Source organism: Leptidea sinapis, chromosome 27, assembly GCF_905404315.1.
Source record: "Leptidea sinapis chromosome 27, ilLepSina1.1, whole genome shotgun sequence".
NCBI classification, from domain to species: domain Eukaryota; kingdom Metazoa; phylum Arthropoda; class Insecta; order Lepidoptera; family Pieridae; genus Leptidea; species Leptidea sinapis.
The window spans coordinates 9,033,197-9,321,554 of NC_066291.1; the positions used below are offsets into that span (position 1 = coordinate 9,033,197).

The 288,358-nt window shown below is 34.3% G+C and overlaps 5 protein-coding genes and 1 long non-coding RNA gene across 8 annotated transcripts; 2 read left to right on the forward strand and 4 right to left on the reverse strand.

Moving 5' to 3' along the window:
- Nucleotides 1-45,275: 45,275 nt before the first annotated feature.
- LOC126972709 (neuroligin-1) lies at nt 45,276-83,080 on the reverse strand. The gene is made up of 13 exons (XM_050819610.1): nt 82,890-83,080; nt 79,839-80,056; nt 75,370-75,528; nt 74,254-74,442; nt 72,874-72,959; nt 71,141-71,308; nt 68,027-68,147; nt 66,749-66,945; nt 57,778-57,900; nt 56,592-56,737; nt 55,215-55,342; nt 52,273-52,425; nt 45,276-51,719 (listed from the first exon to the last, which is right to left on the reverse strand). Exons 1-13 carry the CDS (start codon nt 83,078-83,080, stop codon nt 50,833-50,835), a joined length of 2,766 nt encoding a protein of 921 aa, XP_050675567.1. The 3' UTR covers nt 45,276-50,832.
- Nucleotides 83,081-83,095: 15 nt separating this feature from the next.
- Nucleotides 83,096-166,134, reverse strand: LOC126972719 (uncharacterized). The gene is made up of 3 exons (XR_007731192.1): nt 165,748-166,134; nt 85,527-85,578; nt 83,096-83,195 (listed from the first exon to the last, which is right to left on the reverse strand). It is a non-coding gene; the product is annotated as an uncharacterized LOC126972719 (long non-coding RNA).
- Nucleotides 166,135-228,203: 62,069 nt separating this feature from the next.
- Nucleotides 228,204-247,208, reverse strand: LOC126972712 (ATP-dependent RNA helicase DHX33-like). Its single transcript, XM_050819619.1, has 12 exons — nt 246,765-247,208; nt 246,478-246,687; nt 246,061-246,280; nt 244,792-244,976; nt 243,993-244,068; nt 243,378-243,565; nt 241,319-241,492; nt 236,790-236,914; nt 234,980-235,104; nt 231,998-232,162; nt 231,798-231,926; nt 228,204-231,202 (listed from the first exon to the last, which is right to left on the reverse strand). Exons 1-12 carry the CDS (start codon nt 247,004-247,006, stop codon nt 230,906-230,908), a joined length of 2,136 nt encoding a protein of 711 aa, XP_050675576.1. The 5' UTR covers nt 247,007-247,208; the 3' UTR covers nt 228,204-230,905.
- Nucleotides 247,209-247,670: 462 nt separating this feature from the next.
- LOC126972715 (FAD-dependent oxidoreductase domain-containing protein 1-like) lies at nt 247,671-256,875 on the forward strand. The gene is made up of 6 exons (XM_050819627.1): nt 247,671-248,026; nt 248,471-248,774; nt 248,850-249,186; nt 251,135-251,372; nt 253,886-254,000; nt 256,668-256,875. Exons 1-6 carry the CDS (start codon nt 247,748-247,750, stop codon nt 256,805-256,807), a joined length of 1,413 nt encoding a protein of 470 aa, XP_050675584.1. The 5' UTR covers nt 247,671-247,747; the 3' UTR covers nt 256,808-256,875.
- On the reverse strand, nt 256,869-267,466 carry LOC126972707 (calcium load-activated calcium channel). 3 transcript variants are annotated; one of them, XM_050819608.1, is made up of 5 exons: nt 261,663-261,889; nt 261,512-261,589; nt 260,520-260,697; nt 259,460-259,600; nt 256,869-257,049 (listed from the first exon to the last, which is right to left on the reverse strand). In XM_050819608.1, the coding sequence occupies exons 1-5, from the start codon at nt 261,730-261,732 to the stop codon at nt 256,953-256,955; spliced, it is 564 nt and encodes a 187-aa protein (XP_050675565.1). In that variant the 5' UTR covers nt 261,733-261,889; the 3' UTR covers nt 256,869-256,952. The 3 variants fall into 3 exon arrangements, 1 of the variants encoding a protein (XP_050675565.1); XR_007731191.1 differs by lacking the exons at nt 256,869-257,049; nt 259,460-259,600 and having other exon boundaries at nt 260,604-260,697; nt 261,663-267,466; XR_007731190.1 differs by lacking the exons at nt 256,869-257,049; nt 259,460-259,600 and having other exon boundaries at nt 260,604-260,697; nt 261,663-264,621.
- A 2,201-nt stretch (nt 267,467-269,667) lies between these two features.
- On the forward strand, nt 269,668-286,773 carry LOC126972708 (serine/threonine-protein phosphatase 1 regulatory subunit 10). The gene is made up of 5 exons (XM_050819609.1): nt 269,668-270,148; nt 272,691-272,788; nt 272,869-273,143; nt 274,036-275,211; nt 284,963-286,773. Exons 1-5 carry the CDS (start codon nt 270,146-270,148, stop codon nt 286,423-286,425), a joined length of 3,015 nt encoding a protein of 1,004 aa, XP_050675566.1. The 5' UTR covers nt 269,668-270,145; the 3' UTR covers nt 286,426-286,773.
- Nucleotides 286,774-288,358: the final 1,585 nt, after the last annotated feature.

A 288,358-nucleotide genomic window follows, 5' to 3' on the forward strand; every position in this document is an offset into this window, starting at 1 on the left:
TGTAAATTTTTGAATTACAGGCTTAGAGACAGCACAAAGCCCAGGAGCGTTACCGGATTCGCAATACAATAGCTGTGACTTCACAAAACCACAAAACAAAAGAGCTTCAGTACAATTTATAGATATGAAATAAATTATTTATTTATGCAGAAAAAATCATTTTCATTGGTGGATATTGATTCTTGCACATATACGGCAATATCTGCTCTAATTTCAAATGATTAAACATACAGATTTTTACGCCATACCGTCTCTTAATGCTGATTTTGCTCTTCAATATGTCAATATTAGCAAATCTATATGGTAAGAAGAACCACGATCTTAGAATATAATAGTGTATAGACTACCTGATAGCCTGACAGTACGTGCAAAATTTTTATTTGTCAATATCAAAGAGAGCTTATTACAAGCGAGGCTGACTGTTGGTTGCATATAAAATATACCTATATTTATCTTCTTTTTTCTTTTTACGTGTATTATGATTGCTCCAAGAGAGTAGTAGTAGTGGTGATATTACTTAATGATTAGACACAAATTTAGACAAATTATTAGTTAGTGTAGTTCAGATTCACTAATAATCTAAGTATAAAAAAATTAAGAACAAAACTACCGACCTGAAAAACACTATTCCTTAACAAAAGATATAATATGCACTAAAAAGTAAGAAAATAATTAATAGCTGATTCATTACGTGTAAAAGCCAATCGCATATCTGTCGTAAAAGTACGCAGACTATCCAATGTGCTCCTACATTTACGGAATCCAAACTGTGGTACGGGTAGCATTCTACTATTTTCAATTATCCATTAATGCTCAGCAACTTTTGCGAATACAGGTGAAAATGCTATTGGGCTTTATGATTATGTTAACATCACTGTATACTCATGTATACATGGGTGTTTCTGGGAAGTTTTCAATATCAAGCACAATTACATTTATGTACAAGACAGGACATGGCAATTTTAAGCTGTAATATATTCAAATCATCGTTAACTTCCCAATTTCACTTACCACGAAGGCCTTTAAATAAACCATTTTAATACATTTTATGATATATAATATCAACTCAAACCAAATGTACCTTTATCCCTGCTATTTTGATTAATCTTTAATTATGTATGCTTAACTCAGTATTATTTTAAACTTCTGTAATAATATGCTAAGAAATTCTAAAAACTAAGCATTATGAGATATTCTTAATTCATAAACAATTTTCGAAATACAATAGATTTAATAATAACTCACGGTTTTTTAATTCAGTACTCCATTAATTACCATTCATTCTGGTATAGTATTTTTTTGTTATTAAATTATTTTCGATGAAATAAACGAGTGCTATTTACTAAAAATGTAACTCTCATAATAGCGTAGCAATGCTCTGTGAACGGCTGGATCACTTGGCGTTGCGTAGAGATGTCGCTTCATTGTGTGTCTTCTACCGCATTTATCACGGGGAGTGTTCCGAAGAGCTGTTTAACCTGATTCCTGCCGCCGAATTCCACCTTCGCATGACACGCCACAAGTTAGGATATCATCCCCACCATCTGGATGCATGGCGGTCCTCCACAGTGTGGTTTTCAAGGAGCTTTCTTCCACGTACTACAAAGCTGTGGAATAAACTTCCTTGTGCGGTGTTTCCGGGAATATACGACATTAGCACCTTCAAAAAAGCGTGTACACCTTCCTTTAAGGCCGGAAACGCTCCTGGTGTTGCAAGAGATTGTGGGCGGCGGTGATCGTTTAACAACAGGTGACCCGTACGCTCGTTTGTCCTCCTATTCCATAAAAAAAAATCAATAAATGTACATGCTTATTTTGTAATAGTAGTTTCGAAGAATGACTCAGTACGTTCAGGATAAAATTCTAATAGTGTTCGTAAAAATACTCAACATTTGAATGGGGTTCGGGCAGTACATTGATTGATTGATTATTATAGGCACACTATTATGGTACTGCCTACAGTCTACACTATTCGACGCACTTCTAAAAAATCCGGTCCAGTGAGAAACACGTCTTTGATAGTAAAAACAAGTCGAGGTATACTAAAAAAATCAAAAGTATTAATTAATTATTTATGATATATTTTTGTACACATCATCATTATTTCAGCCGGAAGACGTCCACTGCTGGATAAATGCATTCCTCCAAAGATCGTCATGACGATCGGTCCTGTGCTGCCCTCATCCAACCTATTCTGGCAATCTTGACAAGATCGTAGGACGATCTTGTGAGGGGTCTACCAACACAAAGTCTTCCGGTATGTGGTCGTTATTCGAGGACCTTACTGCCCTAACGACCATCTGTTCGTCGAGCTATGTGCCCTGACCACTGCCACTTCAGTTTCGCAATCATTTGGGCAATTTTTACACATATATTGATATAATTATATCGTCATGGTTTGGTATAATTACAGTTAATATAGATAATTATCATTAAAACTAACTTAGTCTCAGAGCCACATATGGCACTAATGAGTCACCAATAAATTATTAACTTAATACGTAATACCAGCTCCTCGCAGCTTAGCGGTCGAAACATTAGTCGCAATTCGATTAATCTAATGTTTATCAATATAAACATTCAACTCTGCTAAGCTCGTATGTAGCCAATAATTTAGTAACTTTTTAAACGACTTCGAAAGCAGGATTCTCAATTCGATTGGTATTTTTTTCAATGTACACCGATTACGCTGAGACTAATGATCCGATTGTGATTCTTCTTTACTTTGACGCGAAATGTTTGCCATTTGGTCCTGTTAAATTTGATATTTTTTGGCCCAGTATTTTTCATTTTATGAATATTTTTGTTTACATGGATGACGTTATTATAGTTTGTGTACTGCTTTAACCCGTTTGTCCGATAAATGGGTCTAAGGCTATCTGTCATTCATAGCTAATTAATACTAAAGAGTAAAAAAAACTACGTTTAAAAAAACCGACTACAAAAACTCAAAAGTATAAAATCAATTAATATTGCTTCGTCCGACGACAAAAATTATGTATCTATGCACCACCCATGAATCTCTTCAAATGCTGCATAAGGCAATATAAACCATATTAATTTATAATATTCTCTATAAATAAAAATAATGTAATACAATCTTCACCATACTCAGAATTCAGTAGGTTCACCATTTTTAAATATGTCACACAATGGGATGCAAATAATTAAAAATTTTCACGATTCTGTGCACAATAGAATGTGTAATACTCTGAATAGCGAGTGAATTCAATAAGTTCTCGTATATAGTTTGTCATGTACGACAGTGGAATACATTTTCCTCGCATGACGTAGTTTCAGCCAAGCAGGTAGGATGTGCCGCGCGTCGGTAGCACACTGCATTTACGGATTTACACCTCCACATGCGATTACACACAGCAATAACAAACTTTAAATTTCTTCTCAGATTTTTTTTTATTTATATACTAACAAAACACAAACAAATATAACTGTTATAATGATATAAATATCTTTACTACCCACTGTAGAAATCTATAGGCTCAGCTGCATGCTCTTTTATAACTCAAGAGCTGCGTGGCTACATGACCAAATGTTGGTGTATGAAAATGAAAATGAAAATGAATTTATTTCGGAAGAAAAACTGACACATTCACACAAAAAAGTTAAAGAGAACAAAATATATGCTTAATCTAATACTTAACTTACTTAACTTAATACAAAAGAAACAAAAGCAAAACTTGATGTGGCAGTGGTCTTCCAAAACTGGAGTCCACTCAGTTATAGTTGTGTCCATACAATAAGAGCACAACACTGCTTTTCAGTGACCCCATTGTGTGAAGTTTGGAGCTGAACTGACATATTTTTAAAAGTAAAATATAATTAATTGTGGCACTAAAATAATTAGTATGAGAAAAAAGAAAAATATGATTAACAAAAAAAATGTTACTAAAAATAAATAATGACAATAACAAATATAATAAAAAACGTATGTGAGTAAATATATAAGGAAGAAAAAATAATAATAAATACGAGAAGCTATTTTATATAATACAATGAAATTTAAACAGTGTTCACCAAGGCAGGAGATGTAGGGAGGTATTGGTCATTAATAAGTATTTTTTGTATTTTTTTCTAAAATTCGACACTGTATATAAACCCCGTAGCGGCGGTGGTAAATTATTCCAGCACTTGGTGGCATTGTATTATATAGGATATTCTGGCGTTTTTGTCTTTATAATTCCAAAAATCATACAAGCGAAGTGTAGCCGTCTGCGACTTTCCATGTTCAGAATATTGGCTTCTCTAAGATACGGACTCACATGAGATCTGTGTGGAATATTCCAACAAAACCGGGCGCAGGCATTTTGCACTCGCTGTATAGTACTTTTGGTGCGGGCTCGTAGTCTAGGACCATACGTAGTGTAATTATAATTAAATTTTGAGAGTACCAAAGCATCACACAACCTGACACGTAGATTTGTATTTGAATACTTCCTAATGCGATAGAGTACTTTTAAACGATAAAAACAGTTCGCAACAGTAGAGTTTATATGTTTCTCAAATCTAAGATTCTCTTCAAACACTAATGCTAGATTACGAACCTCATGAACTTGCTCAATAACTTTATTATTAATAACTATTTTAGGATTGTAACGTTCAATTTTTTCAACGACTTTAGGGGTTCCCAGTATCATAAATTTGGTCTTAGATGGATTAAGAACCAGTGAATTATTTACCGACCAAGTATAGATTTGGCTGACATCTGAATTAATATTTTTTTCTGCATGTGACATCTCGTTTGGCTTGAAAGTTATGTAAAGTTGTATATCATCTGCATATCTTTGATATTTACAATGTTTAATGTTTTTAACTACATCGGCACTATACAAGATAAATAATAGCGGTCCTAATATTGATCCCTGAGGTACTCCGCGCTCAAGAACATTACAATCAGAGAATGACCTACTTCCATCTTCCTGTGTAATGACTACAGTTTGGGTTCGATTACTTAGGTAACTGTGGAACCATTTTATTGCTTTCGGACTCAATCCATAGTAACTTAGTTTGGAGAGCAGCAGACTCGAATTTATGGTATCAAATGCGCGCGAGTAATCAAGTAGTAATAAAATCGTACCCTTTCCATCATCTTGTGCAGTAAGAATATTGTCAACTACGTCCATTAACGCTGTAGTTGTCCCTCGGTGTTTTCTAAACCCTGACTGGTAATCCGGTAATATGCCATTATACTCCAAAAATCTCATTAGCTGCTTATGCACAATCTTTTCAATTACTTTTGATAAACAAGGAAGGTTTCTAGAAGAAGACTTCAGGCATGACGCCATAAGTCTGGAAACTTACTTGACGACAAGGATGTATTTATGATATGAGTAAGTACAGTAAGAGTTTTTTCTGTAGTCAGCTTAAGCACATCCAATGAAATATCATCAATTCCCACGGCTTGCGATTTCAACTCATTCAAAGTCTGAAATACCGTATGTTCATTTACTAATTTAAAATCGAAAACAGAGTCACTATGGCGATGGAACTCATAATATGTCAGAGTAGACAGAGGAATCTCAGCATTGCCTGGGATGTTAAGGAAGCTATTATTAATTTCATTAGGATTTGCAAGGTGAGATAGTAATATATATTCTTTTTTCGTAGTGATTTGAGTATTCTGTTTAATATGCTTCCACAATACTTGAGGTTTATTTATATTGGAGTTTATGTACGTATCAAAATATGCCTGTTTCTCTCTTTGTATTGCGAACTTAACATAGTTTCTTATTTCTTTATAAAATTGCTTATGAGTTTCAACCTTACTTTTGCGTGCCCTTACTTGGGCTTCATCACGACACTGCATCATCTTCCTAATATTGTTTGTAATCCAAGGGTATGTATTACATTTGATTTTAACATATTTCTTTGGTGTATAAAAATCGAATAAAGATAATAGTATCGATGTTAATGAGACTACAATTTCATCAACATTTTCTAATATTAATAATTTCTCCCACTGGATGTCACTTAATGATTGCTTAAAATCATTCACGTTAATGTCTTTTATAGGTCGACACACGACCTTTTTTGGAACAGGTTGGTCTTTATTTATATTTAAAACACATGATATAAACGCATGGCTACTCAGACTTTCAATATGATCCACTGTAACAGATGATACGGGAACATGTGTGCATATTAAATCTATAAGTGTTTCTGTTTGAGAAGTGAAATGCGTTGCCTCTGTCACATGTTGTTTTAATTTAAAGGTGTTTAAAAATGTTTCAAGTTTTTTGTAATTAATATGATTCGAATCAAAAAAGTTAATATTAAAATCCCCAAGTAAGACAATGTTTTCACACCAGACAAACGCGCCCACTGACTCAGTAAGAGCATCAAAGAATGTAATGACATCCATCCAAGGAGGACGATACGCGGTGCCCACGACCAAAACTCTGCCACGGATAAAAAGCTTAAGCCACATCTGTTCAACGCTTGGTGTAATTGGATGTGATAAGATACGTACAGATAGGCCTTGTCTCGTGTAGAATCCAACGCCACCGCCTCGAGAGCGCACGCTGGTTGGGTGCGGAACATGTCGTAGTTTGTATCCAGGGACAGCGGGTGCGCGACCCTCCTGGCCCTGGCGCAGCCACGTTTCGTTTATAGCCATCAAATCAACAGTATGACGTTGCATTGCCGCTACAAATTCGTCATGTCTGGTTCCAAGTGAGCCGGGATTTAGCAGACCAATTTTAAGCTTCTTTTATAACTGAACAGAGTGATATTTTGAAACAATGTATATGTGACCAAGTGAAAAAACGTTTATATGTGTAAGAGAATAAAGTAAATTAAAATTTGTTAATATATGAGAATGTATAGATATCGGAATTAGTTTTGTTATAAAAAGGATCATATTTTCTTCTCAATAGAGGACTAATAGAAGTGTTTGAGGTATTTGCATGGAAAGAAGAGTTTCATCCAGCACTGATCAGCGATTTCCCGAGAGAGACCTGCATGTCCTGTGTAAACATTATTTAGTGTGGGCATCATCAGCGTTTACATACTGGGAAATGATACGGATAATATAATCGGTATGTTAAAGTTAATATTAAATAATCTTTTTTTTACATTACACTTGTCCTTGTGCTGTGGTCAGGACGATACGACATGGGTACTTCATCATTCAATTCACTATATAATAGAAAAGCAAGCTGTGAAATTCAAAGTAGAGTAGAAAGCAATGATTAGTTTTCTCAGTTTTTCCTAATTAGTGAACACTAACTTGAGAAATTCATTTGTTAGAGTTACATTCGCCGCCTGACTGCACAGCGGGAAGTTGTAACAGCTTCGCAAAGTTTTACGTTCATTCTATCAATAAATATTTAAACAGTATTCGTGGGTGTTTTCACAGTCACTTGCAACTATACAATATTAATACTAAATATATACAGATTTAATGCATTCGATTAAATATCAGTATAAACAAAAATATTTATAATTATTGTCTGAGAATGAATAGATTTCTATGTTTTATTTAAACTATAGCTTAACTGTTTTGTTTGACCATCGATTTGAATAAAATAAACACTAAATTTGACACAGACCTTCCACATTACGTAATGAAAGACTTGAATTACTTGTGTGTCTTCTGCTACATACGTACAACGTGTAAAAATTGTATTTTTTGAAAATGTACGTTGAGTACAGATACGGCCGGCTTATAATTCTATTTTATCTATCCATCTATAGGTTATAGATTATGTTCTTCAGTTCTATGAATGTAAGATTATATGATTGGATAGTAATTAATAATTCGATAAGGTACATAGGTTATTTATTAATTTATGATCATTTTTAAATGTTATATTATTTTTTAAAGATTAATGTTACACTGGCGCATTAGAAATATTCCTGTAAGGCTAGACTTAGGTGTTGAAACCAAATAAATAAATGTCAGACTACCTGGTGCTCAGGACCCCTATTACCAAAATTGAAATACGAAGTTCCGGTTGACGGATCGTACATTTTCCTATCACGAAAGTGTTTCGGATCCGAATCCGATCGCGATTAGACATTTTGTCTTTCGTTTACCTTATTCCCAAATCTATTGACATATTTACTTTTTCGTTGTTTGACATTATAATGATCGTCACTACAACTTTACTTTTTATAGATGTCTATGGTTCCGAAACGAAATCCGTCCGCACTATTCGGATCCAAAGTACTTTCGTAATAGGATTTAATTCGAAGTTCGTAGTTTTTTCGTTTCGGACCGAAACTTCGGCTTTCGATTTTGCTAATAGACCTTCAGGACTTAACCCGCATTGATTAGTAAATCAATAGTATTTTCTTCTTAAGTAAATCCAGCTAAAAACGTTTGTATGTGTAATTTCACTAATTTCATTAATCTAAACATACTAAGTGTTAAAACCTGTAATTTTTCAAAAATCGAAGCATTGCGGGTTGGAATCAATCAAAATTCAAATCCACATTCAGAATTGAATTTCAAAATGGATAGTCAGACCTTGTTATCCATACAAAAGAGAAATCAACGGGTGCACGAAACTCAGCGGAACGTTTCTCCTGGGAACACGTCTTGTTACATGTGTTTATATTACGGGATCTAAGACGCGATTCAGCCTTAGATCCGTATTCTAGAGGCGCGACAATACGTAAGTTTGTCTATTTTGTGCAAAACTTAAGACAGATAAAATCCATTTGATCACATAATATTCGTTTTGAAATACATTCTTACAATACGGACCTCAGTTTTCAATTCTTAGTAGCCTAATATCGACAGTGCCCCAGGGCACTAGATTTTTCAGGTCCACCAAAACCGGGAGTGCCGTACGGCACACCATTCCCTCACCAAGTTCTGAACCTTATTTTGTGTATATGATGGTTTATTTTACATAGTCTTGGGTGGGCCATAAATTTTTGCGCATTTGAAACATGAAATAAAAATTAAACTACAAACTCACGGCTCACCATTGCGGTACTTCAGTGACATTCCGAAATCCGGACGATTCACCATGAAGGGGTTATGGAAAAAAATGCTTAGTGTGATGTAATTACGTAATACGTAAGAATATAATTAACGAGGTATTTTTCTAATTCTTTTTCTATTTCATCTGTGGTCAACAATACCTGTAAGATTATTACACAATATTCAAACACAATTAGTTTGAATGCAACGAGCAACACACTCGAAGTTTAAATCGACTTTGTTCACAAAGCTTTACAACGATTTCTGTTATCTGTTTGTTTTATTTGTTCAAGGTGGGGTGGCAGTGTCAGCGTGTAATGCCACGGCGGCGATGCAATGGGTGATAAAAGGGTGGAACCTGAATCAGAACCCTGCGGTCACATTCACACTTCAACCTCTAGGCTTCTTTTACACCTATACCTTTTTCTTGTCAGTTTTTACTTTTAGCTACAACTTAAGTCAATATTTTTCTATTATGAGTTTTAAATTTTGTCTTGAATCATAACGAGTAATAATAACGTTTTCTTTAATAGCGGGGCAAACAAACTTACAGACAACATGAGTGATAAGCGCAGTCAACGCGCCCTTATACGATGTTGTTTACAAATGAAGACTCGCCCTGTTAAAGCACTTTTAAATTAAGCGATAAATTCATATTCGTATATATGACTTTCCAATCTCATGGTTTCCATGGTTTATCTCTAAAGCGGTAAAATAGAGATATTAAACTAAAATGACATCGCATATCAATCTTTCTCACTCATAACACAAACACCAACACCCACAGCCACAGCATGCGGGCAAGGAAAGGAGACCTTTTATTGTGATTTTTAACATCTTATGTATACCCATGACTACAAATAAATAATGAAAATGAAATGACCAATATGTGAGCATAGCCTGAGTACCCTGCACACCATTAAACTATACACAACTGTACAACTAAAATAAATAGTAAATGTCATCAATTAAGATACGGATGACATCATGCCTGAAAAACATGAGAAATAATCTGGCCTGAGATCTGAATATCTGTTTCGTGCTTTTGCTTTCAAATAGAAAATAATAGAGACAAAGAAGAAATCAATGACAAAATCGTCAGTTCTATCGAACGAGAAACGTGCGATTCCGCTCATAGTTCCTTTTTTGCTCACTGTACTCGTATACTAATTGCAAGTACAAGCCTTTATTGACGATTTATTATCACGTTTCGTGACAAATAGGTTTCCCATGACCTATGTCTATAATTCTGTGAATAATACAACATAGAAAACATTTTCCATATCTTTTTAACTATAGCAATGGCGTGCTTAGATAATCCTGAGTTTTCAGATTGCATAATTAAATTATATGATCAAACGTATTACATATTTAAATTGCCTGGTTGTAGTGACTGACCCAAATTTGAAAATTTATTTCAATGTATTCAGAGAAATGAATAGTTTGGAAAACGAGGTAACGGGACATTGGATGGGAGTTGCTTGGAGGACCATTGACCTTGCAAATTCAGAGGAAACATTTGACTGCATGCAACGCAGAGCTTTTCGAATTGTCGGAAATTCAATGCATTATTTAAATACGTCGTTTCATTGTGTCTTCTGCTATATTTATCACGGAGAGTATTTCAGAGAGCTGTTTGGCATGATTTCTTCTACTGAGACCCACTACTACGAATAAAGCTTCATCATCATCATGATTTCAGCCGGAAGACGTCCACTGCTGGACAAAGGAATAAGGAAAAATAAATAAATATTATTATTTTATATTATAATCATATTAATTAATTTATAAAAAATAGGAATAAATAAATAAAACATACAAAAACACTACGAATAATGATTACCTGCATTAAATTATAATTCATGAATTTAATTTGAGTCTGATCAGTGCCTCAAACGAGAGTGGTGTGATGAATGGTACCTGGGCTCAATTGTATTAATTTTCAAATGCTTTTACTTTAAAAAAAATACTATACAACCAATCCCCAAGTACCAATATTGAGGGGATTCTGAAACACATCTAATCCGCCATTTTGTGACAGCGGCCATCTTGTATTAATAAGATGTGTGTAAGATAATTCTCACAACAGGATAGACCGGGTAAAATTCTAAATTTCTGACTAAATTAGACCCATTTGTTTTTTGGGTAAAGTAAAATAAAACCGTTTAAAAATAAACACAAATCCATTCTTATATTTTTGAGGTCGATTGAAAAATAAATTACGTTATGAACTATCGTCGCGGATGCAGCTTTCATCTTATAGCCTACTAATAAGTGAGCCCCACTACCATTCCTGTGCCACTAAAAATGGGTTCAAATTAAATCAAAAGCTAAACAAACACAAAGAATTAATCCAACCCACCATCGCGTTTTGTATTAAAATGTTAATTTACTCTGACTGCTGTTCTAATATAATATTACAAAGCGGTTCTGAACTTTGTTCTTATAATCACGTTGCCTATCCAACAATTAAATTCTATGCTTATAATATAATAATATACAAGCATACCTGCTGTTGCTATAATTAAATTCCTTACAGACAATAATGGTAATTTGTTCATCAAGGGAACTTTATTAACAATTCTAGCGACGGTTTAACTAAAAGACCACTTGGCAAAGCCAAGGGCCTCGATACACCCGAGATGTAGAATTGCACTGTCACCTGAGTGATACCTAGCACTACATCTATTTTCACTAAGTTTTATAAAACAAAGTCCTCCACCGCGTCTGTCTGTATGTCTGTTCAGGATAAACTGAAAAAGTACTGCATAGATTTTCATGCTATTTTCACCAAAGCATAGCGTGGTTCTTGAGGAAAGAGGAAGGTTTTAATGTATTACATTTTAGGATTTTATATACATCTTTGTATACATTAACGATATTTGCTGCAGGTGTTGTAAAAATATGAGCCGTCTCGGAGCTTTCAACGAAAACGCTGTCTAAACCCTTTGAGATATAAAAAGAAATGTATGGTGCAATTGTGTATCTTCCGTACAATCCGTAATGGTAAATGTCTATCTCTTAAGGGTAACATACTAGACCCATTTTAATACTGGCTGACTTAAAAAAATTGGCAATTATAAAGTGGGAATGTAAACGCTGTTTACACAAATACGATATTAATCCTTATCATTTCATTACTACAAAATATTATAAAAAAATCAGAAATATGATTTGTTTCATTTTAACTCAATAACTTTGATTACACATTTCCGATGGCTTTAGACTACATTAATCCCGAATACTTACATCATTTTTTTCTGTCGGGTCGGTTAGTATTATAATAAATTGTAACCGGCCAGTTTTCTGTCCAAATAATCAATAATCCAATAAAAATAACACGTTGGAAATGAATTTTCATATTGTTTTATTCTGCCCACATATTTATACGAAATAATGGTCAGTATAAATATTAAAATATTTTTTGTTCTTGGTCTAATGAATTAAAAAATTTTGTTAATCTGTTTTGTTTTCGAGATGCAGTGGAATATTGCTAATTAAATGTATGTACATGAGCTTCATTACTATTGCAAAATATTATAATCAATGACAGTTATCTCACTGGGCAGAAATTACATTCCCCCATTTTCTCTACATAAAATCTGGTGGCCTCATCGTGAAATCCAAATTCAAATATTCAGCTCTTTCTTTGGGGCCAAATTGCATTACTTATTGATTATTTAATTAACAATCAAGTGTTATTTATTTTGTGTCTGGATAATTGTCTGTGCCTGTAAAAGCTATAACACTCTGTTATGTACTCACACTACTTCGAGACATTTCATATTTTATCTTATCACTGTTTACAGTGTTGCGTTACTTTGATAAAACAATGTAATTTATTAATTATATATCCTTTATATTCTTATAAATTGCTATCGCTCCATTCCCATGCATTCCCTGTGGTATCATTTATAAAATCATTATAGCTTATTCTTTGATTAACGTGAGTGTTACAAATTGAAATAAAAACTTTAAAGTGTTTTATAAGGTCATGAAATGTTTTTTTTTTTTTATGTTATGAAATATGCGTTCACAAAAATCGTTTTAATTAATACTTTTTTATTTTAAATAGCTACGTAGAATATAAAAGGAAGTAATTTTTAAAGAAAAATAACAATTCCAAAACGATTCCAAAAATAACAATAATCGTAACTAGAATTAGATTGTACAAAAATACGTAATTATTTTTATACTTTTTAGTACACATTATATCTATTGTTTTAAAATAGTGTTTTTGAAGGCGCTCGTTTTTTTGTTAAAAATTTTTTTCAATAAAATTATGAAATTTTGTCGTAAGTCACTTTCATCAAATGTCTTACGGCCGTTCCCAATATACTATTTACAGATAGAGATAAATTACTACCTTCTACTGTCAGCAATTAGCAGTCAATAATCTGAAGCTGTCCCAATATACCCGATAAGTCATTCTTATGGCCTTATATTTGGACGCGTTAATTAAAATTACTATACAAACTTCTATCGCTGGTAAGCTGTAGGTCGTCCCATTGACAGATAGCGCGTAGGGATAAGGTGAGTTACCGTCGACAAGTATATTGGGACAGAAAAGTCAACGATAGTTACGATTTTTATCTCAAGTAAGAGATAGACTGAATATTGGGAACGGCCTTTAGTTATTAAATTCCCCAAATGACGCCTAGTCGCTTTCCTACAGCTTTTCTTGCAACATCTTCAGTGATACAATTACGTAATTAATTTATTATTGTTTGGACAGTAACGTTTAACTTTTTGTTAATAAAGTAAACAGCAGCAAAACTTTCTTATAAATATCATTATCCATTCATCTTGTAGATTCAACTTCCTCAAGATACCACTTTGTTTGCGAAGCGCTGATAAATTTGCAGTTTTAGACAGTGGTATACTGTAATTTCATTTAAGTTTTAATTATAGTCTTTATTCTTGTTTAATCACTTATTTTTATATATGACTAGCTGACCCGACAGACGTTGTTCTGTATATAATAAATAAAATAATGTTTTTATATGAATTTGTCAATAATTTATCATAACATCAAAAATTACTTCGTAAAATATGCACCCTGCTGTCGTAATGAAATTGTTTCACAGCAGAACTGTGAAACCGTGCGTCAATAAATTCACTCATAGAAATTATGTATGGACACATCAAAGGAAAAACAAATTTGTTGTTTTTATTAAATTTAGCAGCATTTTCCTATTTATTCACCTTTTAAACCTTCTCTGGACTTCCACAAATAATTCAAGACCAAAATTTGCCAAATCGGTCCAGCCGTTCTCGAGTTTTAGCGAGACTAATGAACAGCAATTCATTTTTATATATATAGATTGCGTTCAGATACAAATTAAATTTAGCCCTACGTTTCATACGCACAAAATAATATAGGAATAAAAAGAAAGAGAAGGCGTACTCACTGAACTTGGCTTCACGGATCTTCATATATTCGGAAATTCAGCAGCGGTGATTTCACAGTCAGATTAAAGATTTTCTGTGTTATTACAAAAAAGCTAAATATGTGAGCATTCATTTAAAAATAGTTCTATTACAAATCTGTCTTTCTGTTGTTTAGCGTAGTTTAACAATATTTAGACATTGGTTATATTTAAACACGAGTCGAAGGTGTGTCTAACTGATGGATCATATTCATAAGAAAGATTATGCTTATATTCATTAAGGTGGAGCGGAAGAAGAGGAGGCCTCCTAGTCATAATCAATGTGGCACAGCACCTATAGGACACAACCAGCTCCTGCGTCCCGTAGTCCCAGCGACGTATATCTACGTCTCCCGCTTTCACCACACTACCAAGGCCTCCGACATTGTTCAGTACTTGGTGTAGAAGACAAGGTTCCGATTGGGGGTCGAAAAGTTGGTGACGCGTCACGCAGTACACTTTAAGTCTGTTGTTGTTCGCGTTCCGACAGAACATTTAACGACCTTCCTGGACGTGAAGCTGTGGCCGAAGGGGGTCGTGTTCCGCAAGTATCGCGGACGTAGCCGACCACCGGAAGTTACCGAACCCGCGCCTCACATCGCCGCGAAAATTTGACTTATATTTTAGTTTTAAAAATATGTATGTAAGATTATAAGGTATTTATTTTATAGGTCTTGTAGCCTGAAATAAAATAATTTATTATTATTTATTATATCATGACAGATAGATGACACCTGTCAAAGATTGCGTTCCATTCCTTTAATTGTTCCGGAGGGCCTACCATCAACTTTTTATAAGCGATGCGATTCCAATGTACTTCACTTTAGGTACCTCAACTGAATCATTAAAATTCGTACCATTAAGTGCCTTTTACTGAATGGCGTTTGGATCGCTTATGAAGAATGAACGAAATAAATTCGTCTGTGGTCCGCGGTGTGAGATAAAGATGACGCTCTACAGTCGATGCATGAGTTTGTCTCTCTTACTCGGACCAAATGCGTTGCGTTTCGAAACCTAAAATGATATGATTTTACCGGTTTTTTTTTGCGCAGAAAATACTAAAAATACATTTCTAAATTGCGCTTTACAGCGTCAAATTATAAACCATTAAGCCCTTTTTTGTACATATTTAAATAATAGTAACATAAATAAATATAGTTATTTAAATTTGACATCATTGCGATTTAATCAGTTGATTTGACGTCAACCTAATTTAAATAGTTCTAATCACATTTTGGTACGAAATAGCAAAGCAGTTCATTTTAGGTTGTCAATTGAATCGCAATAAGAGTTCATGGTAGGCCCGCTGTACACTGTACACACAAGCTAAACACTGATTTATAATAGAAAAATATAAATTCTATCTTAGACATCGTTATTGTTAGGTCACTGACGTTGATAGATTTAGGTCACTGTTTAATAAAACATGTGTCTAAGCCACGTTAAATTATTTTTTTGTAATAACACCTGAATCTGTGTGCAGGACAAGGAAGGAAAAGACAAAGGACAAGAGACAGAACAGACAAAAACGGTCTAAAGAATATACTAAGAGCTTAGATTAAGGATTGGTGAACGCTGTGCTCCAACTAGATACCGCAGCTGTAGTCGCAAAGTGCTGCACCTAATACTGGCAAGTGGGCGACTTACTCGAGTCAGTCTCGAACAATGTGTGACGTTGACGTGGCAAATGTTTTGTAAAACTTTGCTAATAATTGAAACTAAAATGCCGGGGTGCGTTGTAAAACTTTGTAAAAATAATAATACTACTAGAAATAAGAAAGACACTGGGATCAAATATTAGTAAGTATTTTGTATTTTATTAATTTCAATGTAAAATAACACAAATGTATGTTACAAAATTTGAAAGATGTCATTCAGAGTCAAGATGCCACGGACACAAGCATGTAATAGCTATTGTTCATAGGTAGTGCGGTATCTACTTGGAGCGCAGCTGAGACCAATCCTTAATCCTAGACTAACACTTTTTTATTTATTAATTATTTAATTAAATAATAATAAATATTTTTTTACTTAATCCAGATTTTTTAATTGATTTTTCATTATTATATTATTCAGCACCACAACACACAACCTGTACATCAATCTATAATACTGAATAAAATAAATCGTTGTTTATTTCTTAATAATAATTCAGTGATGCTTGTTGTGCGCACCGTAACAAAGCAACGATGTGACGTCATCGGCGTCTCGACCAGAGATTACATAACCGGCTAGTAAGCTCCGATACCGGAGTTATTAGTCCCGCATTTTGACGGGCAGATAGCTCGTGACAAATGGAGGAGTAACTTACACTAGATTTCTGGAAATGAATTCAAGTTCCGTGCAAAACTTTTAATAATAAATAAATAATAATGAGTCATTTATTTTCTGGCATTTTACACAAAAATCTATAAACAATCTTAACTTCAATTACATTATACTTTGATTTTAATTAAATTACAGATATAAAAGAAAAGTTAATATATTATGTCATTATTACAATTAAAAAAGAAAATAATTAAATTATAGAAATAAAAATTATAAGATTAATATAGTCTCATTCAATTCAATGATGTTTAATTTAATTTCTGTTCTTACATTATTAAAAAATATATATTATGTCAAATATCATATTTACAACAGTCATACATAGAATTATATTATATTATAAAGGAAGCGGCTCTTTTTCTTAACTCGGCATAGAAATCGTCAACCCTATTCTACGCAAACATGCCCGACGCGCTACAGCGCTACGGTAGTTTAAGCATTGCTCTAAAAGCGTTATTGTACTGCACACGTAGCGTATGGTAAGCTCATTTTGTATAGTTTTTCCACAAGTAACTGGTATAGAACGACTGGCAATAAGCACCGAATAAGTTTATTTTGACAGGTACACTACACCTAGCGAATCTGCGGGCTAACATGTTACTTGTGGCGGCAATGGACCACCTTTAAATAGTTACCTATTCCAATTGAATGGTCAGCATTTTACACGCTTTTTTATTAGCTTCACCTGTATGTATGTTTGTTTGTAACCGACTCATTTGGACGCGATTTTGAGCCACTTCAAACGGCCAGATTTCGACCAAACTTCGTAGATTTATCGAGGACCGACGGCAATACATTAATTTGATAAAATTATCTCATTTTTAACCGACTTCAAAAAAGGAGGAGGTTCTCAATTCGTTTCACACTTCCAAAAATAACAATAATCGTAAATAGAATTAGATTAATTAATTAGGTTGTATAAAAATACGCAATTATTTTTATACTTTTTAGTGCACATTATATATCTATTGTTTTGGAATAGTGTGATTGAAGTCGGTTGTTTTTTGGTTTAATTTTTTTTTTTTTCAATTTGCAAAATAAGATTTATGTTAATTTATGGAATTTTTTTACCTATCGTCGATAAGGCAGGAATTTATATTCATTGTAAATTTCAACCATTATCTTTTCAACCAAAGCGTGTTTTTTAGTTTAAGCTATTTTTATTATTAAATTTAATTGGGTAAAGTCATACAAATGTTTTGAGTTTTCTTTAGTGTTAATTCCGCCAATATTTGTCTTTAAACAAATCCTCAGGACATGTTGACTCGCCAAAATCTGGCACGAGAATTATTAAAAAACAAATATTGGCGGAATTAAGTCTAATGAAAACTCAAAACATTTGGATGATTATGGATTTCCGCAAAGTAACGCCTACTTCTATAAATTTGGGTAAAGTCACTCAAAGGTACTTACTTTCCATTTAGTTCTTGTCATGTACTGCACAACCTTAAACTAACCTAATATACCACTAACCGAGCAAGCAATAGAGGCGTACAATAGCTGGTTATGATTTATTAGCACGCTCATGACTGGGAAGTGCATTACATACAGTGTTTCTGTAAAACAATTTAATGTCATGTCAGCCAACATTATACTTGAAGCTTTGTGAGTAATTTATTAATATTTTGGTTTATCGTTGTAAACTTGCAGATTATGTACCACAACGGCGCCGATTGCCGTCGTGAAGCAGCAATGTGTAAGCATTACTGTTTTTCGGTTTGAAGGGCGCCGTAGCTAGGTAAATTACTGGGCAAATGAGACTTAAAATCTTATGTATCAAGGTGCCGAGCGCAATTATAGTGCTGCTAAGAATTTTTGGGTTTTTCAATAATCCTGAGCGGCACTGTATTGTAACGGGCAGCGTATCAATTATCATCAGCTGAACGTCCTGCTTTTCTCTTATTTTCATAAAAAAAAAACTATCGCCATCTTTAATCATTCTTTAATACTTTTGTGAACACTCGAAAGGTATTGATTGAATTATGACAATGTAGTAATGAAAGTTTCACATTCACGGTAGATTTGTGATTCGTTGTTCGCTTGTTTATGATTATATAAAAAAAATATTACAATTTCACATAATATTATTGTTTTTCGAGTCACATAACTTTTGAACAATAATTAAAGACAGATAAATTAGACACCGTTAAGTGCTTGTAGTTAAAGTAGAGATTGGTGCAATAATTGAGACAGATATGAAAATAGAATAATGTTATAAATAAATTGAATTTTTTTAATCTTTATTGATTACTAGCTGACCCGACAGACGTTGTTCTGTATATAATAAATAAAATAATGTTTTTATATGAATTTGTCAATAATATATCATAATATCAATAATTACTTCGTAAAATATGCACCCTGCTGTTGCAATGAAATTGTTTCACAGCAGAACTGTCAAACCGTGCGTCAATAATTTCTCTTATAGAAATTATGTATGGACACATAAAAGGAAAAACAAATTTGATGTTTTTATTTAATTTAGCAGCATTTTCCTGTTTATTCACCTTTTAAACCTTCTCTGGACTTCCACAAATAATTCAAGACCTAAATTTGCCAAATTGGTCCAGCCGTTCTCGAGTTTTAGCGAGACTAACGAACAGCAATTCATTTTTATATATATAGATCGATAGATAAAAGTGGTGAAACTTCAAGAAAATTAAAATTAATATTCATTTATTCAGGTTATTTGGGGAGAAAAATACGAAACGTGTTGTAATCGGGATTCAATCCAATTGGACTAGTTTATCCAATATTAATATTACCTCAGGCCACATCAAATTTTCTAACCCAATCATTCGCTTTAGGTGAAAGCTCTCTTGGATGCAGTAAGCGAATCATAAAAGTAAAATATTGTCTGTCCTGATTTCACCAAGGATGAAATTGATTTATAAAATGAAAACTTTTTAATATATTGTATGTTATTATAAGATTTTTACTTCTTTAGAATTGTTCAAACAATAAACAATCCTGGCTTAAAAGAGTGGCCGTAAAATTGCTTGTATTTTCTTCTGAACATAACACAACACAAGAAAATTAACTCAAATGTTTATAATGGTGAATTAAAAGCGGATAGCTTAAGCCTGTTTGAGTAAACTTTAAGGTTGACTTTGGATTTGAGTAAGAGTTTCATGTTACATTTAATGCTTAAATTTAAAATAAAAGCGCCACAAGTTTATTGTCAGCATAATATATATGTACACATAAATGTATACTAATTGTGTGTATGTTTGAATGAGGAATCTACTGTACTCAATGAATATTAAAATTTTCTATGATTTATTTATATTTTTTGACTTACACAAGCGAATTCAAACGTTATAACATTTTTAGAACATCTTATTTCATATTAAATTATGTTTAAAATAATTTGTAAATGTCGAAGCTGTATAAGATATTGTTTTTAAAGAGTGGCAATGAGTTTCTTGCCACACCTCATAAATCTAAATCACTTTATTCATGTAGCTCAAGGAACGACAATGACATTCATTAAAGTTTCACACATTTCATACATTCACTGAAAAAAAAATACCGTTTAAAAAACCGACTTCAAAAACTGAAATGTATCAAACAACTAAAAATGTAATTTAATACACCTTTACTTTTAATATTAATAAAATGCTATTATTTATATGTGCTACCTATTGATAGGTTTTAAGTCGGTGCCAAGCCCTAAACAAAATAAAACTTAATATTATAAATAGCTTACTTACTGTCATTATTAAGGTTGTCTGGCCACGCGTGTCCGCTTAGGTAGTTTTAATCTAGACGAAGCTATCCCGCTCAAAGTCACGCGTGGCAAGTGGAGTAGCGGCGGAAGGACACCGACTCCAAAAATTACAATAATCGTAACTAGAATTAGATCTATTGTTTAAAAATAGTGTTTTTGAAGTCGGTTGTTTATTTGTTATTTTTTTTATTTTATGATTTTTAGTGAAATTGAAGTACACTAACAATTAACGTAAATTATTCAATGCAGCAATGAACGTAAGCGCTTCGCAATTTGATTACAGACAGTAAGAAATTCTGCCACAGATCGCGCCCTTACTGTAAGCTGTCAAGGAGTCCCATTGAGCATCATATTCGACTAAGACAATTACTTGGCCATAACTATGTTATGGTAGATGACTTAAATATCCGGACACCATAAAAAAGATTCGGCCGAGTATCGTTTATTTGCTCCTAAGAATTGAAGAGTTCTGTTACTTTGTCATGGATTCCGTAATCAAAACCCAAGCAAACTCTCACAAAACAACCAACTATCTTTGAAATGTATCCTTTCCAATAAAAAAAATAATCATCGAAATCGGTTGGCGCGATATTGAGTTATTCGTAAATTTATCATGTACTTTGGTATTAGTATGTATAGCAAATTTAAGACTTTTATAGTTTTCTCATGGATGCCGTTTTCAGATCTGGACAAAATTACAATAGGACCACACGGGAAGCACCAGCTTTCAATTAAAGAAATTATCAAATTTGGTTCACCCATACGAAAGTTTTGAGGTAAAAAACATACCGACGAATTGAGAACCTTCTCATTGTTTGAAGTCGGTTAAAAACTTGTTCATAAAGTGAAAACTACTAGGCCAAACTATGTAAAATTTTTATAGAACCAAATAGCATTTATTCTGCATCGAACTAAGGAAAAATTATCCGTAGTATACGTAAACTGGATCATAAATCTCAGAGTAATCGGTGTACATACATAAAAAAAATACCGATCGAATTGATAACCGAAAGGCTCACGTGGCTGGAAGTAATGAACCATCCGCCCATGGACGCAACGCAACACCAGAGTTTAAGAGATACGTTACTCGAACACGGTATGAACAAATTATTTATTGCGGTGTACCGTCTTTTAGCAGCAGGCCCATAGCGTAACGGCCGCGCGGAGACCTATTTGCGGCAATCCATTTAATAATAGTTTTTTATTTATTAACGAATAACTCATTGCTATCTTTTATCTTCTTCTTAATTTATTAATATATTAATAACAATTATAATTTTTTATTAGCTAATACATAGATTCAATAGATTTTAACAATATATACTTACACAATACATTACATAATTTAACAATATATATAATATATATTTGGAGATTATATATTCATTTATTTGGAGATTATATATATGAATCATAATTTTGTAATCGGGATCCAATCCTATTGGACTGGTTCATCTAATCTAGGCACTTCTTCTAACCCCAGCATAATATCAATGTTGTTCTCAAAGCGCACCCATTTTAGGGTTAACTTAGACATACATTCCACGATCAAAAACACTATTTTAAAATTTCGATTGTTATATTAATAATACATTCCGAATAGATATTATTACAAAATAAATATTATTTCTATAAATTATAGAAATAAATATAGTCCTACATAAAAGTTATATTTTTTTCTTCTTAAATTGTTAATAACAATTGCAGTTTTTTATGTGCTAATACAAAATAGATTTTTCTAGACGTCGTTCCAAATCGAATGATACATTTCTAATATTTTTCTGGAGCTTTATCACGCATTAACACAGTTTTTGAACTTGTTCACTAATCTACAACATTAAGTTCAGTGTAATATTAAGTTAAGTATTAGATTTTTCCATTGTTTAAATTTAAAAACGTTAAAACGTTCGAAATAAGGTGAATTTCTGTAAAGCCTAGTTAGTTTTTGGGAATGAATTATGGTGATAAGAATTTCCGAATGTATTTATAATTTATATAACCTTCTGAAAAAAAATAAGTTTTAAGAAAATTATTGAGAAAAGTTAAAAAATATGTCGTAAAATTGAAGGTTCTAATGAAGGACAGACAGATCTAAACGAATACTTGGCTCTCGCAGACGAAACAAACGTGACATGGGTTCAAAATGATACATAGAATTCTCGATAATATGAAATAGGTAATATTTTGTTCAATTTATAAGTTTCGCCAAATAGAATATGCCGTATTTGAAGTGTGTGGTGTATCGCCTGTAAGAAACTTACAGTAACAAAAGAATACCTTTGATAAGTGAATTAAAAAATATTTACAAAAGCCACATTTATGGCTTGTTCTTAGATATATGCTACGTCTAGATAGAGCTCCTTTTTTTATAAGAGTGGGCAAACGGGCAAAAGGCTCACGGGATGGGGCGAGGTGAGGCAACCGCACATGGACATCAACAACATCAGGTGTCAAGAGACGCGTTGCCGGCCTTTAACTTGGGAGTATGCTCTTTTCTTGAAGGTCCCTAAGTCGAATCGGTTCGGGAAAACCGCAGCCGGTAATTGATTCCACATAATGGCTGTACGAGGCAAGAAATTCTTGCAAATTGCTTCTTGCTGTTAGGTAACGCATGACAACAGGCCCTGGCCTGTAGACTGTAGTAATAAGCCTGCTTATTACTACAGTGTACAGGACAGGTTCGTTTTACACTCGCTATACGTCAGTCACTTTGTTTTAGGGTTCGTGAAAATAGAGACTAACAGTTCACCGCTATTTTTTTTATTGTTTTGACAGCTGTAACAGTCCGTCTAGACGTATAAACTATATAAGGGTTCGTTACTTTTTCTTTTAAATGCCTTGTTATATTTTTCTAGAAATGGGAAGGATTGAGAAAAACAATATGAATATATCTTTCTCTTTCTTCCCGCCAATAAACTAACTTCTATGACAATTGTAATGTTGAGTACCAAAAACAAAATAATTTCTTATCCATGTTTCGCGGCTATAACATGGAATAATAATAGTAAAATTCTAGGTGAAAAATTGAAATTATTGCATTGTATTAATAAAACTTACTAGAACCTAGCTTATTAATTTATTCATTCGTTTTTATGCCAGTTAAGGACAAGACGAGCAGGACATTCAGCTGATGGTAACTAATACGCCCTGCCTATAACAATGCAGTGCCGCTCAGGGTTTTTGAAAAACCCAAAATTCTGAGCAGCACTACAACTGTGCTCGTCACCTTGACATATACCTTTGAAGCACAATACACTTTTAAATTGTGATTTACCTATTTTGATTTCTTTCTCATCAAAAGAATATTTTCTATTATAATATAATTAATGACACTTTTTAATTAAAAATTCCTAAATTTTATTATTCGCGTTAATAAATTATAATAGAAAATTTTGATAACTTGGCGAGAGAGAGTCTTATGAGAGGATTATATTTTCTTTACGTTAAAATGTAATAAATTTTGAGAGGTCTATAAATAAGCCTATTGAAAGGTGAAGTTTAGTGTAACATTCCGTGCAATGAACACTCACATAAACATGACTTACCGGAGACATAAAGCATTAGTTTTAGTTATTTATCAGATGGTCAGAAGATAGAAAGCGAATATAACAATCTTATTTCTATTGAAAGTTATTAGTTCTAATTTTATATAATTTATACGTCTTGATAGAGCTCTTGACAGACAGCTGATGAAAACAGGCCATGTTTATTACTTTAGTGTGCTTGACAAGCTTTGTACACTCGCGATTTATGTGTCGCTTTGTGTAAATGTGCGTTCATTTCTCAAAATAGAGGTTAACTGTCAACCTCAATCATCACAGCTGTCACAGTCTATCTAGACGTTTAAATCATCATAGATTCTAATGTACAAATAAAAATATATTTTTTACTGAAAGACATTCATCAGTATTCTTTAGTAAAACCATATATAAACCTCTTCATGTTCGGGCCACTTAGGATTCTTGATTGTACCCAAGATCTGTGGAGCACCACCATTGCGTTCGCCATTTTGTCACAAGATGATATGTCTCTCTATTTAAACTGGCTACGGTGTAAACCGAAACACAATAATTATAAAATTGTAAAATTTATAGAAAAAGCGTTATTTTTAAAAAATCCATGACTATTTAAATAGTATGATTTATATTATATATGATCTTTAGTATTAATTCCACGAATATTTGTATTCAACCAATCCTCATCCCCAGGATTCTATTCTATTATACCGCATTTATCACGGAGACTATTCCAAAGACCTGTTTCACCTGATTCCTGCCGCCGAATTCTACTATAAATTTGGATATTATCCCCACCATCTGGGTGTGTGGCGTTCTTTCACAGTGCGGTTTTCAAGGAACTTTCTTCCACAATACAAGGCTGTGGAATGAGCTTCCTTGTGCGGTATTTCCGGGACGACACGAGATCAATACCTTCAAAAAAAGCGCGTAAAGGCCGGCAACGTTCCTGTAATTCCACTGGTGTTTCAAGAGAATGTGGACAGCGGTGATCACTTAAATTAACCAGATGACGCTATTTTTCCTCCTTTTCCAAAAAATAAAAAAATCCTCAGGAAATTTTTACTGGCCTGGAACGCATTTTAATTTTAATAAAGTTAGAATTTTAATAAAAAATATTGAATTTGATTTCAATTCAGTTTAATAGTAAATCCTCACTATGGTTCATCCAAACTTCGGGTTTATTAAACTTTGCTACCCGTTATCCTATTTCAACCCTGGGGACTGCATTAATTAATCGAGGTCAAGAATGAAGTCTCGATTTACGGCCCCAGTCCTAATTGTATCGAGTTGAAATATCACCCTATGTATATTATACAGTACATTAATGATGATTATGAGGTATGTATTGTTCTTGTAGGGTTTGTTAATAATTAAACAAAAACAAACATTAATAAGATATGCTTTGGAACAATTCATACTTTGAAATAAAAATTAAGTGTCTTTCTGTATTTAAGTCTGTTTTTTTTTTAATTTATTGCTCACAATAAAAGAGTATTAAGGTAAAACACAAAGTCACCTACAAGAAACCATGTAATGTTTATCCGTAGGGACGAGATCACTATTAATCTTACATAATTTTTTATTTTACTTTATTCGACAAACCAACAATATTTATGCACAAATGTAAAAATATCAACAAGGAGACTTAAAACTAAAAGACACATAGCAAAAATATCAATAACTGGCATGTACAAATGATTTAGAGACATACAGCTTATTTAAAGTAGTGTAACAAAAATAGTAATTTCTACAAATTAGCTCCCTTACGCAGGGAGTCAATGTCATTATGACGAAAGCAAGTTGATGTGGAAATTAAATGAATTGAGTTGCTGATTATATTGAGAAAGTGTATTAAATTGGCGACAAATACGATTGATGCAGGAGTGATATGCTAGGTTAGTACGGCTACGACTATCTTTAAATATGTTGTTGGTACAAATTGTACGTTTAGGGATTTTACAATTGAAATTAATTTTTGGTAATAATGAAGTATCCGTTTGATTATTAACTATTTTATGAAGTAGCATCGTGTCAAGCAACACACGACGCAAGCATAGAGGATCAAGTTTAATATATTTAAGTTTATCTTCATAAGAGAATTTGACTAGTTTTCTATTAAATTTAAATAAAAGTCTTCGCAGGAATCGTGTTTGGACAGACTCGATGGTGTCAACGTAAGTCTTTTGGTAAGGGGACCAAACAGAAGAACCATATTCTAAGACACTGCGAATAAGACATGTGTAAAGATGCATACGGCTTAAAGTAGTAGCTCTTTACTTAATCTACATCAAAGTTTAGATGGTTGATACGAGAAGCTTTACATGTTGTCTGTTGTATGCATGTTACATAAATGGAAGATTTTGAGGACAGAATGTTAGCTACCTATATAGGAACACAGCGTTGCCTTTTTCAGCTGCCAAGTAGTAAGTAGTGTGAAAGCACTACATTGATATTGTTTCAGTGCAAAGAAGCAAATTCGATCTTCTTATTTTATATGAAGCTTATCCTAATTCCAAGGATGAATCACGTGATAAAGTCATACAGTATTAAAGGTTTGTAGGATCGCTCGATAGAACTTAAAAAAACGATTCCCGTATTTAGTCAATATATTGCCTATAGCCTCGAACCCAAAAAGTCTAGATTTTAACTGTTTTGATGTTAAGTTTTCAATATTCTTCGAGGATTGTATAATCAATGAAACCAGCATAATGGTATTTTCTTTTATTAACGCGTGTTACACATTTAAATAAAACACTTTTAAAGTATTTAAACGCGATCTGGAAAATGAGATCTGGAAAGGTCTTGAAACGTCGAGTTAACTAAAATAAAAATATAACTTAACATTATAGATTAAAAGAAAATACAACACACGAATGTATGACCTCGTTTTAAATAATGTAAAGATGGAGGATACATAGGTACATTGAAAAATAGAGTAATTCTTGAATCTGTCCCGGGGAGAAACTAACGATGGAGAAACAGCTCTCAATATCAATGCTGTGATTGGAGAGAAACGTACGGCTTTTTTGACGGCCATTCCATTGCACTGATACCAAACTCCTGAATATATTCTTGCACGACCTGAGCCGTGTGTGGCCGGGCATTATCGTGTATTATCATCGATCCATCACCTATATTTGCTGAATACGGCACACTCAACGAGAATAGCTTAAAAATATCTTTCACAAGTCAGAGTGTCCATTTTTTATGATATTACATATTACTGGTATACAAACAATGTCATCTTAGCATCTAAAAAACCACAAAGGTTACAATTAATGCTAAATATTACTTAATAATACGTCACTACTTAAGATTTAAATTAAATTAACAACTGAGAAAAAAGGTTTGTACGACTCAAAACAAATAAATATAACTTAGCAGGTTCAAATTATCTTAGCTGCTATAGTTTTTTTTAATACAATTTTTTTTAATAGTAATAGTTTTTTTAATAGTAGTTAATAATCGTTTAATCTATAATTATTGTTTTTAGAAGTTAAATTTTGCCGCCCAATGAAGAGCAGCTCATTTAGTATGAAAAAAAACAAATGTACTCTGCCTCCACCATACTGGAATCTTGCTGAGAAGCAAGCTTGAAGGTTTCGCTCACCAGTCACTTTGTCTTCCATCAGAAGCGTAAAATGAGAATCAAGACTTCTATTTGAACAAAATTCTTAACCATTCTTCTTCATCCCACTGTATTTATGTGTGTTAACGAGCATAATACAGGTCTTTTCGATGTTTTCTTTTTTGAGTTTGGTGCCACTGGTCTTTGGGTTTTCAGATTTACTTCAGCAAGTCTTCTCTTTCTAAGTCTGAAGAAGCTGATGCTTCAACTGCATTTAGGTGGCAATTTCTCAACACAGTGGGAAACATATAATGGTCTTCTCGGGCACTAGAAAACCAAAGGCTGCCTTTAAAAGGTATGATATTATTTAGATGGTTTCTAGTCTTTTCGTATCTTCATTCCGTTCGTAAAATCAAACCCACCATTCTTGCAGCAAGGCGAATACAGATGCCTAGTTACAGAAATCTCCTGATCCTAAAACTTTCTTCAGGTAAAAGACGTAAATAAAATCGATTTGCTGTTGTCAAATCTAGCTCAAAATAAAAAATTGAATGGTAAAATTGTCATTCGGAAAGAATTATTTTTGATATTAAAGTTTTTTTCAGCCAAGATGGCTACCGACTATGAAGTTTTTATATACAAAACTAATCTTAGTTACTTCTTTTTATTTCGAAAGTATAGTAAAGTCTAGTAAAAGTATAATAGTATCTAGTAAAAAGTTATTGCAATAATAAAAGTGTGATACATAGTTTTGCAGGCCAGTGTATTTGCGTTGAGGATACAAATATAAATTAGTAATATTAATTCCATCTGGTTACACTGGTTGGTCCATAAAGTTACACTGACACCGAAAGGGATATTGAACAAACTTTGAGAAAGTTAATAATGTTTTAGCTGACCCTCATCGATTCAATATCTATTAATAGTAATGTCTACGATCAATAGAACCTTTGCCGATGGTGAGAATGTCAAACTGCAAGTGATACGGTTGAATCTTGTCTAAATTGTCTTAAAATGGAGGGACAAAATTCGGACTTCAACCTTTTCAAAGTACCCTCCTGTAGAAAAAATTATAAAACTTACTTTCCCTATGTTTTTGTACTGACTAAATAAAACTAACTTTACTGGCGAGCAGGTTTCTCTTATGGATATGACAGTTATAATTGTAGGCTTTTTTTTGCAATTTCCACTGTTTAATTGTTGTTTCTAATAAAATTCGAATGCGGATTTTGTCTTAGAATGTGTCTTAGTCAAGACAGCAGTAACGTCAGCTTACATTGTATAATGTCCCAATTCTTTAGGTGGAGAACATGTTTTACCATGTCGTTCAGGTGGGCGAGTGGTGGATCATTATAGATTATATTATATTTTAAACATTATAGATTCATCACATTTGCTGGTATATTTTATGAATGGTAGATATAGAAACGATGTAGACAGATGCGTAGAAATGTTTGCGGGCAGAACCGACTATATTATATCAAATTGCCTTTAGTTCAACTATCTTCTCGAAGAAAGGGAACTAGTTTGAGTCGTGAATTGCAAAATAAAACAAGCGTGATTAAGCTAACTAGCTGGTGACAGACCTACTCATTACCTTGACCTAAGGGCAAACTGTGAAAGTGCAACCAAGCCCCTCAGGATAATTCCAAACTTAGATAATTTATACGTCTAGTTAGAGTCTCTTGTTGTTCGATAACCGATAAAAACAGGCCAGGTTTAATACTTTAGTGTGCGTAGCAAGCTACGACTTACACTCGCGATTTGTATGAGAATTTGTGTTTGTGTGCGTGAATTGTTCAAAATAGAGGCTAACTGTAAACTCAATTTTTTCTATCTAGACGTATAAATGATATAAGCTTAAAAATATCTCGTTTGACAGTAATTATACCACTGACCTGTATAAATACCACTGGACAGGTTGTTCCATTTATTTGACAGTATTTTTTTTTTACCTATTTGAAGCGACACACGCGAGCTTCCAGAGAACTAATTTTGACGTATAAAACAAATGGCTGCGAGAGAAACGTACAATACTCTGAAGTAGTTTTGCATTTTGAATTAATTTCGGTCGCTTTCCAGCACACAATTTTTTTTATAAAAATTATTTTACTATTGATATTTGTTTAGCTGTCATCACTAGTTAGTACAGCAGACTCTCGCTACATGGCCAACAGCGCCAAAATGGCGAATATCAAAAAGGCACAAAAGCACTTTGAAGGCCGCCAGTCCAGTGGTAAGTAGTAGAGGTCAGTGAATTATACCCACTATCCGGAGATTGCAAAATAAAACAAACGTCATTATGCTCTAATGACAGACATATTCATAACCTTAACCTAAAGTAACTCACCACTAAACGAACATGCGATGCCTGCATACAATCACTGGCTATGATTTATGAGCACGCCCTCACTGCAGTGTATTACAGACACTATTTCTGTTAAACAATATCACGTAGCCGAATAGAACACAAAGGAGATATTTCTCATCGTAAAACATTATGATTCAGTGAAGAATGGCCTGGTGATAATTTTATCTTGTTTCTCTTTGTAGGCTTTCATAAACTTGTAACATTGTGTAGGAATGAAATAAAATTATCTGATTTATGGAAAAACTGCGGTGAGAATTTACGAATTAGGTTCAGTCACAATATTAATAGAATAATATTAATTGTTGGATCTCAACAACAACAACGTTCGTATATCCTTGTTCTCCAAATAACTTCAAATAAGTATTGATAATGTTTTCTTGAAGTTTTGCTACGGATTTTTAATAAACTTGGTTGATATGAAGTTATAATCAATACAGATTAAATAAAAACATTTATTTATTACACAATTAAGTAAATCTTCTTCTTCAAGTAATCTATGAAGTAGGTATAAATCAAATTCTTAACTATCATCTATAAAGTTAAATTTTATTTTATCTATTTGTTATTTTTTCTTTGGTTTGATAGTAAATTATAGGTTTGCTTGTAAGTTATCTTGAGAAAACCAATTTTGAGAAAACTAAAGGAATTTAATTTGAGACACTATGACCATAAATTATTTACACATGTATACTTAGTATTAACAAGCTGTGCACTCTACTACGTAGACTTTCATCTATATCGGCAGTTATTATAAAATTAATAGCAACACGGCTATCCATTATTATGACATTTATCAGTATTTTTTTGTTTTTTGTTAATTTGTCACGTTGTAGAATGGACATCGATAGTGAACAGGAGATGTGAATAGCCTTTAATCTTTGATTTAATTATTTTTATTCAATAGGCTTTAATTACTACATGCCAAGGCTCAAATTGGCTTTTTTATCATGTTATCGTAGTCAAAGCCAATGCTCAAGTCAATTTCCTATGCAAATATTGGGGTTGAGCAGGTTATCAACTGTAAAGTAGAACCTGTGGATGAAGCCCCAACCTGAGAGTTGAACAAAGCATACAAGATTTTATGACGATACGTCACTCGAACGGTTAGCTCAGTTGGAAGAGCACTCGCTAGGAACGCGAGAGGTCGTGGGTTCGAGTACAGCATCGTTCATAAAATTTTGTTTTAATAATTTATTAGTGTATTAATCCTAAAAGTGAGGGTTATCACTTTAAAAACGTAACAAATTGTATATTTTTTATAGTGAGTGTAGTTTTTACTTGATATATATCGTTTAATATAGTTAAATTGTAATAAAGTTGTTGTGCAAGAAAACTAGATTACAATCCAGCGAACATTGTGGAAGTGTTTTATGCAGTAGACGTTGAAACTATCTGAGGCGAAGTTCGCAAACACGACAACTTAAACTGCATGAATAATAAATTATATTTAAATTCTTCGAAGTTTCTTCAAATCTAATAAGAGAAACATATCTACAACTTAAAGTAGGCCCAAGAAATAAAAAATACTTGAATCGGGAAAGATTACATACACAGTGTTCTAGGGTCAGCAAAAAATACCAAGCACAAAAATATTCTACATACCATTCATAAAAATACTAACCACAAATACATCATTTTTTGTCTACAGCTGTGGGCCCCCGCTTATCCATTAGGATCTCCTGGTGCTAAGGTGTGTGTTACTTCCTCTCAGCTTGTGCAGGAAAAAGATTTATGCGTTGCGTTACACCGAGAACTTAATGCGAGGCAATTAGGTCGTTGATTACTGATGAAGTCTCAATTTACTCATTATATTAAGCGTATATTGCGACTTGCGCGGGAACTGTGTTGCTCGGTGACAATTTTGGTTATATTATTCGGCTCAACAGACAACTGTCATTAGATTAGCCTCTCAGATGACAATAAGTCTGTTGTCTATGGTATCTCTCGGTTTCTTTTTTTTTACAAGGTTCGTCTGTACTATAATTTGCCATAACCAAATTACAAGAAAAGAGAATAGACAACTGCGGCGCATCCAACATACAAATCAATTATTTTCTAATAAAATGTAATCACCATCCTAATACATCTTTAACTCACCTCAATGGCAATTAAATGAACTTCTTTTATTAGCACTATAACAATTTCGCTAGGCTAAGTAGCCGTAAAATCAAGTTTATGCCGTATTTCACTAAGGCTTACCTTTACAACAATAGCTGCCTCTATCTATTTTAACTATATGTAGCCCCTCACAAAATACCAGCTGTTTAAAATGTGACACTACTGTACTGTTTCAGCATTAAGATCTTTGTGAGGAGAAAATAAATAGATATTTATATATGTCCTACCAGGTGTCGACATAAACCTAGCCTATTTCAGTCTTTTTTACTGTTTTATCAATGTGTGAATTCCATGTGAGTATCTGGTCCAATGTGTGTATCATATCCTATTTTGAATAAAAATATTTGAATTTGTGTCTCTCTGATATTTCATTTTAACTGAGAATGTGCCGTTCGAAGTGGGATACATAAGTTGATTATGTGTTTTTTTCGTAAACAGCACAATTACAGTCTATCCTGCGTTGACTGACAGTGTGTTAGCTATACACCACGGTGAAATTGAGCACCTGTTGAAATATAGATCTTAATAAGCTTTGAAATAAACCTCTGACGATAATAACTAGGTCCCTGACCCCTCTGACGTAGTGCATCAATCCTGAGTTCTACCGGCTTACTGAGTAGTTCATCCACTGCTAGTGTCCATATATGTGGCGATAGAACGCCTTCTTGTGGGCAACCTCCAATAAGCAAACTGAGCTCAGTTGGAAGAGCACTTGCTTTATCGTTCATAAAATTTTGTTTTCAAATTTTATTTGTGTATTAATCCTAGAAGTGAGGGTTATAACTTTAAAAACATAACAAATTATTATAGAGTGTCAAATTAGAACATGCCAGAACAAGAATTTTTGTTTACGATTTTACGAACCCGCGTACGGTCGGTCGATCGGTTAGCGCAGCTCTGAACGCATTAATATATCGCCATATCGCGTCAGCTGACCGACGTACGCCAGAACGGCGAGCTCGACGTAGCTATACGCGCGTAGCAATTCATCAGCGCTGGACTGAACGCGGTCATATTATGTTTTCATCGTTATAACTACCTTTGACCGATGTCAGCGATGATCGTCGGTCGAGCACGAAATGCAGCCTAAAAGGTGTGTAATTTTATCTGTATCTTTACGTTAGAGTTTGCGTAAAAGTTTTATCCCTCTTGAAGGAGCCTGCTATGATCATGAAACACCGGGTTGAATAAATAAATAATAAAAAAAAGTAATCATGTAATCCGATGCTCGATCGAGTATTCTACTTAAAATAAACCTCTACAGTGAATTTATAAGACAAGTTCAACCAGCAAATATGACATGAATTTCATGAAAATATGACGAGAAATAAATCTTGTTCTTACATAAAATATTCTGAGGCTTTTCATTTATTTTCAAGGGTAGCGCTTTTTTATTGTTATCTGGTTTCTGGTATCTAGTGGGCGACACGCCGCGTCCTACTAAAATTTGATGTGACTGATATCTTCAACGGCGGTGCTCGTAAAACAGAAATCTCTAGAATATCCCTCAGAATTTCGAGACTCATTTTGAACCCTTGTCAGTTACATTACGTCTCCGTGACTCAAGCAACCTCTTGGTTCCGTCCATTCTTCATTCACATATTATAACGGCCTTAGTACCCTGATAAATTAGACAAAGAACGTGTTTATGTGAACTGTTCACATGTGGTTAATACACAAATAAAATTTGAAAAACAAATTTTATGAACGATACGGGACTCGAACCTACTACCTCTGGCGTTCCGTGCCAGTGCTCTAACCAACTGAGCTAACCGTTCGAGTGACGTAACAGCATAAAATCTTGAATGCTTTGTTCAACTCTCAGGTTGTGATTAATACATGTGGTTGTTTTATGAATGCTAAAGGGCGTACATTCAAAATAGATTGTATCGGCATGAGTGTGGCCTTAACTTGTAAACCTGGTAAACCTTTTCCAGCAATAAAAAGTAATATTAAGGGATTAACTTAGGTTAAAATTACCGTTTAGTATTTAAAAATTCAAATATGTTTTTGTAAGGTATAACATATTTATTTAATCGAAGTATTTACAGTACACATTTCAGCCAGATGGCTGCAGCATAAATGACATTCCCATGAGATCATGGGAATGTCATTTATAATAATTGAATTAAAGAATTGATTAATTAGTTAGTCGGGACCAGATCTGATGGGTTTCTACAATGTAGGTCTTGCAGAAAAAGGCTGTTAAAACGATTTCTCCGGTAGATCAATTTCTTGCGTTATCATAGAGTATTAATGGTGAAAATCGATTGACAGGTCATGGCTATCTCACTGCAAATTTCACCATCTATGTTTGAGGTTTAGTACAATAGACAGTATATGGTATGAGTATTGCTGTAGCCGATCTTGGGAAGCTATACTTAACGGCACCATAAAGTGACCACACCCCACATTCCCATTATAACCATCATTTTTCTACTTCTAAGCCTCGCTTAAAGGCATTGCTGCGGTACCCGACCTGGCAGCCATTGTGATGTTTGCTTGCAAATATTGTGTGTTCATCATACGTTACAATTTGTTCGAAAATCCTTTCTTTTCTATGCGACGCGCGTACAAAGGGGCAAGTTTCATTGCATATCTTGTCTTTTGAATGTGTCAATATTGTGGGAGTGCCTAAATCAAACCATGCCGATAATTTTTTTGGTATGTTTTATGCGAATTGTCTTCCGTCGTAATCAACTCATCATTCACCTTTGTTGCTGGTCTTCCTCGGGTTATTCTTCGAATCGAATTTTCCACTACGGAAGCGATTTGATCAAAACCTCACGGTACTTTAATAGCAATAGACCAATATTGTGATTATGTCTATAAATAAGTTGATGGGATTTATTTGTATTTATTAAATTTTCTTACTAAGTAAACACGAGTACTTAAATCGCACCACAAGTTTTTATATCATTTAAATTGTGCAATGACCTTATAAGTTGACAGTAAGACTCTCACATCGTGTTACTGAACTTCAATTATATATATTTAAGCTTGAAATTAAGGAAATTTAATTGAAGAAAGCATATAAATGTATGGATACTATGAAAGTTTTTTCGGAAAATGCGCCAACCTTGCGGGCACTTACTTTGCTTAACGGCCTTATTGCTCAGCACCAAGGATTAGATGTTTTTAGTGTTACTTTATATGAATTTAATAAACTTTGTATAATATGCAACCTTTTACTCGGTATGCGATTTGGCGTTGCTGTAAGAATACCGAGGATATTATTATTAAACCATTAAAAAATTGTAAAGGGAGGATAAAACTTGGTGAGTTTCTTGATGGTTCTTCTCAGAACAAAGCCTCCTGGTAGTCTCTTGAACCGATATCATCCAAGTTGACATTCATAAGCGTACAAATTGCACCTAAATAAATAAAGAAATTTTATTTCAATCAATCCCTTTCCGTTGCAGATGTTGTCTCTTGCACGCTTCGTTCACCCTCCAGATACTTAACCCTAAAAAGCTAAATGTACCTACAAAACTTTGCGGTAAATACAATAACTAAACATCAATTTAACAATTAACGAGTTCTAACACAATCGGATAACATACCATTATCCTTGTACGTGACAAGAAATGTAATCCTTTAGTAAACATAATATCCACAATTTAAGCCACTATTGTAAGCAGATAGGTTACATTGCCGGTAAAGGTAAGGGCTTCACGAAATACACCATAAAGTTTACAAGTAACCATATTTCTCGGTTTTTATAATGTATATGCTCTTATGATTTCTTTAAAAAAAAGTTTTTTTCTAAAATAAAATTTCACAAAATAATGTCCCCGTTGCATGCTAAGCAAAAATGGCCGCCGCCAGATAAAGCCAAATAAAAACTAATATATCTTGTCTTCAAAAGCGTTCCGCTTAACAAAGCGGAATAAAACATTATGACTCTTAGAACCAAGAGCAATTACACTTTACTAAATTACACTCGGTAAAAAATTCTCTCTGGTGTTTTTGACTAAGGATAGGTTACATTGGCAGTTTTTTGACGGCTGTCTCGCCACGTGTCCACGGGGACGCGGTGGCATAGGACGGTGCAACACTTGCCGTGTTAACTTGTGCACTGGAGCACTTTAACTATGACATCATAAAAAAATAAAAATATAAATACTTGTATCGTAAATACTTTAGTTTTGTAGTTAAATGGCATCACAGAACAATACAATATGTTATAAGGCATCACGGCAAATAGTTCGCAATATATCTCTGAGATCTGAAGCTTATTTCTCTATTCAAGAGTACTTTACTCATCAAAATGAATACTTTCATTTTACTTTACTTTCATTTTGATGAGATACTTCTCCTACTGTACGCCGGGACAAAGATGAATTTACAATGAAAGAGAGAACTTAAACCACTAACATTTGTTTTAAAAATATTATCTATCTTTGCGTTTGTTACACATGAGTAATTATATTAATTGTGATATGGAAGGTTGATTTTAAAATAACAGTGTATATTGTTATCAGAGCTTACTAATTTCATTTGTAATCTAAAAGGATTTAAAAGAAGTCACTAACATTGAATAACTCAAGCAAACACGGAATTAAATTATCATTGATTACTTGAGAGAGCCCCGATAATATATTCTTCATTATGTAATGTATGTTCATAGGCACATAAGTGAATTTGCAAGAAACTGTCATAACCATAATGTTAACACCAGGAACAGACGTAAACTTGTCGAGTTAGTAAGTCTTTCATGGAGCGATGTATATGCTTCTACAACAAAATGCCAGTAATGTTCAAAACAAAAGTATTACGTCATTAAAAAAATGTTAAAAAACGTTTGTGTTTTAAAGGTAACATAAATGACTTTCTTAATTATACCATAGATTGGGAGTGGAGCGACCGCCCTCAGTCTATTACATGATAGGTTTAATTGTACAATATTACTTTGTAAACATATTTTTTGATGAAAAAAAAAACCCGCCGAGTTTCTTGCGCCCATTCTTCTCAGGTATGAGGCATTCGCTTTGGAATGGGTAGTAGATTTTGAATTTCAATAAGTGATGTCACATCCTATTTTGAATAAAAATATTTGAATTTCAATATTTGAATTTGAATAGGTCGAACATAGATATAATTTTAATATATTACATATGATAAGAGGTTTTCCTATTAATAAGTAGTGGAGAAACAGCCTGTTTAGTCATTTTATACAAACAATGACTACTGCCATTATTTAGCAATGTTTAAAAGAGACGTGAACAAACGTTCAATAACTTAATTAATTTTATTGATTTGTAACACAAGCATAATTTTTATGATAAAAAGAAACGAGATGATCAAGATGTTCACGTGAAGGCATCTGATTCGTCTTACCCATAACAATACAGTAACGCAGTGCAATGCAGTCAAGATTCTTTATTGAACCCAAAATTCTGAGCGACATCACAATTGTGTTCGTCACCTTGAGACATCATCACCCAGAGAAGGGCGCCACATTGAAACCCACCCATCCAGCAGTCTCTGCAAAGAAGCCTCTCACTCTCTACGTAAACTTTCACTGCGCCAAAACTTACACTTCCCCGAGCCCGATCAACAACATTTAAAAAGGGATCAAGATTTCACATCTAGTATCACGTATAGATAATATTTCTTTGAAGCGTAAATTCTGCTTAAAGCTTGCATTTTGGTATTGTATATAAAATATCAACAATATTCTCTCTATCTTAACCACTGACAACCATAAACCCTGGTCCAGATATAATATTTTGTTGTATCTTAACACCGTACCGGATCCCAAAAACACTGGACGCATATAAAAATAATCCGTAGCGTCATCGTTCACCATCATCATTCTGTAGCGTTACTGCGATCATCATCATCGTGTTAATTTCGTCCCACCATGTCGTCGATAGCGAACGTATTTAATTTCGTGATTTCTTGCGCGTGGTGAACTGCAAATGCCTAACCGAACGGGCGTCCAAAGTAGCATTTTTGGATCAAGCCCCTGAGAGGTAAACATATCTGGACCCATCTTAACTTGACAGTAAAATACCCCTAACTTCTTCGATGTAATTACAGAATTTCCTATCTCCGAATCCCTAGACTGATAAACACAATATAAACATGGAAAATTGATGTCCATGTTATAACTAAGATTAATTTTCGGCGCACATAATTTATAAGATCAAGCAAAGCCGCCAGAAGCCAAACTTCGGGTCGACGGACCATGAGGCAATTTACAAACTCGAAAATCACGGAAGCTCGTAAATTATGGGAGGAAACTTGCAAAGGGAGTTCATATTTATTGACAATTAAGAAGGGATTCGCCGTTAGCACGCGTATTCGATCAAACCCGCAATTCGCAATGTTTCTATGGATCATAGATATATACACAATTAATACACATTAGTTCTGTAATGTTTTGCTTCTGGTAACTCTCTGGAAATTTATTGAATTAGGCTTAATTTACCAAAATCCATAATAATCTAAATTGACTAAAACTGAGCTGACCGTTTGAGTTGAGAGAGAGAGCTGAACGAATCGTCATAAAATCTTGTATGCTTTGTTCAACTCTCACGTTGTGGCTTCATCTACAGGATCTACCTTACAGTTGATAACCTGCTCAACCCCAATATTTGCATATTAGGAAATTGACTTGAGATGTCGGTCTTGCAAATTTAAATAATTTGTTTTTTTCAAAGTTCAGTTGGAAGAGCACTCACAAGGAACGCGAGAGGTCGTGGGTTCGAGTCCCGCATCATTCATAAAATTTTGTTTTCAAATTATTATTTGTGTATTAATCCCAGAAGTGAGGTTCATCACTTTAAAAAAAACATTACAAATTGTTTAAATGGTATAAGTTGTCCTAAGTGTTGCTTCCGCTATAATTTATTAGTCGTCGTTATGAGTTAGGGGTTTTACAAATCCTCCCCCGAAGAATCGGACCACGCTGAACCCCAAGTGAAAGACCAGAATAGGGTCTCGTGATTTTGAGCGATTGTCAATTCCCCGATCATCTGCAAGACAAAGCCAAAGTGGTTTTAATGAAATTGGAGTTAATAAGGCAATTTTTTAAGACAGGCAGGGTCACATTTAAAGCTCATAAAGGTGCAGTCCAGTCTCACATTATGGAATATTGCCCTCATATCAGGTGTGGTGCACTCCATTATGCATCTTCCTGTACATTTACAGCGGGGAGATTTCCAAAGAGTTATTTGACCACGGTACCTACACAACAATAATATTAGGGAATTCAATCTTAAATTAAAATATTTTTACTCAAAATACGATTTAAAATCACTAATAAGCTATGTCGAATAGTTTGATAAATTAAAGTTTTACATTTTTAGTTAAGTTTTGTATCTATTGCTGGCAATATTATTATGTAAGACGACAGCATTAAGTGAGATGTTGACATGTCAAAAGCAGATTAAAGTGAGTTGTGAACGTTGTGTTTAAATTCTCTTTGGTGGGTTTTGAATACGATTGTGCAAGTAAAAGTTTGTGAAAGAATTAATAATTAAACAGTTTAAAAGCAGACAATTTCAAATTATTGCCACGATCCTACTAGATATATATTATATATTATGATTTTTGTGAAACAACTACCCATTCGAAATAGTATGCCACATACCTGAGAAGAACGGGCGCTAGAAACTCAGCGGCCTTTTTTAGTTTTTCCTTTAATTTAGTTACAATTCAGTATCGTACAATAAAATTTATTATTAAATACACTGAGACCCTTCGCTTCAGTCTCAGTCTGTGATATCAGCTTCCTTGTGAGGTGTTTGCACGCCGATACTATATGGGTACTTTAAAAAAAAAGGAAATACACATACACATATACCAGTGGGAGGCTCCTTTGCACAGGCTGCCGACTAGATTATGGGTACCACAACGGCACCTATTTCTGCCGTGAAGCAGTAATGTGTAAGCATTACTGTGTTTCGGTCTGAAGGGCGCAGTAGCTAGTGAAATTACTGGGCAAATGAGACTTAACATCTTGTTTCAAGGTGACGAGCGCAGTTGTAGTGCCGCTCAGAATTTTTGGGAGTTTCTAGAATCCTAAGCGGCACTGCATTGTAATGGGCAGGGCGTATCAATTACCATCAGCTGAACGTCCTGCTCGTCTTGTCCCTTATTATCATTAAAAATAAGAGAGTCGCTGATTCAAATGTGAATACTGAAATTTATTCGATATATATCTACGTTACAACAGATATTTTTAACTACGATTAACGGCCGCTTCAATATCTCAACTAGAACTGAAAAACTATTTACAATTCAAATTTTATTTAGCCTGTCCTTGATCCTTATTCTATGAATCTACATTTCAATCAGTTTAAAAAACGGTTATCTGTGAGATTCACTCAAATACCATTCTTAAAATACTGATAATATGTCAATCCATTGACCGGTAATTGAAACGTCAAAAGCAGAAAATGGTTTAAAATACTAACTTCGGAGTGTACTTTTTCTGATAGCATTTGAATATAAATATCAGACAGAAGTGATTCGAAATTTAATTCCAATAAGTAATATTAATTAACTGGGCGCTAAAAACAAACATAAAATATTTTTATATATTTGACGTATGCATATTTAAGAAAATTTATTGAAGTAGGCGTTACTTTGCGGAAATCTATAATTATACAAATGATATAAGTTTTCTTTAGTGTTAAGTCCTCCAATATTTGTTTTTAAACAATTCAACACGTGTTTCGCCTCTACAAGAGGCATCCTTATTACGTGTTCTCTCGCCAAAATCTGGCACGAGATCAAATGAGCCGGAAGCCGCTATTTTATACCCTCGTCCCATGAAATGACGCGCTGTGATTGGTCGGCTGTTGTGACGTATGACCACCGGAAGAGATACGTAGCAAAGGTGATGGGACTAAATTTGTTTGTTCATTCAACAATTTAATGTTTTTTATTGTTAAATATAAATAGTGGCGGAATTAACACTAAAGAAAACTTAAATCATTTGTATATGCATATTTACCTTATTATATTAACAAATGTTTACAATTGTTTCTTTATTAAACGAGTATATTCAAAATATTATATCATTTAATTTCAAACTAGCCGACGTTTCATTCGTACAAATAAATTATTAATTGTAAAAGCTGAAACCGCGACGAGGCGTTTAATAATAATAAAAATTGTTATAGCATGTATTTACATGTATGAGCGAGACCTGAACTGGACAGTGTTCACACACACATATATAGTACGGGCTGAAATGCAAACAAATTGGATGCTTTAAATTCAATTTGAAGGTTTTACGGTTCGCATCATATGCTCTCACCGCTCGTTACAAACTGAGCGTTATCGCCAAAACTTATTCATTAATATTTTAACGAATCAAACTACATAAATTATATATATTATACATTTTCAGTTGAGTCAATTCTAAGCTTACTATTTGAGCTTTCTGATTAACAGTTTCGCTAATGAGTCTTGCTTGCTGTATTTACAAGTTTTAATTTTGCCTTGTACTCTTCAAATGTTGCAAGGGAATTTCGAGAGAGGAGAGGCATACAGCTAAGTAGCGAATATCTTACTCATGCACTTAATAAAGTAGAGATATATTTGAAATGTTCTTTGAATGGAATCAATCCCGTTCATATAAATATTATATTGATGGTCCCACACCTGCAAATTATAATAATAGCATGGAATAAAATAGGAACATTTAAAATAAAAATTGTTTGTATCATCTCGTTCAATTCTTTTTTTATGGAAGAGGAAGACAAACGAGCGTACGTGTCATGCCTAATGTTAAGTAATCACCGCCGGCCACATTCTCGTTCAATACCAGAGGAATCATAGGAGCGTTGCCGGACTCAAACAAATATATACGTGTATTTTTTAAGGTACCCATGTCGTGTTGTAGTAGTAATGATATCGTAATTTGTGGCGTGTGAAGATGGAATTCGTCGGCAGGAATCTCGTGTTTACATTGAATAATTTATCAATCGACATTAATTTTGTATGTACAAGATTTTTTATAACTTCGTATTAGTAAATATTTGCCTAAATAAATCTATATAATTGTAAACCAGATATTTTTATCAAGTAAGATATTTTGCTAAAAGGTAAGAGCTTTATTGAAACCACAGCGAGGCATAATACATGAGTACAGTGATCCGATGAAACACAAACAACCCTCAGATAAGCCGTTTTAGTACAGATTAGTTAATAGCAGCTACCTGTTGTGTATTGGAAACTGATAACGTAAGCCTTACCGTTTTAATTATATACAAAATATACAACCTGTGTATTCAGGGGCGTGCATTAGTTATGTAGCAAGGCACTGTAGATCTAACTAGTCATAGTTGAGCTTCAGTATAAGCAAAAATTGCTTAATAATATAGCCTTTACTCAGATCTTAACAAATATAGATAACTAACAATACTCTAAGACAAACATAAAACATTAGGAACAAAATAACTTATTCGAGTATTTGTATTTTTTTTATTTTTTGTGGATCTGTTTGCTAATCGGCAAAGACCTCCAACCGTTTCCATTCGTGTCTTTCTTGAGCCACTCCGTTCCACGTTACTCCTGCCACTTCCCTGATATCGTCATCCCATCCCTTGGGATCAAAGATTGCTTACCGTGGGTATTTAGCATCTAGCGTAAGGCATTTTTTTTGAGTGGATGTTAAACAAACAATAAAATAACGGAACTAGGTTCATAACGAGGTAGACAATGCCTGATTGCCTATATAATATGCACGCCTCTGTGTGTATAATACACATTATAATAATTATAATCACGCCTGTGCTTCCAGAACGATTGGCACAAAATACAGACCTCTATTATTGATGTTTTACATATTTCCACTCCGCTACTGAATATCCATATTTTTATAAAATAAAAGCCCGCTAAGTTTCTTGTGCCCGTTCTTCTCAGGTCTGAGGCAGTCTATTTTGAATGGGTGGTAGTTTTTGACGTTCAATAAATGAATATAAATCTGGTAATTTCGTGAAAAAGGATGAAAACGTGTTACAGGAAACCGGGTTGCGCGCGGTATTTGATTTGACTAATGAGCGCGCGCGGTGGTGGAGTGATGGCTGTTAGATGGTGCCAACCCATTGCACGTAAGGTTGATACAACGACGTAGGTACTGTTGGCTAGTATAGAGTATGTGTGTACGTGACGAGAAAGAGAAAAGAAAACAGAGAAGGAGAACGTATCAGCTGTGCACTTATCAACATTTTGACCAGTGGGAGGCTGCTTTGCACAGACTGCCGGCTAGATTATGGGTACCACAAAGGCGCCTATTTCTGCCATGATGAAGTAATGTGTAAGCATTACTGTGTTTCGGTCTGAAATATGAGTAAACTATTTGAATAGGCATATTTACTATGTAGGTATATATGTAGGATGTAATCGTTAAGTGTGATGGCTATTTTTAATGAAAATAAGGGACGAGACGAGCAGGACGTTCAGCTGATGGTAATAAGCCCTGCCTATTACAATGCAGTGCCGCTCAGGATTCTTGAAAAAAACCAAACATTCTGAGCGGCACTACAACTGCGCTCGTCACCTTGAGGCATAAGATGTTAAGTCTCATTTGCCCGGTAATTTCACTAGCTACGGCACCCTTCAGACCGAAACACAGTAATGCTTACACATTACTGCTTCACGGCAGGAAATAAGCACCATTGTGGTAGCCATAATCTAGCCGGCATCCCGTAAAGGAGCCTTCCACTGGTAATTATTTCGTAACTATTACAGATATTAATAAAAAATTAAACTCATAAGGAAATTACGATACCTAATCAGTAAAAAGACATCAATTTCTATAATATATATGTAAAATTATATCATTTCCACCATCTGAATGTGTGGCGTTCCTAAACAATGCGGTTTTCAAGGAACTTAATAGTCATATTTACTATTAAGCGTCTGAATAAGTTTATTATTCTTGAAATGCAAGTAGAATAGAATCTAAGAGCTAAGTTTTGTTAGTACTTAAAAAATTGTATCAAAATTTCACACTGACTATTTAAAAAAATGTTTTTAAATTATAAAAACCATCCAAGTACAGTGTAAACAACGATGAAATACGTGGCTGTAATAGACTCATGTTTCAAAAAGTATAATAAAAATAATAAAAAACAAAAAACACTTCCTGTATAAGTACGATGCGCACTCAATTCGTGTTCATTAAATGAATTAATGAACACAACCTCTACTGCCAGTCAGTTAGCCCGCATAAACTCCGGGAGAATGAGAGAGATACCATATCTAAAAACTGGCCTACCTGAAATACTATTTTTGTGTTGTTGTTAGCTTTCACACTATTATTTATAATTGTGATCAAAAAAGTTTCCTTAATTAAAAACATAAATAAATCATTACGCGGCAAATTTTGTTTTTCTCTAATATTCCTAATTCTTAAACATTTACCAAGAGATGGGTAAATCCAGAGCAGAATAAATGTAAAACTATCGACAAAAGAGTAGCAAAACATGTTAGTTGTCGCATCATATAACGAGATTAGCGTTATTTATAATATTATATTATAAAATTTAAGGATATAAACGTAAAATGTAATAGTGTATGTATCTAACTGTATCACATTAGAATATTCTGTAATGATAGTGTGTATTTTGATAAAATATATAAAAATATGCGAAAACTGTTAACTTTCTTGTACGTCATTGATTTTTGCTACGCCGTTCACATTATTCTGGCAAGTACAATGGTACATTTTACTGTATTAAATCAAACCATGCAAAATATACCTTGCCACAACAAATTACTTGATAAAATTGGTGTAATAATAGTTATTTTTGCAACTGTTGTGTAATAAGGGGTATTAAAACATGAATGTGGGCTTAATAATAGTATCACATGAGTGTTTTATAACTAATTATCAACAGTTGCATACAAGACTTTATCGACACCCTTAATTATACCATACCCAGAATTATATTCTGAAATTGTTAGCTTACTGCTTACATTAAAAAAGCCAGTCCTAGTAACCATTACTTCATCCAAACGAGTGTTGTAATGTTGTACTGAATTTCATTACAACACTCGTTTGGATTATGTAATGGTTATTACGACATCGGGTGTTGTAATGTAGGCAATAAGCTAACTGTTGTAGAATCTTTAATAGAGGATTTAAAGCATGGGTGTAGATAAATAATTTTTATCCACTTCAGCCTGTAGCCATGATGACATACTTACATCCATATTCCATCTGGTATGTATTTACCGCCACGCTTATGATATTCTACCAAAAATGTAATGAAATAACAAACATTTTGTCTTTCAAAAACTTTATTTAATACTAGTCACGCACTCCATTTAACACCAAATTGTAACAAAATGCGATTAATTTGTAACTTTATAAACAATACGTTACAGAATATTCAAATTATCAACAAACACATCTGCGTACATATTTGTAGTACGCATCTAATACAATTTTCAAAACTAGTGGGATCCCATCAATATGTTGTGTTACATATAATATGAGCAATTGTTCCGAATATGTTCCTTTATCTTCACGAGACACAAGTTGTATCTCACTTTGTCGGATGGATTAAAATAAATACATTTTGACTTCAACTGCTTGCAACCATTATTTGCCCTAATTTTTACGAAAATAAGGGACAAGACGATCAAGACGTTCAGTTGATGGTAATTGATAGGCCTTGCCATTGTAATGGGTACAATGTAGTGCCGCTCAGGATTCTTGAAACACCCAAAAATTCTGAGCGGCACTACAACTGCGCTCGTCACCTTGACAGACATTAGATGTTAGGTCTCATTTGACCAGTAATTTCACTAGCTACGGCGCCCTTCAATCGAAAAAAAAGTAATGTAACACATTACTGCTTCACGACAGAAATAGGCGCCGTTGTGTTACCCAAAATCTATCCGGCATCCTGTGCAAAATAGCCTCCCACTGTTTTCTAGTTTTATGACACATACGTGTCACCTGATGGTAAGTGATCACCGCAGCCAATACTATCTTGTAGCACGAGAGGAATGACAACAACAATCTTATAAAGCCTCCAATTAACGTACATATGAATTCAAAAGCCGAAAAGACGGCGAGTGAGGATCGAACAGGGGTCACATTGGTGAGATTAAGGCCTATCTCAGACGACAGACTATCCGTAACGCATTTTTTAGTCTGTGAGAATAAAAAATATAGAATTATATGCAGTACCGCAAACGACGCGCAAAGTCTGACACTCAAAATATCCTCGTACCGACAGACCGTCCGACCGTACAAAAAGTGCGCCAAAAATAATTAACGTTGACGCAGACGACGCTCACATTAGTCTGTAGTTTGCACTTGCTAGTGATTGACGTGTATCATGGCTCTAGACATCGATGTATCGATGTTGATTCAAGAAATAGAAAACAGACCAGCACTGTATGATACATCTTTGGCAGAGTATCATGACAGAAATTTAAAATAAAAATTGTGGGATGAAGTGTGCAAATTTATTTATACTATACTATAATACACCGCAATCTCTGTATTTCCATTGCGTGTACATGCCTATAGTTCTGCCGACAAAATGAGTGAAAGTGTACGTCGTGTGCGTTGAGTCTGTGAATTGTCTGCCAAAGACATTTTGGGCGCAATGCAGACTTCTTGTGTGCCGCAGACTCGATAACACAAAAAGTGTGTCATCTACGATAGGCCTACACGATTCGCCACGATCTTTAATAATTAGATTTCCGACAAAAGCAATTAGAACCATAAAATGGTGGAATCACATTATTATAAATTTGGAAATAATTCATAGATAAAACATGAATTCAATATAATATCAACAACAGAAATAAGTTATGCAACGACTATATTATAACGAATCTTAAGACTATGTAGGTAAGATACAAATTGCTAAAAGAATATTGAACAGTAAACATAGAAATATTCAGTCATTATAATAACAGTTTGATAGAATTTCTTAAAGACTTAAATAATAGAGTTGTTCTCAATACAATTTAAACATACGAGTCGTATTAAACATAAGAAGCATCGAGTATAAATACGCTTAATGTATAATAGGTATGATTTTATTCTTACATCATTTATACGTCTAGATAGACTATGACAGCTGTGAAAACGTCGAGAAATTGAGTTTAGAATTAACCTCTATTTTGAGCAATTCACGCACAATAACACAGAATGTCATACAAATCGCGAGTGGAAGACGTAAGTTGTCACGCACACTAAACTAATATTCCTGGCCTGATTTTATCCGTGGCCTAACAGCAAGAGACTCTTCTTTTTATGAAAATAAGGGACGAGACGAGCAGAAAGTTCAGCTGATGGTAGTTGATACGCCCTACCCATTATAATGCAGTGCCGCTCAGGTTTTTTGTAAAGCCCAAAAATTCTGAGTGGCACTACAATTGCGCTTGTCACCTTGAGACATAAGATGTTAAGTCTCATTTGCCCAGTAATTTCACTAGCTACGACGCCCTTCAGACCGAAACACAGTAATGTTAACACATTACTACTTCACGGCAGAAATAGGCGCGGTTGTGAGCCATAATCTGTGCAAAGGTGCCTCCTACTGGTAAATCTATCTAGACGTATAAATTATCAAAGGTTTTATTAATACCAAATAATAAAAATTCAATTCCAAGTCAACTTCCTTTAATTAAAAACTTTAAATCCGTTCTCAATTCCGAATGAAAAGAAAAATTTTTCATTCTCATTTTGTCACAACGTGGATCCAATATTGTGTACTATCCTTTATATACTTAATCTCATCAATTCCTGCAGAGATAAAATATGGACGAGTACTCCATAAACAAAGTAGCGTGTCTCGCATTTAATTAGGCCAATTAGTTTATAGCTATAACTCTGTTTTGCTTTTTGTATTAACTTAAGGGCCTACATGCAACATAAACTGTTTATTTTTTATATTTTGACCCTATAATAAAGTCCCAGCCACTGTTCAGGCATTATCTATAAATAAATTTAAATGTTTTATAAAAAAAATGGCTCTGTCGTAAATCCTATTACTCCACTGCTGAATATCTAAATGATCGGACAGCCTGGGACTAGATTGTAATTATTTTATAGCCGTAGAAATGTCTGTACAATATTGTGTATTTATATTGAAAAGAGCGCAAAAAAATAATGCTGGGAGAGTTTCTTGCGCCGCTTCTTCTCTCTCAGAGCGCCATTTGTTTCTGAAGCGTAAGTAGTATCTAGTAGTTATTAGAAATGACATCAAAAAGAATTCTAAAGGAATCAATTTTGAGAAAATAAATGCCTTTTATGGTTCACTGACAGATTTAATATATTATTACTTTTTTTTTATTATATGGGGCAAACGGGCAAGAGGCTCACGGGATGGGGGTGAGGCAACTGCCCATGGACATCCGCAACAACAGGTGTCAAGAAATGTGTTGCCGGCCTTAATTTTATATTCACACGATAAAAATAAATTTAATCTGTAGAAAAAACATCAAAGTATATTGCGTGCCTTTTTGAAGGAAAATCTGTACTGTACTTTACTAAAACTTTACTTGAAAATTTGTTTATTAATTAATATTGTCACCTGAAAGAAATAAAAGTTTAAAGCGCTAATTTAAATTGCTTATGGACGGTTTTGCGCACTTGCAATTTACATTTACCTGTTATTAGGAAGAAAAGGCCACGCCCATGCAGTATCAATCTATTTTGAATATATGCCCTTAATAAGCAAGTTTAGAATTACATTTACATATTTCAGGGTTAAAAGGAGTTTTTACACCATTACAAGCAAAGTAAGCGATTTTATTAAGAATATGTAAAAACTGAATTTCGATTACCCTGTTTTCCTCAAATTTTAATTTAAGCTGAATTAACGAATTAATACCAAATCCTGATAAGTTATAGAATAAGTACTCGTCCATTAAGTATCGATTATTTTATACTTATAAAAACTACACACTTATTATTTTACATCGTATGCTAAATTTACAAATTCACAACATAATTTAGTAACACTATGAATCTTGTAAGACACTAATATATAATATATACAGAAAGTAGTAACTATGATCGCAAAGCTTTTACAATTATATAGATAAGCAATTATTTAATATTATTACATTTTAAATTGCCTTTTTATAAATACAGACCGAGTAACATCCTAAAAGAAATTAAGGCGAAGAGTAAGCAGAAAACACGCAAACATGGTGTTTTTAGACAAGTTTTGTGGTGAAAGTATAGCATTTCGAGCTATGAACACTACTTAATCCTGTTACAAATATCCTTAAGTCTTATTTGTAGGTTGCTAATGCTTGCTGTTGGTTATAGTTAACACTGCCGAGCCTTTTTGAACTACCACTTTTCTTTGAAGTTAACGAGTTTTTTGGCATGGCGTGACGCATTTTTTTGGTACTTGTCTCTGAAAAGTTATTCTTATAGCTTGTACTTTTTTGTGTAGGTTCATTTATTCAGATTAGTAGTGAATAACGAGGATTGTATATAAACATATGATTGCATATAAACTGTTTTTCACGCAATAATTTTGAAAGTATTGGCTTTGTTACATAGATGGCGGGCCAGCAGCCGTGACCTCATATCACTCAAGGTCGCTGGCATTTAGTGTCGCCTTAAGAAAAGGATTTGGCACCGACCCAATGAAATTTTAATAATTGAATATGATATTGAATATACTAACAAGTCTGTCGCGCAAAAATAATTAATAATCTTTGAACGCTTAGCTATGAATCGGGAATTTAGTAAATGTTCAACGATCAAACATCGTTTAGAACATAGACAATAGCGTATAGCAGACCTTACAGTTCGATAATACGTGATCAATTTAGATTTGTCAACGTTTACGAGTTGCCAATCAAAATCAGTTACTTTTCTTTGTTACTGTACCTCCACTAAAACCAAGGCCCATGGTTTTTCTCCCATAGATACGCAGACAGGTGGGTTACCTCCACAATATATCACTTACGTCTTGGTCATTCCAGCACACCTGTCCACCTGCACAAGATCAGAGTTACAGATCACACGTTGTGTGAATGTGGCTTAGACGAAGGTACTGTCTCGCATATAGTCTTTTCCTCTCCGTAACCCCGTCCAGTCCCGAACGTTCTTAATTTCCCCGTCAAGTTAAATTTTTATTGTAGTTTTTTATGTAAATATGTAAAACATAATAATATTAAGCTGTAAATATGTTTATTTTGTTTGTTCCAGGCTAGAAACTAACCCTTTAAAATAACGCAATACTCTAAAAACCTGCCACTTATAAATTATCCAAAATCAACCATTAATACCGTGTCTCTTCAATTCCACTAGTCATTGGCGAAATAATTTGCGGACGACTGGTTCAGTCACACGCCATATCACAAAAAATTGAATTGAATCTTCGCTTGATGTGTTCTCGTCTTTTGCTTACTATGTTTGTCTACTGCACGCTACCATACTGTTAGTCTATGCTTTAGAAGATGTTGTCAACTGACATGCATTATTGTATTTATTTTCTTTAAATTATTATAATTTCACAGTGATTAAAAGATATTTTTAACATAAAGCTGGTGTTACTTTTCTTCAATCACTCTCATTCTAAACAAGTTGATTTGTATTTAATTTTAACATTAGCAATTAATAGATCAGATAGTTATTTGGTCTTTTGATATATTTGAGTAGAATACGAATAGGTTATATTTGTAACATCAATATAGTTTTATGAACACATATTTACATCATTTTATATTTATAGTAATTTACATATATACATATCATCACTTTAAACATTTCCACAAAGTAGATTTTGTCTATTTGTACAATTTTTCATTATAATTTTGTCCTTTCACTGATCACAATCTCCGCGGATTCCAACTTTTGTAAATCTCATACAGATATTTCCTGTATCTGCACCCTTTTCTTCATAATTCCCGGAGGTGCTGGTGTCGTGGCTGCAGGGGGTACCCTTAAAATCCCAGAGCCACTTGCATTTATGTCTAAATCTCCGTTTGTTTCTGATGATAAATCACAACCATCAGCTAAAGGGCCAAATTTCACTTGAGTTGAACTATCTACAACACGAGGCTCAAATGTGCTAGTTCTTCCAACAACTTCGGTTATTCGTGCTTCGATTTTTTGAATGTCCGGCTTTTGAGTATCAATGCACACAACACTGCTAGCATCCATCACACTTCCTACGCTAACGTCTGGCAATGATCTTCGTGCTGCACGATGTTTTTCATCATAACAACTATATTCACCGAATGCGGGCTCACCACAATCAGACAATGTTCGTAAATCAAATTTAGAACCGCGGGGTACGTGAGCAGATTTGCATTCAAAACCAAAGCCTTTTCCTTCGAAAGCTCGAACTTCATAGTCTATTTTACCGTCATAGTTATCAGATGAAGATGAGCTACCAGCTTCAGTCAAGTCATCTTTGCTACGTCGTGGACGAGTGCCTCTTTGATGATAAATGCCCGCAAATATTAGCACGTTTAGTAGTAATAGAAAGCATCCGACAGCAATTGTGACTGTGAGAGCAGCTGTATATGATTGATAGTGTGATGATGCAAGACGTCTGAGAAGAGCATCATCGGAATGTGGTGGCGTTGAAGTGACGTTAGGTGGACATTCCGTGGACGGGACTGAAGAGGGCTTCGGTAAGGCTGACCGAGGTGGTGGTGTACTTTTGTCTCCACTGCGTCCATCATTGTCCATATTCACTACGTGTGGTACGTGAGCACGGGACATAGATTGCGGCCTTACAACACCTAAAGAAAAACACCATTGTGAAAAATTCAAATTGAAAAGTATATTTGAAACTTTTTTAATTGACACTCCACCCGAACCGAATGAAGTGAAAAAGTAAATTATAGTAACAATTTTAATTAAAATAAAGTATTAATTATAGAACTTATATAACACCATACACATAATGTTAGGCGAAATAAACAGCTAGTAATCATTTTGATACACATAGAAGAAAATGAGAAACATTTTAACTAAAAATTTTGAATCTATCTATATATATATATATATTGAAAATGGTCTTTGTTTGAGGCTCTTTCAAGCCTAAACCACTGATCGTATAGACATGAAACTACCACTATCCGATGCGAAATTTATCCTTGATGGTTTATAGCTACTTATTTTTTTAAGTCCATCGTTCATTTCTTTTAAAATTCGCGAAGCGTGAACGGCTAGTAGTTTTATAAAAATTCTTAAAATAACCTAATTAACTCATCACTCAACTTCCAGAACCCTTATAACCTTCTCAATTTCAGTGATGTTACTGGTTACTAAATTAAAATAAATAATGAGTACCTTCATAGTAGTTAACGTTATCATCTTGAAAGTGGTGATGTCTCATGGCCGCATCGGGCAGGTCGTTTCCGGGTCGATGCAGCTGCGGTATAAGAGACAGCCATAATGACATTTTGTGACCGCGATAGTGACTTCTCATTCCAGGCTTTGTACCTACGTTTGACAGAAATTAACTTTCATTACATATTAGAAATAGAAATATGATTATATTTAATTACCATCGGGAATATATTGCAACAACATTTAGCAAACGTCATGAAGATACATCAGTCCGTAAACGGGCCTTGACATGGAGAGAAGAACTGATAAGAAACTCCGAGCCCATTTTTTTAATCATATAACAACTTAGCCTATTAAATATAATATTATACAATTTAAGTTGGCCTATGCAGAACCAGACAATCCCCATGCATAATTATCCTCTACTATATAAAATCTACTATTCTCTAGTTAAATCAAATCAAATCAAAATCAGTTTATTCACGTAGGTCACGGAAATGACACTTATGAATGTCAAAAAAAATATTCTTATTGAATCTACCGCTACTTCGTAAAGGGTTGAGCTAATGAGAAGAAGTAGCAAGAAACTCATTGCCACTCTTTTATATCAAGATTTACATTTACATCGATTTACAAATCATTTCAATTACAATATAATATGTAAAATGACGCAACAAACATACCCAAACGTCAAATAGTCAATGTCTTACACGAGTAAGTCAAAAAAGTAAATGTAAATAAATACAAAAGTTATTGAGTACAAGTAGCTGCATCATCCACATACACCATAAATAAATAAAGGCCTTCGTTAGCCTTCTTTGTCAATTCAATAATATTATAATGTCACAGCAGAACTGTCAAACTAAAACAATTTAAAAACAAAAACAATTTATTTATAGTCTAACAGCATGTATATCATTTGCACTGATACAATAAGAAAATAAGATTTGTGTAATCTTAGCACCGATCATTACCGTTAAACTACATTAACAGGATACTGACAAATCAAATCTACTGTGTCCTCCATAGAAGCCACAGAAGGAGGAATAGAATAGAATAGAAAACAATTTATCTCAAAAGAATTGTTTATCTATCTATATATATAAAAATGAATTGCTGTTTGTTAGTCTCGCTTAAACTCGAGAACGGCCGGACCGATTTGGAAAATTTAGGCCTTGAATTATTAGTGGAAGTCCAGAGAAGGTTTAAAAGGTGAATAAATAGGAAAATGCTCGGAATTAAATAAAAACAACAAATTTAGTTTTTCCTTTGATGTGTCCATACATAATTTATATGAGAGAATTTATTGACGCACGGTTTGACAGTTCTGCTGTGAAACAATTTCATTACGACAGCAGGGTGCATATTTTACGAAGTAATTCTTGATGTTATGATATATTATTGACAAATTCATATAAAAACATTATTTTATTTATTATATACAGAACAACGTCTGTCGGGTCAGCTAGTACGTAAATAAAATTTGAAATTAAAAATATTAAAGTCACGAATCGAAATAAAAACTATCCTATCTCTCAAGTTGGACCAAACTGCATACAGTGCGCAAAATTTGATCAAAAATGATAGCTTAGGTTATTCTCGCAGACAAACAACGTGACACGAAATTTTTATTTATACACATGCACCGTCATAGTAAGTAGTGAATATAGTATATCAGCTATTTTCATATTTTTCATATATTAAGGATTGGTCTCCGCTGTGCTCCAACTAGATACCGCACTACGTAAGAACAAAAGCTTTTTTACTACGGCAACTATTAGATACTTGTGTGCGTGGCATCTTTAAAATTTTGTAAAATTATTGCACTATTATATTTGCACTAAAATGAACAAAATACTTACTGATGATATGTGATGCCAGTGACTTTCTTATTTCTTGTAGTATTATTTTTACAAAGTTGCAACATGACATTTTAGTTTCAATTATTAGTAAAGTTTAACAGAATATGTGGCACGTCAACGTCACACATTGTTCGAGACTGACTCGAGTACACCCGTTTGGGCGTAGTAAATGTTGCCGCACTTTCCGACTATGCCAGCGGTATCTACATGGAGCGCAGCGGAGACCAATCCTTAATCTACACACGTGAGTAAAATAATTTCACTTACATTTATTTTGTACGTTCTAATCAAATTAGTATATGTTTTTCAGGTAAAGTAAGTAAAACTTCAATCTTAACTCTAACTTACTTATTAGTTTAAATCTTTTCGCTAATAAGCACAGAGTTTGAATTGTAAGAACTTTACGTATAATTACGTAGATGAGAAAACTAAATATTTTGAAATGAAACAAAATCTTGTACTCATTAAAATAAAATTCTTTTTGCCTGTTTGCTACTGAACGCCAACACATTGTTTGAGCAGCTCGAATTGTCGCAGACCCAGTGCTCTGTGAACGGCTGGATCACTTGGCGTTGCGTAGAGACGTCGCTTCATTGTGTGTCTTCTACCGCATTTATCACGGGGAGTGTTCCGAAGGTGTTTAACATGATTCCTTCGGCCAAATTCCACCTTCGCACGACACGCCACGAGTTAGGATATCATCCCCAACATCTGGATGTGTGGCGGTCCTCCACAGTGCGGTTTTCAAGGAGCTTTCTCCTCGTACTACAAAGCTGTGGAATGAGCTTCCTTGTGCAGTGTTTCCGGGACGATACGACATGGGTACCTTCAAAAAAAGCGCGTACACCTTCCTTAAAGGCCAGCAACGCTCTTGTGATTCCTCTGGTGTTGCAAGAGAATGTGGGCGGCGGTGATCACTTAACACCAGGTGACCAGGTGATTTTTCGGTGAATTCCAAAAACATCTATAGCTACTTTGACGGTATTAAGTAATTAAATAAGTAAAAACTTATGATTTTGAGAAAAACAATCAAAGACATTAAACACAAACTAGTTTTATAATTATGTCAGAGAATCTTACTTATCTCCATGTATAGCTGATTTATGGTGTCATAAGTGTCCCAGTAGGGTGTGTCATCTGGGTCGGGACGAGGCTCATCTCCCCGAATAGGGCTCGGCGGGGGGATGGCTGAAGGGTCGTTCGGATTTCTGCGGTCAAAGCCGTTTCATTAAAAAGGCTTAAATCCAATTTATACCAAAAAATATTTCGCTCATAATTCGTTACTAAGCTACATCTATCCCTTCGTAATCCATGTAATAAATTCGCGCTAAAAAAAGAAATGAATTTATCAGGATCAAGCTTCATAAAATTTTCGCACTCTGTGTTTTCTTTTTTTTTTTTCTTATTAGCCTGCCTTAGTCTGAGTACACTAGTCCATAATATAAAATTTTTCTGTTCAAATTCGATAATTCCATGTGGCATGAGGTGCTATTACTTGGCAATTACTAATGACTGATCCAGTTTCAGAAAGCATCTCTAAAGTTAATGATATTATGAATCATACGACGACCTGTATAACCGAGTGGTTAGCGATCCTACCTACTAAGCTAGAGGTCCCGAGTTCGAATCCCGGTAGGTGCAAGCATTTATATAATGAATATGGATGTTTGTTTCCGAGTCATGGATGTTTGAATGTATTTATGTATGTTTAAGTAAGTTTATTGTATTAAATATATCGTTGTCCTTCCAACCCATAACACAGGCTATATGTGCTTAATTTGGGGCAAGATAATTTGTGTAAAAAGTGTGTCAATATTTATTTATTTATCACATGCTATCTTTGACTGTCAATATGAAAAAGAAAGTGACGGTGTTGTATTGAATGCAACATTAACTTTAAGGATGCTTTCTGAAACTGGCGGTGAGACTAATATATTTTGTACTGACATTACACAATTGATTTTTATCGATTCATGATACTCGTATGATGATTGTAAATCCTATTTTGAATTTAAATTGTAATGTAAGTATTGAATGTCGTTTATATGATTAACTTATAACTAACTTCAAAAAGTTGTATCAAACACCATTATGATCTGACTTATTAGTAACCAGTGAGAGGCTCCTTTGCACAGGATGTCGGCTAGATTATGGGTACCTCAACGGCGCCTATTTCTGCCGTGACGTAGTAATGTATAAACATTACTGTGTTTCTGTATGAAGGGCGCCGTAGCTAGTGAAATTACTGGGCAAATGAGACTTAACACCTTATGTCTCAAGGTTGTATAAGATTGTGAAGAGTTGTAGTGCCGCTCAGAATTTTTGGGTTTTTCAACGAACGGCACTGTATTTTATTGGGCAAGGCGTATCAATTACCATCCGCTGAACGTCCTGCTCGTCTCGTCCCTTAATTTCATAAAAAATCCTAGTCCAAAACTATATTTAAAATATTCTTACCCAAATCTGACGAAGTTGGCAACATAATGTAAACACAGCCTGGAAACTTGTTGTTCCTGCGTCGTGTAGTTGAGGTCGTGATAAGACTGTGATAACGGCATCCCCAAATAGAAGGGTAACTCCTCTCCATGCACTGATCCAGGTCTCTGATAAGAGTTTTATTTGGCAAGTAACATACAGTTTATATGTTATCAGTCGAAATACTGTGTAATTGATACTATGTCTTTTTTGTGCAAAAACTACAAAAAATACATATTATTGGAGGAGTAATGGAATCATACGTTTATATTATATTTTCTTTATATTCAGTCAAGGCTTCTGTGACTTGTGAAAGAAAAGGGGTGGTTATTTAACACCTTGACCCATATACTAATCCTAAAACCATTCACATAAAAAATTGTACTATTGCCACAGAAAGCGTAGGACGTAATGGTGTAGTTCGTATCTGTCTTCCTACATGTGTTGCTGGAAAATTTAGTAGTCATTCTTCAATATTTATTTACATCAACATAAATAAATTCGTGGCCAGAGAATTTAAAGGCCTGCCAGACAGTTTGAAGCCTAAGCCTCCTACATATAATTTGTTTATTGCTGAACACCAATCGACTTTATGATGAAGAAAAGATAAGCCTAAATAATATAGTGAACTGTTATGCCTCATCTCCACTATCGGCGATGATCGTTACTTGTATGATCGTCTGTCATCGGGAAGTTACTCGTTGATCATAGTGTAAGCATCCACACGATCATCCGTAATCTTTTATTGAGCTGCAATCCTTCAAGTTGAACATAATGGATTTTACTATTTAATAGTCTTATCTGATATCTTTAAACGAGCAATTCTTGTATATATAATACAATCTGAATCTCGGAAACGGGTCCAACGATTTTATTGAAATTTAGTAAACAGGTAGTTTCGGGGGCGAGAAATCGATCTAGCTAGGTCTCAATTATAAAAATGTAGTTTTATCCGTGTTTTAATGAGAAACAGCTACAATAACATTAGGATACAAAGGTAAATTTGGCCACTATATACAAGACTATAAGATCCGGAAAGCAGAAGGTTCGAATTCCGATTCGAATCCAGATGTCCTATTAGTTTTTTTTTGTTCAAGTTTTGTACATTCTTAAAAATCTGAACAAGGCTCGATCGTCCGGATATTATTATTAATAATTGAATTTATACCTGTGGATAGTCTTTGTCTTGTGAAAGGTAGTGAAAATGAGTGAAGTATGTGGTTCCTCGCCGCAGCGCGTGAAGATATCCCAGCCTTATTAGGGGCGCGGCTGTACGGCCGTCGCTGAGGGTCTGAAAATTAAATTATGCTGCAACTCGACAAGCTTACTGAATATTACAAACTTTCTCCAACAAAATTGCATCAGAAATTCTCTTTTCATACTGATCATAAAATTAGCCTTTAGTATTTTATAGGGTCAAGTGCCCTTTTTTTTAATGACACACTTTTACACAAATTATCTTGCCCCAAACTAGGCATAGCTATGGGTACAAGACAACGATATATTTAATACAATATACTTACAGGGTCACTAACCATTCGGCTATATGGGTCGTCCTAGTAATATATAACTATGTTGTTAAAATAAATGGCACAAAGCATCAGATATGACACATCCAATATCCATACATCAGTAAAAACTATAGATAAGAGAGAATACTCAAACATACAAAAAAAAATTTTTTTTCGCCCATAAAAAAATATTAGTTATTTATTATACAGAGACGGCTTGCCTACGATTTTATTATATTTTTAACGTATAGATATTACAGCGTATAAAGTACGAAGTAAGAAGAGATAATTTGCATATGTAAGAAAATTTTTAGTTTACGACAACTTGTACTAGACACGCTATTGACCTTTAATTGTTTGCACGTCTAAATAATAATAATATAATAATATTGACACACTTTTTACACAAATTATCTTGCCCCAAGTTAAGCATATATAGCCTGTGTTATGGGTTACAAGACAATGATATATATTTAATACAATATACTTACTTAAACATACATAAAGTCATATAAACATACATAAATACATTTAAACATCCATGACTCGGAAACAAACATCCATATTCATCATATAAATGCTTGCACCTACCGGGATTTGAACCCGGGACCTCTAGCTTAGTAGGTAGGATCGCTAATCACTTGGCTATACAGGTCGTTTTAAATAAACTGCGACAGCTGCGAAAAACTGCGACAGCTGCGAAAAACTGCGACAGCTGCGAAAATAATTGAGGTTGACGGTTAACCTCTAAACAATTTGTTTTTAAAGTGATAGGGTTATCAAGTGAGGGTTCACTTCTGGGGTGAATACAAAAATAAAATTTGAAAACTAAATTTTATACACGATGCGGGACTCGAACCCGCGAGTGACGTATCGTCATAAAATCTTGTGCGCTTTCTTCAACTCTCAGGTTGTGGCTGCATCTACAGGATCTACAGTTGATAACCTGCTAAACCCCAATATTTGCATGTTAGGAAATTGACTTGAGATGTCGCTCTTGTAAATCTAAACAATTTGTTATGTTTTAAAGTGATAACCCTCACTTCTAAGATAAACACAACACAAACAAAATTTGAAAATCAAAATTTTATGAACGATGCGGGACTCGAACCCATGAACTCGTTCGTGAACGCGTTCCGTGCCAGTGCTCTAACCAACTGAGCTAACCGTTCGAGTGACGTATCGTCATAAAATCTTGTATGCTTGTTCATCTCTCAGGTTGTAGCTTCATCTACTGGATCTACTTTACAGTTGATAACCTGCTCAATCCCAATATTTGCATATTACGATATTGACTTGAGATGTCGCTCTTGTAAATCTAAACAATTTGTTATTTTTAAAGTGATAACCCTCACTTCTGGGATTAATACACAAATAAATACCGATAGAGTTAATCTCTATTTTGGGTAATGCACTCTATTAACATAAGGTGACATACAATTCACCTATTTAAGACGTAGCCTGTCACGTACACTAAAGTTATAAACCTGGCCTGTTATGATCGGCTATCTTGCAGCAAGAAGCTCTATCTAGACGTATAAATTTTCTAAACTATATACATTTTGTATAATAAAACGCAATTTAAATTACTGAGCCGATCTAGATATTTTAATTCGTTTTCTACTTTTGACGAATGTTCAGTAGACATTGATTGATCGATCGACGGATCACGGAAAATCTGGTTTTCAAATAATATTAATGTGGAGAACAATTAATGTTGTTACCGGTCGTTAGTATTTTTAACAGTGGGAGGCTCCTTTGCACAGGAAGCCGGCTATATTATGGGAACCACAACGATGCCTATTTCTGCCGTGAAGCAGTAATGTGTAAACATTACTGTGTTTCGGTCTGAAGGGCGCCGTAGCTAGTGAAATTACTGGGCAAATGAGAATTAACATCTTATGTCTCAAGGTGACGAGGGCAATTGTAGTGCCCCTCAGAATTTTTGGATTTTTCAAGAATCATGAGCGGCTCTGCATTGTAATGGGCAGGGCGTAACATTTACTATCAGCTAAACTCGTCTCGTCCCTTATTTTCATAAAAAATAAACCATCTTTACCATTTTACACTTACTTCAATTAACCAATTCTTTTATAATTAGTCTTTACGGCAACCATAACACCGCCCAGATTTAAAAGGACAAACAGACAGACATGGTGTCAAAGTCGGCTTTATTTATATAGTAGTAATAGTATTATTGTTAACCAAATCAAGTATCAAACTTGTCGACTTGTTTAATGTCGAGTAATTTATTCTATTTATTGATTGTACGTAAAAGCAATAATCACGCATAGGTATTTTTTTTTTATCAAATAGCAGGACAAATGAGCGTACGGGTCATCTGGTGTTAAGTGATCACCGCCACCCTCATTCTCTTGCACCACCAGAGGAATCACAAGATCGTTGCCGACCTTTAAGGAAGTACGCGCTTTTTTTGAAGGTACCCATATCCTATCGTCTCGGAGACACCGCACAAAGAAGCTCATTCCACAGCTTTGTAGTACGAGGAAGAAAGCTTCTTGAAAACCGCACTGTGGAGGACCGCTACACATCCAGATGGTGGGGATGATATCCTAACTTGTGGCGTGTCGTGCGAAGTTGGAATTCTGCGGCAGGAATCAGGTTAAACAGCTCTTCGAAACACTAGGTATGTAAAAAACATATGACTGATTAAAAATAAATCTAACATAGCCTGCTTACTACGCATCATTTAAAAGGGTCCGCTGATTTAAATAAATTAACCCAAAGAGTGAACATCCATTCACTTTCGCTTGATTAAAAATGATCAAAACGAATTTTGTAAGTACATTCGTTAACGCAACATCGTAAACGGTTTAATTAAGACCGTTTTGCATCCATTAAGTACTTCACTTTTAACTAGGGTGTTCTGGACTCTCTCTTTCGACTTACTTATTAATTGGGATTTTCTCCTTAAGGATATTAAATTTAAACTTCAAATATTGCGTTGCTTAGTAATAAAACGGTAAAAAAGAAAGAGCGAAGACCTAATGTTATATTTTTTTTTCCATCTAATAGAGCTAGTCGCTTCCCTGACGAAAACCCCTACGAATTCAATGTTATTTGAATATGGAATGTGGATATTATAACATAAAGTTTCAATTACCTAAGGGTTCAATAGGGTACTTTGAATTAACACGTAATATTGATAATTGTTGGCTGAAAGATGACGCGCAAACCAAATAAAAAAAAATTGTCTAAGAAGTTACAAAACGCGCGGATTCGGAGTTAGAATTCGTTCGGAATTGTTTACTCAAATCAGGATTTTGGATTGTTTTACAAAAACAAAACTTAATTACTTAAGATAGGGAAATTAACTTCAGAGAACATTGTATCAGACGCTAATATATGAGTTAGTATTTTACCTAATTCCATTGAACAATACAAAAGACCATAATATAAAAATTTCATTATTTACAGATACTATGAATAATGTGATCTTTTACTCTCTGTCAGATGGTAGTAACAAAATGATTACCTTTCACTTCCATAAATGTTTAATACGTAAGCCTCTAATTATTTTAGTTTCCAATTGTCCCTTACTGTATTATAGATTAATAAACGTAATTCTACTTCATGAGTTACACCTATTTTCTCACAAGTTCTGACCATTGATACGTTGTTTTACCATAAAAATTTAGTACCCTGCGCCCTCTCATTGTATGAATTATCATAATTATGCAATAACATGTCATTGACTTAATTATTTGTATTGGGAATATATATGCATTTCTTTGTCATAAAATTTAAGTTCTGGATAAGTAATCACCAACATATCACTAAATCTTTTCCGAAACACCCTGCATCTTATGGTAAGAGTAATATTTCGATCGGTACAGTAATTTTCGTGGTATAACCGAAGGAAGACATTGGAATATATAATAATATTATTACTTTAGTATCGTTATAAATGCGTAAACATTTAGCACTGATATATTTAGAATTATTATTAAAGGTTACTTCTTTAGAAAAAAATGTAAATTACCTTGATTAATGTTTCGTAGTATAATTGTAATTCGCGATACTAAAGATTTTTTCATCTGAGTATAGTTCATGTTTTGTGTTTCTTGGTCCAGGAACCTTAGTCTTTCCTTTACTATACTTAATTAAACTTTCCTTTATTTACCATCCTAGCGGACCCGACAGAGGTTGTTCTGTTAAAAAAAAACTCTCGCCGATGGAATTTCTCAAAATCTTAGCTGACCTCTACTCGACAAAAGGAATATTTCTACGAAATTTCAAGTCTCTACGCCTTATGGTTCCAGAGATATCGTGATGAGTGACTATATACGTGGAAATCTCTTATATATATAGATTGACCATGGGAAATGGATTTTCTAGATTCAGACCACAAACTATCAAGAATTTGCCTTGAGATTTGTTAATGGTCATGGCGAATGCAAGACGGATCGGAAATTAAAGATTTGCGGGCTACGTCGACATGCAAAATGTTCATGAAGTAGTTGCTGCAGATCATGAAGAATTGTTATTATCATTGCTGCATTGATATCTTCATGTCGTTGTTCCTCCATGGTGCCCATGAAATATAATTGTTAAAATTTATGGTGTGCATCTTCGACAGATTGCATTCAGATTGCAGATCCAATTCGATGCTGAATCTGTCCTTGAATCAAAAGCAAAGTCCGTATTACTGATTTGTAAGCACTTATTTTTAGAATTAGCATACATAATACATAGGAATAAGTATAGTAGGTATGTTATTCTTCTACTGTATTGTGTGTAAGAATATAAATAAAGTAATACTCTGAATATCGGATTAAATCGTCGTGCTTAGACAATATCTGCCCCAAATGAGGACATTTGGAAACAAACATTGTATTTTTGAGTGTTTGCTAGAAAATGTCGTGATTCGGTAGTTTCCCACTAAGGCAGCACAATCCTGGCGTTTCTCCGGAAAATACTTGCAAACAACGTCCATCGACCCAATGTGAACGCTAGTATGCAAGCGGAAATCAGTACTGCAGTCGTATCGAAACGCTGCTCGATTCAAATCAGTACCTTATAAATTTCTTCTTGTGCGTCGAAAATTATCTAGTTGTTGATCTCTGAGGTACTGGCTGCCTCGCTTTGCTAACACAACGTCGAGCCCATACTAACGCGGTGCTTTTTACCTGCGATTTCTTGTTCTTCGTCAGTCCAATTCGCAATGTTTCGAATCCTAGTTGCATTACGTCATTACGGCTATGTCGGGAAAGATGGCACGATAAGCTAATAGAAACTCGAAACAAACACACCCATACAATGAATGTTACATTACGTCATTGCACCCACCAGTCAACTTGAATAACATGACGTGCACTGTCAGTTGTATTTTATTACTCATGTAGCGTGAAACTAACAAAAAACTTTCTTGAATTCTTTCTATTCTCGAGATGTCATGAAAATGTCAATTCATACAAAATGTATGAGAAAATAAATGTTTTTATAATAATATTTTTTTGTGATTTTTCGATATTTTATTACTTATTATCCTATTCCGGACTAAGAGTAACCCAAAAAATCAAACAACAGATAAAAATGGTCTAGCCGTTCTTGAGTTATAAATGGTGTAACTAACACGACTTTCTTTTATATATATAAGATTACCACACGGGGTCCAGAAAATTTTGGGGACTAAACAATCGTACCACGTATAAATTATGAAGATAAGCTTTTCATTAACAGAAGAAAGCTCGATACAGACATAACTTAAGTAATGATTATAATTAAAAGGCATTTATTTTCTCAAAATTGTTTCCTTAAGAATTCTTTTTGATGTCATTTCTAATACTACTAACGCTTCGGAAACAAATAGAAATAGAGAGGAAGCGATGCAAGACACTTTCACAGCATTTTATTTTTTTGCGCTCTTTTTAATAAAATATACAATATTGTACTATCATTGCTATTGCTATAAAATAATCATAATCTAGTCCCAGGCTGATCACTTAGATGATAAGCTGTGGAGTAATAGGATTTATGACAGAGCCATTTTTTAAATTTATTAATAGATAATGCCTGAACAGTGGTTTGGGACTTTATTATAAAAGTGTATAATATTTACCCTTAAAGCTATTACGTATCTTATGAAGCCTACTAGAATTAGTTACGAGAAATCCCTCATTTCTAGTGTTATAATAATGAAAATCACTATTATGAGCAATTATTACTCGGTGAAATCAGTGTGGATGAAAGTAATGTGTGTAACAGTGTTTCTATGTAAGAGGATCAACCTTTGCCCTACATTTTCTTTTTAATTTCCCAATAGAATACCTCTCCATCAGAAATATCATTCCATCTCGAAAATTATGAATGATTCGTTCACACATTACTCTCCGGTATTTCCATTTGCTACATAACACATTGGTGCAAGAGATAAGTCTCACTTTTTAGTTATGTAATCTCAAGTTATTATATAACGACCGTTCGGAATATTCAGTCTATCTCCTACTTGAGATAAAAATCGTAACATTCGTTGACTTTTCTGTCCAATAAACTTATCGACGGTAACTCACCTTATCCGTACACGCTGTCTGTCAATGGGACGACGTATAGCATACCATCTATAGAAGTTTATTTGGAAATTTCAATTCACGCGTCCCAAATATAAGGCGATAAAAATGACTTATCGGGTATATTGGGACAGCTTCAGATTATTGACAGCTAATTACTGACAGTAGAAGGTAGTTATTTATCTCTATCTGTAAATAGTATATTGGGAACAGCCGTAAATCAATTATGAACTGTCCGTCAATGTGCTAATGCAATCCAGATGCCAAAATTGTTTTGATACAATTCTTATTATCTGGAAGAGGCAAGGGCCTATTATGGCCTATTGGGTAGGCCCCACAGTACAGTATCCAAGATACCATCCTTCAGGTACAGTTCGGTACTGTTGAATCAGTTTCCTTGTGTAGTATTTCTAGATCGAAATAATAACATAAAGGCCGGCACGCTCCCATGGATTCCTCTGATATTGCAAGCAGAACAGCCGCTGCAAGATGAGCGGAGGTAATTAATTACCATCAGCGGACCCATAGGAACGTTTGTTCTCCCTTTCTATAAAAAAAAACACTTCAAACAAACACACCCCTTGATCCCGCCGGGATAGGGGATAGTAATATATACAAATACAATATTATTGTATATTTCATTAAAAAGAGCGCAAAAAAAGAATACTGGGAGAGTTTCAAGCGCTACTTCTTCCCTCTCAGAGATTTGCTATATTTGTTTTATCTCGAGTAGATTATTTTTGAATTTATGATAATTTATTATTGTTTTGCCTATATAATATATAAAATCACTGTTGGCCAATGTTTTATACTTTATTACCTAGCTTATAAGAGATGTAATGTGCTGTAGATTTTATGAAATAAATAAATAGATACTACTACCGCTTTGGAAACAAATGGTGCTCTGAGAGAGAAGAAGTGGCGCGAGAAACTGTCCCGGCATCTCTTTTTTGTGCTCCTTTCAATAAAAATATACAATATTGTACAGTCATTTCTATCGCAATAAAACAATCATAATCTAGATCCAGACTGTCCGATCACTTAGATATTCAGCTGTGGAGTAGTAGGATTTACGACGATTTAAAGAGAAAAATCACCAAGAATCTGAATATAATATCATTACAATACACTTACTGTAAATATTGACGATATTTGCAGATAATTAAATATAAAATGGTCTATAGTAACTAAATAAGCTATTACTCAAAAGATTATAACTCAGTTATAATTATGCTACTTAAACCTGAGTACCATTTTTACCTACCACAAATATTTGTAAAATTACATGAGAAAATTTATTAAAAATTTTCTTTCTCGCACGGCAGGAAAAGTTGAAATTAATTGTTATGGGAAACATTTCGAAGTTGTACTTTTTCCGCTCGGAAATCTAAATGAAAACTCGAGTTGTTAAATTAATATTAATGTACAAAATAATAAGCTTAAATTTCTTACATATTTACTTGTAGCTTAGCTGAAAGTAATTATAATATGGATAAGAGTTTAAAGACAGTTTGAAAATATATCGAGCGCCTGGATTAAACTTTATTCACCTGAAAATTACTGATTTTATAACTAAAAATAATATTATGCACGAATAATATTTGAAAACAAAATTTTATGAACGATGCGGGACTGGAACACACGACCTCTGGCGTTCCGTGCCAGTCCTCTCCCAACTGAGCTAACCCATCGAGTGTCGTATCGTCATAAAATCTTGTATGCTTTGTTCAACTCTCAAGTTGTGGCTTCATTTACAGGATCTACTTTACAATTGATAACTCAACCCCAATATTAGCATATTAGGAAATTGACTTGAGATGTCGCTCTTGTAAATTTAAACAATTTGTTATGCTTTTAAAGTGATGATAACCCTCACTTCTAGTTGTGTCTATTTGTATATTAAAACTAGAAGTGAGGGTTATCACTTTAAAAACATAACAAGTTGTTAAAAAAATGTTCCAATTTTAAATAAACATAACCAAATTAAAATTGACATAAGTTTGAATTAGGAATAAAAGATGTCCCATATCCAAATAAGTACAAAACTATTATTAATTTGAATTTAGAACTGTAAATTACAAATGTTTTACATTCTTACCTCAAGCGTAGCGTCACGTACACTTAACGGGTTCTGCACCGGTTTATCCCAGTCTGTATATTCGTTTTTGAGGGTAGAATAAATTTCATTTAGATGGTAGTAATAAGCGTTGCGGACGAAAGTGCGGAGAATGCGGTCGCGCCTGCTCTCGTTGAAGCCAAACTCCAAGTCTTGAGCATTGAATTCCAAGTAAGATTCTGCAAGTAATGGCATGTCATTCATTTGCATAAATTTATGAGTCGACCGCTTCGGCATTCACGTACATTTAATTAAAAAGGAGGCTACCGTTTAATTTACACTCCTATTTTCAGATGTAAGTATACTTAGTGATTCATTTATTTTACTCGATATTTTTGGAGGCATATGTTTACTTTTGCTTTTAGATTGATTACTTTCTTAATTATCTGTCCAAGATATATCATTTTACAACTAGTACTTAGCAGAGTTTTAAGAACTATGACTATGTAAGTCAATGAAATCGTATTTGTGTGGGTAACAGTGGAAGTTTCAAACAAGTTTGTAATGTATTTTCAACTGACAAAATGAGAGTAGGTTCCAATATGTTTATGTTTTTTGTATTTAATACAATAAGATCTCACCACTACATGTGAATGAACATGTGAACCAATATTCAATGATACTTGATAATGGTGAAGAGTGGTTTTAATAAACGTTTGCCAATGTTCCAAGCCAATATTATTGGAATCTTAATTAGGTATTACAATTCAAGTCAATTTAATATATTTAAAATTTTTGATAATTCTCTTTAGGAATTTATTATTTATTCATTATAGCTATATCTTTATTTTACATTTTCTTTATTATTTTCTAAATGAATTTTCTTGAAAATTGATAATAAATAACAATTATAATAACCCTATACATATAGATAAATCGGTGTGTAGGCACGATATGGAGTTCATTGAGTGTATGATACGGAAGTAAACAGAACCTATAAATAAATAAAAGTAGTTTAAAAAAACTAAAAAACAAGCTTTGGTTGAAAAGATAATGGTTGAAATTTAAAATGAATATCCTGCCGTATTGACAATAAATAATAAAATTATATAAATTATCAAACATCTCGTTTTGCTTATAGAAATATGGAATAATTTTATCAAATTAATGTATTGTCAAATTAATGAAATCTGGCCGTTTAAAGTGGGTCAAAATCGCGCCGAAATGAGTCGGTTAAAAACAAACATACAGGTAAAGCTAATAAAATCGTGTAAATATGTCACATTCTCTTTGTACAAACTATGTTATATTCTGTTTTACCTGTAGTAGTGAGACCGAACATTAGTTCTCTGTGGGGGAAGTCAGCCAGTTCGTGGCCAGCGGCGGAAGTGACGGCGGCAGCACCCGCTCCTAATCGAGAAGTGTCCGTAGGTGGTTGTGCCTGTAAGTTCAGTTTGCTTATCTTCACGCAACACATCGTAAACAAGAAACAACGATATGACCCTCGCGCGGTGGAAAGGGTCGAAAATTTGTGGGTATAAACAAAATACAGTAATACAGCAGCACTTTAAGTTCACACCAGAAAACCCGACTCGACGCACGCACACATACACACGATTATAAGGCCGTTAAAGCAATCTTGGGAAGACAAAACTATCGAGTGCCATACCGTACGCCGCACCGCCGAGACTGGTCGCTGTCCGAGTTAGGCCCTGCCCACCAAAGTAGGAGAGGAGATGTATTTTTATAATCAATCAGATTTCGTTATGTCCACATCTCTCCGCTTAGCTTCGGCAGAAATGCAGCAAGCGGAGAGGAGATGTCTCATTGTTCTATAGAATTTTGTGCCGCGTCGAGCGATCGAGCACGATAGCACGGTGGCACCTTATCCAGAATAAGAATTAATTGTGTTTCTTCAACCTCTAATTCTTTTTCCTTAAGCATGTTAAAATATAACTTTTATAACTTTCTTTCGTAGACAACACTAGACTGATCTCGAGCTCTCACAGCTCACATCACCACTATAAATAGCGCACATCTCCCCTCAGCTTTGGTGGAAATAGCCTGGATAGCTTCAATTCTTATCTTATCGTCTCCTCTCCTCTCCACTTTGGTATTACCAAGCCTTAAATTAGATGCGCTGCGCTGTCCACGTAGTCAATCTTTTTGCTCTATCCCTCCGCCCAGATGTAGGTATAAATTTCAAGGAGACGGCTGAGTTATGCACTTGTACTATTATATATTCTCTGGTTATGCCACTGTTATATTAATAATAATGTTGACACACTTTTTACACAAATTATCTTGCCCCAAGTTAAGCATGCATAGCCTGTTATGGGTTTCAAGACAATGATATATTTAATACAATATACTTACTTAAACATACATAAATACATTTAAACATCCACGACTGGGAAACAAACATCCATATTCATCATATAAATGCTTGCAACTACCGGGATTCGAACCCGGGACCTCTAGCTTAGTAGGTAGGATCGCTAACCACTCGGCTATACAGGTTATATTATTTGTATTGTGGTATATACGTCCTTACAGTCCCACAATGCGTGATCAACTTGATTTGTAAATGTGTGCGCTAGCTAGTGGCTTAATATTCAAAATATTCAAGAGCTAATGCCAAGCGTGGCTGAATTTTCACGCTTTCCTTTTCTATCTTGCTATATCTACGTAAGAGGTGTTCATCTCTCTTGCATACTTCATTCGTCTACGCTAGTATATTGTGAGTCTTTGGATAATAATGCCTGCGTGACGTCAGCAAGCAGCCGTCGGTTTGCAAGCGGTAGTTTTAACTGGTAATTTCTGAAATGTCACATAGACGACTTGTCGCCAAATTGCGCGCGGTTTTTCGTCATTAAAATATCTCAATCAATCAATGAGGAACGATTTCTTTCAGGAATGTTTCTTAATACTTTTTATTTAGTGTTGCAAAGGAATATAGGATACGGTCATCTAAAGTTAAGCAATAAAACTTCATAAGACCCACGCTATGGGTTCACTTTCGATTCTTTATATAATTTATATGATTACTTCCTCGCAAAATATATATCAAATATCATAATATAAGTGAAGTAATTTATGAAGCCCTACTGTGACGACGGTCTGTTTGTCTGCAAATACAATCACCCCAGAAATTAAGGAAATGTCACCGAGCAATTTCATGAACTTTGAACTTTCTTCAACTTCTTCACGAATTTCAAAGTAAAATGAAATCTTATATCGTGCGTTGGGCAATACTGAGATGTTTTGAAATGTTACAAGCCAGAGGACTTTGCATCTCTACAAAATGAACTCTACATTTTTAAAATTATTTTGTATTGTTTATTTATTTATTTTAGTCAAAGTCAAAGTCAAAGTCAAAAAAATTTTTATTCACTGTAAAACTTTATAAGTTATTTAGTGCAAGTCAGGATGAAGTACAAAAGTTACAATAGCATTTAAATGAGTATAACAATATTCATTAACAGAACTTAGAACATTAATTCCAACTATCTTTATCATTCAAATAATCTTTCACATTATACATTTTTACGATACGTTTAAATTTTTTAATAGGTAACATTTTAATTTCATTTAGGAGTTTATTATAAAATATAACACAATCCACTTTAAAAGATTTAGCAATTTTACGGAGCCTAGTTGATGGAATTTAAGTAATATTAGATACACTAGATATTAGATACACAATATCCTGCACTAATCAGTAATTAATTATTCCAAACTTTAACAATAAAAAATTGCAAATTTAATAGAAAAAGCTGAAAAAATACGAAAATAAAATAGAACATATTAAAGCTGTGAAGATGTTTATGAAGTTATCATAAGAAATAAGCTTAAAACGAAAGTAATTATTACTTAAGTAGTGCTTCTAATAATTATATTATTTTAGTTGTCACTAGAATTAAACTAGGCCTGTATTTAAATAGTAGTTACTTCCAGAGACATTGTTTTTAACAGTTACTAAATTATAAACAATTTTTAACAGTTCGACGGGAAAGTAAATAACATTTGTCTATCATACATAATAGTGCTTAGTATTTGAGCGGTCATTAATAAAGTTGAGGGTATTCTTAAAAAAAAATGGGTTTATTTAAAGTATGAACATTTTTAATTGTTTATACTTTCTTTCGGTATGCTTTAAAAATAGTATTAGTTACTGTAATGTGGATCTGAACTGAATTAGCCCTCTATATACAGTATACAGTCCTCTACAAAATATTTTACAAGGCAGCTCATTCAATGCAGCAATTTTGCTTGAACGTGGCAGAAAGTCCCTTAAAAACTACAAGGATGAACATTTCGGTGGCAGGATATATGCGTATATACATACAAGCGATAAAAAATAAAGCGTATAAAAATAAACTTCAAAAGGTATACTAAACCTTTTATTTAAATGTATTTAAAATATATTCATACCGAAGATGGGTTGACAATAACAGTGCCGTCGACGAAGGGAGCAAAGCCGGGCAAAAACCTCGGTGGTTCAAGTTTCACTGCGAGTAGTTCGGCCAGCGGCTTATTGCGTAGACATGGTGCTAAGTCATCCTCTAATAAGTCTCCGTGGCAGCCGGTTTGTTCTGCTACCTACAAGATTAATAGCTATTGGAAATCATCAACTATAACAACTGTTTTTGACCGCAAAGAAAATAAATTGTCGAAACGTTTCCCTGGCATTAAAATGTTATGGTTCCTTAATTGAAATGATTTGTAAAACGATGAAAATGTAAATTATGAATTAAAAGAGTAGCAATGAGTTTCTTGTTACTTCTTCTCATTACCTTTACGAAGTAGCAGTAGATTCAATAAGATTTTTTTTTGACATTTATAAGTGTCATTTTCGTGACCTACATGAATAAAGTGATTTTATTTTGAGTTACTATTATATATATATTACTGTTGGTATTGAATTATCTGTAAAGCCAAAAACACATTGGTAAGTGGCGGGTGAGGATCACATCAATATCTGGCATTATCGTAGTGAGAGTCAACGGTTGTATAGAGGTAGCGCCACAGACTCTTTAATCATTATAAATGTATCTCATATAAAATAATTTAACATATATCTGATGTAATATTGACTGTTAAATTTTCAAAGTAAATAACAATTAATCTTCAACAATTTGCTACCGAAGCATGTTAACAGGTTGATTACCTCTGCAAAGAGCGATAACGTGCGTGCCATGAATAGTCTCGGGAACTCAACCCGATAAAGTCAGGAGACAGCTACCTAACAGATAATGAAACAACCTCTGTTTAGACATGGACTATGAAGACGACCATCATGTTCACGAAGCATCCTTACAGAAACAATGAGTTCAAGCTCTAAATGTTAATGCATCTAATATACGATAATTTATATTTATACAGTTTATTCTTTATCTCTTTTTTTTAAATAATTTATATTATATAAACACGATTCATATATTGGATGCACCTTACAAAATAATTTGTTATGTATATTTAGTAGTATTTTACAATGGATTGTAAAATACTCTATTTGATTGAAAAGTGTGGCCGTTCTGTTCTCTAAAACATATTCAATCGCTATATCTTCATAGTTTAAGAATTGTTTATTTTTTATTCATTATTTCTGACGAATATAATCATTCACGCTCTTAATATCTGAGAGGTTTATAGTGATTTAAAAAAACAGAAAAAAAATATATTAAATCATACAATATTTCATATATATTATATACATCCCTACTTCTGCACGTACGAAATATAAAATTATATGTAACCAGCCAACTTGAATAACATGACGTGCACTGTCAGTTGTATTTTATTACTCATGTAGCGTGAAACTAACAAAAAACTTTCTTGAATTCTTTCTATTCTCAAGATGTCGTGACAATGTCAATCCTTACAAAATGTATTAGAAAATAATAATTTTTATAATAATATTTTTTCGTAATTTTTTCGATATTTTATTTCTTATTATCCTATACCGGACTAAGAGAAATCCAAAAAATCAAACAACAGAAACATAGGTTTAGCCGTTATTGAGTTATAAATGGTGTAACTAACACGACTTTGTTTTATATACAAATATAAATGTAAACAATTGAAAACTCATATTGTATCGGTAATATGACAGAAAAATGAAATGGTTATCGAATAAGTTCGAAAATGTACCTATTTAATATTACCTTTCTTTTTATCGTTAGTGGCTCTCTTTGCAACGCCCACGAACTGAGACCGGATCCGCTCAATAAAATAACCCGCTTCAGTAGCTCTGAAACAGATAACCTTATTAATTTCGTTATTTCCGCTGATAACTACAGATTATAAGATATTGTAAAATCATAAAAGTGAGACCGAAAAATAATTGCTTCTCTTTTTATAGTCGTCATCATTTCAACCTAATTACTAGATAATTTAGAGGGTTTCATAATGTTGGTTAATGGGACAACTTGAATTATTGTGATGACGAGGGATAGAACGGAGTCTGACATGGAAAGGAAACTTAATGAAATACACACCGGATCGCTCTAATTACAAACAATAAGGGTTCCATGCATCATTCTCAACGGGTGCTGTTTTGCAGACCGAAAGGGAGCTTTCGAAATCTAACCGCATTATTTATATCGCTTCATCCCTTTTTTGAATGGTCAGGATAAACAAACGGTGAAATTTAAATAACCATCGCTCATTGTGCATGAAATTTTTATAGAGGTTTTTACTGTGAAATTATGTTATAAATTTTAACATTTTTTGTCAGTGGACGGCAAACGAGCTTCGCCGCTCGTTGGAATTAATATTTATGCATTCCTCATAACCGAATAATTCACATTGTGCTTAAAATATGATTTTTTTTTTATCTTTTCCGTACGTAGAAATCCAAATTTAAATTTTCGGCAGTGGGCGGCCCTGGGGGCAATAGATTTTTCAGATACACCAAAACCGTAGTGCCGTACGGCACACTATTCCCTCACTAAGTGCTGAACCTTATTTTGTTTATGAGATGTTTTATTTTGCATGGTCTTATAGCTTGTTTCAATAACTTTCAGATACATTCACTCAAATCATCCTTATTATAAGCAATCTACTAATATACCTTAAATAATACGCATTGACAAAACATTAGAGTTCCGGAATGGAAAGGTTAATTAAAAATGATTGACCACTTATTGAAAGTCAAAAACTACCACCCTTTCGAAAACGAATGGGTGCAAGAAACTCAGCTGGATTGTTTTATAAAAATTCATTACGGTAAAATTTAATCGGTCGCTCCATTCCCAACCTGTGGTTTTATTCAGTCATGAATTGTATTATATCGATAAGGGTCACTACATAAACAATTTTTAAACAATTCTTCTAAATTTCGTAACTGTATTAAGAAATCACATACTATTATTAAAAATGTAATTAAATAAAACATGCCAATCCTTTTATAATTGGAACAGATTTGTTTATAAAAATATTTATGTATTCAATTTCCAAAAAAAATGTAACAGCAGTTCTATATGCCTCGAGATTATATATAATGACGATTTATTTAAATCTATAAAAACTGATGATTTACAAACCTCTAGCAACGGGTGATACGGCGAGGAAGTTTGCGAGTGCAGCGCCGGTACCATGTCCCATCAATGTCACTTTTTCGGGATCCCCCCCAAAAGCGGGGAGATTTTCCCTTAACCAGTGCAGTCCGGCCACCAAGTCCATTAAGCCGAAGTTACCCTGTGCCGACCCCTTAGCACCGGTTTTTAAAAAACCTACGAATAAATACATTTTGTCCTAAATAAACTCGTGAGCTTTAATCTGTATAATTGAAACAGAAATATCTTATAAAATAATCTCTAGTTACGGATACATTGCTGTCACCGTTTAATGAGAAGATCTTATATATCCATAGTTAAGTCCAATGCTTTATGTCGATAGGTTATTGAAATGTAAGTAAGCGTAAAAGTATAGATTTGTCTACCTCTAGTAAGTTAAATTAAGGATAAATAGGTTATTGAAAACGGCCGGAAGCGCGCTTTCTTGACAGTGTCAGTAATGGTTGATACTGTTATTAAAATGTTCTTATACTAAACTAGCCATTCCTGCCCGCTTCGAATTTGCGAATGGGCGAATTTTAAAAGGAAATAAATTTAATTTTATTTATCTTATGTAATACAATAAAAAGTAAACCAGTAGACATAAACCATCTAGGATAAATTTCAGATCGAATGGTGGTAGTTTCATGTCGATACCATCAGTGATTTAGGCGTGACATAGCCTCAAACAATGATCATTTTCACCATATATATACAGATAGAACATAGATGCATGAGCGTTTTATTAAATGACATTATATAATTATTATAAATTTGCTATGTAGTTTATCGACGCATAAACATCAGCTATACAAAATTTCCCATTCCTCCGTGGATTTGATTCTTTTTTGACGATTTAATTAGTAAATAGAATTGATCCAGAATAGCATGGACCAATAAAATAGCACAACAACAATGAACTTGTGAAATAGTTGAACTGAAAATAATAAAGGAAAATCTAATTTCCCAATTTTGAGTCCACCACCAACCCAAGTATCTATCATTCTATTTTTAATTAGTCCATGCGAAACAATTGAATAAAAATTGATGATATGTGAGGTGCTTATGTTGGTTTTACATTTATTAATTGATAAAGCTACTCACCCAGAACACCTAGTCTAAAATTTATGGTAACAACTATGATGTGGCCATGTGCAGCAAGAGCTGTACCGTCGTACGCGTTGCCAGAACTCCACTCGTATGACTCCCCGTGCACGAACACCAAACAAGACAATCCAGGTTTTTCTGATTCACCTTCTGCACCTAAAGTAACAGTAAGTTTCTTATATCTTTAAACGAGCAATTCTTGAATCTCGGAAGCGGCTCCAACGATTTTCATAAATTTTTATATACAGGGGATTTGAGGGGCGATCAATTTTAATAAAATGTAGTTTCATTCGTGTTTTAATGAGAAACAGCTTATTTATTTATTAAAGCACACCACATCATATACAATACAATTTTCTTAATCTAATGTTACAATTAGTAGTTCTAAAGTATACGACAATTATGGTGAATACCTAAGTACATACTAAGTACATAAAAATTACAAAAAATACTCCCTAAATACTTCTAAAAAATAGAACTAATACTATATAAACTATAATAAAAACAAATAAAATAAAAAATGAAAGTACAAATTATAACTTTAACTTATTAAAATAATGAAGACGAAAAAAAAAGAAAAACTACTTATTTGACAAATGCGATTGAGTACGAGCTAAGTGTTTAACAACACTTTCTTTAAACCTGACCAGCCCACCACCGAATATATCAAGTTCTGAATTGGTATCGTTTAACTTATTGTACTCGCGAAGAATTCGAGCGAGAGGCGCCTGAACTCCCAGGTTGGTTTTTACAGAAGGAACTTGGAAGATTCTCTTGATTTTGAACCTTGGGAATAAATATGGGACAGCAAGGTTAACATTCTGCAAGAGGTTACTACATTGTATTTGACCGTTTAAGAGTTTGTACAAAAATATTACTCCGGAAAGAGATCTCCGATCGAGCAATGAAATCATATTAAATTTCCTGAGGCGCTGATGGTACGGGTGTGTATGAGAGAACAGCTAAAATAACATTAGAATACAATGGTAAATTTCGCCACTATATACTAGACTATAATAGCTCAGATGGGACAGTTTCGTAGTGATTCGGAAAGCAGAAGACCTCGGTTTAAACCCAGATGTCCTATTATTTTTTTTTGTTCAAGTTTTGTACAATGTTAAAAATTCGAGCAAGGCTGGGTCGCCCGGATATTTTACTCTTAAGTAATAGAGAGCAAACGCAGTGCCGTTCAGAGGTTTGGACTTAAAAGATATAAAGCGACACGACATTACAATTTTTTTTTTTTATTTATTTTATTAGATGTACCAACAATAACTCACCTCAAGATTAACAATTGATTTGCAATTACATTCTAGTTCTAGGTTGGTTATTCATTCAACATTTAAAAAAAGAAGAAATTAAGTAATTTTAGTCTTAATTCTAATTTGAAACAATACACTATAAATAATAATAATGTGATAAGTGTTAATTTACAAAAATAAACGTAAGAATTAATACATACAATGTTTCACTCACTAATAGGTAAACTTAAAATTATCAATTTGTGATTCTTAACAATTTGGTTTTTTTTCGGCTGTGCAACTCGAGAGCTGAAGAAACATACCAAAATTTATGGAAGCAAATCATGCCGATCGGATGATTTGCTTAGTTGATTAGAACGCTAGGACATTTCCTGAGAGGCGCGAATGCGAATGTCGCATAGTCTACAAATTTTGGCACAAATTAAACTTTTAGAATTACAATTTCTTAAAAGGCTTAGTATACTATAATTAGGGTGCACAACGTGTTGCATTATACGATTGTTACCACACCTGTAACGAAAAGTTCGCTTTTCACGTTGATTTCTGGGAGAAACGTGGCACTTTTCGGCCCTCTGAATTTGAGGCGCATGCGTTATAACATGCGAGGTGTGGTAACAAAATGGTTTTATATCATTAAATCGATATGATTATCATATTTTTCAGCATCAGTTCTATCAGCTTAAAGATACTTCGCAGTTTTCAATATTCTTATACAAATTCAACAGCTTACAATAATGATATATATTTATTCAAACAAAACAATTCTTATAACAATATTTACAGTACTATAACTACATAAAATTAAAACTATCATTACGTGGAAGCGTACCAAGAATACTGGCAGCATTTCCGCGTTGGATAGCTAGGCTGATCCGTTGACCGAGATAGCTGCCAGCGCTTGGGTTTCCAGTAGCCTTATCTCAATAAGCGCGAAGATAGTATTTTGAACATTCTCTGCGCCTCTGAGCCCCACGGGCCAATTGTCTCGACAGATAGTTTACAATAATAGAATATACGCACTTTATTTAATTACAAATCACATATAAAACAGTCTCTTAGAGAAAAACTAAAATTTTCTTCTTTCGCGTGTCTTCAGTGTCGTAATAGAGTGCCTTAACCTCACTTCCGCACTGCTTGCAGGGGGCATGATGCACTGCAATGCACTACGGAATTGAGGCCTCGGCGCCCTTTGTCCCACGGCATTCTCCCACTTCAGATAATTACGTCTTCTTTACTTCCTTCTTCCTAATTGGGTTACTGCCGTAGAAACAATTATTAAATTTGAAATTCTATTTTAAAATGTTATTCCCTAACAATTTGTTCTTCACTTCAATCACCAATGGGAGGCTCGTTTACAAAGGATGCCAGCTAGATTAAGGGGACCACAACAGCGCCTATTTCTGCCGTGAAGCAGTAATGTGTAAACATTATTGTGTTTTGGTTTGAAGGGCGCCGTACCTAGTGAAATTACTAGGCAAATGAGACTTAAGGAGACAAGCGCAATTGAAGTGCCGCTCAGAATGTTTTTTTTTTTCATTGTAATGTGCAGAGTGTATCAATCACCATCAGCTGAACGTCCTGTTCGTCTCGTCCTTTTATCATTAAAAAAAAAAAAAAAACAAGAAGTTATTATGAAATTCTCGTGATTTTTCCAACAATCTTAAGTAGCCTGGTGAAGAAAGAAGCGATGCATATTTCAGGAAGAACTTGTTAATCTGACACTGAATTAGCAGGGGGATGATGTGAATAAATTATGAACAAACCGCTGGCAAGGATTAACGAGCGCCGCGAGAACTCCGTCGACTATCTTCCATTGTATTATTGTTTCATTCTAGCTATCAAATTATGGATATTCTAATTAGAAACTCCGACCACAATACTTAATTAACAATAGTCTATAGCTATGACGAAGACAATATTCATTTTGAAATGTTACCTTTATCACTCAGGCTGATGGGCAATTGTTTTGTTGTGGATTATACGGCAAAAACTACTAAACGTATTGGGATGATTATTGGCTTTTTGTTTTTGATGTGTTACATCTTTCAGTAACTGGATGTTTTTATTGATTTCGTGATAGGGGATGGAAACTTTGTGTGTTACAGAAAACCGGGGAAGCGCGCGAACTAGGTCCTAGAGAATCATTAAGAGAAAAATTTAAAGAAATAAACATTTTGACTGTTGCTTCTCAATACATTTTTGATAATGTTCTGTATGTTCATAAGCACATTGAGGAATTCTCTAGAAACTGTGACATTCATAATGTTAACACGAGGAACAAACATAAACTTATTATGCCTACTACGCGGTTGGGTCGAGTTAGAAAGTCTTTTGTTGGGCGATGTATATGCTTCTACAATATGATCCCAGAAAATGTACAAAACAAATGTGTTACGAAATTTAAAAGAATTGTTAAAAAACGTTTGTGTGGGAAAGGTTATTACTTATAGCATAAACGATTTTCTTAATGACACCACGGACTGGGAATAAACCGAACACCCTCAGGCTCTTTAATTATAAATTTTTATTGTACGATATCACATTGTAATCCATATTTTATTAAAAAAAAAAAAAAAAGTTTCTTGCGCCCATTCTTCTCAGGTCTGAGGCAGTCTCTTTTGAATGGGTGGTAGTTTTTGACGTTCAATAAGTGATTTTAAATCCTATTTTGAATAAAAATATTTGAATTTGAATTTGAACTAAATCATTGAAGCAAGGGTTATTAAAAAAAATATTTATTTTAAGTATCCACAGCAACTTTATTAACAATATTCATCTTCTAACTAATAACAATCAATGTATATACTTATTTTAGTGCTTACAAATAAATATTCTCCACTCTTATATCCTAGTGAATAGTTATATATTATATAGTTATTTAGTTGCTGAGATAGAATTGTACTTTAAGCTTATTTGGGTAGGGCTGTTACTCTTAACTCGCGCTATTTGATTCTATCAATAAGCGCGCGGTGGTGGAAATATTTTTGTGTGATGGTGCCAACCTACTTTGCACTATGACACAATGTATCTTTTTTTAATTAAAACACAATGTATCTCACCAGCAATACATAAAATACAAAATTAAATTGTTCAGTGCAATGGCCAAGTCAATCTATTTATTTCAAATATATTTTTTTTTAATATTGGTATGTTGCTTGGTTAGCTAATTACGTAATAACTTAATATAGACGATAATACACTTACCGTTCATAGGGACGTATAGATTAACATAAAGACAATCTTCGCTCTGGTTTACAAGCATTGGAAGGAGGCGCTCGAGCTGACGGATCCGAGCTCGCGGATGTAACAAAAGTGCTTCTTCACGAGGTACAACGGATGGTGGGACTTGGGGACAAGCAGGGCCCATTGCATCCGCCAAGCGGGTAGTTCGCCACTGCGACGGTGTCACCGGAGGCATATATCTGTATCAATATACATTATTAATTTAAACTAGATACTTTATTGGATCTGTAATGTTGATGGGCGTACCCCAGGGTTCAATACTAGGACCGTTCTTATTCCTCATCTACATTAACGATTTGCCATTTGTAGCCTCGAAATAATGTCAGATTTTTCTTTTGACTTACCATCACAGCATTTTGATATAATCAACTAGTTTAGACTAAATAATTTATTGTATTCAATACTTTTTGTTTCACTTAATGCCAGTAAAAATAAAGTATATCTTAACAAATTTATAAAGAGAATTAAAGAGAAATAAAATTGTAAAAAACCATTAAAACTTGTAGACACTTTTTCATTTCTCGGAATAGTATTATGAAAACTTCAATTGGGCGATCATATTGAGACAATGTGCAATAAACTCAGTGCTGCTACTCTCGCTATCAGAAGAATTAAAAATCTAACTGAAATAAAAACATCGAGATTGATATATTTCTGTTATTGCCACGGCATGATATGATATGGAATTTCGCTATGGGGGAAAGCAGTTGAATTTAGACAGTATTTATCCATTTATAATCTGAATTCTACAGAATCTGTTAGAAATCACTTTAAATACAGGTAGTCTTGCAATAATGTATTCTTGCCCTAGCCATTTATAATATTATATTGATAGCTTATAATAGAATGACTGAATACATTCAAAATAAAGATACACACACTATCACTACAACAAATAAAAATGAAACCATTTTTCCACAAACGAGACTCCTTAAAATACAAAACTCATTTGCAGTTCTTAAAGCTTCTGATCTACTAAAACCGGCCGGCGCGACTCAGCCGCCTTTTGCTCAGCTGTTTTGGCGCTAACCCGGCGGTCAGCACTTGAATCGTTAATAAATTTCAAATAATATATTATGTTTAACCCCTTCTAAATAGAAATAATAAAAAAAAAAAAAACAAAAAAACAACCGCCTTCAAAAACACGATTCCAAAACATTAGATATAATGTGCACTAAAAAGTATAAAAATAATTGCGTATTTTTATACAATCTAATTAATTAAATTCCGTAACAAAAATAACCTAACACCCCACTTACATGTATATAGATATTTCGCCATGATGGTATTTTGTTTACAAATTGAACGTTTATATTGTGATTCACATTCATAATAACAGTATAAAAGGAGAAAAATGTAAAATTTATTGCCAATTTAGATATAACGGAGCCTGTGTCAATTTTAATTTGCCCACGTAGAATTTCAACTAACTTAACTTTTTAGTTGTGAACTCTCCTAGCTTTTTTTTTCGGAGATTAGCGGGCACGAACTAGAGACAAACAGTATAAAACTATTTTCATACTTTGGCTACATGTGTACAACGTAAATAAATTGTTCTTTCAAAATACTAAATGTATACACACGCTTTTATTGTATATTACATATTTCTATTTAGTAGGTTATTGCATTACACTTGAAATATGTAATTTTTTTGTAATATTGTTTTATTATTGTAATAACATTTAATTTAAAATACATATGTGCGTGTGTTTGCGAGTGTGCGCGTGTGTTTGTATGTGTGTGCGTGTGTGTGCGTGTGTGTGCGTATGTGCGCATGTGTTTGCGTGTGTGCGCGTAGGTGCGCGTTTGTGCGTGTGTGTGCACGTGTGTGCGTGTGTGTGCACGTGTGTGTGCGTGTGTGCGCGTGTGTGCGCGTTTGAATGCGTGTGATTGGGTGTGTTTGTATGTGTGTGCGTGTGTGCGCGTGCATGCGCGTGTGTGCACGTGTGCGCGCGTGTGAATGCGTGTGTGTACGTGTGTGCGCGTGTGTCTGTGTGTGTTTGCGTGTGTTGCGTGTTTGCGCGTGTATGTGCGTGTGTGTGCGTGTTTGCGCGTGAGTTTGCGTGTGTGCGCGTGTGTGAGCGTGTGTGCACGTGTGTGCGCGTGTGTGTACGTGGGTGCGCGTGTGGGTGCGTGTGTGTGCGTATGTGCCCGTGAGTTTGCGTGTGTGCGCGTGTGAGAGCGTGTGTGCACGTGTGTGCGCGTGTGTGAGCGTGTGTTTGAGTGTACGCGTGTGTGTGCGTGTGTTTGCTTGTATGCGCATGTGTTTGCGTGTGTGTGTGTGTGTGTGCGGGTGTGTCTGCGTGTGTGTGCGTGTGTGCGCGTGTGTGTGAGTGTGTGCGCGTGTGTGAGCGTGTGTTTGCGTGTGCGCATGTGTGTGCGTGTATTTACGAGTGTGCGCGTGTTTTTAAGTGTGTGGGCGTGTGTGCGCGTGTGTGCGCGTGTGTGTGCGTGTGTGTGCGCAGCTCCCAAAAAGGATGAATCATCCAATTCATAGGTGAGTAAAGATACTCAGCTCACCGTGTATATTGGGTTTCCACTTGGGCGTTATATGCATGTGAATTACAGGCCTCTTCAGATTCCAGCATCTATCTTACCCCCTAATTAGTAGGTAGTCACTGGCTTTCCAAAGCCACCTCACATGTACATTGTGTACCCATCGATACTTATATATTATATTACTTAAAGCACATTGGGACATGCGCGTCCGCATGTTTGCTGTGGCTACACATAACTAATCAAATTTGTTTAGTATACCACACCCTACACTTTTAATTGTATTCTTATTTATCTAGCCGTTTAACGGGCGTATAGCGCGCTTTTTATATTGTATTATAATATTACAAATAAAATTTGAGAATTTCTTTCAATTACAATGACTTGCAATGTCTGAGATCTAAATCTATTGAGATTATTAGATCACGGAAAATTTTCCGTCGAGTTAACTCATTCTGACATTCAAGTGCGATTTCTTAATTCAATTTTGAAGAGGAATATTGATTTTGTATTTACCTGAGGCTTCCGAGTGGTGGCGTAGCGTAGGGCACACCCAAGTAAGCCTCGACCTGCGGGTGCGAGTGGACGACGATGCCTCGCAACGGGCCGTACTTGGTGCGCACGACGCGCGTGCTATACTTGTGTGTGGACAGCGCGGCGGCGCAGCACACGAGCCACGCGAGCAGCGCGGCGCAGTCCGTGCGCATCACGCGCATGCGCGCCCGCCCCCGCACTCGAGGAGCGCGGGCGAGGCGCACCGCCCCGGCCCCGCACCGCCTCGCACCTTCATCGCCTGCTACACTTCTCACGCGCTCGCGGCCACTGTCATCAGATATTAACTATTGTCGATATTTTCTCAGAATAATCATCAGCCGGAAGACGTTACCAGTTTTACCAGTGGGAGGCTCCTTTGCACAGGATGCCGGCTAGATTATGGGTACCACAACCGCGCCTATTTCTACCGTGAAGCAGTAATGTGTAAGCATTACTGTGTTTCGGTCTGAATGGCACCGTAGCTAGTGAAATTACTGGGCAATGGGACTTAACATCTTATGTCTCAAGGTGACAAGCGCAGTTGTAGTGCCGCTCAGAATTTTTGGGGTTTTTACAAGAATCATGAGCGGCACTGCATTGTAATAGGCAGGGCGTATCAATTACCATCAGCGGGACGTCCTACCCGTCTCGTCCCTTATTTTCATAAAAAAAAAGTCCACTGTTGGACAAAGGCCTCCACCAAAGATTTCCATGATGATCGGTCCTGTGCTGCCTTCGTCCAATGTATTCCGGTGATCTTGACCAGATCGTCGGTCCATCTTGTGGAGGGCCTACCAACACTGCGTCTTCTGGTACGTGGTCGCCATTCGAGGGCTTTACTGCCCCAACAGCCATCTGTCCGTCGAATTACGTGCCCTGCCCACTCAGTTTCGCAATCATTTGGACTATGTTGGTAACTTTGGTTCTCCTACGGATCTCATCATTTCTGATTCGTTCTCGCAGGGAAACTCCGAGCATAGCCCTCTCCATTGCCCTCTGAGAGACCATGAGGTTTAGGCTCATAGTTAGTGATCACGTCAGCGAACCGTAAGTCATCACCGGCGACACACGCTGGTTTAAATCCTTCGTCTTCAGACACTGTGGTATTTGGGACGAGAAGATTTTACACAGCTTCCCGAACGCTGCCCATCCGAATTGGATTCGACGAGTGACCTCTTTTGCGAAAATGGACCTGCCTAACTAAATTGTTGACCCGAGGTAGACGTACTCGTCGATAATTTCGAGAGAATAGTTCCAAATTGTTATGGGAGTAGGTGCGACATGGATATCATCTTTTCCAGTCTTCCTAAGAATAATACGATATTATAATGTTAAAGTGTTCCACTGAACCCTTAAAGTTAGCAAAAATTGTAGGTAAACTTCCACAAGAAAAAAGCAACCTAATACTGATTTGTTGTCAATCTGACTGCTCGCCTATCTATGTTAAGCATTGTTCTGTTAGTCTCTCCATATGATCTTTCAAGACAGACTTTGCGATAAAAATCGTGAAGTAATCAAGTTGAGTTAACTTCAAATATGAATTTTCATCGTCAATCATCAACATTAAGCAGTCATGAAATATGGAGAGTAACAATATCAAGAGTCATATAATAATAAAAGTATAAAAAAAAATTACCAATACAAATACATAATTGCAAAACGAATACCTTAATAGCCTAAATATTATGAGTAGCAAATTGTACATTGTTTTTACTTCTTGATTACTTCTTCTATATTTAAATTCAAAGCTAAGTTGAAAATTTTCTTCTTATTTTATCAGTACTACGACGGTTTTCTTTTTTTGACAAACGAGCGTACGGGTCACCTGGTGTTAACTGATCACCGCCGCCCACATTCTCTTGCAACACCAGAGGAATCACAAGAGCGTTGCCGGCCTTTAAGGAATGTGTACGCGCTTTTTTGGAAGGTACCCATCGTATCGTCCCGGAAACACCGCGCAAGGAAGCTCATTCCATAGCTCTGTAGCACGAGGACGAAAGCTCCTTGAAAACCGCACTGCGGAGGACCGCCACACATCCAGATGGTTGGGATGATATCCTAACTTGTGGCGTGTCGTGCGAAGGTGGAATTCGACGGCAGGAATCAGGTTAAACAGCTTTTCGGAACACTCCCCGTGATAAATGCGGTGGAAGACACACAATGGAGCGACGTCTCTACGCAACGCCAAGTGATCCAGCCGTTCGCAGAGCACTGGGTCCCCTACAATTCGAGCTGCTCTGCATTGCACGCGGTCAAATGGATCGAGCTGATGCTGGGGTGCGCCAGACCAGAGATGACAGCAATTTCGATGGCAAGTCAGTAATGCCTCTGTACTGGTGACAAATCTAGCAGATTTTTAGCCCTTTGGTCCGTTACAGTAACAATATGATCTAACTCGTAACGTATTTCAAAAATTCCCTTGGGGCTTGACTAACGTAGTATTCGAACGACTACTACGAACCCAACACCTATAACGCCCTCATCGGCTATCAATGATACCTCAAGATTGAGTGTTTTTATATTTCAGGATCCAATCATGCAAGTGGCAGTACTGTACCGACCATCTTACACTCAGGTAAATTTTGCACTAACAGATAGTTCTACTTCTAAGTATCTTACCCAAATCATGGCTGCAAGGCTGTAGTCTGAACGGAGAGAAACATTCGTGTATCTGTAACAATAAATTATCTATTTAAATATCTTTTGCCTTATTATTATCTGTATCTTTGGCTTTAAAGCGTCATTATATTGTGTGATAAGCGAGTCGCAAGCGCGTCGTGGTGGCTTCGCTTAGGGGCCCGAAAAGTTAAGAAACATTTTTTTTAATAATTGAATATTTTGACGAACTATACTGTACTGTACTGGTTATTGGCATATAAAATACTAGCTGGCCCGGATAGACGTTGTTCTGTTCATGATAAAAAAAAACTCTTGCGGATGGAATTTTAGAAAATACGTTCTGAGCCGACCTCTACTCGGTGAAAAGAATATTCCTACCAAATTTCAAGTCTTTAGCTCTAATGGTTCCAGAGATATCGTGATGAGTGACTATATACGTGGAAATCTCTATACTCGTATATATATAGAGATGTGTCAGCTAGTCTCAGCCTTTATATTTTTTTTTTTCAAAAACGCTATCTGTTATGTGGTGAACTCAAATTGATGTTTGAAACTTATTTGCTAGAATTAAAATAATTTGTTTGTATTTTCTTCGTAGTTGTAGAATTAAGCACTATTTATCACCGGGGAATGTGCGACTACTCGGGTGTATTGGGGCTCTCGATTTACGTTAATTCTCTACCCTTTATGAATCATGTACTATTTTAGTAGTACAGGCTTACAGGCAGAATAGGGCGCCCTTAGACAATTTATACGTCTAGATAAAGCCTCTAGCTGTTAGGGCCATGTTTATTACTTTAGTGTGCATGCGATGTAACTTTATTCTGAAATAAATGATTTAAAAAAAACTATTGCAAAAATTTATTTGTCTTGAAATACAATAAAAAATAGCATTTATTTGTATTCAAATATAATTAAAGTCTGTAATTGTTAACTACAAAGTTATTTAAACTCTGTACAATTATACAGAAATATCAGACGAGTTGGAGGCATTGTGGTAGGCAGTTGAAATGTTTACCTAACCCGATGTTCGTATAATTAAATGAAACACAAACACGACAACAGAGACACAATTTTAAACAAATGTCGGATTTCACTGCTTTAATCCGGATATTTCCGCTTTATATAAATGTAATTGAATTAAATTATGTAGCACCCAATTATATTGAAATGACTACTAGCATTCATAATTCACTTAACGGTCATTATTTAATTAAATCATTTGTTGCTGTTTTGACAAATGATTTAAATAAAGTATATTTTCATTGAATTTGAATAGCTGACAATTTATGGCAATATTAAGTAGGCGTCATGTATTTTTATTTTTTTGGAAATTAATGTACTCATTACGTAGAATTTACTTTCTTCTTTGGTAGGGTACTAAGTTTATTGTATAATATTGTTTTGAAATATGGGGGAAAGCGCTCTGATACATAATTACTTAAAACGTCTAGATAGAGTATCTGTGCTGTTAGATAACTGATAAAAAATAACCAGGAATATGAGTTTAAAGTCAAATTCAAAGTAAAAAAAATCTTTATTCACTGTAAAACTTTATAAGTTATTTAGTTCAAGTCAGGATGATTATAAAATTACAATAGCATTCAAATGAGTATAACAATATTCATTAACAGAACTTAGAACATTAATTCCAACTATATTTATCATTCAAATAATCTTTCACATTATAATAAGCCTTAGATGTTTAATATCATTTGGAAATAGTATAAAATATAACACAATCCACTGAAGATTTAGCAATTTTACGGAGTCTAGTAGATGGAATTGCGAGTTTATGTTTGTTTTGAGTGTTATGTACATCACTATTCTTTTTAAATTGGCTAATATGTTTATGAGCGTATAGGAGGTTCTCGTATATGTACTGGCAGTGTACTGTCATAATATTAATTTCACTAAACTTTTCTCTCAATGAATCCCTTGAACGCATTTTATAGACTGCTCGAATTGCCCTTTTCTGCAGCACAAATATGTTGTCAATATCTGGAGCCCTACCCCACAATATAATTCCGTAAGACATGATACCTACTATGAAAGTAGCTGAAATGTACAAGTAAGTTTAGTGTGCGTGACAAGCTGCGTCTTACACTCGCGATTTGTATGACACTTTGTGTTAGTTTGCGTGAAATACTCAAAACAGAGATTAACAGCTGTCATAGTCTATCTAGACATATAATGAGCTAAGGTTTCGACCTAGCTTATGATCACGTCACACGTGCCTTTAAAAAAAGTTAGGACGAAAATGCAAGATGGTAGGCGTTAAATTTATTATTTATAATTATTATTATTATGCCATTTTTCTTAGCATAATTTATTTTCCTTTCACAGCTTACTTTATTTATTAATTTAAGTTTAATTTGTTTCAGTTTATCTGGCATTACTCTCTACCGCATAAATTTGTTTTTATTTATGTTAAAATTAAATACTACGTTTTAAGCAACTGTTCCCTTTTAAACTTAGGCGGATTATACCTCGTCACCATATTGTAATAACTATTACAAATTTATGTTAAATCACTGCACGTTTCATACTAAACTAAATTTTAATTTTTACTGCGGCAGTCCCGTCTCTTATTACGTAGTATTTACATCCTCTTTGTATGGATTATCGAATTGTTGTTTATAACATTTTTAAACATAGACCAAGTATAGTAACTAGACATCTGTTTGGCGTGGCCAACATGAAACAGATAATATACTATATATATAGGTAAAAAATATAACACAAGTGTTCTTTCACTATCACTTTTACATCGTAAAACACAACATCGCACCATATTTCCTTCGATTCTACTTAAAATTGTCACTGATGTTGAATAAATAGTGGATATTTCACACGTTTCTCAGGTTTTCTGTGCAGCGCTGTCAAGTTTGTTTTGCACACCGGGTGTGCTGACCTTGAAAAAACCGGCACGCATGGCGAAACAAAAAATCTAATCACTCTATCTCATTTCTTTATATAAGACTCACATAAGTTTTTCTTTTTCTCGTGTGAGTGAGACGGAAGCTATCAAGTAGTCTAGTTACTATACTTGGTCTATGTTTTTAAATGTCATTAAGGCAACCAGATACTTATAGTACACCAAAAGAGATTTTATTACATCTTTTTCATACTACGAGTATATGCGTAAAAACCCCGGCGTACAATGAATAAAAACGCATATTTATATTTAAAAAAAGGTTGCAAGCTTATGATACGAGTATTCATTGCTATGATTAATGACCTGACTCCCGTCATTCTATTATAAATCTTCTCTGTAACCAAATAAGCTTGTAAATGCCACCACAGCTTTACAATAGCGCGTGTCAAATTGTATAACGCTTTCATGTTGAAAGTCAAAAGATATTTTCACTTCAATCAATGAATTTCAGCATCACATAACAGGATAATGTAGCAGTCGACATCAAAAGGTCAAACGTTTTCAAACGGTTCTTGTTAATTTCATTTTCCTGTAACAGGAAATATAGAAGTTAAGCCTTTGTGTCTTTACACGAGCGAAATATGAGCATTAAATGTTTGTGAGACTTTCAAATATACGGAATCATTCGCTGTAAGAGTTAACAACAAAATAATTCCCCTGTGAAATTACTACGTCGTATTTTATACAGATATTATGAAAACTTATTTTTATTAAAATTCTTCATGGAATTGGTATCCTTTATATAATACTAGCTGACCCAGCAAACGTTGTATTGCCATATAAAGTAATTAAAAATAATGTGGGGTATAAAAAAAGGATGTAACTGATTCTCAGATCTACCAAACACATCCTACTACAATTATTGTATTCGATTGCCATCTTGCAACCCTATAGCGGATTTGTGGTTGGAACAGAATAAAATAAAAATCGCGATACAAAAAAGTTGTAGATCGTAGAAGGGCGAAAATTTGAAGTTGTATGTATTTTTCAATCATAATAAAATAAAAACAAAAAAATGTCCGAAAATTAAAAAAAAAATGTTAAGGGTGAACAACCCTTATCAGATTCTCAGACGTACTTAATATGCATATAAAATTTGGTAAAAATCAGTAGAGCCGTTTCGAGGGAGTAAGGTAACTAACATTGTGACACGAGAATTTTATACATAAGATAAATGACGGAATATATTTGACGCAATTTCACACAAAATACCTACCTCTAACCTAGGCATAGCCAATATGTACTATTCGTGCCAATTTTATAGATTGGAGTAAATAGGAAATGACATAAACTAATCGCATTAAAAATCATCACTATGAATATTTCTTTAAAAAAATTAAAGAATTTTTAATGATGATAAGGGACGAGATGAACAGGACGTTCAGCTGATGGTAATTGATGCGCCCTGCCCATAACAATGCAGTGCCGCTCTAGATTCTTGAAAAACCCCAAAATTTCTGAGTGGCACTACAACTCCGCTCGTCACCTTGAGGCATAAGATGTTAAGTCTCATTTGCCCGGTAATTTCACTAGCTACGGCGCCCTTCAGACCGAAACACAGTTATGCTTACACATTATTGCTTCACGGCAGAAATAGGCGCCGTTGTGGTACCCATAATCTAGCCGGCATCCTGTGCAAAGGGCCTCCCACTGGTAAATATAATATAATTAATGAATCTTCCATATGTTGGGAAAAAGTAGAGCTTGTGAGAAGAACATATTATTAAATTCAATTCAATCTTCTAAATCATATTATAACAACAGAATTACCACTAAATATAAGACATTCCCACCATCTGAATGTGTGGCGTTCCTCCTCAGTACGGTTTTCAAGGAACTTTCTTCGAAGTACAACCAAGGTGTGGATTGACTTTCGTTTGTGGTATTTCCGGGACGAAACGATTTGGGTATGCTCTGGTGTTGCAAGAGAATGTAGGCGGCGGTGATCACTTAACATCAGGTGACACGTACCCTCCTTTCATAAAAAATAATAATCTACCACCGTTCTACTCATTCATCATACACTCAAAAGCCTGTATGAGAAGCGTTTACATATATTTAAAGAAATAAACTAAAGCTATATCTAAATGTGTTAGCGAAACTTGATTTCTTGCACCAGTTAAGTCGTGGAGAGCGATGCAGTGATACTTTGGAAGACTCGAGCGACAGTTTGGGGCCAACATGTTAATCATTTTCATCTTGATCGAGCTCCGAACGTCGCATCGCCTTCGACTCGTTGAAGATAACATACCGCTTACTGAAATCTCGTAGCTCTAGAGAGCAATGATCGATCGTTGGTAAAGCTAAATGTCATCATATATATTATACTTAAGACTAAACTTGGTTTAGAATAGTTTGGGTTTATTTTGACGATAGAATCATGATATGTTTAAAATGATCAGATACTATAATATCTTAGATATATATTAAGGCATATAAAGGCATTTATTTTCACAAAATTGATTGCTTTAGTATCCATGTTGATGTCATTTCTCAAATGGCACTCTGAGAGAGAAGAAGCGGCGCAAGAAACTCTCCCAGCATTCTTTTTTTGCACTCTTTTTAATAAAGATGTACAATATTGTACTGTCATTGCTATTGCTATAAAATAATCATAATCTAGTCCCAGGCTGTCGGATCACTTAGTTATTCAACTGTGGAGTTGTAGGATTTACAACAGAGCCATTTTTTAATTAAACATTTGAATTTATGTATTGATAATGCCTGAACAGTGGCTTCATTATAAAAGTGTATTTACCCTTAAAGCTATTGTATGTTTGTATCGTATGAAGCCTTCTAAAATAAGTTACAAGCAATCCCTTATTTTTAGTGTTATAATAATGAAAATCACTATTAAGAGTAAAAAAGTGAAGATTTTTGTGAACGTATATTACATTTTCATAAATGTACTAAATGACAATTAACAGTCATAATATTATTTGAGACCTAATATATTCGAAATGTATGAAATATAAATATTCGAAAATGTTGGTAGGTTTGTTCAACTCTATTATTGTGGTGCCATGCCATCGCAACAAATTGTCCTTCAATATTTCTTTAAATACTATGTGTTAGATAAACTATCTAATGGAGTTCCACAAATAACCTCGCGGTGTATAGTTTTGCACAAACATACAATAACATCTGTAAGTATGTTAACTGATTAACATGTTCTACGTATGTTCATGTTGTACACATTTGTAATGTGTTGTAAAAAAGTTTATCTACGAGTCTCAGCCGAACGCCGCATAAACTTGAATTATCTTACACAGCAAAGTTCTCCCTCAGGTGTTCACAAACTGTTAATTAATTCGGTACGAGTTGAATTTATTTCTTCTAACTTAATTGATAAATACCAACAGACTCATTACAACGTCGCGGTTTCCATTAAAAGAGCACCTTTTTCGCTTTTGTTATTTGAATTACCGTCTTGATCTTTTAAAATTTTGATCATTCTGTACGGTCTATGTCTAGGTTTAGAATTATCTTTAAATAACAAAAAAAAGTGTGTGTGTGTACTTATGTATGCACGCAATCTGAAGTTATACTTCTCTGGCCTAATGAAACAAAATTCATTAAAATGATTTATTCCTCGTGCTATTCTACGTTTTTAGTAGGAACAATTTTGTGAAAATCTATAACAATTAATTATTATATAATGAATACGGCTGAATAGGCTTGAAGCTTTTGCCTATCCTAAAAATTGACGAAGAAACCAAAAAAATCACGAATGACGCAAACGTCAGAAAATATTAGTTGGTTGTGTTACAGTGATTCGCGCGCATCTTAAAATTTCACTCTCATCATTATTTCATAACGCGCCGAAAGAAGTGTAACTTCAAAAATGTTTTTTGAACAATTAAAATGCATATAGATAATTAAATTAAAATAAAATACTTACATTTTTTTTAGTACATACAATTTTTCTAATTATTTATTTAAGGCCGACCCTTCGTTGCCTTTGTAAGTCAACGTTTTCAAGGAGAATGAGGTTGACAGGAGTCGAGAAAGTAATTGTCATAGTATTTATAATGACGGTTATAATTTATTCTTTCGGAGGTGGTTTCACTGTTAATGAATGGGTATTAATTACCTCGAAGCTAGTTTTGCTTGTAAATGTATGGGTTTCACTAAATCGAAACTGGATGTTTTTGTCGTAAATGTGTGGGATTTTTAGTCTCACATGCGATTTTTGCTGTTACTGAATGGGTTTGGTTAACTCGAAGGTGATTCCTCCTGTCAATTCCTTGGGGTAATTTTGCTACTCGATGGGTTTTATTTCCTAGAAGGTAGTTTTTTCTATTACTGGATGTGTTTTATTAACTCGGACATGGGTTTTGATGCTACCGGATGGATAAATTAACTCGGAGGTGTCTTTTTCTGTTAATGAATGGATTTTCTTACCTCGGAGATAATTTTGGTTATTAATGTGTGGGTTTTTTTACTTCAGAGGTAACATTTGATGTTAATGTGTGGGTTTTGTTACCTCAGAGGTAATATTTGTTGTTAATGTGTGGGTTTTGTTACCTTCGATGTGTTTTGGTGTTAATGAATGAGCTTTAAAGCTTTGGAGTTGGTTTTTGCTGTTAATGGATAACTTTAGCAAAATTTACTGACAGTATCCTCTTCTAAAATATATAAGAAAACTTCAAATGAATTTAATTTATTTAGCAGATTCTAGTTCTAAATTTAAATAATTATATAGAGATCGCTTCAATCTTCAATGACTTGACAGGAAATTGTTACTAAGTCATATCCTAATTAACTTATCTATTACCTATATCTACTAAAGGCCATCATAGTTCGATTTTTTCGTAAGGTTCAACCAGTTTTACTCGACAAATGGACATAGTATAACCTAAGTATATAATAAACAACAATGTTAAAGAAAACTTGGACCGTATGTGCTTAAAATCATAATATAATACAGAAATGAAAACTTGACGAAGGTGAGGATTCAAAACACAACTAATCTCACCGAGTTAGTTACCCTCAGTCGACTTTAACCCAATGAGCGTTACAAAGTTTAGCGAGAGGGCTCATTCTTATTCAATACCTACTAAATAATGTGATCGATGCGCCTTAAGAATTATTTCACTTTTAAAAATAGCAAAATATGAAGGAATCGTTGTGTATCGAAACTAATCTACTGAGATTTTAAATTATCATATTGTTACAAAAATTCACAACTTGAAGTACTTGACACGGCTACACTACTGGGAATTTATTTAGACTCACACTTGTCATGGAAGCCATATCTACAGAAATTAAAAATCAAAATGTCTTCTTTTACTTATGCTCTTTACCAACTAAAACGCGTAACAGATATCAAAACAGCCCTTGCTGCTTATTATGCATATGCACATTCTAGATTATCGTATGGAATATTAATTTTGGAAAACTGTAGTGAAATAAAAGATATATTTATCCAACATCCGAATTGTAGAAAATATTCTACAGATGGATTCATGTAAACCCTTTTTGAACACAAAATTCTAACTCTTACTTAAATTTATTGATATTATCATCGACAACATCTTCTGAGGATGCCTCGTGTAGATGCGAAACGAACGTGTCGAATTGGTTAAAAACAAATTTTGGTGGAATTAATACTCAAGAAAATTATAAGTATCATTTCCTTGACTTAAATAAATAAAGCGATTTGATTTGTAAAGCATATAAAATCGATAATATCTTTGTTTTGTGACCCAGAGTTGACAATTTGAATCATTATGAATTTGCCAGAAACTGTCATAATGTTAGCACATACAGAACAGAACAGACATAAACTGATGGTGCCTAATACTCGGCTAAGTCGAGTTAGTAAGTCTTTTGTGGGGCGATGTATATGCTTTTACAACAAGATCCCAGAAAATGTTCAAAACAAAAGTATTACGTTATTCAAAAAAATTGTTAAAAAACTTTTGTGTGGTAAAGGTTACTATAACATAAATGACTTTCTTAATGATACCACAGATTGGAAATGGAGTGACCGCCCTCAGGCTATTAAATAATAAGTTTAATTGTACAATATTACTTTGTATATATTTATTCGATGAAAAAAAAAGCCCGCTGAGTTTGTTGCGCCCACTCTTCTCAGGTCTGAGACATTCATTTTGGAATGGGTGGTAGTTTTTTTGACTTTTAATAAGTGATGTCACATCCTATTTATAATAAAAATATTTGAATTTGAATACTTTATCAGATTATGAAATTTCTGATTGAGTAAAGCTCTATAAAAACAACATACTGCAATCTCTGCACGTCCGCTTAAAACAGTTCGGTTTAACTTTAACTCTGAATTCAGATCGGCGCGTCGTTTGCATTTCAATGAAATGGTTGGAAGAGGGATAATTCGGGAGAAGTTGAAACGGTGAAGGCGGTGTCCGGAGCGATACGCTGCGGCCGGACGTGGTTGCGGGCTTGCCGGACAAGTGGCGAATTAGCCTCATCAATCAGAAGGCACCCGTCCGCGTCGGCGCTGAACCAATTATAAAACCAACCGTCCACATACAGCCAAGCGTCATCGCGCTTCTGTATTTAAATTTCGAATTTAATGAGTCGTTTTTAAGCCGAATCGCTCCTTTCTTTTTCTCTTTCTCTATCGTATAACTTATCATTTTAATTTACAGACAGTACTTTTTTATATTAATTTTTCAGTTCTCGTCTAATAATAATACTACTTACCTTAAACTAAACATGGTATAGTATTACATTTATACTCAAAACTCTGTAAAGTAATTGAATAATTATAAAGTATATGAAAAAATCGTTATATCATAATATTACTGATAAAATCCATAACAAGGGCACGGAGACAGATAATGATTTTTCGTCGAATTACCAATAACCAATAATAATATGTATTAATTAAAAAATAATGACTTAGATACAATAAATATGAGAAACAGACCAATCAGACGGCCTCATAAACCACTAAAATTTTCAAAATATAACCTTACAATCTGTACCATTGACATTAGAAGGTCACTAAAACTAGGCTGTTAAATTATTTGAAATGATTGACAATCTACCGTTTATAACATCACTAGTGAAATTTTAATATGATGGCTTTGACAATATACCTGCGACATACGTAATATATAGATTAAGTAACAAAATTTAACAATGATTATCTTATAGAAATGCGCAGGCTGCAAGGGTAAAAGAGAATAAAATTAAGAATCATTATTGAATTTAATCTTGTGGTATGGTAGTTACCACTGGTAAAAATCATTCATGTTTGTTATCAAACAAAACTTGTAGTTTTATTGTTAATCAATGTAAGGAGTAGCTTTAGATTTAATATAATTGTATCAGTGGAATATGACCTTAATTGATTTACGCTCGACTTCCCTAGCAATTAGCAACCGCTCTTCTCTTTTGAACTTTTCCCAACATAGTTTAGAAATTAACTTAACTTTAAAAATAATTAGTATTTTTCACACACTGTAATTTGACACCACAGCAAAATGGCTGGTCCATGAGTTGAGTATCGTCTACCGAATTTATCACGAGAAGCATACCACCATCGTACCACGTGTAATAAAATTAACATCTCAACTATCTACGCGAACAGCTTTCCCCTATAGTATTGATTCATGGTGCTGTGTACCTGGTTACCAAAACTTTGGAATACAATTCCTTATATTATGGTAATCCTCCTGTAATTCCTCTGGTATAGCCAGAGAGTGTAGCATCCACTGACGTTTTTTTAATTACTGACGTAATATACTTTTTGACGCTTTTGCGCACTTGTGAACATTTTATGACTATTTACAGATGCTTTTTGTAAGTTAACCGGTAAAGTTACCGTCAAATGACCCTTACGCTAGTCCTCCTCTTAAACTGAAAACTTTCACCAAGATGGACAACTAAAAGTTTTCACAGATAGTTAATCAATTGTATTACTTATGTGTCTTTACAATACGGGACTGAAATTATTCCATCGAAGATAAAACCTCAGAGAGATTGCGTAAATTAATAATGGACCGGTCATTTATCATCTTGCGTAATCCAACTTTTAATATTTGCTTCGTTTCATATTAATTCCTGCGAAAGTTTCAGTAAAATAATGTTGTAAGTTGATGACTCATTTAAGAGTACCCGTGCCTTTAAAAGAAAAATCTCTAATATCACTTCGTTTTCATCACCGCTATTAATTGGAACGCTTTGAGGAGTTATGTTGAAAATGTCATCAAATATACCATGGACTCTTGCAAGTATAAAAAAAAACAAAATTATATTTTGATAGTTCACTTTTTTTTTCAATGTTAATAATGCAAGCAAAAAAGTAATATTAGAGTTTCATTTAATATTCTCGGAACAAATTAATTTCGACGTAATTAGCTCGACTAACTACGTCACATCTCTTGGAATTTATATTAGTTAGATACGAACTGAAGCTGAAATATAGCCTCAACGATACTACCTACCAAACTTACTAGTTGGGTCCTGTCAAATACAAATATTTTTATTCCAAATAGGCACGGACTAGTAAAAAAATAAGGACTCCGTGTCACCTTACATAACAGTGTAGCACCAAAACAAGCCGATTAACGTATAAATACATAGCCCCACTCACACACGTACACTACTACGAGCCGATAGGCGGCCATTATGAGAATTGTCATAGGCTGTGACAGATCAGTTTGAGTCTAAAAAAAAATATTTTAAAAATGCCGTCGTGCGTTGTGAAAAATATGCCCATATATGATTATTTAAGGGAGAAAAAATTGTGTAACTAGAATCCCCCTTAACAGCACACACACTAACATAATGGTGCTTCACTTGCTAATATCACGGCGCGGAGTCCTTCTTTTTTTACTCGTCCGTACCAAATAGGATCTGATTTCACTTATTGAAAGTCAAACACCACCCATTCCAAAAAGTATTCCTCAGACCTGAGAAAAACAGGCAAAATAAATGTGGTTACAAAGTAATATCGTACAATGAAACCTGAGGGCGGTTGCTCCATTCCCAAACTGTGGTATCATTAAGAAAGTCATTTATGTTATAGTAGTTACCACATAAACGTTTTTTAACAATCCTTTTGAATTTCGTAATACATTTGTTTTGAACATTTTCTGGGATCTTGCTGTAAAAGCATATACATCGACCAACAAAAGACTTACTAACTCGACTTAGCCGAGTAGTAGGCATTATAAATTTATGTCTCTTCCTAGTGTTAACATTATGGTTATAACATTTTCTAGCTAATTCACCTATGTGCCTATGAACATACATTACATTATGAAGAATATATTCTACTATATACTATAATTTACTACTACAAGCACGTTTATCCCGCACCTGTGTCACTATAGTTGGTAAAATCTCTTTCTTAACTAAGTATTTATCACTACATAATATAAAACAAACTCCTCCCCCCCAGATGGGGGAACAGACAGATGTCTGTTCGCGATAAAATCAAAAACTACTGCATCGATTTTCATGCTGCTTTCACCAATGGATAGCGTGGTTTGCGAGGAAGGTTTTAGCATATATATCATTTGTTGAATATATGTATTCATTTTTATATACATCAACGATATTTGTTGGAGGTGTCAGAAAAAATAAGCCGTCTGGAGGCTGTCAACGAAAACGCTGTCTAAGCCCTTTGAGATATAACAGAATAATGTCCATATATCTATCTCTTAAGGGTTACATACTTTTACCATTGTTTCATTTATCACTATTTAAACAATGATACATTTTCCGATGTCTTTAGACCATTATTTCCGAATACTTATCTCATATTTTTTTATATTGACAGAACAGCGTCCGTCGGATCCGGTACAGGTAGTTTTTTTTAAATTATTACATTATTATTAGTTTTTCTCTTTTCGAGAGTGTCTCGTTGATTTTTTTGCTTACATCTCGTATAGCCTATACTTTGTTATTTTACGATCTCCTAAGTATATAGGCGACAATAATTGTCCCGTAAGGAATTAGCACTTAGGTCGTTTTCTATTACCTTCTTATTGAGATTTCTAAGGCTCAAACGGATTCACCTACAAAATAAAGTTATCAGGGAGCCTAAAAAGGTTTAACTTCAAAAACTTGTTTCAATATTAGAAAAAATTAGAAAAAAATTAGTTGTGTATGAATCCTAGCAGTGAGGGTTATCTCTTTAAAAATATAAAAAAAATTTTAAGATGTGCAAGAGCCACATCTCAAGTCAATTTCCTAATATGCAAAATATTGGGGTTGAGCAGATTATCAACTGCAAAGTAGATCCTATAGATGAAGCCACAATCTGAGAGTTGAACATAGCATACAAGATTTTATGACGATACGTCACTCGAACGGTTAGCTCAGTTGGGAGAGCACTCGCACGGAACATAAAATTTTGGATTCAAATTTTATTTGTGTATCAAATAGGTAATACGCAATAAAATGTGATTGCTTTATACTTCATTGTTCAATGACTTGTTCAAGAGTCGAGAATGTAGGTAAAGTCTATTTTGTGTATCATATGAAGTGGCTTGTAGGAAGAAATGTGAAGCTATTTGCGCGGGGTCGGCTCTCGTGTCGAGTCCCCTTCACGGTCGCTTCGCCGAGAAAACAACATACATTTGGCCTCATTCTAAACGCTTCATACACCAAAATATGATAGTGATGTACATAAAGTATGAATATAAAATGAGTTCTCGATTATAAATATTTAACTTTCATTAATTTTGACATTGTCGTTCTTAAATTTGCATAATCATGTATAAAAACTTATTGTTATATAGGTCAATGAAATTGGGTCACAATTAGCACAAGCTGGTACCCATTAGACGTCAAAATAAAAAGAGAAAGACCTGGCAGACTTTGACTTTGGTACGAGATGTAGGGAAAAGTAAATAATAATAGAGAGTGGAAGAGGAAGGGAAGGCACATGCCAAGCACTAGGATGAAATGAAAAATAACATAAGTTACTAAATTAGCTAGCAATATTGATAAAATAGTGTTAATAAATCAATATGAGTAAAATAATTGAGGTTTTCATTTTTGCTGCTGAAAAAGCTGCTAGATAGATTTCAATTAAGTCTTCTAAGTTGTATTACTTAGACACTTGGCCATTATCTAAAATATTACAATATATCATCTTAATATAAAGTTATTAAAGTTTTAAGAAATAAGGATTTTTATATGTACCATGTGCTCATAGACCAGTGCCGAAGCCTTTGAAAATGATAAAAAGTGAAACAAAATAATAGTAGGATGAAACCTATTGGAAAAGGACGAGAATATAACAAAAATTAAGGGAAAAATAAATTACGGGCGATCTGAGGTCGGGAAGTGGAAAAGGGGGCGTGTTTTAGGGTAAAAAATGGATTATCTCGATTTCCGGCAAAACTACAAGTCCTATGACAAAAAGTTAAGTGGCAAAGTTGTAGGTAATAAAGAGATCTACAACTTTTGTATTTACACTTTTTTCACATAACCTCAAAGTTTATGTGAAAAATTCAAAACACCAAGTTTTTGGTTTTTTATTTTTATCCTTTACCAAAATATCTTTCACGAAATATTGTAAAAAGTTACCTTTTTATATCCCAAATACGCTGTGATTTATTTGAATTGAAATATTTATTTTTTCACCTTGTTTTGACTCAAATATCGGAAAAGAACCCTTATTTTCAATCAAAAATTCACCCGTCAAAATATCAGCTTTTTTCGAAAAATTATATGTGCTTTCTATTCGTTGAAATTTTTTCTTTCCAATGGTGTAAAAAAATATGAATTACAATTGTAAATGTTCGGAAAACTTATGGCCATCCAGCCAGGAAATCAATAAAATTGAAAAAAAAGGTTAATTTAACACTGAATCATTATCCTTTTTACATTTATAAATAGATTTATTTTGATTAATTGTAATCCATATTTTTGCTGCTACGAAACAACAGGTATGAATTCTTTATGAAAAGCCTTTTGTTTGACTTAAATTTTCCGAACATTTACAATTATAATTTATATTTTTTTTTACGCCATCAGAAAGAAGATATTTCAACGAACAAAAAGCCCCCAAACTATTTGAAAAAAGCTGATATTTTGACGTCAGAATTTTCGATTGAAAATTAGGGTGCTTTTTTGATATTAAGTTAAAATAAGGCGAAAAAATAAATATTTTAAATCAAATAAATTACAGTGTATTTGGGACATTGTAAAAGATATAAATAAAAAACCAAAAACTTGGTTTTTTTAATTTTTCATCTAAATTTTGAGGTTATGTGAAAAAAGTGTAATTACAAAAATTGTAGATCTCTTTATTACCTACAAAGTTTTTTACCCTAAAACACGCCCCCTTTTCCACTTCCCGACCTCAGATCGCCCGTAATTTATTTTTCCCTTATTTTTTGTTATATTCTCGTCCTTTACCAATGGGCTTCATCCTACAGTAATTTTTTTTGGTTTCAAAAATTATCGACCCTGGTCTATCAGTCGTGTAAGTACGCCGACGTAGTCGCGGCCGGTTTCAACTAGTAAAATATAAAACTATTACTAACTAAAAATGTGGCTTCAATACCTATTAATGATTGAATTTATAGGTATTGAAGTATGACGTAACTATGTAGTTTACAATAATAAAAATATACCTATATAATTTCCATCGAAACAAATAAATAATAAAAACAAGGTATTTTCTTATTAGTACACCTAGTTCTAAAAATTATCATTGACTATAAGAGGGTTGCAGTCGTTCAATTCTAGGTAACATTTTAAAAAAAATCGACTACAAGAAAGGGTCACTTATCTAAACAATTATAAGTATTATTATGGAATTTACTCATTTTTCTAGAGTTAGTTAATAATGAGTACGATCTGTATAGCCGAGTGGTTAGCGATCCTACCTACTAAGCTAGAGGTCCCGGGTTCGAATCCCGGTAGGTGCAAACATTTATATGATGAATATGGATGTTTGTTTCCGAGTCATGGATGTTTAAATGTATTTATGTATGTTTATATGAATTTATGTATGTTTAAGTAAGTATATTGTATTAAATATATCATTGTCTTGTAACCCATAACACAGGCTATATATGCTTAACTTGGGGCAAGATAATGTAGTATCGGAATTGATTGGATTGGATACTAAATGTTTATTAAGATGTTATAATTAAGGATCCACGGGGCGGTTAATTTAAAGTGAGTATATTTATTAGAAAAAATTGACAGAGTTAAAGGACAGAGGTCTGTCGTACATCGAAGTTAAGTAGGAATTGCCCGCTTGAGTCCCATACAATTATATTTTACTTACTACCTGGGTTCTCACCCCCGCATCAGTCATACTTCGTTCTTACACTCTCAGTACTTATAATGTACATTTTTGCCACGAGACAAAACTATACTTACGTTCCCACGCTTTCTAAAATATCTTAACTAAACATCTGTTATTTGGGAATTTTTCTCAATCCCTTTTGAAAACAATACTTACTGCTAAGTGCAAAGGTGCAATAAAACAATAAAATAGAAAACTTCAATCTAAAAATGACCATTCCACAATAATTTGTGTAAAAAGTGTGTCAATATTATTATTATTAATGAGTAATGTTATCAATGTCATATGCAAATGAAAATGAACCGGCCGAAAACGCCCAACGAAAACACGAAACAAACTAAAATGATCTACTCAGAGCGAAATAAGTTGTGCGAGTTGTATTCCACCGATAGTATATCAGTCAATCAGTTGTTAAGTGCGGAGATATCATAAAATCTGATCGATTAAAGAAAATGCTGGGTCACTATCTCGAGCGATGGAACATTAGAAGGTTCAGTAATCGAAGGCAAACATTTTTGCGGTGTTTATGAAGAAACAAGTAATGAAGTTCTATGATAGAACACAATATAATTTTTTTTAAATAATACATTTTTTTGCCATAGAAGTAGCTTACAAAACTTTATCTATCCAAATAATTTGATTTTTCTTGAGTGTTAATTCCGGTAAACAAATGTCTTTAAACAATTCGACACGTGTTTCACAAGTTTGTGTTACACAAGGCATCCTCAGAACGTGTTGACTCGCCAAAATCTGGCACGAGACTCAAAAAGTCAAGTCAAGACTCAAGTCTCGTGGAAATCATTTGGATAGTTATAGATTTCCGCATCTTTTCGTATGTATATATGTCCGGGTTGAACTCAAAAACTACTCAAAAGATTTAACTAATTTTTTTCGTTAATATTACAATAAAATCGGGACAACATATAAGCTAAATATTATCAAGCCAGATGTAATCATAGTATTTTTGCTGATCATAGCGGACATGCAAACTTCAATTTAATATAGTGTACTCAATAAATTAAGTACGTGGTCAACCAATCGACTCATACAGTTGTCTGAACTATAACGTCTCAAATTGTATCTATTAGTTGCCTCACATCGCAACTACGCCTGCGGTATCTAGTTGAAGCGCAGCGGAAATCCTTAATCTTAGTTTAGGACCTTTATCATAAATTAATAGGTTTTGAACTTGTTGACTAGCCTAGTGGCGTTATAGTTGGTGAAGTGTAACAAGAAAGTAGATAAAATACTAACAACATCTTGGGATATAAAAGTAGGAAAGTTTCAACGTATTTGGGTTCTTATCTTTCACATATAAGGGCAAATATCTCGTGCTGTAACTTTGTGACTCAAAGTAGCTTTGCCAAATTGATTTTATGTGTATTGCGGACTAAGCCGGGCGGCCCTATATCTGCGTTACGTTCCCAAAATACTTCAACTCTAGCGAAGCTGATAAGTTTTAGGTCATTTACTGGAAATTGGCATGTATTTAAATTATATTTCTACTCTGTAAGTATTATATTTTAATGATTAACTTTGAAGTTAACTACTCGATATTATTTGTAATTGTAATTAAACTAGCAAAATAGTTTTATTTATGAAAATAAGGGACGAGACTAGCAGGACGTTCAGCTGATGGTCATTGATACGCCCTAAGTATTACAATGCAAAATTCTAAGCGGTACTACTATTATTGCACTCGTCTACTTGAGACATAAGATGTTTAGTCTCATTTGCCCCGTAATTTCAATAGCTACGACGCCCTTCAGACCAAAACACAATAATGCTTACACATTAATGAATTACGGCAGATATAGGCGCCATTGTGGTAACCATAATCTAGCCGGCATCCTGTCCAAAGCAGCCTCCAACTGGTGGTGATATTAAATCAATAACTAACGCACATCTTAACAAGTCAAAATAGGTCACGCAATATCGGACTGCCTGGTTGTCTATGCGCTAGTATATAGTCGAGGGAGGCGATGGCTGGTCCCTGCGTTATGCTCGTGAACGGGTGCTACTCGTGGAGGCTGGATGATCTTGTTACCGGGAGGTCTGCTTGATGTGTTTTTATTATTATTATTTCCTTTAAAGTTAAAGTTATTATACATTTTATTTTATGAAATGCTCACATAATGCCTCTATTTATTTACGGTATGTGTAGATTGATGCATCTACTATACTCAATAAGTCTTGTGTTTATAAGTATTAATATAGTTTTTTTTCTTTTTTTGACTTACTCGTGTAAGCCTTTCAGTCTTTGACATTTGAGTATTTTTGTTGCGTCACTTTGCATATTGTAATTGAAATGATTTGTAAAACAATTAAAATGTAAATCTTGACTTAAAAGAGTGGCAATGAGTTTCTTGCTACTTCTTCTCATTAGCTCAACCCTTTACGAAGTAGTGGTAAATTCCATAAGAAACAATATTTTAATTTTTTTTTGACATTCATAAGTGTCATTTCCGTTGCCTACATAAATAAAGTGTTTTTGAATTTGAATTTGAATTGTAAGTCATGACTCTCTTATTTCTATTTTCATTGAGAACACTATTACTATGACTCCACTGTTTGTTAGCAAGCTGTAACCTGACAGTATCTCATAAGGAACATTAGTTATTAAAAATCTTGACAGAATGTGTAACCATTGCTTCAACACCAAAAAAAAAATTAAAGCAAAGATGACAAAAGTGAAAATATGGTTTCTTTTACAAAATTATCTAAAAGTCTACAAAATATTATTCACTAAAATTTACCGCTAACTCAGTTCTAAATAAAGAATACACGAGATATTTCCAAATACAAAGAATAATATGGTAAATTCTCACTGAAATAATTGTGTGCGGAGTTTTGCTCCGTAATATTTTGCTTATGATAAAAATGAAAAGAATTTATAAGAATACTTTTCCTCTTTTCCGTTGAAATTATATTAGTATGGGAACATAAATACATAAAATAAATACATTCAGCTTATTACTGTTTGTAAAAATATATTTTATTCTACATCAACGATATTTATGACTTAACTCTTTAAAATTGAAAACTTACTTCTTATATAACAATGTAATTAAAGAACTTCAAAACTTTTATTGAAGTTATCTTTTAAGTTTTATTCAAGCACTATTTCTACCCTGAAGCAGTAATGTGTAAGTACTACTGTGTTTCAGTCTGAAGGGTGCCATAGCTAGTAAAATTACTGGGCAAATGAGACTTAACATGTTATGTATCAAGGTGACGGACGCAATTGTAGTGCCGCTCAGAATTATTAGGATTTTCAAGAATTCTGAGTGGCACTGCATTGTAATGGGTAGGGCGTATCAATTACCATCAGTTGAACGTCATGCTAATCTCGTCCCTGATAGTCATAAAAAAATATAGATTTGAAACTTTCAAAAACTATCAAATGTGAATTGTTCTTGTAGGTAGGGTAGAATCGTGCAAAATATAAAACCATGTACTTTTGCCAAAATTACATTTGAATTTAAATTTTGATAATCAGTAGAAATCACATTTTAATCGGTTATCCTGTTCCTGATTAGCATGCACAAACAAACAGACGAAAACTCTAAAACTATTTTAAAGCCGCGCTTAAATATACCTTTGTGCACCGCGTATACCTTTGTGCACTTAGGGCTAAAATAGTGAATTTATTTATCTAATTTGTGGCTTTTAAATATACCAAATATTAAATTGAGCACGATACTCAATGATAAGTAATCATTTTATTTCCCACTATAATGTAAAATCAATATCATAGCTTTTTACTACATTGTGAACGTTATTCTATGAAGTAAATCCAAGCCACAAATTAATATTTTCTCAATTCTCGAACATTAAATGTAAAATCTGCCTTCTAATAGACTTTTTCAATATAACTTCAACACGATTCGCTTCTCTGAGGAACAATCTCTCAGTCGTGCTGCAACCAATCAGCTTCCTTTGCTGTAAATCTAATGGAAAAACTATTAGTATTCCGGACCCACAGGAATAGTAGGAACGAACTAAAATATTCAGATCGCCCGGTATGCTAATCAGTAAATTAGGATTTCGAATTCTTCAATGAACTAGAATTGTTGCTTTTTATAGTCGTTAAATTATTCCCGAACGTAATTCAAAGGAGAAAGTTGCGGGATTTAAATCTAATGGACTATATTATCATACATAAATTAATGTTGCTAAAGGATTTAAATTTTAAGCTGTTTGAATTCTAAAATATTAGTATGATTACCGATTTTGTTATAAATCTCTATACAGTAAGAGCCGAAGTGTGAAAAGTTATTTTTTTCGTGGTTTATCGTGGTCTAAATGATCATATAAATGAAAAAAAATACTTGAATTACTTAACTTTATATTGAATTTATAAGAAGTCTGTCAAACTGTTATTTGATTCTTAGTTATTTGACTAATTTAAAATTTGTGTGAACGATAATATCACATTAATATCTAAATGTTATGTTGGTTAGATATATAACTATAAGATTATAGTGTCAATTTCCAATTTGACACACATTTGTCTCTACACAAGCAGAGTTTTACGTCACTGAACCCGTTACCCGGACTTTGTGTCGGGGTGCAGCGCAGGCCGATTCTTCGATCGAGGTCGTGAAACGTCGGATTAACTAAAATGAAAATAAAAATTTAACTTTTACGCAAAAATCTTATTTAAAAACACAGTAACAATAACACGCGTTTTAATCCTTCAAAAGTGTTTTATTTAAATGTGTAACACTCGCTTTAATCAAAGAAAATACTATTTAGATAATTGTTGACTTCCACATAATAGCGCCTTATTCAATAAAAAAAAACATCCAAAACCATTCAGAAGCCAAAAGTGTTGTAAGTATGAGTCCTAACATACCTTGATTTGCAACATTATTAAATCACATGCACATATTTTGGTTCACTACAATATGAACTTTAGTAAATCATTTTTGTTGGAAGGCTGAAGGAACTAAATAATAATCATCTTCTGGTGACTGGTTTGTTTGTCCTCTTCCATTTAAAAAAGCGACAAACGATCATATTACGTGTCACCTGATGGTAAGTGATCACCACAGCCTTTACTCTCTTATAACACGACAGGAATCACAACATCATTGCCGACCTTTTTAAGCATCCACATATGAATTCAAAATTGTATTGGTACGTGGCGGATGAAGATCAAACCGGGGGCTCCGTGGTGAGACTCAAAGGCTCAACCTATTGTGCCACCGACGCTGTTAAAAAGCGGCCAAGTGCGAGTCGGACTCGCCCATGAAGCGTTCCGTAGGAGCAAGTAACATAATATAAAAGTTATATAGAAAGGAATATGATATTAAAATATTTAAATGGTAAAGGCAAAATATCTTTGTGCCAAATCATACAGTGCAAATGAGCTCTCGTTATTTATACGTATAAAAAGACTACTGACTAGATCTCGTTCAAACAAATTTTCGTTGGAAGTTGGTATGGTTAAGTACATCATATATTTTTTAGTTTTATCATGCTCTTATTTTAGAAGTTACAGGGGGGGGGACACACATCTTACCACTTTGGAAGTGTCTATCATTTTTGAAGACCTATTCACAAATACCCCACACGTATGGTTTTGATAAAAAAAAATAGTAAATAAAATATAGAGTTCCAGTTCTATGTATGGGGAACCCCTAAGATTTTATTGTTTTTTTTTCTATTTTTGTGTAAAAATTTTAATGCGTTTTACAGAATACATGTACTGACTAAGTTTTAACAGAATAGTTCTTATAGTTTTGGAAAAAAGTGGCTGTGACATACACGGACAGACAGACATGACGAATCTATAATGGTTCCGTTTTTACCATTTGGCTACGGAACCCTAAAAAGGATCAAACTATTTTTACAATCTACAACATCAAATTCAGTACAGACAAAGTTGGTACGAGTGTTAAGTACTTAATAATTACTAAAGCACTTTCGTTTTCGTAGTATAAGAAAACACACGCCAAAACGTAGCAAATCATCTCGTACACGAGGACATTTCCTAATACCTTTCCTACTTTTTGTGTGAATAACGGATGTTCATCGTCCTACCCATTTATCTGTGTCACTTTCTCGCCATCCATCTAATCATTTCCAGCTACATCGTAGATCTACAGACTTACATACATATTAACGTCTTCAGCATTGTTAATGATACACCAGCTCTTCCTTACATTTGGATTTTGCTTAATAATGTAACCCTTTATTATACATAGACTGATATGATTATTATGTAATATTACACTTCACAATATGATATTTTTTTATGATAATAAGGGTAATTCACAACAGCTGCTGGTAATTGATTAGCCCTGCACATTACAATGCAGTGCAGCTCAGGATCCCTTTAAACCCAAAAATTATGAGCGGCACTGCAGTTTCGCTCGTCACCTTGGGACATAAGATGTTAAGTCTCATTTGCCCAGTAATTTCACTAGCTACGGCGCCCTTCATACCGAAACACAGTAATGTTTACACATAACTGCTTCACGGCAGAAATAGGCGCCGTTGTCCATAACCCATAATCTAGGTAAAAATAATATTCCAATGTGATATAATGTGATGATAAAATGATGACAAAATGATAATATAATATTCAAAATCCACAAAATTTAATCCGCAGTATCATAACTATTATTATTTTTAACTCATGAGTGAATTACTGTAATTGAAACTATTTCTTAAGATTATCACTGCATAAACTGATTTTTATAAAGTTAATGTTTATTACAATGTTTATTGTGTTTATAAAGATGTCAGAAACCGTGGAAATAATATTAAATAATAACCTTATTGCAATTTAAAATCATGAATATACTGTATATGACTGAGACTCTTCTCTGATACAAAATATAATTGTTGTTAAATGTTTTGGCATGGTTTCTTTTCCCATCTCTCGGCCTTACAAAGACCAGCTTCTTCTATTTTACTGTATGTAACATTGGCTTTGGTCCTTTGGCGTTCACAAACATAGACTTACTAACGTATAGACGTAACGTAATAATTGGTCAGACATGTAACGAGCTGTCAGGCCCTCAATTCGCTTGCATATTCCAACCTCCTTATTCATAATGGTCCGCTAACTTAAAACAGCTAGCAGCTGTTTTAAGTTAGCGGCATTAGCACAGTGCTATTTTTCATTTTGACTTAGGACAATAGAAGAAGACAGAGTGAGAATTAGAAATACTTTGAGTTAGCAGACTATTATGAATAAGGGGGTAAGTGTATGTTCACAACCATCCAATTAATGAGAACGTTTCTGCCTCGTAAAGACTCTTTTAGGAATTATCTACATGCTGCTGTATTTCCAAACTTAAACGACTGAGGAACCTTCAAGTGTACAACATATTCCCATCTCAAAACCGGCAACGCATCTCTTTACCTCTGGGATTACGGATACACAAACATTTCTAATAATTTCATAATTTAAAATAAACATTATCTATATTTTATCAAATTATTATTACTATACTAGCTGACCCGGCAAACGTTGTTTTGCCATATAAAGTATAATTCACGCGATAGTTTTATAAGTAATAAAATATTGCCTATATTATAGCCTGTACATCATTTTGTTCTATTGTCAATAGTTTTTGCAGCGCACGCAAGAATAGGTTTTCGATTTTACACCTTGTGTTACAAAATAGCAATTTTATTACGGATCCCTAATTTTGAAAAAAAAACATAGCCTATACCCAACACTGAAAGAATCATTCAAATTGGACCAGTAGTACCAGAGATTAGCGCGTTCAAACAAACAAACAAACACTGCAGCTTTATAATATTAGTATTAAATATTACTATATAATAGTCATTTCATTTAAATTAGAATTTGAAGATATTGTTTAACTATATATAACTACATATTTTAGATTAATATATACAAGAAATATGATAAAACTTATTAATTAAAGTGTATTAACGTAGAAATCCTACCGATGGAGGAGAATAAGTAGCGCAGGGAACTATCAATTTATAAAAAGATTGTTTAAAAAAGAAATTTTGTTAATGATTGTCTCTTATTTTTTTCTCATAAAATGTGTTATTGTAACTTAAAAAGAAAAAACTGATATAAATATACTTATACAAACTAAACGAGGTCGCTACAGAGAATTTAAAAATTAGATGATAAAATTCATTTCTTCAAAGCGGTAATTATCAAAGTCTACAAGCCAGGTGCCTGTTGCTCCTAATATCAAAGAGAACGTAATTCACTTTACTCTGATTGTCTGTACAAAGCAGTTATGATGTTTGCTCCGCAGCTCAATATCAGACCGGGGTTAGCAAAGGCTATAAATATTGAGATACGACGGCTTTAACCAACGCCCAAATCATTCTGCAACTGTTACTAACAATATTCCCCGATCTTTATCTAACATGAATCGCAAAATTTCTTTAGCAAATGTTTGGATAGGTTTTGTAATTGCTTTTGCATATTGGTTTTTTAGTTTTATTAACAAGTATGATTTATGTATGTTTTGTTCAACACTCAGGTTGTGGCTTCATCTACAGCACAACACTCGCACGGGGAGGTGGTTTCGAAACCCGCATCGTTCATAAAAATGTATTCAAGTATGATTTTATTTTATTCAAACAAAACAAATGTTATAGCTATATTTACAATACTACGATAACATTAAATTAAAACTATTGTTACGGGGAATTGAACCAAGAATACTGGCAGGATTTCCGCATTGATTAGCTAGGCTGATTTGTTGACCGAAATAGCTGCCAGCGCTTAGGTTTCTAGTAGCTCTATTGAGGCACGTACTTTGTACATTCTCCGCGCCTCTGAGCCCCACGAGCCAAGTGGCTCGACACCAAACGGCACAAAGATGTAAGACTCACTGAGACCGACATATTTGCGACGCTTGCTGTCTTCGGCAGTCAAAGCAGCAGCCCCAGCACCAACTCACGTAACTTGGACATGAGAAGAGATTCTCGAGAGTAATTCCATCAGGACGCCTGCCATCACGACAGGTTTGGCACGATTTATCACCATTTGGCAATAAATTCATTTTTACTGCCTACGCTATTTTAATTGTACATTATATATATATATATATCGCCTAGCAAAAGATTTACTACCTCTACTTAACCGATGAGTAAGCGTAGAGTTTGTTCGTTCCTAGTTAACATTTCATTTAATTTCAATATCAGTTTCTAGAAATTTTGCTAATGTGTCTATGTATATAAGTTACATTATCAAAAATATATGAGAAGCAACAGTTGATTTAAGGATATCTTAATATTTTTACATACAATCCCTCTTATCTATAAGACAATCTTTTAATAATATATTGTACTTTTATTTGAAATTCTTAATCAAAAGCAATGCCAAGAAATAGCAGTGTTCATAAGTTTTACCTCTACTCCGTTTAAGAACGCATCTTATTAGCATTACGTTACTAACCTTAAATAAGGCGCGCGGTAAATTTAATAAATTTGGTTTTGTTGCAATAATAATATCCGGACGACCGATGCTTGCTCAGATTTTTATAAATGTACAAAACTTGAACCAAAATAAAACTAATAGGACATCTGGATTCGAAACTGGGTCTTCTGCTTTCCGGATCACCCAATGTCGATCTGAGCTATTATAGTTATGTATATAGTGGCGAAATTTACCTTTATATTCTTATGTTATCGTAGCTGTTTCTCATTAAAACACGGATAAAACTACATTTTTTTAAATTAAAACCAGATCTATTTATCGCCCCCGAAATCCCCTGTATACAAAATTTTATGAAAATCGTTGGATCCGTTTCCGAGATTCACACTATATATATATTATACAAGAATTGCTCGTTTAAAGATATAAGATTAAGACATTGACAATAAACAAGGATACGATGTCAGAGCATTATATACCGTAACTGCATCGAATTTCTGCAACAAGATGAATACCTTCTCTACTTACAGTTTTTGTTTTCGGTCCAAAATTAAACAATATTTTTAATTGTTATATCTTGTAAAAGTATGCAAAGTTCACGAATAATTACAAACAACAACATTGTCGTAAATTATCTTCTATATATTATAGCTAACACAAAATAAATCTACACAAATTTAGTTAAAGATCCGGTCTGCGGAAATGTCCAAGCGACTTACGAAGTTATCTTCACCGTGATCGTAAGACAACATAAAGAGCGATATGCTTTAAAGATAAACGTATTTCGTAATCTCCGGACGAGTATGCGATGGATATCGACTAAACCGTAATACGATTATTCTTACCAGACGTAACTGCATATCCCTACTAATAATATTATGAATGTGAATGTACATTTATTTGTTACGCTTTTAGGCCGGAGCTACTGAACCGATTTTGATGGAATTAGGTACAGAGATAGACTAGAGCTTGGGAAAGGACATAGGCTTCATTTTATCCTGGAAAAATCCACAGTTCCGGCGGGATTTCCGAAATTCACGTCGATGAGCTATAACTATACCAAAAGTAGGTTTAGTGTGCCATAGCATTCTTCCTCGAAATAAGATTCATATAATATTATGGGAACGGAAGCGAAAACGGGAACCGCAACTGGAATAGGACATGAGATAATCTTCAATTGCAAACGTGCTTATTATTTTAAAAACCCTTTATCTACGTGGACGAAGCCGACACGTCTGCCTAATTAAACACAATATATCAAAAACTACCAAATATATTTCATGCCGTACATGGGAATAGATAATAGTAATTTATGATAACGGTTTTAATTTTACTATAAATTATTACGGGAATGTTGGTAGTAAGTATTTTTTCAGTTCAATAGTTCTGATACGATATAATGGCGTTTTTGAAAATAATAAAACATATCCTGATTTTTTAAATTTTAACCTGGCTATACAACTTAAATTTGAAAAGAAAATTTATGAACGGTGTGAGACTCGAACCCGCGACCTCTCGCGTTCCATGCGAGCGCTCTTTCACTTATTATTGAGATGTCGCTCTTGTAAATCTAAACAGTTTGTTATATTTTTAAAGTGATAACCCACACTTCTGGGATTAATTACACAAATTGAACTGAACAATACATATCAAGATTTATGAACGTGACGTCATTCGAACGGTTGGCTCATTGGAAGAGAACTCGCACGGAACGCGAGAAGTCGTGGGTTCGAGGCCCGCATCGTTCATAAATTTTGTTTTCAAATTTAATTTATATAATTAATCCCAGAAGTGAGTACTATCACTTTAAAAATAACAAATTGTTTAACTTGGCATACAAATTTTCCAGTTGATAAAAAAAAATGAGGACAATCGAGCCATCATACTTGTCACCTGATCATATGATCACTGCAGCTTTATACTCTTTTGTAACACCAGATAAACCAAAACGTATAGAATATGACATCGACGACCGAAAACACATTGGTGGTACACATAATATGGTGGGAGAGGATCAAACCGCAGCAACGTAAGTCAAAGTAAAATTGTTTATTACCTATCTATTGTGCTAACGACTTCTTTATTTTTATTTAAAATAAAAATAGATAATCAACTCGACGTAATTGTTAAAAGATATGCACATTGTTAAAACTACTGCAGAGAATATTATAAACGGTCTTCCAACCGGTTGGCTACGCAAGTAATATTGTCACAGTTGTTGCTTACGGCAACTTGTAATGCAATGCAAATTCAGTCCGCAATGTTTACTCCATGTTTTATATAAAATATCGTTGCGCCTAGGAATATTTTACGTTCAGCCATTGTCTGCGTTCGCATTATATTTTCATCGAAAATAGGTTTTAACAAATAGAAATGAAACTCGTTGCGGAGACCGGAGAAAACAATAACTACGAAAATTAAGTCAAGGTTCTTTGTATTGTGTTTAAAGAGGACACGGTTTTATTTAAACAAAATTTATAATCAGTTTTAGTGAGTCACAATAAGATGAAACTCGAGAAGTTTTAGAACTATAATATAATGTGAGTTAGCACAGCAGTTTGTTTCCATTGCACTATTTAAAACATGTCTGTTTTCACAATAGACCACTCAATAGAAACTCTTCCAGTATTCTTTTTTGCGCTCTTTTTAATTGAAAATACAATATTGTATTGTCATATTTATTATTTAGATTCAATTATTATTGTGTACTATATTTCTATATTTAATTTCATTTATATTATGTACATAGTTTCATATGTTTTAACAGGTGCTTGCCTTACTCCTGGTATAATTTTAAAATAGATAAGTAACAACCTGACATTGCATATCCCCTCCAACGATTTGTGAACGACAATTGGTATACGATATCGTAGAGAGCAATTTTTTTAAGAATTAAGCTGTAAATGTCACCCACTCAATTACTAAAAGGGCTTTTTGAGTGTTTCTCAACAATCTCGAAATTTTATGCCAAATATGTTTTCTACTGTCTACTAGACCATGCAGGTTTTTCTGTTGACAATATAAAATGCGGCGGCCATCTTGGATTTCACAAATAATCTTAAATTTGTTCTACGCCACTCCGAAAAAATATAAATTATTTCTCTTACCTTTCATAGCTCTCTTTCACTGTGATTTGTTTTATTATGTGGACCAGATGAGATATTTCTAACACGCTCCTTTTGGACCTTTTAGAAGTGTCCTTTTCTGTACCCTTTTGTGTGTGTCAACGTGGGTGTAATTTCATAATGATCGGTTGAGTAGCTAAAGCAAAAACGTGGTACAAATCTCATATTCTTATTCATAATGTAAGAAAAATTAGGCTTTTCTATATTATAAACTAAATGTTACATGTGCGTGGTGTTTTTGTTCTTTACCATACTACACGTTCGATTTTCAAGAAATAAACATAATTTACAAAATTACGTGGGTTTTTGTTAACTTGCTCTCCAATATTTTACGATTCTAGCTCAAACGAATTCTAAACCTTGATGATGCAATCATAACCAACTGTTTAACTATTAAGTATAAGGTTATTACTATTATTTTATTGTTATTAGATTGATATAGGGACTTGACTGCTTTAAGTATTTGATGCTCAAAAAACCTACGGGTTAAAAAGTGTATATATTTCGAATAAACTCAATAATTTTCTATTTACTTAGGCAATGACGGACAGAAACACAAACATTAACATTTTCATCAGAACTTTCGAGCAGAATTAATATAGAAAAATTGTTTTGGAGAAAAGTGATATTAGATTGCTTAACTTTATTAATTTTGGGCAAGTCTCAAAAGCTATTATTTAAATTATGTTTACACACAACTTTTTATAATCAAATATATTTCTTACTAAAGAAGTTTTTAATGTATTGTTTTTTCATGACTATTCAGTCTTAATATGTCTTCCCTTCACATATTTACAAATCAACAATCTAAAAATAATATTTAGGCATGTTTTAGATAGCGATGTGTCATGGATGCCACATATCGATAAAATTAAAATCAAAGTATAATCATTGGTATGTTTTACAATTTGCAAGTTACTAGTGAAGCCATGTTATATATCTCATAGACTTCGTAATCAAAATTAATTAAACCAAAAGAAACACAAAATAACGTTCTAAAATTACTATTCCACTATCGCTATTTAACTTTAACTGAAAAAAATCTACACGGACTTTTTTTATCATATTTAGGCATTTATACGCTACATACCTTATAAGTAATTAATAAGATTTGAAATAGAATTATCACACCAATACATTCATTTTTAAAGAAAGAGATTTGACTACAACCAGAATTGTGACTCGGAGAGCCAGCTGCCAGTGGTTAAATCTAACCACAGAAAAAAGAAAATATTTTGATTTGAATGAGCTGAGACATATAACAGCCTACCCTCGGAAATAAGAAATACCGAAACATCTCCAAGGCACTGAACCAGACAAGGAAGAGCGGTTCGAATCATCGATCAAGTCATATCCGATCGGCTTGATTTTTTGGCGTTGCGTAGAGAGGTTCTCTCTGCAATTTATAACTACCGTACGTTTCCATTATGCGCGTAGCATATATAACATAGCGCGTAGAGCGCTACGCGCTACGGCTCCTAACTAAGAGTAGCATGTAGCAAATATAAAGCAACATAAGATTCGGTAACATGTAATAGTAATCTGTGTTTAGTTAAATTATTATTTAATTAAGTTTATATTAAAACTCTGAATTTAGTAATGCATTCCAGTTTAATAAAGTTTGGAAAAGTTACTCTGTCTCTCTTTTACTATTTAACTACACTGCTATCCAATTATTGATTTTAAATTATAATATAAATTACTAATCTATAGTGCTCGTAAATCAGAATTCCAAGCAGCTTAAGTTGCGGACAGAAAAGAAATTAAGTTTTCATTCAACTATCTAAGTTCGTCATCGAAAAAATTTACGCGGAAAATTTATCAGTAACAAAAATTATAACAGTCCAATTTGCTGAAGCCGCCTTGGCTTACTGGGGCTTTTAAACTTTTCGTATCTATCTTAATACAATTTATATAATATCAGATACATAATAACCGGCATATATAAACCAGCGTGTCTGTCCATCCTCCCTCGTTAGTTAGCTTTAGTTAAATAACAACGCATTTTCGCTAATATCAGGATTATATAACGCTCAAATAGCTCCTAATAACGATCATTAATTAAAACCAAAACATTTTCGATTATATCGAAAGCATAACTTAAATTTAAATTTGAAATTCAAATTCTATGTAAACTTAATAATACATGTCGATTAAAATATTATCAATTAATCAGTTTATTTATATGATAATGTACAGGGACTAGGAGAATAATCGTATGGGTTACTTGACGCTAGTTTAGTATGTTTTTTGAAAATATTCATGTACTGCCGCTAGAACACCGCACAAGAATTTTAATAATTTGGTTTGGCGTGGAACATAGAGTCTTGTGAACTACACTGTGGTGGACAAGAGGCGAATTCTGCTTGTGGTGTATGGTATGTCATCTGTTATGCTATATGTTGAATTATGTGGCTCATCTGATTCTTCTGGTGTTGCAAAATAGTATCGGCTGCGGTGATCTCTAAGCATCAGGTGATTCCTAAGCACATTCCATAATAATTCCCAATGGGCGCCTCCTTTGCACAGGCTTCCAGCTAGAGAATGGGTACCACAACGGAGCCTATTTCTGGCGTGAAGCAATAATGTGTAAACATTACTGTGTTTCAGTCTGAAGGGCGCCGTAGCTAGTAAAATTACTGAGCAAATGAGACTTAACACCTTATGTCTCAAGGTGACGAGCGCAGTTGTAGTGCCACTCAGAATTTTAGGGTTTCTCAAGAATCCTGACTGGCACTGCATTTTAATGGGCAGGACGTATCAATTACCATCAGCTGAACGTCCTGCTCGTCTCGTGTCTTACTGTCATAAAAAAAATCGTGTTATCCCAGAAGGAAAGCATGTAGAATGGATCTATATTTGCCGCAGTGGTGATATACTTCTCTCACATTCATTCATCCATCTCCCTCCAGATGTGGAAGCTTTCTCAGCATTACCATCTTAATTCGCTAACTACCTTAATTCTTAATTCTCTATATTAAAAGATAAAAACCTTAAATATTCCCTCAATTATAAAAATAATGTCAACAATTCTTAAACTTAAATTAATTTCCTCGGTATGAACGGTCGAAAGACGCACCATGTTCCTTTATTATCTTGTTAAAAATTTTATGTGTAACAAGAGCCTATAAAAACTTTGTTAAACACTTTATGTCAACGATGCCTCGCTCAAACTTAATGTAATATCTTTTAATAAAACTTTCCTTTCACTTCAACTGAAATGGCTTTGTAATTCTTGTAAAAGTTAATAAACGCTTTGTAAACATTAAATTACCGTTTATGTATAGTAATAAAGCCTTTATTAATGATTTTCCATTTGATATTAGTGTTAGTGTGTTAGTACGGTAAGTCGACAAACATGATTATTTTATTATTAACTTTTTTGTTAGTAAGTTATAATGCATGCACTATGTTAGTTTTCTTCGTAAGTTTCAAATGGAACCCAGTTGGGTAAAGGCCTCCTGCATTCCTTTCTATTTTTTCCTTTTTCGAGCCAGTTAGTTCCACCAATCTCTCTTATCTCATCGGTCCACCTTTTATGTGGTCTGCCCACATTTCTCTTTCCTGCAGGTCCCTTCCATGTTGTGGTCTGAATTATTAAGAATTATTTGAAAGTTACCGTTTAAGAGATATATATTTTTTGTAGAGCACATTATATTATGTACGAAAGTACTCTCTGAATAATATTTGATTCAGAGAGGCTCAAAACGTTAAATTATATGGAGTTATGTTAAAGTGTTCTAACCTGATTAAAATGGAAAAATCAGACTCCATGGAGATAAGTATTACAATTTTAGGTGACAGCAGCATAATTAGAAAATTATCGACGAAAATTGTAAATTAAAATGCTAGATTTATTTTTTATTAAAATGAGGGTCGAGACGAACAGGACTTTCAGCTGATGGTAATAGATACGCCCTGCGCATTACAATGCACTGCCACTCACGATTCTTGAAAAACCCAAGAATCCTGAGCGGCACTACAATTGCGCTCGTCATTTGAGACATAAGATGTCAAATCTCATTTGCCTAGTAATTTTGCACTAGCTTCGATGCCCTTCGGACCGATACACAGTAATGCTTACACATTACTGCTTGACGGCAGAAATAGGCGCAGTTGTTGTACCCATAATCTAGCCGGCATCCTGTGCAAAGGAGCCTCCCACTGTAAAATACAAGTTACATTTTTATCCCATGGTTACGTATTTATATTATGTACTTAAACAATTTATAACCAGATACTAAATAGATTTGTTTTCTACGTAAACAATGAACAAAACAAAATTTGGCCGCAATGGATAGCGAATCCGAACTGAACAAGTGAAATTACTATTGCTTAATCTGTATTAATCGTGAAATACAAATTGCTTTTCCCCAACGCGTTGTTTTCTGTTATCTGTGGAATATAAAACCCGGTCGCGTAATTATACTGCTGCCGTTGTTTACATCGATATAAGGCCTGCAACGAGATACAGAACCACTGCTATGTTGATCGCTACACGTTTTATGATTTCACAACGCTTTGGTTTTTCTACTAATGAAACATAAATTGATTGTAGTATTTATATTTTTGCTTTGTCGACTTGGATATTTTAAAATAAACTGCATAATATAATGAACTGCGAAAGATATGGTGAAATGCGAAAGGTAGAAAGAATAAAATAATAACAAAAAATGATTGTGTTTTTTTTATATATATTTATTAATAAAAAACAATTTTTACATTGGGATTTCAAAGCAATAAAAACCACTGAGGTTTGTACAATTGCTAAATTAAGTCTACACCAACAGAGTTAAATTAATAAAAGAAAAAATAGTTCACAATCGTTAGAAACATAGCTTTACATTATAATTTTACAAATAAAAGTAAAAGTACTTGATACCATTAATAGTTAAGCACGATAAGTTGATCGGTGGTCAGTCAAGTCTTAAAAAGTTTTTTTTTTAATTCTGTTTTAAATTAGTCTCAGTCAACGAGTCGGTCAAGTCACGTGGCAGTTTATTAATCAGTCTAGGTACTATGTAAGCTGTTGTTCTTTCACCGAACGCATTGGATGCCCGAGGCATGTGCAGCCGGCTTAGACTAACAGCGCGCGTATACGTGTGGTTATATGAAACCACGCTAAAAGTGAAACTTTTTATCACATTATAGACATTTAACTAAAAAAATTTGGAATAATATTTCATTAAGGGTGTAAAAATCGCTTTATCAATCTTAATTTTAAACTTGGAAAATTGGAATGATAATGGAAAATAATAAAAACAAACAAAATAGCGTGGAGCACTGGCACAAATGAGTAATAGTCTATACACTACACGGTCAGCTGCTGCGAACTATAGGCGCCGCCCGACCGTCACGTGACATGCAACACACAGACGAAAGAGTTTGAGACGATGCAATTAAAGTTTCATTTTAAAAATGTAGAAGCTTCGCTTGTGAAATAGATTAATCAGTTTTTAATGGCAGGATTCCATTGTGGATTGTGTTTTAGCTAAATTTGAGAATTAATAAAATAAAGCTTATATATACATAGCAGGCGGCGTCGTAGGGCGGGTCGTTCCCTAAAATATAGTCCAGGGAGGTCATTGCTGGTCACGTGTCATGCTCTCGCTACTTGTGGCTGGATGATCCCGGCATTAGAAAGTTATTTAGTATAATTATATCTATAACTTTTTATTTTTTACAGTGTGTGTAGATTGATTTATCTCCTGTACTAAATAAATCAATAACGCCTGTGGTTTTTTTTTAAATTTAATTACATGTTTTTTTAACTTTATCATTGAGTATTTGACGTTTAAGTATTTTTGTTACATCACTTTACATATATTGTAATAAAAGAAATCTGAAAACGATGTAGCTGTAAATTTTGATTTTAAAGTGTGGCAAAGAGTTTCTTGTCGCTTCTTCACATTAAAGCTCTGAAGTTGTGGTAAATGTATAAGTTTTGATATTCAAGTGCTGTTTTTTTGAGCTACACGGATAAAGTGATATTGATTTGAGTTAATTTGATTATATGTATATATTTATAATGTCCACGATACACCTTGAATACCTATTGACCCTTATTTGTCTTGAGTGTTGTTTATTTGCTTATAATGGGTTTTTTAAAAATAAAAACAAAATCATTTTATTCATGTAGGTCACGGAAATGTGGAATGTCAATTTTTTTTTTCTGATTTAACCGCCACTTCGTAAAGGGCTAATCTGAATAAGAAGAAGTAGCGAGAAACTCATTGCCACTCTTTTACGTCAACATTTACATTCTCATCGTTTTACAAATCATTTCAATTACAATATATGTAAAGTGATGCAACAAAAATACTCGAACGTCAAGTAGTCAATGCCTTACACGATTAAGTAAAAGAATATATTCTTTTGAAACAGAAAAAAATCTAGTAGGTGCAGCGACCAACCGAATTTACTTAAACTTCCCCATTCCTTAACAATGCAAGCGTTGATATGGTACAGAATACACTAAATTTACTCAAATAACCCGCGATTCTAAACGAAAAATTGAAACATTCTTAATGAGTCATGATTATCAAGAAACTAAAACTATCATTAAGACAATTTTATAAAAAGAATTGAAGCTTTCACACACAATCACTGACACGTACACACACACACACACACAAAACACACTCACACATTTTATTTATTATTTTTATTTTCATTTATTTTACTTATTTACTATTATTTTTCTACCATCTGCATGCTATGTTCCGCGACTCAAATAGAAGTAACTTTCTTTAGTAACTGTGTTTCCCGGCTTCTATGTCGCCAGCACCTTGCTTAGTACATATCCACCACTCAGTACAAATAGCCAACAAGGTACTCAAATATTCACAATTATGTTAAAGTGTATTGTGTTAACTTTAATTACTTTGTATGTATCTTAATTTTGGTAATAAATTTATTATTATCTTTATTACAATTTCATCTTATTTTCTTCATTTATATATATAACATATTTTTAAAAAACAATATTACAAATATAAATATAAAAAATACAGTCCCGCCAGCGTTGGTTCACGACAATTCCGCCTGTGGTTAGGGCGACAGACTGAGGAACTTCCGCACGATGCGTGCCGTTCCCAAAACAGCTGCTTTCTGTAACTGACCCTTTATCCAGTTATTAAGTGAGCCTAGTTAGCCTCTTGAGATGATGGTCGAGGCTCTTTCCTATAAAACCGTTAAAGGATACGACTATTGGGACAATTATTGTTGAATCAACATCCCACATGTCAGTAACCTCGTGTGCTAAGTCTAGGTACTTCGACAATTTGTCTATTTCAGCTTTCACAAGGTTATCATCACACGGAACGGTGATATCAACAATAAATGCCCGACGCTCTAACCTATCTACCAACATAATATCAGGCTTATTAGCAATGATAGTTCAGTACGTGATGATAGATCGGTCCCAGTAGAGCTTGGCACGGCTGTTTTCCAGAACTGGCTCCGGAGTATACTTATAATACGGGACTTCAAAATGCACAAGATTGTATCGAAGAGCAAGATGCTGATGGATAATCCTGGCTACTTGGTTGTGTCTGTGCAAACACTCTCCATTGGTAAGACGACAACAACCGGAAATAATATGTCTGATAGACTCAGGTAGACCAGGATGACGGCACGCCCGACATGAGTCACGCTGCTGTCTTATGACGTCAGCACAATCGGGCCAGACTCGTCCGGGTTACTTACCACACTCGCACAGAATACCGGCGTGAAGTAGCGGCCTAGTGCCGCTATGTTTCGCATAGGTTAGTGTCGAGGACCGGAGGTGTCTACAGGTCCCATAGTGGTAACGCAGAAACGGATCACCTCATGGGCTGCGTTCAAGCGGCATTTGATGACGTGCTTGCTCAGATCCCCTCCGCTGAAATCGTAGTCTTGGGTGATTTCAACGGGCACAATGCCGAATGGCTTGGATCACGTACCACAGACTACGCAGGGCGATCTGTGCATAATTTTGCATTGGCGTATGGTCTGTCCCAATTGGTTGAGTCGCCGACGCGGCTCCCGGATGTGGATAGCCACATGCCGTCCTTAATAGATCTTCTGCTGACTACACATCCCGATGGTTACCAGGTCTCTGTCGACGCCCCTCTCGGAACGTCCGACCATTGCCTGGTCAGGAGTGTAGTGCCCATCCGACGCCAACGTCGCAGACCACCAGCGACCCGCCGCGTTTGGCACTACAAGTCAGCAGATTGGGATAGGATGCGTTCCTTTTTTGCATCCTACCCTTGGGGCAGGGTTTGTTTCCCTTCAGGGGATGATCCTAGTGCCTGCGCCGTTGCAGTAGCCGATGTGATACTGCAGGGCATGGATATTTTTATACCAAGCTCTGTAGTACCGATCGGTGCCAGATCACAGCCCTGGTTTGATGCGTCAGTTAAAGCAGCATCTGACTGCAAAAAACATGCGTATCGAACTTGGGTTGCGGCACTGAGCTCAAAGGATCCGAACTGCAAAGTTCTGAAGAGGAAATATAACCGTGCCTCCAGATTTTTTAAGCGGCAAATCGCCCGTGCGAAATCGAAGCACGTCGTCAAAATTGGCGAGCAGCTTTCCAGTTACCCGACCGGAACACGCAAGTTCTGGTCGTTGTCGAAAGCTGCTCTTGGTAACTTCAACCAGCCGTCCATGCCGCCGTTGCACTGAGGAATGACACGCTGGCCCATACGGCAAAAGAGAAAGCCGATCTCCTGTGCACTCTTTTTTCCTCCAACTCGACTCTTGACGACAACGGAAAAACACCGCCGACCATCCCGCGGTGTCAGAGCTCCATGCCTGAAGTACAGTTCCGACAGAAAACTGTTAGGCGAGCTCTGTTTTCGTTGGACGTCAGGAAGTCGAGCGGGCCGGATGGCATTTCTCCAATCGTGCTTAGAACGTGTGCCCCTGAGTTGACGCCGGTGCTAACGCGTTTATTCCGGCACTCTTATTCAAAAGGCGTAGTCCCTGATTCATGGAAGTCAGCCCTTGTCCATCCGATCCCAAAAAAAGGAGACAGTTCGGATCCGGCAAACTACAGGCCTATTGCTATTACCTCCCTACTCTCCAAAATTATGGAGAGCATAATTAACCGCCAGCTCTTGGTATACCTTGAGGGTCACCAGTTGATCAACGACCGGCAGTACGGCTTTCGCCATGGTCGGTCGACTGGCGATCTTCTGGTATACCTAACACACAGATGGGCGGCGGCTATTGAAAGCAAGGGGGAAGGCCTGGCAGTTGGTCTGGATATAGCGATTGGCCTTTGATCGTGTATGGCACAAGGCGCTCCTCGCAAAACTTCCATCATTTGGGCTTCCCGAGAGCTTATGCAAGTGGACCTCCAGCTTCCTCACTGGGCGCAGCATACAGGTCGTTATCGACGGTTATTGCTCGAATCCCAAGCCCGTGAACGCTGGAGTGCCCCAAGGCTGTGTGCTATCTCCCACGTTGTTTCTTCTGCATATCAATGATATGTTGGACACCGCCAACATGCATTGCTATGCAGACGACAGCACTGGTGATGCCGTATACACGGTCCATGCAGGTCTCTCTCGGGAAAACGTCGACCAGTGCCGGGTGAAACTTGTGTCTTTTATCGAGTCCTCTCTCGAGAAGGTCGCGGAATGGGGTAAGTTGAACCTTGTCCAATTTAACCCCCAGAAGACTCAAGTTTGCGCGTTTACCACTAAAAAAACCCCATTTGCCGTATCACCGCTCTTCGAAAACACTTCCCTTAAAGCCTCGCCTAGTATCGGAATACTGGGTCTCGAAATCTCGAGCAATTGCCAATTCCGTGGCCATCTGGAGGGCAAAGCCAAACTGGCTTCAAAGAAACTGGGCGTCATAAATAGAGCACGGCAATACTTCAAGCCGGCCCACATTCTAGCGCTCTACAAAGCGCAGGTCCGGCCTCACATGGAGTATTGCTGTCATCTCTGGTCTGGCGCACCCCAGTATCAGCTCGATCCATTTGACCGCGTGCAACGCAGAGCAGCTCGAATTGTCGGGGATCCAGTACTCTGTGAACGGCTGGATCACTTGGCGTTGCGTAGAGACGTCGCTTCATTGTGTGTCTTCTACCGCATTTATCACGGGGAGTGTTCCGAAGAGCTGTTCAACCTGATTCCTGCCGCCGAATTTCACCTTCGCACGACACGCCACAAGTTACGATATCATCCCCACCATCTGGATGTGTGGCGGTCCTCCACAGTGCGGTTTTCAAGGAGCTTTCTTCCTCGTACCACGAAGCTGTGGAATGAGCTTCCTTGTGCGGTGTTTCCGGGACGATACGACATGGGTACCTTCAAGAAAAGCGCGTACACCTTCCTTAAAGGCCGGCAACGCTCTTGTGATTCCTCTGGTGTTGCAGGAGAGTGTGGGCGGCGGTGATCACTTAACACCAGGTGACCCGTACGCTCGTTTGTCCTCCTATTCCATAAAAAAAAAAAAACTGTGCCATTCTTCATGATTATTATTATTATTATTATAAATAAATCTGCATCACCTCCCTACATTCAAAGAAGAAGCCACATTGACTTACAGCTTAGATGTATAGGCTTGCATTAAGAGAAGCGCTTACGTTCCGTGAATTTTATCCAATAGAGGGATAGAGGGATCTAAAGGCTCTATTTAGGTTAATCTAGTTTAGCTGAAAGCTGGAACCGGTAACCTTATTTCCTATGCGTCTGCCGGAAATGTAAAACAGATTACATAAACTTGTTTACTTTGTCAAACCACATTTTTATTTAAAAACAATAAATAAATTAGCTTTATTTAATTAACTTTAGCTATAGCTATTAGCTGGCTCCATGGGCTGAATTACCATGAGGCTGAGAATTTAATACAAAAAAACATCTTAATCTAATATATAAAATTCTCATGTCACGGTGTTTATAGTTAAACTCCTTCGAAACGGCTTGGCCGATTCTCATAAAATTTTGAGTGCATATTGGGTAGGTCTGAGAATCGGACAACATCTATTTCTATTTCTATCTATTTCTATACACGAAATTTGTTTGATTGTAAGTCAGCATTAAAAAATACATACCACACCAAATTTTCATCCATCTACGATCAACAGTTACTTTTGTATCGCGATTTTAATATCAGCAATATAACGTTTGCTGGGTCAGCTAGTAAATATATACAAATCATGATAACATATCTGAACACTATCATACCCACACACACATACACACACATTCTTAAAGAATTTTATTTTAATTTCACTTTTGTATTTAGACAGTATTTTTATATTATTTTATCTGATTTTGATAATTTGATATGACTTTGTAGATAGTACCTACAGTTTGGTAACGAGAAGTCACTGACAGCTGAAACACAGTTCATGCTAGTTTAGCTGTCTTTACTGCCTGTATTGTATGTTAATAATTAATAATGTAATTTAGAAACAAATAAATTTATTATTCAAACAAAACAAATCTTATAACTATATTTACAATACTACGATTACATAAAATTAAAACTATCATTACGTGGAAGCGTACCAAGAATACTGGCAGCATTACCGCGTTGGATAGCAAGGCTGATCCGTTGACCGAAATAGCTGCCAGCGCTTGGGTTTCCAGTAGCCTTATTGAGGCGCGAAGATAGTATTTTGAACATTCTCCGAGCCTCTGGGCCCCACGGGCCAAGTGTCTCGACACCAAACGGCACAAAGATGTATGACTCACTGAGACCAACATATTTGCGACGCTTGCTGTCTTCGGCAGTCGAAGCAGCAGCATTTAGAAACATGTTTTAAATTTGTAATACTTTTTATTGTAATATTTGGGAAATAAAGCTATTATTATTATTATATTTAATTTAATTTACATGCTCTCAGACTAAGATCTAAAGAGTGTACTTTAACTTTGCTCAGACTTTACTTACGTAGAACTTAGCTGAGGTCCAGCGTAGAACAATCTTTGATGTATACTGTCAATTATTATATAACTTTTTGTTAATAATATTAAGAACAGTAGAAAAATAATAGAAGTTTTTCCTCAATTATTGAAGTTATACTTCTTTAGGCGCGTTATGAAAAAATGATGAGAGTGAAATTTTAAGATGCGCGCGTATCACTGTAACACAAAAGTAACAGGTTCAATCCCATACAGCCGTATTCGTTATTTAATAATTAATTGTCGAAGCCATCTCTGCAAGATTTTTACATTATTGTTCTTTCTACAAACGTAGAATAGCGGGAGGAATAAATAATTTTAAGGATTTTTGCTTTATTACACCAAAGAAGTATAACTTCTTGCGTACATACATAAGTACACACACTTTTTATTTATACATGCAGACGAATATACGTGATAACCTCCACATTATTTTGAATTTGGTGAGACACAGTTATTTACTGTGTCTCATTGTACGTATTTTAGTAAAAATAGTCTGAGACAGAATATTTCCTTCCTATCCAAAAAATTTTGTTATGATCAGTTAATTTTTGGAGGAGGATATTGTCGAGAATGCCAAATTTTTGAGTTTTTAACTGAAGAGTTTTAATCTGTGCTGCAGTTGTCTCTAACGTACTGATAATCGTCCTTGTGGCGTTAGCAGGATGGCATATTGTGTTAGAATTCTTAAATCTGAGAAACGCAAAACACACACAGACACCACATCACAGGAACAGTTTGAACTTCTATTGTAAATTTTAATTGTGTAATCCACTTTTTATTTATTTTAAATTTAATTCAACCGTATTGCTGTAAGATTACCAAATAAATAAATAAAAATCTGAAAGAGTCTCAAAGTGATGCGAGTCATTTCCAATACGCTGTCTGCACTGCATTGTAATGGACACGGCGTATTACTTATCATCAGATGTATGTCTAACTTGTCTCGTCAAATTTTTTCATCATCATCATCATCAGCCGCAAGGCGTCCACTGATGCCCCCCCCCCCATAGATTTCCACGACTATCGGTCCTGCGCTGCCCTCATCCAACGTATTCCGGCGATCTTGACCAGATCGTCGGCCCATCCTGTGGGCCTACAAACATTTTCAATTTTCTCATAAAATATCGTAATCCGTGAATTCGATATAACTTTATAATTTATGAAACCTGCAATAATATAGTGAAGTTGTAACTCAAATTAATTATTTATTTGGCAACCGTAGTTGAACTTCATATAACTAGAAAGAATTTCTGATTGAGCCTGGGGGGCTCGATCTCGTTTCCGTATTTCGCCCGTTCCATATTAACCATAAATGGCCCGAAATTGGTAGCAGCTCTCAATGGGGAGAGAAAGTCATCCCTTATCAAAAGACTTGATTAAGCCGTGGCCATGACACACGCCAACTTTGGGGCACTCCAGTTGTTTCCGTAGTACCCTCTCTACCATCGCTGAAGTCGTATTTGACCGCCGAGCAACCAAATTAATAATTTATTTGGAACCTGTATTTGTACTTCATATAATACTAATGTACATAACCCTCAACATCTCATTTTGTATTTAACACGTAGAACGAAAATGTGTAGTAAAAACAATGTCAGATTAGTTAACGAGCCATATGGTGCATACAGATTGATGAAACGTTACATGAAATGTATCATGCAATGAAAGAATTCGCACTTTGTAACAGTTGCTCATAGTTTCGACGTCTTATGCGCGCGAAACGAGCATTACAAGGCGCGCGCGGACCGTCCCGTGATTTGTCGTGTCTTTGAACGAACACAACAATATTTTTATTCAAAATAGGATGAGATATCACTTATTAAAAGTAAAAAACTACCACCCATTCCAAAAGAATACCTCAGACCTGAGAAGAACGGACGCAACAAACTCAGCGAGCTTTTTTTTTTCAAAGTAATATCGTACAATTAAACTTATTATTTAATAGCCTGAGGACGGTCGCTCCACTCCCAATCTGTGTTATCATTAAGAAAGTCATTTATGTTATAGTAACCTTTACCACACAAACGTTTCTTAACAATTCTTTTGAATAACGTAATACTTTTGTTTTGAACATTTTCTGGGATCTTGTTGTATATACATCGCCCCACAAAAGACTTTATAACTCGACTTAGCCGAGTAGTAGGCATTATAAGTTTATGTCTGTTCCTGGTGTTAGCATTATGGCTATGATAGTTTCTAGCAAATTCACTTATGTGCCCATGTACATACATTACATAATCAACAATATATTGAGAAAGGGGCGCGTCCGCGGCTGAATGTCTTCGTACTGAGAATGCACGGTATGTGCGGTAAGCGTCCACGCTTGCAATGAACATGCAATGAAACGTAGAATGTTACATTTCATGATACGTTTCACCAGTTTGTACGCACCTTTACTTTAACTAAAAAACCAAAACAAGAGTGACGCGGACTCTCTCGGGATTTGTTTCGAAAAAACTTAGTTTCGAAATAAAACAACAGCAACAAATGAAGACTGATATCGCTTTTCTTTTACTCAGATGACGCCTACATTAACAGCATGATCGATAACTTATTTAAAAAAAGAATGTTTATTTTTTTCTATTTCTCATTATGTGGTTAATTGGTAGGCCTATGATATTATATGGGTATAACAATGATAATACTACAGACACACTTTTAACACACATTGTCTTACCCCAAACTAGTCATAGCCTGTTCGATGGTTGTACAAGACCACGATATTTATCTAATATATAAAATTCTCGTGTCATGGTGTTAAACTTTGAACTCCTCCGAAACGGCTTGACATTCTCATGAAATTTTGAGTGCATATTGGGTAGGTCTGAGAATCGGACAACATCTATTTTTCATCCCCATAAAAGTTAAGTGTGGTCCACGCCAATTTTTTTTTAATTCTTTTGACTTTTTTTTTAAATTTGTTTGATTATGAGTCAGCATTAAATATACACACAACTTCAAATTTTCACCCATCTACGATCAACAGTTACTTTTGTATCGCGATTCTAATATCGGCAATACAACGTTTGCTGGGTCAGCTAGTAATACTATATACATATTAAATACATGTAAAAAGATTACATATAAGCATTCATGACTCAGAAACAAACATCCATATTTATCGTACCACAATGTTTACACCTACCGAGATTTGAACACGGTTCCTCTTACCTCAGTAGGCAGGGTCACTAACAACATACTAGGAACAAACGACAAAGTAGAGGTTTGGTTACTCGGTGTTTTCATGAAATATTTCAAATTAAAATATTGTCAGGAATTGTATTTAACTAAAACTATACAAGAAAATGTGTTGTTTACTTAATTGTAAACAACTATCAAATTGTTGGTGTCGAGACACTTGGCCCGTGGGGCCCAGAGGCGCGGAGAATGTTCAAAATACTATCTTCGCGCCTCAATAAGGCTACTGGAAACCCAAGCGCTGGCAGCTATTTCGGTCAACGGATCAGCCTTGCTATCCAACGCGGTAATGCTGCCAGTATTCTTGGTACGCTTCCACGTAATGATAGTTTTAATTTTATGTAGTCGTAGTATTGTAAATATAGTTATAAGATTTGTTTTGATTAAATAAGAATTGACTATCAAATTAAATATATTAATATTGAGTTGCTTGTTTTGATTTATCAATTTAAATATTGAAGTTCATTAAGTTGGTGACGTGATATCCAGAAGAACGAGTTTGAATCCCGCATCGTAAATAAATTTTGGTAAATATTAAATTTGTATATTTAAGCAATAACGGAAATCACTTAAAAATAATTAATTAATAAACATTTTTTTTTAGATTTAAATGAGCAAATTCTCAAGTTAATTTCCTAATATTTGATATATGGTTGAGCAGGCTGAATCTAATCCACGACTAATGATTTGTACAAACATACCAACATAACGATCCAGTCCAGTATAAACAGAACCTTTCTAGTATATTATAGCTCAAAAGTAAGGGAAATCAGAAAAAACTAACAAATCCACTAATATAAAAATAATAATAATATTGACATACACAACTTATTTTGCCCCTAACTAGGCATAGTCTGTACTATGGGTACTAGATAACGATATATTTCATATAATATAACTTAATCATACATAAATATTATAAGCATCCATGACTCGGAAACAAACATCCATATACATCATATAAATGTTTGCACCTACCGGGATTAAAACACCTATAAAGCCATACATTAACAAATCATAAGTCTTAAGTGTCGTTTAGTGCTGTTATACAATATTGTAGTAGTTTACCTTTGCTCTTTACGTAAGTTCGCACTCTTAAGCTTATGTGGGATCAAGAAAAGCGATGAGAATATATTCAAGTCGGCTTCACACTCTCTATGCCAAGGGCAACCTGCAGTGTCGTTTTTACAACGATGTTATATAAATACATGTAGAGACTACTTACTATTGTACTAGTCACTATTGTTCCACGTATCTTGAACAATACTATACAGAATGTATCTCTATTGTATATGTGTTAGTATATAAAAGAAAATAATTTGATATCCATCATTTTGGGATATAAATATTTGTTTTATGACAAAAAGGGACGAGACGAGCAGGACGTTCAGCTGTTGGGAATTGATACGTCCAACAAATACAATGCAGTTCCGCTCGGGATTCTTAAAAATCCCAAAAATTATGAGCGGCACTACAATTGCGCTCGTCACTTTGAGACATAAGATGTTATGTTCCATTGCGCCCTATACCGTGCCCAAGCCACCAGGGTCATTCAATCAGGACGCTTGCCATCCGCGGCGGGTAATACCATATGGCTCTAAAATAGCTAGAATATTAAGAACGGCAAATGCCCTGTGAATGAATTCATTCAGTTTTATACTTAAACAGAGTGATACGCATTTTTAAATGATATGAAAATTAGGCTCCTTTCAGGATGCCTGTTAAGTTTGCATCGCAACAGCGTATTATTTTGTCGTGAAGCAGTGATGTGCCAACATTGTGTTTCAATTAGAAGGACACCGCAACTATTACAATAATTATTAAACTAATGAAACTTAGCATTAAGATATCTCAAAGTGGCGGGCAAAATTGCAATGCCGCTCAGAATATTGGGTTCAATCAAGGATCCTAAGCCCTGCACGGTAATGGATATTATCATAATGATATGTACCATTTAATATCAGGTCTCGCTGGTGACGTGTGTTACTTATCTTCATAAAAAAACAACAGTGAATAATTAAGCTTTAAAGATATGTACTGATACTATCTTACAGCTCTTAATAGTGATTTTCATTATTATAACACTAGAAATAAAGAATGGCTTGTAACTAATTCTAGTAGGCTTCATAAGATACATAATAACTATAAGGGTAAATGTATACAATTTTATAATAAAGTCCCAGCCACTGTTCAGGCATTATCTATAATTAAATTTAAATGTTTTATAAAAAAATAAATGTCGTAAATCCTATTACGCTAAAAAGAGCTCAAAAAAAGAATGCTGGGAGAGTTTCTTGCGCCACTTCTTCTCTTTCAGAGCGCCATTTGTTTCCGAATCGGTAGTAGTATCTAGTATATTAGAAATGACATCAAAAAGAATTCAAAGGGAATCAATTTTGAGAAAATAAATGTCATTTATGCCTTTTACTGAAGTTCATTCAAAACTCTATTTGTATATAAAGCATAAACAAATCCAGCGTACCGCAACGAGAGTATGCTGAGCCTGTTTGACGTTACTAAGTTACGAATCGTTTCTATTACACCACCCCAACTTGTTACTAAAGATAACGTTAAGTGAGGTGAGAGTAGCTTTACAGCAGTATTGGTTTTCTAGGTAACGGTAGATGATCGGGTCTATTACATACTATTAATTATACATAAACAATAATAATACAGCTCTCAAGCTACCAAAAAGGCTAAAATATTACGGTGTGATGGCGGATAGAAGGATAGTGTTAGATCTTTAGTTTTTACACAATATTTTTAGCGGTAAAATAGATTCTCCATACTTGCTATCAAAATAAGCGATCCACCAAAATTAATAAGAAAAAATGCCTAATCGTTGTTTGTAGTACCACAAAAACAAGAAAATACTTAATTTACTTATTATGAATGCTATGGTAACTTATAAGTGAATTAACTCTTATCCATATTACTATTATATTTTAAGTTTAAGCATGTAAAGAGTGTAATTTGTTAGTTGCCTAGATAAATAAATAAATAAATGGAATCTATATCATAATTTATTGAGCCGCAAGTTAATCGATGGAATTCAAGAAAATATAAACTGATTATTCAAACTACTTATTATAAGAAGAAGCTTCTTATTTCAACTTTTTTTTGTTCTTACATGTAAGGTACTTGATTTTTCTGCCAAATGGGAACTGATTTTAATGATATATTTTTATTTAGAATGGATATAAGTTCGGTAAAAGTACCAGCCCATAAAGTGAAATTATCTTACATTAAATTCTACGAATATTGAAGTAAACATTAATGATTTCACCGCTCGTGAACCTCAAATATACTCTACATTTTTAGAGTTTTCATATTCACCTTAATAACAAATGAGATACAACTTGTGTGTAGCTTTCTATTTTTATGTGTAAATACTGCGATTTTTTAACCGATTCTAAAATACCTTTCTTTTCTTTATCATTATCATCATTTCAGCCGGAAGACGTCCACTGTTGGAAAAAGGCCTCCCCCAAAGGTCACCATGACGATCGGTCCTGCGCTGCCCTCATCCAACCTATTCCGGTGATCTTGACAAGATTGTCGGTTCACCTTGTGGGTCCCCTCACAAGATGGACCAACACTACGTCTTCCGGTACGTGGTCGCCATTAGAGGACTTAATTGCCCCAACGGCCATCTGTCAGTCGAGCTATGTGCCCTGCCCACTGCCGCTTCAGTTTCGAAATCAACTAGGCTATATCGTATTTTATGTAAGTAAAACATGTGTGGGTCATTCTGTAAAAATTATATATTAAAAAGGTTTGTTTTAGTTCAAAGACAGCTCATCTTTGAATTGAAATGTTTTAGGTCAAGCCCTTTTGAGAATCGCTCAAAGGTAGAAAGGGTCGCAAAACTCAAATAACATGAAGAAAGACGACGTCATTCATTCGAGAATACGTATTAATTTCTAAGCCTTAATATGGTCCAATTTTCATTTAACTTATAAATAACCAAGTTTAATATAAACAATTTGTTATGTTTTTAAAGTGATAACCCTCACTTGTAGGATTAATTTTTATGAACTATGCTGGACTCGATCCCACGCCCTCTCACGTTCCGTTGCGAGTGCTCTGCCATGGGTTCGAGTTCCGCATCGTTTATAAAATTTTGATTTCATATTTTATTTGTGCAAGTTTAATTTTTCATCGTGTGTTGCGGATATATGCAATCACCGTTTAATGACAAGATCTTATCTATCCATAGTTATGTCATGTTATATAATTATGTCATATTATAGTTATGTCGATAATGTAAGTAAGCGTGAAAAGATATATTTGTCTACCTCTAGTAAGCTAAACTAAGGATAGATAGGTTATTGAAAACGGCTTTAAAACAAGCAACACCGCAGCGTCTTACATTTTCGATTGGGCAATTAACTGGTAAATAAAACAAACACAAACACGTCTAACTTCATGCGGCGTGAGCGAGGCCATGGCGTATTTCGCATAATAAAAACGTAGTAAGTGCCAAATGCAAGTAAAATACTTCAATAACGCATCAAATATAAATTTTTTATTTAAATTGCTATCGTCAACCAGTTTTGTACTAATAAATACAAAATATTAACGATGTTCGATGAAAGTGAGAGGTGATTTAGTGATTTATTTTTCTATCGATGAATTTTTATTCGATCATGAATTTTTACCTGGTATCAACCCCCACAATTATAATGTAGAATCCATATCATTTTTATCATATAATATAAACGCTAGAATGCTACAGTTTTTAGCCCCATTGTCTCTTATTTATTGTCGAATTGAATATCTGTCTTGAGAAGATGTGACAAGAAACTCAATGCCATTCTTTTAAATGATAATTAACAGCTTTATCGTTATACAACTTTTCCAATGCCCACTCGTGCGATGTTTCCGGGATGATACGACATCGGTACCTTTGTGTTGCAAGAGAATGTGGGCGGCGGTGATCACTTAACACCAGGTGACCCGTATGCTCGTTTGTTCTCCTTTTCCATAATAAAAAAGAACACTACAGATGGGTTCAGGGCTAAATTGAGTGCTTTTGACAATTATTCTTGGTACAAAGGTGCATATTGGATATATCCATTTACAAGTCGAAGGAAGTTGTTGGTTTGGCAAGGTCATTCAATGATACGCGCTCTCTTTGAAAAGAGAGGTGTTCGTGTTCCTCTTTAGTGCGTTTCTCGTATGATAATAGTGAAACAATCGCAGTAATCATCCATTTTCTAGTTTAACATCGCCAATAAGGCGCGAATAAAATACTTGAGTGGCGCCCAAAAAATGGTGGTATGAGTATGAATGGTTAGAGTTAGTGCTCTACAAAACTATTATACAATAAAAATACAAAAAAATACCGATCTGGAACATTCATAAACTATAAAACAAGGTAACGAAAAAGTATAAAATTAATTTCCTCTGCAACACTTAGAATCTGTAGAGCTAAAATGCACTCAAAAAAGATTGAACAGAAATGAGAACCTACTGTTCTTGAAGTCGGTTGATGAAAGATATATCGCTATAGAAAATAGAAGCCTCACGTGTATGGAGATAACAATAGAAATGGAGACGGAAACACACCCAGTATTTGCAAACAAAGCATAATTACATTCGGTATGTGGCATCTGCGTCGGCTGACCGACACAATATCAAATTGCTTTCATCACAACATAATCACATACCGCGTGTATCCTGTATTCATAGGAATTTCAAACATCAAATGGCGGATAGCTACATTCATATAGAATTAGTATTTACTAGTTATACTTTTTAAATTCTAATACTTTTTTTAATGAAAATAAGAGACGAGACAAGCAGGACGTTCAGCTGATAGTAATTGATATGCCCAGCCCATTATAACTTCTTCTTTCTGACGGATTCTTGAAAAATCCAAAAACTCTGAGGGGCACTACAATTGCGCTCGTCACCTTGAGACATAAGATGTTATAGTCCATTTGCCCAGTAATTTCACTAGCTACGGCGCCCTTCAGACCAAAACACAGTAATGCTTACACATTACTGCCAGCCTCACGGCAAAAATAGGCGTCGGTGTGGTACCTAGCAGATATTTTGTGCAATGGAGCCTTCCACTGGTATTAGAGTTTACGACCTTACAATCAAAACCGGCTACAGTAACAATAAATTCAGTTACCTTTTCTATCTTAATGTATCTTCTTTCCGTGTCGCATGCTTCGTTTGTCTACACGCTAGTATATAAGTGTTTAAACCTTTTTTTTGATGTAAATAAGAAGGATAAGGTAGAAGATATAAGGCAAATTGCGATTAATCTTCCAACTTTCTTTACAAAAATAAATATGTAAATAAATAATTTAAAAATTTACATTAGTAAAAATATTTAAGGCTCCCTCGTTTATTAATTAGTAATTGAATTACTGACTTTTACCTACTATTTATGAATTAATTATTCGTGAGTTCCTATCATATACAAAAATAATTTGTAAAGAAATTAGCGAATAACCAAAAAAAGCATTTTTTATAGATGTTTTGCTTTGAAGGCCACTGTGCCTCGTGACGGTTACTGGGCTCAGTGCCGGATTAACCACGTAGCAAAAGTAGCAATTGCTACGGGCCCCAAGTGAAAGAGGGTTTCGCATATTTATGCCACCATTATCTCTGCCAAAACGTTATTTTATGATGTAATTTTTGAGTCAAACTTATTAAGATGTCATAATATATTGAAATTATTTGCTTTCACTCGCTAACCGATTTTCCAATATAGATCAAGGGCTCTTTGACAGAAATGGCTACGGGCCTCGAACTAAGCAAGCATCCGGCCCTCACTGGGCTAATAAGATAACATTTTACATGTCAATGTTTCGAGTATCACACAGACGGTTGTTAATGGTCATCGTCATAACTATTCAAATATATGTCCAAATGATGTAGTGTAAAAGATAAGTTTATCTACTTTAAATATCAGGTGCACTAAAAGTATTTATTTTGATATAAGGATTCATTCCTTACTACCAAAAGTGCGTTAGAAATACATTATCAATTTTTATTTTATTTATGGTTCACTTTTTTGGCGATATTAGCTTACACATATGTGTCTAACGGCTGTTCCCAATTCTATCCCAATATATATATATATATATATGTTCCCAAGTCTATCTCTTACTTGAGATAAAAATCGTAACTCTCGTTGACTTTTCTGTCCCAATAAACTTATAGACGGTAACGCACCTCATACCTCACCGTATACGTACACGCTGTCTGTTAATGGGACTACGTATAGCTTACCAGCGATAGAATATGAGGCGATAAAAGATAGATATATGATGTAGCGGGCTTTTTTGGGAACAGTCTTTGATAGAAATTGCTACGGGTCCCGAGTTTGCTTAATCTGGCACTGACTGGGCTAATGAGATAACATCGTATGTTTCAATGTGTTGAGCGTAATTGCTATGCCACTCACAATTTTGAGTTCAATCAAGAATCTTGAGCATAATAATGGGCGTATCACTTACCAAAAGTTGCGTGCTTGCTCCGTCACATTTTCTCATAAAAAAAAAAGATTAAATCCTCTCATAAATACGCTCATTTTGCCACAATAATGGAAGTGTTGGCCAAGGTTTATTTGATTTTGTTTCAAATTGTGGTTTCTATTATTTATTGCCGACCATTGGGCGGATCACGACGTGGAATGCGTCGATAAAAGTGTAATAAATTGCCTCGCAAACGTGTCTCTTGGGATGCCATATAATGGAAGAAGAGGAGCCTAGGGTTAATACAATTCAATTATTTTGACAAAGCGATATATTGTATTATGGATTAAGGTGGAATCAACTGAGTAAAACCCGAAATATTTCTTCGTTTTTTTTACTAAATATGAAATTATGATAAATTTAGAGTCTGTGATGTGTGCATAAGACTGTCGTGTAAAATATACATGATCAGATCAATAGACATCATGAATAGATCATGAATAGAGATCATGAATAGATCAATAGACATAATCAGATGTGAAAAACTGCGGCTAATTGAAGAAAACCCGCGGATTACCAGACTATTAGACAATTTGAGGACTATTGGGGATTGGTATGAGCCAAATTAGGAAAATGTTTACACGAAGAATTGAAAGTTCGGAAACTTTGTTGTCGTTAGATCCCTCGTGAACAGACAGCGGATTCTAATGCTATTTATGACATTGACATATGTCATAGAAGACGAAACGTGGATTTATTGTTTTGAACCCAAAAAAAAATAGCAATTTTGTGAATGGGCGTTTGAAAGTGAGAACAGACAAACAAAAGTGAGGCAGGTGCGAAACGTTGGTAAAAAATGATCACATTTTTTCTCAGCAACGGGTTCCATATGCACAATTCCACTTGAAGATCAAAAGAGTGTGAATGCCGAGTGGTATTCTACCATTTGTTTACCCAGGGTTTCAAAAAAATTTCGCGAAAGACAACCTAAATGCCGCGTTCTCCTACATCATGACAACGCTTCTTCACACACGATTTACAAAACTAAGTCATTTTTAGCTTCCGAAAAAGTACAACTCGTCACCCATCCTGGACAGAGCCCCGACCTGGCAGCCTGTGATTTCTGTATTTTCCCCAAAATCAAAGATTTGATGAGAGGTTTCACTTTAACCAATTTCGAAGAGGCAGTGATAGCGTCCTCCTGATTTTAAAAATGGTTCGATCGCATAAAACCATGTTTAAAATTTAAAAGAGAGTGTTTAGAAAATCAATAAACATAATATTTTGGTTATAACATATTGTTTTTTTTAAGTTACACAAAACTTTTAGTGTGACCTACGTATAATATTCATATTTATTTATAATTAAAAATACCTCCTTAAAATTTTTGTACAAAATTTAAGTTACAAAAATTGATTGTTATGAAGTGGTCTTAATAGCTCTTTGAAGAACAAAATAAAACTCTAACAGCTAAGTTAAACAGGCTGTCATGTCAAAATACTGTTTAAGTAACGAACCGATCGCTTTCACGAATTAAGGTCAGACGAAACAGACACCATCTGTGAACGATGTCTTCATTAAAACGCTTGCGATTATCCCTTCTGAACTTCACCTCACTCGTTTAACTGCGGGATCAGCTTTAAGCTCACAGCCATTAAGTCTACTTTTGGTCATTCTAGAGCTAAGACCACAGAAGACGATTAAGATGATATAAAAGTTAAAGTAACCTTGAGAATATTAAATTAGACAATATTCTGTGAAGTCATGTATGAGGTCATATGACGCTGATGGAAAGTGAGAACGGCTGCCTTGGACATATTGAGAATACCAGGGCCTTTTTTTAAAACAAAGAGGCGAGACGAGGTGTTCGTTCAGCTGATGGAAATTGATACGCCCTGTCCATTACAATGTAGTGCCGCTCAGGATTCTTGAAATACCCAAAAATTGTGAGCAGCATTACAATTGTGCTTGTCAGCTTGAGACATATATTCAAATTCAAATTTTAAATTCAAATATTTTTATTCAAAATAGGATTTAAAATCACTTATTGAACGTCAAAATCTACCACCCAGTAATTTCACTAGCTACATAAACTAAACTATCTACTTCAGCAGAAATCTACTTCTGCAGAAATAGGCGGCGTTGTTGTACCCATAACCTAGCCGAAATCCTGTGCAAAGGAGCCTCCCACTTTACTTTACTTTACTTTACTTTGAAATATTTGATACGTTGTCGGCCCTTGAGGTGAGAGTATACTCTTAATCTCATCAGATTGGTAATACTCTTTGGCTAAATTATAATTGAGCGTTTCTTGAATTTTTTAATTAATCTGTTATCAGGCAATGCATTTTAAATAACTTATTAATCAATTAAAGTTTAAAAAAAAACCTTTTTCAGGTTTGGGTTTAAATCACAAACAAGCTAACATCTAAATTATTATTATATACGATTCGGATAATACGTCAAACTACGTGTCTAACGGCCGTTCCCAATATTCAGTGTATCTCTTACTTGAGATAAAAATCGAAACTATCGTTGACTTTTCTGTCCCAATAAACTTATCGACGGTAGCTCACCTTATCCGTACACGCTGTCTGTTAATGGGACGACGTATAGCTTACCACCCATAGAAGTTTGTATGTAAATTGCAATTCACGCGTCCCAATATAAGGCGATAAGATAACTTATTGGGTATATTGAGACAGCTTCATATTATTGACAGCTAATTACTGACAGTAGAAGGTAGTAATTTATCTCTCTCTGTAGATAGCATATTGGGAATGGCCGTAAATCTTACCCGCATTTCTAAATATTCTATGTATCTATCTTCAGTAGGCATTGTTCGTTTTGAAATACCCAAATTGTTGGTTGGCGCTTCATATCTGGATCATATTGATCGGTCAGGTTGTGTGGCACCCAGCACGAAACTATCATCCTCACATGAAGATGCTGTTGTAGAATTTCATGAATACTTCCTGATCAAATCTGATGTAAGTGCCCAACCGTTTTATATATAATTCGCCTATTTTCTTTAATTATTTTCTTCACTGCGATCATGCTTCTTCCTTAACAACCGACAAAGGCGGTAAAAGAAATGGTTGCCAAAAAAAAATTAACCGCTCTTAAATTAATTATACCGGCGGTCCACGGTCGCTGTAGATGGTCCTTCATCGTTAATTGCTTTATGAAATCAATGACATAATTCCTCCAGTTTCAGGAGACATTTGAAACCAAAAAAAAATTATCGTGCGTTCGTGTTCCCCACGCAGCTTTATTTTTTAATTACACTCGATAGTATAAAGCGCGTAAAAAATTGGAGGGAATATTTTGAAATTCGAACGCTCCCATTTTTCACAATGCTTTTGAGAATGCTTTTCAAAACTATAAATGACTTTTTTTCATCAAACTAATGAGGTCAGTTTGAATCTTAACTTTTTGCGATTGTATTTTAATAATGACCACTTGAATTAATACATATACTATTGCATCTAATAATTTTATTATTAATCCCTTTTTTTTTTCAATAATAACATTAGCTCTTGGACAATGTCTTCTAAAACATTTGCATGTTCAATTATATCTTTATTGTCTCTCAAAGTTTACAAGGAAAGCTTCGCCCGCTCATTTTGAGGATTTGACAGGATATTGTTTTCTTTCTCGTCCTAATAAGATTAACTTTTTCTAATGAAACGAAAAATGGGGAAACGTCTTCAATGGAAATGAGATTCTAAACATAACTTTGTGCTATTAAGACGTTTATCATTATGTTTTGCAATGCAAAATACTTAAATTATTCTGAAATGTTTCTTTATTCTTTATGTAAATTTTAAAGACAACCTGTCTGTATTAAAAAAATATTTATAAATCAAATTAAAATCAGTTTATTCACGTAGGTAACGGAAATGACACTTATGAATGTCAAAAAAAAATATTCTTATTGAATCTACCGCTACTTCGTAAAGGGTCGAGCTAATGAGAAGAAGTAGCAAGAAACTCATTGCCACTCTTTTATATCAAGAAACTAATAGTAGAAAGTAAAAAGTAATACAACTTATATCTTGAGTCAAAATTAATTCAAGGGTTTGTTAATGCATATCTATCTCCTCCTCTTTGTTCTTATCAATTTATCCTTTCTGTTCTTCTCTGTGTGTGCCAATAATTCAGTTCAACATTCATATAATGGACATAGCCAGTCTAATTTCCGGTTAGTTTGCATCTTAGTTCATACATCCCTCTATTGGCTTACCAGCTATCATCGTCATGTCATGTAAATATGAAAAGATTCTTAAACTTTTCATCAGAAATGGGCCATGTAGTTTTACATATAGCTTTGACATATAGGATGTTAAGTCTCCTTTGCCCAGTAATTTCAGTAGCTACGGCGCCCTTCAGACCGAAACACAGTAATGTTTTTACATTACTGCTTCACGGCAGAAATAGATGCCGTTGTGGTACCCATAATCTAGCCGGCATCCTGTGCAATGGTAAAATCACAAAAATGAAATCGCATTTTCCTCCAGATACATCGTGCTTTAAATTACACCTTATATGTCAATATAAAAAAATTATAACAATTTTATAAATGAACTCTTAAAATAAATTTATATTAAGTATTTTTCACGTAACACGTATATAAATTCAATTATTTTTTCAAACAATACAATCCTTATATTTTGTTATTGTTTTTATGTTATATGTTGATAACTTTAAAAATTTAAATATTCGCAAAGATCTTACACATCCAACATTTTTATTTGTACATATTCTTAAGTCGACATAGAAAAAGGCTTTGGCAGAAATCAGTTGTTGAAAAATTAATTCAAGCACAGTATTTCATATTATGTTTATATTATAAGAAAGGGTCAAGCTACGAAAAATAACGAGGGATAGAACATTGATTGAACGTGGAACATGTAACGGCAATATATCATAGATGGAAGTGGAGAATGTACAATTGTGAAATAAATTACAGTCTACCCTCATCAATAGCACATTCATCTTGTCGGAGAATTTAGTTTGTTTAGATGAACGACCAATAGTTCTGTGACACTTTGAGTGTTCTGAATAACACGAGCGCGTCTGTACTCTATGATTCATTGTAGATAATATTTTAAGTGTGAATCCTACATTGAGTAATGTCGAAGCCATAGACTTCCAAAATACTAGCACAATTGATTTCTACATGGATGTGGCGGTCCTCCACAGTGCGGTTTTCAAGGAGCTTTCTTCCTCGTACTACAAAGCTGTGGAATAAGCTTCCTTATGCGGTATTTCCGGGACGATACGACATAACTACGGGTATCTTCAAAAAAGCTCCTAAACTTCCTTAAAGGCTGGCAACTCTTCTGTGATTCCTCTGGTGTTGCAAGAGATTACGGCGGTGATCACTTAACACCGTGACCAGTATGCTCGTTTGTCCTCCTTTAAAATAAAAAAATATAGACTTTTTAAGCTAATAATTAAGATAAGAATATCGGAGATACAGCAAGATCGAAACGATAAGTGAATCCATTGTTACTGTAACGGATTTTGTTTGATAAGTCGTAAACAGTCAGCCACGCTTAGCATTAGTTTCTTAGGGTATGTTCCGATATGCACTGCGAGCAATGCACAGTGCTATCACTGGAGAAAAATGCGTTCAGTTATGGACTGCGAGTATACTGCCGCAGTACCCTAGGGAAATATATGACGTCATAAATCGCCGCCATATTCTACTGTGAGCACTGGCGTTATCGAGGTAAGGTACTCGCAGTACTTTGATTACGTGATTAGTCAAAACCACTCGAGTGCCTAACGTTTTATAAGCAATACCTACAGTTTAATCCCCAATAATTTTAATTTGACAGTACTCCAACAACAGTTTTTCTTAATGAACTAGAAAACTTTAATACACTCATTTGAATGCTGCGTCGAAAAATGCGGCTGACAGTATGAGGATTGCGTTCCGTTTTAAATAGTAACCAGTATAACTGGCAGTATATAAAGGAACGGCTTCACAGTATACTAAATTGACGTCACACTCTACAGTGGTCGCAGTGCATATCGGAACATACCCTTAGCTATTTCAATATTAAATCACACTACGCACACATTGACAAATCAAAATTGGTCATTCATTATCGAACTATCAGATCGTCTTTTAGCTAGTTTTGTTCTAAGTCTATAAGTTCTATGACAAAGACATTGAGTATTAAAGTCTTTTATACTAGCTACTATACTTATTCCAACGAGGATGTTAATACTACCTAATAAGAGGCGGAACAGCCTCAAAAAAAATGAAATTTAGTTTAGTATGAAGCGTGCAGTGATTTGACATAAGTTTGAAATAGTAATTACAATATTATTGCGAATTTAATAATGTCATAATTGGAAAATTAATTTAACTGTGTATAACTATGTAACCTACTCATTTATTAATTAAAAAAAAAACTGTTTAATTCTTAACTTATTCTATATCTATATATATAAAAATGAATTGCTGTTCGTTAGTCTCGCTAAAACTCGAGAATGGCTGGACCGATTTGGCTAATATTGGTCTTGAATTATTTGTGGAAGTCCAGGGAAGATTCAAAAGGTGAATAAATATGAAAGTGTTCGTAATTAAATAAAAACAATTTTGTTTTTCCCTTGATGTGTCCCCCGTCATCCGATATTTGTTTTGTATGTACATATTTTCTATGACAGAATTTATTGACGCACGGTTTGACAATTCTGTTGTAAAACAATTTCATTACAACAACAGGGAGCATAGTTTACGAAATAATTCTTGATGTTCTGATATATTACTGACAAATTCATAAAAAAACATTATTTTATTTATTATATACAGAACAACGTCTGTCGGGTCAACTAGTAACACATAAAATTATTTCTGTGCAAGCTGTGTTTATTTGTAAGTAATCACTACATTTAGTTGCTAGTTTTTAGTTCTACTTTTTATATTTGTGTGTATTAACGTAAGTTATTGTAAATAAGCCCCATAAATAAGTAAATAAAATAAATAAATAATCCGGCTAAGTTTGAAAGCGAACAGTTGCTTAAAACGTAGTGGATTTCGGCGGATCTCCTTTTTTACAAGATTATAACCGTCATCTGTCAATCTATCGATGACACGTTTCATACTATCGCTTTTTTCTTAGAGAGTTTCGCTAGGCTGACTTCAACTTAAGTGTTGCTAAAATCTAGCGGCTGAATGCGATACTCCGCGAAAATTGCGGACAGGCTGATATTGAATCGCTTAATAAATCTTTAGAACAAGCAGTATTTTTTAATTTTTTATTAACAATTCCACGTACCACAAAGCTGTGGAATGAACTTCCTTGTGCGGTGTTTCCAGGACGATACGACATGGGTACCTATAAAAAAAGCGGGTACACCTTCCTTAAAGGCTGCCGGCCTTTGATTCCTCTGGTGTTGCAAGAGATTGTGGGCGGCGGTGATCACTTAACAACAGGTGACCCGTACGCTCGTTTGTCCTCCTATTCCATAAAAAAAAGCAGTTCCTACTTCCTAAGTTACCCACGGAATCAATGCGCAAGTCCAGATACTGGCCAGACAGATGAAAAGCCTGCATTACAGCCAATATTAGTATTCATTTTGAATAGATTTTTTATTTATTTGATTGCTCAGACTTTCATGGAAAAACATGAGATTTGAGAGGTCCCGGGTTCGACTCCCAGTAGGTGCATCATTTATATGATGAATATGGATGATTGTTTCCGATTCATGGATGTTTTATATATATTTATGTATGTTTAAGTAAATATATTGTATTAAATATATCTTTATTTGTACCCATAATACAGGCTTTATGCCTAGTTTAGGGCAAGATAATTTGTGTTAAAAAATGTACCCATATTATTATTATATATTACGTCATTAAAATGAAATGCATTGAAATGCAATGCAGAATTATAGAGAAATCTTAAATATTACAATATATATGATATTTAAATGCCATTAACGGGCGCTACTTTGGTAGCAGGATGATTCTGTTATTAAATTTTTAATATTAAAGTTATTTCATTAATGAATAGTTTTATACCTACATATTTTAATCGCTAATATAATGCTCGCATAATACCATTCTTCATTTACGGTGTGTGTGGAATAATGAATTTTCTGTAAGTACTCAATAACTCATGCCATTTTCTTTATTAACTAGCTGACCCGACAGACGTTGTTCTGTATATAATAAATAAAATAATGTTTTTATATGAATTTGTCAATAATATATAATAACATCAAAAATTACTTCGTAAAATATGCACCCTGCTGTCGTAATGAAATTGTTTCACAGCGGTACTGTCAAACCGTGCGTCAATCAATTCTCTCATAGAAATTATGTATGGACATATCAAAGTAAAAACAAATTTGTTGTTTTTATTTAATTTAGCAGCATTTTCCTATTTATTCACCTTTTAAACCTTCCCTGGACTTCCACAAATAATTCAAGATCAAAATTAGCCAAATCGGTGCGGCTGTTCTCGAGTTTTAGCGAGACTAACGAACAGCAATTCATTTTTATATATATAGATAGATAGATTACGTCATTAAAATGAAATGCATTGAAATGCAATGCAGAATTATAGAGAAGTCTTATATATCACAATATATAAGATAATTTAAATGCCATTAACGGGCGCTACTTTGGTAGCTGGATGATTCTGTTATTATATTTTTAATATTAAAGTTATTTCATTAATGAATAGTTTTATACCTATATATTTTAATCACTAATATAATGCTCGCATAATACCATTCTTCATTTACGGTGTGTGTGGAGTAATGAATTTTCTGTACCTAATAATTCATGTTTTTTTATTTATTAATTAACTCTGAATATTTCAGTCATCATTACATATATCGTGGGTTCGAGTCCCGCAGCGTTCATAATATTTTGTTTTTCAAATTTTATTTGTGTATTAATCCTAGAAGTGAGGGTTATCACTTTAAAAACATAACATATTGTTTAGATTTACAAGAGCGACATCTCAAGTCAATTTCCTAATATGCAAATATCGGGGTTGAGCAGGTTATCAACTGTAAAGTAGATCCTGTAGATGAAGACACAACCTGAGAGTTGAACAAAAAGCAAACAGAATTTTATAGCGAGGCGGTACTCGAACGGTTAGCTCAGTTGGTTAGAGCACCAGCACGGAACGCCGGAGATAGTTGGTTCGAGTTCCGCATCGTTCATAACATTTTGTTTATCAAATTTTATTTGTGTACATATATTGAAATTAAAATAATTTATTGATGTAAAAGTTGCAATGAGTTTCTTGCCTCTTCTTCTAATTAAAGCTCCACCTTTTCCGAATTGGTGGTAAATGTAAAAAGAAAAAATATTTTAACATTCATAAGTGACATATCTTAACCGAGATGAATAAAGTTATTTTTATTTTATTATAGCCAGTCTAGATATAATATTCCTTTATAACAGCGAATGGTGATACAAAATAGGCAAAGTGGAAAATATTTTAATATAATATTCATGAGTCAGACAAAAGCGAATGTAAGCTGTGACCCACATCTTGTTTAAGATCTATCCGAGCTGAATACTTTATGGTCATTCAAAAATTTAAAATGTATATATTATTTAGACATATCAATTAAACAAAGTGATCATGTTAATTTGAATTACTATAATAGATATGAAAGAAATGATTACATAATAGCTTTAAGGGTAAATGTATACACTTTTATAATAATGTCCCAGCCACTGTTCAGGCATTATCTATAAATACATTTAAATGTTTTATTAAAAAATCGTTCTGTCGTAAATCCTATTACTCCACAGCTGAATATCTGAGATTGGACAGCCTGGGACTAGATTATGATTATTTTATAGCAATAGCAATGACAGTACAATATTGTATATTTTTATTAAAAATAGGGCAAACAAAAAGAATGCTGGGAGAGTTTCTTGCACCGCTTCTTCTCTCTCAGAGCGCCATTTGTTTCCGAAGCGGTAGTAGTATCTAGTATATTAGAAATGACATCTAAAAGATTTTAAGGAATCAATTTTGAGAAAATCAATGCCTTTTATTGAAAATGTAAGTTTGTTTGTTATGCTTTTACGCCGAAGCTACTGAACCAATTTTGTTGAAATTTCGTACAGCGATAGACTAGAGCTAGGGAATGAGCATAGACTATATATTATCGCGAACAAAAGGCTTGGTGGGGTTGAAATAGGGGGTGGAAATTTGTATGAAAATTCGTCATTATCGAAGATAACACCATGAAGCATTTAAATATTTGTTCTAGCGTTTTTATAATTTAAACCTGTATGGTGTTAAAAAGAGGGATGAAAGTTCTATAGTTGGTAGCTTATAAAAATGAATTAACCACAGCAGTATTTTGTGTATTATTAGCAAGTATGGATACAAAAAATAAAAATTGCTGCCCTAGGTTACTATGGCACAGGCAGGTGAAAGCTGGTATTAACATAAAATTGAAAAAGATACAGCCCTTACATTATACGACAGTGGTTTTAATATGTAATGAAATGTGATATATAAAAATCAATAACATGCGTTGTTCAGATTCAAATGAAATGCGTCAAACTGTGGGTGACTCCCTGCGGGATTAATCAGAACTGAATACGGCTTGGTTAATCACAAACAACGTACTAACCTTTAACACAGCAGTCAGCAATGTACATTATATGGGTTGTTCTAAACAAAATACTGTTGAAAATGTAGCTTCGCTCTTACTTGATGGTGATATTTATTTTAATGATAATAAGGGACGAGATGAGCAGAACGTTCAGCTGATTTGATTTCTAATTGATACGCCCTGCCAATTACAATGCAGTGCCGCTCAGGATTGTTGAAAAAATCAAAAATTCTGAGCGGCACTACTGCGCTCGTTACCATGAGACATAAGATGTTAAGTCTCATTTGCCCAGTAATTTCACAAGCTACGGCGGCCTTCAGACCGAATTATAGTAATGCTTACACATTACTGCTTCACGGCAGAAATAGGCGCCGTTGTGGTACCCATAATCTAGCCAATATCCTGTGCAAAGGAGCCTCCCACTAGTAAAGTAAGATATATGACTTTAACAAAATGTAATGCTGTTTCTAAGGCTTGCATAGGCTAAACCTTGCTGAATCAATAACTATAATTATTATACTTAACAATGTTTCTTAACCCTGTACTGAATCTATTCTGTTTTATATGTTTTTATTAGGCCTAAGGACCCACAAAACAATACCTTAAATCACGATACTGTACTAGGATCTACCTACACTGGTTTTGTATATAATTTACTTGTCACTAAAGATATTTTGAAATTGAAAATTGATTCAGAAATATACATTATATAGGATGTTCCAAATAAAATACTGTTGAATATATAGCTTCATCCAAATATTTTGAGTTTTCTTTAGTGTTAATTCCGCCAATGTATTGACATTAATTAACACTCAAGAAAACTTAAATAATTTGGATAATTATGGATTTCCGCAAAGTACCGCCAACTTCAATAAATTTTCTTTGTAGCGTCATTCTTGATGGTTATATATAATATAATAATAATAATATCGACACACTTTTTATACAACTTATCTTGCCCCAAGTTAAGCATCTATAGCCTGTGTTTTGGGTACAAGACAATGATATATTTAATACAATATACTTACTTAAACATACATAAATTCATATAAACATACATAAATACATTTAAACATCCATGACTCGGAAACAAACATTCATTTTCATCATATAAATATGACTTTAACAGTTACAGTTTTTTCAGTCTCGAATAATAATGAACATATTTGAAAGTGTTCAAAGAGGGTTTTCAACTAAAAGAGCTTTAGGTATACACATGTGCTAAAGTTGCTTATAATTGAAAATTTAATAATGGTATCAGCGAAGAAACTGGTGACACACACTCGTAAACAGACGTACCATAAAAATTTATGAGGGTCTGAACGGAATTTACTTTGGCTTTATTACTGTAATAAAATTACTAAACAACACAAGAACGCAACCAGCGTACGATAGATATCTGTTTTTGTAACATACACTTAATTTAATTCCGATATATTAAAGCACAACATTTGATATATATAATATAACTAGCTGACCCGACAGACGTTTTTCTGTATAAAATAAATAAAATAATGTTTTTATATGAATTTGCCAATAATATATCATAACATCAAAAAATACTTCGTAAAATATGCACCCTGCTGTCGTAATGAAATTGTTTCACAGCAGAACTGTCAAACCGTGCGTCAATAAATTCTTTCTAAATTATGTATGGATACATCAAAGGAAAAACAAATTTGTTGTTTTTATTTAATTTAGCGGCATTTTCCTATTTATTACTTCCACAAATAATTCAAGACCAAAATTAGCCAAATCGGTAAAGCCGTTCTCGAGTTTTAGCGAGACTAACGAACAGCAATTCATTTTTATATATATAGACAAGCTGACCCAGCAAACGTATTCCCATAATATAAAGTAATAAAAAAATTCAAACATTAAAAATAGATGACGACCGATTCTCAGACCTACCAAATATATCTTACATAAAATTTACTGTACTACAATAATTATTATATTCGATTGCCATCTTGCAACTCTATTGCGTATCTGTGGATGGAATAGAATAATATTAAAATCGCGATACAAAAATAGGTGTTGATCGTAAATGGGTGAAAATTTGAAGCTGTATGTATTTTTTAATGCTCAATCATAATAAAAAAATAAATTGTTAAAAAAATAAAAATAATATAATATATAAATTTAATATCATTTAGGTATGAAAAATAGACTTTGGCCGATTTCAGACCTACCCGATGTACACGCAAATTTTCAAACAATTTGGCTTAGCCGTTTCGGAGAAGTTTTGTCACAAACATCGGGGCACGATAATTTAATATTTAAGATATAATATAGTCCCAAATAAACTGAACACTCAGACAACGGCTAAACTAGCCCTTATTCGTATTATAATTCAGGGTTTCTGACAGATTCGGAAATCAAATCGTCATCCCTTTCGCACACCCAATTAGAGACAATCACCTCTATTTATGAAATGGGACTTCTCCAGTAGATGTACTAGGTACATGTTATGGCAATAAGGCCATAAGGCTGCTACGACAACGTAACCTTGTTCTGGCGTAAAGCATGTATTTCGGTTGAAGGGAATGCCATTTTACTACAGTAATAGCTAGTGAAATCACTGGAATAATAAGATTAAACATTTTTTGTGTAATATTTTGAGTGCTCGGAACAGATTGCTTCTCTCGTCAGTTTTTATCAAAAAGCGTCTTGAATTTTTATTTAATTTACCACATCATGGAGAAAAACAATGGTTAACTACGTGTGCTACTTAAGTTAACCAATCGGTTAAAGTACCTAATCAATGGTTAGTGCATGATGAACCCTAAAATATTAATAAACGGCAGTTTTAACCTTAAACAGGCGTTCATTATTTAAACATATTTTATCGCCTACAAATATGCACCAAAGTGATATCTACCTAACCAGCATCATGTTTGATGAGCGCAGGATGCTGCCACTGGTCTAATAATTGTAATTATAAAGGAACTAAGTAAACAACGGCAACCTTATTGCAAATTCCAAAATGCTAAAGTATCGTAAGTATTTCAAATATTACCCATGAAATTAATTTAATTAAATTAAAAAAATATTTAATGATCAACGAAAAAATTACAAAATAGTTAAATAGGGTTTAACCTAATTTAGAATCTGTCAATAGTTAGTATGCAAGCATACTGGAACTTAACACCAAGCGAACTACTTCAATTAAATTCGATTTTGCTGATGTGTTAATTCGATGTTTAACGTCACAAATTTTGTATGAATGACACCTTGCAGCCGAGCTGGTTAATTACATTTCAATCCGTCCGTGAAATACATTGTTGGCAATCAATTTACCGCCACGCTTGTTACATAGATTCAATTAGGCATTGATTAACATTACTACATATCTACTTGTCAGCTGGGTATTATGAAAGCCTTAAAAGGTTTCATAGTTCTTTTATACAATAAGCTTAGCGGTTACTCGTATGGTGAATGTATTAAGCTCTGGCTTGTAACAACTGCTATACAACTACATCTATACATTTCCCTATAACGCCCTTTCATTTAACGCTATTTCCATACCCTGTATAATACATGCCCACATACACATTTCTGTATTGTAAAATTTATAATGATTTGTACAGTTCATTATTCGCTTCGCGTAGCCACGTGCAAATTGTCAATTGTGTTATTACAAAATTAAATTAATTTATTAAATTTGTGTATTAGAAACCTTAAAAAAATAGTTAAACTAGGCAAACAATTGGAAATACTTGTTACGAATTTCGGGGTCGTAATAAAAGCGTAATACGGAATGTAACGAGGAACCACTCTACCACATTGTAGGGGCGCGATGACTTGTATCTTCACAACAGAATAAACAGTGTAGAATAAGACAGAGTTAGACACTTACACCGTACAAGCTCGCATTATCACTTTCTTCGGGCATGTATCGCGACGTGGAAGCGACGCCATAGAACGCTTAATATTGCAGGGTAAAGTCGAGGGCACTAGACCACGAGGCAGGTCCCCGATGAGGTGGACGGACCAAGTGAGGCAAGCTGTCGACGGTACTCTGCATGAATGCACGAGAAGAGTGGCAGTTCGCAACGAGTGGCGTCGCATTGTGAAACAGGCCACTAACCTCGACGTGACGACCACGACCACTCTGACAAGAGTGTAACGCCGAAGAAGAAGAAGACACTCTTATACCTATAATAATGAAAGTTAACTTTGAATAATAGTTAGTTATATTGTGTTAAGTTAATTTTATAGATTAAGAAGCTGTAAAATTGTTGTTTTCTTATTGTAATAAGGATTACTATTACTATGTTGATACATATTTATAATGATTATTATAAACCATAGATAATTTATAGGTTTGATGTTTTTTTATAAAATAAGGGACGAGACGAACAGGACGTTAAGCTGATGGTAATTGATACGCCCTGCCCATTACAATGCAGTGCCGCTCAGAATTATTTAAAAACGCCAAAAATACTGAGTGACACTACAATTGCGCTCGTCAAATTGAGACATATGATGTAAAATTTCATTTGCCCAGTAAATTCACTAGCTACGGCATCCTGTGCAAAGGAGCCTCCCATTGGTAAAAAAAACAAATGGTATATTCATTAATTTAAAAGAAATATTTATAGTGAAGACTCAAAAGCCTAATTGAATAAAGTTTATTTGACTTTGACTTTGACTTATAAAATTAGTTGTTTCCTTTCTATTTCAATGCAGCGTAGTTCAGGATTCTTGGAACACCAAAATTCTGAGCACAACACGATGCACTCGTAACGTTTTTTTTTTCATATTTAAAAGTACTTAACGGAATCTATGACCCTTAAATTTATATTAATTAAAGTGATTTTTTTATGGAATAGGAGGACAAACGAGCGTTTGGGTCACCTGGTGTTAAGTGATCACCACCGCCCACATTCTCTTGCAACACCAGAGGAATCACAAGAGCGTTGCCGGCCTTTAAGGAAGGTGTGCGCGCTTTTTTTGAAGGTACCCATGTCGTATCGTCCCGGAAACACCGCTCTAAGAATCTAATTACACAGCTTTGTAGTACGAGGAAGAAAGCTCCTTGAAAACCGCACTGTGGAGGGCCGCCACACATCCAGATAGTGGGGATGATATCCTAACTTGTGCCGTGACGTGCGAAGGTGGAATTCGGCGGCAGGCATTTTTGATTTAGAATTTAGATAATTATTGTTTTAAATTAAACACTGAGTCACAATTGCAATAGTTGTTATTAATCTGTTTGTATCTCGATTGATGAAACAATGGCTCGTAATTGGAATTTTTTACGTTCCTTTCATTGTATATGCAAACAACACAATATGATTATGGATTATGGATATTAAAGATCTTGGTAGATTTTTTGATATCTCCTTTAAGATACCGTCTTTCATGATATTATGCCAATCAAATTACTTTAGTTGCGTGAACAATTATATCATATAAGCATACAAAAGCAACAGACGTTGATCTAAGTGTTAAGAGTAAATATATGACTTGATGACGTCATATATCGGTAACGATTTGCCTGCTAAGAAATAGATAGAGTTTCTTGTATGTTCTTCTCACGACCTCAACCTTTTACGAACATATGATAAATTCAGTCATTAAAAGGAAATATTTGTAGTAACGATTTAAAAGCGCTTAGTGTAAGCGTATTTGAATAAAGTTTATTTGACTTTGACTTTGATATAAAAGTGAAAACTTCTAAGTTCAGTTGAGTTCATTAGTTTTCATCCTGATCATACATGACCTGATGATACAAATGAATTCATTTTTCATTTCCCTTGTAATAGCTTAAAGTAAACTATCTTATAACAAATATCAAAATTTGTTATTAAATCTACAATTATGTATCAAGTACATTACTTAAAACTAACTTGGTTTTAATCTTATTTACGAAATAATCCATGAATTTTTCATGTTCTGTTAACTTGAATATTCATAGATAAATTTGTTTCTAATTTTTAAGTGATATCCCTTACTTTTAGAATTAAATTATTAGTAAATATACAAATTTGAATTTAACCCAAAATTTATGAACGATGCGGGACCAGAACCCGCGCCTCTCGGGTTCCATCTGAGCGCACTTACCAAATGAGCCAAACGTCCGAGTGACGCAACGAACGTAAATCTTGGTGTGTTTTGTTCAACGCTCAGGTTGTGGTGGGTGTGAGCGAATTTGTTTCTGAATATCAATTTAAATACATCATTTCATGTCTTTATAAAAATGTGCCACGCTTAAAGGTCAAAATTTGTAACAATGCTTAAAAATTAGTTAAGTATCATTAAGACTAGTAGCTACTTCGTAATTCCATTAAAAAAATAACAAATTGCTATTTTTAATAAAACACGAGGTCAAGATAGCTAGTGGATGTTTCTGGCACGTTTGTTGTACACTTGTAGTGACAGGCGCTGCCCAAGAGGCTAGCTTTAATTGGTATTTGAAGAATACTTGTTACATTTGGTGCAGTGTTGGCGAACTGGCTAGCAGCCATTGTAATTTATTAACGAATTCATTTATGTGTTGGACATTGAACAATCAACAATAAAATGTCAATATATTAATGCTTTCTATAATATAAATATATTTATATTCAACAAATTATTTAATTACTAAAAACTTATAGTTGTTGATGTGACTGTCTGTACATAATGAAGATCATTAAACATGATGTTTTTAATGCCTAATTATGTATAATTAAATACATTACTTTATGTACCCAAATACCGACATATCACAAGCCTTTAAAATAATGAATGAACTTATAATTGAATGAACTCCTATTCATATTATTACTATATATAAATGTAAATGAAAAGAGTGTAATTTCTTAAGATAATATTGTGATTAGACAATCCAGATTGCAAAAAATTATCATAGCGGTGATAACTTCTCATCGAATGATCTAGACGAGACTACAAATCTCATAAACAAAAACACCCTCTGTTGTAAAACAATTGTAAGGTTACCTTGATCGTTCAAGCAATAAAGGTGTGTATATAAACCAGAGAGAGAATAGTGCCGAAATCTAAAAGAAGGTTTTGTATTGTACGAGTGTAGCTCACGTAATAACATTCCTTTGTTTATTTTGCCTTGTTCGCAGAGAATTGCGCGTTCAATATAGCGCTGTGGCATCGTAACCATGAAAAGTGTCTAGCACGTCCTGAAATAAATTCAACTTGGACAATAATGGAGAAACGGTGTTCTTGCACTTCACATGATCTCTTGTTTGCTTTTATTGTAGCAATATAAAAGAAAATTTAATGAAAATCTTTATTCAGATACTTTTTCACAAGATCTTTTCGAATGGTTTTTAGAGTTGCTTATCTGGAAGATAGCAAACTTGTACCCGACTTATTGCTAAGTGGGGCCTATAAATTTCAGCCGTTTCAAGCACTTTTTCAGGTTACTCTATAGCACAAACAACCGCAGTTGTCGAACAATTCAACTGGGATAAAGAAAATCTATGCGTTTATACGTAAACGTCCCGCGGATAATATTTTATTAATATTTATTATATTGTTAGTCAAATATTTAATTTATTATTTAATACATCTTTCACACAATTGTTATTATCACATTATCGATAGTAACAATTAAATTTAAATTAATATTAATTAATATATTTTATGGGAATAAAGCTTAAATTAAATATTAACTTAAAAGGTTTTTTGACGTTTAACAATGTAGAACCTTTTGCTTCTTAAGAATTGGGATCCTATTATGATTGGATTAATTATCATCCTAAAGACAGAATTGTTGCCTCATTTTCTTGAGTTAAGAATCCATCTTTTATTAGTCTATGTAGCTTTTACAACAACATAAATCCGAGATACCAACGACCATGTAAAGTAAAGCAATGTTTCTTGTAATTACAATGGTCCAAATCTGACAATAACATCCATGAGAAAACCATAAAATTCTTAAACTTGCATTAGGTATGTACGCGATAAATGGACGAATAACTCAATATCACGCCAGCCTATTTAAAATTTAAACAAAAAAACAACCGACTTCAAAAGAACCTATTCCAAAACAAATATAAAAACTATAAAAAAAATACGTATTTTAAACTTTTACTGCATACTATATCTATTGTTTTGGAAAAGATTTTTTTGAAGTCAGTTGTTTTTTGTTAAAATATTTTTTCTATCTCATATTATAATACTTGTAAAGTTTAGTTTTTGAACTGTAAATATTTTAATTCTCTCTTTAAATATTTTAGATTATTAATGCATTAACTTGTAATTGTATTACCTCCGATTAATATTATTACTATTTATATAAACGTGGACGTGAAAAGTATATACATAGGTTTTACTTAATGAATTGTATTTAATGAATAGTAATAGTAATAGTGAATGATCCGACCCGTATTATGTGAAGGTACCTTATTTCTTTTATATCCCAACAATAGAGATCACTACAGCAAATATGTATTAATTTTGTATTAACAGATTAATTAACTTCGACTATTAACTTGGCTTACGAAGATGGCACGAGAATTAATTAGTGACATGACCCGTTGTTCGTAATTCAATTTAGTGATACACCTGTTGGCAACCAGTACAATAGAGTTTCGAGTTCATGTGACTTAATATAATCAATTTGTGTCTGATATTGACCTAATATTGGGGTTTTTATCGAAGAGGAGGACAAATGAGTAACAAGAGCTCTCGTTGCGCTCTGCTACTAAACAAATACTTAATGTTCCTTTCCATAAATCTGATAGTTTTTTATTTAAGAAAATAAGAGACGAGACGATCAGGACGTTCAGATGTTGGTAATTGATAAGCCCTGCACATTAGCATGCAGTGCCGCTCAGGATTATTGAAAAACCCATAAATTCTGAGCGGCACTACTAACTCGTCTCATTAAGACATAAGATGTCAAGTCTCATTTGCCCACTAATTTCACTAGCTACGTCGCCCTTCAGACCGACACAATAATGCTTACACATAACTGCTTCACGGCAGAAATAGGCGCCGTTGCTATACCCATAATCTAGCCGGCATCCTGCGCAAAAAGAGCCTCCTACCGGTAAATTTAAAATTCTTCACATTAATTATTTTCTACGATCTTAATACCTATTTCAAAACAACTTAACCTTACGATGAAATACCATACACCAATATACATATACCTCATGCCCTTAAGATGCATCAGAGACAATATAGTAACCTTTGGAGGGGATAAAGAAAGAATAACAGCAGCTGGTTGCAGCTTCCGCACTTTATTTATTGAACTTCATCTATCTTCAAACCAAGAGATACTCTTCAATCAGGCCATCATTGAAAGAGGTACACCCCATATGTATGGTGCTATGGGTACAGTGAATCGTTCATATCTATTAATATTAGCTAAGCATATCGGATACAACACAACACATCTATCAAAGGCCTTAGACTTCCTCGAAAAATTGATAATAATAATAAATCCTCATTTATTCCATAACTCTTTTTACACAGAGCGAATTATTAATAGTACAAGTAGGTAAGATAAAACTCTAACGGCCTTACAAATAAACTTGGTATAAAGTTATAACTGATGATAAACAAAGAAAATGCAAAGTGTTTACAATATCGTTGACAACACTGTCAATACAATGATAATTCTGACATGACAATGACAAGCTGCCTTGCAAATAAACGCGGGAAACGTTATACGTCCGAACAAATCATTCGTAAGCAAAATGTCTATTTGTAAACATTTTACATATTCTTGGTTTATGCTTAGTTATAACTTTATGCCAATTTTATTTGTAAGGCCGTAATTGTTTGGTTTTGGTAAGATTAGTTGCTTATGTTTTATTTCTTTGAGTTATGGATCTCGTTAGAGTAAAGGGCCTCCTCCAGTTTTTTCCAAAGTGTTCTATTGTTGCTTTTATGCATCCAGACTTTTCCTGCAATCTCTATTATGTCATCAGTCCACTGTCTGCCGACTCTTCGTTTGCCTGATGTTGGTCCATTCCATCTTGTGGCCAGGATGTCTCATGTGTATCGTGAAATATATCCTGCCCATTGCTAACTCGCAAAGTTATGCTCAATGAAACTAGCTAAAGTTTCTAATGATCTTATAGAGAAATATATGGCATAACATTAAATGATTCCATTATGGCAATAAATCATTCCGTCAATGTTACGCACTGCCGAATGTGAGTAGTTACCCCATTATTTGCGTATGCCTATGCCAACGGGAATTCGTATAAATATCGCTTAGGCGCGTGACTGGAATGAATGCTATTTACGGCACACAATAATTTTGTGGTTACGAAACTGAAGGGAGAGAACTTCAAAAGTTTTTTCGCTCTTAGAATTTCATTTGTATCCCGTTTCAAGAAGCCGCAAAATATTAACAGAACTTTTAATGTTTCGACCTTTAATATTGACTCACTTTTACACAAAATTATAACGACAATCGCATAGCCCAGGGCTTAGTGACATTGTCCACTGAGATAGAGGTTCCGGGTTCGGATCCCGATGATGTTAAACGGTGTTTATTTCCGAGTTAGTTATATAGATAGAGATATTGCCTTGCGCCCATAGAACAGGCTTTTTCTACTTTGATAAAGATAATTTATGTTAAAGTGTGTAAATTTTAAAAATAATATATCATAAAATGACTTTCATAATACATATGAGTACCGGTACATAATACATAATACAAAGCAATTATGTTTTATGAAACCGCGATACAAATGAAACATTCTTTCACAAAATAATTGATAATATCATCATTATAATCAAAAGACAACTATATATTATACTTTACTTATTCATCAAATAAAAATATAATGTATTCAATAAATTCCTTTGTCAGGTGTTGGGTTCAAACCCACGTTTTCTACTCCACTCGGCCAACCTGACTTGAAAGCAGTAGTTGAAATTAATGATTCAACCTCACGCCTACTCCGCGGCCGGCAGTAATGCGACATGCAATAAATTTAAGGACGAAAAAGTTTAAGGCGATTTAATAAAGGTTTCACTTTAAAAACGAGCTTACGAATTATGTATGATTACTGTAGCCTATATTCTATTTCAACACCAGAGGATGAGGTTCCTCCAGTGCATTGCCTATTTAAGATAGTCACTTTTTTATGATATCCATGTCACATAACTTGTAGCCTGCGGCAAGAATCGGGTCAAATAGCTCTTCGCATGTCGTCGCCCGTATTAGATAACTTATTCGTTATTTTACTCAATTATTTTTGAATCTTTTTAAAGATTTTCTTATCCGGGAGCCACAAATTTTATCTCCAACTACCACGTACCAATTTGTATTTGATTTGCCAAAATCATATGTACGTTCGATACTGTAGGAAAACATTGTGAGGAAACTTACATACATCTGCGAAGAAATACAAAGATTGTGTGTAAAAATGACAATGAATGAACTGGGATCAAACGGGCTTGAACTTAGGGCGTTTACACACAACATATTTGCATATTAGACTTCAAGTTACTAAATTATAAGTATTGAGGGAGACATTAAAATATAATAGATAACTCATATATAATTGCATGTGAACAATAAACCCACAAAATCAGTTAAAAAAGTATTTTTTTCCATGCAGATGAAGTTTACACTTCACACATAACTTCTGTAAGGTTGCGTTGAAGAATAAATAACCTTTTTACCATTTTTTTAAATCATAATTTACAGCTTCATTTAACAAATAAAATAAATACATTATTGACAAAGTTCCGCAACAAATAGTACATTTCAACTTTCAACATATATTATTTAAGTAAAAAGTTAAATAAGTAGATGAAAAAATATAAAATGTAAGTAAATCATGAAAAGTATAACTCAAGTGTTAAAATTAACAATAACAAAAACAGGGCTCTCGATGACAGAATCATGGAGCCACCTCAAGAAGTAACCATTTAAGACTTAATTAAATCAAAACATTTTGTGTGTTCGATTGAAAATCATTCCCTGGAATTAGGGATGAATACAAATAAATTTGGTAAAGCGATAGATTATTGGCAGATGAAAGAAGAACTTTCAAAAGGTTAACGCTGTATTGGCTTCTTTTATGATTTGCTGAATGTGCTTGTACAAAACCTTTTCGACTCGCAAACACCAACATACGATCCATTCAATCGCTGGGTAATTCGCTACTTAGCACCTTCTTACAGTTCGTTCAATAGCTTGAATAAAATAACAGCATGTTAGCTCAGGGAATAAGATTAATATTTTATACAAAAGAAGATATTAGGGAATGAGAAATACTTTTACTGCTGCCTTAAAATTATAGTGATTCATTTAAGAGACAAATTACATAAAAATTTAAATCCTATTATCCTATATCAAGCCTATATTATGCAAATTTTAGATTGCATATTATTATCACGTTATAATTATTGCATTGGTAGTTTAACAATTGTTTACAAGGTACTCATTAACTTATTTGTTTCATATTAATCCTCATATTAAAATTGTAATTCTCTTTAATTTTAATACAAACACGGTTGGTCTTTTATTTTAACATTTCAAACTTTATTAACAAATGTTCTTTAATATATTATATAGACCAGTGCAGAAACCTTTGAAACTAATAAAATGTAAAAAATAATAAAAGTAAGATAAAACCTATTGGAAAAGAAAGAGAATATAGCAAAAATGAAACGAAAGATAAATTACGGGCGATCTAAGGTCGGGAAGTGGAAAAGGGGGGATGTTTTAGGGTGTAAACGGTTTATCTCGATTTCCGGCAAAACTGCAAGTCCGATCCGTGTTTGCTCTCATATTAGGCAGACCATGCCTGTTTATAAGTAATAGGCATTAATTTTATTCCTATCGCCAAATACATAAAAAAATAACATACATAATAAGAAAATCTTTGTCTATTTAAATAAAATAATTTTTGTGCGTGTCTAATTTGAATTTAACATAATATTTTATAAGTTTGAAAATGAAATTTATAAAATTTTTGACGTTTTTGACGGTCACGGACGACTGATCGCGCTTATTAAAATAATAAAGTATTTTTGAAGTGAAAATCTGTTTAAGTGCGCGGATCAATTTATTTCGTGGATAATGAATGATACTTAGCTGTCACGCTGGATAATGTAACGCTAGTGCGATAAAGTCTGCTATAAATGACGAAGGGAGCGCAATTAGAGCAATCGAAGTAATTTATACACTATTATTGTTAGTAAATGTTATAATTTTACGAATAAATAACAAAATATAGGGGTACTTCATTAACTACCCTCGCCTCGATAATGTTTCACTTCTACCATGTTAATATGTTCAAATTAAAATTCAAAAGAGGATGTGACATCACTTATTGAAAGTCAAAAAAAACTAACACCCATTTTAAAATGAAAGCCTCAGGCCTGTGAAGAATGGGCGCAACAAACTCAGCGGGCTTTTTTTTTTCATCGAAAAATATGTTCACAAAGTAATATTGTAAAATTAAACTTATTATTTAATAGCCTGCGGTCGTTCCATTCCCAATCTGTGGTATCATTAAGAAAGTCATTTATGTTATAGTAACCTTTACCACACGTTTTTTAACAATTCTTTTGAATAACGTAATACTTTTGTTTTGAACATTTTCTGGGATCTTGTTGTAAAAGCATCATACATACATCGCCTCACAAAAGACTTACTAACTCGACTTAGCCGAGTAGTAGGCATTATAAGCTTATGTCTGTTCCTGGTTTATGTCTGGTCCCTTCACTTATGTGCCTATGAACATACATTACATTATCAAGAATATATTGAGAAGCAACAGTCAAGATGTTAATTTCTTTGAATTTTTCTCTCAATGATTCTTTAGGACCTAGGTTATAAATAGCGCGAATAGCCCTTTTCTGCAGCACAAATATTGTACTAATATCGGCAGCATTGCCCCATAGCAATATACAATAGGACATTATACTATAAAATAACTAAAATATACTAGTCGTGCCGTATCTATGACAGTTAATTGTCTAATCTTTTTAACCGCATATGCTGCAGAACTAAGTCTGTTCGCCAATTCTTCAATGTGGGGCCCCATTGTAATGTGGAATCTAGAGTTAGGTCAAGAAATATAGCAGATTCCACCGGTTTTATCACCTCTCCGTTTAACAAAGACAAATGCTGTTTTTTTAATGTGTTAGTTGTGTTAATCAAACGAAATATGTTGTATTGAGTCGAATTCTCCATTCATCGTTATTGTTTGTTGAGAAATACAAAATCAACAGCTATTCATATATATATACAATGTGTTTACCTAATAGATAACTTTAACCGAAAAACCGAGTAATTCTTTGTTTGCATCAACTGACACCAAAGTAAACTATTTGGTTTAGTTTGGGTAACACGATACGTGCACAGAAAGCTAAAAGTACGGACGGAACATATACTTCTATATTGTATTCCTGTTTCACCCACCCATTTCCATTTATACACAGTTGAATGTGAACAAATAACGTACAAAATAAAATCAAAATTATATAATATTTATTTATAACCATTTAACAACAGAAAAGGACCAAAAATAAAGTACAGGACTTACCGGTACTAACTAGCTTTTATAGCAAAGACCATAATTCAAACATAATTATAAAAAAAATAATGGTGTATGCCTTTTTTATCATCTGAAACCGTGTTTCGGTCTAAAAGTGTATTGCAACGAAATAACAAAACGGTTTATCTGTGAATGATTTTTTTAATGACCATAAGGGACGAGACGAGCAGAACGTTCAGCTGATGGTAATTGATACGCCCTGCCCATTACAATGTAGTGCCGCTCAGGATGATCTTGAAAAACCCAAAAATTATGAGCCGCGCTACAATTGCGCTCGGTACCTTGAGACGTAAGATAGTAAGTCTCATTTACCCAGTAATTTCACTAGCTACAGCCCCCTTCAGACCGAAACACAGTATTACAGCGCCTATTTCTACCGTGAAGCACGGTAGAAATAGGCGCTGTTGTGGTACCCATAATCTAGCCGGCATCCTGTGCAAAGGAGCCTCCCACTGGTCATAATTCTAGAAGTATCAATTTTAGCTAATTAAATCACCTCGCTGTTTTGACCTTCAGTATATGTCGCGGCCAACGGGGCAGTACTTGCAATCTATACTAATATATAAATCTGCAGTGTTTGTTTGTTTGTTTGTTTGAACGCGCTAATCTCTGGTACTACTGGTCCGATTTGAATGATTCTTTCAGTGTTGGGTAGTCCATTTATCGAGGAAGGCTATAGGCTATGTTTTTTTTTTTCAAAATTAGGGATCCGTAATAAAATTGCTATTTTGTAACACAAGGTGTAAAATCGCAAACCTATTTTTGCGTGCGCTGCAAAAACTATTGACAATAGAACAAAATGATGAAAATCGCGTGAATTATACTTTATATGGCAAAACAACGTTTGCCGGGTCAGCTAGTAATATATAATAGGACTTCGCAAAAGGGACCAAAATTGGCGCTTTGATTTCCTTCTATTAAGTGTAAGTAAGGACTTATACGTAATTATTTGTTTTCACCATTGCATGCGGGTTTTTGTGTTAAAATTTTTTCGTTGTTTTCCCCGATCCGTGTATTGCAATTCTGTCGTTTAATTTATTAATATTTAAAGGGCCCACTTTAATTATGATGAATGAACATTGTTTGTTGTTTTGAGATAATTGTGATATAACTTTATAAATGGTGAAAAGAGGACCTAAATATAGGAAAGTAATTTGATTTAAGTTATGGAAACATATTGTGTAACACTTTTGATTGGTATAAATTTACAACATAAGCATCGTTTATAAGCATAAGTAACTTTGTTTTCATAATTTTTAGACCTGCAGTAATTTAAATTCTCCTTCATTAATACCTGCTTTTAAAGATCGTAAAGAAGCTGATATGCTATACACGTAATGTTATTCTTAGAGAGTATTATTAAAGTTTATGTGAAAGGTAAGTCGTTGATGTGCTTTTTGAATTCTCACACAGATCTTTTAAAAAATACAACAGTTTTTTTTTAGTAATTCGCTTTTAGAATCCCATTAGATTTCGTAACATTGTTTTTTGTAAATGTACAAAAGAGTTGTTAAAAACATTTATGTGGTCACTATAATATATATATGTCTTTCTTGACATTATTTTATCATCATATTATAACAAAATTTTGTAAGAACAAAATTTCTGGTGACCATTCTTCTCAGGTCTGATTTCTGAGGCATAGATTTTTTTTATAAAAATCCAATTTTCTATAAATATATATATTTTTAATATTTACAGCTTAGCAACAATATCTAACAGTTTAATTCAAACAATAATACGAAAAATATAATAGAGAAAATTACAATTTATTTAATGTCACAAAGTATTCTAGCCAGTTATATTCTTGAGGCTTCGCTTGTAAACAATTTCGGCAAAACAGAATTTTAGAATTTCGAGGGAATCCTTTTTACTCTCCTACATCATAACAGTAACGAGATATTTTATCTGCGGAGGAGTTCTTTATATTACTTCGCTTTTTTCCTCGTATTTAAATCTTAATCTTAAATCTAGTCTATGTTGATGTTTCAAATGTAATCATGAGTTTTACTTTAAAAAGAAAAACTTAATAAAAGGCATAAAAGACATTTATTTTCTCAAAATTGATTCCTTTAGAATTCTTTTTAATGTCATTTCTAATAACTACTAGATACTACTACCGCTTCGGAAACAAATGGCGCTCTGAGAGAGAAGAAGCGGCGCAAGAAACTCTCCCAGCATTCTTTTTTTTTGCGCTCTTTTCAATAAAAATATACAATATTGTACCGTCATTTCTATCGCTATAAAATAATCAATGTGGAAATACTTTGATTATTTGATATAAAGAGTTACGATAATCTGTTTATAAATTTCTTAAATACAAGAATTGCTCATCTCATAATATAATTTATCACGAGAAAAGATGGAAAATCGATATTATTGAGTTTCCTTTATTCTATTCGTATTGATCACCCTTAAAAAAAATACTTCTTTTATAGTTAAGCATGCAATAGTTTATTACCTATCTTCTGCATTTCAATCGTAGGATATTTATCGATAACCCCAAGATCATAACGCTTGACACACCAACGTAAATGTAAAAAAATACTTGAATGAAAAATAATGAATGTGTATTTTATCTTAGTATTTATATATCTTAAATACACATTCCTTATTTTTCACCTCCATGAAAAGCTTCTCTTCCGGCAATACGACATTTGTCCCTCGTACCAGGGACTAAAAGCGAACTTTTCATCCAGGTGGGAAAAAAATCGTATATGCACCACGTGGGGTAAGTAGGACATTTCCACTAGCGATTGTCACCTTAGCCAAATCAACGCAGAAAGAGACGTTTTTATAACTTTATATCTTTTTAATAATGCTAAATTGTCATCATGACAACTCAAATCTTTTTAATATTCAACAATAAATATTCTGGATATTTCATAATTTTAAAATGTTCATAATGTTCTATTTCAAGCCTTTTACCACTAATATTTAATACCTAAGTATCCATCCCTACAGAGTGCTAATATTACGACTGTTTCCATCAATTGACTGCATACAACTCAAATTTCTATATTACAACTCCAACATTGAACACAAGATTTACAACATGTTTCCCGGTACATATATTTTTGAGCTTCCAAGTGAAATTTTTCGTGTCAGCTTGAGATTTGAATAATTTATTTCAATGTCTCAGCCTGTTAGAGCTCGTTTTTATTTTCAGTTGTCGTGGCAAAATGTATTGTACGTCTGCCAAGTAATAATTTTCAGTTGAATTTAAAATCTGGATGTGAGATGCCAATGTAAAACCCACCGTTTTGACTTAAATTTTAAAGAATAACTAGCTGACACAGCAAACGTTGTATCGCCGATATTAAAATCGCCATACAAAAGTAACTGCTGATCGTAGATGGGTAAAAATTTTAAATTGTATGTATTTTTTAATGCTGACTCATAATCACACAAATTTTTAAAAAAATGTCAAAACAATTAAAAAAAATTGGCGTGGACCACCCTTAACATTTAGGGGGATGAAAAATAGATGTTGTCCGATTCTCAGACCTACCCAATATGCACTCAAAATTTCATGAGAATCGGTCAAGCCGTTTCAAAGGAGTTTAACTACAAACACAGCGAAATGAGAATTTTATATATTAGATTTTTTTCTTAACACCAACGATGTTATATTAACGAAGGCTAGTGAATGATAATATTTTTGTGCCAATAAAATATTAATCAAAGCTTACTGTTGCTTAGTTGTTGTAAACCTTATCAATATTATTATTAATCTAAGAAAACATAAAATTTTATATAAAATCCAAAAGCAAATATAGCAGAAAACCACAAATCGCCTCGATAACGCGTTTCTCTTATCTATACAAGGTTCTTACCGTTTGTCATAAATTTTATCACTCCAGTGGGCGGGCGTAAGTGAGGACCTCTTTTTTCAGTTTCCTCGTCTGCCGAATTAACGAGCCGTGAACTCGTAAGCAAGCTTCCGAAAGTCCTTTGCCAATTCACACACACTAACACAAAAAAATACTTTTCACATCAAAGTCGTTTATGTTTTAATTTTCAACTGGCACATCACAAAAATTTTCCTACAGTTTATTTATATTATTAATTTTATCTGATTAAATTTACTCTATACAACTCCGCGTAGAGCAGTTCAAGTTGACGGCAATTCCTTGTTGGAGGTTATCTGTGTTATCTCGCGGCGCGGCTGAAGTGACAGCGGTTGTGGAAAGTCTCGCGGCTGGAGGCAGCGGATCGGCTGACGGCCGGGTGCGGACTGCGCGGGTTCTGTCATCAGTCGGCAGCTCGCAGTATCCGCGGAGGCTGTCGCGGCGAACGGCCACCGCAGCGCACGCGCTCGCCTCTGATCGATACCCCCGCCCACACCCCTACTGCGCCCACCGAGGAGGAACCCCACACACGCATTCGTCGCGACGATCACTCTTAAGACACGCTTCTCCACAACTCTTGATTTTTTAAGCATTTCCACCCATTCTATTTCTCGATAGCATAAATCGCGTTATTGCAGCTAGCTTTGATATTCACCATTCATGCACAATTATATATTATACATTCCTCGTATGCAGATGCAACATATTGAACTATTGAATGTTCCTTGAATTTGATATTAACTTTCAAATATTGCCAATTTAAAGCTATATAGTAGTTATTTAGTTAATTTATATTGTTTATTATTTGATATTTAAACTTTTAAATGTATCAAAAATGATGAATTATTATGATTGTGTAAATAAAAAATAATTATTTTCTACTACTTGTCAGTACAGACTGTAAAGCAGGCGAAATACCTATTGTATTACTTTAAAAAAATATTTATCTTAATAATGACGTTTACTAAGGTATTAATCATCTTCATTTTATTATTTAAATAACTAAGTAATGAGGCTATCGTTACTTACTTTTACGCTAAGTATAATGATAAATTGCTCACTTTGAAGGAGGCAAAGATATTGCAACAAAATCTTTTCTTTTTTCAACCTATTCCATATCTGAAATGAGTTATGAAGGAAAACATGGTAATCCTTTAATTTATTCCTCTGCCGCGGCTTTGGGTGGCCAGCCTTAGTTAGAGGTTTATTCATCAAAATTCATTTATTAAAATTACTCCCTGTTGTTTAAATATTAAAATAAGCTTTCAGCCCAGTTAGATTAGGGATGTTACAATTACTTTTCCATTGTAAAATAGTTGGAAACGTTCAAAAGCACTTTGATAACATTTTATTTGTAATATTGTATTTTTACTTTTAGACTATTCTAGAAAAGATTAGTATAGATGCGGCATCATTAATGGTTGTCTAAATCCTTACTGGAACTTTGACATTTGACTTTTGACAGCTGACCCTTGATAGCTTTTTTGTTTCGAAGAATTAATAATTGATTTTTTTAAGCATGGAGACTTAGATAATTTGTACGTCTTGATAAAGTCTCTTGCTATTAGTGTACCTATAAAAACAGACCAGGAATATTAGTTTAGTGTGCGTGACAAGCTACGTCTTTAACTCGCAATTTGGTGAAATTTCGGTGGAATAATATATGCCTTAAGTGACATATATGAGGTTTGTAAAATGCAGAATTTGTAACGTATGCTATATAATTGTTTACATTGAAATATTAAATAATTTTTAAGCTTCGTGAAAACTAGTATTTTATAGTTATTTACCTAGGTGTCCTTTTTTTTGCAAAAGAGTATATTCAAAGTTCTTTTCGATTTGTGATAATAACACAAAAATATAAGTATATTTTGGTCTCATCAGTTTGGTGAGTCATAGATCTTTGTGCAGTTTGGTGTCGAGACACTTGGCCCGTGGGGCCCAGAGGCGCGGATAATGTTCAAAATACTATCTTCGCGCCTCAATAAGGCTACTGGAAACCCAAGCGCTGGCAGCTATTTCGGTAAACGGATCAGCCTTGCTATCCAACGCGGTAATGCTGCCAGTATTCTTGGTACGCTTCCACGTAATGATAGTTTTAATTTTATGTAGTCGTAGTATTGTAAATATGGTAATAAGATTTGTTTTGTTTGAATACATATTGTATAATAAAATAAAAATATTAATATATAATAATAAATATTTAATAAAATAAAAAGAGTGCAAAATAGAAGCATATAAAGATACGACCATATAAATAACATCACGATATATTCGTACACGAACGTCAAAGAGGTGAAATGAGACCAAGCAAAAATAAACGTTTTAGAAATACACGAACCCTGGTAACATCTGGCGTAACTGCTAAAGCATTTTCCTACGAATGCATAAAATTTTCTTAAATAATTTTCTCTTATATCAGATTAATATCTCGCTTTCAGTATATTTTATGTTGAAATTTAAAATGGAACGTTTTAATAATAATTTGCTATCGTGCTATATTATCTTTTATATTATTTCAATGAATTCGTTTATTAGTTTCATTTTATATAAAATGGGAATAAATGAAGTTTCGTAAAAGGATAATAACTGGAATTATTTCAAAATGTATTTTAAAAATTTACCAAGAAAAATGGAGTAATAATTCGCCATCGTGTTCTATCTACAGTATTATTTTATTTGCATGAGCGACTTTAATTTAATATGAGATAATAGAGAGGGAAAAACTCTGTTTGATAAATAAAAATCGGTTTTAACATTAAAAGTATTTGTAAATTTTTCCCAAATTGTTTCTCATAGAAATAATCCAATAGAAATTGGAAAGGTGATCAAAGTGTCTATGGGTACATTTTAATGGGTAGAATGGAGATAACAGACTGGCTTGCAAAAAAAAACATCCTCCCCTTCCGAAGACCCATGTTTAAGGAATAAGGAAAAGTTAGTTACTTACTGAACTATCAGTAATCTAAGCACCTCTCGGAGATGTCGCCTGCTGTCGTTACGTCAACACCTCAACGTGACTATGCTGCTGCCATCCGCCAGCAACCCAGAAAGCGGACAGTGCTGAGGACAGAAAGTGGAAGCCGGCACGCCCGCAACGAACCCGGTTGTAGAGCTGTGTCGAAGGGTCTGACCGACAAGGATGGCTTCATTAAGGTGGAGCGGAAGAAGAGGAGACCTCCTAGTCACAACCAATGTGGCACAGCACCGATAGGACAGAACCAGCTCCTGCGTCCCGTAATCCCAGCGACCTATATCTACGTCTCTCGCTTTCACCACACCACCAAGGCCTCCAAAATTGTTCAGTACTTGGTGGAGAAGACAAGGTTCCAGTTGGGAGTCGAAAAGTTGGTGACGCGTCACGCAGTAGACTTCAACTCTTTTGTTGTTCGCGTCCCGACAGAACATATATCAACCTTCCTGGACGTGCAGCTGTAGCCTAAGGGGGTCGTGTTCCGCAACTATCGCGGACGTCGTCGACCGCCGGAAGCTACCGAACCCGCGCCTCACATCGCCTCGAAAATGTGACGTAGATCTAAGTTATATATCATGTGTATGTTAGACTTTAAGGTATTTATGGGCCCTGTAGCCTGAAATAAAGGAATTATTATTATTATTATTATAAGCAGCTGCTTTGCAACGAAGCCGTGCTAAGTTTTGGTATTAATTGGATAGGAGACAACAGCTAGTCCTTACAAGTTTCAACTCAGGCCTCTTCAAGCTTAATAATCCGGTCGCTATTATAATAAAGACTTCAAATACATTCTGCTGGAGTGTGAGGATATTGGTTACTATAATATAAATAATTTTCGTAATCAGACCACAGACTGGGATTGGAGCGAATGCCCTTTCGCTATTTAATTATATATAGAAGTTATACTTCTTTGGCCTAATAAAGCAAAAATCTTTAAAATCATTTATTAATCCTGCTATTTTACGTTTGTTGAAAGAACAATATTGTAAAAAACTTGCAAAGATGGCTTTGAAAATAAATTATTAAATAACAAATACGGCTGTACGGGCTTGAACCCTTTGCCTATCCTAATACCATTATTATATTCGTAAATACGAAGAAACCAAAAAATAAAAAACGAATGTCGAACCAACTTCACTCTGTTACTTTTGTGTTACAGTGATGCGCGCGCATCTTAAAATTTCACTCTCATCATATTTTCATAACGCGCCTAAAGAAGTATGACTTCTAAAAGCCCGCTGAGTTTCTTGCGCACGTTCTTCTCAGATTTGAAACACACTATTTCGAATGGGTGGTAGTTTTTATCTTATTTTAAATTTTGAATCACTAACGAGACAGTAGGGTGCCAAGTCCTTATACTTAAGGAAAAGAACATACCTAAGTCGAACTCTCTAAATGGTCTACGACTCTTAAACTTAAGGTATTGGAGATGTGATACAGTAGAACCAGGGAAAATAGAAACTCTTATAATATGACTTAGGCACCATCAAGCTTAGGACATACTCCCCCCTCATTAAAGGCACGTATACCTTAATCTGAGCTGGTGTCGATGTCCACAACCGATGTGGTGATCTACTCTATATATAAAATATATTTTAGAAATATATATGCTTTTTACTGTATGCAAAAGCACAACCGTGAAAGCACGTATGCAGTGTTATTATTAAATGCGAGGCTCTCAAATTTTACACAGCTGGGAAAAAGAGCCAGCGGAAAATTTATTTCCTTGAAATTTTTTTACATTCAACTAGCCTTATTCAATGGCACGAATAAATTTTGAATACTCAGCCTGTGATCAAATAAATATTTAAAAAGTATTTCTTTTCGTGGCATACAGTTTCAAAATCTACGTTAATGCAAATAAATTTCTTTAAAACACTTGATTACACCATATAATATTCTTAAAGATAAGCGGATAGAAATATATTTATTTACCATACGGAGTGACAATAACATAACATATTGCAAGACCACTTGGTAATCAAATAAAATTTGAAAAACAAAATTTTATGAACGATGCGGGACTCGAACCCACGACCTCCGGCGTTCCGTGCCAGTGTTCTAACCAACTGAGCCAACCGTTTGAGTAACGGATCGCTATAAAATCTTGTTTTGCTTTTTTCAACTCTCAGGTTGTGGTAAGTGTCATGAAAGTTCGTAAAGGGGCTATACGTAGGTCACACTAAAAGATTTGCGTAACCTGAAAAAATAACATGTTATAACCAAAATATTATGTGCTCTCCTTTACATTTTAAACATTTTTTCATGCGATCGAACCATTTTTTAAAACAGGACCACAGATCTGAAGGCATGTTTTCTACGTGCTGATTGAACGCTATCACTGCCTCTTCGGAATTGGTAAAAGTGAAACCTCTCATCAAATCTTTGATTTTGGGGAAAATACAGAAATCACAGGATCCTAGGTCGGGGCTATGTGCAGGATGGGTGACGAGTTCTACTTTTTCGGAAGCTAAAAATGACTTATTTTGTTGGCCTTGTGTGAAAAAGCGTTGTCATGAGCTAGGAGAACGCGGCTTTTTGGTCGTCTATTGCGAATTTTTTTTAACACCGGGTAAACAAATACCACTCGGCATTAACACTCTTTTGATCTTCAAGTGGAATTGTGCAGATGGGATCCGTTGCTGAGAAAAAAAATGCGATCATTTTTTTACCAACGTTTCTCGCCTGCCTCACTTTTGTTGGCCTGTTCTCATTTTCAAACACCCATTCACAAGATAGCTGTTTTTTTTTTTGGATTCAAAACAATAAATCCACGTTTCGTCTCTTGTAATAATGTCATAAACAGCATAAGAATGTCCGTGGTCGTATTTCATTAGCATCTGTGAGCACCATTCCACATGAGCCCGCTTCTGCTCCGCTGTCAGTTCCCAACGACAACAAAGTTTCCGAACTTTCAATTCTTCGTGTATAATTTTCTAAATTTGGCTCATACCAATCCCCAATAGTCCTCGAATTGTCTCATAGGTAATCCGCGGGACACATTAGTTTCGTTTACGGCAGTTGAACGCCGCCCTTTACGAAATTTTTCATGTAAAAAAACCCGACCTCTCAAATTCAGCAAACCATCGCCTCACAGTGTTCAGACAAGGTGCTTCCCAAATGCATTTCGAAGACGAGCGGCACAGTCTTGCGGAGAGTGAGAACTTTTAAAATCATAAAAAATCATTGCTCTAAAATCTTTTCGACTTCATTCCATTTTCGTTGCGTACGTAGAACTTTGATGTGTGATAAAAAACAATTGACAAATGATTTCCGGCCAATTGTTTTTTTTATTACTAAGAAGGTTGCAACGTTTCAAAAAATATAACATTCGAAATTCAAATAGTTCCGATTAGCTAGAAGTGCAAAACTTTTAGTGTGCCCCATGTATTCTGTGTGGTGTTTTATAGTAAAATAAAATACCAAGACCCATGAAGGAGCCCTTAACTCTAGCTACCTTATTGACAAACAACGTGTCACGTAATTTATATATATTAAGATAAGATATAATATAAGATTGATTTGATGCCGATATTTCGATCCAATTGCATGAATCGTGGTCGCGGCAGAACTGAGGAGGCGGCGAGAAATTCTTCACATATTGACAGTAAACACTAATAGTACATTAATTTGTCCACGTGGCGCCTAATTCGTTATAGTCATTGATTCCCTAATTCGCGACAAACACTACTGACGTCGTCCATACTTTTGGATCTTTTTGTTGCATTTGTATTTTTTCCAATTATTTTTTAAGCCTTTACTAAACCTTTAATTACTATGGACTTGTATTTATATATATGTATTGTGAGAAACGGGCTAGGATGTTCAACTTGAATGATTCGTGCGAGTCTCTTGGGTGCATATTATAAATTGCTCTAATAGTCAGTAATGAGAGCACAAAAATACTATGAACATCGGCAGCAATTCCACACTATAACAAAGCTGCAGAACTCAGTCTCTTTGCTAGTTACTGATATGTGGGTTCGACTGTAATTAACTATCTACGGTTATGCAAAGAAAAATAAACAAACAACAACAAATTCCAGAGTTGTAGAATTTAACCTCTGTTTGTTTCACATTTGTTAGTTGAAATCGAATAAAATTGGATTTTTTACCATTTTACTTTAGTTAAAGTTAGTTTAGTTTTATTTTAGTTTATTATTTGTGAACCAATTTAATACTTTAACATAGTATCTTTAAGCATTTTCCTATCCGCCGTATTGTGTTCCTGTTTTATTTTGAATAAAAGCGACGTGTCATTAGTAAATAAAACTATATCCCCGGCGTTCTATCTACCATAAATGATAGATGTGAATATAGATTTAAAAGAGAAACGGGCCAAGTATAGAACCCTGTGGCACGCCTATCTCTACATCGGAGCCTTTGATTGTATGTCGCAAATGTCCACAAACTGTTGATGACTCTTCAGGTAAAAAGTCAAAAAAAAATTGTCAGTTAAAGTTAAATGTGTTCAAGAATTGTCTCAGAGACTGTAAAACTTAAGCTTAAGTAAATGGGAACTAAAGTCCATACAATCAAAAGAACACTACAAAGTTTTTTTTTATATTTGAAGAATATCTTTTTGAATAATTATTTCCAAATTTCAAATTATAAATAAAAAAAATATATTCTATAAGACGCCCTAAATCACCGTAAAAACCCACATAACTTACGTTACTTTCCATTGCCAAAGTGCCATACTTTCTGAATTAAGCTAATATAAAGTGGCAAGATAAACTATACGAACAAAGTATTTTCTCTGGCCACTAATAAGATGTTAATGACTGAATTTATCTTTCGGAATTCCATTATGAGGTCGAGTTTGAAAACGTCCATAACTGAAGCTTAATTTTTCGGATATTAATGGCGGACCGAAAATAACTTAAAACTCATTACGCAGCAGGTGTTTCGGTCGAACAGCAATAAAACAACTTTTATTCGTTTCTCCTTTCTTTCATTTTTGCAACTTATTTCTCTCATTACAAAAATGTTTTATTCAAAATTTACTTCAACAATTCATAGTATGAAAACTTTATATCTCTATATTTAATTACTGCGATCTAGATTTTCTAACGGTTCACGATTAAGTACCATAAAAGGCATTTATTTTCTATATATTATATTTTGTTTATAATGCCTCAACAGTGGATGGGACTTTATCATAAGTGTTTATATTTACCCTTAAAGCTATTGAGTAATTTTAAAATATACACAAAATATACTTTGAATTAGTAATAATTTATTTTATTTATGAGAAAATTACGGACAAACGAGTGTACTGCTTACATGATGGAACGTGATCACCACCGCCCATATTAACCATTAAATAAACTTAAATTAACTATAAAATATTAACTTCCTAGCCTTAATTTAATTCCTAACAAAATATTTCTAGTGATGATTCAAAAGCGCTCAGTTTAGGTCTAATTGAATAAAGTTTATTTGACTTTGACTTTGTCGTCCTGGAAAGACTATGACACTAAAAGATAAAATTGTGTTCTGGCATAATTATTTTAAAAAGATAATATATAGTATCATTTGGCGAAACCTAGGTAATTTTATTTTAAGTTTAACTTGCAGAAATAATAAACTGGAATTAGTTTTCCATCTTCACAATGTAGCATTGTATCGTCGATATATTCGTAGTACCGTAGCGATAGCGTAGTAAAGCTACGCGAGCTACGCATTCGCTAATACCCGCTACGGTATAGCATTTATGCGCATATTTTGAAACAAACGCCATTCAATTTCAATAATGGATAAGGTAGACTGTTTTGTTTACCGAATAATAAATAGTTACATTTCTTTTTCGTTTATACGGATGAAAAAATACTAAAGTACAAATGAAAGAATAAAAATGAACAAATAGTAACTGTGGGCGGCTGGATGAATTTGAAGAGAGATGATATTTTACAGAACCATTGTATAGAATAACGCTTTGATGAATAACAAAAGAGAAATTAGGGTACGTGAAACCAATAAGTTATTCCAATCAAATATTAACCGAGTTTGACTCTTCTAAAAAGATTATGTTAATATTAGTTCATATTGCAGTATGTTTAATATAATGTGATTTTATGTAGTTTACTTACAAATGTACTATCCTTTATATATTTTGAGTTTTTTATTTTATTAATGTATTCAGTAATATTTTTTTTTAATTTCTTGATTTTTTTTTTAAATATCCAAATACTACAATATTTTAAATTACTTACATATGACTTAATAATTAATAACGCTATTTATATAAAAAATGATAAAATAAAACTTAAATAATCAAACAAAATTAATTAATTACAAATAGAAAATATCATTAAGATCGCTATCGGCAGGTAAGGTGCCCATGAAGCTGGCAACGTTACATCTTTGTGTAGCCAAACTTATCCTTTGACAGAGGTACGTACCAGATCTTGGGTCACCTGTTAAGTATATGTAGTCAATTATATTTTATATGGAAATTTAATTTAAATATTAGATGTTTTGTTTTTTCACCATTCTAACACAAATGTGGGTTTGTCCTATTTGTTTTATAACTACTTATCACCATTTTGAACTTTTGCAAACACGTCGTCTCTGAAACACATAAAAGGAAGTATGATAAATTAAATACCGAAATTCTAAAAGGTTCCCAAAGCCGCCTGATAAAAGCGACCAAAATTGTTAGGAGAAGATAATTTTTAATAAGATTTCATATAATTTGAATCCAAAATATAAATATAAATAAACACATATTATTATGTTTTTAAATTCTAATCAAATAGTTAATAAAAAATAATACATTGTTAAGTTATAAGTATATAAAAAAAATATATAACATACATTCTTATATTTTTATAGGTACCTATATGAAGATTTGTGTTGTATATTAAACTTGTTTCAAAATCACAAAAATACATAATCCATTGTTTTTCGTTGAACAACTCACAATGTACCATTCAATGTTTATTATTACTGAAAGACCTATTGTTAAATGGAAACAGAGCGCTACCACGGCATTCGATATGAATACTGCTGAAGTGATATTTGCCGTTAGAAGTGTTTGCGCGGCAAATACTTGTAGTCTCTCTCCTCGATATCCACTGCCTCCCCCTCCCTCCACTTCCACCACCCTCCCACTTGCGTCGCCCATAATCACCCACCACAATGCGTCTCACCTGTTAACCCTGTCGCTACTAATGAACCTGAAATTTTACTGTAAGTACACATTTAACGACTCATTTTCTGTCATGTTACCTTAACGTACCTTTCTCAAACACGTCTCCATAGTAATTGTTGAGGACAGTGTCTATTTCAACCCCTATTTACTTTATTTGAAGGGTTTGGTATTTTACATGGAACGTTTTTATATTCCTCATCAACAACGTGTTATATATATAATACTCAATAATACTCAAAAGTATAAACATTTATTTTTGTCCAACATAATAAGCTATAAATAGCATTCAGTTAATTATAAAAAGTTTAAAAAAAGGGTTTTCTGATATATTTAAAAAAAACTTAGATTGCGACGGAAAAAAATATCTATTAGTTTCTTGTTTCTCACTCCTTTATTCCTAATACAAGCTATTGAAATTCTTGAAAAATTTTACAAACCTTTTTTTTGCAATCCTTTTGTTTGGTACCTATATTCTGGGATTTATATAAAATATTCAACATAAAAATTAAAACATTACATAGAATTTTGCTCAATTTAATGTCGTATCTGTTTACAAAATTGATCACAATATATAGGGTTATTAGTATTTCAAAATTGTAATTGCTAATTGATTTTAAAATCATCTGCAAGCCAAGTTTCATAAAGTTTAATTTTTATTTTTTAGGCATTTTAGTGAAAAAAATATTGACTTAATATTGTTGAAAAGAATCAATCGAAGAAAAAGTTTGATTGAAATAGATAATTTTTTTAAATAAAGTTTTGAAGTTTCAATTTTGAGTGTTTTGAAAAAAGCTAACAAACCTTGTAACTCAAAACTGGTTCTCTATTGCATAATGCATATGGGGGTGAAAATGATCGCAAATAGTTATTTAGTTAGTTACCCTACCATCTCCTAACGGAAACATGTCCAATTACCAATAACCCTGTACAATTAATACAATAAAATTATTTATAAATAACAATTTAATAAATTTGTAAAACGGACAATGACAGAATGAAAGTTTCGGCCTCAGTAGATCTCCTCAGTGGTCCATATTTCATCATCATCGGCTGGAACACGTCCACTGCAGGACAAAAGCCTCCCCAAATATTTCCACGACGATCGGTCCTGCGCTGCCCTCATCCGACGTATTCCGGCGATCTTGATCAGATCGTCGGTCCATCTCATGGGGGCCTACCAACACTGCGTCTTCCGGTACGTGGTCGCCATTCGAGGACTTTACTGCCCCAACAGTCACCTGTCTTTCGTACTATGTGCCCTGCCCACTGCCACTTCAGTTTTGCAATCATTTGGACTGTGTCGGTAACTTTGCTTCTCCTACGGATCTCCTCATTTCTGATTCGAAATCGCAGGGAAACTCCGTGCATAGCCCTCTCCATTGCCCTCTGAGCGACCATGAGCTTTCTCATAAGGTCCATATTTAAATAAACTCAATTGGCATTGTTTCATTATTGTTATCACCATAATTAGGTACTATCCATAATTCTATCAACATGTATACAATTATACGGTGCTGATTTTCAACGTCAGATGAGTTCCACGAAGTAAAGTATGGGATGAATTTTCATCTGTTGTATTTCCAGATCAGTATATTATTTACCTTCAAGAAGCTGAAAGGCTGGCATCGTTTCAATAATTTATGATCATACCTAAGAAATGAAAAAGACGCCGAGCAATTAAGACCACCTGATAGTATGGCGAGCGGTAATCACATATCAATCATCCGGTGGGCCGCATATATGCTTATTCTCTCTTCCTTTTATGGAAGAGGAAGAAATACATGTTTTCATGGAAAAACAGAAATGTAATGAAAACTTAATCAGGGCGAGGCCATTAAGTTTTCATCACATTTATGATTATGATTATATATGATATATTATTATGATTTGAAATACAATATTTTTTGTTCTTTACTCTTAAACTACACTACTTTCTTTACTACTTTCTTTACTCTTACAGTAATTGTTACACAATAGTAAAATATGCCAAGGTTTACTATAGTAAAGTCTGATCGTGAAACCTTGGACAACTCGAGTCGAATATTCTAATAACAGAAGTATTTTCCTCAAAAATTAAAAAACCACATGCTCTTGCAGCGAATGTCAATTTCTAATACATGACTTTCGAGCTTCTTGGTCATCCTATTTCCGCTTTTCTCTTGTTTATTTCTTCATCATTCCATCTTTCCTTGATTTTGCCTTCTTCGTATTTGTTTTTTTATATATTTACTACATAGAGACGTAATTAAGGGTGTCTACATAGTCTAAGAAAGAAAATTATGTAAAGGCCTAGCAAATCACTCCCGTTTTATTTGAAGTAATAAAAACTTAAGAAGTAGAACAATTAAATTCAGAACCGTGATGTCATGATTGCCTAAATTGTTAAAGTTTTCCTTTGTTTAAAACAGCTTATCCATGAATGTATAAAGAATGAGCTCAATGAATAGACGACAATCAAGTAAGACAGAATTCCGTTTCTTCTCACACAATAAATAAATTTATTACCTAAATAACAAAGTTTTCGCTTCTATAAGTAAGTGATGAATATTATCTTATTCTCAAGAGAAGCTAATTACTTGTAAATATATTCATTCACTTTCATTTTCTTTGATATTTCGTTTCATTTTGCTAAAAGACAATAAAGAGAATAATTTGTCGATGAATATTAATGATTCACGATTGGTAGTCATCGCTTCGGCAGTGTTTTTATCGCGAATTAATTTAATGTCTTCTGTGGTCTATGTAGCTTGCAATATATTGTGATTTATTATAGCAGGAGATGGGAGTATAACAAAATTGTTGCAAATTATATTATGCCTTTCTAATTTGTCTATTTTAGTAGAAGATACAATATGTGCATACAAATAATTTAAGTTTTCTTTAGTGTTAATTCCGCTAATATTTGTTTTTAAACAATTTGACACGTGTTTCGCCACTACACGAGGCATCCTTAGGACGTGTTGTCGAGACAAGTCTCGTGTCTCAAGTCTTTGTACAAAAGTGTAAAAAAATAAATAGTGTTTTACTTTTGACTGATTACCTATGTAAACAACCTAAGTGGTTCGTAAATGATGAACTTGGATAGTTTATTCTTCAAAAGACAACTCATTTCACGGAAAGAACTCGGAGGAACTATTAGGGTTAATACCAGGAGGTGAATCCCACCACCGGACATAACGGCATTTTACAGCCGCGATTTTTTCCGAGAAACCTCTTGCCACAACAACTTTGTGGGATCTATTATCGGTTGCAGCATTCCAGAACTGACAGAACTTAGGGAACTTCAAACTTAGAGTATACTGACAACTTAAAGGCTGTCAACGCATCTCTTAACCCCCGATTTTGCGGATGTCCATGATTTCTTGCCTTACCATTTCTCATCACTTGAGCCTCTCGCCCGGTTGCCCCCTATTATATAAAAGAATAAAGAGATGACCTGTTTAGAAAAGGAAACATTCCTATGCATCTACACATACCTCCACACGTTTACAATAACATGTGTATGCATTTTGCATTAACAGTTATGTATGTATAAATAAAAGCTACCAGTTTCGTGCCAAAAAATTAAGCTGTGTTTGCTGAACAACATCGCAACTTTGAAAATCCCAGTTCTAAGGTGCTGTGCAATATTTTCAGAACAACCAACCAACATTTAAAGTAACGGTTATATTTATATGAACATTGCCAAGAGTAATCTGGTTATTATAAATTTAAAACTAAGCTTGAATATTAATTGAAATGAAAAATCAACCGTCGCTCTCAGATGCGGCCAAGCTTATGCATCATGACTTATGAGCCTGATAGAAATGGTTATTGTTTAATTTTTATCACTACTAAGAAATAAAGAATCATTTGTGAAATCTTCCATAAGAAAATTATATATAAAAACAATTCCATTCGGTTTAATAAAGACAAAACAACTAAGAAATAATATTTAATCCAAAAATTTATTGAATCAAAATAGAATACATTACATTTACTAAGTTTAAAATAAATTGATTTTTAAAAACTGCCGTATGGTATTTATTACATTGTATTGTGAGTACTGTGTATTTGTAAGCTTTAGTTAACGTCTCTGTGCAAAGGATGCATATAATCCAAATGGAATTAATTGTGCAACAAGGCATCTGGTTACCATGTTTAACGAGTTTCAAATTACTAACTTTAATCAAATATAATTTGATGTTTAAGGTACACGTGTTCTTTAATTAAAACTGTTCTTTTTTTTTATGAAATTATTATTGTATATCTAAGTTATTTACTTCAGAATTTATAAAGTTTTACTGGATTGTTTAGCTGCAGTTGGACCCAAACAGATTTTAATGTCGAGAGTTTAATACTTCATTAGTGTGTTGACAGAAACCGGAAGCACTAATGTCTTACGTCATGAGAGATACGATCTTTTACCACCTTCTGATGATGGGCAAAATAGAGGCCGAACCTCTGGACGTGGAATGAAATGATGACTTTAAAACATTCGGGAATGGACAAAGATCAACAGAGTGTTCGCATGGCAAAAAATAGGACGAAGTTCGCTGAGCTGACGGCTAACCTCCAGTAGTGGGGGGAGAGAGAGAGAGAGAGAGAATAAAGATTCGCAACATGTTTTGCCTCTACACTAGGCAACTTCAGAAGATGTTGAATTACCGAACTCTTGAAAGAGAGTGATCCACACTTAGCAGAATTAACAATTAACTCATTACATGAGATCACATTGCTAATACGACATTTCAGTTACTATCAAAAGGAAGAAGGGCGGGCCAGATGGCATTTCTCCAATCGTGCTTGGAACGTGTGCCCCCGGCAGTCTTATTCAAAAGGCGTAGTCCCTGACTCATGGAAGTCGGCCCTTGTCCATCCGATCAACAAAAAAAAGGAGACAGTTTGGATCCGGCAAACTACAGGCATAATGCTATTACCTCTTTGCTCTCCAAAATCATGGAGAACATAATTAACCGACAGCTCTTGGTGTACCTACAAGGACACCAGTTGATCAACGACCGCTTTCGTCATGATCGGTCGGCAGGCGATCTTCTGGTATACCTAACGGCGGCTATCTAAAGCAAGGGGGAAGGCCTGGCAATTAGCCTGGAAATAGCGAAGGCCTTTGATCATGTACAAGGGCGCAAGGCACTCCTCTCAAAACTTCCACCATTTGGGCTTCCCGAGGGCTTATGCAAGTGGACCTCAGCGAGAGGAAGCTGTCCTCACTGGGCGCAACATACAGGTTGTTATCGACGGTTATTCCTCTAGCTCGAAACCAGTGAACGCTGGAGTGCCCCAAGGCTGTGTGTTTCCGGGACGATACGACAGGGGTGCTTTCAAAAAAAGCGCATACACCTTCCTTAAATGCCGGCAACGCTCCTGTGATTCCTCTAGTGTTGCAAAAGAATGTGGGCGGCGGTGCTAACTTAACACCAGGTGACCCGTACGCTGGTTTCGTCTCCTTTTCCGTAAAAAAAATTTCTTACTTAGAAGCCGTCAACGCATCTCTTGACACCTGTTGCTGCGGATGTCCATGGCTGCGTCACCACTCCCCATCCCATAAGTCTCTTGCTCGTTTGCCCCATCTTATATAAAAATAATCTTATTTTTAACCGTTTCTTGGCTTATCGTGATTGTAAATGTAAAAAAAGTTAGTTCGTTTAGGATGTAAAATTAAAAAAATATGGGTTTAAATTTTATAAACATTATTGTTAGTAATTTTTCATGAACGACAATCAAAAGCTCAGCTCGGATGTTCTTTACTATAAAATTTAATTATAATTCAACATTATGCGTCCCTATCTATGATATCGGATGGCCATTTTGCTATTTATGGTGTGGGTGACAGCCCCCGCCCATTACTAGGATGCTGCCTCCGATCTTATTATCTTTTCCGTACAAATCATGCCCGATAAAAAGTGTCGTCGTTTTTAAAAAGAAACTAAACAGTAATGACATATGAGAACGAACTGAGGGACAAGAAGTTGTAACTAGGTGGATAATGACCAAAATGTATGAGGAGACGGAGACCCTTTTTATTTTAAAGTAAACAAAAAAACTGTTTAAATCTGCCTACTCTACCTATAATATGTATTAATTTATCACTTTATCAACTCTTTATATTTAAAACCATAAAACAAACATAATAAATTCTTAAGCACTTTTTTCTATATGTATTTATAGTGCTTATTATGCAATACATTAGCAAACACAATACACTTTCACAAACACAGACATACACACACATAGTCACACACACCCACACCTTATTAGTGTTAAGTAGGTACCTACTTAATAATTATAGATATATAGTCCACATATGGAAGAGCGGGATCTTCTGACACAGGTTTTGTCGCGTAAAAGAAAGTTCCAACCAATTGCAACCATGTAACACTTTTGATATAAATAATGAAATTTTAATTTGAACTTTTTGAACTTGAAGTGAAGTAAAAATATTCATTGGTTTTCAAAAAACTTGAAGTATTATGAGTATTTGATTTTAATGTTTCACGATTTACGACTTAAGAACTTTATTTATCAAAGGATTATTACAATACTCACTTATAGAGAAAATATATTCTAATAACTATATAATATTATGCGAGTCGTTAGCATATAACAATATCTTTATATCGATTATTTTTCTTATGTAAATATAAGTATTAACATGGTTATTAAAGTGAAAAAAAAACAGTAAACACACACACAAGATGAAAACATTTAAAAGAAATACCTACACAAATTATACTCACAAGAACATTTATAAATACGTTACCTAGTACCTCCACTGTACCAAAAAATATCAACTAAAGACACAATAATACAAAAAATGTACTGAATTACGCGACCGAGCGGCGCATGCGCAGACTGTCACTTGCAATTTCTAAATATCACACCCAGACTAAGTCACGGGTAGTAAACTAGTATCGTAGTAAATATTATTTGAATTTGAAATAAATTTTGACACCAACCGAAGCAGATTGTGAACGTAATTTATAATAATAATCAATAACTCTCACGCTTTATCATGTGAATCGAATTTGCCAGAAGAAAGAAAATTTGGTTCCAATTTTCTTTCTTCTGGCAAATTCAAATGATTGTGAAATAAAGCATTTATAACTTAGTCATCTATACTCTGTATATACTTACGGATAGACTTCATAAGTTAAGCTCATACTCTAACTAATATGATGCTGGCAACATTTCAATTTTCAACAAAATGTAGTGAAACTTTCCCGTCATATTGCACGGTTGTGTTCAGAATGAAATATTAGATTAAAATCAACAAGTATTTATTCGTAAATCTTTACTCCTCATCGTGTATAACAAAGAAATTTTGACTAGAAGTAAACTAAAATAGCAAAGTCAATACGTACGTGTCGGACCAAGAAGTCGCCCAACGAGGGTTCCGTACATATTATTAGGTATACTTATTACTACCTATACTTATAAAGAAGGGAAAAGGTTTTTATTCTTCATCATAAATCGAAAACTATTACGATACTACGATACCCCACATGACACGGTTAACTTAATTCAAAATTAGGACCTCCATTCCTTGCATAAAAAAGACTGTTTCTTTTAATGATTTAATATCAATTGTATAGTTATCAGACTTTTCCCTATTACTTTCCAAATTTTACTGTTCTAGGGCAACGTACCTTTAATTATATAATTATAATTCCCTTGAGAGTGTTAAAATGTACATTTTTTGTGGAATAAATTGTCATATATTTTTTACGTTACCTTTTTTTGCAGAATTTTGATTTTTCACATCTTGAAGAGACTGTTGACTTAAGTATATTGTTTAAATAATAAAAGGTCTTTTTTTATGGAATAGGAGGACAAACGAGCGTACGGGTCACCTGTTGTTAAGTGATCGGCGCCACCCACAATCTCTTGCAACACCAGAGGAATCACAGGAGCGTTTCCGGCCTTTAAAGAAGGTGTACGCGCTTTTGTTGAAGGTACCCATGTCGTATCGTCCCGGAAACACCGCACAAAAAAGCTCATTCCACAGCTTTGTAGTACGTGGAAGAAAGCTCCTTGAAAACCGCACTGTGGAGGACCGTCACACATCCAGATGGTGAGGATGATATCCTAACTTGTGGCGTGTCGTGCGAAGGTGGAATTCGGCGGCAGGAATCAGGTTAAACAGCTCTTCGGAACACTCCCCGTGATAAATGCGGTAGAAGACACACAATTAAGCGACGTCTCTAAGCAATGCCAAGTGATCCAGCCATTCCCAGAGCACTGGGTCCCCGACAATTCGAGCTGCTCTGCGTTGCACGCGGTCAAATGGATCGAGGTGATACTGGGGTGCGCCAGACCAGAGATGACAGCAATACTCCATGTGTGGCCGGACCTGCGCTTTGTAGAGCGCTAGTATGTAGGCCGGCTTGACAGACAGCTTGGTCTTGACAGACTGACGGATGAACAGACGAACAGACAACAAAGTACCTATAAGGATTTCAGAAAATTTATTGAAGTAGGCGTTACTTTACGGAAATCCATAATTATCCAAATGTTTTGAGTTTAGTTTAGAGACGTCCCGTGCCAGAGTTTGGCGAGTCAACATCTCCTGAGGATACCTCGTGTAGAGGCGAAACACATGTCAAATTGTTTGAAGACATTTATTGGTGGAATTAACACTATAGAAAACTCAAAACATTTGAATGTAAGGGTTCCGTTTTTCACAATTCCGTACCGCAATTAGATAGTAACAACACTTTGCCTCAATAATTTCATGAGTCTATTTGTAAATTAAAATATTTTTGTTTAATTAGTGGCATATATTTGCGTTACTATTTATTTAATAGAGTCTATAAATGTTGACCGTTTCAAGAATGGTTTCGGAAATAAGTGGTGGGAAGTCGTTAATTTCCTTAACGGCCGTTTTCTATTAGCAATTGCAATCCTAAATTGGCGAACCAAGATTTATATACGTGGGTTACACTGAAAATATTTAGAACTGGCCAGTTAGAAACACTGCTAATGAAAACTTTTTTTAATTTTCAATTTTAGAACTATTTGGTAGTATATTGCATTCATTTGTCATTTGTTTATGTGAATTGGCGGCAAATCTAAAACTCTTGTTACACGTAAAAATGAACCTAACGCGAGAAAATTTTCGTTTAATGATTTCTTATTACTTTCGTTGTGGGCTTACTCAACAACAAAGCTATGATAGTATTTCTTAAGGAAGCCCCATCTCATGCCACTATTTACAATTGGTTTAACGAGTTTAAGCGTGGACGTAGCAATCTCAATGATGATTCGCGTGAAGGACGTCCTAACAGCGACTAATGAAGATAACATCAGTGCTGTGCGACGCATGATAGAGGAAGATAAGAGAGAGACCTATCAGCAGATACGGGCAAGCCTAGGCATTGGTATGAGTCAAGTTCAAAAAATATATATATCTAAAGGCTTCCTGACGCTTAAATAGGCGTCAGGACTTTTTACCAGATGGATTCCCCATACTTCGACGATCAGACACACCTTCGCATGGACTGGTGTCGCCAAATGTTAGATAAGTTCAACGGTGGTGACTCAACTGCTGTATTTGACATTGTCTCAGGTGATGAAAGCTTGATATATTACGGTATGAACCCGAAACCAAAAGACAATCAGCTCAGTGGGTGTTTCTTTTCGAGGATCGGCCAAATAAGGTAAAGAAAGGATGAAGTCAAGGTAAAAAGATGGTCGGAAAGGTCATTTCGCGACAGTTGTGCTTCAAGATGGAATGACAGTTACTGCAGACTGGTATGTCAATCGCTGTTTGCCTGTTGTCTTGGAAAAAATTCGACAACAGCGCCCTCCAAGCAGGATCCTCCTTCACCACGACAATGCTTCAGCGCGCTCCGCAAAAGGGACTGTTGAATATTTGACTATGGCAGGTGTTGCCATAATGAGTCATCCACCATACAGTACTGGCCTAGCGCCCTGCGACTTTTATTTATTTCCAAGAACTAAAGATAAAATCACCCACCCGAGTATATCTTTTTTTGTCTGATAATAAGGGTTGAGACGAGCATGATATTCAGGTGATGTTAATTTGATACACCCTGCCCATTACAATGCAGTGCTGCTCAGGATTCTTGAAAACGCCAAAAATTCTGTGCGGCACTACAACTGCGCTCGTCACCTTGAGACATAAGTTGTCAAGTCTCATTTGCCCAGCAATTTCACTAGCTAGGGCACCCTTCAGACCGAAACAAAGTTGCTTACACATTACTGCTTAACGGCAGGAGCCGTTGTAGTACCCATAATCTAGCTGGCATCCTGTGCAAAGGAGCCTCCTACTGGTGTCTGTGATGTCTTTATCGAAGTTCTGTGTATTTTCCATTCAGACTAATGGAATTTTAATAGTAGAATTGAAACTTCAACTTTTTGCCTCTCAGCGGCATATTCGCTGTATTAAATAGGGTCAGTTTAATTTACTGTCCACTAAACAGATTTAAAAATAAAATCGTTAAAAAAAACAATTTTTTCAATGTTAATGTATTGATGCAAATAATTAATTAACTTAATTTTTAATTAATTTAATACCTAAATTTATTTAATTTAATTTTTAAAGTACATTTTCATTTGCAATTATATTATTATTATTTATTATTTAAATATATATTGTGTAATAATTTCACGACTCGATATATCGTCTACCCCCTCCACGCGGCCGTAACGCTTTTTCCAGAAAAATCCTAATATTGTGATATGTCTTTATCATTAACTTAGTTTACTACCGTAATAGGCAAACCCTGTGTGAAAGTGAGATAACTATCCTAACATAAAAACCTAGGTGTGAGAAAGAGACGGAATACGAAATATGAAGACTATGCAAACCGTTTTGAAACAATTTAGTGTCCATTAGTCGCCTGTCAAATGGGATAGGATTTTTATTTTTGTGCTTTTATCGTTATTGCTCTGTGTTTTAACGGGTATTAATTAAAAAATATAATAGTGTCGTTTTCTTTATTAGATTGTGTTGTTGCATATTATAGCAACAATAAAACTAAAGAATCATTTCACAGGTAAATACAGATTGTCATAGGGATTGTCTAGAAGCAAAGTACTACACACTTCACTAACGGCCGTTCCCTACATACTATCTACAGATAGAGATAAATTACTACCGTCTACTGTCAGTAATTAACTGTGAATAATCTGAAGCCGTCCCAATATACCCTATAAGTCATTCTTATCGCCTTTTATTGGGACGCGTGAATTGCAATTTCCATACAAACTTCTATCGCTGGTAAGCTATACGTTCTCCCATTGACAGACAGCGTGTACGGATTAGGTGAGTTACCGTCGATAAATTTATTGGGACAGAAAAGTCAACGATAGTTACGATTTTTATAAGTAAGTAGTAAGTATGTAAGAGATAACTCGCTAACACTTCTGTAAAACTAGCACACATAACATTTTAAATTTAGTCTCACCGTAATGAGGAGAGTGTTTGTCTATTACGCCAGTATACTAAGTTTATGGTCTATGGTCTAGAATTTCACTTCCAAAGAGGAAAGAAGTTCATAATTTAAAACTTGATCATCAGCCCACAAGTTACGTAACTAAATCTGTATCCATTTAATTAATTTTAAATTTATGATGCCTCTTTATTTCATATTATATTAAATGAACGGGAGAATTGTTTGTTTGGGCGAAGCCTCTTGATTTAATTAAACGAAGCCGTGACGAAATTTATTTTGTAATAAGAGATATCATCTCGTTTCACATTAATTGGACGAAGCTTGGAAGCTTTAACGATAACTTGTTAAGGGGTTGAAAACGCTAGAGGTAAGTGTTAATTAAGGGCTATAGGTAATAAAATCACTCGATTCATGAACTATTGAACAATAATTGACAACACCAATGACAAGAATAATGAACTCAATAATTTAATTTTTACTTCATCTTAAATATATTATTACTACAACTTCATCTATATATATAAAAATGAATTGCTGTTCGTTAGTCTCGCTAAAACTCGAGAACAGCTGGACGGATTTGGCTAATTTTAGTCTTGAATTATTTGTGGAAGTCCACATAAGGTTTAAAAGGTTGGATAAATATGAAAATACTCGGAGTTAAATAAAAACAACAATTTTGATTTTCCTTTACCGGTCCCCCGTCGGTCAGAAATCAAATAAAAATAGTTTAAAATGAATAACTAATTAGAATTTTTATATCTTTCTAACTTTCTCAGGAGAAAAATTCCTTGAATAATACCCGTGTGGTAATGACACTTAAAAAAGATTCATTTTGTTTGATTTTAGTTTATTTTATACAAAAATTTAGGTCTTTTATTGAGGCATTGAGGCAATACGAAGTCTGCCGGGTTAGCTAGTCTTAAATATATTATTACATTTCTTAATGGAAGAAGAGGACTAATAAGACGTTAGACGGATAAACGTACATAGTCAAAGTCAAAGTCAAATAAACGTTATTCAATTATTAAATATATCTTTTAAGTTACTGAATCTTCCATACGTTCTGAAAAAATTGAGCTCGTGAGAATAGCAAAAAAGAAACTCAACGGCCACTATTTTTAATCAAATAGAGTATCTTACAATGGCTGTAATATACATAATAAATTAGTTTGTAAGGTGTTGCGTCCAATATATGAATGGTGTTTAAATAATATAAATTATTTCTTAAGAAGTAATAAACAATAAACTGTATAAATATAAATTATAGTATATTGGATGCATCAACCTTTAGAGCTTGAATTCATTGTTTGTGTAAGGATGCTTCGTGAACATGATGGTCGTGATTACTGTTATATATATGCGATTACAATAAGTAATCGCATGAAACAAATACAATGATTTATTAACTATTAGCTGACCCAGCAAACGTTGTATTACCATCATAGTTAAAGCTGTAGTTAATCCACTAAGTATAGGGAGCTAGAATAAAGTTCGTTTTTTACCTCCTGAGAAACAAAGATTCTAATTAGTTATTCATTTTTAACTATTCTTTCAATTTGATTTCTGAACGACGGGGGCACATCAATTGAAAATCAAAATCGTTGTTTTTATTTAATTCCGAGTATTTTCATATTTATTCACCTTTTAAACCTTCTCTGAACTTCCACAATTGATTTAAGACCAAAATTAGCCAAATCGGTCCAGCCGTTCTCGAGTTTAGCGAGACTAACGAACAGCAATTCATTTTTACATATATAGATAACAGGTCGACCTGGCACCACAATATACACTACATATAAATTTGAAATCGAAAGAGTTAACGGTTCTACCTATTGTGCCAACGACGCTTTATTTAGAGTACTTGCTTTACCCGTGATTTCGTCCGCATTTACCAGTGTTACCATGATAGTTGGTGTTCCAATACCGTTACAATCAGATATACAAAACAATGGAATAACTCTCATTGTTAAGGCAGCGTTCGTAAACAACGTTTTCGTTCGTTTTTTCTCTGATCTACTTTGCAAATCCTAATACCATGTAAAAAGTCTTAATTTTTTCGGGTAATATTATAACTTATAACACGAATAATGTGACTTTCTGTTGGTAACAGAATTTCAAAGTAGGTTGAGTAAATCCAGGGATTACCCAAGTAACCTCAAAAACTTGACCATTTCCTATTTATATTATTATAAAAACAAAAAGAATATATTATATAGTACTAAGTCATAATATCTTATACTTGTGAGAGGCTTCATTTGACCATAGTGGTTACCATAGTGGCGCATTTTTCTATCGTGATGCAGTAATGTACAATCATTATTAAATCTTGATATAAAAGAGTGGCAATGAGTTTCTTGCTACTTCTTCTCATTAGCTCAACCCTTTACGAAGTAGCGGTAGATTCAGTAAGAAAAATATTTTTTTGACATTCATTAGGGTTATTTCCTTGACCTATGTGAATAAAGTTATTTAGATTTGATTTGATTTGTGTTTCAGTCTGAAGGGCGCCGTAGCTAGTGAAACCACTGGGCTAATGAGTCCTAACATCTTATGTCTCAAAGAGATGAGCGTTGTAATAGCCAGAGGGCCTACCATCAACTTTTAATAAGCTCCGAAGATGCGAATCCGATGCAGTTCAGTTTAGGTACCCAAACTGAATCACTAAAATTCGTACCATGAAGTGCCTTTTACTAAATGGCGTTTGGATCGCTTATGAAGAATGAACGAAATAAAATTGCGTTTCGAAACCTAAAATGATATGATTTTAGCGTTTTTTTTTTTTGCGTAGAAAATACTAAAAATACATTTTAAAATTGCGCAATTGCGTCAAATTATAAACCATTAAGCCCTTTTTTATACTTATTAAATAATATAAATAAATATAGTTCTTTGAATTACAAATTAAATGTTTGCTTATGTGTTTTCGTAAAATTAACGAGTTATGAACGCACCTCCATTGATGTTTGATTTGACAGGACCACAGAGTACATTTTTTTTAATTCGTTCTTGCGAACAGGCTTATAGCCCGGGTCACTTTGACAAATAAGCTATCCAGTTTAGTTTGAAATAAAACCTCATGGTACGAATGAATGAACGAACTAAATCAGTTTGCGATTCAGTTGATATCATTTTTGACATTCAATTGACATCATTGCGATTTAATCAGTTGATTTGACGACAACCTAAATTAGATAGCTCTAATCAGTCGTGGTACAAAATAGGAAAGCAGTTCTCTTTAGGTTGTCAATTGAATCGCAATAAGAGTTCATAGTACGCCCGCAGGACGTATCATTTACCATCAGGTCAAAGTCTGCTCGTCCCGTCACTTTTCTTAAAAACACGGTATTATATAAATAAATGCTCTCTGATGTCTGTCTGGTCTTACTTTTTTGTGAAATTTTATGATAAACTTTTTTTTACCAATTCTATTATATTTTAATTTTTTCTGTATGTCTTACTTTTTGTGTGAAATTATGTGATCGATATTTTTTAACAATTTTGCAATTTTTTTCGTCTAGTTGTCTATATTTATTAAACTTTAAATACGAATTACTAAAAATGTGGTGTTTGTGGCTTGGAACGTTTTTCAGGAACTACGTCCAATTCGATTTTTATATTTAAATATCAGTAATTTTAAAAATTCACAATGTAATTTATAAATGGTTTTTTTGAAACTACTGTGCACGTGGTTCGTGGTATTGTAGTTGACTTTACAAAAAACACAAGACAAGATTATAAAAATTTTGCACAAATAATTTCTAAAGTTTCAATATTTACGTAATATCTCTACAAAACAACTAGCCTTATTTAATGTTAATAAATTCAAAAGTCAGAACCGAGGGATTTTGAATGAAACTTTTATTTAACATTGAAACATTTTATTAGGTACAACTAAAATAAAATTCTGCATAATAATGATTGAAAAATAATTCCTCTTTACTTATCATGAAACTTGTCTCCTAAAATTTAAATAAATATTTCAGGACTTGTAATTCAGACCTTTCTCATAACCATAGACAAATTTGAATTTGTATATCTATAATATTATGTAGCAGTGGGTAGGGCACATAGCTCGACGGATAGATGGCCATTAGGACAGTAAGGTCCTCGAGTGGCGACCGCGTCCGAAAGACGTAGTGTTGGTAGACCCACACAAGATGGACCGACGATTTGGTCAAGATCGCTGGAATGGGTTGGATGAGGGCAGCGCAGGACCGATCGTTATGGCTATCTTTGGGGGAGGCCTTTGTCCAGCAGTGGACGTCTTCCAGCTGAAATGATGATAATGATAATATATATTTTAATGTTCTTTTTTTTTATGAAATAAGTTCTCTATAAGGGGGTCTAAAAGCGCTATCTTATCAACTATAAAAAATCAGTTGATACCTCATCATATATTGTTTATACAGTCTATGAAAATGAGTTAACATTTATTTATTGATAAAAATTAGTCTAATCTGTAATTTATATATTATAAAGTTGAGAAAAATTATTAGTGTGACTTTTTACGTTCCAGACATCCAAAATTAATAGGACATTTCAACCCGTTATTTTTGGTTTGTAAATGTTTCATTATCTTGGTTACTATTATACGTAGATAGAAGATGACTAAAATAACAATATATCATAACTATTGATAGGTTTGAAGTCAGTATCAAGCCAAATGTAATGGCAGGTACCGACACTCGCCACGCGTGACTTTGAGCGGGATAGCTTCGTCTAGAACCAAATAACCCAAGCGGGCAGGCACTGACTTTAACCCTACCAATAGGTGGCACGTACAAATAATTGTAATTTATTTATTATTAATATTTGTCGTGAGCTCGAGTCCCACATCGTTCATAAATGTTGTTTTTAGACCTAATTTGCGTACATCACCTATTATTTCGCATAAAATATGTGATCATAATGTATTTTATACGATTTTTAACTAATTACGAAAATATCTAAATTAATTTAATACGATAAATTGGTAAAAGTATTTTAAATCAACAACCATAGAGAAATGAAACACGAGGGGCGGAAATCAATCCCAACCGAAATTATCCTATTTGTAACTTTTGTCGGCAAAATATGGGGAACAAATTATTTATTGTGTCCTTATATGTTTGCGTACTTGAGTTATAACAACGTAACATATTTTATTTGATGGAAAATGAGGACGAACAAGATTACGGGTCACCTGATGTTAAGTGATCACCGCCGCCCACATGCATTACATTACATTACAATGCAGTGCCGCTCAGGATTCTTGAAAAACTCAAAAATTCTGAGCGGCACTACAATTGCGCTCGTCATCTTGAGACATAAGATGTTAAGTCTCATTTGCCCAGTAATTTCATTGTCATGAATAAATGCATACTTTACATTTACAAAATACTTAAAAAATTTCTTAAAATTGATTCATTCTAATAATTATTCTTACAAATTGTCACCGCATCTACAACGAAAAGGTTCCTATATATATATACATTTTACTGTTATCATACGAGTATCTTCAGAAACGTAGACTGTGTTACGTGATTTTATATGACTATGTTACGTGATGTTTTCATCTCACTCGGGTAACTAATAAAAATAATTAAAAGAACTCAAAATAAATGAAAATTCTTTATTGTTATAGTTTTAATTTAATTATTCTCAGCTCCCGTTGCCTAGTTTCGTTTGAAAAAAAAGTTCAGTTGCAAAACGCGCCATTATCTGAAAGAATGTTTTCTTTCATTTGTTTTAAAATGAAAATGATTTTTTTACTATTTCCCTGCTGATGAAAATATTTACCACAAAATATTATTTGAAAATATTTTGTTATAAATATTTTCATCATCAGCCGGAAGACGTCCACTGATGGACAAAGGCCCAAAGATTTCTACGACGATCGGTCCAGCGCTGCCCTCATCCAACATATTCCGGCGATCATGACCAGATCTTCGGGCCATCTTGTGGGCGGCCTACCAACACTGCGTCTTCCGGTACGTGGTCGCCATTCCAGGACTTTACTGCCGCAACGGCCGTTTGTCCGTCGATCTATGTGCCCTGCCTACTGCCACTTCAGTATCGCAATAAATATTTTAGAAACTCGAAATCCTGATCAAACCAATACCATCAACTTTTCACATATCACATTCTTTTAATTATATATAGCGGAAGGATTCTTTGCACTGGATTCCGGTAGGTACCACAGTGAAGCCTTTTTATGCCGTAATGTAAGCAATAATATGTTAGCGCCATTTCAGTTTGATGGGCACTGCTAGTGAAATTACCGTGTTAGTGAGACTTATATTTACATCTGGTCTCAAACTGACAAGCGCACTGGCAATGCCGCTCAGAATATTGGGTATCAAGGTTCCAGAACCCTGGTCGGCACTGCACAGTAATGGACTCATCTCGTCAAATGTACTTATAGTAGTTTTTTTTTAGGATAATAAGGGACGAGACGAACAGGACGTTCAGCTGATGGTAATTGGTACGCCCTGCCCATTACAATGAAGTGCCGCTCAGGATTCTTGAAAAACCCAAAAATTCTGTGCGGGACTTCAGAGTAGTGTACTACAGTACAATAGTTTGCACTGATTCAGGTTAAATAGGGATATATAATACAGAACGCAATACCACCAAATAGCTGTGGTCAGGATTTAGATCTTGATAGCATGTCGCATCAAATAATTCGACCGTCCACCACATAATAAACCGCAATGAGATAAACTGTGACGAGTCATTGGTTACGACTTTACATTAGTTAACACACGCACGCGATTCCCGTTTGATAACATTCACTTTATTTATTAACAATACACACATAGAACAATTACATAAAACTATCTTAGAAATTAAGTTACTAATATGAGTAAATGCTTCCTAATTTAATTCTTCTAATTAAAATTATGGCTACTAGATAAATGCTTCTACAGTTTAAAGGAATTATTTAGCCAAAAATAATATAAATGGTGTTTAAAAAATAATATTTGAGAGTGGTATCTACCAACCAATGTAATAAATATTAATGAATTATTTTTTAATAATAGAAATATAAAAATTCCAATATTAACAATCAAATATTTGTACGCCGACATATTGGCGAATTGTGCTGTGCGTCTACCAGTTGTTAAGAACTGTGTAACCACGGTTCATACAAACAAATTAATTTCATTTCATTACGAATATTCAGTTTTTTTTATTTATTTATTAGGAATGGCTTACTGGCAAAAGGCTAATTTGATGGATAGTGAACAAATCCTCAACTTCCCATAATTTTTGCGGTAGAACATGCATAGAGTCCGCCATCTTCACGCACTGCCAGAGAGCCACTGATCGGAGTGACTTGATTGCCAATGATTTGATACGCTTTGTTGTATGCGGTCAAATGGAATGAATTGGTTCTGGGAACGCGCTCAATTTGCATCGACATTTGAACTATACTTATATATTATTCTCGATCGTTTTCTTCATCATTAAAACTCGTGTCCATTCTGCTCAAGGAATTTTAATCAAGAATCTCCACTCCGTCCTGTCCTGCGCTTTCCTCAGGACTCTGGTCACTTGACGGCCAGTAAGGTCGATTTCTTGTTCCGACCACCGGGTACGTGAGCAGCCAAGTCATTATTTCTTTAATTTAGAAATAGAAATATATCGTATCTGAAATATTTTTACATAAACTTCACAACCACTACTAGAAAACCAGCTATAAAATGAAAGGAAACTGGCTCTATCTCGGTACACGCACGGAAATGAAGTAATCTGAAAACTTCCTTAGCTGTAAGGAAAATGTCAGTGCCTTAAATACGATATAAATACACTTGTCTCCTAACCCGACACCAGCTGAGTAGAATAAGAACGTCGTGGGTGTCAGATTATTACTAATATACGTCCAAAAACAATTTTTTTTGTAGTATTACAAAATAAAAACGAAACCTGTTACATTTTTTATGTGTAACCCTTATTCTTTTTTTTAATTCAAATTTTCTTCTTTTAATTAAATAAATAAGGTGATATATCTATGTTTGTATCTCAGAATGATACCATTCAAAATCGAAGAATCGTATCTCCCTGCTATTTCAGGATGTAGTTGTAACTGGCCCACACTCTGCAGTGCAGCGACACAGATTTATGTCGGATGATGGCATGGAAACTATCGACTTGTGTTTGCATGAGCATATCAGATTAACTGCAGACGTCCCATCAGCATCCTGAGTATGTGTAAAATTGTTGGAAATAACCTTTAAGAAGCGTTATTGTAACTGGTTTACTACAACGTTGTAAACCTGAGTGACAACACATTACTTGGGACCGCCAGCGCCAGCGCTGTGTAACGCTGTCAGCGTATCTAATATTATTGACACTAGGTAATTTTTTATGCAAAATAAGATACGAGACGAGCAGGACTTTGAGTATATGGTAATTGATACGCCCTGCCCATTACAATGCAGTACCGCTCAGGATTTTAGAAAAACACAAAAATTATGGCTGGCGCTACGATTGTACTCGTCACCTTGAGACATAAGATGTTAAGTCTCATTTGCCCAGTAATTTCACTAGCTCTGGCGCCCTTCAAACCGAAACACAATAACGCTTACACATTACTGCTTCACGGCAGAAATAGGTGCCGTTATGGTACCCATAGTCTAGCCGGCATCCTGTGCAAAGGAGCCACCCACTGATCATCAATGCGACATTCAATTTTCTTAGTGCTGAACTCTATAACTATAGCATGCGCTATCTGATAGTGATTTTTAATCGTCAGAATCAGTTCGTAGTTCTAAAGATTAGCTACTACAGACACAAAATTGGGATGACGTGTGGCTGTTATCTTTGCTAGAGCTCCTCTATTGACGTAATAAAATCTTGTCAGCCATAACAAATTTAACGTTTTTGTTTACTACTGCATATTTTATGTAAATTTCTTCATCCAAAATTTCTTGGGTCTAGGAGAGAAATACACACACGTCGTAAAATATTTACGCGCGCCTGACAATCCCATATTTCTGTTTATGACAAAAACCGGGCAAAACAAATCGTTGGTATTTTATAGAAGCAGATTACAAAATCTATTATTAACAACGGACTTGAAAACAAAAACATGCACAGAGATAAAATTCCATCACAACAATTTATGAAAACTTTAAAATGAAATTAAACAATCATGTTACTATTACTCACCAGTGGAAGACTCCTTTGCACAGGAAGCCGTGTAAGCCGTGAAGACTGTGTTTCGGTCTGAAGGGCACCGTAGCTAGTGAAATTACTGGGCAGATGAGACATCTTATGTCTCAAGGTGAAGAGCGTAATTGTAGTGCCGCTCAGAATTCTTGGGTTTTTCAAGAATCTTGAGCGGCACTGCATTGTAATGGGTAGGGCGTATCAATTACCATCAGCTGAACGTCCTGCTCATCTCGTCCCTTATTCTCTTTAAAGAAAAAACTATGTATAATCAAAACTTGTTCAGTTTTCGCTATAATTGACGGATATCCTAATTTTCCTCAGATCTGCCATAAAAAAGGAATAAGTAGGTAAATCTTGTTGAAGCATCAACTTATCGTTTATAGGAAGGGAGAAAAACTCTTGTAAGGGTCAATTTAACTTAGCGTTAACCGTCAACCAAAGTTATTACTCGCAACTAAAGTCACACGATCACCAACAGCTTTATAGTATTTGTTTAAATAGGGTAAGGATCTAGATTTCATCGAAAGTTTTGGTGTTGTATTGGTTTGTTTTAAGGAAATGGAGTACAAAAGAGCGTACGGGTCTCCTGGTGTTAAGTAATCACCGCCGCCCACATTCAAGAGCAACACCAGAGGAATCACTAGAGCGTAGCCGGCCTTTAAGGAAGGTGTACGCGCTTTTTTTGAAGGTACCGAAGTCGTATCGTCCCAGAAAAACCCCACAAGGAAGTTCATTCCACAGCTTTGTAGTACGTGAAAGAAAGCTCCTTGAAAACCGCACTGTGGAGGACCGCCATACATCCAGATGGTGGGGATGATATCCTAACTTGTGGCTTGTCGTGCGAAGGTGGAATTCGGCGGCAGGAATCAGGTGAAACAGCTTGGAAACACTCCCCGTGATAAAAACCTGTTTGATTTTAACTTAAAAATAACATATTTTATATTAAATGCATTTCCATATTGTTTTACCTTTCCTTACATGTTTGTCTATTATATACTCTCCATTGAAGAAATATATGACTTCATTATTTTTAGAATATTGAAAATTTTAGCTCCGCTGAGAAGTTATGTTAATTAGTTTGTTGAGTTGTTTCTTTACAACTGGGCCAGGTTTATAATGACACTCCCGAGACGTGTATATCGAAGAAAGGTAAGATATTATAAGATTGCGTCTTTGTTTTTGGAAAAATTGTAGAAATAAGCATGGATTTAATCTGTGGTAAGCGATGCTCCCTGTCCAATTAAAATTCAGTTCCGAGAATACCCAAAATTTCTGAACGGCATTTATTTTTATTTATTACATGAATGTCAATACGAAGGAATAGTCCTTCGATTAAGATTTAATTTAATATACCGTTAGAAAGATCAGAGAGTACCTACAGGAATGTTGCGACCGCTAGATTAGTGTACTTCAGTTATTTTCACAGCATCATGACGTACGGTATTTTACTGTGGGGTCATGCTGCTGACATTGATATAGTGTTTGCTTTGTAAAAGAGAGCTGTTATAGACAGTCTCTCAAAGAAAAATTTAAAGAAATAAATATTATGACTGTCTGTACATTTATGAAAAGTTAATATACCTTCACAAAAATCGTCACTTTTTTGCTCTCAATAGTGATTTTCATTATTATAACACTAGATATAAGGTATTCCTTGTAACTAATTCTAGTAGACTTCATGAGATACATAATAGCTTTAAGGGTAAATGTATACATTTTTAAATTTCTTATTTTCACCACATCTTGTTTACTAACGTAATCACAACAATAATAAACATATCAAAACAGTTCTGATTTGTGAAACATAAAATCAACAATAATATAAACGATATGAAATACACAGCCCGGAAATCAATCCTTTCCAACAGAAATTATTCAATTTGTTCGTTTTTCCACCGACAAAAGGATATGGTATGGTTAATAAGTTATTACTACGTTGCACGCTTACATTTCTATATACTTAACTTTTAAAAACATTATCTTATAACTTTTTCTATATGAAAATATGTTCATTTACAAGACCACATTCATTTCATTATAAGTGCTCTACTTATAAGCCTATTACAATACACTCAGGACTCTTTAAAAAACCAAATTCTAAATAAAATACAATTGCGCTAGTCACTTTGAAACATGGGATGTTAGTCTCATTAGCTCAATAACTTCACTAGCTACGGCGCCCTTCAAAACGAAAACAAATAAATATTTGCACATAAGGCAAACATAAGGCTAAAGGTGACGCTGTGGTACTCATGTAGCAATCTGTGCAAGTTACCCTAGCCTTTTGGGGGAAACTCAAATGCTCACACTTATTAATACATCGTTTCTGTTGACAATGATGCGCAGCTGACATTATTTTCCTAACGTTTTTAAGACTAATACTTAGACTTAGTAAAACGTTTGAACCTCTTATATTATCCATTATAATAAAATATATATATATGTCGGAGAATTAGGATATAAAAGTAATATGGCCTGTATGATTATATTCTACTCTGTGTATTGGGCTGAACTGATGTCGAACGTCATCTGTCAAAGACGTCAATGTCTGTGACACGATTGAAGTTAGTTATTATTGTCCATCAGTAGTCCACACGTAGTCCAGTAGAGTGCTCATTGAGAAGTCACATTCGTCTTCAAGCTAGCGCCCGCGCCGGTTGTGCGCACTGATCGACTTAAAATAACATGGTGGACACCAACACCGTGACACCCGATTTTAAATCTAAATAAATCTCCGAGATATGTATGAGTAAAAGGATGAAACTTGACATAATATTTCAAAAAGTGCTTAAAATATTTGAAATTACAAGTTGCCATTTTAATATACTAGCTGCTGTCTGCTTCGTAGCAAAACTATGTAGCAAAAATACTATATCTACATATGGTGATAATATGTAATAGTGTGACGACTGCAATTGTAGAGCCGCTCAGAATTTTTGGGTTTTTCAAGAAGCACTGCATTGTAAGGCGCAGGGCGAATCAATTACCATCAGCTGAACTATTGTTTCAAATAAAATTACTAATACCGTTGCCTAAGCGTATTCAAATCTGCTTATTATAGGTCACTCTAGGTGCTTTTCAGGCTGCATGACTAAACATGACCCACAAAATTCAGCAGAATACTTTTTTTTTATGTATTCAATGAACAAAATTATCTTAATTTAATATAAAATAATAATTACAGGTTCTTTTACCATATACATTGTTATATTTAGGTTTTTCCTCATATTTTGTTTTCTTTCATATTTCTTAACATAACAATATGTGTTATTATATTCTACAACTGAAATATCGAATCTTATTTTGGAGTGTATCGACATGACATTACAATAGGAAAATAGTTCTTGGTGGTTATTAGTAAATTTATATGTAACATGATTAGGCACAATGGTTTTAAGTAATATTATTTGTAATTTATGATTTTTTTCTAAATTTGTTTTATACATTCTGCCATAACAGCTCAACCCGTATCCAACAACAGAGTCAGCCAGGGCAAGATATAGTAGTCTCAAGATTTTGTAGTTCATTTTGTATTTAAGTATTAATAATCTAAAAAGTATTGACCTTAGTTTATAACATACAAATTCTATATGAGGACCCCATGTAAAGTTATTGTCTATAATTAGCCCAAAGTAAATATTTTCTTTCACTACATCCAGTGGTGTACAGTTTGTGCTGTTATGACTTGTATTATTGTGTTGACAGTCGTGACAGTGGGCTAATGGTCAAAGGTTTATATGAAGATTTGTTATGAGGGGATTCTATGCACATTATCTTGGTTTTTTGCTAATGGCTAAACCAACATCGTGAGACCATTGACACATAGCGGCGAAGTTTTCTTTCTGCTATTTTAATATCAGTGTTGGCCACAACTATACACGTGTCATCAGCAAACTGGTCTTTTATATTATTATACATTGTATTGTAGCATATCAAATGCCTTGCTGAAGTCAATGAAAATAACGAGCACATGAAGTTTATTATTCAAATGGTCATTAATTTCATTTGCATTTGCAAATTTTGGCACAATAAATGAGAGGTACTCTTTCCTTTTTTAAATCCGAACTGTTTTTGATGTATGATATTGTTTTGTTTTAAAAAAGGTCCTTATTTCATCTGCAATGTACCTGTCAATTATTTTATCAATGCAAGATAATATTGTGATAGGACGGTAGTTATTACAATTACCGTGGTCACCTTTTTTATAAATCGGTCTAACAATACCTATTTTTAAATCATCCGGGTACTTGGAGGTTGCAATACTGGTATTAATTAAATAGGTTAGCACAGTTGTTATGTTTTTATTAATATTTTTTTAATCTATTGGTCTTATTCTTTCTATACCTGGGCTTTTGTTGTTATTTAAGTTTTTAATTAATTTAAAGGTCTGTTGATTTCTAATTTTTTTATCCTCATTGATACCTCCAAGCATTCCGGGGATGAGGTAGGTAGGATAGGGTGACAACAGGTTATTCCTAGGTTTTTTAGGTTACTTCTAAATTCTTGTGCAAACTTATTAGCTAAGGCTACATCTTGTATACTAAAATATTTATGTACAACATCTTCTATTGATGGACTAATTTTGCCACTTAACTCGCTAATTATTTTCCATAACCTTTTTGAGTCCCTAAAGTGTTTTTCTATTAACTTTTTAAAGTATTTATTTTTAATATAATTTAAATACCTATTTGTTTTATTCCTATAAGAGTTATAAATTATTCTATTTTACATTGTTTGATCCTTTTTCCATATCCTATATAATGTCTGTTTCTGTTTTGATATAAGTAAAGCTCTTTTATCTATCCATTTACAATGTATGTTTCTATTAAAATAATAAATTAAAATAGCTTAAAAAGACGTGTGGCACACGGGAACTGTCGCTGTAAAGCTATTGCATAGCATTTTGTATCAACTTATGCAGTTATAATTATTTATTTATTTTATTTTTGCAGTATTTTTTTTTTTTTATAAAATTAATTAAAAAAAAATGAATGCGGGTAGTGACTAAAATTTAACTTGCAAGATAATCAAAATTACAGACACACAACGGGACAGAAACTAAATAAAAATGCTTCTCATAATAATAAAAATTAAAAAAACGTGAAGAAAAAATAAAGAAATTAAAAAAATCAAGACGTACCCCCGGCTCGAACCTGGGACCTTCTGTACAAAAAGCATACATGATAACCGCTGTTCCACGGCAACTATAATGACCGTTGCGAAATATCTATATACATCTAGTTAGTAAGTGTTAGGTTATTTTCGTTACGGAATTTCTGGATTCGGTCTCCACGCTCAAGGCCCACGATAGAAGCTATGCAATAGCTTAAAAATCTTAAGAATCTCCAAGAAAAAAGTAATTCACTCGATTGTATGAAACATGAAGCCATTTATAGATTGACAGATCTTATGTCAAATCACGGCACGTTTCACACTAAACTAAATTTAAATTTTTACTGAGCAGTCCCTCCTCCTATTACGTATTATTTACATCCTCTTTGACTTAAGATATTAGTTCATAATATTTGAACAATAATAGTTGTTCGCCAAATATTATTCAATAAATTATCTCAAATCGATATTGTATTAACATTTCAGTAGCAAGAACGTGTCCGCTCATATTATAATATTTGTTGTTCAGTAATGTTCTTTTAGTATGAGATAAATAAAAAGCTTATATGATATTTATGAGGCAATAATATTTGAGTGGAAAAGGGAATCGTTCGCGTCTAGTACAGCGTCGTCATAAGAGCATTGTTCTAATCCCTTAAGCAGACAATTGGCTTGGAGCCATTATTTGATGGCTGTTGGTGTGTGTAAAATTTGATTTGTTTTTGTTGCGTCTTGCGTTTGAAATCATTTTGACTAGAAAAACTTTTCGCAATTAATTAATATTTTGTGTTATATTTTGTTAGTATTTATTTTAGGAGGAAGCCCCTTCTTGCATCCCTTTTTTTTCAGTGTTCTATTAGAGCTTAATAAAAACAAAACACCTACGTCAAAATCTATACTTCTCAATTATTATTATGGTTTCCCAGGTTTGGTATTTGGTATTAATTTGAATGAATTTGCTATCAATTTTTAAATCCAAGATGGCCGCCGCAACTAGCAATTTGAAATTCAAATGCATATTATATACCTATGCTTGAGGGCTCCGCACATCCGACTGAATAAGTCCAAAATTTTTAAAGGAACTCTCGTGTATCCATCTGTCTGTTTGTCAAGGTACGTTTAATTGGAAGCGAATCATACTAGTGAACTATTGTTATTTAAAGTGTTATTTGTTGATTTTTTTTTGTTTATACAAATTTGAAATTGGATATATTTAAATTAGTTCCGGACGGAGTGCGATACTAAGTTATCGCGGACATAAGCTAGTGTTAAATTAAGTTACATTCAAAAGGAAATGACGTTAAGGTGAAGCATTATAAATGTTAACTTCATTACCTCGTAAGTTGTACAAGAGCCGGGTTTTGTATTTAATACCCGTAATTACGTTACTTATCACTATATAATTGCACAAGTTTAATTACCTCCTAAATTAGCCCACATTGCAAGTACATTGCCATTACAACTCTATATGTGTGACCTATTATTGTTAAAATATAACGGTGCTGTATAAATCTGTACGCTCTGTTTAAATTCTTTTTAGTCAAAATTTGTTTCAGAAATTCAATTTCAAGGACGACTCGAAAGCACTCATTTCATGAATAATGTTTATTTGACTTTGATTTTGACAAACATGGCTAGGCTTGATATGGTTTCACATTGTGGTATTTTTCTATTCCGGAGTTCTGATGCCTGCCCTCGGCTTCATTACACAAAAAGAGAACCAAAAATCCATATACTTACCTACAATATACTAGGGCAACATAAAGGCAAACTAATCGCGCAAGAGATAAACATTTCAAGCAGAGGTACACGAAGATAAGCTCCATAGTATTTCAAATATTAAACAATTAGCTAACGCACATACTGACAAATATAATTAATTAACTATCGGGCTGTCAGTTCGTCTAGATGTTAGTTTATTCTGAGTCTTTCAATAAATACAACGTCTTCCCTATAGACTATGATTATTTTTGTTACATCATTAAATATACATTTCTTACAATAAGTAAATTAATTAACATTGATGTTTTAAAAGCGAATATTATGGATTTGTACACATACCAACACTATATCTTTGAATAATATAAATTGATTGAAATATAAAACGTAATATCTGCTTTTAATTATTTCTTAATTACTAAGTACTACGTGATTAAAATATTTAAACAATCTTTAATGAAATGTTGGATATAAACTATTGTATTTCGAGATAAGGTAACTTGTTGGTGGGAACATTATCAGCTTCCGTGGTAATTAAGTAGCCAACATAAATCCAAGCAAACACAACGAGAGCGAAATCTTTGCCCGAAATCAGTTCAGATAACTTCGTTAGTTAAAGAGCTCTGAAACTGGTTTGCTACACCTTCAGGGAACGCCTAGCGGAGCTTTCTTACACTTTGAATTAATTAATTCAGAGAAAATTACTTAAAAAGTTTTTCAGTACTTTGGTGTATATATTCCCTAAAAATATTAACATCGCTGTTTTAGTGAGAGGTAGCTACGAAATGCTCCATTGCCAAGCCAACAAAGCATTGCTTTAGCTGATCGTTAAGTTCTAAAAGATACGGCTAGAGGATCGATGGCTGGTGCATTCGTCATGCTTGTGGAGGGTTGCAGCTGGGTGTAACTTTTCAATACTGTCTAAATTTTACCAATGGGAGGCTCCTTTACACAGGATTCCGGATAAATTATGGTACCCTAACGGCGCCTATTTCTACCGTGAAGCAATAATGTGTAAGCATTATTGTGTTTCGGTCTAAAGGGCGCCTGTGCTAATGAAATAACTGGGCAAATGAGACTTAACATCTCATATCTCAAGGTGACGGAGCGCAATTGTAGTGACGCTCAGAATTTTTGGGTTTTTCAAGAAATCTGAGTGGCACTTCATTGTAATGGGCAAAACGCCTGCCCATTACAATGAAGTACAATGAAGAATACAATTATTTCCATCAGCGTTCCAACCTTTTGCTCGTCTCATCCCTTATTTTCATTAAATAAAAAATATAAAAACTGCATACGCCTGCCTTTGCAATGTTGCTTATAAGCAACATTATAATATAATAAATAGCTTATAAGCTAATAAATACATAGTATATTAAAATTTGTAAACCATATAATTTAACTTGTGTTTTGCGATTAAAAGGAGTGATTCTAGTTACAATAAATGTAATTTAACTCTCACAGGCCTCTCTATAAAAAGTGTCTGTCAAGAAAAATTCATCGCTATCGCAATCCTAGAATCAAAAAGTAAACCAAATCAAAATCACTTTATTCATATTGGTCACGGAAATGACACTTATGAATGTCATAAAAAAATATTTTTTCTTATTGAATCTACCGTAAAGGGCTAATGAGGAGAAGTAGCAAGAAAGTCATTGCCACTCCTTTAAATCAAGATTTACATGTTCATTGTTTTACAAATCATTTTACAATTACAATATAATATATATGTAAAGTGGTGCAACAAACATACTCAAACGTCAAATAGTCATTGCCTTACACGAGTAAGTTAAAAAAGTAAATATGAATTAATACAAAACAAAAGTTATTGAGTACAGTAGCTGCATCATCCACACACACCGCAAATAAATAAAGGTATTCTGTGAGCATTTTATAAGGGATTATATATAAAAAAGTAGACTGTGATGATGACCAGGAAACTGTGCTTCTTATGGTGGGATTGTTGTTGCTTCACGTTGGCATGGTATGCAACGGCACAGTGTATCCACGTATTAAGTACAGTTGGCACTAAGTGTCTTTCCACTTATCATTAAATAAAGCTCAACTTTTCCGAAGTAAGAGTTGGTAATGGTAAAATGTTTACATTAACATTCAACAGTGCCATTATGATTAGCTGGCCAAAATGAAATAGTACATTGTTCACGAAATGCCTTGTAAAATACAAGGCTAAGAGAAAGGATTTCATTACATTATTATTATTTATAGTTATATTCATTATTATAGGCCTAGAATGACTCTCGTTGTATTGATTTTATATATTGTGTAATCGCCTAGTTTTTGTATTGTTTTAATTTATCTTAAAGGTCTGTTGTCATGTGTGTATATATGTATGCATTTGAAAGCATTGAAACTATTCTAGGATATATCCAATATAATATTGAAACAACAATTATATTGACACGAGAGTGGGTCAGGGTTTGGAAATAATACTCCGCTTATAGGAACGAGTCTTTATTTACGTTCACTTTTTCAGAACTTGCACTTCGCCGGTCTGTCGCTGTTCCTCTTATCGGCGGCGGTACCTTCAATGCATCACACCGCACCGAACACTAAGTCTCTTCTAGCTTCTTCTTCTTCTTCACCTGGATCACTTGGCACTTTTCACTACTTCTTCTTTTTCTTCCTTAACACTTTCACTTTCACTTTCAGAGTCAGAACTAGAACTGCCGTAGGCCACGCTTATTACAGCTTATATACCCCCGGATCTGTTCTATTTTCAAAATGATTCCCCCATTCCATCTTCAAATTTAAATTGTACTAGAAATTTCTTTTAACTATTGTTATCCTGCTTACACATTTTCCATCCTCTTTACTCTGTTCGATTTGATCTTGAACTTACTAGTATTTTCCATTAACTTTACAAAAAAATCCATACACTGGTAGGTGTATCAATCCCGGGTCTACAGCGTCTAAAGTAAACACTTTTCCGCTTAGCTACGAGTATTGCTGACGGAGCTGTTGAAATTAACAATGTCTTGAAGTTTGACAACTCTCGTCATGTGTGTTGCTGCACGATATGAAATTTGACACTCTCTTCATATACGTCGAAGCGTTGCTACGCAACAATGTCTTTTAAACGTTTTTTTGCGTTGTTTTAAGGCTATATTGGATATATCCTAAAATAGTTTCAATGATTTCAAATGAATACATATAGTCGGTTAAAAAGATATAATTAGCTGCAGAGATATCCGACTAAGCCTTATATTCTGAACGTACAGATACAGCATTGAGCAAGCAAAGAAAGTAAGTAGGAAGCGAGATATGTAACTTGTTTACACAATTTATTGCTAGCTCGGCTAACTTTCGTCGTCTGCAACTTGGAAAATGTACAAAAATGTATTTCAAGTTAACTTTAAATAAATATTGTAAATCTAGTCTGAAAGAAATAAAATATTGGAACACGCTCGCGATGTACTGAATTCCTTTTGTTGAAAAAAGAATTACTTGTTCATTTTACGACATCATTGTTGTGCACTCAGATATATAAGAATATAAAATAAATTTGTAGGATGTGGTACAAAACTTATTCTAAACAATGTGTTATGTTTTTAAAGTGATAACCCTCACTTCTAGGATTAATACACAAATAAAATTTGAAAAATAAAATATTATGAACGATGCGGGACTCGAACTCATTTTGATCAAATTTTGTTAATTTTATTTGTGTATTAATCCTAGAAGTTAGGGTTATCACTTTAAAAACATAACAAATCGTTTAGAATAACAAGAGCGTCATCTCTAGTCAATTTCCTAATATGCATATTATATTGGGGTTGAGCAAGTATCAACTGTAAAGTAGATCCTGTAGATGAAGCCACAACCTGAGAGTTCAACAAAGCATACAAGATTTTATGACGATACGTCACTCGAACGGTTGGCTCAGTTGGTTAGAGCACAGGCAAACAAATATTATCTGTGGACAAAACTTATTACTTAGAACAGGCTGATGTACAATTAATCTATTTAATTTGGGAACGAATATTTTCGTGTAAGGCAACGCTCTCTACGACGACCAATTTACATACATTTTCAGGTGTGAGCCTGCTTCAGATACATATATAGATTCGTTCTCATTAACAGGAGAGCTCTCTGCATTGGATCGAGTTTATGGAGGGCTTAAGTAATGAGTATAGTAACTAATATATCATTAATTTATGTTTGTTTATCAGTAAATGTGGCTTTATAATACAATCATAAAAATATTTGAGCTAATGTTGACTTTTGAGAGAGTTTTAAGCTAGACAATTTTACCCAAGTAAAAAATATAGTAATAAAGTTCTCTAATAAACTACAGTAGTGCCAACCAACTTACACGAATCAAGTTGACATTGTTAATATGCTATTATAGTTATAATTATATAAAATAACAGTACTATCACAGTAAGTAGTTAAATAAATGTTATAATTTGTAAGTAATTGGGAAGTCTAATCTAATCTAATCAATCATATATCGTGAACTTATGTTAAATAATGTCAAAAATTTCAAATAATGTCAAAAATGTCAAATGTCTTATGGCATTTCATGACATTGGTAGCGCCTATCAACACATCAAGTAATCAATATAATAATATTGCAGACACATGAAACTCCTACATCATAATAGTTCCAATAACATTTAGAACAATACTGCACTCTCCAGAAATAATTCAAACATGGGATCGATAACCTTCCGCTTAGTAAAAATAGTATAATTTAACTGCTGAATTGTTCCACCGAAAGCCGTGTAGTTTATTGAAAGGTTAACGTTAAGTAAAATCTTTAGACATAATATGACGTAAGCATGTTGCTTTGAACTTAGACAGTAAATTTTTACTATAATAATATTAGAATAATTATAGGTACGTCCTAGTATTTGTCGGGAAGTTTGCCAATTCATCTTAGAAATAAATATAAGCCGGGCGATTAAATCAAAAGTAACCAGTTCCTTTGCACATGATGCCGGCTAGATGTGTGTAAAAATTACTGTGTTTCGGTCTGAAGGCCGCCGGAGCTAGTGAAATTACTGGGCAAATCACACTTAAAATCTTACTTCTGAAAGTGCCGCTCAGAATTTTTGGATTTTAATGGGCAGGGAGTATTAATTACCATCAGCTGAACGTCCTCGTCGTCTCGGCCCTTAATATCATAAAGAAAAGTAAACCCAATACACATTAAAATAGTTTCAAACGTTTGAATGCATGTTCACACTAATAGTCGAAGATACATCTCCCTTTACTATAAAGTAAATTATAAAGTGCAATTTATAGGTACTAGAAGAAGTCGAGGGCCTCAATCCACCCCAGTAGTAGAATCGTACAAACAAAAATTATGAAATTTAGGAATTAAAATGCAAACAACGCTTCTCAAAATTCATCGCAGAATACTATTTGATTCCATGTAAAATTGCACGCAAAGAGATATTTGACGTATTTTTGACAAACTTAAAAAAAAATCCGCATTTATGTTGCTCGTCAAAAATTCAACACAAAAACAACTAAAGAAATAAAGAGCTCACTATTTCCTGTCACGTGAACCCGTCTTAATCTTTTTTAAATTCACAAAGAAAGACCGCGTTTGAAATAGATTTTCATATAGCTTTTCCACCCGCATATTTGCTCGTAATAACATTCACACTTCAATACGTATGCACTTTCCAAGAAGGTGTTGTATGAATAATATTACTTAAACGCTGAATCTTATCACCGAACGCCGGATTTCTAGAATATTATTTACTCACAAATTAACATGGGTTTACTCTATAAGCATATGAATAATTATAACTAGTAGAATTTCAGGTTTTTTATGACCCAAAGTGACGAGAACATCAAAGCGTTCACCTGATGGTAGTGCGATGGTAATGATGGATAATTCACTAAAGTTTTTGTATAATTGTATTCAGTATTGTGTCTTTAATTGATATTCTTCAGTGTAGACTGTAGGTTACTTGTAATGTTCTTTAGATTATAAATTGTATAGTTATTTATTTTTAACGGTTTCATCTAGTATGTGTTTACAGGTTTTTTTACACTTTACTTACTTTGTTAATATTTATATTTAAACAAGAAAAATAATCGATATAATATAGATAGTGTTATATTCTCACGGCTCACATAATATTATATAGTAATCAGAATATATTTTCTCTATAAGTGAATATTGTAATATTCTTCTGAGAAATAAAGTTCTTAAATCGTAAATCGTAATAGTGCCACTCAGGGTTCTTGGAAATCTAAGAATTCTGAGCGGTGTCACAATTATTGTGCTCGTCAATTTGAGACAATTTAAGAGTAAATTTCACGGCGCCCTTCAAACCAAAACACAATATTGCTTACACATTTCTGCTTCATGGTAGAAAAACGTGCCGCTGTCGTGCCTAACTAGTCGGCATTCTGTGCAAAGAAGCCTCCTTAGTAGCCACTAGTACATAATAATATTCAACATTCAATTTAAAATTAAAGACAGTACCGAATCTGTACTTTAAATTTACCACTTAGAAACAGTCAGTCAGTCAGTAAGATGTTTGGAAGCGTAGGTCGGCCTAAGTATTTAAAAATAGTTTCAAATCGTTGTAGAATTAATCTAAAACTCATAAGTCAATCAGAAGTTGCTTTGACCTTACGATGAAAAGTATCATAAAATAAATTTAATCATTTTTTTAATTAGTGTCACGAAAAATATGTTCGTAAAAGAGGGTGTAAAAACTTGGTAAAGTTTCTGTTATAATAAATTCATAATACTTTTATAACAAACCAATGCATCCAGGTAGAAAGAGCATCTATGTCCATCTATTTCCAAAACCAATCACGCTACCTTAAATAATGCGACATATTCGACTTTCATGCATTATAAAGCAGGATCATTCCGCTGGGAAATCTTAAAAGATAATCAGGTATCAACAAGGCCGTAGCACACATGACGATTAAAACTTCTACGGCCTCACAAATAAAAATGTCATAGAGTTATTATAACTAAGCATAAACCAAGAATATGTAAAATGTTTACAAATAGACATCTTGCTTACGAATGGTTTGTTCGGACGTATAACGTTTCCCGCGTTTATTTGCAAGGCAGCTTGTCATTAGGAAAACTTCAAAATTATCATTGTATTGACAGTGTTGTCAACAATATTGTTATAACTTTACACCAAGTTTATTTGTAAGGCAGTTAATGTACTTTAAACGTCATACTTAGTACCGTTACCTTTTTACCACTATAGAACATTGTTCATCAACGGAAGGATGTTACCAGACAGATTAAAGTACTGAATCAAAGGTAGTAATTTCGAATTGAATTCTTTTTGATTCACAAGTTTTATTAAGATTAAATTACGCCATAAAAAAGTTTATTTTTATTCGTAACAGAACTTATACTAGACTGAGTATATTGTAAATTATATCACTTTATAATTATATTTTATTATGTGCCACTAATTTTGATTTGACTTGTTTAAGGCAGAAAAATATATTGTGCCTCGGTTGATCACAGCACTTTCAATTAGTTCTACAATAACTAACTATAATTTATAATAGATTTTATTTTACTATAATTTATTAATAGATTATGATTTATTAAACTATTAAATGTATATATTGTACTATTAAATCTGTGTATTTATCATATTATTCTCTTATATAACATATTTATAATATTTTTATACTTAAACATATATTTCATTATGCAATTACTAACGCAGGCACTTTAATTTTTTTTTTATTTCTCTGATCGTGTGTTATTCATATTAAATTTTGTCCTTTATTATTGTAAACACTGCTGTTTCTTCCACTATATAAACCGTGATAGACTATAATTGGCTATGTTTTTGTATTTAATTATAAGTGACTATTTTGTATTAAGCTGTCGTCAACCCAAAATAAAATTTAATAAATAAAATAAAATATATTTTTATAAAAGAGGAGGACAGACGTGCATATGCGGGTCATCAGATGGTATGTGATTACAGCGGCTCAAGAAATATCATCAGTGTTGCCGACTTTATAAAGCGTCAAATAAACGTACAGATAACGCGCGACTTGAATGCAGAGTTCAGGAATGCGATAGTGCTGTGACCTAATAATTATAATTCATGACCATAATCATGAGTGTCAAAAAATCGATAAATTTAAACAATGAGTTTACCATTTTAACCTAATATTTTTTTACTATTGACACTAATAAGGGTAATTTCCTTGACCTACATGAGTAAAAAGATTTATTTTAATTTGATTTAATTTAATTAAGTCTCAAATTTTGGTTTGTTGAATTAAATCTCGAATTTTTGTTTTTTCGAGCTTTATCATTAACGCGATAAGATGTTAAGCATACGATAATTATTGTCAAAGATGGCGCAGTGCTACACTGCAGGCGAACGAGGCGAGGTGTGCGGATAGCGGGGGGAGATGCTCGCGCTCTTAACCTCAGGCACCGATTGCATTTAACTCGCGCGCAATCTGTAGGATCATATGAATTCAAAATGGATTGGTATGTGGCGAATGAAGATCGAACATGGGGCTTCTTGGTGAAAGAGTATGGTTCTACCACCAACGCTTTTTTTATACAAATAGATACAAAAAGACGTTTTTCATTAGATATAGATGTACATATTTTTTGTGTTTTGTTCGCTTTTGATTTCCACAAAGCGTATAGCGGAAGCGTTTTCTCATTACCCAAAGAGCTTTTACTTTGGAAGAAAATAACTCTTCGTTTTCACGTTTCCGATGAGTTCTGGAGTGTTAGGCTCGTGAATATAGCACAACATATTTTTCATCCCGAATTAGTTCATATTATCCAGATGACTGCGACCACGTCGCGCCATAGGTATGAAAAGCAATTATTATAATGCGTAAACTGTCTTTCTCGAGGTAACCATTAGGTAACTAATATTTCATAACAATATGGTTAATTTTTTTTCCTTTTTCCTTTAATGCGTAGGTACGTATCTTACACTGCGAGTTCATTTATATGTTTATATATATTACCAGTGGGAGGCTCTTTTGCACAGGAGGCCGGCTAGATTATGGGTACCACAACGGCGCCTATTTCTGCCGTGAGTCATTACTGTGTTTCGGTCTGAAGGGAACCGTAACTTGTGAAATTACTGGGCAAATGAGACTTAACATCTTATGTCTCAAGGTGACGAGCGCAATTGTAGAGCCACTCAGAATTTTTGGGTTTTTCAAGAATCTTGAGCGGCACTGTATTGTAATGTCTACCCTACTACTACTAGGTACCCATTATCACGTATAAATTACCATTAGCTGAACGTCCTGCTCGTCTCGTCCCTTATTTTCATTAAAAAAAATATAGACTATAGTACAGTGTCACCAACTTATCTGTGAATTGGTGGGTGTCGCCATCGCCGTTTCAGTGTTGCTAATTAATTCCAATGTGCACAAAAGTCGGGGACATAATAATTAACGCTTAAAATTCAGAAGTATCGCAATAAAACACACGGAACACTCGAAAGTTGGCGACACAGACAGTCGAATGACATTTCAACATGGCGACCGTAGTTCCTATTTTTGCCACTTCACAGATAAGTTGGTATTACTATAGTTAACATTTTTTTAGTATGATTCCTCTGATATTGCAGGAGACTGTGGGCGGAGGGGATCACTTAACATCTGATGACTCCGATCTGATTTTGTAACAGAAGAGGAATCACAAGACCGTTGCCGACATTATAAAGCACTCAAAAAACACATTGGTACGTAGAGGGCGAAAATCGAACCGGGGGCTGCGTGGAGTCAATTGCTTAACCTAAACACCGCTGATACTTTTTGAATAACTCGCAATTAAAGATATATCGATCAAGTTTTTTTACTATATGTATTTAAATTGGTATTTATTTATTTATTTGAAACAAATACAGATACATCCTTAAACATAAAGTAGATAAAAAAAAATATGGACACAAGGATGTCTCCTTAAACAGTTTCACTAAGTACACTTAATATTTAAATTTACACTTAGTTGCAAACAATCAGTTAATAAATAAATCTAACATAATGCAGTTGTAGACATTGTTACAATTTAGAAGAAATTTCGTGTAATTTGAGTATATATATTTAGGTATATATTTGCTAGAAGATAGAACCAGGAATATCTTTGAATCTTAAACTAATCAAGTGAATAAAGTTTAATCTGTTGAGTACACATTATCTATATAATCCACCTGTGTTAACATCAAACGAATGTTTACCCGAATAAGCCAACTGAGTTTAGCAGAGCCAATGAAGATAAATAATTTAGTTTGTGTTAACACCCGTAACACCATAACAAACCCAATGTACACCACACTATTTCTGTATATGTGTTTGGTGGTGTTATCGACGATAAAAAGTTATTTGGGGAAAAAAGGAAGTATTTTTAATATGCTTTGAAGTCTGATAGTTTTAAACGTTTTATAATAATCACCAAACTTTTATATAGTAGTTCTTTAGCTAGTATTAGTAGTTCTTTTCTTTAACTAGTATTAAAACAATCATAAAGTTACGAGATAAGTAACTCCAAATTAATTGATCTCCACCTTTTTGTTGAAGTTGGAGTAGTGTTGTAACCTCGGTCACTATCAACCTTGGTCAGTGGTACATTTAGATGTTGTACTTTGGCCAGGAGACTATCTTTTAAATTATTTCACATTCAATAATATAATATTCCTAATAAAATATAAATCTTTTTGTCTCATTACAAAAAGTAACGATTAAAATCATTTTGATTTTGTTCAGAATTTGTGTGTTATGTTTTGTTAAATATGTTATAGTTGTATTTTTCCATAAATTATCTCCAATTCCTCAATGCCTCCTAGGTACACCATAATACTGGTACTAGGTACGTAATGTATGTTGTACCTTGGCCATAAATGCCTTTTTTCGTTTTAATTATTAAAACACATGTAAGTATGAATTGTACATTTTTGATATTTTGGTGGTGAATACTCAAATAATTGACCTTTCAAAAGATGCAAAATTGGTGTATGTACAGTTCGTCAAATAAAAATAAAAATAGATATCTATAAAACTGTCCTAGGTACAATAGGTTCCCCTACTCGCATGGCATATATCATTTTGTTTTCGGCTTTTGAATCCTTATGTAGGTTTATTCGACGCTTTATAGGCACATCGGCGGCTTTGGTGATCACATACCATCAGATGACACATATTGTCGCGTAGCAACGCTTCAACGTACATGACGAGAGTTGTCAAACTTCAAGACATTGATAATTTCAACAGCTCCATCAGCAATACTCGTAGCTCATCGGCAAAGTGTTTAGTTTAGACGCTGTAGACCCGGGTTCGATACACCTACCAGTGTATGGAATATTTTCGGTTTTGTTAAGTTAATGGAAATTTCTAGTAAGTTCAAGGTCAAATTGAACAGAGTAAAAAGGTTGGAAAATTTGTAAGCAGGATAAAAATAGTTAAAAGAAATTTCTAGTACAATTTAAATTTTAAGATGAAATGGGAGAATCATTTTGAAAATCGAACAGATCCGGGGGTATATAAGCCGTACTAAGCGTGGCCTACGGCAGTTCTTGTTCTGACTCGAAAGTGTAAAGGAAGAAGAAGAAGTAGTGAAAAGTGATCCAGGAAGAATAGGATAGAAGAGACTTAGTGTTCGGTGCGGTGTGCCGCGTTAAAGTTACCGCCGCTGACAAGAGGAACAGCGGCAGACGGGCGAAGCGCATATTCAGAAAAGTGAACGCGAATAAAGACTTGTTCCTATAAGCGGAGTATTATTTCCCTGACCCACTCTCGTGTCAATATGTAGATTGTTTATCCCACTCTCACATAAAAATAAGGCCAATAAATAGCTAGCCCTTGTTTGGGTGGATTTTATTTTATTTATGCTCAAGACTTACAAGAACAAGATTGGATAAGCTGACCAGATATGTTGATTATGAATATCTAGTCAGTAACAGTGTCAGTCACCATCCTCCTGGCAGACAAGCGTTATAATGATAATGGTGATGATGATAATAATGAGATACTCGATCGACAAGTTCATAGCACAGATAATTTGAGTCAGTGGTTCCTACTGTCAACAAAATATGTCTTTAGTTTTCAACAACTAAGCCACAATTTTATATGCATAAAAGTACGGGCTATCAAAGCCGGAGATTATCCCTTATGAACTATTTTCATAATTGCGTAATTAAGTTTTGCTTAGCATAAATGAGGGTAAAGACTGACTGTTTCATTTAAGCATTTTACTGTTCCAAATTTTATAGCTACCAAAAAGGGTTAAATTATTATTTGCTTTAGGGAAACTAGGATACTGATGGCTTACACAAACGAATGGAGCTATGATAACCTCATATTGGAGGTTATGTTTATCTATTTCATACTAGAATAACGTTGGTTAGCAAACAACGATGATACAGCCGAACACGTTCCTTTTATTTGTGAGCCTTTTAATTTCAAATACAAGCCGAAGAAAGTTTTAAAACAAAAGCTGCAAAGGATCGTCAGGATGGAAGCCGTATAAGAAACATTGATAGCGGTGATCAGATTCGCGCATGCAATGCTGCAATGCTGATGGTGGACTGCCATAGTCCGTCGTCATAGCAACGGCATAATTAAAAATTAAAAATAATAAACTTAGATTAAGGATCCTCTGCGCTCCAACTAGGGAGTCGGTGTCATCCAAGATAGGTTTGTAACTACATACATAGTATTAGGTGAGATGTGCTCGAGTCGTGAGGAGGTGAGAGGCGAAAGCGGGTCGCGACGGAAGGACATGAAGAATGCTAATTGCTGTTTTTTGATCCAATCGTAAACAGAGGAAGGATTAGTTTACAAATAAAAATATGAAAACATACGTTCGAGATTTTTTTTTACTGAATGTTTAAAAATCTGTTACTGAATTAGCTTAAAGACAATTATTAAACTATAGCTTCCGCAGCGGGACTCAATTCAATCGTATACTGAAATTGGATCAGCCAAGGCTATTAGCGGGGTCTGTTAGTGTTCGTATGCAACATTTGCTTCGCAATTCAATTCCGTACTTGGCTCGTTGTAGCGATGAGTGAGCCATCTAGATGGCTAGAGATTGTCTGTACACTTTCCCTTCGAATTCATTGTTTATTTCATAAATTGAACGACTAATAATTATTTCAACTTAAAAGATTATGAACGAATGAATTATTAAGCGCTTAGATAATTTATACCTTAGATAGAGCTTCTTGTTGTCTTCTCGTTACAAGCTACGTCTTACACTCGCGATTTGTATGTCACTTTGTGTTAGTGTGTGTGCATTGCTCAAAATAGAGGTTAACTGTCAACCTCAAATTTTTTGACGTTTTCACAGCTGTCTATGTTCACTCTGGTTATGTCAAAAATTCTTCTTTTTTATTGCATAAAATATTTATATTTCATTTTCAAGAACTGGATCTTGATCGAACTTCGTTGCTATTTTGTACTTTTTAACCGACTTCAAAAAAGGAGGAGGTTCTCAATTCGTCTGTATTTTTTTATGTTTGTTACCTCAAAACTTTCGACTGGGTTAACCGATTTTGATAATTATTTTTTTATTTGAAAGCTGGTGCTTCCCGTGTCCATCCATGAGAAAACCATAAAAGTCTTAAATTTGCGTAATACATACGTATAGCAAAGTGGATGATAAATTTACGAATAACTCAATATCGCGTTAACCGATTTGGATGATTTTTTTATTGGAAAGGATATACTTCAAAACGGTTTGGTGAGATTTTGGTTAGGTTCTGATTACGGAATCCATGACAAAGTAACGGAACTCTTTAATTCTTAGGAGCAAATTAACGATACTCGGCCGAATCTTTTTTATGCTATCCGGATATTTAAGTCATCTACCATACCATAGTTATGGTCAAGTAATTGTCGTAGTCGAATATGATAATCAAACCTTAACGACTTTCAGTAAGGGTGCGATCTGTGGCAGAATTTCTAACTGTCTGTAATCAAATCGCAATGTGCTTACGTGCATTGCTGCATTGAAAATTTTTGTATATCTACACATATTTAGACAAATTGCTAGTTAGTGTACTTCAAATTCACTAAAAATCAACAATTAAAAAAATAATTAACAAAATAAAAACCGACTTTAACAACACTATTACAAAACAATAGATATAATATGCACTAAAAAGAATAAAAATAATTGCGTTTTTTAATACAATCCAATTAATGAATCTAAGTCTAGTTACGATTATTGTAAGTTTTGAAATCGGTGTCATGCAAGATAGGTTTGTAACCGCATACATAGTTATAGGTGAGATGTGCTTGAGTCGTGAGGAGGCGAGAGGCGAGAGCGGGACGCGGCGGAAGGACACCGATTCCAAAAATAACAATAATCGTAACTAGAATTAGATTATAAAAAAATACGCAATTATTTTTATACTTTTTAGTGCATATTATATCTATTGTTTTGGAACAGTGTTTTTAAAGTCGGTTGTTTTTTTGTTAAAATTTTTCACCAAAACATATCTCAGTCACTCCTTGACAGCTAACACCTATACCATTGCTGACGTCCGATTTCACTTAATCCTCTGTTGGCTAATCGAGAAGCTTCAATGGGGCTTTGAGCATTAACTCGTATACAGCACTTGTTAAAATGTAACTCAATTACACTTTTCTCGTCAGTAAATATAAAAAAAAATTGTATGTTTCCTTTTCATATTAAAATTTTCTGATTTTACCGTCCTATAGTTTTTTTTAATTATTTGTTAAATTATTACCATTGCGTCTGTTATAAGCTCCAAGTTCTAAGTTATAATTTTATTGAATACACGACATGGTTTTTGGTCCTATATTAATTTCACAAGACAAAATCTTTTGCGTTCTTAAAGGATTTCTTCGAATTCTCTCTTTCACTTCTTTAATTGCCTTTTTAGTACTAATACTACGAAGCCAGAACTTGTTGTGTCACACCCAGAGGAGGTTTCATTGATAAACAATCAATACAGTCAAAACAAGTTTATAAGCTATAAAAAAAACAAGTTTGTTTCAATACTTTCTTTTTTTATGTTTTATTAAACAATATTTTCGTTCCTCTTCTGATATATTAAAAGGTTAAGTTAAAGTACTTATTTCGATAGTATTCCTAAGATTACAGAGCAAGAGAATATATCAACTCAAAACAAATTGATAAAGTTAAAATTGCGTGTCATATAAGTAATTAAATAATTAAAATATCCCCTTGCGAGCCGCTACGATGCGATCTGGTGAAATATGAAACAAGTAGTGCTGGCGAAGTGCCAACTACTTGCTTTCTGAGTAACAAAAGGATTGGTATTAACAGATATGGCTTCTATAACAATGGAGTATTAACACTTGGTTGCCTTGTTGCTGTTAATAAACCTGAACTGCATTAGCTTCTATTTGTGATATACCTATATACAGAAAAAATTTCATTTACAGGATACATTTTATAACATCGTATCCATGATTTTTGTTTTACAAAAAAGTCACCGGTATCACTTACTGGTGTAAGTAAAAGACATGCGCCTAAATGTGATCAATCTCAAATCGAGCGCGTTTGGCGATCGTAGCCTAGCTATAGACTTAGAACATAAAAAAATGCAAATGGAAATTTTACAAAAGAATAAGTTAACAGACTTGTGTAGACTCACACAAACAAACCTAGACAAAGAAACGCGATCTATATTTATTATTTAAGGGTTATCCCTAAAATCATTCAAAGTATTCGTCCGTTGCATCACGCGGGGTATCACTTTTTCCATATTTTCAAATAAGCTCAATAACTCAAAAACCGTCGAAATTTCACCCAACTTCTTTTTGCTTATCTTAAAGCTCATAGACCAAAGTAATTCCCGTTCACCCTAGTCCTTGACCTATTCTGGGACACCCGGTATAAACAGGTACCAGCAATTAACAATATTGTAAAGTTTGGAAAACCAATATCGTTAGACATTATATTTTACTAGCCAATCTCGAAGCTTCCAGCTATAATAAAAATGTCGATATTATGGTATCACAATACACCTACAACATTATTATGTTTCATTTTGTATAGATATAAGTCGTTCTAGTGTATTGCCTTATCTGTTTGAAATAAATAAACACAATTGAATAGTCGTCGGTGCTGTAGATCTTGATACGATGTCGTATCAAAGCATTCGACCGTCAACTACATTACAAACCGCACCGAACTAATTTATGATGCCCGGAGCCGGTGCCCGAGTACGTTAGATAAGGCTTTTACGTACGGGATAGAAGGCGTTTTATGCTCTATAACTTTCATGTGGCCTGTGAAAATCTCAAAAATAATTCATATTGATATATTCATACAAAATTAGTTCTGTCAAGTACTGTGGTAAATGTTACATGAATTTGTCGATCATAAAGTCGAATAAAAATATTGAATATGATATTATATTAAGGTATGCAGGTAGCTATAGATGTGTATTGGATCATTTTGGTTTTTTTATTTAAACTTGAATTACAATTACGTTAATTTAATAACATAAAGGGTGACTTTGATTCCACAATGGAGATTAGTATATTTTTTTATTTATCTTTATTGCAGCTAAAAAGTGTAATATTTTGTAATTTTTTTATTAAAGACGGAGGAAACAGGAATGGGTGAAGTGGTGAAGTAGGTAAGCACCCATGGAGACCCGCAACACTAGGGTTCAGTCAGTCAGATGCGTTGCCGGCCTTTAAGATGGGAAGCTTGAGGGTTTTACCAGAGGGAGGCTCCTTAAAAGGCATAAAAGGCATTTATTTTCTCAAAATTGATTCCTTTAGAATACTTTTTGATGTCATTTCTAGTAACTACTAGATACTACTACCGCTTCGGAAACAAATGGCGCTCTGAGAGAGAAGAAGCGGCGCAAGAAACTCTCCCAGCATTCTTTTTTTTTTGCGCTCTTTTCAATAAAAATATACAATATTGTACAGTTCTATCGCTATAAAATAATCATAATCTAGTCCCAGGCTGTCCGATCATTTAGATATTCAGCAGTGGAGTAATAGTATTAACGACAGAGCAATTTTTTTATAAAACATATTTTTTTATAGATAATGCCTGAACAGTGGCTGGGACTTTATTATAGAAGTGTATACATTTACCCTTAAAGCTATTATGTATCTTATGAAGCCTACTAGAATTAGTTACAAGCAATGGTAAGAATGCCGGTTAGATTATGGGTACCACAACGGCGCCTATTTCTCTTTGAAGTAGTAATGTATAAACATTATTGTGTTTCGGTCTGAAGGTAATTCACCCAATTGTAGTGCCGCTCAGAATTTTAGGGTTTTTCAAGAATCCTGAGCGGCACTTCGTTGTAATGGGCAGGGCGTAACAATTACCATCAGCTGAACGTCCTGCTCGTCTCATCCCTTATTTTCATAAAAAGAGGTCTCTGAGCCGTATCGATTCGGGATTACTACAGCCCGTAATTATTTCCACAATGTGGCATTATATAATATTTACACTGAAGCATAAAAATAATCCCTAATGTATCGGTTTGACCCAACCTCAATCATAACCAAACTACCGATTTAGTCTGTAAATAATAAAATCATTGATCTTAAAGATTAAAAAAAAAGTAATGTTATCTAAATAGTTTAAGAGATGTCACCATCTTATTTTCAATATGGCTTATAATTTCTTTATTTAGTCATTCGACTGAAAGAAATAAAAACAAATTTTTACATTGTTTTCTCTATTTTAGTAGTTAAGTATGATCAGCCAAAACACATATCATATTTTCGTTTATAACTGCATATTTTATGTAAATAAAGCGATCCAAGTTATAGCTAGTAGCTGAGAGAGTACTAAAAAATATCTGAAATGTATTCTGTATTTTTGTTATGAAAATAAGGGACGAGACGAGCAGGACGTTCAACTGATGGTAATTGATACGCCCTGCCCCTTACAATGCCGCTCAGGATTCTTGAAAAACCCAAAATTTTTGAGCGGCACTACAATTGTGCTCGTCACCTTGAGACGAGAAACATAATAATATTTACACATTACTGCTTCACGGCAGAAATAAGCGCCGTTGTTGTACCAATAATCTAGCCAGCATCCTGTGCAAAGGACCACTGGGTGCATGAGTGCTGGAGTTTCAAGTTGTAGCTTCTTATTAAAGTTCTAATATTTCGAAATGGTAGTAAGTGAATCCTTTAAAATACATTTATGTATGAGCATTCATGTACAATAACTAACGCCTTGTCTGAAAATGGCCGAGCGGCGTGGTATATATTACGTATACATTAACCCCCTTATTCATAATGGTCCGCTAACTTTAAACAGCCGCTAAGGAGTGTTTTTTCTCATTCTGCTTTAGGTCAATAGAAGAAGATAGAGTGAGAATTAGCAATGCTTTAAGTTAGCAGACTATTATGAATAAGGGGGTAACACATCAACTTATACAGATAACATTAAAACTTTCATTCAAATTAATAACTTATTTCGTGGCAGAGTAATACAGGCTGTGTAATCATTTCTTCGAAATTAGGAAAATTGATCAGAATGTTATAGAGATTAAAAATAAAAACATTGAAATGTTTTAAAGAATACAAACTATTTTGTGTAAGGAAACAGTCGCGGTCGTACACTCACGAACGGAAATGAAGTACTCACCTAACAGGAACACTACACTGCATAGAATTGTATACACTATAATATGTATAGTAAATCTAACTTTATAGATGTAAAGAACGAGGTTTAATGACTTAATTCGTGAATGAGCTACCATAATAATGATTACAAATTTGTGACATAGGTTAATTTTATTCTTACAGTGAATATAATTCATAATAATCAGGTGACCATAAGACTTACTAGTTTTTCTACTAGTTTACCATCCTTACAATATAATAATAATAAGAAAAGCAGCTGTTTTGGGAACGGCACGCATCGTGCGGAAGTTCCTCAGTGTGTCGCCATAACCACCGGCGGAATTGTCGTGAACCAACGCCGGCGGGACTCTATTTTTTATATTTATATATTTTGTAATATTGTTTTTTAAAAATATGTTATAAATATAAATGTAGAAGTCAAAATTAATAATAAATGTTTAATTATTATACACACACCCACTACAATGAGTGAATATAACTTAAGAATTACTAGTATTAATGAATTTTAAATTAAAAAAAAATATTAAATCTACAGCTATTTATGGTTACTTGGCAAGCGTAAAGTACTGCAAATTTTTAAAAATAAAATAGCGCGGAATTGAGTAGCCCTTTTTGGCAGTTTATGTAAAATTTATATTTTTACAAAAAAATTATTGTATGTCTACAGAATATGGGAAGTAAATTTTTTTTTATACTATTTTTATCATAATCAGCGAAAAAATAAACTTGTACAGTTGGAGCCATGTTCAATGTAGACAAAAATTTTATTATTTACCATGACATAGGTTTGAGAGTTACTTAAAGAAAATTTATTATGTTTTTTGGCTACCTACTGTAAGATATAAATTATTATTGCATAAGAGAAACAACGTATGGATGATCTATAGATACTTAGGTCAAACACTCGACGCTTAACAGACCCAAAGCTTCCAGAAGAGGTCTAGTATCCATCGTTTATGTTATTTTATCGAAGTTGATATCCAGTTCGAATTTACTTCATCATTATTTTGCCTTCCTCTCTCGTTGCAGCACTTAATGAGCAATTTTGGAAATTTTTTGTACACTGTCTAACAAAAATATTAATACTCAGGCATGTGTAATGGATAATACATATGTATCCAACCCTACACTGTGGTAATAGTAAATAAAATATGTCTATCTTAGGTATAGTTTTGAATCCTACAGGACTATTTCACTAAGTATTAGCTAACATCAAACATTCTTCATTAATTACTAAATGCGGCGTATTCGTACTTCCTTTAAGTTTTGTAAACTTGTATAAATTTCGTAACCTTATTGCTGACTGATTAGTATCATTAAGAAAATGAACATGATGCTGAGAATTTTGATTAGTAAACCTTTTTATTTAAATAATGTCATGCTATAAATAATAAAGGTAAAAAAAAATTGTATAAGCTATAGAAATTCTGTCATATTTCAGTAGAGGAAGCTAATAAAACCCCGTATCGTGACCGCCGACACATCAGTGTTCCATATCTTTCCGCTACATAAAAAGATCGCCTACCGCTGAATCTTTTCATGAGGTTAACACAGAATATCGCATAACTATAAAATGGTTTGCTCACAAAATTTCATGCATGAGAATTATAACCTATAAAAAATAAACTACAAAAGTAGCTAGGCTATGTATCTTAAAGCATAAGTTCAAAATATCATAAGCCTGAAAATATGACCACGACAAAAATGCGAATTAAATAAATCTGTACTGCTATAATATAAATCTGTAACCTCTATTCGTGATCACATTCTTTTGTGAAATAAACATTTGTCATAAATAAACGTTGTATGACTCACTAACACCGATTCTACGATTTAAAAAAAATTGTCAATGTGTCTGTATATTTATCCTTTTGTTATTCAAGAATGCCTTGTACAATCTTGATGAAAATTGGTGTGTACTAAGATCATATGATTGGCTAATGAATATTGTATTTTTTTTATGAAAATAAGGGACGAGATGAGCAGGACGTTCAGCTGATGGTAATTGATGCGCCCTACCCTTTACAATGCAGTGCCGCTCAGGATTCTTATATAATATGGTGACTGTATTCTATACACAACTTCGTCGTTAAATTCGCAATCACGCTAAATCTTTATAATTTCGGGAAAAAATGCATCGTTCCAACCCAAGCTGTTTATACTCGTGAAAATTCCATGATTGGCTGCGAAAGCATTACAAATAAACAAAGGCATTTATATAGTTAAGTAGTTTTAAATATATTTCATCGTAATTGTATAATAAAATAAAATCTAAATGATTAGATTTAAAAAAAAAATGGGGTGTGGTAGGACTGTATTGTGATTGCGTAAATATGACAGATTATTATATGATGTTGGTGCACCTTATTGTAATTATAAGTAATTTTGAATGCTATCTTATAGATTGTGTGAGAAGTAATTTGTTTTCATCATTCCATAGGTCTGTGTTCTAATGTTGTCGCGGTTTTTCTCGATCCAGGTTATGTAGTCTAGTATCATCATTATCTTTATTGTCATTTATGTTTATTTTTTATACTTGTTATTTGTATATCACAAAAGAATGAATTTTAGCAAAAAACGGAACCTTTTTGAACTAATATCGAAGACTGGGTTTAGCGGATTCTTTAAATACGACCATTTTGAAAAATTCAAAACATCTAAGACCAGTCGTATCGATAAACTTTTTTTAAAAAGTTCACGTATACTTTATAGACGAGTCTACTTTTAATACAGTTAAGGGCACCTAAAATTGCACCTACAATGGCATTTAGGTACATGAAAGTCAAGAAGAATAGCAGCTGTACAAAATGCAGGTCTAATCTACATCAAGATGTTTTTTTTGCCCATAAACCTATGTATATTGAAAAATTATTGAAATATTCCTTTTTATTGTATTTTCTATGAGAGATTGAGTCTGAGTTGTGTTCGTGCTCCTAATTCGCGATATTTATAACCAGAACCTCATGTCATCATCATCATAAGAATCATTGAGAGTAAAATCTAAAGAAATAAAAATTTTAACTATTGTCTCTCGATATTCCCACACAATGACACTAGAAAATGACTCTTCGGATAATCCTACCACTATATCAGAGATGTTTTCAAAATACTTTCAATTAGTTTTTGAACCGGTATCACCCGAGGCCTACAACATTAATAAACTTAGGAACGAGGGTATATCTGATAGCTAAATGTATCTTAACAGTATTTACCTTACCAAATTTGGGATAACATTAAGACTGGAGACCGAGCCAACGGCCTTGAGGATTCGAGCGGAGCTAGGTTACCTCTCTCGCACAGCATCACCATAGTTTTAATTCAGAATTAGAAGCATTTTTAATTTATTACAAACAATACAATTTCCTTTACAAAAATAACAAAACTATTTCATGTTAAATAGTATTGGTAAACAGTTAATAATTTTTCATACATTTTTTATCTAGATTGAATGATTAAGATGGCTCTAACTGTAAAAGTTAGGGGCACTTTGGTGATTTTTTTGCAATCTCTATTAAAGATACGAGAAATGTAAAGAAAAAATGAAATTTCTTTTCATATATAGATTTCTGTAGATATATAGTTAGCTATTTTTTGTAAATTAAAAGCTTAATATAAACTGTTAAGAAATGGTTTCAATTATGGCCCTATTTTGACGATTTCTTGGGATAGCGGCCTTAAAAAATCTGGATCCCAATAAAGACCTTGGTCCAAATCAAATAAGCCCAGTATTCTTAAAGCAAACGCTTTTAACTATTTCAGTCCCACTTGAAATATTTAACAAATGTCTGGTAGCTGGTGTATTCCTGCTTCAATGGAAACATGGTTACATAACACCCATATTTAATTCGGACCAGCAACGTTATGAACTATCGACCCATATCAGTCTATTCTCTCAGTAATTCCAAGGGTCTTTGGAAAATTGTTGCAGTATCATGTTTATTCAACTTTTAAACAATTCATCATAGACGAACAACATGGTTTTGTAAACGGAATATCTACTTTGTAGAATTTACTCCCTTTTACAAACTATAGTTACAACGGCTTGGATCAAAAAGCACAGATTGGAACAATCTAGACAGACTTCAAGAAGGCATTTAACAAGGATCATCTGATACTTTTGAAAAAAGGCAAAGGAAATCAAATGATATCTCATCTTGTTTGAAACATTGAAGTATCCTTTTATATGTGGATAACTCAAAGATATACTCCTGTGTTCGAAATCAAAATAACGTAAAATTAATACAGTCTGATTTAATAAGATTTGAAGCACATTGTTATGTTACTATACTTTTTTTGGGCCTTAGCAAATGAGTTCGTATGAAATTTAAATATATTATGCACTAGTTTTCAACTAGGTCGAGTTAGTATTTTGTGGGTAGATGTATGTATATGCTTTTACAGCATGATCCTAGATTTTCAAAACAAATGTGTAACGAAATTCAAAAGAATTGTTAAGAGACGTTTATATGGTAAAGGTTACTATAGCCTCATAATCCTTACTCTGTGCCTAAGGTTCTTAATTAAGCTGAAATCTCATTCCATCCATGATAAAATTTTAGCTTAATTAAGAACCTTAAAAATAGAAAATTAAACCAAATACCTAACTTGAGTCTGTTGGGAATCTTGCCAATTTAACTATAAAATGAATCTGAACGCAATAATTAAATTGAATTTCTTCTTAATATATTGAAATGCAATAGTTTTAAGAGGGATTCATTTGAATCTTTGCATTGACTGCAATCTCTGTATTTCGGGGATGGTTTTGTACTTACCTACTAAAATCCGCTGATACTGGAAACTGAGGATGAGTTACTTACTCTGACTTATTCAAACCCACTCTGGGTTTGAATAAGTCAGAGTAATTTCGTCTGCCGTATAATATAATATACAGATGACAACTGCAAGCGAATGTATCGTGTTTGATCATGGCGATGGAGTGCTGACAGAGTCCTTGGTCCTAACATAACCTATGTACAAACATAGGATACGACGGCTTGAAGGTGTGTAAGTGAAGAGCAAGAAGGCGGGAATTTATCTCAGCAGCTTATCCTTGAGTGCTCGAGGTCGCCAATCCGAGGGCAACTAGAAAAGATGGTCTCATACAGCCCATTGGGCTAACTTTACCTATACTGCTACTGAGTTACATAAAATACTTATAATCTATAAGCAGAAGGAAGGCAGATAATGTTTGCCCGCGATCACTACGTGAGTGCCGGTGGAGTAGTCAGGGACTCACGCGTGCCCGCAATATAAACACTTCTTTACCCGCCGACTTTGCATATTATATATATTCATTGATTATAGTTACAAAATCGGACATGTCGAAACGGTGTACAGTGCCTGCGTGTACCAACAATAATCATAAAAGCGATGAACGTAAGTTATAGTCCTCTCCGAGAGATAGCATGACTTATTACTTTAGTGTGCATGACAGCTACGTTTTACACTCGCGATATGTCAGTCACTTAGTTTTAGTGTGCGTGCGTAGCTGAAAATAGAGTCCAACAGTTTACCGCTATGTTTTCAACTTTAGCATAAATATAGTAAACAAGTAAACAAAACTATGTCTTGTTAAATAGTATTGGTACACAGAAAATAATTTTTCATACAATTATTATCTGGGTCTAGCTCCAACTGTAAAAGTTAGGGGTACTTTGGTGATTTTTTTTTTCGCAATGTCTATTTAAGATAGAAGTGTAAAGAAAATATAAATTTTCTTCTTATACTCTGTAGGCGTATAATTATTTTTTTGAAAAATATATTTTGCTATATACCATTTTGCATAGGAATGGTTTCTATTATGCGCCATTTTGGCAATTTCTTTGGACAGCGGCTTTAAATAAAAATCTGAAGACTTACCAAAAGATGACAGTAACAAATTGTCATTTAGCAATTTAACTATATCATTTTCACTTCAAAATCAAGGATATGCATGATCTGTAAAAAATATCGTTAACATTTTATAATTTCTATATGATTACCTACACAGATTATAATTTATGTAACAAAAATTTGTAATAGAAAAATATTTCATAAATATTAATTGTCATTACAAACTCGATCTAAATTAAAGTACCTACGTGTATTTAGTACATATTATGATACATTACATTTTGCGTATAAGAGTGTGGCTTTAAAAATGAGTGGCTGTCACCACAGACCACTCATTTGTAAAGGAAACTTTAGAGACATGACAAAAATGGGAGAGTCAAACTGTAATCCTTTTTTTTCGGTTTGAAAACATCCAAAGACTCAAAAATGAAAGTTTTGCGGGATTGTAACCAGTTACCAACTTACTAAGAATTCATAATTAAAATAACAGTTTAAATATTAAAAAACTTTTATTTATTAAAATACGTCATTATGTATGACTTTATTCGTCGTTGACACAGAAATAAAACACAACTCAAAAAATATTTTTTTAAAAGATACAAATTCATTCAACTTTTTAATTATATATTAGTAAAGTGTTTTACGTTGCACTTTGCAGTCATTATTGTTTTTAATCTTAACTTATAACCCCGTAGACTCCCAAAACCATACTCGCGTTCGTATCCTATTTTGAACTTGAATATCAGTGCATAATAATATGTCGCAGGTATGTTGTGGAGGCCGTGATATTATAATTTCACTAGTGATGATGGATAGATAGACTGGATGTGTGGCGGTCCTCCACAGTGCGGTTTTAAAGAAGCTATCTGCCACGTACTACAAAGCTGTGGAATGAACTTCCTTGTGCGGTGTTTCCGGGACGATACGACATGGGACCTTCAAAAAAAAGCGCGTACACCTTCCTTAAAGGCCGGCAATGCTCCTGTGATTCCTCTGGTGTTGCAAGAGATTGTGGGCGGCGGTGATCACTTAACCGGTGACCCGTACGATCGTTTGTTCTCCTATTCCATAAAAAAAAAGATATTATAATTTACCGCTACATTGTCAATCGACTTCATTTCTTACAATTTAACGGCCTGGTTTTAGTGACATTGTAATATCACACTCACAGGTACACTATAGGTAGATAGTGATATTGTATTACAATCATTACAATGTGATTTAAACCAGACCGTTATATTATAAGAAATGAAGTCAACTAACAATCTACCGGTAAATTATTATAATATCACTAGTGAAATTGTAATATCACGATGACGACACATATCATTGTTTAGTCTTATTTATTTATTATAAGTAATTATGAGCGTTTACCGGGTTAAAAGACCTATATATATTTTATTTTTATGTACTTATAAATACTGCAATTGAAAAATATGTTTACTATGGTACCGTTCACTACTCGACTTATTATTATTATCAGAAATATATAATAAGTATAGTATATTCTAAATAATGTAAAATTTTATGAGAAATTATTAACACTTACATAATGTATAATTACACAATTTTGTTTTTAAGAGTTTATACTTGTGTTTAAATTACTCCTAAGAATGTTTACACAATTATCGTAAAAAACTAGCACCATTTGATTTTTTAACAACATTAATTATCCTTATATATTATTATATATGTTACCAATAATACCTTAGCAGAAATATTATTATTATATAAATTTTACACTTCGCCAATTTTCTATACAATATCAAATTGGGTATTCAGTAAATGTAATGTGTACAATAGGCGAGAAACAAATTGTGATTATTTTAAAATTTCAAAAACTATTTGCTACTAAAAATATTACTATATTTTGAATAGTAATATTTGTGTAGCACTTTAAGAGAAATGAGCGCTTAATATGGTGCATTTTTTAAACTTGACTTTAAGAGATCCTCTCTTTTATTTAGATAAATGACGAAATACAGATCTGAAATAATAGCAGAATCGCGACGGGAAGGATTTAATTGAGTTTAACTTTACAATATTGTCGAGTTACTTTGAAACAAATTAAAAAAAAACTACAAAACAATACCGAGTTCAGTAGGGACATATTATATGACAAAGTAACAAAAAATATAAAATAAATAGTATTTAATACAATTCTTAGGAATTGTGTACATTAACTAGATGAATTATGATAAGCATCAATAAATTATTCACTTTTCACATACATTGCCTGGGTATTGTACAGAATGCCTGAATTATACATATTACCGGCAACATATACAATGAATTTGAATTTATAACGAAATAGAAAGAACAATAAACGAGTTCGGAAGTAAACTGATGGTTAGTTATCAATAGTTCCCTCACAACAATAGAGGAATTACAAGTTATTGATAATGTAAGGTATAGTGAAAGCAATACATATTTTTTTTGTATGATACTAACTTCCTTGTTTGTATTTTGTATTTTGTTCATATTTTTTCGTTGTGTTTTCAATGTATGACATGGGTAGTTTATAATAGCGAACACCGGGAGAGACCAGTACCTAACGCGTCCACGGTTATTGTGGTAACGAAGTTCCTTGCGATACCACTAACTATACTTGCGGTTATTATGGAGGTATAGTCTCTGGTATTTATTTTAACCGTTATGCTTGATGCTTTCAGTTGTCATAATAATGTGCGACCATACAACCGTATTGATTGGCCACAAGAACACTACTAGCGTATTTAACTAGATGTTACAAAATTGAGAATGTCTCCAAAAACAATTATAGACAAGCGCTTCAAGAAAAACAACCCTGTATCCTGACACGAATGTGGAGTGAGGAATTAAATGATCTATGATCTCTGATTAATGGCTCAGCTTAGGCTAAACGGGTTTGACCAGAGGCCGATAGAAGAAACTAGTTTTACCTAGTCTGTACCGGTTTATCCTATCGCCTGAAGGATGAAATAATTTGGCCTAGGAAAAACAAGTTTGCCCTCAAATCGGGTTTGGTCAGTAACATAATAAATCAGAACAATTTACAAACTTAATTACTTCTATAGACAATACAAAAGTATTACATTAGTAATAAAAAACACTTGGTTTTAATATTTCTAACATGTCATTAATAAGTAAAATATTATAACATGCGGTATGATTTATTCGCCACAGTTCGTATGTAAAGCGTGTAGTCGGTTGTCACCGATTGAAGCGAGAGCGGCGCGCGTAGTCGGGCGCTACCTGGTGCAGCCAGTGCGGCTGGATGGCCGACACGCCGACCAGGTAGGTGCGGGCTGTGTGCAGCAGCTCGGTGTAGAGCAGCGCGGGCGGGGCCGGGCGAGTGGCGTGCAGCACGGAGGCCGGGTGCACGCCCGCACTGGCGCCCGACGCCGTCACGTACCGCACGCCGGCACTCGCACCCCACCCTGACGCCGAGCCCGCGCCGCGAGCCCACGCGCAGTTCGTGAATAAACCGCTCAGGAGACACTTTAGAAGCTAATAAAAAATATTGAATTAGGCGTTACTTTACGGAAATACATAATTATACAAACGATTTAAGTTTTCTTTAGTGTTAATTCCGCCAATATTTGTTTTTAAAACAATTCGACACGTGTTTCGCCTCTACACGAGGCATCCTGAGGACGTGTTGTCTCGCCAAATGTCTCGTGCCAGATTTTCCCTTTAGACCGAAACACAATAATGCTTACACATTACTGCTTCACGGCAGAAAAATTCGCCGTTGTGGTACCCATAATCTAGCCGACATCCTATGCAAAGGAGCCTCACAATGTCCACTTTCACAGCTTTCCGAAAATAATTGTGGTGCACAACGCTACACACGTTAAAGCTATCCACATTCCACGGCATAGTTACATCTCAGTAATGCAGATAGTTAAATCATAAACATTATAACAATGTTTTGAAGCTTTTATTATAAATTTATTTTCAAGTTCACAGCGAATTTCACCACCATAGAACTAAAAAATACAGTTTATTTGACAAAAGCCGGTATTAAAAAGAAAGTAGCGTAAATGGAAAAGGAAAAAAAAATTAATCAGCAATCAATATTTTAAAAGTCTCCAAAAATTACCTGCTCTACATTATTTCCACAGCTCATTACTTCCATATTATATCGCTGACAGATCATAAGTAGCTGATGCCTGACATCCGATGCGTAGGACAAGTTTTTATGGTTCAAGTAATTCTCTTTACACCATTGCTGTAACAAAAAAAGTATTAAAGAAACCGAAACCGCTTCTCAGGTGAGCCATAAATTATTTTATTACGAACCTTTTTCAGGGGCGCCTTACAAAAGGCTTTGAATACATTTAGTAATGTAATGTGATCTCCGAACGACGATACAAACTTTTGTTTCACTTTAAGGGCTTCCTCCCTCTTGTGTAATGGCGTGTGAAACACATTTTCACTGGACATAACGGCGACAAGGCTCAAAGCCTGCAATGAATGTTACATTATAGAGCTTCGTAAAACAAAACGAAACACCTGGACATAAAGATATGGCAATAATATTTTTGAGAACAATTTAAGTGCTCACCAAAATAATTTTTATACCCTAAGACAGGGGTGCTCAAACGGTCGATCGCGAGTGGTTTTTGAGTCGATCTCGAGAAAAGAATCCGGTATGATAAACTAAAATCGGTAATTACGTACCATCTTATGAACAGTATGCTCAGGACATGCAGTATCACGCTTCAACATCCAAAGACACTCTTTAGTTAAGCTTAGAACTTTAGAACGCGCTTGTTTTGTAAGAACAAATAAACTCGCAATTTTGAATAATAATTATGAGTTTTTTCATTGACATTTAAGAGCAGACCTACACTTCCCTTGACTAAAAAAATGCATATTTTGCGCAAAACTAATATCCATGTCATCGTGACACTCTACCTAGACGACAATCCTTCATCACACATACTTAAAGCCTCTCAGAGCCGATCGATCGTAGTCTACAAATTTTGAGGTAGATCGCCAGCAGTTCAAGCTTGAACACCCCTGCCCTAAGAGTAAGTACTAAGTAATAGTTATTTATGCAACTGTTGTGTTATAAGGGGTATTAAAACATGAATGTGGGTTTATGACACGAGGCGAAGCCGAGTGTGATAATAGTATCACATGAGTGTTTTAATACCTAATTATCAACGGTTGCATACAGGACTTTATCAACACCTAGAATTTGAATCCTCTAAAAGATTCTGAAACAGTTAGCTCACTGCTAAAATTAAAAACAGCTAGTCCTAGTAGTAACCTAATATCAACCATTACTGATTATATACAAATAAACTAACTACCTATTAATTAAAGAATTATTTATTTCAGTTGTAATTTACATTTTGTATTGTGCAATTATTAAAATTCACTTGAATATTATGTTCTTTTGCAGCGTTTAAAATATCTAGCGGTGTGCACACAAAACTTGAATTGCTCATTTTTTATAAACAAAACAATAAAAATATCGAAGAAAAATGGCGGGAATTCGAATAACCTACTTTTTTTCACGGCGCGCGACGTTCTGATAGTGTGGAACGCGCGTAAAATGTAATGTTCTTTTTTTGAAATTTATACAGATACAATGCATCGAGCAGTAAGAATGTGGCTGTCTGTTGGAACTATTTGCGCATGAAGGGTTCGAAAAAAAAAAACAAAAGAGTGTTGTTATGAAATCCAGTACATTACAACACTTGTTTGGATGATGTAATGGTTATTAGGACATTGGATGTTTTAATGTTGGCAATAAGCTAACTGTTTGAGAATCTTTAATAGAGGATTTAAAGCATGGGCGTAGATAAATTAAATAAACTCATTATAAATGAAACATACTCTATGCCGTGGTCCCTAAAGTAAAACGTAAGTTTTTTTTTGCTTCAGCAAAGATTATTAAAAAAAAATTTAACGATTTTCGTATTACAGATAGTAATTCGTAGATAGAGAATAACTGTGCTAATTTTAATTATGACTTTATTAATTTGCTGCTAAATTAGGACTATATATGAGCTGATATAATGAATGAGAGTATCCGGTCGCTGCTGTGAGTGAACTTCTCGCAGCGGCCGCCTTACCCGGTTAAGGCGACTAGCTAATCGACCTAAATTACATTATTAAAATAATTACTTGTTCGATGTTCGAACAAAAATGAAGGTCATAAAATGAAAAATATGCAACAACTAATTAGCGATAATATATAATATTTTTATGGCATGCATTTAAAAGGAAATTAGTTTCATTTCTACAATACTTCATGAAACATAACTTAGTGAGCATTTATCCGTTTTGGCAGATAATTCTAATTTATTGGAACTATGTGCATTTCTGGTAGGCAAAACAAGTTCCGCCTGAAGCCGACCCATGTATGTATGAATGAAGACTGCCTTACAGGAAATCTCTGGAACAGAGTCAGAAAGGATTTCCCACTCTGTGAGGCACCCTGTATTAGAATACCCATAACACAAATAATTCAAAAGAATTACCGTATTCAACTATTTGAAGAGGGAGCAGACCAGTCAGGAGTAAATGAACTTGGAATTACACAGACGGCTCCAGTGAGATAAGGACAGTCGCAGCTCCAACGTAAGTCAAAACACAACAATCAGGTTTTCATTTTTGACAATAATTTCCCCCAAAAAATTAAGCAACTAAATTTTGGAAACCGAATGGAAATGTGAACGTCGGACTGTTTTACTTTTTGTGCTTTTTTATTTTGGATTTGTATCCAAGACCTTTTTTGCAGTGTATATGATTAAGCCGTTTTAAGCACTTTTTGAAGTACTCTTGCACTCACAAAAACAGAGACACTCAATATATTATAATGATGATGTGGATCTGAACAATTTATTTTTTTTAAATGACTTTAAGGCATGTTTAGATTTGAATCAAGTGACATCTCAAGTCAATATCCTAATATGCAATTATTGGGGTTGTACATGTTATCAACTGTAAAGTAGATCCTGTAGATGGAACGAGATCCTGAGAGTTGGACAAGATATACCAAAATTTATGACCCATGCGTACTCGAACGGTTGGCTCAGTTGGAAACAGCGCTGGAACGGTATCAGAGAGGTGGCAGGTTCGAGTCCCGTATCGTTCAAAAATTTTGGGTACAAATTTAATTTGTATGATGTGGAACTTATTTGAAAATAATTTTGGTCTAAGTTAAACATATCTCGATCAGCATTACATGATTAATGAAGTATAACGTGCGCGGGTGATCACTTCATCAAATGCCAAACTTAATCATTTTTGAATAGCTTCACTAACCTCATCTAAGCATCCATATTCTGTTGCGCCTAATATGACTTTAGAATATTTCGGGTCAATCGGAAATGACGTCATCTTCTTACCGAGCACAGTGAGTTTGCCACTGTTTTCGCTGTCAATCGCTCCTATAAAGTTAAAACACACATGAGATTTATTAAGTCGCCTATTTTCGTGTAATAGCATTTAATACAATACGGACTGTATTATCCTTCATATAACGAGGTTCTCATTATGCGATTTATATATAACGAGGGATTTCCCTCATACATATTTCTGTACTGTGAAATTTAATTATTTGTACAGTTCGTAATTAGCATAGCGTACCTTTGCACGTGTATCAATTGTGTTATTACAAAATTAAAGTATTTTATTAAATTTGTGTATTAAAAACCTTAATAAAATAGTTATAGTAGGCAAACAATTGGAAATACTTGTTTACTTGTTACGAATTGTGATTAATTATTATTATTCCAAATGACGAAGTCGTAAAAACGCGTTACACCCCTAAGAGACCCCGCAAACTGCAGACTTTCGATCGGCCGATAGTTTGGTTGAGTTCGGCTGTTAAGTGCGCACACAGTGTCCAGATGGGTCTTTGATGAGTGCGCACACTAGACAACTATCGGCCGACAGTTTTAGGGACGATTCGCTATTAGTTTTAAATCGGCTATTGATGAGTCTGGCCGACTAAACAGTCGGTGGTGTGCGCGTCTAGAAGAGCGCTATAGGTACTGATTTAACAGTAGGCCGATAGTTTGCTGACGGTTCAGTTTGAAAGCAATCGTGTAGCCCATCAAACTTTTCGGCCAATACCGAATCGTTATAATGTGCGCACTCTCATACATCTTCATACTGATTAACCAAACTATCGGCCGATCAAAAGTCTGCAGTTTGCGGGATCTCAAAATTTTAGCCCATAGTGTAATAATATCATGTAGCTAATTGAACCGTCAAAAAGCTATATGCAAGCAATTTAATTAAGAATATAAAGAAGCAAGCTGTAATCATTTAGTCCGGCACAGCATTCGAGTTTATGTTATAGTAACCTTTACCACACGAAGGTTTTTTTTTAATTTTTTGTATTTAGATTTTACACGATAACTTCTAAATTTTTTAACATAATTTACAGGTATTTTCTTTGATTAAAACGGAGTGTTACACATTAAAAAAAATACATTGTGTAGTTGTAACTGTGTTTTAACGTTAGATTTGTGTGTAAAAGTCACATTTTTGTCATAATTAAATATTATAACAAAAAATAATTCAATACTAAAAATGTATCTTTTACGCAACAATCTAATGTTAAAACACAGTTACAATTACACAAAGTGTTTTTTTTTTTGCAAATTAATAAAATAATAAAAATATATCTTTTACGCAACAATTTAATGTTAAAACATAGTTACAATTACACAAAGTGTTTTTTTTTTGCAAATTAATAAAATAATAAAAATTTATCTTTTACGCAACAATCTAATGTTAAAACACAGTTACAATTACACAAAGTGTTTTTTTTTTTGCAAATTAATAAAATAATAAAAATGTATCTTTTACACAACAATCTAATGTTAAAACACAGTTACAAATAATTACACAAAGTGTTTTTTTTTTTTTGGAAATTAATAAAATAATAAAAATGTATCTTTTACGCAACAATTTAATGTTAAAACATAGTTACAATTGTAAAAAAATACTTTGTGTACAAAGTATTTTATTTTTGCACAATTGCACGCGTTGTAATCCTTTAAAAGTGTTTTATTTAAATAATGTACAGGTTATCGTAACGGCGTTAATATATTAATATTGTTACCTAGTTCTTTCAAGATTGTCAAGGAAGCTTCTATAGCCTCTTTGGGGGGCGAGTCGATAAGTGGAAAGGTAGCTGGATCCATTCCTGTCGCTAATAACATTAAGATAGTTGAAGCGAGCGGACATCTGTGGAAGATAAATGCTCATATAATTGTAATTTCACGGGTACAGACAAAATGATGAAGCTGTAAATGTTGATTTAAAGGAGTGGCTATAAGTTTCATGGTACTTCTTCTCATTAAGGCTCAACGTTTTGCGAAGTGGCGGTAAAATTAAAAAGAAAAGAAAAATTCTTAAGTTCATTTCCTTGACCTACATGAATATTCAATAATTTATTGTGTTATATTTTATAATAAACTCAATTAAAAAATTAACATCTAAGGCCTATTATAATGTGAAAGATTATTTGAATGATAAATATATATATACATAAACTCACAAACTTACGCTATGCTGACGACACCACTCTGTTGGCGGCCAACGAGGCTGAAATGCATGAACTTCTTAGCAGGATGGAGAGCGTCAGCGCTGAGCTGGGTCTCGCTATAAACAGGTCTAAAACAAAGGTTATGGTTGTGGATCGGACTGGCAGGTTGGAGCTTACCGGAACACTACAATTAGAAATGGTCAACAGATTCAAATACCTGGGCTCTGAAATCTGCAACGATGGTTCTTGCAAGGGAGAGATTCGTCGTAGGATCGGCATGGCAAAACGCGCCATGTCACAATTAGAGAAAATATGGAAGAGTAGAACCATTAGCATAAAAACCAAGACCAATCTTTTGCGTTCACTGGTGTTTTCCATTTTCATATATGGCGCTGAAACATGGACTTTAAAGAAAGCCGACCGAAAACGAATCGATGCCTTCGAAATGTGGTGCTGGAGAAGGATGTTGGGCATACCTTGGACTGCAGACCGAACTAATGTGTCGATCCTGAAACAGCTGGGCATTGTGACTAGGCTCTCTACCATCTGCTTGCGTAGGGTCCTAGAATACTTCGGTCACACCGCCAGAAGGGATGAAGACAACCTGGAGAGACTGATGGTAACAGGGAAGGTGGAGGGAAGAAGACCAAGAGGAAGGAGCCCCATGCGATGGACCGATCAGATTCGCACTGCCCTTGAAACCACTGTCCACGACGCTTTACACTCTGCTTCCGACAGGGGCAGATGGCGGCAAATAATACGCAAAAAAGTACTCTGTCGAGATGATCACGACCCTCAGCACTGAGGAAACCGACGCGAGGAGGAGGATTTGAATGATAAAGATAGTTGGAATTAATGTTCTAAATTTTGTTAATGAATATTGTTATACTCATTTGAATGAAATTGTAACTTTTGTACTTCATCCTGACTTGCACTGAATAACTTATAAAGTTTTACAGTAAATAAAGTTTTTTTGACTTTGACTTTACTTTAAGTAATTTTATCTGTGTATGTCCTTTATAGTCTCACAGCATATTATTTGTTTTAGATATTTAAATAAAATAAAACCTTGTTTAATCTTAGCACCGATCATTACCGTTAAACTTAGGAAAGATAATATACTCAAAGCTTGATAGTCTACTTTAACGTGATACTGGCAAATCTGTAGTGTGTCTTCCACAGAAGCCACAGAAGGAAGAATAGAATTTTAAAATTGCTGGGCAAATGTGACTTAAATCTTATGTCTCAAGGTGACGAGCGCAATTAAATTTTGAGTTGAGGCATGCTAGCGCAAGCGGAGGGCACAATAGATCCTCGGATTTGAGTGCATTTTAATCCCGAAATCATAATAAAAAATGATAGGGACTGACGGTCGCGCCAGGAAGTCCGCGTGCGTGTACAGGCGGTAGGCGGTGCGGCCCGCACGCCTCAGTCTATAGTGTAAGTGTATGGTAGCGACTGACCGTAGTATCTCGGGCGTGTTGTGGTGCGGTCGCGCCAGGAAGTCCGCGTGCGTGTACAGGCGGTAGGCGGTGCGGCCCGAAAGCCTCAGTCTATAATGTAAGTGTATGGTAGCGACTGACCGTAGTATCTCGGGCGTGTTGTGGTGCGGGCGCGCCAGGAAGTCCGCGTGCGTGTACAGGCGGTAGGCGGTGCGGCCCGCACGCCTCAGTCTATAATGTAAGTGTATGGTAGCGACTGACCGTAGTATCTCGGGCGTGTTGTGGTGCGGTCGCGCCAGGAAGTCCGCGTGCGTGTACAGGCGGTAGGCGGTGCGGCCCGCACGCCTCAGTCTATAATGTAAGTGTATGGTAGCGACTGACCGTAGTATCTCGGGCGTGTAGTGGTGCGGGCGCGCCAGGAAGTCCGCGTGCGTGTACAGGCGGTAGGCGGTGCGGCCCGCACGCCTCAGTCTATAATGTAAGTGTATGGTAGCGACTGACCGTAGTATCTCGGGCGTGTTGTGGTGCGGTCGCGCCAGGAAGTCCGCGTGCGTGTACAGGCGGTAGGCGGTGCGGCCCGCACGCCTCAGTCTATAATGTAAGTGTATGGTAGCGACTGACCGTAGTATCTCGGGCGTGTTGTGGTGCGGTCGCGCCAGGAAGTCCGCGTGCGTGTACAGGCGGTAGGCGGTGCGGCCCGCACGCCTCAGTCTATAATGTAAGTGTATGGTAGCGACTGACCGTAGTATCTCGGGCGTGTTGTGGTGCGGTCGCGCCAGGAAGTCCGCGTGCGTGTACAGGCGGTAGGCGGTGCGGCCCGCACGCCTCAGTCTATAATGTAAGTGTATGGTAGCGACTGACCGTAGTATCTCGGGCGTGTTGTGGTGCGGTCGCGCCAGGAAGTCCGCGTGCGTGTACAGGCGGTAGGCGGTGCGGCCCGCACGCCTCAGTCTATAATGTAAGTGTATGGTAGCGACTGACCGTAGTATCTCGGGCGTGTTGTGGTGCGGGCGCGCCAGGAAGTCCGCGTGCGTGTACAGGCGGTAGGCGGTGCGGCCCGCACGCCTCAGTCTATAATGTAAGTGTATGGTAGCGACTGACCGTAGTATCTCGGGCGTGTTGTGGTGCGGTCGCGCCAGGAAGTCCGCGTGCGTGTACAGGCGGTAGGCGGTGCGGCCCGCACGCCTCAGTCTATAATGTAAGTGTATGGTAGCGACTGACCGTAGTATCTCGGGCGTGTTGTGGTGCGGTCGCGCCAGGAAGTCCGCGTGCGTGTACAGGCGGTAGGCGGTGCGGCCCGCACGCCTCAGTCTATAATGTAAGTGTATGGTAGCGACTGACCGTAGTATCTCGGGCGTGTTGTGGTGCGGTCGCGCCAGGAAGTCCGCGTGCGTGTACAGGCGGTAGGCGGTGCGGCCCGCACGCCTCAGTCTATAATGTAAGTGTATGGTAGCGACTGACCGTAGTATCTCGGGCGTGTTGTGGTGCGGTCGCGCCAGGAAGTCCGCGTGCGTGTACAGGCGGTAGGCGGTGCGGCCCGCACGCCTCAGTCTATAATGTAAGTGTATGGTAGCGACTGACCGTAGTATCTCGGGCGTGTTGTGGTGCGGTCGCGCCAGGAAGTCCGCGTGCGTGTACAGGCGGTAGGCGGTGCGGCCCGCACGCCTCAGTCTATAATGTAAGTGTATGGTAGCGACTGACCGTAGTATCTCGGGCGTGTTGTGGTGCGGTCGCGCCAGGAAGTCCGCGTGCGTGTACAGGCGGTAGGCGGTGCGGCCCGCACGCCTCAGTCTATAATGTAAGTGTATGGTAGCGACTGACCGTAGTATCTCGGGCGTGTTGTGGTGCGGTCGCGCCAGGAAGTCCGCGTGCGTGTACAGGCGGTAGGCGGTGCGGCCCGCACGCCTCAGTCTATAATGTAAGTGTATGGTAGCGACTGACCGTAGTATCTCGGGCGTGTTGTGGTGCGGTCGCGCCAGGAAGTCCGCGTGCGTGTACAGGCGGTAGGCGGTGCGGCCCGCACGCCTCAGTCTATAATGTAAGTGTATGGTAGCGACTGACCGTAGTATCTCGGGCGTGTTGTGGTGCGGTCGCGCCAGGAAGTCCGCGTGCGTGTACAGGCGGTAGGCGGTGCGGCCCGCACGCCTCAGTCTATAATGTAAGTGTATGGTAGCGACTGACCGTAGTATCTCGGGCGTGTTGTGGTGCGGTCGCGCCAGGAAGTCCGCGTGCGTGTACAGGCGGTAGGCGGTGCGGCCCGCACGCCTCAGTCTATAATGTAAGTGTATGGTAGCGACTGACCGTAGTATCTCGGGCGTGTTGTGGTGCGGTCGCGCCAGGAAGTCCGCGTGCGTGTACAGGCGGTAGGCGGTGCGGCCCGCACGCCTCAGTCTATAATGTAAGTGTATGGTAGCGACTGACCGTAGTATCTCGGGCGTGTTGTGGTGCGGTCGCGCCAGGAAGTCCGCGTGCGTGTACAGGCGGTAGGCGGTGCGGCCCGCACGCCTCAGTCTATAATGTAAGTGTATGGTAGCGACTGACCGTAGTATCTCGGGCGTGTTGTGGTGCGGTCGCGCCAGGAAGTCCGCGTGCGTGTACAGGCGGTAGGCGGTGCGGCCCGCACGCCTCAGTCTATAATGTAAGTGTATGGTAGCGACTGACCGTAGTATCTCGGGCGTGTTGTGGTGCGGTCGCGCCAGGAAGTCCGCGTGCGTGTACAGGCGGTAGGCGGAGCCGGGCGCGGTGCGTCCCGCACGCCCCGCGCGTTGCCAGCACGCGGCCCGCGAGCACGCAGACACGCGCAGACGTTCCGCGCCGCTCGCCGTACACCACGTCCTGAGTCAAATATAGTAAAACATTAAGATCTATAGAGCGTACACACACTTACATACACTTGCAAGAGTAATAAGAACACATTTCTTATTTGAAATATTACATTTACATTACCAGGGCACCTTTGCACAGGATGCCGGCTAGATTATGGGTACCACAACGTCGCCTATTTCTGCCGTGAAGCAGTAATGTGTAAGCATAACTGTGTTTCGGTCTGAAGGGCACCGTAGCTAGTGAAATAACTGTGCAAATGAGACTTAACATCTAGAGGACGAGAGCAATTGTAGTACCATGACTGTGAATTTCCACATAAATTGAACTTACAGGCTATTTTATAAAAAAGTGAGTTACTGTGGCTATTTTATAAAAAGTGGGTAAATATATAGTAATTATAATAGTGTAAGTAGGTAAGTATAGCTTATTTATTAATTTAATTAAGGTACAAAAACGATTACAAAGTAAAACAGATGAAATATAAAAATAAAAATAAAGATCTTATCACTATAAAATTGTAAATCTAACTTTTGTACACAGCGTTATATTATTTACATTCACATTGAAAATATGTAAGTACAACTAATATTTGAGTTCATTGTTACAGTGCTTCTTAATTGTTATTTTAAAATTATATAAACTTTGACTAAATATGTCGATTTCACAATTTTTATTACTACTTAACTCGTTATATAATTGGCACATACAATGAAGTGGATTATTATATGCGACATTGTTGTAACAGTGCGGTATTGCAAAAAATGTAGGCATACGAGTGCCTTGCGAGTGAGTGGTTGCGAGTAATAAAGTGAACATCTGTTAATAAATCATTGCTAAAAGTCCCATGCACAATCCTGTGTAGGATAGCCATTTCAGCAATTACTCGCCTGCATTTAAGAGTTTGAAATTTAAAATATACCAAGTGGTCCTCATACTCAGGTATGGCTCGTCTCAATCCCATTCTCATACTTAATTTTCTAATGAATCCCTTTTGAACTGTTTCTATACTATCTTTGTCAGCTTTGTAAATGAGTGCCCAGACTGAGGAACGGTACTCAAGTTGCTCTCTTACTAGTGAGGTGTAAAGTATCTTTAGCGAATCTATATGCTTGAATGGTTTTGATGTGCGCATCATAAATCCTAGCATCCTTTAGCACCATCCATAATGATGTTTAAAACTTAATGATGAATCGAACCACACACCTAAATCTCGTACAACACCAACCCTGACTAAATCGGTACCATCTATGGAATAGTTAAAATTTATTGTATTCCTTTTTTTTGTGAAGCTAATAAATTGACATTTTTTATATTTACTGACATGTCGTTAGTTTTACACCATTCATTTAGAGTATAAACGTTATCCTGAAGTAAATAGCAAGCTTCGATTCTTGATATCTGGGTGTATAATTTAATATCATCAGCATAAGCTAAACATTTACATGTCATTTTATCAAGAAGGTCATTGATGAAGACCAAAAATAGCAGGGGTCCTAAATTTTAGCCCTGAGGGACCCCGGAAGTGGGTTCAAAAGGAATAGATTCAAAACCACACAATGCAACTATCTGGGAACGATTCATGAGACAACTATGTAATCAACGATGAATATTACTATTAAAACCTAAGTGTTCTAGCTTGTTTAAGAGAATAAAATTATTGACCCGATCGAAAGCTTTAGAAAAATCAATATACACTGAGTCAACTTGGGTTTTACTATTAAAGGATTGACTTATATACATTTCTAATACAAATATTTCATTAGTGTTAAATCCAACAAGAAACAATTAAAATGTATTGCATTTCTTGCTTTACGTTTTTTTAGGTCACATTTCTAAAATTCTTTATTGAAATGAGACTATATGAGAAAAATATGATTATTCAATCGCCATGTACCTTTGTTTGACCATTCCTGAGTCAATCACACACTTTATTTGTGGTATTGTCACTGAGGCTTCAGCTATGTTCGTAGCTAACACAATTTTCCGAATTCCTGGTGGTAAAGTCTTCCATACCAATAACTGTTTACTTGCTGGTAGACCTGCATACAATTGACAGACTCTTATCTGTGGTCCGGGTGATTCCTGGAATGTTGTTCAAAATAGCTAAAATATTCCCAGCTCTATAGTAGTAAATTAAGTTGTATTTTAATAAGTGTATCTTTTGTGGACTTTGAAGCTCGAATTTACTTTCATAATACTCAAATTGCGGGAAGGGATAGCTCCTTAAACTGTTTCTAATGCTAATTTTCTATCATAAAATAACATTTAAATCTTTATATGTTTTAAAATTTACAATTTCCTTGCACCAATATTGGTCTGAATCACATAAACAAGTAATTTGACTCCTACAACAGTCAAAATATTGCAAATATTGTTAACTGATATATAAATTAAATAATTCATTAGACATAACATATTATTTATATGTGCAATAATTACTGCCAACATACTATCTAATATATCCATCAAACATACAAACAAATTAGTTTTGTGAAACATTTTCACTTACTTTTGCAATTTGTTTAATATTGGCTGTGACAGTTTCAATTTCCTCTTGTCCAGTCAAAAACACTAAAAAATCATGACTGAAAATAAAATAAGTATTCAGTTACATCTAGCTGACCTGAAATGTGTAATTAAAGTTAAGGAATTAAAAAAACAATCTGAATTAAAGAAATTACCACTTTGTAATTGTCATTTTTAAAAGTAATGGATATAGTATGTTATCCATAATAGATAGACATATGCCATTGCGGACTTTCCCATACAATCCCAGACTTCTTATTTTCAACACCTTCAACAAAAATCCTAACAAATTATATTCTAACACCTTCCTCGAGAACCATACTATCCATTGGTCTAAACAACATCAAATTGTGTGCTGTAGTTTTTGAGTTTATTGTGAACAGACAAACAGACAGACACTGGGACTTTGTTTTATAATATGTAGTGGTATAAATAATACAGCACTGCAAGAAATTATATTGTAAGATTTACACTGATTTTAAGACAATAATATGAGAAAAACAAATATATAAACTGAACTGACAACCGGAGAGTATAACTAATAAACTTGTAAAATGAGTAAAGTATGTTTTTACACATTCCCTCTTTAGCTCTAGAATGACAAAATAGTTAACATGGGATTATCAAGAGTTCTCTTAAATTTATATTTTAAAAGATTACCAAGTGGGACATTTTTTTTTTCAATTTATTCATAAGATAAATTATTTATAGTAGTGAATTATTTAAAAATAGTAGGTTAAATTGTAAATAGTTAAATAAATATTATTATAATCTATTCTCACTTAGCAGGTGTTGTTACATGTAGCTGAAAAATTGCACAAACAACAGCATACTGGTAGTCATCTTGTTTCATTTTTGAATGATATATTGTCACCGGATATGTTCTTCCTTCTAAATAAATTACAGGACAGTTATCATAATAGTTTCTAAATGTATCTACATCCATTGTAGCAGACATTATAATGACCTGTAAAATTATTAAGAGTCCTGTACATAAATTTAATTTGCATTATTATTAAAGCTTATAATTTATGTGTACACACACATGTGTTTCCCTCCCAATGAAGAATATTAAGGTGTCGTTCATGTACAAATAAATATAATTTTATTTCAACATGATTTTATGAATTTAAATACCATTACTTTCCCCCAAATATGGAAAGGATAACTGGTCCATGCATCAACTTGTTTATGGTGCCAGGTCAACTTGTTATAGTTGATAATTTATTGTATTTGTTTGATGTGATTACTAATTCTGACGGTAATCACTAACATAAGGTTCATGTAGCATCCTCATACAAACAATGAATTCAAATTTTAGAGGTCAATTTTATGAAATATTTGATATTAAAAACTACTTCTAACTGCAGCACCTTACAAAATAATTTTTTATACAATTATATATTACAGCTACTGTAGAATTCATTTATTGATATTCAAAAGAGTGACTACCGAGTTTCTTGTATAATGCAGAAGATCCAGCAATGTAATATTTATAATGAAGATTCAAGAACTGTAAGTTTAAATCTATTTGATAAAAGTTTACTTGATTTTAACTTTGTGTGCTGAATAGATAGAATCATTGACTCTCACAACAGTGCCCCTAGTTCAATTCCCCTCACCATGTACTAATATTTCCAGATTTCAAAATCATATGCATGTTTATATATGTTAGAAGATTGACAATGCTTTTATGACTCATTTACGGCCATTCCCAATACTGTCTATCGCTTACTTGAGATAAAAATCTTAACTATTGTTGACTTTTCTGTCCCAATAAACTTATCAACCTTAACCGTACACACTGTCTGTCAATGGGAGGTCGTATAGCTTATCAGCAATAGAAGTTTGTATGGAAATTGCAATACACATGTCCCAATATAAGACGATAAGAATGACATATCGGGTATATTGGGACAGCTTCAGTATATTGACAGTAAATTAATGACCGTAGTAGGAAGTAATTTATCTCTATCTGTATATAGTACATTGGGAACAGCCGTTAGTGTTTCAAGAGAGTAAGGGCTACATTAGTACTATAAAATTTTTACCTTTAGCTTATTTAACTTAGACTTTCTTTCTTCTTGTGCCAGTTTAACAATTCCAAAAAGTACATCAGTGTTGACAGTCCTCTCATGTGCCTCATCTAATATAATAACTGAATATTTCATAAGTAATGGGTCAACAATTGCTTCTCTTAATAGCATTCCATCAGTTAAATAGATGACTTTAGTTCGGTGACTAGTAACATCTTCAAAACGTACTGAATAACTGCAAAAACAAAAGAAATTTTATAATATGACTGCAAAAAAAAATTGAGCATTCCCATCTAAATTTATCAATATAATTTTAAATGATTTTTTTATTATTCATAATGTATCAAATCACTAAAGGGCATTTTGATAAAACATAACCAAATAAATTATGGGGTAATAGTATAAGTATGGGGAAATTGTACAAGTTGGTACCCAACAATAGATCCAATATCAGTGTTCATCTCTGCTGCCACTCGTTGTGCCAGAGTTATTGCTGCAACTCTGCGAGGTTGTGTGACAGCTATTGCAGCACCCCCCTCTATCCGCTGCTCATGTATGAGCTGTGGTATTTGTGTTGTTTTACCACTACCAGTTTCTCCTATTAATATCATGGTTGGATGCTTTCTTATTTCATCTAATATTCTGTAAATATTTTATATAACAAATAATTCTTAGTTCTAGAATAAATATGCAGTAAAAACATGGAATGAACCTACTACCTCGCTCTAACCAAGTACACAGGTAGAGATTTTCGTATTTCTTGAATGTTATTTTCAGACACATTATTTTGCTTATTATTACTTTTAATCACATCAATATGCCCATTACATGAATTTGGATTTTGTTCTTTTTCATTGGATATCTTTTTACTAGCCAAACACAGCTTGAGCCTCTTGGCCTTAACTTCAAAATGGTTTGTTGGCTGCTTTTCCTTACCAAATGAGGCATACTTAGAATCCATATTAAAATTTTACAGATATTATTTACTGACTTTTACATTTTACAAGTTCAAGATAAGTTTTGTGATAATAAATACGTATAAACCAATAAGTTTAATTTGAAACCTTAAAATTGCGCTTCTCGTCTCATTTTCTTGTTATGAATTATTATCAAATAATAATTATACGATTCTGCTAACCTCAAATAAGATATTGTTTTGTAATTTGTAAGTATGCAATAAATTTTTTTTTTTGATTCTGTTCGTCCATCTGGACAGGCAAAGGGGTCAAAAGCCCATACAGCCAAAATGCAATAAATAATAATAATTCAATATTACGTCGCCTTTTTTCCTCCCTTGAATGGAAAGGCAAAGAGCCATGCAGCCAGTGTCACAGGTAAATATTATATTGATCACCAATGACGTTTAAGATATAATAATAATAAATAACGTAATTTTAACCTTTATTACCTTTCTTCCTTCGAATATTAACACTACTTATTTCGAATGGGTAGTAGTTTTAGTTTTTGACTTTCAGTGATATCTCAATTTTGGATAAAAATATTTATATCTGTACTATCTATCAGAGAATAGCTAGGTAATAGAAAGTAGCTGTACATGAAATTAAAAAAAAAAGTTTACCAAAATGTCAGTTTGACAATGACGGTTCTTTGTTTATAAAATTTTGAAAAGAATTAAGAAACCTAATCTGTTTTGTACGTCTTGGCTTGGTAGGTAAATTAAATACAAAGAACAGCTGTAGTTATGAATAAAAATATATTAATCAATAGGTTTGTTTCGTTTACTATAAACAAAAGAAGAGGATATTTTAAATATCCAAATCCATTTAAAAGAACACTAGATGCGCTTTCGATTAATATTAAAAATGAATTTATTAAAAATAAAAGCCCACATTTTATATACCCCGAGCACACAGATGTTGTAATTATTGGCGGAGGTTTTATAGGATCTTCTGCAGCATTCTGGATCAAACAAAGAACTGCCGAAGGTATGGCTGTCGTCGTTATCGACAAAGATTTAACGGTTAGTTTTTTAAATAATGTGTAAAGCTATTCCTTTCTATGCTTATTATGGTAGATAAGTAACATCATTAGTTAGATGATACACAATACACATATTTATTCATTTGACACTCTGGTGGTTATTTTCTAAGAAATAGAAGAACAAACAATAATGGGTTACCTGATGTTAAGTAATAACCACCACCCCACTCTCTTGCAACACATAAAGAATCACAGGAGGAAATGTTATCATGGTATTATTAAAATTCATACAAAATAAAAATGTTATATAATATAGATTTAAGTAGTAACTTGGCAAATACATAGACAAATAATAAATTCACCTACTCAACATGAAGAAATCAAGCTTTTAATAGTCTATTAGGTTCTACATTATTTTAGCAGCTCTCCATTAAATAACCATTAATTGATTGAAGCTTATATGTGTTGTTTTACTGCTTTTCAGTTTAAGGGTACTCCACGTAATTTATCTCAAGGAGTATTAAGTCAACACTTCTCGCAGTTGGAAAATATACAACTCTCACAATTCAGTGCACAATTTTTAAGAAAAGCTAAACAGAATTTAAATAAAAACATTGATATTCAATTCTATCCACATGGTTACTTAGTTCTAGCAAGTGATAAATATGCTGATAACCTAGAAAAAAATTCAAGATTGCTAACCGAATTTGGTGTAAAAAATGAACTACTTTCATCAGAACAAATAAAGAAAAAGTATCCATATCTTAATACAAATGATGTTAAACTAGGTAAAATATATTTATTATTTTGTTCATGATGTAATGTCAGAATTGTTAAAAAATTGTTTTGTTATGTTTCTTTAGGCTGTTTGAGCTCTGAAAGTGAGGGAGTATTCAATGCTAATAGTTTACTAAATGGTTATATTGAAAAGTCATTGGAAACAGGTGCAAAATATATTGATGGTGAAGTTATTGGATTTGAAACTGAAGATCAACAACATGTTTTAATGCAAGGAGTCAAGCCCATGACATTTAAAAGACTTACTAGAGTTGCTTATAAAACTAAAGATGGTGAAGAGCGCTTTATTAAATTTGCCCTTTGTATAGTAGCCGCAGGAGCTGAATCATCAAATATTGCAAAGTTAGCTAAAATTGGTGTTGGGGATGATCTCCTATCTGTGCCTCTTCCCATACAGAAAAGGTATGTATTAAATTAAGTGTTATAGATTTTTTTTTGTTAAAATTATATTATTTTAATAGATTAGATGCTATTTTACAGAAATCCATTGCTGTATAAAATATTATAAATCTTGATCTAGTTACATCTACTTAGTTTCAGAAAATCAAATACTGAAACTAGGGGCCTGATTTTAGAGTGTGTAGTTCAACACAAGCCTGCAGATGCCTTGTGTAGAGAAGAAACACAATATGTTGAAGTGATTTTGTAAAAAATTGCGTAATTAAAATGAAAAATTTAAGATTTTTGTATTTTAAATGTTATTTGATTACCTAGGAGACTCAGGTTTACTTGTTCATCCCCAAAAACACTCTTTTTCATATTACTTCGCATTGACATCACCCTTCATAGTACCTACTTCATCATGTAAAATTACAGCATGTTGCCATCTCCATTATCCTTATTATCCAAATGGTACAGATGATATTAAAATTTGTCGGGTGGGTGCGATGGGGAATGGCGGCAGAAAACAGATCAAAAGGTATATTGGAACACTGACATAATAAATGTCCGAGCAACGCCAGATACGCCATAATATGTGGCAGTACCTTAAAGAACCTGCACCATATGTGGAAACGAACTATTTACCCTTCTTATTCTTTAGATCTTAAAAGTTCGAATCCTTAGTGAGTGCAACCCAGGTTTGATACGCCTATTGTTTGCAGTCAGCTGTCGCTAAAACGTTGAATCAGGGTGATCTGAAATCGATTTACAGAGCTTGCTATCCTACTGGCACTACTTCTTCTTCGCGCAACTCTCCGACTAGCCATGGTTGGCATTCAGCTTTGTAAATGCGTTGTTGGATGTTCGGGTATTGGAATGATTATAGTCTGACTGTGATAATAAGCTTTATTAGTCTATGCGAATACTTATATACTAGTTGGAGAGATGAGTGTGTGTATAGGTGTATACAGGTGTTACACACACTACACCTCCCCCTAAAAAGAAAAAAAATATATATACCACATATATTTTTTATACATATTTGTTCAATTTATATGATCATTACATTAGATATAAAATAAGGAAAATACTTCAACACAGTTACTGAAATAATTCAAATTGGTGTTAAAACGTACACTAATTTACAAGTAATTTTCAGTTAATGACAAAAAAACGAATTTAATTATTTAAAGTTACAATTCCAGATAGGTACTTCTTGAAACTATTAAATTATTCATTACCAAAACTTGTTAAAGAAAACTATTTGATAATCCAACCAATACCTAATTGAAACGATACATTTACATAATATTATTTGATAAGTTTATGTTTCTTACTAACAGAAGAAAACATAATTAAACATGCAACTAACCTTTTAAACCTAAAAAAAAATATAGCAAAATTATTCACTAAACACAATTTTCCAATTAACAACAAAATAAAATAAAACACTTAAACTTTGTTCTTCGCGAGGCGAAATAGTTATGCCGTACTCGCGATTCCTGTTCACTCTCGGTTGAGTCATACCTTTCGTGCCTAAGCACGAACCCCAAATATGCGACTTTTCTCTTCTCGATGGTTTGCATGAGTTTGAACTTCCACATTCGTGACTTTTTAACTCCAACTAATGGCCTACGTCTATATGCCCAGATTTTGAAAGCTTCTATACGTTTCCTGCGGTCTTCTATAATAGTCCACGTCACACATCCGTATAGAAGTATGGGCCAGATGAAACAGCACAGTAAACGAGTGCGCAAGGAAACCTTAAGACCCCGTTTGCAAAGTACTATTTTCATTTTACTAAAGGCTTCGAGCCACTTCAATTCTAGTCTTTATTTCTATTGTGCGTGTTCCAACTATGATTTTACATTAGATTATTCAGTTACCATTTTAATCCATTAAATAGTGTTTTATTTTAATATATGTAATTTGGAGAATTAATCAAATAATAGAAGCAATTGCGTTTCAGAGAATTTAATGTTTACTCGCTTGAGGGCTGTACCGGAAAAGATAAGCCAGGATTAAATACCCCTATAATAATGGATACAAGTGGTTTGTGGCTAAAGAGAAATGGTTTGGAAAACAATTTAATATGTGGGCAGATACCATTAATAGACCCTGGAAATAGTTTACAAAACAATGACTATTATGAACAGATATTTAAACCGTCATTACAAAATCGGTTTCCAACTCTATCTAATGGAAAGGTATGTTAATAATTAACTAATTAAGGCATTGTGTAAAATAAATATTCAAATAACAATAATTATTAGCATATTTGCTGAGGATATACCAAAAATTAACGAAATCCGTGCATTGGTTTTGTCAAAAAGTAGGCTTTTCATTTTGAACAAATTTAAACGTCCTGTAAGATTTCGGTAGCTAGGTCAATGATTCAATGAACTTGAATATTCCAATATCATAAGGCGGCGTTGCCGCTTTGCCGTGCAAAAGTTGAATAGCAGCGTTAGAAATCTGCCTTTGATAGCGCCGCCCGCGGTATTTTATAACCTCAACACATGGTCAATATCAGGTCATAGACAAACGAGCGTACGGGTCACCTGGTGTTAAGTGATCTCCGCCGCCCACATTCTCTTGCAATACCACTGGAATCGCAGGAGCGTTGCCGGCCTTTAAGGAGGGTCTACGCACTTTTTTTTAAGGTACCCATGTCGTATCGTTCCGGAAACACCGCACAAGGAATTTCATTCCACAACTTTGTAGTACGTGGAAAAAAGCCCACGCCAGGACCGTCACACATCCAGATGGTGGGGATGATATCCTAACTTGTGCCGTGTCGTGCGAAGGTGGAATTCGGCGGCAGGAATCAGGTGGAACAGCTCTTCGGAACACTCCCCGTGATATATGCGGTTAAAGTCACACACAATGAAGCGACGTCTCTACGCAACGCCAAGTGATCCAGCCGTTCACAGAGCACTGGGTCCCCGACAATTCGAGCTGCTCTGCGTTGCACAATACTTGATCGGCCGGCTTGAAGTATTGCCTTGTTCTATTAATGACGCCGAGCTTCTTCGACGCCAGTTTGGCTTTGCCCTCCAGATGGCCACCGTTCTGGCAATCGCTCGAGATTTCGAGACCCAGTATTCCGATACTAGACAAAGCTTTAAGGGAAGTGTTATCGAAGAGCGGTAATAGGACAAATGGGGTTTTTAGTGGTAAATGCGCAAACTTGAGACTTCTGGGGATGAAATTGGAGAAGGTTCAATTTACCCCATTCCACGACTCAAAGAGACTTCAAGAGAGGACTCGATAGAAGACACAAGTTTCTCCCAGGACTGATAGTCGATTTCCCGAGAGACCTGCATGGCCCGTGTATACGGCATCACCAGTGCTGTCGTCTGCATAGCAATGTATGTTGGACATCTCCAACATATCATTGATATGCAGTAGAAACAGCGTGGGAGATAGCAAACAGCCTTGGGGTACTCTAGCGTTCACGTCTTCGGGTTCGACAATATTCAATTCGTGGGATATTGGCTATGAAGGAGTAACTGAGCCATACTTTTGTGAAAACGGTATCAAAACATCGAGCCAAGTGTATCAAGATACCATTCTTGAGAAGGTACGGAAGCCCCTTAACAACACCATGTTCAATAACCAAGATTGGTCCTTCCAGCAAGACTCGGCGCCGGGTTATAAAGCTCGGTCTACGCAGTGTTGGATGGAAACGAACGTTTCGGACTTCATAAGAGCTGAAGACTGGCCGTGGTCTAGTCCCGATCTTAATCCGCTGGATAATGATTTTTGGTCGGTTTTAGAGACAAACACGATATATTAGATACAAGGTCACAAGCGCAATTGTAGTGCCATTCAGAATTTTTATGTTTTTCAAGAATCATCAAGAGGGCGTATCAATTACCATCAACTGAACGTCCTGCTCGTCTCATCCCTTATTTTCATAAAAAAACAGAGACATTTACAGAAACTAATCGGGATAATAATATAATTTATAGGCCTTATCTGATATTAAATCATAGATAAACAACTGATAGAAAAACTAAAGTAAGGCTAATTCTAGATCAACATAGGTTGCAGTGTTTTGTCCCAAGAAGATTTGCTACTTGGTGTATTATTTGGGTATAAGACAACACTGATTCTCAATAGGTTTTATTATATTTATTTCCATTTATACATATAGGTATCAACATACCTACATATCTATCCTAATCTCGATATAACCTACTAAAAAAACTCAGTTATCTATTAGTTAGTGAATTAAAATCTGCTATACGGCTAAATTATCTCTGGACCTCGCTGGAACGTGAAGTCCCCTCCCGTTCCCCTTTCACCCCCTCTAGCTCGTCATGTTGCGTCAGTACGGTTTGCAGTTTCATAACTGTTATCACTACTTTGTTTTTTTAAAATGTAATTGTTATGTTTTGATTTTTGGTGTTAATTGTTCTGTACTTTCTCTTCTGGGTCGCTATAATAGTTCTGTCAGAAAAATAAATACTTACTTTTTGTTGTTAACCCACATTTTTTCATTGATATAATTATAATAATTATCAAAACCTTTAAATCAATCATTAAAATAAACATCATATGTCGTTGTTTATTTATTAATAATAGTATTCTAGTGATACTTGTTTTGCACACCGTAACAAACCGACTATGTCATCGACGTCGACGCAAAGTGCGTTCTTCGAAATATAAAGAAGGTACAAAACACGAATAATTGTTTTCGATGATAAACTTTCAGATTGAGAAAATCCAGAAGGAGGAATACGACTGCAATACATTTGATGATTCTGGAATATTAGGACCACATCCATACCATAATAACTTAATCTTAGCCACTGGTTTTGGGCGACTAGGTAATTATTCATAATTAAAGAATATATATTATATATATACCTAATATATTTATCATATCTATATTTTAAATATCAGCTCATAAACAATGCCTGTTGGTACTAAGCACTTTAAATATTTTTCTATAACGCTAAATTCCTAGATTTTTTCAGTTTCGGAAGTAAATTTTTAATTTTTACATTGCTGCAACCAACCCCTCCTAACATAAAACGAGAAGAGCCTAACTACTGGCCTTCCTAACAGATGATACTATTATTGTAACAACACTGAAAATGTTAAGAAATAGGCAGTTAGAAACATTGGTAATGAAAACTTTTTTTGAATTTCAATTTTAGAACTCTTTGGTAACCTAATTTATCATTTGTTTTTGTGAATTGGCGGCAAATCTAAAACTCTTGTTACACGTAAAAATGAACCTAACGCGAGAAAATTTTCGGTCAATGATTTATTATGACTTTCGTTGCATTCAAAATTCAATTCCAAGCATTTCTTAATGAAGCCCCATCTCGTGCCACTATTGACAATTGGTTTAACGAGTTTAAGCGTGGACGTAGCAATCTCAATGATGATCCGCGTGAGGGATGTCCTTTAACAGCGAGTACTGAAGATAACATCAGTGCTGTGCGACGCATGATAGAAGAAGATAAAGGCATTGGTATGAGTCAAGTTCAAAAAATATTAAACGAAGATTTAGGCGTCAGGAAGCTTTGTACCTGATGGATTCATACTTTAACCGACGACCAGAAACACCTTCGCATGGACTGGTGTCACCAAATGTTAGATAAGTTCAACGGCCGTGACTCAAATGCTGTATTTGACATCGTCACAGGTGATGAAAGCTGGATATATTGCTACGAACCCGAAACCAAAAGACATTCAGCTTAGTGGGTATTTCCTTTCGAGGATCGGCCAACTAAGGTAAAGAAAGGAAGAAGTCAAGGAAAGGAGATGATTGCTACATTCTTTGGTCGGAAAGGTCTTTCGCGACAGTTGTGCTAGAAGATTGAAGGACAGTTACTGCAGACTAGTATGTCAATCGCTGTTTGCCTGTTGTTTTGGAAAAAAATCCAAAGCAGCGCCCTTGAAGCAGGAGCCTCCTTCACCACGACAATACTTCAGCGCACTCCGAAAATCGGACTGTTGAATATTTGACTATGGCAGGTGTCGAGATATCATTATCTCGCCATCAGTCCTGACCTGGCGCCCTGCGCCTTTTATTTATTCCCAAGAACTAAAGATAAAATTCGAGGTACTCACTTTACGAGCCCTGCAGATGTGGTGAAAGCTTACGAAAATACCATAGAAGAGACCCCTAAGGAAGAATGGACCCACTGCTTTTCTCAGTGGTTCCATCGAATGCGACGATGTGTAGAAAGGAACGGAGATTACTTCGAAAAACAATAAAAGTATTGAAAAATTTCTACATTAAGCCGTTTTTCATTTTCTAAACATTTTCAGTGTTACTTAGGTAATAGTCGACTATGGAACAGCGTATTTCGGCCAAGTTAAAATAAAAATTCTATCGGCGGTATATTCTATAATTATTTGTTAATGGTGATTAAAGAGGGGTCACTATTTATTAATATAAGTATTTATGACTGATGTAAAATAGTTTTAGATAAATCCGTTTCGTTTATTACAATTCGCTCATCGTCGAGCTACATTATTCTCTCTAAGTCTCTAAAAAAACAAAAAAAATTTAACAAAAAAACAACTATCTTCAAAAAAATAATCCAAAACAAAGGATGTTATATGCGCTAATAACTATAAAAAGAAATGCGTTTTTTTATACAATCTAATTCTAGTTACGGTTATATATAGTTATAGGTGAGATGTGCTTGTGTCGCACGCGTGACGAGACGAGTGGAACAGACAGCTGGAACGCGCCGGGAGGAACCCGATTCCAAAAATAACAATTATTGTACTAGAATTAGATTGTATAAAAAAAACATAATTATTTTTATACTTTTTAGTGCATATTCCCTATATCTATTATTTAGGAATAGATTTTTTTACAGGCGGTTGTTTTCTTTTGTTTGACTTACTCGTGTAAAGCATTAGTATTTTTTTGCATAAAATTCTTGCGATTTCTTCTCTTTGGCTCAATCTCTTCTGAAGTAGGAGTAAATAAATTGACATTCATGAGTGTCATTTCAAATGTTTCATTTGCTATTTTCATTGCAGCAAGCAAATATTCTGGGTGCTCTGCCTAACCATTTGACCAATAATGTAATATCCCCTTTTTTGTACCTTCCTAATAGATGATATTGCGCCACATAAATGGTTTTAAGCGTTAAAATGAATCCATTCATGTATACTTTACTGTTATATTATACATTTTGCTATCATATACCAGGAGAGCAAAGAAATCTGTTTCGTATAAGGTCAAGTTCACCTACCTACGCCTCATGCGTTGTCTCTGTGTTCGACGTGAATATCATAATATCAGTGTATCGCAGTAGGCTGCGATGTGTGTCGACGGCGCCGCTCTTCATGGCGGCAAATACAAAAACTCAAAGGAGCGTTGGCCGTTTCGTCTCGTCTGGTGATGTTGCCATAACAAAAAACTAACACCTGTACTTAATCGTATCTTCAAACGATCCTCTAGACAAGAGCCCTACTGCCTACAATTTGAAAAGTTGACCCTTAAATGTTATCTTTCATTTCAGGTGTACCACACTCGCCTGGTATAGGAAGAGCTATATCAGATTTAATAATAGACAGCCGCTTCTCACATACAGACTTGACACCATTCAGCTTTGATCGTTTATTACTGAAAGAGCCATTTGTTGAGTTTAGCATATACTAGATTTTATGATTATTGTTATTAGGAAAACTATATAGAAATTTGTTAATAAATAAAAACAATATACTTTATTATTTATTTTTATTTATATTAAGACTTCCAGTATTTTTGAAAACACAAACACAGAGAACTTTAACTAACGTACAAATCACTTAAACTGTGACGTTGGTGCCGAAAACAGACCTCCTCCTTGTTTGGAAGCAGCCCTTGATGGTGCAAAGCCTAAAAGCTTTTGAGTATTTTGCCTGCAAAAAAAATTGTTTTAAAAAGTCAACATTTACAATCTATACGTATATTCAAATTCAAATATTTTTATTCAAAATAGGATTTGAAATCACTTATTGAACGTCAAAAACTATCAAAAGAGACTGCCTCAGACCTGAGAAGAATGGGCGCAAGAAAGTCAGCGGGCTTTTTTGTAACATAAAATATGGATTACAATGTGATATCGTACAATAAACATTTATAATTAAAGAGCCTGAGGGTGTTCGCTTTACTCCCAATCCGTGGTGTCATTAAGAAAATCGTTTATGCTATAGTAACCTTTCCCACACAAACGTTTTTTAACAATTCTTTTAAATTTCGTAACACATTTATTTTGTACATTTTCTGGGATCATATTGTAGAAGCATATACATCGCCCAACAAAACACTTACTAACTCGACCCAACCGAGTAGTGGGCATAACAAGTTTATGTTCATTCCTCGTGTTAACATTATGAATGTCACAGTTTCTAGAAAATTCCTCAATGTGCTTATGAACATACAGAACATTATCAAAAATGTATTGAGAAGCAACAGTCAAAATGTTTATTTCTTTAAATTTTTCTCTTAATGGTTCTTTAGGTCCTAGGTTATAAATCGCGCGAATAGCCCTCTTCTGCAGCACAGAGATGGTATTAATATCGGCCGCACTGCCCTATAACAATATACCATAGGACATAATACTATGAAAATAACTAAAGTATACTAATCGCGCCGTATCTATGTCAGTTAACCGTCTAATTTGCTTAACCGCATATGCTGCAGAACTAAGCCTATTCGCCAATCCTTCAATATGGGGGCCCCACTGCAATTTGGAATCAAAAGTAATGCCAAGAAATGCAGCAGATACCACTGGTTTTACCACCTCTCCATCTAATAAAATATTCGCATCTACAAATAGGTAGTATATTGTTATGTATAGACCAGTACTAGTAAAAAATAAATAATAAAAAAAACTGGTTATAAATAACCAAAATATTAAAAACGATTTAAAAAAAAATCCCACAAAGATGCTAACTTGACAATCGAGAAATTTTAATACTATTCATAAATTGTTAGGGAAACTAACTTTTACCAGTGCGAGGCTTGTTGGCACAGGATGCCAGCAAGAGTATGGGTACCACAACGACGCCTATTTCTGCCGTGAAGGAGTAATGTGTAAGCATTATTGTGTTTCGGTCTGATGGGCGCCGTAGGCAGTGAAATTACTAAGCAAATGAGACTTAACATCTTATGTCTCAAGGTGATGAGCGCAATTGTAGTGCCACTCAGAATTTTTGGGTTTTTCACTTATTTTCAAGTGGCACTGCAGTTTAATGGGCAGGGCATATTAATTACCATCAGTTTAACGTTCTGCTCGTCTCGTCCCATATTATTATAAAAAAAAGATAATAACTGATATACCCGGCTCTATTCCTACAGCTTTGCTGCACCAAACCCAACCTTAGAATTCCTATATTCAACACACACATTAATTGATATGCCAGTACGCAGTATTATTATGTTGCTTTTAAGTATTTTGAAAATTACGGATTAGGCAGAATATTTTGTAGTGTGACATATAATAATTTTGTTACTGTCCATTACAAAAACACTAACCGTATAATATTAACAATGTCTTAACTTATTTATAATCCTTTTTTGTGATTAAGAACTGGTGGTGTGTATATACTTTTGGTTTAACCAAATATTTTCTTTTATATGAGAACGACGAGACCAAAAAGACAGTAAGTGATATGTCCTGCCCATCACAATGCAGTACCACACAGGATATTTGATTAAACCCAAAGTTGGTAGATGGTGATTGCCCTCGTCACCTTGAGACATAGGATGTTAAGTCTCTTTAGTCCAGTAACGAGCTACGGCTACCGGCGACTGAAACACGATATTGTCGGCGTTGTGGTGCCCATCCAGCTTGCATCTTGTGCACAGAATCCAGCTTCACGAATATTGATTAAATCTTAGGTTATTATTTATACATCTAGATAGATAGCTGTAAACACGTCAAAAAAAAATAGTGGTGAACTGTTAGGTAGCCTTTATTTTAAACAAACAACACTAAAACAAGGTGACCTGACATATCGCGAGTGTAAGACATAGCTTTCATGCACACTAAAGTAATAAACCTGGCCTGTTGTCATGCATTGCAAATGATTACAGGCACATCAGCAGCGAGTTGCAATCTGAGTTTTCACGGTTTTGTTTGTGGGCATATGAAGCACCTTGACATAAAGTGTTATCATCTGCTTGTTTTGTCACTAACTCACTTAAATTAACAGTTGAATATCAATGATACACCTCATTAAAAACTTAATTATATAATGAGTGAATGACAATTAAAAATAATTAAGTAAATTAGATTGTAGAATCTTTTCCAAAAACATATTTTACCTTATACTCATGGTGCACAGAATATACAAGAATATAAATGAGCATTCAGTGTAATCGTCTCCAGGTAGATTTCGGTGACTTATTCCTTGAATCCATGAGATTGGGTGGAATGGTAATTTGGCAACCACTCTTCCATCAAATCTACAAATAAAAGAAATATACTGATGCAGACCAATTACAATATACAGCATGACTGGTAATACACTAATGAACAAATGTGTGGGTAACACTCATGTTAAGTTATGGTAACATCAAACAAAATACTACTTTGTTTAGTTAAATAACTATAAACAAGTATTCCACTTTTTACCCACTACACCGAAAATACCAAGTAATCAGTTTGTTTGATTTACTTTACTTAGTCAACAAACTAGTAATTCAAATGAGTGTAAAAAATAGGTATTTTCTCTGTCCTTAGCCAGGTTTAAAGTCTTCAGTAGCCTGTTATCCTGTTGGCATGTGGCGAGGCCTTCACGAAGATAAACAATAGTTCCATCATAAATATCAAAAATTCTTTGTTTGTTAGCCAAACAGGTTCCAGGGTTATATCTTATCAAGAATTTGGAGGTCAAAAAAAATTAATAGAGCTCTAGTCCATGATTATAATGCCGTTCACTTTTATGTTTGGCCTTCTTTATATTTTTTACTTTATATTACCTTTATCTAACATTTCTATAATAATACGCAATTTGTCTTTTATTAACAATATACAATGTTTTCGCAGTGTTGCCATTTTGTCATGAAGCACTTTAAATAAACTAACACTGTAAGGTAATAAATTAAAGAAACACGAGTGACTACATATGTCCTGTATATCGACACATTGTGTCCTGTAACTACCGCTTCCCCCACAAAACTCTCGCCTATCTAGATTACACTTGCACTGAAGTAATGACGGTTCGGATTAGTGATGCCTTACTGTATATAGTAAGTATCAACATTTTGTGATATTCTTCATCCTGTTGATAGAAACAGCTGTGGTGTTTATAAACTCTGTTTTTGTGTGTGCTGCATTAGAAATAGTCATTATAATATAAAGCTAGTGTTTAATGTTACTCACATGCTATTAAACATGCTAAGTAATGCTGTAAATGCAAAACCAGTAGCAAACATTGATTTCATCTTAACCATTGATAGATCTCGGTTCAAATTTTTAAGTCTTTTTTCTTCACGTTCAATTTTCTTCATAGAATGTTTCATATCAATTGAATCTCCATACTCCTCCATACGCTTCTCCACTAAAATACATAAATAGACACTAGAATAAATCATGTTGCTGTTCTACTAAACTAGAACTACATAAATTGTATGAAAGCTTTCTGAAACAATTTCAGAAACTATTCAGTAGGTTACTGTAAAAGAATACTTCATCCAAATCCTTTCAGATAGTAAATCTGTACAAGCTAACCTTAAAGCATATATCTATCACAGCTCTCAGATGTATGTCATTACAAGAACAATGTAACTCTACAGTAGAAAAAGTCACAGTAACTCACAATGTAATGCGGCTGAGATTACATAAAATATTTCATGCTCAACAGAACACAGCCATTATCACTGACAGTCTCATGTGCAGTATTTACATGGTGGCAAAAGAGACTGCCACTCATGTGATTCTGGAATGCAGGGGTGTGGCCAAGTACCAGACCAAACCCCTGGTGTCACACAGGAAACTACTTTTGGGATTTGTGATGGCAAGTTGCACAGTAGAAACCGAGTTGCATATAATAGCCAATGGTACATAGACCTAAAACTCTTGATTAGTGTTAGATAAAATATTTGCTATTGCATCAACTACAAAATTTAATTGCGCATCAGTTTATTGTAAGCTTATCAAGCCTTAACTAACTCATATTGATTAACTGAAACAGAAATCTGCAAAAGACATATAAAATAGGTTAAGCTTTAGATTAAAGGAATAATGTACAAAAATTATTAATTTTAGTCTAAGGGTTTTCACCTTAGAGTACAGTTGGACCTCATGCACTTGTATAAGCTGGAATAGTAGATAGGATAGGAGATAAAATAGGCTCAACATAAACAATAACATACATTTAATACTCTGCCGTTCTACTTCCACTTTTAGCTTTTGATATTTTTCTGTTCGGTAAACTAAAAGCCATGTCAACCCTGAAAAATATAGATAAGTCTCATTATGTTATTACATAAGAATAGAATTATCATATAAAATGTTTGATATTACCTTCTCCCAACAATGCTGTACAAATTGAAATAAATACGATAAGTAAGGAATCACCCCACATTTTGGACATCTAATACCAAATACTGTAGTTTTTAAACTAACAAACAGTAAAATCATTAACTAAATACTGAATAAATAATAACTAGAGTTATTGAACCAAGAATAATAATATTTAAATCTAATATCTATTCAATCTAATACAAATTTACAATGTTTGTAATGTATATTTTCTTTTTTTTTTTTTTGCGCCATTTATTGGCCTGCACGGTTTGTGCGTCAGCCATACAAAAAGGTGAGGAAGTGTGTCATTGGATTGAGAATTGGAACGGAATTTGGAAAAGGATCAGGTAAATTTAGTATATAAGTACATAAATGGTTATAATTTTATATCGTTAAGAAAAATAAAACTAGCTAAAATTCTATATACATCAATATTTATATTAGATAAAAGGACAGAAATTGAAGTAGGAAAAGGAATTTTAATGTACAAAAGCGAGGAAATAAAAGCGGAACGGTCATGTCGAGGACAGGCAAAGAATATATGATTAAAATCCCCAACGTCATTACCACACTCACATATATCACTAGGCAAAAGGTTAAGCCTTGCCAGATGCAAGGGAATGCATGCATGGCCCAGCCTCATACGAATAAGAGTCGAAGTGGTAGCTTTACCAAACGTCAGATTTGAAAACCACGGTTTAGGAGGTATATCCACCTGGATCGTGCTGTAATATCGACCTTTAGTCTGACTTGAAGAAAGCCACATATGTGTCCAAGAGTTGAATAACTGGGATTTAGGAAGGAGGGCCAAATCACAACAAAAGTTTTGGTACGGAACCAGATCTCCGTCATTGACCGCAGCTTTGGCAAGGCTATCAGCCTTGGTATTGCCAAAGATTCCTGAGTGCCCCGGAATCCAAGCAAAGGAAACTGTGTAATTTTTGCTACAACATTGATACAATAAATCACGACATGCAATAATGACTGGATGATTGTTACTGCTAAAAGGAAATCTGTCCAAGGCTTGTAGGGCACTTTTAGCGTCGGTAAAAATTATTGTGTTTTTTAATTTCATGATTAAAATGTATTCCAGAGACTTCAGCAGACCAAAACATTCTCCAGTAAATACTGAAGTCTCTGGAGGCAATTTTATTTTCTGTACAATGCCAAACTGTTGATGAAAAATGCCAACTCCCACACACTTCTCAGGACCGGGTTTGGAAGAATCACTAAAAACTAAATGGCAATGTTTCCATCGGCTGTCACTGTCAATAATATCCATAAATTTGGCATTGGCAGAAGGATCTTGTTTACAAACACCAAAGTCAAACAAAATAGATGGATTTAAAATTAATGCATCATAGTTAACACAAAATATAGGAAGAAATTGTGATCTATGTGTTGGAGCTTGAAGAGCTAAGTATTTTTGGAGACTAACAATAAGGCATGGCGGCGATTTATGAGCCCAGTACGAATAATCCATACATTCCAACAGAGACCGTAACTTATAGTAAAGAGGATGAGTATAAACTTGAAATGCTCTAAACAGGAACCTGTCACAAAGAAATTGACGTCTGAGGTGCAGGGGGGCTTCAGAACATTCCACCTGCAAAGCGTTAATAGGGCTCGACCGCATAGCTCCCGCAATTATTCTCAGAGCCTTAGACTGGATAATGTCTAACTTATGGAGAGCTACTGCATTACAGGGTTCAAGTATAAATGTTCCATAGTCTAAAATGCTTCTTATTAGAGCATTATATAGAAGCTTTAGAGAGAAAGGATGGGCTCCCCACCAAACTCCAGAGAGACAACGCAGTATGTTTATAATCTTCTCACATTTGGCACTTATATAGTAGCAATGAGGGCTTCCTGTAAGTCTTGAGTCTAAAATTACCCCAAGAAATGTTGCTTCACTTTTAGTGGGAATTCTAATGTTATTATAAAATACAGATACTGCTGGAGGAAGTCTCATACGTGAGAATAAGACTATAATACTTTTAGGAACCGAAAGGCTTAAAGTGTTATTGTCAAGCCAGACTTTTAATAACTTAAGGGAATGTGTCATAGTATCAGACATGTTGTCTACAGAATCACCAGACACATAGAGGAGTAAATCATCTGCATATTGGAGTGTGTTAACTTTACCCTTAAGGGAGGCTTCCAGATCATGAGAATATATATTGTAAAGTAAAGGACTTAAAACTGAGCCCTGAGGTAAACCTTTCCAGGCAATACGGGATTGGTAGGAGTCTCCTGATATTACTTTAAGCATTCTACCAGAGAGAAGATTGATTGTGAAGCTTATAAAAATTTGTGGGATATTCAAATTAGTCATTTTTTGTTTCAGAATTGAAAGGTTGACATTATCATAGGCTGCCGACACATCTAAGAATGCCGCTAACACAGACTTATTGTAAGAAAATGCCAATCTTAAGTCTGTCATAAAAATACTGAGACTATCCATTGTACTCCTGCCTTTCCTAAATCCAAACTGGTTTGGTGATAGTAACCCCTTACTCTCAATAAACCATTCTAGTCTAGTTTTAATTAAATGTTCAGAAATTTTGGACATAACTGGAGCTAATGCAATTGGTCTGTATGATGATGGATCATTAATCGGTTTGTTGGGCTTGTGTATTGGGATAACTTCATGGATTTTCCATGATGGAGGAATATTACCTGATGTTAAGATTGAATTAATTAAACTGAGAAAATAAGAAAGGCAGGAATCATTCAGGTTTTGAAAAAAGGAATATGGAATTCCATCACAACCAGGGGCTGAGTCCCTTAGTTTTGAAAGAACCCCTTTGAGTTCTGAAAGGCTAAAGGAAATGAATGAATTGCTACTATCATGCTGGGGGAGGAGAGAAAGCTGTGAGTTAGAAGACATATTATCTATAGATGGGACAAATGGTGGAGCTAATCTGTCAAGAAACAAATCAACTGTACTGCTATCCATAAGAGGAGACCTTGGAGGTTTAAAAGAGGATCTGAATCTACGAATATTTTGCCAAACTTCAGATGGAGAAATGTCTGGTGAAATTGAGGCACAAAAAGATTTCCAGCCATTGAATCTTTTTTGTTTTAATAATTTACGTGTTTTAGTTATAATATTACAAAGAACATTAAAATTTTGTGATGTAGAATTTTCTCTGTAATTTTTTTCAGCTATCTTTCTCTCAGCTATCGCAGCAGAACACGCACTGTCCCACCAAGGAGGTGATGGAATATACCCATTGCCATTATTATTTTTAATAGGAAAAACTTCCTCAGCAGCCTGTAGTAGGGCCTGTGTAAAAGCTTCATTACAAAGATGATTATTGCTATCATTTAGTGGAGGTATGGTTGATAAATTTTGTTGAACTTTATCTCTATATAATGACCAGTTAGCATCCTTAAGTTTATATTTTAACCGGGAAGGAGACTTTGACAACTTTTCGCTAATTTTTTGAGGAAATGATACAATTAGTGGAAAGTGATCACTTCCATATGAAGACGATAGAGGCCACCAGTTTAATGTAGGGGCAAGGGAGGGACTACACAGGGTTAGGTCTGGTGCACTAATACCCTCATGGGGCTGTGACCTTCTAGTAGAACAGCCAGAGTTTAGAAGGCATAAATTATTATCATCTAAGATGTCTAAGATTCTAGCCCCATAATGATCAGACTTAGAACTTCCCCACATAGAATGTTGTGCATTGAAATCTCCCATGACTAAAATAGGGCGCGGGAGTGAAGATAGAATGCTACAAATATCATCAAAGACTTCAGTGGAAGGGTGAGGTATATACATATTTACAAAACAAATATTATTTACACTAGCAGCAATAATGGAAAATTTATCACTGTGATTAGGGATGGGTATGTGGACAAAGGGCACACCTCCTCTAAGAATTAGTGCAACTCCACCATACCCATCTGTTCTGTCTTCTCTAAGACAGATATGTCCTGGAATTCTAAAATTGAATCCGGGACGAAGCCAAGTCTCTTGAAGAGAGACTGCAAATGGTTTGTAACTATTCAATAAATAAATTAGGTCACTTTTTTTACTATTAATACTCCGGCAATTCCACTGAATCACTAGAGACTGGTTTTGTGGATGGTCCTGACTGGCCATGATTTAAAAAACTTTTCAAAGTAGCAGCATCGTTGGACGGTATTTTAATTATATTAGATTGTGAAAGGTACTGAATGATAGAAATGATGAGATCCTTTGTTATTATTTCTGACAAATCATTGTAATTTTTGAGACAACCTGTAGAAAAGGAAGAAATGTTGCTGTAATCTTGGATAAGATCTGCATGCGCTTTTTGATCATATCCCTTACTAGAATTTCTGGGACGAACTTTGGGTTTCAAGAATACTGTTTTCCTATATGACTGTGTGGGACTCTTAGAAAGGCTTGTTAAATTATTGGGGTTGGAATAAGTAATAGTTGGACCAGTAGGGGCCGATGAAGCAGAAGCAAGAACGTCAGCATAAGATTTCGAAACTGGTGGATGGACTTTACTGGCTTCTGAATAAGATATAGAGTTTCTAGCCATTGTTTCCTTAATAGCTTTTTGTCTAGCATACTCCGGGCACTTTTTGTCGGTTGCGAAATGGGAACCAGAACATAAGATACAGACAGCATCATTCCTTTCAGTCTCACAGCTTATACCTGAGTGGTTGTCACCACATTTGTAACACCTTGGAGTGCCTCTGCATTGCATTTTGGTGTGACCAAAACGGCAACAATTAAAACATTGCAGCGTGGGGAAAATATAAAGCTCTACAGATAAGGAATTGAAACATATAAAGACCCTGGGAGGTAACACCTTCCCGTCAAAGGTTAAAACTACGGTCTCAGTTGGAATGAACTTGGGTGTCTCTCCATCATATACCTTTCGGTTTAATCTCCGAACTTTCAAAATGCTTCCACAGTTCTGCGGAAGCTCAATATTTTCTATAATATCTTTCTCATCCCAGTCACATGGCACACCTCTCACAATTCCCATGCGGGTGATAGTGAAGGCCGGAATAAATGCTTTGTATTTATTAACATCAAGAGATTTGTGATCTAGAAATGTGTTAGCATCCTGAAATGTTTTAAATTGTAAAGACAACCTATTCCTTCCAATCTTTTTGATGCTTCCCTCTACAATGTTTTTTATCAAACTTTTTTTAAGGAAAAATCCAAATTGTACTGGGTGAATAGATCCGGTTTGATTTGGTAGTAAGATTTTTTGAACATGGACAACATAAGGCGCAGGGTCTGACGCGTGGTAAAGTGACCGAGCAGAACGAGGGTTACTTGTGATATTATTAGACTGAACAGCCTCATTATGGTGGATTTCGGTGTTTTTATCATTAGACTCAAGCATGTTAGGAATAACATTATCCTTCAAATCATTGGGAGAGTATTGGGAATCTGATGGACCCTTATATCTGTGATTTTTTCTCTTCCTTTGATTTCTATCTGAGATTCTCTTTCTTTTAATTGATTTCGTGTTTTCCGAACAGTCCGTATCTATAATTGAACTTTCCGTTTCCATTCCCGACGCATCTATTGTGACTACATGAGACACCTGGAGGGATGCCCCTCCAGGGTCTTCGGGCTCCAACATGGACGCCAAGAGAAAAATTCTATTTACATATAATACAATAAAATGACTTACCAGGTGAAGAGAAAAAAACTAAAACTATAAATAATAAACACTAACTACTTATATATACACCTTACAACTTAACTGATCCTATAATATCAAATTAATTTAACTTTCAAAAGTTTTGCCAAAAAAGGACGTCCGCCTACTTCTAAACTTCCCGCCTTTTTCCTGTATATTTTCTATATTTTTATTTTATTTTATAACCTGGTAACTAAGACCCTTAAGAAGTTAACCAAAGAGTATAATAACATATAGGGAAAGTAAAACCAAGATCAACCTTTCCGCATCGGCCGTGCCCGTGGGCACTGGTAATTCAAAAAACAATGAGAGCGGCTGTGCCGCGGGGCACTCTTTTACCTCATCCAGTTTTCACCCTTATTAGGTGTACAAGATGGTTTATTTGCCTACGTAGTTATGAACGAGTGAATTCCCAAACACATTTCGATCCGTTACGATTCAAGGCCACCAATATTCGACGTCATAGCTTTACGGACAAAGCACTTATGTGTCCACTTGTTCCCGGCCGGCGCAGCGAGCGGTCGTTATCAAGACTTTACACGAAGATCGTTCTTTGTGGAGATTTAAGCTTTATTTTATAATTAACATATACTATTCATTACAAAAACATAAAAGGAAATAAATAAAACAAGTAATTAACAATAATAACAATATTTATTTTAAAATATACCTATTTTTACACTTTTTTTCGAATGAAAAGTCTGAGTGAAATAAAAAAGAAAGACAATATGAATAATTTATACATGGTCTTATAGCTTTCAGTGACAGTCACTCAAATCACCCTAGTTATAAGCATTTTATAACTACACGTAAAATAATACACACGGGGAAAATGCCCCGAAAATGCCGGAAGCTTGCCGATCTACAGTGTACAGCGAGATCCGGAGCGCGCCGATTCGGAAAGGTCAAAGTGCAAACAATAGCACATGAGTAAATAAACGGTACAGACTACAGATACTTAGCCAAAAGAATTTAAGCACTACGTTCAGACCTAGCATCGAGTCTAGAGCTAGAGCGGGCAAAACTTGTTTCATATATAACAGGGATGTCAAAGTTAAGACAAACTAAACAAAACCTTTTTAATTAGCTTTTTTTATTGGGTTTGGTCATCGATATTGTACAAGATTTCATATAAAAGTTACGATTGTTAAGAATGGATGCAATAACATTAGAATCATCATTTAAAATAAATTATATCTCATTGTCTTAACGTAAGGTTCAATTGACAAAGCAAACTCAAAATCGAAATTATGAAAATTAATAGGAGTCTCCTTCCAGCTTTTGGCGAGTCAACGTTCAAAAACGAAAAAACGTAACGAAACACACGTCGAATTTATTTTTGTGGAGATCATTAATCAGGTGAAACAGCTCATTGGAACACTCTCCTAAATACTCTCTAAATACCGGTAAAAGACCGTTTGTATCGTTTAATATACTCATGTGACAATAGTATGAGAATTTTGATACAAAAGGAACATAATTATAAAACATTATATAGTATTCATTCATTATTCCCTAAAAGTTTAAAATAAATTATAACTCACCACTTACAAAATACCGCCTTCTAGTAAAACTGTCCTTCTTTTATGGATTCATATTATAGCAATCTAATGAAAACAACACTCGAGGAAGAAAGCATTTGATTCTCTCTTAAAATCATTATTCTCTCAAGATAAAAATACATCTTTGATTTTTCGTTTAATTGTGTCGTTCTGTGTTATATTATGACTACAGAAGTAGTGTCTGTGACTTCATTACAAATAGAAACACATTCGATATACCTAATATATATTTATCTTACATCTCTATCACATAACCCATCACAAATATTTGGCACAATGTCTACTTTGCGACAAAAATACAAAAGCCCTCATGTCATCGGTTGGTGATTAACTTGTGAATGTTTCGCGAATAGTATTATTGAAATTTTATTGTTTTCAAACATATTTGGTGTGAGATTCACTTTTTAAATTAGTGCGTAGCATAAATACATGGTCGGATTTGGTACGGCCAGACCATCAATTGGTCCAGTGTCTGCCTTGCACCATTAGTTCAGTGTTGTACTCGATATTTCAATAATAATTTTGTGCGATGAACAATGTAACGTACCATTAAATATGGTCCGATACCGGACCGCGTCCTATGTTTCATCTGACTATATCCGACCATGTGTTTAGGCTATTTATTATATTTTGGGTTGGCAGTACTGGTAGAATATACTATTTATGGTTTTGGCCTAAAGGTCTACATACCAAGTCATAAACTCAAAAAAAAAACTATTTATGGTTCCGGCTTCCGGTCTATGATACGCTTTCTAAATTTCGATTAGAATCCATTAATTTCATTTCATTCTTCTGCGGCGCATCTCCTTTGAAAGACGTTGCTTGAATGCGCTGTTTGTATTGCCAATTTGTCCGGGGTTTCCATATATTTTGTTTTCAAATCGAAGGCACTCTCTTATTTACTATAATAACATTTAAAAAGAGATTCTAGAAGAATCACGTCTTGTGCATATTATGAACTCTATCGATAGGCGTATCATTGTTTTATTAGACTTTATACCTTTCACCTTGATTGCATAATTAGTAATATTTAGTGAATTCTCTTATTTAACACTTATACTTTTATTACTGTGTAAGAACTAAGTATATAGACAGGATATATCTAAGTTGTGGTTGATTGCGTGTTTAAATTGAAAACTGGGATTATGGCGAAACGCCATTTTGTGGCTAGTTCAAGGCGTGGCATTCGCAATTGACACGTCATTGTGTTACTTGAAACGAATGTAATTCCTGTATCCTTCATTGCAATAGCATAATGGTAAGTCTTTAGATTCAAAGTATTTCTAAAAATATTATTAAGACAATCGTGCCTGTTTCAAAATACTTCAATGACCTCGTGCGTGTTATTCAGGTGACGGCTTAAGGTTAATATTCAATTATTTTAGGAGACAGATTGTCTTGTATTATTTATTTTTGCATACAATTCCATTTCAACACTATTAAATAATATTCCTAGCTTCTACGTGATTATTTCATATTTTGTAGATTACTAAGGGACATGATACGCCATTTTGTTTTAACATGCTATAAGTATGTACTATGTATAAGTACGTAGTACGTATCAATCCACTCTCAGTTAACCCAGTTTGTAAAACCTGTACCTGTATTAGTCTGCATGTTCAACCAGTTAAATTTTTACTAATATACAGTGTTTATATACATTACATTACGTATAGGTGCTTCATACTCCGTTAATGAGCCTTAAAGAGCCGTAAAGATAGATACAGTTTGTAAGTCCAAATGTAGGTTCCAATACAAAAGTATACTGTGTATCTTCATATATTTTATAAAGATCTACCATCAGATGTTATACAGATTTAACCCTTCGTTATACATTTAATTTTAAATACTATTTTAGATATGGTGTAGGGGCTCATTTATCTGCAATGAAACCCCTTTTTTTGGGTCAATTTACCATGCAGTGTTGGCCATTTACTCCAACCAGCAAAGCTCCTTTTAGGTCAGACCATTAGGATGTTTGCAGACTTCTCAGAACAACCCTATATTTTCAAAGGTGGCCTGGTTAGCTACTCTTACACATCTTCCATAATCTGGATATAATCTTTGAACATGAATATGTTAATAATTTGCCACCAACATGAGTGTGAGCTGCTTTACATACTTACATGTTTCTATATTTAAAATTTACTAATTTTACTTTTCTTCCAATTTAATTCTCGCCTTAATACATAATAATTTGTATGCAAGAATTTTAATAATTTTGAAAAAAGTTTGTGAAATAGGTTGCTTTGAACATAGAATGGCAGTCTACAATATAAAATATGCAAAAATGTTTTTATATTATAATATAGTAGAAACTGATTGTGTGCAGAAAAATGTTATTTTTTTACTACAAAACCTCTTAAGATTTACTATACTTATTTGTTTATAAATCATATTAATTTCTGCATTGATATAATTTATCTCATTGTGCTATAGCTTCTTGTTTTTATTTAATCTAGAACTAGATAAAGTAGTTTTCTATCTACTTGCTGGCCAGTGATGGTGGGCTCCTAAAATATTTATTCTTATTTAACACTTGTGAATATATAAAATATTTATATATACATAGGTACTGTTATTTGTATAGAACTTACTGTGGGCACTGATCATGGATGGGCTGAAATGTTACCACTTGCAGCAGGTATCATAAGTTATGGGGAATCCTAAAACCTGTAGCATGCTTATTTCAAACTCTTGCTGGAACTCCAGTATCACAAATCTGTAAAGATGTTTAAGGACTAGAGTAGTGTATAAAGATGTCTGAAGAACAAACCTACCTTTGATTCTACTAAATAAAAAAATCTGTTTCTTAAAAAGAAACTTGATTGAGTGGAGATTTAGGATTACATACCTGTTGTGTATACATGCATTGAGCAGGAAACTTACTAATTAGGAAACCAATAGGTGTGGTTAACCTAAATTTTGAATGTCCGTTTGACAAAATTGCCCACCAATGCCTTAATATTTGATCACCTGGGTGTCTGCTCTGTTGGATAAAGTACTATGTAACATCCTCTCTTATCACAAAAAAGAGGAGTAAGGGGAGAGGTCAAAATGAGCAACAAGTAGTAATGGCTGTATGCTCTTAACTCCAAAGAGCACTAGATTTCAGCACACAGATTTTAGCACTAGAGCTAGTGCTGTGGACTGGCTTTGAAGCTTGTTTTGCTCTTTTAATGAGTCTTTAGCTTTGCTGTATTTTACAGGTTATCTTGAAATGGGTTTTCTTAATTTTAGATTCATTCTCAGAGTGTTAAATTGAACTTGACTCTGTGACCTTTTAAATTGTACTGTTATTAAAACTCAATGGTGATACTAAGCTACAAGAATTTTTTTTATCATTATTTATATTATTATATTTACTGTGTCATTTATATTTGCTCTTTTCTTCTTTGCTCCACTCATTTTTACATATTCTTATTATATTATGCAAAATATTACCACTGGTACTGCATTTTTAGATAAAAATACCTTAAAAACACAGACATTTGAAGAATTCTATGCAAAACTTATCTACAATTATTTTACCTGAGTTACTGCCACAGTTTAAATTCATAGTATGCATGTATTATTGATGTCAATAAATTCACTAATAAAAAACTACTGAAAAATTAATATAAACTTAATTTGAAATATTTACATTTTGAGTATGTTAATTATTCTTTCAAACAGTTTGAAACTATAAAGTTGTTCTTAAGCTATCCTTTGTTTTATTTGTAATCTTTGGATGCTTTGATATTAATATAATTTTTGTTCATTCATAGTTCTAGATTCTAACAATGCCATTATTGTTACAGCCACGAATTGAACCTATAAGGTTGCTGAACTGCTTAAGTGTGCTTCTATCACCTACAGGAGGCATTAAAAACAAAGATGTCATATATCCGTTGTCTGGGTAAATTATTTTCATTTAACATATGTATTTAACTTATGTTTATCACTAGGGACTTATCTCATAAGGGTTTTTAATTTCAGATTAATGACAAAATACTCAAAGAAGCTTGTGTCTAAGTGTATATATATTCAAATTTTAAAATGCACTGACCTTGATCTCCTATCATTATTCATGGGTTGTGGAGGTTGGCGTTTAGTTCATACCTGGCTGACTGAAAGTATAGTGGCCAAAAACTGGCCTCTTGTTCGTGAGTTGTTGGAATTATTACTATTATGTCCAGTTGATATTGAGACACTAAAAACGAACAACAACCCAAAGCTGGTAAAAGAGTTATCAAAAGATGACAATCATTTTGGTGAGTAAATTGACATTACAACGATGAGTTGTAGTTATTATGTATTAGCTTGCTGCCTGATGTTGAGGACAGCAGCTTATGCCATGTCTTCATCTGGTGTGATCATATGTAGCCTATAATTATTATCTAGTAATCATACTTGGCAATCACAAATTATCAAGTTAATATGTTAATTCATGTTTAATAATTTTACCACCATTAGAATTTCAATAACTGATCTATGGAAGATTTACAGCCATTTTCAATAATGTTTCTCTAGTTAGGAATAAATTGCTATCAGCTTTTACAGCCGTTTTCAATAACCTATCTACCCTTAGTTTAACTTACGGATACATTGCTGTCACCGTTTAATGTTAAGATCTTATCTATCCATAGTTAAGTCCAATATACTTATAGTAGTACTAGTAAGTTGAAGTAAGGATAGATAGGTTATTGAAAACAGCCATTAATGAAAAGATCTTATCTGTCCATGGTTATGTCCAGTATAATTTGTTACTAGTTATAGTCCAATGCACTCTGTCAATAGGTTATTGAAATGTAAGTAAGTGTAAATGGATAGATTTGCCCACATCTAGTAAGTTATATATTGTTTAACTTACTAGAATATATATATAGATGGTTATTGAAAATTACCATTAGGTATGATCTCTTATCAACACTTCTTTTGGATGACATAATGTATTTTTTCCATTGGTATTCATATGAATGTGACTAATACGCAATTTCAGCACTATTCGTAATTTTTAAATTTGTAAGTGAAGGTTGACATTGAAATGTAGACTTGAAATCTAAATAACTAGTAGTAATATTATTATCTAGAAGCCTTAATATAATAATTAAAAATCAGTTACATCATTAATGTTTAGTTATTTTCTCAAATTTTTCTTTTTAGATATCAGAGTGCTTGCTTCAAAATTGGTAGAGCAGTGGTTGAAAATTGTCAAAGGAGAACAAGTCACACCAATTGTAATATCAGATATACCACAAATCATTGCAAATGCTCAGTGTGAAATAAAGTCTGATGTTGTTTTACCAATTCAAAGTGAAGCTTTGACAGCTACAATTAAGTTAGAAAATGACAAAGATTGTGAAATTGTTGAAAATGGGATAGTTCTAAATGAAAATAAATTAACAGATCAAAATTTAAGTGAACAAACACGAATAAAGACTAATGATGAGAATATTGAATTAAAAAGTGAAAATAAAAATGAAGAAAAAGACTTGGAAGTGATACCAATTCTAAAATTAAGTCTAAAAAACGGGACTCAAATTATATCGCAAGTTGACCCAGAAAAGAAAAAGGACATTTCAGAGTCAAAGGATAAATCTTCAGAAAAGCATAAAAGTAAAAGTAAAGAGAAGGATAGTAAGAAAAGTAGTAGTAGTTCATCAAAATCTAGTTCTTCCAAACATTCAAATAAACCTTCATCATCAAGTGATAAAAGTAAACAAAGTTCAAGTAAACATAATGACAGCAAAGAGAAATCTAGGGATAAAGATAAGGATAAACACAGACATTCATCAGATAGTTCTAAGTCTAAACATAGTAGAAGTAGTAGTAGCAGTAGCAGCAGCAGCACTAAGAAATCAAATTCATCCTCCAGTAGCAAATCTAAAGATGAAAAAAAGGTTAAAGAGGCTTCAGATAAAGATACAAATAAAGTTGAGGATAAATTACCTAAACAAACTCCAGACAAAGTAGAAGAGAAACAAATACCTTCTATCCAGAAACTAGGCAAAATTCCTAAACTTAGTGATCAGAAAAAAGAAAAGCCTTCCATATCAATAGAAGTGAGAAAACCAGAAGACCCTAAGCCTAAAACAGTTAAAACTTTTCATTCAAGGTTTAGAAAGCATGGGTTGGAAGAGGAAATAAAACCACCACCATCTAGGGCTTCATTACTGAATAAGAAACCGCTTCCTCCTTTACCACCTACTGTTTCCATTCCAAAGAGATCTTCACCTGTTCATAATGATTCACCACCAGAAAAGAAACCTAAAACATTAGAAATTAATAAAATTGAAGAAAAACCTGGTTCTATAAAACTGATTCCTGCTAAACCTAAACGTGAGTGTAATATCTATTTTAACATTTTTAATTATATACTAATATATTTTACTTTTACAGGAAATATTGACCATCGCAATCCTCCGATATTCACATGTGACAGTGTCAGTTTTGTGTTTAATGTGTGTTGTGGTAAGTCTAAAATGTATAACTTGGCTGGTTATATCTTGTGTGTACTATATTTGTTTTTTAAAATAAATGGTGAACTAATAACATTCTTTCGTTGAGAAATCGTACCTGATCTGTTCAAAGAGCCTGAGTACATGATGTGTGAACAAGTCGTCGTTTCGTGGAAGCACCTGAAGCACCAACGAGCCACTGAAGGACGCAGTTGCACCAGATGCTTCGTATTTCTGTTGGTACTACTACTGCAGTAAAACTCTAGAAGTGAATAATATACTATAACTTTGTACTAAATAACATCTTATCTTTGGTTCAGATTAGCAGATGGACTTCTTCAAAACTCGTGGACATTTCGGCTAAATGTTCTACACAAATTTGTAGGGATAGGATACATAATACATATTCATTAAAACTACCAAGGCAGAATTAATATTAGTTAGTTTTAGTTATTTCAATGCTAGATTTACTGCGAAGTTAATCCCACAATAATGCATGTTACAAATACATTAATATTTTTTTAATTTAATCCCAATTTGGGTAGTGGTAAAAAAAAATATATGTACATTAGTATAGATCAAAACATGAGTTTTGTTCAAAGCAATTGTTCATTTTATAAATTCAATTTGAGTTATTATATTGTGATAACGCCGTTTTAGTTCTTTTTAGCCTAGAAATATATCGTGAACGTAAAATACTGATTAGGATGGGAAATATTTTCCAAAATTTATGAACGATGCGGGTCGCGAAACCGCGACCTCACAGATTCCGTCCGAGCGCTCTTACCAACTGGGCCAACCGTTGGAGTGACGTTTGGTTCATAAAATCTTAGTATGTCTTGTTCAACTTTCAAGTTGTGGCTTTATCTACAGGACCTACTTTACAGTTGATAACCTGCCAATTATTGGGGTTGAGCACGTTAATAATTAACTTAATTATCATAACACAGGCAAACTACAGGCCTATAGCTATTACCTCCCTGCTCTCCGTAAATCATGGAGAGCATAATTAACCGCCGGCTCTTGGTATATACCTAGAGGGTCACCAGTTAATCAATGACCGACAGTACGGCTTTCGCCATGGTCGGTCTGCAGGTGATCTTCAGGTCCGGCCACATACGGAGTATTGCTGTCATCTCTGGTCTGGCGCACCCCAGTATCAGCTCGATCCATTTGACCGCGTGCAACGCTGAGCAGCTCGAATTGTCGGGGACCCAGTGCTCTGTGAACGGCTGGATCACTTGGCGTTGCGTAGAGACATCGCTTGATTGTGTGTCCTCTACCGCATTTATCATGGGGAGTGTTCCGAAGAGCTGTTTCAGTTGATTCCTGCCGCCGAATTCTACCTTCGCACGACACGCCACAAGTTAGGATATCATCCCCACCATCTGGATGTGTGGCGGTCCTCCACAGTGCGGTTTTCAAGGAGCTTTCTTCCACGTTCTACAAAGCTGTGGAATGAACTTCCTTGTGCGCTGTTTCCGGGACGATACGACATGGGTACCTTCAAAAAAGCGCGTACACCTTCCTTAAAGGCCGGCAACGCTCCTGTGATTCCTCTGGTGTTGCAAGATAATGTGGGCGGCGGTGATCACTTAACACCAGGTGCCCCGTACGCTCGTTTGTCCTCCTTTTCCATAAAAAAAATGTTATCAGTAATTGCATATTAGGAAGATTTATGTCGAACTTTCAACTCTAAACAATTTGTTTACTGTGCAATTTTTGGGGTTGAGCAGGCTGTCAACTGTTAAGTAGATCACAGAGCCACAACTTTAGTTGATCAAGACATACCAATATTTACGAACCATACGTCACTTGAATTTAATTTGCATAATATTCTCTTTTTGTAATTAGTGTAATAAATTGGTAAGAAGGCAATTATTTTTTAATATAGCAAAGCACGTCTGCAAAGAAAAAGTAAAGAAAAGACATTCATGGCAATTATGTTTATTTCCAGTTATATGAATGTGCACATCTTTAGTTAAAACAGCTTACCATATATTATATAATATATAACACAGTACCTAACATTCCTGTGAGCACCTAAATGTTAACTCTAGTCACCTTACGCCCAAGGACTTTGATACAAACAAAAACCCTTACTCTGCAGGTCGAGCATTAAATATATAAATAAGCCAACATGAAAAATTTTAGACTTATGCCAGAAATGCTTGAGAAACCCTCATCAGCAGTATGTTTCTGAAATTTATGATGGTCACCTTATGAAATTGATTCATTCCAAAATAAATGGAAGGCCTCACTACATTTTTTGTGGTACCCAGAAGAGCAAATCCTTGGACACATACATATACAATAAAAGATAGACCTGGATATTAATTCTTCAGTTAGCTTTTCGGTTTTGTACTTCTACTATTAAAAATAGGGTTAGTCAGTTCCGCAAAAATACTTGGAATCGATTTTGGTAGCCACCTAGGATTTTATAACCAACTAGCCCGCGACGTCCGTGTGGACGCTATAAGCATCAAAAATAATGTCTGCATCGTGACATGTTTTCCCGACCTCTTGTTAATATTTGTGCAAAATTAGAATTAAATTAATTCAGTAGTAGTTGCATTTAGGCCGAACATACATTCGGGCAAAAATTCTATAAAGAATATTTTTGGATTTGGAATTGTTTCTGGAACTACTAAACGCAAGTATTCTTTACAAAAGGTACAGTTCTTTGTTACTGATTTTATTATAATATGTGTAGACAATTTAAAACGAGTTAGACCTAAAATTATTAATTTGAAAATAAACCTTTCCAATTATGAAGTCTATTGCTCTACGTACCTATATAATATGTAGTATGTTTTCAATTCCTGTATGCACTGAGGAAGCCGTGAGGTTGGACATGTCATAAGGAAAACAGACTGCTTTGATGATGGGATATACTTGATGAACACAGATGAGCTACCTTTGTAAGAACCTACGAAACAAACCTGAACTGTCTCTTCTTGAGTAATAAATATCAAAGCTCACGCGGTCTGTCATTCTATGTACATTGGCACTAGTAAAAGGGAAACTAATTGCATAATTCTGCTAACAACGGATATAGACCATCAAAATAATGAGTATGTAGACTTAAGGTCTCTACTATTTTTTTGGCGCGGTATTTATTAGTAGGTATAATATATTCCATTACGTAGGTACATATGTTGGTAGAAACCACACATAAATTCGGTAGGTAGGTATTTACTAACCTTCAAACAGTAGGAAGGTTGTCTTTATTATTGGTCTTCGGGACTACATAATTGCTATTTGTTCATTCATCCGCTTTAGTAGCGACATGGTGAAGGGAGAATGTAGAAATCTCTTGTTTATAAACAATTATTATTTATATATAAACATATAATTATTATCACCACCGATTATGAGGGCTGCCTATTGTTGAGTGAGAAGAAACTACGAGAAACTCGACAGTAATAACTGTAGATATAAATAGTAGGTATGTTTAGGTTTGTAGGTTATTTTATGATAGAAAATAGATCAATAATGTAGGTATAAAAAATAATAGACGAGAATCTAGAAATATTAATCACGAAGTCCGTGCGTCGCAGCTCTATCTAAATAATAATCAAATTCTTATCAAGGCTTCTAGTAGGTAATGTCTATATTTCAAAAGCCAAATCAGTGTGTAAACAGCACCCTATTCATCATTAGATTTATAAAAAAAAACTGGTCATACATTTAGTGTGGCGCAAATGTGGTTTACTAAATTGGTGTTAGTTTTATATCCAATATTCACAGTATAACTACGTATGCAAACTACAGATACCTACTTATTTTTATGAAACCACATAGGACTTATACGCATATTTTTTGATGCCGATACTAGCATACATATGTAATTTTTTTGTTTATAGTTTCACACAATTAAAATAATAGTGTTCAAGTAGGTACTTGTAATAGAAAGGCTTTATAAATTACGTTTATTTATTTTATTTACAAATACTTATTTTTTTGTTTGTTTATTTCAATTGCATCGGAAGCTTGATATTTAACGCTAAAAAAATATTCGTCTAGACAAGAGTTTCTAAACAAAACACATAGGTAGAGAGCTACCTACGTACACGTTTGTATTACTAAGAAAGTCTATGTATGTATGTATTTGTTGCACGTGAGGAAGAAAGAACCAAACATTACATTTCTTTGCTTCTGCTTCGTGTTCTGGCTGCTGCCTGCGACGTATTCCGTGTGGATACTGGTAGAGCAGCAATAATACTATGCCTGTATCTACCCTGTTAAAATAATATGTTGTCTCGAGCTCATGTAAAATTCATGCAAAATAACAAATGTGCTCAGTAGTTTCGTTTTGCCCGTACGATTTTATTTTGTATAGATAGGGTACTTGATGTATATGATAAGGATAACGAATTCGAGTTATCGAGAAACCATTGTAATTATTATGTTTGCCGACTGCTATATCCCAACTACGTCTCAAATGAAGACTATTACAAAAGCACCCATCTTCCAATCGTACATTCATGTATATATTTTCTAATTTTACTTTACACAATCCGCGGAACTTTAAACTTCACATGCTGTAAGACATTCTTGCAATGCATGAATTTCAGTGGTTAGAAGTGAGCAAAGAATGAAGTATTTCCGCGTTCGGCTCCAACTTCTAAAGTTCGTTATCCATTGCTAGTATTATATACAACACGCTTTACGAGTGCTGACAATTGCATTGCAAAAAGAAACTAATTTCTGTTATTGTGTATATAGGTGTCCATTTTTTTTTGAGTTAGTCAAAACTGCATTTAAGCAGGTACAAAACCCTGCCAAAATAAGCCGTTGATTTCTAAGCCGATCCATGCTAAAACTTGTTTCAAGCATGTCTCATCTACTTTTATAAGTAGATATCTGTTTTTAACCGCCTTTTGTTTTATTATATTTATTTTTCTTATATTTATATTTCTCAATCATTACATGGTATTTAATCATTCTAGAAAAATCACTCAAAACGCCTGCCTGTATTAGCTAATCTTCTAAACGGCTGGGCCTATTTTGATAGAACGCTGGTAGATATAATATCATGTTACATGTTCTAAGGAGCAACATAGGCTAATTAAACAAGGGGATCCGCGCTAAAGAAAGTTATGATGAATTAATAATATTATACTACTATATCGAGTGTATTATAGGGTTGTCGCAAGTAACTGCTAGTGTGGGATCAAAATCAGTAACTCAGTGAAACCATCATCCTCCCTGTGGTCTCATGGCTATCTTGTAATGTCATAAATGATTTCGAATACTGAATCATCTTTTGCTCACACAAGGTCAGTATTCCAGGAGCCGTCTAAACACGTATTATGTGTATTTTGTCTTTTTATGACTATTTATATCGTAATGGATACAATTGCTGGAATACGGACCTTCGTGTTAAAACTCAGCATGGCTGAAATTGGCGAGCATAGTTACGTCCGGTGCATATAGTAGTTAACCCACCTTAATTATGAGCCGTTGAAATAAATGACGTAATCGCTACAATGCAAGTACGAAACGGGTTTTTAAGTGTGGTGTACCGGTCATATATTTATTACATAAATACCAATTGCTATAGATTCACCGATATTTAATTAAAAAAATATATTTTTGTCAAATCCTGATTTAAAATATTAATCCGGGTGCCGCCCGAATAGGATTAGTTTAAGGGTATTTTTTATGGAACCCTAATTAATTTTTGATAAAAGTATCTTGTCTCGTTATAACAATATGGGGTACGTATTTGCAATCGAAAGTCCCGTCAAAATAGGTACAGCAGTTTCGGTGATCAGCCGGAAAAGATTTTGTGTATCGGGTAAAGATACCGTGAACATATTTAGACGTACCTACCATATTAGTAAAAAGATGTTACTTTGAATAATTACAAACACACAAAAGTATTTTTATATTATATCAAATATAGGTAGTTTTAAAGTAAAGATTTGCATTTTATATCATTTTCTCATTTGCATATGAGAAAAAGATATCTTCTATATCGAGATTCTATTACAAATAGCTTTATTGCTTGTTACGGATTCTTGTCCGAAAAGCAGCTTCCGGAAACATTTTCTCCGCTGTCTTCCTTCCGTTAGCGGCTGTGTTATAAACCGAAATAGCCGTTATAACATTAAATAATAAAACACAAAATGGCTGCCATGCAAATTAAAAAATGTTTTACAACCGTAAGTCAATGTACATTAAATGTTCTGAAACCCTGCGTGTGTTCGTAACAACTCGCACTTGTCTGTTTCTGTCGTGCGATTAAAATAATATGTATGTAGTAACTAGCTGACCCGGCAAACGTTGTTTTGCCATATAAAGTATAATTCACGCGATAGTTTTATAAGTAATAAAATATTGCCTATATTATATGTACATCATTTTGTTCTATTGTCAATAGTTTTTGCAGCAAAAATAGGTTTTCGATTTTACACCTTGTGTTACAAAATAGCAATTTTATTACGGATCCCTAATTTTGAAAAAAAATACATAGCCTATAGCCTTCCTCGATAAATGTACTACCCAACACTGAAAGAATCATTCAAATCGGACCAGTAGTACCAGAGATTAGCGCGTTCAAACAAACAAACAAACACTGCAGCTTTATATATTAGTATAGATTAACATTATTTCTTTTTTTACTAGAGGAATAATGATTCATGCTATGTATTTCTCATCGAATTTAATCTTTATTTTAATATAAATAGCTAATCAAAACAGTGGACGTCATTTATTTGATGGAAGCTTTAAATACAACATACTTACAAACATGTAGGTACTTGGGAGGTAATGAATTAAAAAGAATACTGAAGGTAGTATGAACTCGTCAAGGCCATTGAAAATCTACAAAGTAAATTAAAAAAAATCTGAAACGATAAACAGCATAGCAACTGTCTTGAACGCTGGAATTCTCTTGTTTTTCTTTTTTCTGATATTGGTTTACCCTGTCCTAATAGATTGTACATTTTCATGATTCACTCCGTCTATTCGTGTATAGGTTTTTGTCGGTCTGTAAGGAGTAATCTCGGAAATGATACTGATTTATATGGGATTATATTGGCAGTTAGCTAAATGGGATTCCGCGATATAAATAAAATCCACACTATTGCGATAAAATAATAATATATAGATTGTTATATGTAGGTTATATGAATGAAATCATCACGGGCGCGAGTTCGCACGCATATTATATTACAATATTTATGTATAGAACGTTCATCCCGCCGAGTTCATTGACTTGTGTGTCAGTATACTGCAAAGGCGACATTATTGCTTACGCCCACGGATTCTTGACCGCATATATTATCCGTTATTTTACGATAAAGAAACTTCCTTGTGTTCATCATTTTTGGTCCTTCTATTAATCGTTTTTGTTTTTTACAGATATATCCTGCTTTCCCGTTTATCTCCAAATTTTTTGTCATTCGACTATTGTTTTATGAGCAGCTATGATCAAATTTAACATACATATCTAATTTTAATATTAAACGTTTATATTTAACATTGAATCATGTTCACAATATGCTTCTTAAACCGAGTAGTCGCGAGTCTAATTAGCGCGGCCTTCTTTCGTTAGTGTGTATATTTCTATCTGTTATATTATACACACGTAAGTGTCATAAAACATCAATTCGTTTGCATCATTATATAACTTTTTGCTTCGATTGCAAACAATATTGATATGAGCTATGTTCTGAGTTGGTAACTAATTTACGTTACCCACCTAACTGCGTGAAATGAAATATAAATGAGAAAAAAACAAAAATTAGGTAATTAGTAAGTATAGAAAATTTAGACTGTTTGGAAATTTTTAAATTTGTCTGGAATGTAACGCTTTTAAAAACGATACAGTTAAATAGGTACACGCAGACCTCGGAAGTTACTCAATAAAAAAAAACACATCAGTTTTATCAACATAATAAGTACTTATTATTCATAACTTAGTTCGATGTGTAACACCTATTAAATGCTGTAGCACAGCATTCACAAAACCAAAACAACAACACGTTAGTAAAAACAAAAAATATGCTAATTTATGACATCATTTTTATTTGGTCACTTGTAAACTTTACCCATTATATCGGAATGTATCGATAGTGCTATTATTAGCTTGCAAGTTGTTATAAGGTCGGTTCATTCTGTTGAGGGGCGAATTTAAACTAGGTTCGACCTTACTGTGTGAAAGAAAGAGTAATCGAGATACTTGAGATTGCTAAGAGTTGTGGACATTTTAATTTTCTATTAATAATTTTGAAAATTGCATAATATCTATTATAGTTCATCGATTTACGAGTGACTGGGGCTTCAAATGTTTGAGCCTGAATTATAGGCAGCACAGCATTATGCATAACTCTAAAATCGAGTGAAGTTGCGTTGAATGCGTACAAATCTATTTATATGTGCATCTGCCAGTGATGAGTCCTATACAAATTGGTCCAGCCGTTTCGGAGATAAGCCGGAACATACACAGATAATTCTAATAATTTAATAGGTTTAGTTGTTTTGTTGGTGTAATAAAAGAAATAGCTGTTTTTAAGCGTGACTTATTCATTAATTTGATTTACATTACTCATCATTAAGTATACCGTGATGAAAAAAAACGTTTATTTATTTGTGTATTACCTTTTCCTTGAAATATTTAGTCGGATAAAATTTTATCTGCCAACCTTTATAATTATTATAAACCTTAATTATAAAGGGTATGTAATTATTTTAAATTTTTATTTCTGCATTTATACTATAGGTAGGTCTTGAAAATTCATATTAAAAGTTTAATTAAACGTGATTTATCCGTACATAATCTGAATAGGAGTTCTGCTAAAAATGTGTTATGTTTTTTTTCTCTTATTTCCAACAACAATTTTTAATATTTAGGTACCAACTTACCACCGAAGTTGTAACAAGTTCATGAAAGTACAAACTACCAAGAACGTAACGTGCTGCTTTGGACTTACAACGGAACACATTAATTATCGCAAGCCCTACTAGTCATGCCTGTCACGATGAGGTGATGCTGCCGTGGATGTCTCACCCTATTCTGCAATATCAGATTAAACATTTTATATTGACTACTTCAACTACATGTATACTACATTTTTGAAATTCGAAAATATGGCATTCACGTAATCTATATACTCATGAAAGAAGGAAATATCAAGAAGTTTAGTGACGTCATGAATATGATTCAGTTACATGATTATTTTATTTTGATTTCATGATTTATGTTTATGTCCGCGTTTGTTCCGTAGGTGAGGGCACACCGACTTATAAAAAAAAAGTGGGTTTGGTACTAGTGTGTACCGCATATCTACGCAACCAATAAATTCATTTTAATTTTTGAAAATAATATTCCCTTGTACTTAGGTAGTAAAAAATGAGGTACTTTTTTAAATATAATGAAAATATCAAACAAATAAAGTATTGCCTACTCTGTAATTTATTTTAATATTTACTATAAAACAAAAACAGCCAAGATTATACTTTTAGATTTACTTACTAGCTTAGTTATCTAGAATTTTAAGTCTTTACCATAAGCTGCAAAATTGGAGATGTCTTGATGGAGCTGTGTGTCCCCAAGCAGAGTGGTTTGACAAATAATAAGATTGATAATTCTATTTTCCTATATCTTTTTTTTTCTGTTTCAGCAATGGTTCTTCAAGAGAGTGACATGTTTATGGATGCTTTGAATGCATCTGCAACAAACAAAAAGGAACCAAAGAAAAGAAAAAGGCGCACGAGTGGTTCGAAAGATACTTCTCCTCCTCATACGCCAACTGCTCTATCAAGTCCGAACAGTGAAAGTAAATCCGTTCCGCCGCGATTTTACCAGGATACGTTAGATTCAGAAGAAAATAAAGAAAAATCACAAGACAAAAGTGAAGATGATATTGAAGATAAAGTTTCATCGAAAGCAAAGGAGGCAGATTGCGAAACAGAAAGTTTAGAACCGCATACTTTAACGATAAATGGTCTCAAAGGGGTTTTATGTTATCACAAAAGAAAGGGACCCAAGAAAAGCATCAAATGGAAGCCAGACTGCGAATTAGAAGAAGTACAATACTTTGAACTTGATGAAACTGAAAGAGTTAATGTTACGAAAACATTCACTGATATGAAATATTTAGAAAGGATACATGAAAGAGAAGCTTTCCAAAAGGGTCGGAATCTTAGTAATGATGATATAATGGAAGAAAAAACTAGCTGGAAACCACTAATGTTAGTAGATATAGAAGGTCAAATTACTGTTGAATATGGCAAAAATAGTAAAGAAAAAGATATTCAAGCAATACGACAAAAAGGAACCTTACAACCATTATATTTTCATAAGTCGATGATCCCAGACTCACCTCTTGAACCAGATGTTGAAACACATACCTATGTAGAACCAACAATAATCCCTTTAGAAGATGTAACAGGCAACCAGGACAATATAAGTGATTTTAGAAATATGCCATGGCCTGAACCTCGTGGTAATGCACCACCAAATTCAAGTAATAATGTAAGTGCTGCGCCAATATTTCCTCCAAACATGGCACCATTTCCTAACCAGTTCCCTGGAGCACAGTTTCCAGGATTGCCTAATTTTCCCGGAGTTCCGCCGATGATGCCTGGAGATTGGCCAAATGGAGTTCCGCCACTGATCCCAAATGGCATGCCAGGCCCAATGCCACCAGCTGGTATGCCTCCTGGACCAGTTTCTATGCCACCAGCAAATATGCCACCTGGCATGATGGTTCCTCCAGAAAATATGATGATGGGTCCAGACATGTTTGGAGGTCCAAACCAAATGTTTCCTATTCCACCCGACGGATTTAATATGCAACAAAATATGTTCCCAGACTTTAATATGGGTGGACCTCACGGTCCACCAGGTCCTGACGGATTTCCTGTACCAGGCAACTTCCGCGGCCCTATGAGAGGGCGTGGAGCCGGTGGGCATTGGAGAGGAAAGGCTGCTGGCAATTGGGATAACAGCACACAAAGAGGACGTGGTGGTGGCCGTGGCGGTGTTCGCAAAGCTGTTTGCATATATTTTCAAAGAAAAGGTTCGTGTAGACAGGGTGATAACTGTACTTTTTTGCACCCAGGAGTGAATTGCCCGTTTTAAATGTGTGTGATTAGGGAGTGTTGTAAAACATTATCGAACAAAAATGGTGTTAACTGTAATTTTGCGGCAATACTAGTACTACAATTTTGTGGCAGTCATTATATTATGTCAAAGGTAAAAAAACTATGAACTAGATAAGTGATCATAAGTAAATGTATCTGTACAGTAGTAGTATTTAGCTAGATCTATTTCAAGTTATTCCTATAGATTATGAATAAACATTAATAAACAAAGACTGCTTAGTGTAAAATATTTTTAAAGAACTGTAAATATTGTAAATTGTGTTTTACATAATATTTTGTTATACAAAGTAAAACAATTAAAACTTCCAGTATATATTTTTATAAAGATTTTCACTTAACCCTATACTATAATAGTACTATACCTCGGGTTGTAAAATTTGGGAAGGCAATATTGGTTTGAGTGGGTTTCTAGCACAAATTTTTGTTCCCGTTAAAAATTTGCAATAAAGTGAGCGCACGCGTTTATCTTCAGTGTATAGCAACATGAAGGATGGGAAGCGTGTCTGACGCTGACAATTTTTTATATCTGTGTAATTTTTTTAGGCAAAGAACATGTGATTACTTACATACTTTTGTCATTGAGTATTAAAATAAAAACTGTGCACGTAATATGGTAATATGCATGAATTTTAAAAATACTTAAATTAGATGTTTTTTAATCCTAAAAATTATCAAACATCAAATTATAGATAGAAACATTCTTATTCAATTAAAAAATAAATATTCTTTCCCGGAAATATATTTCGGCTATTCAAACGTGCTATTTTGCGCAGGGTTTCTGTGACGTCAGAGCCTATCCCAAGAATCTATATTGTGCTAATAATTGTATGGCTGGTTTTTTCCTTCGGTTATACTGCGAAAACTACTGAACCGATCAGAATAATTCCTGTACCATTTGATGCAGCGTGCTCCAGAAGATTGTAGTAAATAATATTATGTTGGTGATTACTTATTTAAAACTTATTTTTTTTATCTAGAAATGCCTATAAATTCGCAATACAACATATTCATCTAATTCATACAAGAGCGGGCGCGGGGTATTGTGGGGTCAGCAATTGGCTTTAAAAAATATAAACAAATTTGTAACAATACTGGTGAAATTTAATAACATTTTGTGATTTATAAAATAATTGACCACAGGCAAAAACTTACTTAAAAGTATTTTCTGGTGCCAGAGATACTTCGAAAAGTGCACTAGATAAAGTAAGAGTTCCAAGAGACACAACTATTCGAGCAAAGTGGTATAAACAGTAACCATTTGACCAAGTGCAACGCAGAGCTGCTCGAATTGTCGGGGACGCAGTGCTCTGTGAACCGCTAGATAACTTGGCGTTGCGTAGGGACGTCGCTTCATTGTGTGTTTTCGACCGCATTTATCACGGGGAGTGTTCCGAAGAGCTGTTTGATTATGGCATATACGTGTGGCGTTCCTCCACAGTGCGCTGTTCAAGGAGCTTTCTTCACGGAACTTTCGTACAACCAAGCTGTGAAATGAGCTTCCTTCTGCGGTGTTTCTAGGATGATACGACATGGGTACCTTCAGAAAAAGCGCGTTCACTTTTTTTAAAGGGCCGGCAACACTCTTGCGATACCTCTGGTATTGCAGGAGAATGTGGGTGGCTGTGATCATTTAACATCAGATAACCCTTACTCTCGTTTGTCCTCTCTTAAATACAAAAAAATCAATGAGAAGAGATAAAGTATCTCCAACAACTTGCTTATATTGCTGTGGTATATATTCAAGCTGCCTACCAATTTTGAAGTAAGTTTAATAAATATGTAATTTTTAATATAGTTTATAGTTTGATTGTTTTTTTACTTTAAAAATGCAGAAACATAAAACAGAATCTTAACATTGATCTCAACGAGAATCATATGTGAATGATCTTTAATAACAGAAAAAAACAATT

Excerpts from the sequence above, each read along its gene's own strand:
- LOC126972715 (XM_050819627.1), top strand. The coding sequence starts at position 247,748 with ATGAATAAAAATATATTAATCAATAGGTTTGTTTCGTTTACTATAAAC. Across the intron at positions 249,187-251,134 it reads CCTCTTCCCATACAGAAAAG|AGAATTTAATGTTTACTCGC; the intron begins GTATGTATTAAA and ends ATTGCGTTTCAG. Across the intron at positions 251,373-253,885 it reads CAACTCTATCTAATGGAAAG|ATTGAGAAAATCCAGAAGGA; the intron begins GTATGTTAATAA and ends ATAAACTTTCAG.
- LOC126972709 (XM_050819610.1), bottom strand. The coding sequence starts at position 83,080 with ATGCGCACGGACTGCGCCGCGCTGCTCGCGTGGCTCGTGTGCTGCGCC. Across the intron at positions 57,901-66,748 it reads TACGTGACGCTACGCTTGAG|ACCCTCAGCGACGGCCGTAC; the intron begins GTAAGAATGTAA and ends TTTAATTTTCAG. Across the intron at positions 52,426-55,214 it reads TCAGCTATACATGGAGATAA|GTACAAAGCCTGGAATGAGA; the intron begins GTAAGATTCTCT and ends TGTCAAACGTAG.
- LOC126972708 (XM_050819609.1), top strand. Across the intron at positions 272,789-272,868 it reads GTCATATATCCGTTGTCTGG|ATTAATGACAAAATACTCAA; the intron begins GTAAATTATTTT and ends TTTTAATTTCAG. Across the intron at positions 275,212-284,962 it reads GATTCCTGCTAAACCTAAAC|CAATGGTTCTTCAAGAGAGT; the intron begins GTGAGTGTAATA and ends TTTCTGTTTCAG.
- LOC126972707 (XM_050819608.1), bottom strand. The coding sequence starts at position 261,732 with ATGTCCAAAATGTGGGGTGATTCCTTACTTATCGTATTTATTTCAATT. Across the intron at positions 261,590-261,662 it reads TACAGCATTGTTGGGAGAAG|GGTTGACATGGCTTTTAGTT; the intron begins GTAATATCAAAC and ends TATATTTTTCAG. Across the intron at positions 257,050-259,459 it reads CTGTGCACCATGAGTATAAG|GCAAAATACTCAAAAGCTTT; the intron begins GTAAAATATGTT and ends TTTTTTTTGCAG.
- LOC126972712 (XM_050819619.1), bottom strand. The coding sequence starts at position 247,006 with ATGGATTCTAAGTATGCCTCATTTGGTAAGGAAAAGCAGCCAACAAAC. Across the intron at positions 243,566-243,992 it reads ATATTAAACAAATTGCAAAA|GAATCACCCGGACCACAGAT; the intron begins GTAAGTGAAAAT and ends ACAACATTCCAG. Across the intron at positions 235,105-236,789 it reads GACAATCTTGAAAGAACTAG|GAGCGATTGACAGCGAAAAC; the intron begins GTAACAATATTA and ends TTAACTTTATAG.